The sequence below is a fragment of the Xiphophorus maculatus genome, chromosome 11, assembly GCF_002775205.1.
Source record: "Xiphophorus maculatus strain JP 163 A chromosome 11, X_maculatus-5.0-male, whole genome shotgun sequence".
Lineage (NCBI taxonomy): Eukaryota > Metazoa > Chordata > Actinopteri > Cyprinodontiformes > Poeciliidae > Xiphophorus > Xiphophorus maculatus.
The window spans coordinates 21,429,355-21,655,650 of NC_036453.1; the positions used below are offsets into that span (position 1 = coordinate 21,429,355).

The 226,296-nt window shown below is 39.0% G+C and overlaps 15 protein-coding genes across 30 annotated transcripts; 7 read left to right on the forward strand and 8 right to left on the reverse strand.

The window, feature by feature from the left end:
* The first annotated feature begins 1,987 nt into the window (after positions 1-1,987).
* Positions 1,988-9,122, forward strand: LOC102228305 (protein phosphatase 1B-like). Its single transcript, XM_005806642.3, has 6 exons — positions 1,988-2,783; positions 2,887-3,458; positions 5,441-5,558; positions 7,673-7,787; positions 7,902-7,965; positions 8,062-9,122. Exons 1-6 carry the CDS (start codon positions 2,378-2,380, stop codon positions 8,077-8,079), a joined length of 1,293 nt encoding a protein of 430 aa, XP_005806699.1. The 5' UTR covers positions 1,988-2,377; the 3' UTR covers positions 8,080-9,122.
* Positions 9,123-10,435: 1,313 nt separating this feature from the next.
* On the reverse strand, positions 10,436-12,568 carry LOC102233418 (potassium channel subfamily K member 13-like). The gene is made up of 2 exons (XM_023342834.1): positions 12,175-12,568; positions 10,436-11,633 (listed from the first exon to the last, which is right to left on the reverse strand). Exons 1-2 carry the CDS (start codon positions 12,566-12,568, stop codon positions 10,657-10,659), a joined length of 1,371 nt encoding a protein of 456 aa, XP_023198602.1. The 3' UTR covers positions 10,436-10,656.
* Positions 12,569-15,675: 3,107 nt separating this feature from the next.
* On the forward strand, positions 15,676-22,753 carry ccdc61 (coiled-coil domain containing 61). 4 transcript variants are annotated; one of them, XM_023341796.1, is made up of 13 exons: positions 15,676-15,888; positions 17,020-17,182; positions 17,276-17,358; positions 18,105-18,265; positions 18,356-18,508; positions 19,082-19,289; positions 19,368-19,468; positions 19,571-19,791; positions 20,462-20,540; positions 20,634-20,831; positions 20,905-20,938; positions 21,117-21,180; positions 21,656-22,753. In XM_023341796.1, the coding sequence occupies exons 2-13, from the start codon at positions 17,035-17,037 to the stop codon at positions 21,748-21,750; spliced, it is 1,545 nt and encodes a 514-aa protein (XP_023197564.1). In that variant the 5' UTR covers positions 15,676-15,888; positions 17,020-17,034; the 3' UTR covers positions 21,751-22,753. The 4 variants fall into 4 exon arrangements, with proteins under 4 accessions (XP_023197564.1, XP_023197565.1, XP_005806700.1 ...); XM_023341797.1 differs by having other exon boundaries at positions 19,574-19,791; XM_005806643.2 differs by having other exon boundaries at positions 19,368-19,450.
* Positions 22,754-22,843: 90 nt separating this feature from the next.
* Positions 22,844-45,610, reverse strand: LOC102233674 (transcriptional regulator ATRX-like). The gene is made up of 35 exons (XM_014471616.2): positions 45,399-45,610; positions 43,538-43,647; positions 43,411-43,466; positions 42,773-42,801; positions 42,434-42,555; positions 42,246-42,362; positions 41,823-41,932; positions 40,573-40,640; positions 38,718-40,477; positions 36,465-36,525; positions 31,218-31,375; positions 30,907-31,083; positions 30,723-30,819; positions 30,101-30,188; positions 29,791-29,976; positions 29,497-29,641; positions 28,475-28,584; positions 28,169-28,312; positions 27,927-28,104; positions 27,705-27,842; positions 27,409-27,584; positions 27,204-27,321; positions 26,897-27,030; positions 26,762-26,823; positions 26,554-26,645; positions 26,311-26,467; positions 25,778-25,872; positions 25,593-25,698; positions 25,329-25,506; positions 25,043-25,234; positions 24,830-24,973; positions 24,661-24,732; positions 24,480-24,575; positions 23,312-23,440; positions 22,844-23,225 (listed from the first exon to the last, which is right to left on the reverse strand). Exons 1-35 carry the CDS (start codon positions 45,410-45,412, stop codon positions 23,139-23,141), a joined length of 5,706 nt encoding a protein of 1,901 aa, XP_014327102.1. The 5' UTR covers positions 45,413-45,610; the 3' UTR covers positions 22,844-23,138.
* Positions 45,611-47,096: 1,486 nt separating this feature from the next.
* LOC102228834 (plastin-3-like) lies at positions 47,097-66,372 on the forward strand. The gene is made up of 16 exons (XM_005806644.2): positions 47,097-47,186; positions 53,836-53,940; positions 54,442-54,593; positions 57,739-57,868; positions 58,706-58,838; positions 59,398-59,479; positions 59,557-59,722; positions 59,829-59,971; positions 60,689-60,784; positions 60,884-61,079; positions 62,371-62,449; positions 62,542-62,659; positions 62,740-62,870; positions 64,082-64,205; positions 64,299-64,423; positions 65,189-66,372. The coding sequence occupies exons 2-16, from the start codon at positions 53,880-53,882 to the stop codon at positions 65,319-65,321; spliced, it is 1,869 nt and encodes a 622-aa protein (XP_005806701.1). The 5' UTR covers positions 47,097-47,186; positions 53,836-53,879; the 3' UTR covers positions 65,322-66,372.
* Positions 66,373-69,048: 2,676 nt separating this feature from the next.
* Positions 69,049-75,235, forward strand: cnga2 (cyclic nucleotide gated channel alpha 2). 2 transcript variants are annotated; one of them, XM_023341887.1, is made up of 8 exons: positions 69,049-69,195; positions 69,641-69,747; positions 70,705-70,814; positions 70,902-71,012; positions 71,343-71,519; positions 71,741-71,848; positions 71,970-72,076; positions 72,193-75,235. In XM_023341887.1, the coding sequence occupies exons 3-8, from the start codon at positions 70,714-70,716 to the stop codon at positions 73,683-73,685; spliced, it is 2,097 nt and encodes a 698-aa protein (XP_023197655.1). In that variant the 5' UTR covers positions 69,049-69,195; positions 69,641-69,747; positions 70,705-70,713; the 3' UTR covers positions 73,686-75,235. The 2 variants fall into 2 exon arrangements, with proteins under 2 accessions (XP_023197655.1, XP_005806719.1); XM_005806662.2 differs by lacking the exon at positions 69,641-69,747.
* Positions 75,236-77,602: 2,367 nt separating this feature from the next.
* Positions 77,603-81,347, reverse strand: LOC102229095 (ras-related GTP-binding protein A). Its single transcript, XM_005806645.2, has 10 exons — positions 81,207-81,347; positions 80,827-80,933; positions 80,651-80,750; positions 80,474-80,540; positions 80,160-80,382; positions 79,233-79,328; positions 79,028-79,150; positions 78,440-78,531; positions 78,247-78,362; positions 77,603-78,123 (listed from the first exon to the last, which is right to left on the reverse strand). The coding sequence occupies exons 2-10, from the start codon at positions 80,851-80,853 to the stop codon at positions 78,020-78,022; spliced, it is 948 nt and encodes a 315-aa protein (XP_005806702.1). The 5' UTR covers positions 80,854-80,933; positions 81,207-81,347; the 3' UTR covers positions 77,603-78,019.
* A 2,331-nt stretch (positions 81,348-83,678) lies between these two features.
* chmp1b (charged multivesicular body protein 1B) lies at positions 83,679-87,977 on the reverse strand. The gene is made up of 8 exons (XM_005806646.3): positions 87,818-87,977; positions 85,858-85,955; positions 85,633-85,779; positions 85,480-85,548; positions 85,288-85,395; positions 85,164-85,207; positions 84,511-84,583; positions 83,679-84,359 (listed from the first exon to the last, which is right to left on the reverse strand). The coding sequence occupies exons 1-8, from the start codon at positions 87,831-87,833 to the stop codon at positions 84,315-84,317; spliced, it is 600 nt and encodes a 199-aa protein (XP_005806703.1). The 5' UTR covers positions 87,834-87,977; the 3' UTR covers positions 83,679-84,314.
* A 69-nt stretch (positions 87,978-88,046) lies between these two features.
* LOC102234199 (putative nucleotidyltransferase FAM46D) lies at positions 88,047-95,401 on the forward strand. Its single transcript, XM_014471608.2, has 2 exons — positions 88,047-88,702; positions 90,576-95,401. Exon 2 carries the CDS (start codon positions 90,585-90,587, stop codon positions 92,844-92,846), a length of 2,262 nt encoding a protein of 753 aa, XP_014327094.1. The 5' UTR covers positions 88,047-88,702; positions 90,576-90,584; the 3' UTR covers positions 92,847-95,401.
* Positions 95,402-96,229: 828 nt separating this feature from the next.
* On the reverse strand, positions 96,230-117,478 carry brwd3 (bromodomain and WD repeat domain containing 3). 2 transcript variants are annotated; one of them, XM_023342091.1, is made up of 40 exons: positions 117,289-117,478; positions 117,076-117,134; positions 116,954-116,983; positions 116,726-116,785; positions 114,731-114,881; positions 114,495-114,590; positions 113,316-113,476; positions 113,009-113,230; positions 112,806-112,906; positions 112,055-112,125; positions 111,004-111,104; positions 110,864-110,904; positions 110,685-110,789; positions 110,450-110,600; positions 110,214-110,348; positions 110,002-110,130; positions 108,955-109,180; positions 108,703-108,843; positions 108,420-108,597; positions 107,336-107,429; positions 107,068-107,235; positions 106,893-106,966; positions 106,624-106,816; positions 106,411-106,521; positions 106,212-106,319; positions 105,827-105,951; positions 105,280-105,362; positions 105,064-105,175; positions 104,888-104,949; positions 103,930-104,085; positions 103,725-103,845; positions 103,508-103,633; positions 102,392-102,467; positions 102,260-102,310; positions 102,032-102,175; positions 101,774-101,926; positions 101,498-101,667; positions 101,164-101,252; positions 99,370-99,504; positions 96,230-99,266 (listed from the first exon to the last, which is right to left on the reverse strand). In XM_023342091.1, exons 1-40 carry the CDS (start codon positions 117,320-117,322, stop codon positions 98,482-98,484), a joined length of 5,328 nt encoding a protein of 1,775 aa, XP_023197859.1. In that variant the 5' UTR covers positions 117,323-117,478; the 3' UTR covers positions 96,230-98,481. The 2 variants fall into 2 exon arrangements, with proteins under 2 accessions (XP_023197859.1, XP_023197858.1); XM_023342090.1 differs by having other exon boundaries at positions 108,420-108,600.
* A 6,505-nt stretch (positions 117,479-123,983) lies between these two features.
* Positions 123,984-171,467, forward strand: LOC102229614 (neuronal PAS domain-containing protein 2-like). 6 transcript variants are annotated; one of them, XM_023342055.1, is made up of 22 exons: positions 123,984-124,140; positions 150,990-151,178; positions 153,216-153,272; positions 154,230-154,384; positions 154,475-154,566; positions 154,752-154,841; positions 155,642-155,762; positions 156,899-157,012; positions 157,102-157,220; positions 158,772-158,854; positions 158,947-159,053; positions 159,210-159,357; positions 159,469-159,553; positions 161,504-161,630; positions 163,156-163,253; positions 163,375-163,461; positions 164,342-164,527; positions 165,001-165,219; positions 166,149-166,333; positions 166,423-166,515; positions 166,600-166,804; positions 167,633-171,467. In XM_023342055.1, exons 2-22 carry the CDS (start codon positions 151,123-151,125, stop codon positions 167,846-167,848), a joined length of 2,643 nt encoding a protein of 880 aa, XP_023197823.1. In that variant the 5' UTR covers positions 123,984-124,140; positions 150,990-151,122; the 3' UTR covers positions 167,849-171,467. The 6 variants fall into 6 exon arrangements, with proteins under 6 accessions (XP_023197823.1, XP_023197824.1, XP_023197825.1 ...); XM_023342056.1 differs by having other exon boundaries at positions 163,159-163,253; XM_023342057.1 differs by lacking the exon at positions 123,984-124,140 and adding an exon at positions 142,014-142,157.
* A 566-nt stretch (positions 171,468-172,033) lies between these two features.
* On the reverse strand, positions 172,034-179,872 carry c11hxorf57 (chromosome 11 CXorf57 homolog). 3 transcript variants are annotated; one of them, XM_023342060.1, is made up of 15 exons: positions 178,544-179,872; positions 177,414-177,556; positions 177,117-177,309; positions 176,834-176,942; positions 176,611-176,711; positions 176,399-176,518; positions 175,378-175,473; positions 175,132-175,299; positions 174,919-175,046; positions 174,706-174,824; positions 174,575-174,622; positions 174,400-174,497; positions 174,093-174,329; positions 173,138-173,320; positions 172,034-173,038 (listed from the first exon to the last, which is right to left on the reverse strand). In XM_023342060.1, exons 1-15 carry the CDS (start codon positions 179,130-179,132, stop codon positions 172,902-172,904), a joined length of 2,469 nt encoding a protein of 822 aa, XP_023197828.1. In that variant the 5' UTR covers positions 179,133-179,872; the 3' UTR covers positions 172,034-172,901. The 3 variants fall into 3 exon arrangements, with proteins under 3 accessions (XP_023197828.1, XP_023197827.1, XP_023197829.1); XM_023342059.1 differs by having other exon boundaries at positions 174,400-174,500; XM_023342061.1 differs by lacking the exon at positions 174,575-174,622 and having other exon boundaries at positions 174,400-174,515.
* A 1,598-nt stretch (positions 179,873-181,470) lies between these two features.
* Positions 181,471-204,442, forward strand: tbc1d8b (TBC1 domain family member 8B). 3 transcript variants are annotated; one of them, XM_023342114.1, is made up of 21 exons: positions 181,471-181,716; positions 187,087-187,197; positions 187,432-187,550; positions 188,136-188,361; positions 189,154-189,394; positions 189,514-189,721; positions 189,808-189,975; positions 190,074-190,235; positions 190,757-190,907; positions 191,029-191,243; positions 194,857-194,974; positions 195,066-195,351; positions 195,434-195,563; positions 195,651-195,749; positions 196,172-196,240; positions 196,329-196,569; positions 196,654-196,719; positions 199,054-199,146; positions 199,267-199,314; positions 200,475-200,572; positions 200,656-204,442. In XM_023342114.1, the coding sequence occupies exons 1-21, from the start codon at positions 181,590-181,592 to the stop codon at positions 201,085-201,087; spliced, it is 3,408 nt and encodes a 1,135-aa protein (XP_023197882.1). In that variant the 5' UTR covers positions 181,471-181,589; the 3' UTR covers positions 201,088-204,442. The 3 variants fall into 3 exon arrangements, with proteins under 3 accessions (XP_023197882.1, XP_023197883.1, XP_023197884.1); XM_023342115.1 differs by lacking the exon at positions 199,054-199,146; XM_023342116.1 differs by lacking the exons at positions 196,654-196,719; positions 199,054-199,146; positions 199,267-199,314; positions 200,475-200,572; positions 200,656-204,442 and having other exon boundaries at positions 196,312-196,457.
* A 4,581-nt stretch (positions 204,443-209,023) lies between these two features.
* Positions 209,024-211,707, reverse strand: LOC102219179 (gap junction alpha-3 protein-like). The gene is made up of 2 exons (XM_005814831.2): positions 211,652-211,707; positions 209,024-209,866 (listed from the first exon to the last, which is right to left on the reverse strand). The coding sequence occupies exon 2, from the start codon at positions 209,823-209,825 to the stop codon at positions 209,094-209,096; it is 732 nt and encodes a 243-aa protein (XP_005814888.1). The 5' UTR covers positions 209,826-209,866; positions 211,652-211,707; the 3' UTR covers positions 209,024-209,093.
* A 4,497-nt stretch (positions 211,708-216,204) lies between these two features.
* On the reverse strand, positions 216,205-220,571 carry LOC102219945 (gap junction alpha-3 protein-like). Of its 2 annotated transcripts, none has more exons than XM_023342883.1 (2): positions 220,506-220,571; positions 216,205-217,291 (listed from the first exon to the last, which is right to left on the reverse strand). In XM_023342883.1, exon 2 carries the CDS (start codon positions 217,248-217,250, stop codon positions 216,552-216,554), a length of 699 nt encoding a protein of 232 aa, XP_023198651.1. In that variant the 5' UTR covers positions 217,251-217,291; positions 220,506-220,571; the 3' UTR covers positions 216,205-216,551. The 2 variants fall into 2 exon arrangements, with proteins under 2 accessions (XP_023198651.1, XP_005814890.1); XM_005814833.2 differs by lacking the exon at positions 220,506-220,571 and adding an exon at positions 219,363-219,409.
* Between the last annotated feature and the right edge of the window lie 5,725 nt (positions 220,572-226,296).

The following is a 226,296-nucleotide window of genomic DNA, read 5'->3' on the forward strand; positions in this document are numbered from 1 at the left end:
AACTCAGGTAATAAGTTATTTTTTTTGCTCTTTTGCGACCAGCAGTGTGTTGTAAATTACACATCCATCGTTGTCAAAGCACATCAAGCTACATGATTAATTACAGAGGGAGGCGTTGTCATTCTGGCTGACCCCACAGGTTTGAGCTGTTGTCTGAGAAACGCTACCAAGGAAAGCAGCTGTCAGTTGCATAATGATGGGAAAACAAAATCTGTTCATTTAGATTAGAATAAACACAGAGTGTATTTTAGTCCTCAAGCTACAACAGCTTAATCCATTACAGTTTTCAGTTCTTATATATTTTTCCCATTTTTTTTATCAATGGAAAACTGATTTTCTGTGTAGTAAGAACCACGTGATACCAACAAATGTATAATTTAATTTAAATTTCCAATCCACGACCTTTGTAGCGTTCCAGCACCTCACAAGAGGATCCATCCCCTGAACCTGTGCACATTTTACAACATTGCATCAAATGTTAATATATTTTATCAGGGTTTTAAGTAGGAAATGTGATGCACAATTGTATTGTGGGAAGAAACTTCTGGCACAAATTGGCATTCATCCTCTTTACTCTGACAAATATAAATAAAATCCAGTTCAGAGAACTGCCTTGAGAAGTCACCTAACCAACAGAGTCCATAAGTGTGTAATAAAATTTTGGTATAAATTAACGCAGGATAATGTCACAAAATCCAGTAATTGAAACAATAATATGGCTGTTAATACCCTATATGGAAATGTGGGCTATTATTAAAACTCTCTTCTCTTTGGTTACAATTTCTCAACCCCTTTCTATGAGTGACTGGAATCTATATCAAGTCTGTGCATCAGGTTCGTTCAAAAGGCACTTTGTTGTGACATTATTGTGTAAAACAGCTAATGTGTAAAAAATTCAAGCACCTGGTCAGAAAGAACCAATCAAAACCAAGGAGGAGGGTCTTAGCGTTGCCAATCACTCATCATGTATGCGCTGCTTACAACCTCCCCCTTGCTCTCTGCTAGGTTACAGCTGGTTCACCACAACGGAGCACGTCGAGAATGCTCTCGTCTGATGATGGTGGATAAATGGTTTTCCTGGAACGTTAAGTTGTTTCTTCACCATTAGCACATTTAGCAGCACGAACACAAGGGTGACTGACAGCACTAAAACGTTTGACCTGACTGGTTGGTTTGAATGGTATCACTGGGCAGAGGCAAAGGAGCTCAATTTTTTTCACAGATTATGTCTGGAGCTAAACTGTCACAATTTAGTGACAGTTCTAGCAAATATATACAAAAAAAGAGATTTTTTAAAATAAAGGTTACAAACTGTAGCTTTAATTTGGAGCAGTGGATCAAAGTCGACTGAAAACAGAAGGTATTAATTACAGAAAATTACAGTGGGATGAAAGTTCACCTTCCCACAAGACAAAAGTCTTTTCATATTTTTATGTGAAAACATAAAAGCCATGCATTATTCAGTTATGTGCTACCTTGTGTACATACTTTGTGGTTCTAAAGTGATGAAAAATGTAACGGTTCAAAGGTTTCATGTTTGTGAAAAGGCATACAGAAGAAGAAGAAGAAGCTCAGACAGAGGCACAAAAAGCTGTTATGCAAAAAAAACGTTAAACACCCACGAAGTAATAATGATTAAATTCTAGTTACAGAGTTGAGCTCTTCCTTACACATAATTAGACAATGGCTGCAGCTTCAATTACAGGCTTTATTTTAGGGGGCACATGCGTCACCATGGCAAATGTTTAAAAGAAGGAAACGAAATAAAGTGGGATATCACTTTAAATAGATCCTCCACACCAGAGTCTCACCATCGAATCACATGCTCCCTAAACGGCCGACAGCCCTTTAATCCACAAGCCTATAATCCCAGCCGATCAAAGGTTGAGATTACCATCAGCATGGGAGGGCCAGAGCTGCAGATAGGAGGACAGTGACAGAGGGAGAGCAACAGAGGAAGAGATTGGTGCACACAAATAGCCAGCCAATCACAGCAGAGGCAGGGAAAATAACAAGGCCAGGGGGGGAGAGCTGGAGAAAGAGTGTAGAGCTATGAAAAAGCGAGGGAGAAGGTGAAATCACAGTCACACAGAGAAGACACCAAAAAACAAAGAGGAGAGAGGAAGGATGAGGGGAGGAGAGCGCGCTGATCAGTGAGGTCTCCAGAGGGGAAGACGAAAAGAGATGAGCAGCGAGAGGGAGGGGAGCAGAGCATCCATCAGCTGAGGCAGCCATGCTCTGAGCCCTGGAGCAGCAGGGCTACGCAGACACTGCACAGGCCCAGAGTCAGGCCAGAAGCCCAGCCCTGCATCCCATCCACAAGCACCAGAGCCGGGACAAGCGAAGATTACACCCTCATCAGCTGCTCATAGGAGCCATGAGGACGGCCAGGAAGGGCAACGTGGAGATACCTGCATTCGTGCGACAGCTGGTCAAAGAAACAGAGAAGAGGGTCAGCTCTTTCTTCAAAGGGGGACGCGGGGGGGCGTCGGACGGGGAGCAGACGGGCGAGGGGGAGAAGGAGGAGGTGATCCCCAGCCCGTACCTGGACCGGCCGGTGCTGGAGAAGCTGACCGAGGAGGGCTGCGCTCGTTGGGGCCTCACCTACGCCCTGGGGAGCATGCAGGGCTGGAGGGCCAACATGGAGGACTTCCACAACTGCGTGCCGCAGCTGGGAGGAGAGCTCTCCGAGTGGAGCTTCTTCGCTGTGTTCGACGGCCACGCCGGCAACACGGTGGCCCAATACTGCTCCCAGCACCTTCTGGGGCACATCCTGACCACAGGTAAAAAATTTCACACTGAACATGTGATGAAGACATGCACTGTTGCTTTGGGGGGGGCTTGAGGGAGTGTTCAGTCTCAGTTTACACCCAATTGTGCACACAGGTGGGGTCGGACCTGAGGAAAACCCCGAAAAGGTGAAGGGGGCCATCGTAGAGGGCTTCATGCAGACAGACAAACACCTGCACTCTGTGGCCCGGCGAGAAGGCTGGGAGAGAGGCGGCACCACCGTGGTGTCCACCCTCATCTCCCCATACTACATCTACTTCGGCAACTGTGGTGACTCCAGGGCCGTGCTGTGCCGGTCGGGGCAGGTGTGTTTCTCCACTGAGGACCACAAACCGTACAGTCCTCTGGAGAAGGAGCGCATCGAAAGCGCCGGCGGGTCGGTGTCCCTTCAGAGGATCAACGGTTCCCTGGCTGTGTCCCGAGCTTTGGGGGACTTCAGCTACAAAGGGGTGGAAAACCGGACCCCCAGCCAGCAGATGGTCTCGCCGGAGCCGGAGGTGTGTGTGGTGGAGCGCTCGCCCATGGACGAGTTCCTGGTGCTGGCCTGCGACGGCGTGTGGGACACCATCAGCAACGAGGAGCTCTGCGCTTTCGTCCACAACCGGCTGCAAGTCTGCACTGACCTGAGGGATGTCTGCACTCAAGTCATCGACCTCTGTCTGTACAAGGTCAGAGTGACGTCTGTGCATGTTGCTTCAAGTCTTGTGGGTCACAGCATGGTCCTATGAGAGCAACAAAGACTTTTAGTTACAGCACAAACTAAAACAAGAGGTTCAAGCAGTTACATAATTCTGTAGATTTTATCCCTGATCTACAGGCTCTAAGTTCAGCTTAGAGTAACATTGTCAGTCAATCTTCAGACAGTGTCATGTTTAAAAGGATCAATAATTGTTTAACAAGTTAACTGATTTTAATTTGACAGGCTAGTTGGCTCAGCAAGAACTTTAACATCTTGGATTTGATTTTTCCTGAAATAAAATCAAATGTCACTGTGCAATGGTTATTAAAATTGTGTTTTTAAGAAATGTAATGCAATTTGAATAACACAGGTAAAATAATAATAATAATAATAATAATAATAATAATAATAATAATCAAAAATACATGAATATTTAGAAATAGTTTTGGAGATTCATTAAAAGCTTAGGTTTAAAAATCAACCTTTTTAAGTTTAATATCATGTTATAATGTCATTCCTTCATTCTTCCATGCATGTTGAGAAATCCTTGAATCTCTCATGGCAACCATTCTCACAAGTGCCTCCTCCACTCAACTCCTTCAGACTAGCAGCAGCAATTAGCAAACACCTAGTGGAACTGCACATCTGCTGCGCTCATTATACACCACCTACTTCTCAGTGAAATGTTCTTAAGAACAATGTTAAATGTCTATAGAGGAATGTCGCTACGACGACGTGCTGAAAGTGGAGTGTCGGAGAGAGTAGGAGTTTCTTTAAGAGACAGAGGCCCAATTTCAAGGCATTAAATTGCAATGTCAAATTTCTTTTAAGTCATGTTTGATATATACAGCATTTTATAACAACTGTAGATAGAATAATTACTTGATTGTGCTTTAAAATGGCGCTATATGCCTGGAAAATAGATAATATTGTTAAGACAAGAGGGCTGCTTATAAAGACACATGATGCGATTATCAGAATTTTGTGTTTTGGGCCAGTTCCAATTTTCTCATTAAGTCCTACAATATCCGATGATGAAGCAATGACATTCAATTATATTTTCTGGCCATGATTTTATTGGTTAATTATTAGCATTAAGAGTAGAGGCGACTTCACACTGTGTGTCCTCTGCTCAACCTTCCTGCCTTAAATCTTGCTCTCTCCCTCACTCTCTTGTGTCTTAATTAAATCGCAGGCATGCCAATAGTTTCTAATGTCTCTGTACTTCCTCTGATTTAATTTAAACACTCCAGTGACTCTGACAACAGCTGTCTTACAGAGTTTTCTTCACTGAGCAACCACATCCGCACTGCAGAGTGTTGCTGTGTGAGCAACCTGATTGGTTTTATTTGTACATTACAAGTTAATAGAAATATACCTACTTGTGTTGTTGCATTTTTGTGAACACTACTGAGAGTCCCTGGTTCTGAAAGCCATGATACTGACTGAAAATCCAGCGCTGACCTCTGCTAAAGCTTCCTGTTCATTTACGCTGTGGCTGCCCTTCATGGTATAATAGTCCACTCAGCGCTTCTAAATAGACTGCAGGAGTGTCAGAAGATGTTACATTGATTTCTCCTGGATCCCCAGTCAAATGGACCCATTTCAGAAACTATCACTGATTTCATCCCAAAAATCTTTAGGTATACAAGACTTGATCCTTTGTAGAAAGATATTCTCACAAATAAACACACATTCTTACTCCCATGCTCCATCCTTTCCGGACATCATGTCTCAGTTATGTAACAGAGCTTCGGTTTGGATGTGCAGCACAACCTCAAAATGTTATGCTCGGTTTACATTTTTCTGCTTCCCTCCATCCGTGTGACAGAGGTGTGCAAACCCTGAGATGAAACTGACCCATCTCTAAAGCGATTCACGCAGGACGAGAGCGCGTCCTGCGTGCTGACATTTGTGAGGTCAGCCATCATTGCTCAGCCCGTGCTGACGCTGCTTTGCTCTGCTTCACAGGGCAGCTTGGACAACATCAGCATCATCTTGCTCTGCTTCCCGGGCGCCCCCCAGCTGTCAGCGGAAGCATTACACCAGGAGGCCGAGCTGGAGGATCTGCTGGAATCCAAAGTGGCAGGTGTGTTGGGGGAGTAAACTTTATAATGCAAGAGTGGCTTTGTTATATACTCTGTTTTTCAACTTTAATTAATGTGCTTGTTCAAATTTAAAGCCATGTTTTTTTCAAACCTTCCTACTGGGGGGGTGCGCGTCGTAAGTATCGAGTCCGGGGGGGGCTAACCCCCTCGTTTTTCGCGGCGGTTAAGTTCCAAAAAGAACCCGCGATGGGCGAAATCAGTGAAGTAGGAACCTTTATTTTTTTACATTTATTATACAATGAAATATTCCATAATACATTGAAACCAAAGAACAAAACCTTTTTACAGGCCCAAACATTTGTTTAACAAATAAAAGGTACTGTATAAACAATTTTAAAATTTTTTTTACAAATAACTACTGTACTGTAAAATAATCATTTTAATATGAACTGAAAGCGGATTCCCGTGCCCGAATTGCGGAGATCAGCGCCGCCCCACCGCGACCTGAGTTATTGGATTAGAAAGGGAGAAAATAAAAAATTATTATGAAAAAACAAAAAAAAAAAACAAAGTACAGTAGCACAAATAGTGACTCACGTGTATTTCACTGCTCTTCTGACTGAGCCGCTGCATCCTCACTCCGCTCTGTAGCGGTTTTTTTCTTCTAAAGCCCGCGGTGCAGGTGTGTTTTTTCGAGAGAAGAACATAGTTATCGGTAGCTGTTGTCGCTCTTTTTTCTTCTGGGCAAATAGATTCTTATAAACCGACATGCCACCAACATCGATTATGTTAAATATGGCAAGCTGTTTTACGTACGTGTACATATTAAACCGTTGTTGACACACAGGTAAAGAAGAAGCGGAGAGACTGTTTAGCCAATCAGAATGCAGAACACAATGCACGATGCAAATCCGCGAAGCAGCGAGACCGTGACAGGTGAACCGCGATATAGCGAGGGTTCGCTGTACTCCGATGTTGTTTTGCTACTCATTCTGCTGCAAGTTGGCTCAATTTTGACGCGCAAGACGTAACCGGTAAAATCCGGTTTAGGATTTTCATAATAAAAGATCCGGAAGTAGTTCATTATTTCTTGCGCGGCCCAGTACCAATTGGTCCCGGTCCGCGGCCCGGTGGTTGGGGACCACTGCCCTAGAGGGCTCCGTAATGTCGCACAATTTGTGAAGATCTTGTCAAAAAATGTTGTAATACATATGCCACGCCAGCAAGTGATGCTAAAGACCACTGTAATGGCATTAAACTTCTAATGAAGAAAAGACAGACTTTTTGCTAATGCTGGGCCAAATTTGAGGTTTTGGGGGGAGAAGTAAACTTTTTGTGTTTCTTTAGCACAAAAAATGATCATAGGCATTCATAAGGTGCACCTCTACATTGTTGCTTTTGATTATCTTTAGATAATCCACACAATGTTTAAAAATATCTATCCATTTAAAAGTTTAACTGTATATATGCATGTATAGCCACTGCTATGGAATCAACATATGTGCTATTCGTGTGTTGCAGGGATGATCTAATAACTTTATTTAATGTAATGCTACACAATGCAAACAGCACTGATAAAAATTATTCACCTCCTGGAAGTTTTTCCACCTGTTGACAGCTCCACCTACTATTTTTTCCAATAGAAATAACATTAAAAAAAAAAGAAGTAGTATAATAAAATGAAAAAGCAGATACAAACTAACAGTAATGTTGAATTACAATTCATTAAAATGCTGTCCAATACAAAAGGTGATTTGCAACAAGCAAACTAAAGGAGCATAAATGCAATTTTAAGAAAATGCCACACTAAAAGAGGAGGGCAGGGCTATAGGCATTCAGCAATGTCCTGAAAGGCCTATTAGGAAAAAAAGCTAACCATCATACTCTCCAACAAACGTACAACATTAATTATTTTTTGTAGAGTTCAGCAGAGTACTTCAAATAAAAAGCGCTAATAAGAATAGTAAACAGATGCAGAGAGTGATAAGATAACCAAACACAAGAAATTAAAGAGATGTGGTGTGATTTGAACAGACAAGGTTACCAACAGAACTGCAGAACAAAGCAGTTTACTTCAAAAGTGAAAGTGCACAAAGTATGGAGGTGTTTGCTAAAAGTGCTCATGCGAGTGTTTCTTTGTCCTGATGTCTGACAGAAATCTATGACGAGCTGTCTGCCTCCGGGGAGGAACCTGACCTGCTGTCTGTCCTCACAGTCCTGGCGTCCACCGTCATTCCTGGATTACCTCCAGGTGGAGGCATACAGAGCAAGTAAGACAGTGAAAATGTCACCTAATGTGTCTACATGTAAAATCAGAGCTACACCTATACACTGGTTACAAAAAAAACAAAACAACAACACCATGTCACTTTTGTGTGCTACAGGAGAAACTGTATTATCTCTGCTTACTATCATCAAAGAGAGACACACAAGCCTGCAGTACCAAATGTGAGTCCACACTAAATAGTTTTCTCATTGAAATCCATTTATTTTATTTTAATATACAAAATATGCCTTTGTTTTCAACATTACTTGTCTTAACAGGCTCTGGGAAGTTCATGAGGCCCTGAAGTGGAGACTCTCTGACTCAGAGGGACTGTAATAAATGTGAATATTGAACTGTTTCCTCAGTTCATGTGTGCAATCTGACCATAAGGGGGAATCACATGACCTGGCAAAGGCGTTTGTTTACATCATGCTCGCAGACAGCATCTTGTTAAAACAAATGCATTGCACAAAGAGATCTAATAAAGCCTAAAACTTTATATTTGTACCAGACGGATATTTTGTAAAACGTACTCAGACACAGAGCAAGGAATGAACCTCTGCCTCTAATTCAGTGAACACACAGCACAGCTAATCAGTTCAAAGGACAGATCAGTACAACTGGATTAAAACCAAAAGTGACACTGTACATTTTCACTGGATAAAAAAATCAGGACTATTTGATACATATGAACTGGTATTTTAAAGAAAGATTTAAAGTAAAAATGTTTAGAATTAAACAGTTAATTGTCAACGCTAGACATAAGTGAGCATACAAATGGCCATTTGTTCCTACAAGAAATAGCAACAATGAAAGTGAGTCAGGGAACTCATCTATGTTTCTTATTGCTGGTGATAAGTAAATAATTACAAATATTTTATTGTACGTACATAAAGGAAAAAATACATTTCACAAACCAGAAGAAAATATCCTTTCTTTTCTAAAGTGGTTAATAATGTCTGTATTTTTGTTGTAACTGCAGAAAAAAACATCTGCTTATCAGGAAGTTTGACCAGAACATATCCAGACAATGGCCTAAATCTGAATTTAATGACAAATCAAATTTCTACATGGCCATGTTCATGCATTTACCAACTTTCTAAGGATTTTGAAATTGTCTGTGAAATGTATTTTTTCAGTGAATTGATCGTGTCCTGTGCTGCCTTATTCTTCATTTATATGGTAGATAAAACATCAGCAACAAACAATAGAACGGGTCAGTTTCCGTACTGCTTCTTTTATTTACATCATTCTGCATCATCCTGTTACGTTTGTGTATCATTTTCTGTGATTAAACATTACATGATGAAATTAAAGATTTTAATCTGAATAAAGAACATATGACTGACTTTTTGTTTTTCTGTTGATTTTGTAAAAAAAATAATAATAATAATAATTTACCTATGGGAAATAAACAATCTTCATTTTTAAGGTTGTTTCATTTTTGTGAGACAGAATGACAGACAAAAATAATAGTTAAGAAAAAACAAATTGCAAAAATGTTAAAACGTATTTGTATTAAAATAAATACGTATTTGATGCTGGAATTCTGTCTTCCACATTTTGAACATATCATAAAACATATCTACAAGGACACAAAAATGGCTGAAGAAACACAGCAAGGTCATGTATTGCCACTGTAAGTGTTTGGACCAGAGTCCAACAGAAAATGTGTGCAGGGAACTGAAGCTTTAAGTCACCAAGCAGCGGCAAAGAGAAATAAAAGATTTAAAGCTAATTTAATGAGGAGTGAGCTAAATCCCCTCCTGAGATGTGTGCAAACTCAACAGAAAAAGTCTTCCTGCAACACTTGTCAAAAAAACAACAATCCAACAGGTATAAAAATCTGTTTTCCTGGAGATTTGACACTTCTTTGATTAACAAATGGTAGATTTTTAACATTTATTTACAATTAATTCCGGATTCTATCTCGCTTCTGTCTCAAAAGGTTTGGCAGTTTTAATAAAATCAAACTGCCAAACTTACTAAATTACCGGTAGTTGACAACTTTTGCCAAAATGTTTTCTTTATTGAAGCAAAAAAGAGGAAAAAGACTTTGAACTGTTAAAATAAAATGTCTGTTAAAAACACGCCACATCAATGCTACACGCCATAGATGTATACTTCTATCCTTGCATAGTAAAGGATCTCTTAAGAGTTCGCTGTGGATCGCTTAAGCTTTTCTCTCTGTGTTTATATGATGGCGTGACTACTTATGTGGCTCTTATTGACACAGGAGTGTCCTTTACAAGCCACATTTGATTAGATGTTCTCTGCTGAAAGCCCTGGATCTTCTTCAAGATGACTATGAATTTAAATTACTTCTAAGATGGGTGCTTTGTGAGCAATCGACAAATTAAAATGTCTCCTTTTTGCTGTTTGCTAGCCTTTCTATAGTTCTGCAGGAGCTATTTTTAAAACAGGTCACATTTGAATTATTTTACGTTTGAAATGGATCGCTGAGAAGCGATGGTAGATATTGCGTTTGCACATTATTAACTACTATGATCTGATACAATCCTCTCTGTTCTGTGAGGTCCAGCAACATGTGCAGCATTCTTCAAATCAGCAGCCTCCTTTAAGTGGTCCTTCACTGCTTCTTTCGTCTGATTGCTTTGGTATGAGTCAGTCACTTGATGACTTTGGCCCCCTCTTCACAAGTCTTTTTTAAGCTAAAAATTTCAGGTTTTTTTCTCGCCTCGCCAAATAAAATGATCACTTACTTGCTTTGCAGAGTTCACTACGAAAGTCCGCTGTTCTCTCAACTAAACTAATCTACTGCACTTGGGGAAAAAACAGTCCGAATTCACATGATTTGGTTTTCAAATGCAGATAGGACAAAGCTAATGATTTTCTAAAGAGCCCAAATGAAGCTATCTATCCACACTGGTTTCCTGCAGGCGATTGTTCATAATTCCCAAGGCCCCCACCCCTCCAGAAAACCCGTTCTGGTGCCCGTAGCTCTGCCGTGGCCCTTGGTGAGCAGTTTCACTCAGCTGCTTTTGCAGCAACGCCAGAGACACCTTATTGGACACCATGAACTCATTGACAGAGATCATCTCTCCAGACAGACGACGGCCCAGATGCACTTCAGCCCCTGGACCAGCGTCTGTCTCGCTGTCACACACACTTTCCACAGAGCCGTCCGTGTAGCGCTGCCTTCCCATGGGGCACTGGGCGGAGACAGGCTGCACAGCGTTGCGTTTCACTCGCTTGAGTGTGAGGCGTGCCGCCGGACCCCTCTTGCTTTGCTTTTTACCACGAAGGCAGGGGCAGGAGCAGAGCTTGCGTTGCCCAGAGCAGGCCAGCTTCCCCAGGATCCAGTTGAGAGTTTGCTTGATAATGATAGAAATGACATTGAAGAGAGAGTAGATACAGCACACTCCCATTAGGATGAAAAGGCAGTTTCCGAGCCGGTAGGCCCCTTGGGATTCATAGCGCTCCCTCTGACTGCTCACCAGGTCCCCAAAGCCGATGGTGCTGAATGCCACGAAGCAGAAATAGAGGGAGTCGACGTAGCTCCAGTTCTCCATGGTGCTGTACAGGGTGGAGGCGCTGCAAGCAATCACAACAGACGCCAGTCCCAGAATCAGCATCACGTAATAGACTGACGGTTTCCAGCCTTCAAGGCTGTCCTCTTCACCGGATGATTCCTCTCTGCTCGACACCACACCCGCTCCTCCGCACCTCAACCGCCGCTCATGACACCAGCGCATGATGTATGCCAACATGGTAATGATCCTTTCGAGGAAGAGGTTGAAGAAGAGGATGGTGGCTGCACAACCAATGAGGCCATAGAAGATGAGGAATATCTTTCCGGCGATGGTTGCCGGTGTGGTCATGCCAAAACCTGGAAAGGTTAGAAAAACTGAGTGAAGTTTTTTAATCAAACAAAATTGTTGTGAAGAATTTGTGCAGCAAAAAGTTCTGCGTGTGCCATGATAATTTCATGAAAATGTTTCCAGAGGTCATCAAAGGTCAACCAGCATCCTCCACCACATTTACAAAATCAAACAAAATATGGTGTCAGTCAACTGTGCTACAAAAATTAAAATTGCACAAAGCAGCACAAACATAGCACAAGAAATCTATATCAATTTTGTTATAGACAGTTTTTATTATTCTAATCTTTTTACTGCACAAACCAGCACAAATGTAGCACAGTAGACTGATATCAGACCCTTTTTGATGGCCTCATTAAAAGTCACTTTTATTTACTAAATTTTTTGCTACACAAAAGTTTGACACCAATTTGGTTAGATTTGAAGAAAACCCCAGCACCCTCTTCAAACATTACTCAGTTAAAGTCAGCGGTGACAGTATCTTTACAATTATTGCCTCAATTACTGACAATTTAAGAGAATTTAAAGTGCATAAAAGTGAGTCATTACCAATAGTAGAGACCACAGTGCCCACAAAGTAAAAAGCTCCAGAAAAGTCCCAGCGTGGCCTCAACTCGTCCACTCTGATCCCTGCTCCGTTCGCCTGCTCGTACTGCCGCAGCAGGGTGTGCAGGGCGCCCAGGTTGACCCTGTACCGCCTCGTGAAGTTCTCCAGCTGCTGCTTCCAGAGAAGCTGGGCACGGATCTCAAATGGGTGCTCCAAAGCCGAGAAGATAGCCGCTCCGCACAGCAAGTAGAGGAGGATGAGGCCGGCCAGCAAGCAGAAACGAGCGTTGTCTTCGTTCAGGGGAGCCCGGGAGCAGCAGCAGCAGCAGCAGCCGCCTGCAGCCCTCCTCCGAGCCATGAGCGCAGCTGATGCACAGAGACGCCACTGCAGAAGCATGCACCTCCACCCCTCCGCCAGGGCCCCCCCAGTCAAACACGGTTTACTTGCAAGGAAAGCCAAATGAAAAGGATAAATGCGCTGAGGGCTCCTTTGATTATTTCATTGTGGATAATCTGGAACAACGCACAAAAAGATGCAGATCAATCAGTAGCTGTTGCAAATGTAAACCTTTTAGATGATTTAGATGAATCTTTGCCATGTCTTAACAAATCAAAGTGAAAACATGACTAACTTTGACTGAATTAGAACCTCGTAAGGATTATAAGAGTGGAAAATTAACACTTGAAGAAAAATAACCTTTACAAAATCATAACATTTTACATGCAAGCCAAAGGTCATTAAACAAATAAAGTATAAAACTTGTTTTTATTCTACCTGCATGTTGAGAGTCCGCTCCCCAGAGCGCAGCTGGTTAGTGTACGCTTCTTCCATGTGTGTGCTGAACAATGACAAGAAGCCTCTTGAGTTTTGTGTGTGTTTGTCTGCGTGCGTGTGTGTGTCTGTCTGATGTTTCATCTGTCACACAGTGACATCATCATCTCCTATAAAAACCATCTTCTTTTGACACCGCCCTGAGTGATATAGTTCTCTCTTCATTGTTAAAGAGCTTCTCTTGATTTTACACATTTACCACATCCCAGACTGGCCAAACTGGACTAAAAAAACTTCACTCATATAACTATTGATTAAGACACTCGATTGTGTCCAGACGCAAATGGCTTTCTTCTAATTAAACAGGAATAATTAAAACTATTAAAACCGAAACCATTGTGTGAACACAAGTTTGGCAGATAATTTTAATAATTTTAGAGGGTTGGAAACATTTTTTCCGCCTCTGGTTTTAGGATCAGAATGCAGCTTGCAGACCCACTAAGTGGCTTTTTGTTGTTCTGCAGACTGTGTGGGAGGATGTACTGAGCATGAGCATTAGGTTTTCTGTCTGTTCATCCCTTTAATCTTGTCTGGTGCTGCAGGTAAGGGCATGGGTTCCCCTCCCCACCAGCCCACTGATGACAGCATTGGGCAGGTGTGGAATACACACTGCCCATCTGCCTTAATATGAAGAAAGCCATTGGTCTTTTGCTAGTGCTATTTTTCAAAAAGTTACACAGCAAAAGAAAAGAATACAATTATTCTTTCCTTTGTGGGAATCTTTAACTGAGCAAACCAGCAAGGCAACATGCAGGTGTTTGCACCCATTCTTGCAAGTTTTGAAAATTTATCATATTTTGTTTTAATAGTATGCATGCAGATTTTGACAGAACCTCCAACTGCAATGTAGTTTGTTACCATTTTAAATGAAGGATAAATACTTCCTGGTGTCTCTGAGATCCATAAGACATTAGGGACAAACAGCATCATGACGACTAACGAACACAGCAGATAAGTCAGAGAGAAATATGGAGAAGATTAAAACAGACACCAAACAATCTCCCATTTCACAAAGCTATGTTCTTTCAAAAATTTGCATGGCAAAACTGCAACCCTACCATGACATGGCCAATGGAGAGCATTAACCAGACATGCAGCCAAGAATCGGATGTTAGCTCTGAAGGAGCTGCAGAGAGCAAAAGCTCAGGTGGCAAATCAAATTGATACTTTTAGTTGCACCTCGCAAATCTGGCCCTGTTTGAAATTTCTAAGAAGGAACCCATTGCTAAAAATTAAAGCAAAACCAAAAAATTCCATAAGAAGTCCTGTTTGCAGTATTCCACAAGCCACTAAGAGGACACAGCAAACATGGTAGAAGATACTCAAGTTGGATTAAAGTTGACCATTGTGACCTACGAAAAAAAAAGGTTTGTGTTGCTGGACACTGAAAATACTGATGCCTTCCAATGTTTAGTATGCCATATGTTATTGTGGTGATTCAACTTATTCCTCAAGTATTTCTATCAATAAATGTTTGTGTCGGTAAAACAACTCTCCACTCAGAGAAGTTCTATTTGTAGGTTATTATTGGGGAAGTCTGTGTTTCCTGAAATAGCCTACAGGTCAAAGGAAGACAGTGGGAGGTGTGTGGAGAGGTCAGACATCTGCTGCAGAGGCTGCAGACTGTGTTTGGTTCTGTTTCAGTGGTAGTTTGAGTAGGTGTGATTATCCCAAACACTCGATTAGGTGAAACATCAAAGATCATTTCAACATTTTTGCAGGTGTCGTTCAATAAAACAATCCCTACAAAAATATTTTTCTGCTGCAGAAATACAGGATATCACCAATGCTTGCCATCATTTCTACAGAATTTGGTGGAACTGTTAAAGCAGACTGTTTTTACTTTAAATGCCATTACATTCAAATGAGGACTGTATTTTTCACAAAGTCGAGTCCAGAAACATGAAACGTCTTGTTTTAAATGTTATGCTTGTATCTCAAGTTTTTGTTTCTGTGCTCAAATTTAATGCCATAATGCACACATATTCTAACCCCTCTGCTTGAATCCTTCTCTCTGCACTCTTACAATAAAAATGTGTTTTGTTAGGCTCTGAATATATTATTCATTTTTATATTTGGGAAGCTCCTTTCTGGAGAAAAAGGAAGTAAATCAATTATTTTCAATATAAAACTTGCAAAACTAAAACTTACAGTAAGTAATGTACATATATTTTAGGACAAAGTTAAAGGGATGCCATTGACAATCTATACAATTTACTGTATAATTATGATGACCTCCTAATGGCACAACAGGCTCGGCAGAGAATAACATAAAAACAACAAAGCTTGTGTACAAACAAGACATCTCATTTAAACAAACTATATGTTTTCTTCTGGTGAATTTGTAATTAAAATAAGCTTGTTCTTTATTAGTTTAAATTAATCACAGTGGATATTGTGTCCAGAAATTGAGTGGAGATACTTCTACTTCTTCCTAATATTACCTAAGTGTAAGTACAAAGTATAGTTTATATATTTTTTAATTTCAATAGTTGCTCAAGTAAATGTAATTGAGTAAAATACAACTAGTACTCACTCTGTGCTCCCGTTTCTGACTCATGCGCGTCTCCTTCCCAAGTGGTCTTGTTTTGGCAATGTCTCTCCGGTGCCTCTAGGTGTCAGTATTGCGCTTGGTGAGCAACAAGTCTCGGGAACGTGTGGTAGATCAACACTGACGAAGAAGAATTTAACGGTTCCCGGTTGTTGAACCGCTCTGGTGTCCGCTGTGGTTCGCCGATGCATTACAACTTGTTCGGGACCTGAGAGCAATCCCAACTTACTGCCTTCAGGTTTCATCGAGCTCTGTAAGCGAGCTCCTCCCGGCGGTTTCCCAACAGCTATGCTTTGACAGGTTGACACGGTCAGGATTATCACTGCAACTCGAGGTACTGTTAACCTACAATTGTTTGTTTGCTGCGTTTTCAATCTGAACACGGCTACGCGACCCATATGCGTCCCCTTTTCAAGCTAAATGTATTGCAAATGTAAATAATTAGCCCTAACTATTTAGTGATGTCTGTGCTAGCTACACCTAGCTAACGTTGGTCAGTTAATTTGACTGCAGCGGACGCGGCAACAGTCACTAGCTGACCGCTGGTCAGAAGATGAAAACCTTTGCATCTCAGCAGCTTATTATCAGCTTTCCAAAGCCTGTGTTAAAACAAAGTAATTGTCTTTATCAGGCTTTATATGTTTCAAGTTCACTTAGTTTAATACTGCGATTAAAAACATGTTTACAGACCAGACCAGAGAAAGTGAAGTGAAGCGCAATAATCCTAAAAAGACTATACGCCAGATTGATGATGTAGTTAATAACTTACTCCCTAAAATCATCATTTCCGATGTTGAATGAGTACCTTACGTCTTATACATATTTTTTATTTTTACAGGATCAATGAAAATGTCAAGTCTTAAACATCGATTCTTCTCACTGCTGCCCCGTGTGGTGGTTTTGAATAGAACAGAATAGAAAACTGGGAAATTTTGTAGATGGATAAATAAAGGAAATTATTGCCTAGTAATATTAGCTTAATAGATATACACACTACAAAAACCCCTTATATATCAAATGTTGGGTTTTTTTACAGTGAAATACAAATCAGAATTTTACCATATGGAAAAACTTGGCTGTGATTGCTACCTATGACAGAGCGTGTCTGATAAGATGTACACAATTTGTTCAATTTGCCAACTTTTAGCAAGTATAATTAACATTTACCTAAGATTTAAAGTACAGCACCAGCTGGGGGAAAAACATAATTTCCCTTTACTTAACAGGTTGTGCCTGTTGTATATACATTTTACAGAGTTTTTTGGGAGGGGGGGTTAAAGTAAAGTACATATTTTAATTGTAATCAGGCTCATTGTTATGCTTTAAATACTCTTTGAAGCTCCTTTTGTGTAAACTGTAACGCAGCTGGCAGATAAAGTAACCAATTCCTGTTCTATTTTATCAATCACTATTAATTTGTTGGGTTTTTTTTTGATTAAAGACAATTTTGCATTATTCTCTCCAGTGCAGGTCCAGAGAGATGGAAGACGGCTCTGAGTTGATGGAGGACATCGTGTTTCGAGGAGTGGAGTTTTCTGTGAAGATCGAACTGGATAAGAATTTGCTGATTGTGGAAATCTCCGACTCTGTGACAGCAGATCAGTGGCGGGGGGAGTTTGATCCTGCGTGTCAGTGGTTTATTTAAATAACACATGTCATGTATGACACAGATTGTGCTTGTGTTTATATTTATTTCGTTCTTTTCTTATTCTTTTCGTTAGACATTGAAGATCTCACTCGCAAAACTGGCAACTTCAAACAGTTTCCTATTTTCTGCAGCATGTTGGAATCTGCTGTGAGGAAGGTGCAGTGCTGTATTTTTTTATGTATCCTAACTGTTTAGAGTTTGAGTAGTAATAGTAGTAATAGAAACAGACAGGTTTGCTTGGGGCGACGCTGGCCGAGGAGGAGGGTCGTTCACTGGAGTTTAGTGTTTCCAGTTGAGTGAGAATGTTCTGCCCTTTCGAGCTGAACGTTTCTCACAGACAGAAATGCTACACGTCCGAATTTTCAAACGTTATTTGTTAGCTGCTTCAATAAAAAAATTTAAAAAATTAACACACTGACAATAGTAGAAGAAAAGCACTCGAATCCCACCAGATGAACAAATCCAGTTCAACTTACTCAACATATAAAAAGATTTTTACAAAATGAACAACAGCGTCCATAGACACATGTCTGCTACTTGTCTACATTGTTGCCTGATGTCGCAAAGTCACATCAAACAACCACTCAGACTAATGCTGTTCAACACACACAGAGGGACATATTGGAAGCACTTTATTACCTTCTTACATGTTAAGTTATGCTTATTTTAGCTACTAAGTACTTACGTTTAATCTTATTGAGTTTGACATTTAAATTAGTATTTGAGACTTCATTTGGAATTTTTTGAAAATCAAAATAAGATCAAATTAATTATTTCAGACTACATGGAGTTAAACATGTGTTCATGCTTGTAACAGGAAATGATCTAGCAGTGTTTGAGATGTGTGTTTATCAGATGATGAAACGAAACGGGCTCCATCTAACTACAGTTTCTCTTTCCAGACAAGTGATTCTGTCACCCTTGACCTCCTGACCTATGCTGACCTGGAGCTGCTGCGTAACAGAAAAGCCGGAGTGGTCAGTCGTCCTCGTGGCCACCAGCAGCAGTCAGCTCTCACCGCCAAGCGATACCTCATCCTCATTTACACAGTGGAGTTTGACAGGTTTGGATCTCCGTATGGAACGTTGTTCTGTCCTCTCTTGGACCTAGATTTCATTTTGAATTGTTGCATTTAATTCTGTTGTATTTGTAGGATACACTACCCTTTGCCGTTGCCGTATGTGGGAAAGCCTGACCCAGCTAGCCTGCAGAAGGAGATCCGAGCCCTCAGGGCTGAGATCAGCGCGCTCACCTCCCATGGAGGCGGCAAATCTGCAGATCTGGAAATGCACCGGCTTCGACAAGAGTAGGTCGCTTTAATCTCTCTGTTGCATTCAGGAGTCTAAAGATGTGTTGAGCTATTTAGGTTTTTCATCTTGTAATTTTCTCCTTCTTCTCTACTCTGCAATACTTATTTTTGTCACATTAACCCCCCACCCCCAAAAAATACATTAGATTTTTGGTTTTGGTGACAAGTTAAAGTGAATATTTATTCAACACACTTTATGATGTGAGGATTTTAATATTTGGTAGTACAACAAGAGCATTCTGTTCCATCCTGATGGAAAACAACATCAGCTGATACTGACTGTTGCTGGTTATCAGCCAGAATTGTTGTAATTATACATCAGGTTTAATGCTGTAATTGAAAATAACACAATTTTTAAGAAGGAGAATGTTTATGTAAAAGTATAGCAAGTAAATGGGTTTCTGTGAGTACTTAGGATTTTGAACCGCTAACGTGACTAGGTAGCTTAATGAACTAAAACCAGAGATAATTGTTGTCTTTTGGAGTTCTAATCAGTCAGAACAAATTAGAAAGATCCCCCCCTACAATAACAGTAGTGTTATTTTTTTGACGCTACTGTTTTCCCTGAAGGCTCGCTGCAGTGAAAGGAGAAAAGGAAGCCATGGCCAAGGCTCTGGAGAGGCTGCAAATGAGTGGGAGTGGCTCTGAACTGGGCAGAGGAGACTGGAGGGTCAAAGAGGTGGTACGGACGCTGGAGGAGCAGCTCATCAAGGAGAGGGCCAAAGGTCAACGCTCCACTAGCAAAAGGTGCCAAGAACAGCGACTCCTAATGGAGCAGGTGAAAGTTCACTGGGTAACATCGCTGATGTTTACTTTGTTTCTCTGCTGGTTTTAACCTTCCTCCTTCATTTTCTAGTTGGAGGAGTTGAGAGCTTCAGAGTGTGCGCTCCGCATTCGGGTCAAGAGTCTCACCAATGAGCTGGCGTTCCTTCGGCGAGGGTTAGACAATCTAAGCGTGTACTATATCTTTACTTTCCTTCTCTTTCATTCATTCATTTGCTTTCGTTGTGGACGGAGCATTCAGCACGTGAGGACTCACTGAGTGTTCGCCTTCTGCAGCAGAGTGACGCCTGTTTCGGGTCGCATCAGCTCTCGAGTTGACGGGGAAGTCTATCGGTCGCTGTCGCGTGAGAGGAGTTCTGGGTACGGAGGGGTCAGGGCTCGCTCCGGGTCCAGAGAGCGGCTGGAGGACAGAAGGCTGAGGTCAGGGGAGAGGGAAAGGAGGTCGGATTCGTCGGGATCACGTCCTCACATGCTGAGGCCGTCGCCTTCACCCACCAGTACGTACTGCTAATTACTTATGGTGATGGAAAATATTGTTGTAAGTTAATGCTGCGTTCAAGTAACCTGGGAAGTGGGAACTCAGAGCTGGGTTTGACGTCAGACCTGAAGAAACAGTGTTTTAGTTAAGAAGTAGGAATTTAAAATGGCGACGCCTATAAAAAATAGATTCCAATAGCTCTTATAAACATAATTTCTAGTTTTACTTTCCAAAAGCAAACACCACTTTTATTTTTTATCAGTTTAGGGCTGCAGCCATTACACGTATCATTGATTTTTAAACGGACGTTTGCTGATGCAAAGTCCGCCTTACAAGCCGTAACTTGGGGTAGTTGGAGTTGCTGCCAGTCTCCTGGGATGGAGGACGTTCCAGTTGATTTTTCTGACTGGAAATCTGAATTTCCCAGTTTCAAGTACAACTGGAACACAGCATTAATGCAACAAGATCATTGACACACTGGTGCCAGTTATTCATAGTTAAATCAGCAAACTGACCAAGGATTACGTAGCCTGAGACAAAACAACACTCAACTATTAAACTGAATTTAGAAGAACTACTCCATTTTTTTGTTTTCACACAAGCAAATATGTAATGTGAATGTCTTTCTAAATTATTTGTCAGTCATTAATGATCCCCAATCTCTTGTACTGTCACCGTGTGTCTCGCAGGGTCTCGGGTTCCTCGCTTTGACCCGACTGCCTACATCCAGGACAGGCAGCGCAGGCAGAGAGAGTCAGAACTCAAAAAGTTGGTTCCTGTACATTTTCCCTTTTATTGACTCTGTATTCGTTGCAGCCGGTGAATTTATTAACACCTTTTAATTAACTTTTTTATTGCCAGACAGCGGAAGGTGCGACGGGAAATCCTAAATTCCCCGGTGCTCCCTGAGCGGGGCCGCTCCCGGTCCAGGGAGGCTTATCCTCAGGCGGTCCGGGCCGGAAGCAGAGGCAGGAGCCTGTCGCTGGAGCGTAGAGGCAGCAGGAACTCCTCTGACAGCTCATTAGCAGACATGGATGAAATGGGCAAAACACTTTTCAGGTACTGGGACTGCACTGGAAATGAGTCTTCAGAAAAGTGTCTGAGCTATTTTAATCCTTAAGTCTTTTTACAGGGGAAGAAAACAGACATACAATGGACCTAATATGGTGAGCAATTAACTCGATAGTGAGTGGGTAAATGTAGACTATATTTGATTTAAAAAAAAAAACTGAATTAAATGAGGTTACAAAATCATCAGAGCTAAAAACAGTATTAATCTATTTGTGCCTTTTTTCCCTTCTGCATTTAAAATGAATGGTTTCTTTTTTCTATTTTCTGTTTCAGTCTCGAGGCCTTTTAACCAGAAAGCCATTAAGTAGCACCCCAACACACAGAACAAAAGACAAAGGTAACTTCATTAATTCTTTTTTTTTCTTTTTAAAGGGACAGTATCATGTAAAATGTTCTTCTTTTTTCTTTTTTTTTGCTTTATGTCATGTTATAATGTTATTCCCTCTTGGAAAACACACCTGGAGCTGCTTTGATTCTTTCATGCATGTTTGAGAAATAATTTAATCTCCCATGGCACGTGCAAAACACTCTGCTCCTTCAGCATCAATTAGCAAAATCCTGGTGGAATTGCTCATCATTTGAGTTCATAACAGCTACTTCTCAGTGAAACACTGGTAAAAACAATACTAAAGGATTAGCCAGAGTTTTTTAAAGAGACAGCGGCCCAATTTCAAGGTGTTAAAATAGGAAGCAAAATTTCTTTTCAGTCTTATATTTGATATATAAAGTTTAGCACAATGTGGCTGAAAAACACTTAATAAAGTCTTAGTTGATGCTATTTGTGTAGTAATCATTCGATGTCCAAACCACAGAGAGCTCCATAGACACTGGGGCTGAGCTGTCAGAGATTGATGCGAGGCTTCAGGCACTTCAGGAATACATGCGGGACCTGGACACAGGACACTAGACGGCTGGGTGAGCCGCGTGTGAGCCAGGCAGTCTGAGGAACACATCCTGGATCAAACAGGAGTAGTTGGTTGTGTGCTAGCGAGAGACTGTAGCTCCCTCTGGAGGCTGATCACCATTACTGCAGGTATCCACAACCATCACTGTGAAGGTCACTGGACCGTTTTTATGTCCTAAATTCTTAATTTAAATATGACTGATTCTATGTGGAAAGTGTAGGTCGTTTTAAAGTCGGCCAAAACTTGTGCATGTTTGCAGGAGTTTTGGTTGATGTTCATTTTATTTGGAGTTTTTTTTTTAACTATTATGATATTAAAATTGCAACGTTAGGTGTCCTTTTGTGTTTACAATTCTTCATCCGTCCTCAGTACAGAATAGAGAAGATAAATGGGTCATATGTCTCTCATCACAGTGTGCCATCATAATATATACATTTCTACAAATTATCTCTGGAGATGAACCTGACTAAATCTGTTCTATTGTTTTTATTGTCATGTTGAACATGGTCTTTTCTTTCTCTCCAATGCATGCTGGGATAGATTCCAGGGGCAATGTCAAAGCAGATTTGCATGCTGCCAAAAGCATACCTGTTAAAATGTGATTCCTGCCAAAACTACGTTTTTTACAAGTTTTTTTTTTTTTTTTTTGTTCTGTTTGAATTTGAAGGTTCCCAGTGTATTTTACCATTATAACTTATCCACATGTGCATTAATATTGATATATTGAAGTTTTACTTGTTTTGATCCCATTTCGATAAACCCAAACCTTATGTGGGAAAGTAACCTGAGCTGACTTAAGGCTGTTTACAAACTGTAAAATGGCCAATTTCTTTTTACCAAATTGTGTGCAAACTGACTGTTACTTTTATTTTTTTTTTCTATTTGCCTTTTGTACCTCCTAAAGATTATAAAAAATACAACTTTTGAGAAAAAAATGTTTCTATTTTATATCGGTGGTTTTTATTTCTGTCAGGAATAAATGAACACAGTGAAAGACTGTGTTAGTGGGATTTTTGGCATCTTGGGGTTTCAATTAAAAAGCAGAGCAGCACACTGAAAATAATTCACTTTAAATACAGATACTGCAATCAGAGGTATCATTGCAAAAGTTTATTTTATAAGAAAAGCTTTTTTTAACAAATAAGGAGCTACCCTAAACTAAACATTTGTGAACAATCTTAATTTAAAATGCACAGCATGTCCAAGTCAAACTGCCACATTGGCTAACATGGTGATGCAGCATAAAGACAGTGTTAAGGATTCCCCTAATTTCTACAGGGTGCAGTTATACATTCACTTATTTAGTAAAGAAGAAATGAAGCCAAGTGACTACCGTAGCAAAGAACAAAACATTCGTGTTTGTATTAAGGCTTGGATCCCTCACTCACGTCTAGCCAGGCTGGGTTGAAGTGTTCAGAGTAATGGGATTCACAAGAGTTCGTCGACTGTTGAGTAAGGCCTGAATCTGGAACGTGAGCTAAGAAAAGGGGATTGAAATGTAAGCATGGTCATTTGTACAAAGTTGTACTGACAAGGAACATTCGCTAATATACAGCGACTTACAGACTGATGCTGCGCCAGAGAGTCTTGATAAAAGGACTGTGTGATGTCCCGTCTGTTCACGTCAGATTGTCTCCAAAGCTCAGCTTTGATCTGCAGCTCCACCTCAGGTAGGAAGGGGTACTGCTGCCGCTGTAGGAAAACAATGCAGTCAATGAATATTCAAAATACGTCTCCTTCTATTGTACCTACCGTACTTTATTCAGTTCAGAGTCTTGTGATAGAGTGGATAAGAGGTGAAATATAAATTCGTTCTTGAAGGCCAGTTCTCTAATAAACAACATTACCATCGAATAATGTGATTTACTACTTTAAAATGGACAATAACCTGCCTACAACCAACTCAAAGCAAAGAAAACCTTTCCTGCCGACCTACATATGTTCATGTATGTATGTCCTATCGTGAGTCGTTCAGATTTTGTCTTGATTTTAATGCTTCAGATTTCAGCAGATATATATTGTAGTTCCCCTCCCAGCCTGAAAACAAGCTAATACTACTTTATCTCCACTATGATATTAATACTAGAACATCTGGTTAGTTATCAGTCTATTTCTTGCTGTTACATCTCCAGTATTTTACCCACATAAGGAGCAGCTCCTAAAGCTTACAAGCACCTCAAGCAGGAAAATACAGGGTTTCTATGCTGTCTGAAAAAGTAGGAAATTTAAGTATTTTTCACATGTGAATAAATATAAATAAGAACATACTATATTATTTCTTGTTATTTCTTTCCTACTTTTCTGTTGTATCCATCTTTTATGTTACCCCCATACATTAATTTGTTTGACAAATTTGGAGGTAAAATAAATGGACTCTTAAAATGTGAAGGTGAGTGTTTGTGGAACCAAGAGAGGAATAATAATATTTTACCAGACAAACCTTCACCTGTAGCACTCTTGTAATTTAACAAACTCTTATGATGAGCCATATGGTGATTGCCCAGGGTGGTATTAGAAAGGGCGACACACAACTACCATATCAAAAACACAAATCATTCATCAGTCAGTTGTCCCCTGAATACATCTGGGTATTTTTTTTCTTGCTTTCATGCATGTGCAGATGCTGGGAAGGTGGCGCCCACTGCTGGCCATCCAACTGAGATCGTGCTGAGAACCAAAAGAAAGTCAAAAAGAAAACAACAAAAAAACCGTCCTATTTGAGTTTACTCACCAGTCGCACCTTGTAGTCCTCTATAGAGGGAATCCTCATATTCTGCAGGGTCAGGAAAGCGAGCGATACATTTGCTCTGCTTCTGTTGAGTATTTCCTGCAAAGACGCATGAAAGTTTTTTTTGATTCCAAATATAAGTCGTATCAATTCTAAGATAACTTTTACATTTCCTTTTTCACACCAGTAGCTGCTCATTGGTCTTCTTCTGCAATCTGTCCTGGCTTGAGCTGGCTGGGAGTTTCACTGTGTTTGACTGGTGAAAAACAAAATAAACATTTAAATGCACAAAATATAAACAGTATGATGTAAACTATGTCTTTATCAATCATCTTTTAGGATAGTAGCATTACCTCAGCTTCGTACTCGGCCCACGCAGCTTTGCGCTCGGCTTCGCTGAGCTCCTCCTCATGCTTGTGGTCCAGCAGGGATTCATGCTCATGGTAAGACACTATCCGGTCTTTACAGATTTTTAACAGCTCTGCTAAGATGCTGTCCTGAGAAACAAACGCGTATGGTTAAAAAATGTTGGCCTTTCTGTGATCATTTGAAGATGGTGAAGTCACCTTCGGGAGAATCGGTGTCGGTCTCTTGCTTTTCTTAGAGTTTGGATCATCGAGCAGGTCTGGCTCAAATGTGTAGAGTTCAGTCAGCTCATGAAAAGTGAAGTGCCTTTCAACCTGCTGATGATCTACGACTCGATAGGACAGAGACTGCTTGGTCACCTGACGATCGTAGATCTTCTCCTCCATGGTTCCCTGGTGACAGCCAGACCATTTTTTTTTAAATTATTTGACAAATAACTTGCTAAAGCATTTATTCAGATATATTTTATTCAGGTCCAATCTTTACCTGAGCCAACAAGCGGTACACAAACACTTGTTTCAGCTGACCGAAGCGATACACCCTGTATATGCTCTGTATGTCGTATGAAGGGTTCCACGAAGCGTCAAAGATGACGACCCTGTTAGCAGCCACAAGGTTGATCCCAAGTGATCCGGCTCTCGTTGAAATCAGAAACAGTCTGCCACTGAAATCATTAAACAAAACAATTAAATTACAGTAGGGAACACGTTTTTTTGTTTTTAAGCATAATCAACAAGGGACAAAGAGTACCGGTAGTTGTCAGCATTATTAAACTCATCCGCCCATTTCTTCCTCGATGTGGCACTGACAGAGCCATCAAGTCGATAGTAATCCACGTTTTTAATCCAGCTGCCCTCTGATTAGTTAAGAAAGCACAAAAATCAACAACAAATGAGGAAAACATCCAGCTAAAACTGGATGTTTTTCTTTCTTACCTTTGATGGATAATAATGGGTCTCTAGCATTGTGAGAAGCTGCGAGGAAATCCTCAATCAGGTTCAGTGAGATCAAGGACTGACTAAACACCAGCCTAAGAATGTAAAAACAGGTTTGGATGTGAGGAACCATCAGAACAGCAGCAAAGCTGATCAAATATACTGCTTATATATTCTCTTTCAGAACCTTTTGAAAGTTTTTACACACCTTGAGGCAAACAAACAGAAAGTGGCACATATGTGAGAAGGGAAAGGATGTCTAGTTTGAAATGAAAATCTGCAGAGTGATAATTGTGTTTAACCCCCTTTACTAAGACAACCTTAAATAAAATCCAATGTCACCGCTGGTCTTCTAAAGTCATCTGATTTTAATTTGTACAATAAATTCTGTAAACAACGCATCATCTTCGATATAATTACAGTTTTTTTTAATCAGATCTATAAAATCTCACGTTGAAGTTTTAGTCTGGTACATGAAGAAATATGTAAAAGTTCAAGTTTTAAAACGGTATGGTGTGACAAAAGAATCGTACACTTTGTCATCCAGGTTTTCGGCCATTCGGAGGATTTCAAACAAGAGCACCATTTTCCCAGAATGCTCCATGATTCTGGCGTCACTTTCAGACAGCCGATGCCTGTACCAGGCTTCAACGGGACTCTGACACCTCGAGCTGCTGGATGATTTCTCACCTACAAAGAACAGAAAAGAGAAGAAACTCTGGTTGAAACTTTTCTAAGTTTTAGGATCAAGGTACAGCGACACGCTGCTGTAATACCTTCCACCACTCGGACAGTTTGGGGTCTGTCAGTAGACATGGTACTCTGTCCATTGACATTTTGTTCATTTCCTTCGTTCTGTTTCAATCCACTGTTTCAGCAAGAAAAAAAAAAGATGCAGATAAAAACACATTACAGGATGAAGAAAAGCTTTCTGATCATCATCCGTGAAGAAAAACTGTGAAAGCATTCAAAAAACGAATTTACCTCTCCGCCACAATCGTCTCTACATTGATCATCTGAAGCTGATTCCTCTTATAAAAAGTCTTCTGTAGTCAAATGGAGAACATGAGTTAAACAAGGTCAAACGAGTGAGGTGTTGATTCAGTGTGGTTACTCTACCCTCCTGCTTTCTTTGCCGAGATCGCTGAGGTGAAGACACCATGGATGAGTCCAGATTCGGCTAAGGACCTGAAAATCCTTGAACAGGTTGGCGCCAGTTTTCAGGGGTTTTTGCCCAGTTGCTGAGCCCTCACCTGGAAATAAAAACATTTTCTATTAATGTGATTCTGGATAAAACGCCTACATCTGGAAATAATTTACAGCGTTGTGTGTTTACAATATGTTTAAAAAACATAAATTACAAAAGTGCATTTTTCAGGTAGGGTTTGATTCATTGGTGTTTATGCAGCGTTAAACATGTCCTTACTTGCAACGTGGTCGAGGTAGTAGCGATACAGCTTATACTGAAGTGGAGAGATCCTCACCAGCAGCACATACTCAAGTTTTGGAGGCAGAAACTGAGTTAGCTCTGAGTAATCTCTTCTCTAGAAAGCAGAAAATTGACTCAACTTTCAGAAAGCAAAAACGTAGCATACAACAACCACCCAGCATGTTGCTGTTGTTCTCCGTACCTGCACGCATCCAGCCAAAACCGCATGGAGAACATGAGCGCGCTTCTTCATGATCCGCACGTCTCTTGGGGTGGAGTCGGCACACTGGCCGTTCTGGATGGGGTTGATGAAGCGGTTTCTGAACTCACTCAGGGAGCCCAGGAGGTTCTTCTTGATGAAATTTACCATGCAGTGGTCTGCAAAGGCACAACAGGTCAGAAGAGTGTCAATTAAAGCTTCTAAAAAGTAACTTAACAATAAAACCTCATAAGCAGCGCGTTTTAGCCGGGCTAGCATTATTTTATTTGAGGACCTACACTCAACAAGGTTGTTTTGAAGCGGTGTACCCGTCAGCACCAATCTCCTCTGGGTCTTGATGCCGTTCATGGCTTTAGAGATGCGTGACGATTCATTACGAAGAATGTGACCCTCGTCACAAATCACGAAATCCGGACCTGAAAAGAAAACGACAATTAATGAGGAAATGACTGAGAAATAAAGCCAGAGAGCACTACATAATGGCCATTCCTCTAGAGTACCTGGATCTACTAATGCGCTCTTCAGCTCCTTGTTGCACTCCTCGTTGGTGGCGTTAGAGTTCTGGGACAGGTTGCGGTACATCTCATACCCTATAATCATGACCCCTCCGTCTCTCTGCCACGTCTGCACAGCTCTAAGACGTTCCGGAAGATGCTTCACATTAGCCATGTCTGAAACCTGGAACAAAAAGTTTGTTTGTATCATCCCAACATATGGACCGCCGGTCATTTATCTGTCATACCTTAACTCTATCTTCTCCAAGGCTGTGCTGCCATCTCTTGAACTCGCTGACCCAGTTGAGGATGGTATTAAGTGGACAAACCACCAAGGCTGTTCTGAACTTCAGGTTTGATGACAGCAGCACTGTGTGAAGGAAGGCCACCACCTGGAAGAAAGATTGAAGATGACAGTGAATGTAGCTCAGGAAGAGTGCTGGAGTCTTTTTTAGCAAACGGCAACATTACGAGTTTAATATGTTTGGTTCCCTTCAACAATGAAAGGTCTAAAAATGTAATTCCTGAGTCCTGAAGGCATATATGTTCCTCACCTGCAGAGTCTTTCCCAAACCCATGCAGTGCGCCAGGATACAGCCTGATCCGGGGGAAGAGTTGGCCTTCTTCACAGACTCACAGCAACTGTCCCAAATAAACTGGACACCTAGAAGAGCATAACACCGATGTTGTAGGAAACATTTCACTCGTGTTTTGTGACGTTCCTACAAAATATAGAGGCGCGACCGCAATCGATTAGAACATGAGTGTGAAATTCCTCATGTTCCTCTAGGGCCAGAGTCCTGCAAGTTTTAGATGTGTTTTAAATAAATCAATGGCTGCAACTGACAATTACTTCAGTAATCGATTAATCTAGCCATTGTTCTGACAATTGATTAATCAAATTTTAAAAAATTACTCTTTCTACTGTTTTTTTTTAGACTTTTTTATACAATATTAGAAATACACTAAAAGGTTTTAAAAAATCAATTCCCTTTTTAAAAAAGAAAATAAACATTTTATTGCCTACAATGCAATAATATATTCATTCAGTAAAACTGAACTGAGTGAAGCTAAAACTGTGTCACAGTTTTAGCTTCACTCAGTTCAGGCCAAGACATATTTACAGACAAAGGTGTCTTTATCTTGATTTGTTTTTTGTACAGCTACACATGGCCTTTTGAGTCTATACACTCCAGTTTACGATTAACTATTAAAACTGGTTGATGATTGTTTCAATAATTGATTACTCTGATTAATCCAATTAATCCAATGAGTAATTTCAGCTCTAAAAGCTGCAGGACACCAGCCCTTTGCAGTTTGGGAACCATGAATAACAATGTCACCAAAATGTTTATTTCAGTAATTCAATTAAAATAGTAAACTCAGATCTATAGACTCTAGAAGAACCGACTCTTGAAGAACCGACTGACCGGTAATCATTTGAATTAGGAGAGCAGAAAGCTAATATACTTATCTTTTTCAAGTGAAAAACTGAAATAAAATTATAATTCATTAACTCAGGTGCACTTGCAGCTAAAATCAGTCAAATAGAGTGTGAATATGAGCACAAGCTAACCGTCCACTTGGTGAGGCTTCAGGTTCGTAACCAGGTTCCTGTGCACCTGAACAAGCGGCATCTTGGTCTCTTCATCCTGGTCCAGGACCAGCTTGGTTGTGACGGGACATTCCACTTGAGACAACTCATCTGGGATTACAGTTATCTGGTAAGAAATGACAAACAATCAGCAGATTTCTTAAGAATAAGAAAAAACACAGCCAAATCTACGTGAAGCCTGCATTTGTCAACAGTCAAAGATGTAACTAGCAAGTTTAACTTTCAAATTAAAGTTTATAGGAATAATGGTTGTACCTCTCTCCAGTCCTCCATCTGTTGCGATCTATCCGCCAAACGCCGACGTCTCTCCTCTTCCTCTCTGAGGGCCTCTTGAGTCTCAGCACGGAGATTCTCGTCGTCGATAATTTTGCGGATCTTTTTGCGTCCTTTTGGGGTGCCTTTACTTTCGCTGTTCTCCTCATTTACATCCTCCTCGTCACTCTGCTCAAATTTCCCCAAAACCCCCACAAAGTAAAATAAAAGACCTCATTTCCCTCAACCCAAAGATAAAATCTGGAGATAAAGGCGTCAGATATGTGAAGTAAAAAAGAAGTGATGCTGCTACCTTCTCAATACTGGAGTCGGACAATAAAATGCAGGGCACTTGCTTGTTCAGTTCAATACAAGTTGCTTCCTTTTCTCGTTTGCTTGATCTGGTGCAAGAAGAGAAAATAATTTGAGATTTCTCTATGTATACCAATTTATCTACAATTAGAAGTAATAAAAATACTACTACTAATGTCTTTTTTTACTCTTTGATGTGCAATTTTATTTTTATAAATTTTTTAGCTGCACTGATTTAAATGCGGCAGGACAATGATCCCAAACAGTTTAGAGCTACAAAGTGTGAGTATGTAAACATTTGAACCTGTTTGAGAAATTCAAAATAAAATTAAAATGTATATTTTAATTTCTAATATTTTATTTTATTTAAAATATAAACATTTTATTTTTAATATAAAATTAAAATTTACCGTATATTGAATTAAAAGTTTATGAAAAATACTGTGCGATCCCTCCAACCTGAAAAGTAACAGTTCAAATGTGTCTTTAACATGATTTCCATCGTGTGTTTACATGAACTTATTTCCGGCAACACAGGAGCAACAATGTTGAAACCGTTTGGTTTTTTCCCCTTCATTTGTGAGGATTTTACTACCAAAAACAACGGTTAAAATGAAATCTACCTCTCGATCTCATCTTCAGCAGCCTCATCCTCGGACTCACTCAGCTCCTCGCTCATCTCCGTCTCTTCACTACCTTCACTACAAGTCTCACTACCAGCTTGACAAGACATAAAAACTAAACATTAGAGCAGCGTTTTTACATTCCTCCTCCACCTATATTGGTGTAATTTGTGCGCTTGCTTACAAAACAGACGTTTCCTCCTGGTTCTCCTTTTGCTCTTCTGCATCCCTACTTCACCCTCAGGTTCTGTCTTGTCACTGGAAGCTCCCTCATCTAATGTGAGTTTGTGGCGAAGAAGATGGTGCCTGGACTTTGGCTCATCAAGCATGCTGTCTGATGTCTCTGAAACCAGGTCTTCTCCTGCACAGAAATATATTCTACCATCATATCTACCTGACAAACAGGTAGGGGTCCAGGTGGATACTTTACGCTTAGTGCTGAATCAGCACTAAAACCTGGATTTGCTTCTTCTTACTAAAAGCCAAAAGACTTACTGCGAGTATTTGCTGCATTATCATCCTCATTGCCTTGACTAGGTTCCCCGTCGCCATCTGATTCAGACTGATCCTCCTGAGTTTCCCCTTCGGAAGAAATGTCCCCATCCGAAGAGAGGTTGGCTTTAATTTGGGCCAATAGCAATTGCTTAGCGATTCTTTTAAAAGTAGAACACAAGGAAAAAGGCACCTGTAGTTTACTTTACAATTACTTAAATAATTTTAACAGATTTAATATATAATCAGAGATAAATTGCAACAACAAAGGAGGGAAATGTGGATGAAATCTCTATAAAAATGTCTGCTACTTTGCTGATGGCTGTCCCTGCACTGCTTTAACGTAAAAAGTAAAAACGATGTGAACAAACTAACTGAAGTCATTATTTTTATAGAAATTTCAGCAGATGTTCCAACTTAAACTTTTACAAAGTTAGAAACATAAGAAATAGAAAGAGGCAGAGGCATTTTTAAAGTAAATATTTATTACAGCAATTAATGTTCACAGACAAAATAAAAACGAAAAAGAAAATCTTTGCATTTTTTTTGTTTTAAGCAAAACAGGGATCACAAGTCTTTTTTTCATGCTTGCAACAGTTTTTTTTTCCCCAAGTGAAAAGTCACAATGATTTCAAACGTAGCCCAATTTACTCTCAACCTTTTCAAAAATACTGATCAGCAATGTTCAGCTCTGAACAAAGGGGTCGAAAACTTCAATTCATAAAGAAAACAGTGTTCCATAATTTTTTTTTTTTTTTTTTTAAAGGCACAAAACTGCATAACTGAGAAGTCTCTTTAAAAAAAATTTACGTAGAATAAAAAGTTACCTCGCTGGCTTTTTCAATCGCTGATGGAAAGTAAAAACAAAACAAAAAGAGGAAATAATCCCAAAAAGTAATAAAAAATAAATAAGGCCGGTTTACAAATGTAAAAAGCGTTTGGTTTCAATACTACATGGTGTTAGGAAGGATCAAAAGTATGTACAGCTACAAGAAATATATACATGAGCTCCTGTAACGACTAGTAGCAGTAAATACCAGAAGTCCGTACTTCATGAGATGGACTTTGAGTTTATCGTGCCAAAGTTCTCAGATAGGTCAGACCCAGATCTGAAGATGGGGTTTAAATGCTGGCCACACCCAGTTTTTTTCACAAGTGTCATAAGATGATTAGATCTGAATATGTTAACATAAAAAAAAAATAATACAGTACAGTAGTTACAGCAGAGGTAAAAGACGAGCACCTTCAGTCTTGATTTAACTTAGAAAAAAAGACAATCTAAATAGCAAACACTTGTGAGGATCACTAACACTCATGGGTTGCCCGCAACAACCGCATTCGTTTCTACAATATCCTTTTTTAAGTTTAAGCAAAAAACCACAAACAATATGAAGTTTACATTTCTGCTGACCATTTTCATCTACATGTACTAGCACTACCACTACAGCTAAAACAGAGGGATGACAGACAGATAGATAGATAGAGGCCTAAAATCCCAGATTAAGCGACAGTTTCCTAACAGCATTGTTTTCACTGCTGTGCTGTCAGAAAATCCAACCTGGAAAAACACGAGAAACAAACATGGATGTCGTTAAAGGGATTGTGGAAGTTTAGGTTGCTTTACATTATAAAAGTCGTGTTTCACAGCCCACTCTCAATTCCCAGTATATACAAAGTTGCCAGTAATTTCTGAAAGGACTGACCTGGAAGAAAAAGTCTTCACCTGCGTAACTGCAGTTAAAACGATTGGTTTTCCAGTTAAGCAGAATTTGGATTGGGATTGTTTTTTAATGGTCAGCAGAAATGTATACTCTGTGTATAGAAAGTGGTTGCAAAACATGAAAAATACCAGTTCAGGAAAGAGTCAGGAAATCCTGCTTTGGACAAGAGTCGACCAAATATTTAAATATGAATGAAATATGAATAAATTATGTATATAAATAAAAGATGGATTGTGCCATCTAGATTCCATCTCTCTATGTAAAGAACTCCATAAAGACGCTTTTTGTTTTACTTTGGTAAGAAATTGTATATCATAAATAACTAATTAATTGTAACAAAAAGTTATGCATAACCCTTATTAGAAAAACTTTGCAGAGTAACAACATGAGCTTGTATTTAATGCAATTGTGTGGGTGCTATTGTTAACCAATAATCATAGTTTATAAAATGTTTTCAGTCTTGTTGCTTCATTGATATGACTTTATATTGCATAGACACTTCATTTAAAGTTCATATATTCATTTAGAGTAAGTTTCTTCATAACAGTATTATAAACTATTTCACAGGTTCTCAATTAAATTAATATTGAGAAAAGAAGAAGGGTGAAGTGTATAAATGTATGGGAAGAAGGATTTTGCCACACAGACTAAACTACTTATTGCCAACATTCCTACTGCAACACAATCCTCAGAACGATTTATCTAGTCCTGACAGGTCAAAGTTTTCTTAGAGAAGAGACTAAAGGCAAACAAGAGATGTGAAGCAGTATATGTATGAACTTGTAATAAAAAATTTAACTTTTGATTTTGTATTTTCTTCGTTTTGCATGTAACAGTTAATCACTAGGTAAAAGAAAACCGTGTGTGTCTGGAAGGTATCAACAAAGTGTGGTAACATGGAGCTTTACTCCAAGCGTTGGTATGTGAAGGTCATGTTGGAGAGTGGGAGTGGGATGTGTGGGTTAAAAAAACAAAGTAGAAATTTTGTGTCCGCCTGCAAGCAGCCACAGCTCTGAGGAACATTGCTTACGATATCGTTCTCTTTGTTGTAACATGATGTAATAAAACTCTCGAGACAAAAAATTCAGTTCTGATCGTCTTATTTAACAGAAAACTGCATAAGAAACTGCTGAACCTGCTTCATATGCAACACTGTGAAAAGAAAGACAAAACTTTCTTGCAGTGCGGCATCTTTGTAAGGCGAACAGCATCTTCAACATTCTCAAATGTTTGCTATTTTCAAGCTTATATTTAGAAATGGAAAAAGCAGACACAAAGTTGGAGGTTCCAACCGAAAACTTTGGGTTGAAGGGACCAAAGATTTTCTATCTAATGTCGTTGTGTTAATAGAACGTAGTGAAAGTTTCTGGTATTCCCTATTAGCATTTCTGCTTCTGAGCAAGGACTCTATTTAAGTGTGCTTAAATGCGTAAAATGGAAAAGTAATACACCGTCATGGGTTTGTGCTACCAAGAGTAGTTTGCATTGAAATAAACAGCAAATCTCACTGTGCTGCAACTTGCAGCTCGAACGTGTCATTCACACTCCTACTAGAGAAGCTGAGAATGTGGAAAATAGTGAATTATCATGAGAAAACAAATAGTTGTTAGTTCCTAGAACATATTTTTCTTGTAGGAAGGAAATATAAGCTCTGATAATGATAATCCTTGAGATTCTTACTTTGAAGAGACAAAGAAAGTAGTTCTCAAGTTGTCCTTTTGTGCTCACAGAGCTAATAAAGCTAGCATGTCAGACTAGCTAAAAAGAAAGCACAGAAAAAGCTCCCACTTTTTAAAATTGTTTATCAGGCGGCATTTTGGATTGACAGTCGATAAAGACATAGCGACAGAGTGACTGAGAAGAATAGAATGATTTGCTAACACTGAGAAAAAGGTGACTGGCTTTAGGTCACCTACTAAACTGATGTTGGCATCTGCTAAAGGGTTGTTTCACAGTTTTAAATGAGTCATGACTGCCTTTGATCACCTCTGCTTAAAAATACTAAAGCTGAGACACTAAACTGCAATTGTTTTTGCTGTATGAACACACTGCTAATTGTATGCATGTAAATTTTGTTGTGCTCTCCCCTTTTAAGTGTTTTAGCACTTTCAAACTAATATCATAAAAAAGAAATTGTGGTTGATGTTTTGCCTGATGAAATAAAGGTTTAACTAACATGAACCCAAATGTGTATTACCTCGCCTTCAGAGCTGATGTATCATTACGCCTATTATGTTGTATTGTGACCAACAGCACACACGCTGCATAAACACACTGAGTGTCAGTATTATCAAGTCACATTGAAATTATTATTCACGGTGGTCAAGAAAAAATACGCCGTTGGGTTAAATGATGAAAGCATTTCACAGTTAAATCAGGACTATTACTCAGGAAGTAAAACCAACAACGGTTGTATGATTTGTTCCTTACAATGCTTATAAAACTCAAAACCAGTAATCATCAGTTGTTGGTGCATGTTTGGTAAGAGTCAGGCTAATTCTTTAGCAAACTTGTCCAAGATTGTTGTATGAAAAAGGTCCTTTTTAGCAAATTACAAACAATTACTGTTAACATGGGGATTAATGCATCAGTGTCAATTTCAACTATGTTGGCCTATTGTAACATAATGATTATGAGGTGAGAAAGTAAAAGATGTATATATGGTGAAAACAATCAAACTTTAGAAAACAACATGTATCAAAAATTGAATGAAATCAGTCAAATTAATTTTGAAATGGATATTGTATGAGCTTCTCAAAACTTAATTCACATCAGAATCATGACACAATTAAGGCCCAGGTGAAGTATAAAGTTTTCAACAAACCTGCAACTACACCTGACTTTCTCCAATTCCCCAAAATAAAACTTAATCTACATTTTTAAGTATTTTCTAAGTATATTAAAATTAAATTTGCATTCTGTTGTAATAAAAGATATATCACATTTTTGCATGCAGGTTTTAAACTTTATACTTAATCTGTAAATAAAATTCAATTTGCTTTAGGTACTGTCACTGGTGGATAAAACATATGCACATTGTGAACAGATTCAATGATATTTTACTTAAATCAAATCACAACGAATGAAAACAAATCTGTGCTTCATAAACAGACTAGTTGGCAAAGGTAAAAAAAAAAAAACTTCACTTGTTTGAATTTATGCTCCTGCAAGTTAAGGTCCACTACTGGACTTATCCAAGCATACAGCGAAGAGAAATAAATAGTATATTGTAAATAATGTATTTAACTTTTGTAATTAGATTATTTATTATAAAGGCAATTTAAGACAGAGACAATCTACATAAAAAGTCACAAAGTTGATGTATCTGTAGAAGTTCTTCTGCTAAAATGTGTATTTGACTGTAGGAGCCCTGCAGCTACGTTTTGGCCGTGTCTGAAAAGACCGTAACTCAGTTCTAATGACTTTGATGTTTCCAGATTTGGCGCGGAAACCAGGATTTGGAGTTGCATCCTTTCTTTTACAGTTATACTCTCTTACAAACTCAACTTCCGGGCTTTTAGAACCGTACCTATTTTCAGGATCTTCATCATCTTCTGCTGCCCATGAGGGCCCAGACTGCTCTTCATCTCCTTGGGGGAAAAGAAGAAAATATAATTTTGCAGATTAAGTCTGTTATTACCCAGAACAAGGGTAATAACTGACACAGGACACAAGGTTATGTTCATAGTGAAATACAGAAACTCCTTTATTTACAAACCACTAAGTCAATAGTTTGTCTTTCAAAGCAATTGCAACAAACTTGCTGTAAGTTTTATGGAATATGTTCTACAAGCTTTAGACATATAAAGAATGAAAGTTGTTTATCTTTCTTTGTAAAACATCTCGAGGCGAGTCAGATTTATTCACGGAGACCCTCTACACATCAATTATCAAGTCTTTCCACAAAACCCCAATTAGATTTATGTTTGGATTTTGACAATTCCCTTCTAACACATGAATATGCTTAGAAGTAAACACCAGTCTGTTGTAGCCTTGACTGTGTGCTTTAAATAGTTTTCTTGTACTGCCACCACAAATGTTGTTCAAGGCAAGACGCAGTGTTGGGATGCAGCCAAACAATGTTTTGTTTGTAGGTCAGAAATGTATTTTTCAGTCTCATCTGACCAAAGTACCTTCATATTCCACATGTGCCCCTTACTTTCTCTTATATGGCTAACGTAAATGGCTTGTGGCATTTAAGTTTCTTATGCCATTCTTTTGACTCCGGCTTTTGTTCTTACCACATTTGCAGAGTCCACAACTAATATTTGTCTTTCTATTCAATCTCGCCCAATGTGCTAAAGATCTCTGCAGCTCATCCAGAGTTATCACATGCCTCTTTATTGCCTCTTTGTCAAGTTTATCTTTATGGTGTAATTTTATACCGTTTTATAAATGTTATGTACATCTCTTTTCTTTTAGATTACACAAATAGTCTTGTAATAAGATTGGTCAACAGGCCTCACACAGACAAACCCTTCAGTGTCATAAAACAGCAGGGGGTCAATCCTTAATGCGATGAGATGCCAGAGGTGACTAACCATTGTGTTACTTTCCCGTATCCAGAGCTTATCAGGATCAAAGGTCTACTCTTACCATCAAACACACAAACAAATTTTCTTAAGAAAAGACAAATGGCAAGACCATCTGTGTTGTGCTCCACAAAATTTTTGGTGCATAACAAACCTAACCTTCACATTTATACTTGAATAAATTTGTTACTTCTTCTCATCTAGATACTTGTAAAAGTAACTTTTAATATAACAATAGCACATTTTAGCAACAAGGCAGTTCAAACGAGCTTCCCATGGAGAAAAAAAAACTACATAACCAAAAACATTACAGTGGCGTAAGAAGAAGGATTAATGAAACATTGTAATAGGTTTTAGCTATAAACCATTAAAGGCAATTCTAGGGGGGGGGGCACCTTGCGCCTTCGCCCACATCAGAAACCGCCAGTGCATGAACGAGTTTCTGAAGATTTTATCTCAAATTTCTTTTTTTCATTTCTGTCCTAAGTTTGGTAAATCCAACTTGCAACTTACCTTTCACGATTAATATTCCTCTACAGCAGGGGTGTCCAAAGTCGGTCCTCGAGGGCCGGCATCCTGCATGTTTTAGTTCTCTGCCTGGTTTAACGCACCAGGATCAAATGATGGCTCGTTAGAAGGCCTAAGAACACTGACATGCTGAAAATGTTGTTGGTACCACCAACAGGGAGAGAACTAAAACATGCAGGATGCTGGCCCTCCAGGACCGACTTTAGGCACCCCTGCTCTACAGTAATATTTAAATTAGAAATGAGTTTACTATTCATAATTAGGCCTGTCACGATAACAAATTTTGCTGAACGATTAATTGTCTCAAAAATTATTGCAATAAATGATAATATTGTTGAAGACCATTTTAAACTGATATAATGGTAATAACATAATAAAGCAAGAGATATTCTGCCAAAAATAAATACACTTTACTTTCAAAAGAACACTTAACACTGGCACTGGTAAACAAAATAAACAAAACAATCAAAAACTAAAATAAAATGGACTCTCAGTCTCCATTAACAAAAAAATGCATTTGAATAAAAACTAAACACAACATATGACGCGTTTTTCGTCCAGAGTCATCAATAGAAAGAGAAAAAGCCGATAAATTAAAATGAGGTCGATAACTTTCATTTATCATGCAATTAATTGACTTATCGTTTATCGCGACGGGCCTATTCATAATAAAGAATATAAGTTCAGTAAGAAAAGGTAATAGACAGGTTAGAAAAACTCACCTGAGGATTGTTGGAAAGCTGCTACTCCGAGTGATGTAACATTTTCTGTGATCGGTTTCATCTTCTGATCACTTACATCGCTGCCAGAGTCATCTTCTTGTTCATCATCGCTCAACGAGGATGACGAATCAGTCACATCCTGATGGCGTTTCCCTTTAGACTCGCTAGCTTGCATTCTCTTCTGCTTTCTCACCACACCTTCCTCTTCTCTTCTCATGAGATGAGGCTTCCCAATCGACCTCACCGTATTTAAGTGTTGTATTTCCTTCTGAGAGTCTTGATCATCACTTGAGAAATCTGTCCCACTTTCCTGTCGAGCTTTAACTACTCTGCTGCCCGATTCCGATTCAGATGAGCGGTCCAGCATCTTGCGTTTTCGCCGCAGCTTTTCCGGCGACATCGGACTGTTCTTGGTGAGCCAAAACAGGCATTTCTTGGCTACCTTGTCCGGAGGTGCTTGGTTTCTATCTTCGTCACTCTGAGGTTCGTCTGAGCTGTGCGTCATCGCTGCCCGCTCAAGAAGGGCGGCAGGTACTTCATCTGAATCTGAATCATCTCTTGACCGGCTCAAATTTTGCTCATCATTGCCCGTGGCAGGCACTGTGTCAGGGGTCTCCTCAGGTTCAGAGTCACTTTCGCTGTCTACACCTGAAAGGGATGGTTTGATCGTGATGTCACTTTGTCTCCGCAACGGAGTCGTCTTCAAACGAGGGGATCGTCTGTTGCCTTGTTTCTCCTTCAGCAAGATAGGTGTGCTAGCCGTGTCAATGCTCATCTGTCTCTCATCTTTAGGACTTCCAACAACCTGTTCTTCCGATGCATCCTTTTCCTTAGATTTATTTTCCTCCTCAGGGAAGTTTTCGTCCAACTTTGGGACATCGGCTGATTCTTTCTGCTCCATAGGTACAGGTGTAAGTTGTACAATTAGCTTTTTAGACATGTCAACCTCACTTGAAGATGAGGTCAGGCCGATGTTTTCAGAATTTGAATCTAGTTCCTTCTCAGAACAGTCATTTGTGAGGTCAATGTATCCTTTGGAGTCAGCGTCATTGTCTTCAAAGTGCTCAGATGCCAGTTTCTGCAAGTTACTTAAGCATCTTTTATCAGACATGTCCAGCTCAATGTCTGAATTTCTCATAAGACGTTTGCAGTCACTTCTGAGCATATTTTCCCAATTGCTCCCGACATCCAGGTCCCTAAATTCCTCCTTAAGGCTGTCTTCCAGTGCGGTGAGAGACTTTCGCAGGCCTTTCACTACAGCTAAAAAGGAGTTCAAGTACACAGCACGAACACTGGGCGTAGGCTTGTTTGTTGTTACCGTCTCAATGAAACTGATGAATGTTTGGTTTAAGGCGTTTGTTGAGTCTACCAGATGTTTTGCCTTTTTAGTAACATCCTTAGAAACTTGCAGATTGTTGTAGTTAAAGATCACATTTCCGTCCATGCCACTGTGGTCCCATTTATCCAAAGGAATGTTTTGAGCCGAGCGTTGTGACAGTATGCGGTACAGTTCAGACTTCTCCGGCTCCGCTCGGTTCCTCCTCCGTTGATGAGGCCACAGGGGCTCCACATTTTCCAGGACGGTGTCGCAGGCCATCACCAGGTCAAAAAGCGGCTCTGGGCTGCACACGTAGCAATACCATTTGCTCTCCAAGATGCTGGAGAGCTCCTTCCTGCCCAAATTTCTAAGAATGCATTTCTTGCAGAAAGCATTACTACAGTAGTCACAGCAGATCAAGTTGCCTCCTTCAGCACACCACCTACATGGAAAACATAGCGAACGAGGTAAACAGCTTATTGTGTTATATCCTGGATATTTCTATTGAAATAGTGTACTACATACAAGAAATCTCACCTGCACTGCTCATCCATGCCATCTCTATCCTTACTTATATCGTCACTTGAGTAATAATTGTAGCATGACTAATGAAACAAAACAAATTGTTAGTATGAGCATGTCATCTAAATCTACCAATTGTTTGGAAACTTAGACATTTATGACTTCCATATTTAAATCTTCAAAGGGTTACATATTTTATATAGGTCAAAGTTTCTCAGTACTGTACCACAAGAAAAAAAACTCTGTGGTCTTCCATTGTTGTTTATACAGCCAAACTTTACCAACATAAAATAGCGTACAGACACCTCCATCTCTTAATCTACAGCTACATAAATATACTTTCTGCCCAACCGCAATATACCAAAGCATAAGTACTGACTATGAGACTGATGACGTTCCAAGTTAAAGAACGTAAGAAGTCTTCGCTTCATGAGGGTAGAACAAAAGCTCAAATCACTGGTAGATTTAAGGGAAGTTTGTTTGTTAAGCACAGTTTATTTGCAAGGTAATGCAAAATATATAATCCAGAGTGCTATACAGAAAAATAAAGCCTAAATAGTTTCTTCTCGATGTAACTGTGGCAAAGTTTTGCTCAATTTGAAGATTTATATGTAGGTTTAAGTTTGCAATGGTACACAGGTAAAGACCAGAAGGTTCTGTTGAACTGTGTAGGACATCAATGGAGAATTTCTGAGACAAACTCAACAACTCCATTACAATACAATCAAAAAGCTCTTTAACTACAGTGATTTTGTTCAGACACACTAGGCACAAAACTAGTTTCTCAGAAAATGTATATATTTTTTATGCAGTATGGATTTTTTAATAAATTGTTATATTCTAAGATAGACTGAAAGACTCTAAGACGTATATTTTATTATTTCATATTTTACTATGAAAGCAGGTTAATTACGGTTTGTCTGTCAACACTATAAATCAAATTAACCTGAGTAAAATTCAGTGAATGCAAGTAATTCAGAGTCAGTCTGAAGATTTTATCCAAAATTTGTTCCAGAGCTTGTTATAAAGAAAGAAACAGAAAAGGAGCAAAGTGGGAATGTTTTATATTAACAATAATAACCTTACTCCAGTAAATCAAAATATTCTGATAATCACTCCATCATCATCATAAAATAAAAAACACAACATGCTATTAAGCATGTTTACCAATGATGCTAACCAGCTGACTATAATGATTCAATTATTCATAATCTTTTTTTGCTTTGATTATTTTCTTGTTCTTAGGTGCCAGGACTCAGACTTACCTTGCAAATAAGCACTTTCAGAACCGGATGTTGATAAAGGAAATCTCTCCGGAAGTGGTTAACTTGTCGACCACACGCAGTACAACACACAATTCCCACATGTTGCCCTCCTGGGAAACGACAACTCTATCATTAGCGACAACGCTATTATATAAATCAATTGTTGGATCATTAATCTACTTGAAAACACGACTGAATAGCAACGTAAGAGTGAGATCTTTTAAAACAAACTGACAAAAAATTGTTTTTATACATAAAGTGAAATGAAAAATCCACTTTCCAACAACAAAATGAATTCTTGTATAAGACCACAAAACGTTGCTCTTTTAATTTAATCAAATCTAAGGTCACGAATGGGTTGTTAATAACATTACCTCTATTGCTCATAAAAATAAGAAGAATTTAATTTCTGTAGAGGCTAACCTGCACGTTTCCTTGAAAACTCTTTCCGAAGTACCCCTGGCTTGCGACTACGAAATTCTGGACCTCTGAATTCATCTCTTCCGTTGTCCACTGGCTCAGGTCTCACCAGAACTGTACCTGTCAAAGCAAGAGGTTAAATCCAACAACAAAGCAGAAGAGGGTTGGAAGGAAAAAACTGCAACACCTACCTTTAGGCAATCTAGTGACGTCAAGGTGACCATTTGAGCTGACGGGCATCTGAAAGTCTTCACTTGCATTTGATTCGCCAGATTCATCCAGTCCGGAGTGCTTTACAACTACTGAAGGTTTTCTAAAATATCATTAGAAGTAAAAAATACTAATTACAAAACTTTCCAACAATTATAACACATCAGAAATCCAACAAATTGTAATAGAAAAAAGGAAAAACAACAATTACCATGGTCAAAATTTAAATATTTTCCCTTACTAGCAGAATTTTTCCATTTGAGTGGTAAATATAAACTTTTTACATTAACTTTTCTGGTAGAAATGAACATTGAACTCACCTTTTCGAATATCTAGTGTCCAAACCAGCCTGCAAAATAAGTGATTGTAGGTTTAGTCTCAGGGAATTTCTATTTTTTAAGCCATAAACAAGTTGCATGTTTAAGTTTACAAAAATGCAGCAGAATTAAAAAACTAAATGCAATAGTTGAAATATGTAAAAAAAAAATGTTTTATTAGCTATTCCAAGATTAGACAACATGTAGATTGTAGATACATATGCTGGTCTTTAAATTATTTTGCTGTAGGTATAGGTGAGGTAGAAAATTAAGCTACTTAAGCTTCAGATATTTGTGACAATAATTTTTATTTTTACAAATTTCAAAATATTTCCCAAATTAGAAAAACTTACCTTATGTTACATTATACTAATTTGATTTTAAAAAATGAAGTAGTGAAGCAGTGCTGTTTAACAGTCATTTAATAATATGAGTTCAAGGAACAATATGTGAAAACATTAAAAAAATAGACACTGCAAAGCTAAAAATCCTAATTTCACTGAACTGTTTTTGGAATTTGCAAATGTCACCAATTGAAGTTTATAGTTTTCAATCACATGACCAGTCAAGAATAATGATTTTGTTAGGATTATTGGTTTTTCCACAGTGTTCAACACATTAACTATCCGAAGCATATTTACCTCTGTAACATTATCCACTCTTGAGTTCTCCACAGAAAACTGTTTGTTTATCTGACCTGTAAACAGAAAATTAATAATGTTTTTAAAAATATTATTACAAAGTTTCCAGTGCTTTTGATTGATGTACCATGATAATCCTCTGATGTTGGAATGCCATATCTGTCCTCAATGCTGGAATGAGCCAAATATTCATGAAGCTTGTCGACCAATAAATTCAGCTTGTTGCTAGAGGTTCCTCTGAAAAGTGGAAAATAGCACATTTAACGTAAAATCTGGTTAAGGTTAACATTTTTTCTGTTTTAAATGCCAGGTATTGCAAGAGATTTACTATCTACAGCACTATGAATTGTAACTCAATTGATACTGATATATTTTAGATTTTTTTTGTCCCTTTAGAATATTGAGAGTCAATGTTTTAAAATCTTTCATCATCAGAGAGCAAATAATGAATGAAACCTAACAGCCTTACTCCACTTTAAAGGATGCTTCAGAGAGAATTGAGGGACAACATTTTTTCCTCTTGCAGCAAACTATGCATGGCTTATAACTGCATATTTAGACAAAAGGAATGCAAACAGACTTCAATCTAATGTTTTTGAGTGGTGGCCAACCACGCACCAGTAAAGAAGGGATCAGTAGGCAACAAAGACTGCAGCTGAGCATCAACAAAGCACTTTTTCTCATAACTCACAGCTACATATATTTATGCATTCAAACTTTGCTTTAACATAGTATTTACAACAATGGTTCAATCAATCTTTGGCCTTTTCTAGCCAATATTGTTCTTTTCTTTGTGGTCTGACCTGCTGATTCAGATTTTTGAAAAACTGCATTCCCCCCCCAGCAAATCATGATATAATAAAGAGAAAAAATACATATTTTTTGATACTGTAGCAGTTTTTAATCCAAAAGAAAGGGAAGTTTCAAATCAGATGTGAGCATCTACACAACAAGAATCCATACATGCGGTTTCATACATTGTTAGCATGCAAAGTGTAATTTCCTGACACACTGCAATGTAATAATTACAAAATTACAAAACAATTGGTCAGACAAAACTGACACTACTGAGGTGAGGCATCAAAAGGGACACAAGGTGTTATGGAAGCAGGAGTCAGAAATTGACTTATTAAAAGTCATGTGAAATGTTGAGTCTGACACCATGTAGGCTTGTTATTCCTCTCAAAGTGTCATCTCTTTAAGAGTGCTTGAGGCCTAGACATGCACAATGTACAGAATATATACTCATGAAGGCATACCAGTTCTAAATATTTCATTCAGCACAGTTCTTTGTGACCTCAATAATGAAATAACAATATATTTGCTACATATTGTGCACCCGTGTGGAAAACTAATCACAGTTTTCCAAATAGGGGTACCATTCCGAGCTGAATGGTACATCTCTAGTAAAATAAACTATATTCACTCGAAGCAACCATGATGACACTCTACACTAACTACAACAGATCAGCAGGTCCAACCTATACTGGAAAAAAAAGTCAGCAACTCGTAAAGAAATGCTCTGAAAAGCGCAGAGAAGTCTAAATTTCCAGAATAATTTAGATAATAGGACATCTAAGTGAACACAAGCTATTTAGGACTTATTCATAACCATGGTCCATTGACCATGGCTGTTTTTATAAACTACCCTACAGTATGTTATTCAGGAGTTGTAATCACTGAACACCCATAAAACCAAGGCATCTCATAATCAAAATATCGAACAACACAGAGCTTAGCTCAGTCAAAGGAAAAATGAGATTATATAGAAGTGATTGTCGCCGAAACATACCGACATATATCTGTGACTAAATTTCTTCTCTATTAAAGGGAAGCTACAAACTGAGCTTAAATTATTTATTTTTGATTAATTTATGCTCCTCGTTAGCTTAGCTGTTAGCTAATTCCGCTAGCAGTGAGCTAAGCTACTTTACCGTTACACTTGCTAGCACCAAGTGACGCGCCCCATTTCAAACCTCAGTAATTACCTTAAAGCGGACATGTCGGAAAGCAGCAGAACAACAGAAGTCGCTCAAAAATTTCACATTGCTTTAGGGTTTATTTCACTAAATTTCCAAAGAAAAACTGTGGCGCTAATTAGCCCCCAGTGAGGAAGCAAAGGGGAAAAAACATGTCTTGTTCTAGCACTTTTTATAAGATTGAAATATCGCCGCCTTCCGTCGGGAGTAAGAATAACCTGATGCCTTCTCCATCTTCTTCTTCTTCTTCTTCTTCTACTGCTGCTGCTTCTTCTTCTTCTTCTTCTTCGTCTTGAATTTTATTAGCGGTTGGCAACAAACGATACGTTTTCATTACTGCCACCTACTGATATGGAGTATGGCTCAAAATGTCATTATTTATAGTACAAGCTTTATTATATTCTGCTAATTAAGATGTGAATACTTTTACTATATGAATTGTCCTGTAAAATATTTATTAAATTAAGTGTGTCTTCAAATTCCTCCTACATTAATCTCATTTATATCTCATATATTCTACAAACTAAAATAATATGCTCTGTTGTCTCATTTTCTCCACTATATTGACATTTTCCTGTTTTATGTTGCTGTATTCTGAGTAATAAGCTGTTAAATGCAGTATATGCAAATCTTAATCTTTCTAATAGTATTTTCTCTCTTCTGTTTCTCCTCTCTGCTCTCATTTCTTTTTCTCTTTTGAATCTGATGACACCACCTTCCTTTGTCATTTTTATTCCATTCTTTCTGTCACTTAGCCCTCATTTTTTGTTTAATTATACTTTTTGATTCTGATTTTGATGCATAACGTGAAGAACATTACAAAAATTTTCTGACAGCTTCAGTTTTGATATTGTGTCTTCCATATATGTCTAGATATAATATGATTAAAAAAAAGATTGTATTATGATTTGTTTTTTAAAAAAATATTTAAGAAAAACATAAAGATTAGCTTTGTCATTTGAGATATAGTTATTTCTAATATGAACTGTGAATGAGAAATACAAAAAAATTAGCTTTTTAAATAGTTTTTTAACTAGGAGTTTTAGACAAATATGGTGCATAACCCTACAAATTAAACTAATATTTTTAGTAATTCATAGTGTTTTATTTTTGATTTTGTGTGACAAATAATTATGAAATAGAAGAAAAAGAATTTTAAAATTGTAAGTATTTTTGGTATTCAGCACTGCACCCAAAAATCCTGTACCTTCAGAAGTCATCTAATTGGCAAATGGAGTTTTGTGTGTGTTTTTAAATCTTGGTGTATATCCTAATAAAGCATAATACAATTGAAAAGTAAAGTTAATTTAAAATGTGAAACTTATATAGAAAGTCCAGTTAAAAAGAGCAAACAAGCAACAGGTAGTAACAAATCCAAAAATTAAAAATTTATAAAATATGACCAGACTCCATGCTTCAAATAATTTTTACACCACCCCTCCACAACAAATGTAATTTGAAGGCACTTTACGTGGGAAAAAAAAACCCCAGGTGAAATTATTGTCAATAATACAGAGATACACACTAATCCAATTAATATTAATATAAATTGTCCAGAATTAATAATACACAGTTCAGCGTGAGACTGACTGCAATGTAAAACAGTCATATTCAGTTGTTTCACAAGATACAATTAGGTGTTAACATTTTTCGGCTTCATTGGCCTTCCATAGAGCCTGTGAGGTGAGGTCATCATCAGGGCGGGGACAAAATTCCTGCTCTCTACTTTTGTCTCTACGTGGAGGAGGCAGGGCTGCAAAGCTGGACGCTGTCTGGGATTTCTGGAGCACCGACATCGTGAGTACCAATTTTATGGGAAATAGTTTTTGACCAGTAACGTCTCACTGCTTTTATTTTGTCTTTTGGGGGGTTATTTTTTTTTTAATTTTATGTCATGGTCTTACTGTAGACAGCCGCCATCCTCCGTATCACAGGGATGGATTCCCAGGAATAAATGGGGATAGTTTCCTGCCTGTAAAACTTGCATGTCCGTCGCTAGCTGACTAGCTTTAGCGCCGCTGCTTGTTCATCATTGCCACCCTCATCCTTTGCCCACATTTAGCACTAAAATCGTTAAGGAGTGTAAACACCCCTTTACTTTATTTCCTAGCGGTAACTTTTCAGAGGATGTAACTTGCGCACACATCAAAATGAACCCACGGAGATTGAACATGGGAGGAGTTTTGGTTGTGCAAGTTGGCGTTTTAACATTTGTACAAAAGAATATTCTCGGTAGCGTTTGAAATATGCTCGTATGGCAGTAAAAATGTCAGCTGGGGAGAAAAAGAGGCGGCTCAGCCACAGGCTGACTGGAGGAAGCTGTAAAGGTGCAGCCTACACCATTCAGCCTCTGTCGTGTTTTTCTGTACGCTTCCCACCATTCAGGTTTATATGTCATGTTATAGACTATTTTTTTCTTCGTGTAAAGTTTGTGCTCTGTCTTCTCGCGATAACAAAGCCATGTCCTTCTTTTTAATTGGTTGAGTCCACTCCCTGCTGAGTGGTGCCCTAATAGGCCAGGTAAGGCCCAATAGTTGGAATTTAAAAAGACATTTAGTGTTAGATTGACCATTTGAACAGCGTGGGAACGTGTTCTTTTTTTTTTTATTTCATTTTTTTGAACTGAGAACATGTCTGTGTAAACTTGTTTGCTGCTCTGAGTGATTCACCAGATTTTTCCTGAAGTCATTTTGGGGCTTGCAGCTCACTGTTACATCTGGGATCCCACTTGTGGATGAGTGGCTGGAACAAGGTTGAACAACAAGTCTCCTCCACAAAACCCACATAAGGCATCACTGGAGAAATATTATGACTTTTACAAGGTGTGTGTTGTGAAAGCAATTCCCCAGCAGTGCACTCGGTAGACTCCTAAGTAGCTGTTTGCTCTTGATGGCGTCAGCAGTGCAGACAATACATTTATTTATTTTTTTATTTTTCTTATTTTTTAAAATAAAAACTGGAAGTCGTTTTAGCTGTATTTGTCTCCAACCTTCCCAGGCTGAAATGTGATGTAAGTTTCCTTGTTCGCACAGTGTCTGTGATTTTAAAGCCAGACATTATGAGTGCGATGTTATCGAGTCGAGGACAAACCAGACTGTCAGGACGGGGTGGCCAGGTTTAATGAAAAGGTGTAATTTTTTTTTTTTTTTTTTTTCCCCCAGCGGCATTGCTCGCGCCCGTGTGTGTGTGTGTGTGTGTCTGCTTGAACAGGTTGCTCTGCTTTCTGCACCGTCAGGTGTTCTCACCTTGTTGTTCAACACAAGAGCAGCGATCAGCTTGCATGTTGTTTTATAATAACATGCTGCTTTTTAGAGTGAAAACATTTTAAATGATTCTGAAATTATGCATTGCTATAAATAAACAAGCCGGAGAGGTGAAATGGCAACAAAATTAGATATTAAAACAAAATTAGCAAAATGAATTTGCTTTTATTTAAACATAACTGCTTTTCCAGCTGCTAAAATAATGCAGCATTAAAGTTGTATAATTAATTTTCTTACCAGCTATTTTTAAGCAAACTAACTTTAAAACAAAATGTGTTTTGATTAGCATGTAGCTTGACAACTGTGATTTTAAAACACTACTACCTTAATTAAAAAATAAAGGGTGTGGCTCTTCTTTAGCTTTTACATAATGACTTTCTGTGTCTCTTGTAAGCAAAGGAAATGTTTTGTATCTTTTGTTTTTTAGCCAACTGGCTGGTCGTGTCCATAAACAGGTGTGGGAGGGGCAGCTCTGCTTCATACAGGCAGTGGAAACTCTCGTCACTTTATTCAGGCAAAGGTTTCTATTTGCCGATAGCCTCCGTTTAGGCCAGTAACACCTAAAGACGACATTTTGACTCCTGACCAAACCAACAATGCATTTGTGTAATCTCCTAGTTGTTAATGTTCATGGTAGAGCCATGGGCGGTTCTAAATGGGGGGCCAGCAGGGGACAGTGCCCCAGTAGAATTAGTTCCTGTAATAAAGAGATCATAATAAATCAATTTCTTACGGTGATGTGTGCTGGCACAGAAAGTATAATGAATTGGTTCTTTGGACTAATTTCGTTTTTTGCCTTCAGTTTTACTTTACCTGAGAATTTTTTTAAAAAGTGTTGCACTAACCCCCACCACCCAGTAAAGGTGGTGTAGAACTGCCACTGGGTAGAATATTAGCAGATCAGAGAAAAGTACTTTTAAATTGTTAAAGCGATGACAAATTTTCTCCCAAACGGACACATGATCTGTGCAAAACACCGTATTCTAAACAACTTTTAATGTTTAGACACCAGCAACTAAAACTGCTGGTGGGAAAGCAGCCACATCAATACAGCAGTAACACATTAAGGCATATGTACATATTGTATGTTTGGTTTTTTGTGTGAAACTTTTATCTCTACTTGCTCAAAGACTCTTTCAGAAACTGCTTGCATGGCTTCACAGAAACCTGCACTGTCTGGCTGGGCTGTATTTAAAGGATCATATTTTTCAATGCTTTTGTTGAGTAATGGCAAACATGTGTAGGTGTGGCTGCTTACCTGCGGCCAACCCGACCGATTCAGCGACACCTATAGTAACCTGCTTAATGACATTCTCGGGTTTCTGTTTTTGTTTGTTTGGATTCTCATTTTGGCACCGTGGACAGAACATGGTTTTTGACATGTTTCATTATTTAATTAGCATTCGTCTAGTGGCTTGTCTGGGTTGAAGAGAGCAGGCTGTGGGTACAGTTGTAGAGGGAGAGCTTTATTTGAATATTTCCATGATGCGTTATCATTTATCTTTGCTTTATGGTATTAGCCTTAAACCCTTACTGGTGTTATTCCTGCAGCTGTGCATGGTATCGGAGTTCTGTAAACTCCCCCATGCAGGGCGTGTTGTCATCCTCACCACCTCACCTGTCGCACCGCGGGTCTGTGCTTCACTTGTCCTCGGCTCACAGCCTTGAAAAGGAAATAAGAGTCTGGTGTGGCAGAGCGTTTGGTGACTCAGTTTGCCTCGCATCTGCAGCCGATTGCGACTCGGTTTAAAAAAAAAAAAAAAAAAAGGCGTCCATGTCCTTACAGGCTGCTCTGTAGGGTGTGTGCATATGAACGTAACCACACTTGGGAAGGGTGCCCACTCTATTTGTGTGCCTCACATTTCCCACGTAAATGCGAATGAGGCGCGGGGCGGGGCGGGGTGTGTCGGCCCTTCCCATTGAACTCCGCCATCTGCGTTCAGCCCTTCGCTTTTTAATTGGCTCCAGCGATTGAATTAAAAGCGACTGTAAAGCACACCAGTGTGCTTCTTTTTTTCTTTTTTTTTTGTCTCGACAATTAAATGCTGCTGTTTGGAGTGAAACATGGCAGTATAACAGTTCAGGGTAAACTGAACTGAAGAGGAAAGCTGTCCAAGAGGAAAGCTGCTTTAAAACACGTGAGCCGAGACATTGAAAACAATTGGATTTAAGTTTTCAATTTTATGTTTTTGTATCTCTATTCATACTTTTTGTTCAGATTCTGTCTTGTGCTTTAGTGAGGGTTTTGTGTTTACTCTGAAAAAAGTAACAGCAGGATCATTCCCAACTACCTAATTCAACTTTTGCAGCCACATAAAGGCTTGTTTTTTTTTTTTTAGTTATGATTTTAAGTTGACCAAAACAATTATTGCCAGTATTTGCTGAGCAGACGGATAAAATGAAAGTGTTGCCCAGTTCATATGCGTTATATTACAGAGACTCAGACCAGTGAGTGTTTTATTAAGGAGATCCAATGATGAAAACGTTTGCACTTGAAGTACAAGTCAGAGAAGTCACAATATCCACCTCTTCCAGATTTTGATCAAATTTCCCTCATATTTTTCTACTTCAGCTCACCTGAATTGATTTGATAGCTGATTACCAGGCTTTTGCTGAAATACAGTCATTTAAATCAGGTGTTAGAAGCAGGAAAACATCTTAACTATGCAGGGCAGTAATGCTTGAGTATTAGAAACCGTATTAGAAAATATGACTGAATAGTTTTAGTATGGAGTCTGTTGGTGTAATGGTACAACATGATGTAATTTGTGTACTGAAGGATCCTGTCTGAGGTAAAGTCTTCATGTTTTTTTCTCAGAGTAGCTTGTTGTGTTTTTGGGATGCTCTGACTGTATGCAAAGATGTGCTCCCAAAATAATTTTATTTTTCAAGAATCTATTAGAATAAATACCAATGGTTTCTACAAATTCAGTAAAAGTACAGAGTTTTAGTTTTATGAGATTTTGTTTATATGCTGACCTTATTTTTGGCTAACTGGATGGAAACTCTAGTTTTAATCTGACACAATCAGTTTGGTTTCTGAGTTACAATCATAAGAGAACACTTTAAATCCAGTTTTCTTGAACTGGATTCAATATATCTACCTTAAATGCATCGTTACATCTATCCCCCGTCTGTACCAGCTTCTGGGGGCATAGAAGGTATTTCTGGTTGCAGACTGTGATTTTCCTGTCTGTATTCTCCTAGAGACTTTAACTGATTCTTGTTTGTCCTGATGGAAATGGCCCTTTACGCTGCAGAGTCTGAGGCCAGTTTCAGCATTGTTTTATTTGTGGGTGGGTGAAACGCTACAAAGTGACGTCATAAAAAGTCTTAAAAGAAAACTGTCTAATTTGGAGTTCAGCCGTTATCAGCCCTGAAAGCCAACTATTGGCATCCTGTCAGGCCTCTCCATTCAGGCTGCCGATGAAGCATTTAGTTGGTGAGGAGTTTTCACCGTCCAGCTGTCAGAAAGGGACCAACTGTCTTTCGGAGCCTGACACTCGGGACTCCTTTCCTAGCGTGGCACAAGATTTATTACCGCGGTTTGTCCCCGGCGGTTACAGACCCCCTATTCTTCTGCGCGGTCGGCGATCCGGCTCACATTTGTCCGCCGCCATCTGTGCCCTGGCTTCATGTACTTAACCCCTGTCCTGTTTCCACCCTCATCTCTGCTGAGGGCAGCAGCAGGACGAGGGACGGCGAGTGAGGTAATGTTTTGTCAGCCTCCGCTTGTAGCCGGGTTTGTCCTCGGCAGACACTTTTTTTTCTTCTTTTTTTTTCACATCCTTTAGGGAAAAAACGGTTAAATATAGAAACGCTGGCATCGCCATTTTTCCTAATAGTTTGAGGAGTTTGACTTGCCCTGATTTAGAGTTGCTTTGCAGAAAAAGCAGAGAAACCAACATCGTTAGTATTTTGGCTAATTAAAGCTGCTAATCTGGTGTTTTGAATCAGTCTGCACTTTGGGCTTAATCCATCCTTTTGTTTTGTCTGTAGGAAAAGCTTTATAGGAACTGAGTCACTTCTCACAGGCCACATGGTTGTTGAATCATCTTTTTTTTTTAACCACTATTATTAGTTTCATTCAGGGGAGGATGCAGGGCTTTGTTCATTGTCAATTTGCTCCTGATTTGCCAAAACAATGTGCTTCGTTCTTTAAAAAATAAAAAGACCTCCAAATCTGATTGGTCAGGATTAACTTGCAGAATTTCCTAATAAGGTTTTAAAAATGTTGTGCTCCAGGCACAACTATGTGACAGATTGCTTGCTAATTTGCTGTGATATATTCAGTTTGATTATCGTGGAGCAGTTTTATTCTTAAAAATAAAAATCCTGTTGAGCTGGAAAATAAACTTGGTCTTGTTCATACCAACACTTGTTTTTTAGGAGGAATGCCGCCATTCCGGTTTGGCCGCAGAGATGCAGTCATACTCCCTCACACTCACACCTCTCAGTGAAGTGAAGCCCGATCTGCCCTGGCCTCGAGCATTCCTGCGCCGGGAAAAAAGGCCTGAACCAAAAAAAAAATCCCCCTTTTTTTCTCTCTCTCTGGGATTTTTAGACTGTTACTTTGCCTCAGAGGAGGTTGGGAACACAGAGGTTTTTGTTCTGCTAAGTAACCAGTTTTTGGGGCCTGCGTCCTCGCGTGTCAAAGCATTTTAACTTTTCTGTATTAGAAGGATTTTAGGTTTCTTTTTATTTCCTGTTGTGACAAAAACCCAAAACGCCTCTGATGGCTTTTAATTACAGCTGCTGGGTACACATGCTGACTTTTTTTTATTGTAAGAGGAAAAAAAAAAATTTGAAGTTTGTTTTTAAGCTTACTCATAGGGGGGAGAAACTGATTTATCAGAAAAATATCTGAATGCTTGGCTCTGCTGGTCGTTATCAGTGCTAGCTTGTGCTGCACAATAGAGCAAACAGGAAGTCACTTTGATTGGTTTCAACAAACATGCTTGGGAAAAGGCGAAGAGCTGAAAGGAGTAGCTGATGTAATTAACAGAGCTGGAGGAGGCGGGGGCATTGAGCTGGAGATGTGGGGAGTAACTCTTAGGTTTTGCTTGAGAGGAAGGCGGAATAATGACTCTTCTAGGTGAACACGCTAAAGGCTTTGCAAAGCATATCTAACTTCCTGTTAATTTTTTAAGACCCTGGTGATGATGACTCTGTTCTCTCCGCAGTCGCATCTTCCTCCGACTGACCACGTCTGGTCACTCACAGAAAAATGTCCATAAAAATAACGCAAGATGAGGCAGAGGAGATGAGGGCGATGTTCGACAGTATTGGTAAGTCATTCAGTGTGGCTACAGCTTCAACATATTGATGAATGTAGTTGTGTTTATTTTTTCAGCCCCTTTCATTTAAAAAAAAAAAAAAGAGAAAGGTTGAGAATCTAGTTTGAAGGTGGCGCTCCTTTAGTTTGTTTGCCAGGACTGTCTGTTTTTTCTTAAGAAAGCTGCATTAGCTGTTTTTGTAAGCAGGGGGAAAATTTGGTAGCATTCCTTCAGTCAGCTGACCAGCAGTGCACAGCAACATTTATTGGAGGTGGAGCGGTTTCTCCATACCTCAAATAGCTGGAGAAAACCCCCAGTCAGTCCTGAGCTTTTTCTGTCATTTTACAATCCTGTAATGGATAATGCTTTGACTGAAGATTTGAGCAATTTTGACACCAAAGCTGTTAGGAGTTTCAGGAAATGTCGTCATTGGTTATCATCCCAGGTCTGGCATTTTGAAATGTGCTCCAGCAGTAGAATCATCTGGATCCTCTGCCTCTGTTTTTCCCCCAGATCTGGACAAAAATGGATTTATTTCTGATAATGAGCTCGGCGAGCTTCTTACACAGAGCGGCCACCCCCAACCAGGATACATGATCCGGGAAATCCTGCAGAAACTCGACCGCGACAAGGACAACAAAATCAGCTTTGAAGAGTTTTTGTCGGTAAGCTAAGTAAAGCTTGTTGTGAATATTTTATTGCTAATTATTTTAGGTTCTGAACTGTAAATCAGTCGTCATCTCCTCTGCCTTAAAGCTGCAGTATGCAGCTTCTCTAAAACTATTTTTTTTTTATACGTTTGTTGAAACTGCCACTATGTTGTGACAGTATATGAGATGGATAATACGTTGAAAAAATGACACAATCTCCAGATAAGGTGGCCTAATTAAAGTTCTTGTGCCGCTAATCAGTGGTGCTGTGCCCACATACAAACCCCCGCCAGATATTGTCTTGTTACAAACACAACTTGGATCAATAAAGTAGTTTATACCGTAACTTAGAAGTAGAAGGGAAAATTGTACAGTTTTCCTGGTTCAGGTTGTTTTGTTTAACAAATTATCAAAAAGTGTTGAGTGCATCTGTGTCCAAATCCAGTAGAGGCAGCATCATGCAGTGTTTTCTTTCATTTGAGTTTGGAAGATGGGAGAGTAAATGTTAAAAAAAAAAAAAAAACTATAGAGGTGGGAGTCCAGACTTAAATCTATTTAAGAATTAATGGAAAAACCTTTTGTCCAATTTGAACTGGAGATTTTCCTTTTTAAAGAATAGGCAGATATTTTAGTCTCCACATGTGTAAACTCATTAGACATACCCTTTGAGCCTTTTTGCATTTTCTCTCATTTGAATTTCAAACAGTATAAATACTTTCCAAGGAACTTTATGGGATTCCTGTGAAAGGGAAGTGAATCATAAGACTTTGACAAAACACTACTTAAAATGTTTTTACCCGTAGCAGTGCAAGCTAAATACACGTAAAGAATGAAAACATGCACATTTTGCAGGTATTAGTGGCGCTTTATCATCATTTGGTCAACGTTGTCTTGTTGCGGTGACCATTATCACTTGGAGTCCATGAGTAACTTAAGTTGGTGTCCTGCACCACTGTGTGTGTTTGTGGTAAAGCCTGCTGTGGCTTTTAAACATTTTGAGTAATGCCAAGCTGAATAGCTCATTGTGGTCACACCAACGCCTGTGGGGCTGAGCTCACTGATTCCGCACTGATAGCCTCAGCAGCAGGAAGTTTCAAACATTTTACTCGTTGAGACTTCCTATGAAAACCCCACACATCCATTACAACCTCAGATGTTTTAATAGTTTCCTTATTAAGATCAATTGTCTAAGTCACCACATATTTGCATCAGTTAGTGAAACTGTAATGCTAAGCTGTGCAAAATATTGATGGCTTCAATCATATTTTGAAATATGATTATCTTTATTAGCACAGGATGTTTCATTATTACCACAGTGAATTAATTTTCCTGGTATATTATAATCAATATATTGGCTGTTACTTCTGTGACCAAAATATCCAGTGCTTCTCATGCATTATATTTTTTACTCTTAATAGCGTAGATCTGCTGACATCAACTCATTCAATTTAAAAGTTGAAGCTTTATAACAAAATATTCAATAAGTTATACCATTAAGAAAGCTTATCTTATGTGTTGCTTTACTTTTACTTTTTCTTTTTTTTTTTTTTTTAACCCCTCCAGGGGGTCTTTTTGTGGGCTCTAGAGTCCCTTTTCATGAAGTAGGCTGACAGGAAAGGGGGAAGGAAAGGGGGGAAGACATGCGGTAAACGTCACCGGGTCCAGGAGTCGAACCCGCGACAGCCGCGTCGAGGACTTGAGGCCTCCAAATGTGGGTCGCGCTAACCGCTACGCCACCACGGCACGCCCTGTTGCTTTACTTTTTGCTGTCATCTCTGAAAGCAGTGACATCCTACTGTTTTTTAGTTGTTGTTGTTGACATTTTGCAATGTCAATGAAGTTTTAGTAATTGGACTGGTGTGATACAATAAAACAACTTCTTGGTGGAGCTTTCTTTTTAAAAATCATTCGGCTCTTTGCTAAATCAACCCGTTTGGCCCAAAGCAGTGGCTAAAATAAAGCAAGCCTACTACTGTTTGTTTGAGTTACTGCGTTCAGAAATGATGTAGAGGAACCTGAGGCTATTTTCCACATTCAACACACACCTGAACTGACGTGTGCAAAATGCATCACTTCAGGCTTTAAATAACTGCTGGATTATTACACTAAGACTGTATTGTATGTCAGTCATACTGCTGTAATGATTTACAAGCGAGAGGCTGATAAGAGTCAAAATGGAGGATGCAAAAACCCTGATGAGGGTCCAGATCAACTAGTGTGTGTGTTTATTTTATGCACCCCAATTTGTTGTTCTTGCAAGACGGCAGGGCCTATTTTAAAAGTGGATAAGAACTGTTTTTATAGAGGTGGCCATACTTGCTAATGAATTTATCAAGATAATCATTTAATTTTGATTTATCTCTTAAGTCCACTGAATGCAGCAAAAGTCGATTTTTGTCTTTTATGTACAGCTTTGACATTTTTGTTACATTTTTATTGAATGAATAGTGACATTGAAATCTGTCTTTTATTTGGAGATTAGATTTACAACTTACATTTTTACAACTTCATAAAGCAACATATTTTCAATGTGGCCTGATGTGAAAAAACAAACAAGGTTTGTGTTTTTAGCATCATCTCTTGTGTCAGGTAGTGAAAGCATTTATTGCACAAATTAAAAGCTTGGAACACACTTCTGTGCAAATGCTGAACAAGCAGATGTGTAGAGACTCAGTTGGTATGTTCAGCTCTGCAACAAACTATCTATGAACATAACAGTGATTCTGTGAACAGAGCAAAGTACAAAATAGATTTATTTCTCTTGGTATTTATATAAAGCGATACTGTGTAAACCTAATTTGCTGTGAACATTTGTGCAGTGAATGTGGTCAGTGTGTGATTGACGGCAACCTTTTATCATACTGTGAATAAAACAAGTTAATCATGTTTTGAGTATTTTGCCACTTCTGAGGTAAAATCTCTCATAAGATTGGTCCGTTTGCAGCCAATATGATTAGAAGGAAAGGTTAGGTTTTATAGTTTTGTATATCAGGCTTACTTTGCTTGGACTACCAGTTTAATATGCATTAGTCTGTTTTTGTTCAAGTTGTCTAATCTTTGTTTGTTAAGCAGATAATTAGTCCTCTTCCAGTGCAGATTTACATTGAATGGACTCGCTTATCTTTTCTGTCTTTCTGATTATTCTTTCTTATTGTGTCAGATTGTCAAGGAGCTGAAGGGCAGTCAAGTTGCAAAAACTTTCCTCAAGGCCATCAACAAAAAGGAGGGCATCCTGGCGATTGGCGGGACATCGGAGCTGTCGAGCGAAGGCACACAACACTCGTACTCTGGTATGTGACTCTAATGTTTGTTGTGAGCTGTTGACTTTGAACCCTGTGTGTTTCAGTTCCAGAGAAAGAAACCCAAGGCCAAAGTGAACCTCTGCAATGGACATTGTTGATGATAAAGTGCAATGGAATGTACTGTAGTTCTTTAGTTGTTTTCTGTACGTGTGCAGAGCTAATGTTGTACCATAGCACTTTATAAGACACTTCCAAAAGATTAGTTCATAAATTAATATTAAAAGTCACACATTCCTGTTTAATTGATCAATGCAATACCAACTTCAGTTAATTAATGGCAATTGATAAAAAATATGTAAGAAAGTTCAGCTGATTGTAAGCAATTGTTGACTTTTTGTATCAACCATTCATTCATTCAGAGCAAACATGTAGCAACAGTGGAAAGATATTTTAATAATTTGTTTATACGGGATGTCATTCCTGACAGTGTGTATCTCATTGCATCAGTGGCACGCATGGTGTGGTCAAACATTTATTTGTGATTATATTATTTTTGTCGTGGAATGCAGAAGGTGGAAAGAAATGTCTTCTTGCACAGCAGGGGGGACTTGGCACTCAAACATTTAAAGCAGAGAGAGAACATGTTGGTGTTACTAATAGTTTACTAATAGTTTTAATCAGTGGAACTTTCCAGCTCGGAGTCACAGGTGAACACAAAGGAACTGAGCTGGGAGTACTTTCCATGGGAAAATAATGGATTAGAATTGGTCACACCTTTCATGGAAATAGAAAAATGGAACAAATACTGATTTAATGGAAACAAATAATCTACAAATCAAGGTGGTTTTTAATTTTAACACATCTGGTGCCCACATTCACTTGCAGAGGAGGAACGATACGCTTTTGTGAACTGGATCAACACAGCTCTGGAAAAGGATCCCGACTGTCAACATGTCCTGCCCATGGATCCCAACACAGACGCTCTCTTCAAGACTGTGGGAGACGGCATTGTGCTCTGGTGAGTCCCCCGTCTCACAGCAACATAAGGTCACCTGCACTCCTCTGCAACCTCTGGTTGTATTCTGGGTAGATAATTATGTATGAGAAGATCATGTAACTATAGTAATGCTGAAGGATTTATATATTTTTTTGTCTTTAAAGAAATTCAGTTAAATTGTTAAAAAGGGATAAATATCTATGCTTGTTTTTGCAACATTAGAATGGCTTAAACACACAAATATTTAAACCAAATTGAAAACGGGGATATAAATGTGTTTTGATAATTGGGCTGCAATGTACAGAACTCCAAAAATGTCCAAATTATAAACTTCTCACCTGCAGTGGTAGTGTGATAAACTTGAATCTTAGTCAGTCTGAATATGCTCCAAGCAGAAACGATAACATATGATCATTATGATTATATGTTATCTCCTATTTTCATGAAACTATTAGATAAGAAACGATTTGTTGAGCCCTAAAAATCTTCTCTTTTTCTTTAGTTTTTTTTTTTTTTTTTTTAATTCAAATGGATATTCCAGCAAACTTATCAGGTTTTTTTCTTTTTTCTTTTCAAACAGCAAAATGATCAACCTGTCAGTTCCAGACACCATTGACGAGAGAACAATCAATAAGAAGAAGCTGACCCCATTTACAACACAGGTAAGTTTGACTGGTTGTCGGAGGCATTCTGCTAAAGTTTCCTGCAGGCGCTAAAACGTCTGACTCGTGCTCTCCAGGAAAACCTGAACCTGGCTCTGAACTCGGCGTCTGCCATCGGCTGCCATGTGGTGAACATCGGCGCTTTGGACCTGAAAGAAGGGAAGCCCCATCTGGTGCTGGGCCTCCTGTGGCAGATCATCAAGATTGGCCTCTTTGCCGACATCGAGCTCAGCAGAAATGAAGGTATCGGGGACAGGTTACAATTACATAACACATGCTTAAGCCCCCTCACCAGGGCCCAGTGGTGTGTTGTCGAGTAGATTAACGGATGATTATCGCCCTTCCCCAGCCCTTGCGGCCTTGCTGAGAGACGGAGAAACCCTGGAGGACCTGATGAAGCTGTCGCCGGAGGAGCTGCTGTTGCGTTGGGCCAACTTTCACCTGGAGAACGCTGGCTATCCAAAGATCAACAACTTCAGTTCAGACATCAAGGTAAGAATGGTCTAGTTTCATATTTAAATGTCAAATTAAAAGAATGTCAAATTCTCCGAATTTAAAGGAGAGGATGTGGGATTTTTAAACCCATCATCAAACTCCACCTGGCCAGTAACTAAGTCCACCAACACAGCAGACGCCAGCAAAGGTAGCTCATATTTATGTTTACCAACCTCACCCACATACCCACCTCAGCTGCTCCTTTAATAGGAATGAAGGCGTAATTTGATGTGGTGATACAAAGTTCAGTGTAGTCATTAAATGTAAAATATCAGTTTCTTTGCCAACGTGTTTTAAGTAACAAATAATTATTGGCCTTAAAATGGCTGTTTTTAACAATTATATGCTTTGATCTGGCTGCATGTGTAGGGTCGTTGTCCCCAGCCTCGAGAATGCACTTGCCTAAGCTGGAACTTATTTATGGGCTTCAGAATAAAGGGTGCTAAATACAAATGTTTTACACACTTTTCAGAATTTTATTTGTAAAAGATTTTAAAAGCTGTGGATGTCTTTCCTTGATCACATAAAATCCCACCGAAACTTGTGGTTGTATTGTAACAAAATGTTCAAAGGGTATGAATGCTTTTGGAAAGTGATTTTTTTTTTTTTTGTCGTGGAGTTCCATTAATTTTACTTTACAATTGCTTTATTATTAATTTTTTTTCTGTATAAAGACCCAAATAACTTATTTATTAATTATATTTTTGTTCCTAGGACTCAAAGGCCTATTTCCACCTCCTGAATCAAATCTCCCCTAAAGGCACAGAGGAGAATCGGCCACGCATCGACATCAACATGGCAGGCTTCAGCGTAAGCACATTGACCTCCCACAGCTGAATTTCTCCACGCGTTGCCAACTGTGCTGTAGTTCTCACCCGAACATGTGTGTGGCATCTGTGTGTCTTTCAGGAGAAAGATGACTTGAAGAGGGCAGAAGCCATGCTGCAGCAGGCCGACCGGCTCGGCTGTCGACAGTTTGTCACCCCGACTGACGTCGTCAGCGGGAACCCCAAACTCAACCTTGCCTTTGTGGCCAATCTGTTCAACAAATACCCAGCGCTCACCAAACCGGAGAACGAGGACATCGACTGGGACCTTCTGGGGGGTGGGTATGAAAATAAATCCTCAGAATTAAACTACAATAACAAAAGTCTGTGTATAATGCAGAGACTCTCTGGCGGTCATCGCTTTTGTTCTATTTCATTCCTACTTGCTGCCAGAAGCGTTGCTGACAGAAGCCACCGGGCTTTAATGATGAAAGGTCTGAAGCACTGAATCACTAATGCAAATGTCTGTAGTTGTGCTACTAATCTCCTGACGGTATGCAGAGAGGGCGAACATGAGATGTGCCAAAGTGGCCAGCACACCCACTGGTGTTGCAAGCTTTACAGAGGAAGTCACCTGCATGATGTCCTGCATAGAGCTGTCACCAAACCCACTAGCTGCACTCTGAGACGAAGGGAGAGAGCCAGTCTCACTCTGAGGGTAGACTGCACCTCCTCCTCCACTTCTAAAGTGACAGGCAGCCAAAGACAACACATCCTCCTCTGCAGCCAACTCAGGCTTGGGTGGAGAAGAGAACCCAGTCACTGCCATCGACGTGTCCAACTGGCGTACCAGGGGAAAAAAAGATTTAATTTCCAGCAGTTCTGTAGAAAACTACTCAACTCTTGTGGGAAAGACCCTGATCAGAAGACGCTTGGCTCTTCTTAGAAGAAGCCACAGTGACCATGTTCTCCACCAGGTGATCAAGCCCAAGGCAGGCAAGTCTCAAAGTTGGGAGCACAAAAAAACACTGCTATCACATTCAGCAAAACGACAAACGTGGAGAGGTTAACACCATTGGCTAAGCTCCGATAGTAACCAGTATGTATATCGCAACACAGTAGTCAGAAGCTGAGAGGTGGCGGAAACACTGTTATCACCAACAAGCATCAGAATTGGCGTAAATGAAGATCAACCCATCGTAGCCCCTATGAAGGCGATGCACCGCTACTCAAATCAACAGGCGACTGGGCGTCCACTGAAATGATCCCAAAGGCTGATGAATGCAAAGCGAACTGCATGCAAGAAGGAAAAGAGGAACCGAGCGTTGTATGATATCAGACCATCTAGCCTCTGATCAGTTGATGTGTCACAAGATATGACTCTGTTGGTATTACTACTCAAACGGAAGCATTCAGTCCTTTCAGCACCGCTCTCTCAGTCAGTAGAGATGAAATGGAACTGTTTTTAGGTTTCTGCCACAGAAGAGTCAAATACCACATTTTGGAATAAAAATTAACGTCTATTCTCTGGCTTTGTTAGCTATACGCTACATACAATGAGAACTATTACAAAACATGATCAGCAGTCACCATTAAGTCCGCTAAATCCCACAATCCTTTCTGGACTAGGCGAGACGAGAGAAGAGAGAACATTCAGAAACTGGATGAACTCCCTCGGCGTAAGCCCCACTGTGAACCATCTGTATGTGTAAGTATTGCCTACAGAAACGAACCACAAACCCTCTTTGACGACTCCGACATGGACGGGTTTGATGTTGACTGATCTACTGGATGTTGCAGAGATTTGCAGGATGCCATGGTCATCCTTCAGCTCTACGAGAGAATCAAAGTGGAGGTCGATTGGAACAACAAGGTCAACAAGCCGCCTTATCCCAAACTGGGAACAAATATGAAAAAGGTAGTTTGTCAGAGTCCTTTCCGTTTTGTTTCCAGGTTTTTGCTGTCTTGTGTTGACGCTTGTATTGTCCCCCTCCTCAGTTGGAGAATTGCAACTATGCAGTGGAGCTGGGCAAAACAACCAAGTTTTCTCTTGTTGGCATCGGCGGGCAGGACTTGAACGATGGCAATCCTACCCTGACTCTGGCACTGGTGTGGCAGCTGATGAGGAGGTACTCCATTACAATGTCACATTTTAGACCTAAATGAAGCTTAAGCACACACTTTTTTCTTTTTTTTTGTACTTGGAACTTAATCACCTGTGAAGAAATTCAACGTTTGACAAATTTTCTGTAGCATCAGTCGTTTCTGTATTCAAAATAATCAGGTTGTTTATGTAGCCTAATGAAGGAAATGGTCAGCTTGTTAGGAAATGATCACATCATGAGAGCATAACTGTACACCAGTGTTTTTTTTATTAAATGCCACAACAGTTTCCTTCAAATGTATTAACACCCCCAGAACATTTTCAGTATCTCTGGTCTCTGAGATATCTACCTCATCACTCTTCAAATAACTCTACACATTTTAAATGCATGGATGGATAAAACAAACAATAGTGCTGCTTTAAATTATGTAGTAAGATTAGTGGTCCCAATTTATAGTTTCCAACAGTAAACTGATATTCCAACAATATCAGATCCTCTGATATTGATCAGAGGATCAATATCAATAGATAATGTCTGATAGAATATTCACTGAAATCTGATTCAAAACAGCAAAGAATTCTGGGAAATGTAGGCGGAGGAAAGGCTTTTGCCGCTCAACCTCTGGCGTATAGCTAAGCAAGGTTGGTGGCCTCAACTAGCTCACTCACTCTTTGGTTTCCTAGCAACAACTAGCTCACCCACTCTTTCGTCACCTAGCAACAACTAGCTCACCCACTCTTTGGTCACCTAGCAACAACTAGCTCACCCACTCTTTGGTTTCCTAGCAACAACTAGCTCACCCACTCTTTGGTTAACTAGCAACAACTTGTTGAGTAACTAGCAGCAGTTTAAAGTAAAAAAAATACTTTAAACTGCTGCTGAAAATAAAAAAAACAGCATAGAGTGAAAACAGTTTGGCACTTTTCAGATATTTAAAACAAAAACTAGTCAATAATTATTGATATTACAAAATTTCACTATTGTCTATATGAAACACTTGTATTGTGATAGGTTTTTCAGCCATATTGCCCATCCCTAACTTTCACTGTTTTTCAGTGGACATGAGCTTGTAGAAAGAGGCTGCTCAAATTGACTGTCAAAATCAAAATGGCGTCCACATTATGTTGGATCATTTTTATTAATTAAAGCAGACCCTGTCCTCGTTTGTCTGATATTTCATTCTTTGCACTTTCATTTTCTGGTCATTGTCATAACAAATATGCTGCTTCTTTTAGATACACATTGAATGTACTGGAGGAACTGGGTGACGGAGAGAAAGTAAATGATGACATCATCGTAAAATGGGTGAACAAAACATTGGCAGAGGCTGGAAAATCTACCAAGATCTCAAGTTTTAAGGTAGATCCTCCTGGTTGTATTGTGGAAATGATTGTGGTCCTTTTTTGTTGTGGGTTTTGGTTGATTTGTTGCGATCGTTGTGTTTACGTTCAGGACAAGGAGATAAGCAGCAGTCTGGCAGTTCTGGAGCTGATTGATGCCATTCAACCTGGGAGCATCAACTTCGACCTGGTTAAAACCGGCAGACTCTCTGAAGACGAGAAACTGGACAACGCCAAGTAAGAATTCAGTGAAAAGTGTGAAATTGAGTTAAGATACGGGTTCATTAACCGACCCCGGATTTACAAAAGTTTTTGATTTAAGGCGTTTACATTTTCTGTCCTCCTATTATGATGGCTTCATTTCTTGTAATGAAATGTCAGAAGGTTTGGGTTTTCTTCAGCTGTATGGAGCTTTCAGTAAAGTTACATCAGCCCCTCCCCAACTTGTTGCTGTTGTCGATCAATGAAGATTTTTCTCTATAAAGAACACATCTACAAAAAGGGTTTTTACTTGAAAATTAAAACTATATTGAGCAAGTACTGTATATTTTTGCTAAACAAATTGTTATACAGAAAATATTATTTAACTATTTATTATTATTTCACTAATTCTGCAAAACGGAGTAGGTGTTTTTTTTCTGTAAAAAAATAATCTCATGAAAACTATACTCTGTGCTTCCTCTGGTCATCTTGATCTGATTTCAAAGTGTGCTACATGATCTGAAACATCAATGCTGACAAAAATTAATAAATGTTTGAGCGACTAAACTTTTTGACAGCCTGAATTTAATCATGATTCCTTAAAAAGTCTTCAATTTAACTGGGTCGTGTTATATATTTTGTGGTAATACCATCAATTATTACTTTTTTTTTGTTGTTGTAAAACCGTGAAACTGGTATTTTGGTTTTCCTCAAGGTCATCGTACCATGAAAGTTTACCAGACCAGTTATGTTGCTAACATGTGAACAGCTTACGTCAGTAAACACCCATTTCCTCCCCAGATATGCCATTTCTATGGCGAGGAAGATTGGCGCTCGTGTCTACGCCCTGCCAGAGGACCTGGTGGAGGTCAAGCCAAAAATGGTGATGACGGTCTTTGCCTGCTTGATGGGACGAGGGATGAAGCGCGCCTAAGCGAGCTGCTTGGATCACAGGGACACTTAACACTTCCCCCCCCCCAAAAAAAAAAACAATTAGCATTTTGAAAGAGCTTCCTCAACCGAAGAAATGAAGATTTGTTTTGGTTTTGTTTGTTTGTTTTTTTTTCTTAAAATGAATCAGAATCATACACTTGCATGCACCCTCTACCTCTTCTCATACACAGAGGTATTTTCTGAAGGATCCTTTTTATTGAAGGTGAAGCTTCAGGATGGAAAATCTCCAGAGGCGACACTTATCAACCTGCTACTCTCATTTATAAGAATGCTGTTTTTTTGTCGCCCCCCCCCCCCAACCCCCCCCAACCCCCAATACAAATATGCATATAATACCAGCTGCAAGGTTGTTTACATGTTTCTGCTCTGGCTGATAATTCAGTTATCTCCTCGACCAAGCAACAGACATTCCTGAGTGCTTTACCTTTGAATATATGCATCAGAAGGCCAAAAGTAAGTCAGAGAGGTTTAAAGTTTGGGTGGAGGACACTTTTAAAGAAGAAAAAAGATGCTCAAACATGTTTTCTTACTCAATGACGTTGGAGCGTTTCAGCAGGGACTCCACGGACGTCTACATATCAGAAAACAGAAGCCATGAGGTCAGTTTGTGGTGATGACTTGTGGGAGGAAATGCTGTTTGTATTCCCTTGTGATCTCTTTTTCTTTTTCTTGGGATTATCATGCAACATGCTGTAAATGCTGTCTTTAAGGATGTCTGATTTGTGTTGCATTGGGAAATTTTTTTTTTTTTTTTTTGTATTGCTGTGTGTCCGTTCGATGGTGAGCAGGCTGACTTGACTCTCCTGACTTCATACTGTGCCTTCAACTATCAAAGATGATTTGTATTTGTGCTCTGTGGATTTCTCTTTGTTTTCTGCTCATGTTAAAAATTACCAAATACAGTTACTTCATTCCAAGTAGCTTGATGATGTGCTATGACGATGGCCAAATTGAATTTGGCCTTTTGTTCATGTCTATTCTCCCAACTAAGTGCTTTACATGTAACAATAAACATGACTTTGAAAACAGCTGATCTGTGTGGTGGTTGCTGTTTGTTTTTAAAGAAATTTTGTATAAGGTTGTGGTAGAACTTTAAAGTAAAACTTTGTATCATACTCGGATTCTCTGCTGAACAAATGTATATAATTTTGCTTTTCTGAACTGGTAACATTTGCAAAGCTCAGATATGTCAGAAAAGCAATACAAATAAATAGTCAGGGACTTTTCTTATTTATTTTATTTAGGCATTTTCAATGCATTTCGCAGAGGAAATCCTTTTGAAATCTTTTAGCCTCCAATTATTTCTACCCCAGTGGATTTAAATGTATTTTCTTACAAAGACTTTTATTTCCAACTTACCTCTACTTAAATGTGACACGTCTTGTGCTGAGCCGAAAAACAAATCTGTTGGGAAAAATATGAAATTGTGTAAATGTGGACACAGTCGAGTAATATACATTTTTTCCACCACATTTCCTTTTATTCATTTCGGAGCTCTCGGCATTACTTATCCAAATCCATCAGATTATGAGAACATCTCTTGTCCAAAACACTCCATGCATGACCGAACCGATTTAATTTCAGATTTACTTCATAAAGTGTGTATTTCTGTTCATGAAGTCATTCTTTTGTTAATTTTGCTTGTACTCAGTGATCCTGGCCATTAAAATCCATCCTCATCTGGAGCTTTCTGAAAGGACACCTGAGTGTTTTGGATCTTATTTGATTCTTAGAACTGTTCATGCTTATCTGCAGGGCATGATGCTGCCACTGCCATGCTTCACTGCAGGTAAGGCGTTATTTTTGGTGATGTGTGGTGTTTTCTCTGTGCTGGACTTGTCTTTTGGAAAACTGAATTATCATCGTCAGTAATGATGGACTGACACGAAAAACTTCGGTGGCTCTTCAGACGTTCTGCTGTCATGGAATGAACAGAGACGTTTCAGCGCAACCTTTATGATTCAACGGTTTACCTCATTTTCCTTTTACTACTTCTCCTTCCTCTTATCTCAGTTTCTGTTGCTGTCCTTCCCTATTTTTCCTCGTAAAACCTGTCATCTGTCTGACAAAGCAAGAGTAATTGTGTGTTTGATCTGTTGTCTTTTCCCAGTGCAGCGGGGAGTAGACGAGGCAGGTCGCTGTTCACTGACTCGGATCTCGGATGAATTCCTCTGGGATTCGCTCCTTGCGAAGTCTTTTTGACTACGGCTCCAGCATGAGCCTCTGTGCTGCTTGATGAGGAGGCTGTCTCATGTGGCCTTCATCGTCCGTGCTTTATCGTCTCAGTTCTTTTCAGATGACAACATTTGGACCTAAAGTTTCAATTTGTCTGCTGAGGAAGAACTTTGTACATTGTTGCTTAGGAAAAGTTTTCAGTAAATGTTTCCCACGGAGGCGATATTCAGGTGCAACAGCACCGTCAGATATGTGGGTTCATGCAAAGTTTTTTAAGTATATAAAAAATAAGACTAATAGTAATAATATATTGTACATGATTATAGCATAAAGATAGAACTATCATGTATTTTATCAAATGTTCATAATAGTATGTGTAGTAAATGTTTATTTTTTAAACATAATTTACAGTACAGTAAATACAGTACAGTTTCTGCTCTTTCCCATAAGAGCAGAAATGTTTTTTTTTAATTTATATAAAAAAAAAACACTAACAGCTAGATGATTGGTTCAGAACTACTTTATTTTAATTAATTGAAGATTTACCAAAACAAGCTTTTTTCTGGATTGACTTCAGAATCATGCTTAACACAAAAAATCTCTTTTGGTTTTATTTCCCTTTGTCTTATGGGACCGGTGTGTATAAAATCAGTCATAAATCTATACCACTCTATTATTCATGATCCTGTTCATAAATTTGTATTCATAGTTTATAAAAAAAAATCCCTGATGTAATTCAGAATTCCCACTTTAAATCAATAAACCTGCCTCAAAGTTGGCCTTACATGCAGGACTCAGAGAAATACTACAGTACTCTGTAAAAACTTAGTATGTTTAATTTTTTATTAGGATTTATTAGATATTTAATTAGCTTTTCACATCCAGGCACTTTTCCCATTGTTCTTGGTAAAATAGATCCAGTAAAGGCAGAACGCATAGAGAATGTTAATGGATAATATTTTTCAAGTCTTTCTATGGATTCTTAGCTTCATTTAACTCTGAACTTGAACTAGGCCATTTCAACTCATCACTTTACTCTGATCTGAACCATTCCATTGTAGGGCCAGTCAGCTCCATCCATCCTACTTTATCTACTCTGACCAGGTTCTCTGCTGCTGCTGAAGAAAAGCATCCCTACAGCATGACGCTGCCACCACCATGTTTTACAATTCAGGTGGTTTGTTCCGTTAGAGAATTGTGGTTTTAGTCTAGCCATGCACTTAAACACCTTGAGCAAACAATTCTATAAGGAAAAAAGTAAAAAGGAATAGGTATTTTTGCAAAAAAATAAATAAAAAATACATTTGCATTACTTGGATTTTTGTGTGTGTATTTGTTTTTCTACTAACATGACAAGAACAGATCCAGATTTATTGAAAATGTATATTTCCCCAAAGATTTCTCGCATCCAGAGCTGACGTGTGGGCTCTGGAAGCCCCACCCCGCCTTTACCCCCTAACCTACCTGTGTGCTCTCATTGGAGGACGAGTGCAGCCACGTGCTCACACCTCTGACTGGTACACCTTTCAAAGCCTCACAGAGAACTACTGTATTTCAAAAATAACACTTCCGGCTGTGTTTTAGAAGTGTTTTCATTCGCTCGCAGCTTTGAGGATGTATCTGTCGGAGGCGCTTTGCTCTGGGTGACGGGGTCTTCAGGTAACTAAAGGAAACCTAAGGTAAGGTAGGAGGGTGTGTGTGTGTGTGTGTGTGTAACTGCTTTGCAGTGTATGAAGATGGTGAAGTTCTACCGAAGACAAAATGTCTAAATTAATCCGGATTTATCTCCAGCTTCACGAAAAGGAAATATTCGAGCCACTTCAAGAAGTTTCTATTCACGAGCAGCAATTAGTTATTTTAAAAGCTGAGCTTGGTTGAGTGGTAACTTCCGGCGGTTCGACCCGGCTGCCCCTGTGATGTAATGATACAAATGAGCCGGAGTTTGCGCGCGCACTCAGCATGCTGGTTTCCTGAGTGATGAGGGTCCGGAGGGAGAGCTGCTGATTGGCTCGCTCAGCTGGAGCGGTTCAGTCTGACCGAAGCCGTGTTTTCGTTAATGATCTACCAATTAGTCACACAGCGGTAACAGTTGTCTAAACAGATCCCCGTCTGTCTGTGCCGCAGGGTGGAGATGCGTTACGGGCCACACATGTAACTGGTACGGGGAATAAAGTGCTTCCGCAGGGGCTGGTGGAGAGGCTTGGGGAAATTTCACCTAAACTCTCCGAAAGGTTCGGTTCACGACTTTTATTCTTTTTTCCTCATAGATCAAACTTGTCAGTTCATTGAACCCAGCAGACGGACTGCTGGTGCAACACGTTTGTTTTCTGAGACAAATGTTGTTGGCAACAAGTTGCAACAGTGAAAATGCCCAAGTCAAAAGAAGAATCTGCTTTAAGTAACATTTAAATATGATTCATGAGATAAATATCAGAAGTCCACGAGATATATTCTATTAAAAGTTGTTTGAAATTGAATAAATTGTAATAGCATAATACATTTAAATACTAAATAAACAAAACAATTATGAATCTAATAGAATAGATCATTAAAATTGACATCTTCAGAGAAAATATGAAATAGTTAAATATATATTTAAAATGGATTTTTTTATTAATATCAAGTAAAAGAGGTAATAATTACATAAGTAAATATTTGTACTATCTGTAGTTTTTGTTGTATTAATAAAAAAAATCTATTAAAATATAGCACAATGAAGGTCTTCTGCTTTTTTCATGCAGTTCTACCGAAGGTAATAAAATGTTCTACAGAAAAAACCAGAAAGCTCTTCTGTCCTGATTAAAGGAGCTAATGGTTTTTCCACAAGTCTTTTGTTCCAGGAAGCGTAAAATAAGAATAGAATGCAAAACAGCAATAAAAAAAAAAATCTTAGGCAGCACATTTTTCCCATCAGACCAACACAGAGTCGAGTTGTAAATTGCTCAGTTCCTGTTTTGTATATGCTTCCCTCACCACGGCAACCGAGCCATCACCTGACGGATGCTGGTTGGGGACTGCAGACGGTCTCAGTTGGCCAACATCCCCTGACTATAAACTGACATTCTGCACCATAAACACTTTCCTCTGCCGCAACAGCTCTGCAGAGAAACAGGGAACACTCCTAATGACAGCATGGGCTGAATGGCAACAAGTGAGACTTCAACACTGCTGTTTGTCCTCCATGACAGAACCTGAGGATGACGGGCCAGGTGCCAGAGAGAGACCGGTCGCCCCACAACCTGTCAGTGAAGACAACTTTGGAGGAAGAGCTCGAGAGGGCTGAAAGTAAACTCAGCAGGTAAGAAAAAGTCAGTTTTATAAAAGCAGTGCATGAAACGAATAATAACGAGAGTTTTTCTTTTCTATTTTGTTGTTTTTGTCCCAGGGTGCCATCGGTCTGCGATGACACGTCATCAGAGCTACAACGAGTCGCCGCTCTTGACCCTGACGGACGCAGTTCGGCGAATTCCTTTCAGAGGAATGGGGCCATTTCAAGGTGAAACTGTAGCGTCGCAGCAATTACATTTTAGCATTTTTACCAGAGTTTCTGAATTGTTAGATATGAACATCAGCAGCATTGTTTGGCACCTACATCAACATGCCTGACAGATGAGTCAAATTGTTGTAATACTGCCACAATTTATCAAACGTTTCTCTAGCAGAGATTATTTGTTGCTTCACTCTGCAAATCCATTTAGTTTCTAGCGTGATCTAGTGTGGTTCTCTGGGATAAGGTTTCACACGAATGACGATTTCTGTGTTATTTACATTTGATATAAGCAAATGTGAAGCTTAACGGGGATTTTATGCTTTGCACATGTCTTAGACTGGTGAAACTGGTGGTGAGGCTGAGGGAATGGGCACACAGGAGCCTGGTGGAGGAGGAGGAGCGGCCAGACTCCTTCCTGGAACGCTTTCGCGGCCCTGAGCTGAGAATAGCCCCCAGTCGCAACAGCATCACCCAACCAGATGCCAATGGAAACAATGCCAAAGGGATCTTAAGGTATTCCTGACTGTGTTAGGGTTGAAATTTCTAATTAGGTCAGAAGACACTCTATTCTATCTATTGTGTTGTTTTAAGATTTTAACTCAATTTTACTGCTTCGTAAAACGGTGTTCTGTTAGTCAACGCTACATTATAAAACAAAATAACTTTACTGAGAGAAATTTCCATGGGGATTTATAGTAACTAATGTATCATTTGTCTGCTCCTCATACTTCCAGGAAGAGGTGGGAATTGTTCGTTGTCTCACCATCTGATGACGCCTACTACCGTTGGCTGTTTGTCATTGCTATTGCTGTCCTCTACAATTGGTTCCTTGTGATTGCAAGGTATTATAATTCCCACAGTCGGTCACCTCCAGCTCTGCAGATGGATAATAAATGCAGTGATCTGTACAAGCCACCCCTTTGATTAGAGAACTAAATCATTTGAACCTTTTTATGTTCCCAGGGCATGCTTTGACAAACTGCAGGTGAGCATTTACATCTGCTGGCTGGTGCTGGATTACATCTCCGATGCTGTGTACATACTGGACAGTTTTGTGCGTCTACGGACAGGTAATCCATTAAAAAACACACCTTCTTACAGCCTAAAGCTTTGGTAGGTATCTTTTTTTTTTACATATTTGTTAAAGCTGTCTAACTAAATTTCCTCTCTGTCTATGGTGTTTAAGGTTTTCTGGAACAAGGCCTCCTGGTGAAGGACCACGCCAAGCTAAGAGACAGCTACATCCGAACGTTACAGTTCAAGCTGGACGTGGTGTCCATCCTGCCCACTGATCTAGTGTACATTTACACTGGCATCCACACTCCTCAGCTCCGATTCAATCGCCTGCTGCGCTTCTCTCGCATGTTTGAATTCTTTGACCGGACAGAAACACGCACCAACTACCCCAACATCTTCCGGATCTGCAACTTGGTGCTCTACATCCTGGTCATCATTCACTGGAATGCCTGCATCTACTACGCTATATCCAAGTCTTTGGGGTTTGGTTCAGACACATGGGTCTTTCCAAACATCTCTCAACCGGAGTACTCGTCCTTAACAAGAAGCTATGTCTACTGTTTGTACTGGTCGACCCTCACTCTTACCACCATTGGAGAAATGCCTCCACCAGTGCAAGATGAGGAGTACTTGTTTGTGGTCTTCGACTTCCTTGTTGGAGTGCTGATCTTTGCAACAATTGTGGGAAATGTAGGCTCCATGATAGCTAACATGAACGCCACCCGGGCCGAGTTTCAGGCTCGAATCGACGCCATCAAACACTACATGCACTTCCGCAAGGTCAGCAGAGAACTGGAGACGCGTGTCATCAAGTGGTTCGACTACCTGTGGACCAACCAAAAAGCCGTAGACGAGCAGGAGGTGCTGAAGAACCTACCCAACAAACTGCGCGCTGAGATTGCCATCAACGTACACCTTGAGACGCTAAAGAAAGTACGCATTTTTCAAGACTGTGAGGCCGGACTGCTCGTGGAGCTTGTGCTCAAACTACGTCCGCAGGTTTTTAGTCCAGGAGACTACATCTGCAGGAAAGGAGACATTGGTAAGGAGATGTATATCATTAAAGAGGGGAAGCTGGCAGTAGTAGCTGACGATGGGGTCACGCAGTATGCTCTCCTCACTGCTGGAAGCTGCTTTGGGGAGATCAGCATTTTGAACATAAGGGGTAGTAAAATGGGGAATCGCCGCACAGCCAACATCCGAAGCTTGGGATACTCTGACCTCTTCTGCCTCTCCAAGGACGACCTAATGGAGGCAGTGACCGAGTATCCAGACGCTAAAACGGTGCTAGAGGACAGGGGTAGGGAGATTCTTAAGAAGGAAGGGCTTCTTGACGAGAATGCGGAGAAGGGTGGGCTACAGAAGGAGGACACAGAGGAGAAGGTGGAGAGACTGGAGTCCTCTCTGGACACCCTACAGACTCGTTTTGCCCGTCTGCTGACTGAGTACACAGACACTCAGCAGCGGCTAAAGCAGCGAATCACTCTGCTGGAGCGGCACCTGAACCAAACTGACTGCGGCGCAGAGGCAAACAATGACATGGATGCCAGCACACAAATGGCAAGTGGAAGTGACCCCGGTGGTTTTGGCAGTACAAATGGGTCACCACATAAAAACGATGTTCAGAGTCAGGACAGAAACAGCCAAACAGTACAACACTGACACTTTCAACATCAGACTTCAGCCATTCATTCATCCACTCACTGGAGGAATCATGGAGGATGGAGCCTGTCTCCAGGGGTCAATGGCTTGAAGGCGGAGTACGTCCTGGATAGGTCACCAGTCCATCACAGGGCAGCATAGAGACACATCGGGGAAATAGCCATGCATGTACACCCAGCAGGGTAATCGAAAGTGGCCAATTAAGCTAAAATGCATGTTTCTGCTCTGCTGGAGGCAGCCGGAACATCTTCATACACCATTGCCCTTTTTCTGTTTTCTTGCAGTTTATAAGTTAAAGAAATATCTGCATTTCAATCAACATGAAAACAAAATAAACAACACCAGAACCCAGCTAACTTTGAGTTATTGTATAAATGAACGGCCAAGAGCTGAATTCAAAGGTTGACTTCAAGTTTCTAACCTGTTCAAGCTAAATAAATGTTTCAGAGTATATAAACAAGTACAAGATACTCTGGGATTTCTTTATATCTTCCTTTGGATCACCTATGAATATCATGTTTGTTTGCATCAACAGAGACATTCAGTTCCCTCTACATGTCATCTATTATGCTTTGGTACTCTTCAAATGAGCTCCTGCTGCTTCTCCAGGGAACCAAAGGTCTAAGGAGATCGTGCATGGTGATTAGTTGTCACACACAAACAATTTGTTTCCAGTGCCCCCCTTTCTAAGGTGCTATATAGCATTCAGCTTTTTCACATTTACAATTACAATCACAAAATGCCCTTTTAAAGGAAATTTATGCCACAGACCAACACAAAGGGAGGGATGATTGTGGAGCAGAAGGAAATTCTTTACAATGAAGAGCTGAAAAGTGTACTTTTATAAATTTCTTTTTAAATACATTGACGTTTGGGACTGTAACATATAAAAAAGGTTTATTAATACCTTTGTGATGTTTTGTAAATCTGTATCCATGTTTTTGACTGTTCCCTAAATGTTACATTTACAAAGTTTGTGCCATGAAAACTTTTTGCTGAAAAAAAACAGACTTCCTTTAAAAAAAAGAAAAGAAATTAATCTTCAGACAGACAGAAATAGATTCATCTTCAGACACTCAATATTGATTATTTGCAAAAGCTTTGTGTTCTACCTTCTAGCCCAACAAAAATTAGCGAGGTCCTGTACTGACGTCCACCCATTTATTTGAGGAAAGTTACACTTTGAAGTAAAAGGCCGGGGATTTTCCAGTTTTTCAGCCTTTGCATTCCTGGACACACATGAACAGTGTTGATAAGAGGAGCTGGAACAATGCCTCACAGCAGCAGAGCTGAAGAGAGCTGGTAACAATAAAGAGGCAGGAGCTGTCGAATTCATATCCTGCCAGAAAGGCACTGATTATATCAAGCATCTTGAACCAATCTTCACTCAGCTACAGAATGGTAAAAAAAAAAAGGTTTCTAAATTCTTAAATATTTGCATCATGGGCAACCAATCAATAGACATTTAAGATGAAGAACTATGATGATGATAACAATGTAGAGCAATGTGCAAAGGATTTTTTTGTTCATGATTTGCTTTCCTTGTGTGTATCTCCACCACTGTTCAACATTTGTTGTTTTTATGAATAAACTTTAAAAGGTTCTCTTTTTTTTTTTTGCATTAAGGTTGTCAAGATGCTGCACTTCTTTGAAGGGTCCGACGTGACGTTTCAGAGGGAAGTAAATAATGTTTTTATTCAGCTCCACAGCAACCTAGGAGGGGTCAGGATAAAATTAAAAATAAACAATCCGTTCTTTCTGTTTAGTAAAGCTGTTAACGTCATTCCAACAGCCTGTAGCCTGCATGTTCTTGTGAATTACCAGATTTGTTCTGGATTTTTCTGGCTTGTTTTAATTACATTTATTTTGTAAGGCTGTGTTTTTGGTTTTATAGCACAGACTGTCTTTCGCGCATATTTTAATAAACAATTGGTCCCAATTTACTACCATTTCATATAATCTATTTCTACATTAAAATACTCAAATTTCTCTTTAATTGAGGTGGTTTGCCCAGGGCGCCCAACAGGCGAGGACCGTAACTGGTGAGGAGAACTGCAAGTGTCCTTTCATCAATTTGTGTTAAGGTTGCTGCAGCAACAACTGCAGTAATTCTAAAATTACACAATAAAATTTTTAATCAGTATCTTTCTTTTTAAAAAAATGCGACATTTAATATCGTTAGGACCAAACTCCGGCAGATTAAATGTTAAAATTATTTTTGACTCAACCAAGAGGTGTTTAAGTGCAAAACTTTAATATTACTTTCAGTCAGAAGAAAAATGTTAGAGAAAAAAATTTTACTTTAAATTTTCATCTGGCAGGAGAATGAATGATTTCGAACTGTAAAACTATGAAAGTGTAAAATGGCAAACCTGAGTCAAACTTACCAGTCGCACTGAACCAAAAATAATAATTAAAAACGGATTATGTTTGGGAAGGTCTTTTTTTCTTTTCTTTATAAGGTAAAGAGAAAATGTTTTACCTAGCATGACAGGTTTAACGATGGGATTTAATTATGTGTTGAGTTTTTAGAAGTTAATATTTTCAAATCACATTTGGAATAAAATATATATATATATATATATATATATATATATATATATATATATATATATATATCTGTCCCCAGGAGGTCAGTCTGGTGGCTTTCCAATAGAGAAAAAAAGGGGAAAGTTTGTACTTCTAATGCTTTGTAGCTAATCAAACCATCTCACACACATTTTGTGATTGTGTTCCTGGTGTGAAATTAGCTTATAGTGCTACTGAAAAGTACCATTAAGGGATTTCATACCGCTGATCATTTTATTCCCATTCAAGATCTAAATCCTGTTTTCCTGGTTCACTGCCACCCTTGTGTTTTCCTCACCCCAAACGTAAAACTGAATGGGCTGAATTCATCTTTAGTTTCTGAATTAAAGATGAATGTGGCCGAACGACCCAACTTTTTGGCTGTGGGAGCACATCATGTCGTGCTCATCTTTAAAACGGGACGCTTCAAAGCGTTTGGTGTGAATGCTGCAATACTTCCAGAAACCACTAGGTGGCGATTGAGTTTAACATGCTTTGACACTTTGGTGCAATCCACAGAAAAAAAGCTATTAAAGTCTTGTAAAGCTTCATCTGCACACCATTATTTTACCATTAAAAGGAAGTAAAGTACCAGCAGCGGTACCAGTACCAGTTTAAGAACAGTGGGTTCAGCGTATCCATGCACACACAGACCAAACTGATGTACCATAAGTAAAAGGGAAGAAGCAAACAACTATATTCCTTTCAGAGTCATTTAAGCCTCCAGGAAGATCTTTTTTTTAAATAAACATAGATCTTCTGATTAGATTGCAGCAACTCTTACTAAGTTTATCATGAAAGCCTCATTGATCATCCAGACTGTTCTAGTTAACTGTGATTTCTTCATTATTTAATGCACACACACAAAACGGTGTCCTGAAAATACTTAGCTATCCCCTTACAGTCCTCTCCAGCATGGGTATCAGTTTCCTTTTGAGAGGAGAACAGCTGCTCAGCTAAATCTATATCATCAAGCAATGTCTAACCACGGGCTAATTAAAACATACATATAAGGCAGTGTGGAATAATGTTTGGCCAAATTTTACCTTTATAATTTTTTTTAATGCAACCAAGAAATACTTTCAAAACAAAGAAACAGCTTATCTAGCGTTTTCCAGGAAATCCACAGCAAAGCTTTTGAGTAAATGTACGTTATTAGTGTTCTGTGCCTTTAAATGGCTGCTCCATCTGCCCCAACACTTCTGTCGACCCACTTGGCAGGTGCAGCGTATCACATGTACCAGACAACTGGTCCAGGGTGCTTAGTGGACTCTGAATGGATACCGTTTGTTTTGTTTTTTTTAAATCTGAATAAATACAAAAAAAAAAAAAAACACACACACACAAAATTAGGTTTCTAAATATAACTATATTTTTTGTGACCATTTAAAAATCGCAGTTGGAAAATCAAAGTGTCACTGGGACACACTGCACTGACTATATAAATCCAATTCATACAACAAAGTGAGAAAAGAAAGGCCTTCATGGTAAACACACGTTTTTAACTGCTTCATGTGTCAACTAAGCATAAATATTTAATCAGAGCGTCACCACTGTTCAAGATACTTCTGATCCCTCTAGAAATTAGACAAAAAAAAAACCCAAAAAAACTACGATTCTCCCAGAATGACTGCTGATTGAATGTAAAGATAGAGCAGAAATGATGTCGGGCTGTTTATATCTATAAGAGCTTTCGAGGCTGCAACATGCTATCTGCGCTCTCTGCATTGATTGGTTGAAAGTATCCGCTGGGAATCAAGTGTGGGCTAACGCATCCGCATGTGCAGGCTGTGCTTGGGTCCGTCCACACGCTCCAACTTCTCAAAGTGTTTCCTCGCGTTTCGGATGTTGATGAGCGTCGCTGCAGACGCTGAAAAACAAGCAGGGAAAAAAAAAAAAGATAATACTATATTTTAAAGAGACTTTGGGTGGTATGAATATTGCAAAACGTTTTCACATCTTATACCGTAACCACCAACATTGATGTACTTACGAATAGAGGGGTCTGACATGATCACCATGACGTAAGTGTTGGAGGTGAAGACGTCGATAAAGGCCGCAAAGTTGGAGTTTCTAACTTCCATGCTTTGGAAAGAAGCTGCGAGTTTACTGAAACAAGATGGACGAAACGATTAAATATGAGAAAAATCGACAGATGACGTTCAGCACGCGCGACGTGAACTTACCTACAGCTGAGCTTGAACTGTTTGATGATGTTACTGATCTTCTCAAACCTGTGAGCGTCACGCTGCTCTTTGCACTGATAGTGGGAGATTACCTACATGGGCAAACCGCACGCGTACATTGACATGCTTTAAATTCCCTGATCCAAATCTAGGCTACTGAAAAAAAACACACAATCTTACCAAGGATTTTTAGTCTCATTTCCAGTGCAAATATCTCAGTAAACTTGAATTAAGACTAAACTAATTTAAAAGTAACTTATTGGCAAGATCCAGGAGCTTGTTTCAAGTAAATAACTCCTTAATACTGGTGAAAAAGTACTTGTTCCATAGTCAGATTATTTCACTTATAATATGGGAAGATTGTCTTGTTATAAGTAAATTTATCTGCCAATGGAACAGCTGCTTTTTAACCAACATTAAGTAATTATTTACTTAATACAAGCTCCTGTATCTTGGTGAAAAGATACTTGTAAGTTTGTCTTCACTTATTTCAAGTGTAATAAGATATTTGCACAGCAAACAAGGCTAAAAATGCTTGGTAAGATTTTGTGTTTTTGCAGTGAGACAGAAGTCAAAGGTCGCTCTCACCAGGAAAGTGGCTCTCTCAAACAGAAGGACTTCATCTGCTTCTATGATCTGTGCAAAATTTCTCAGGTTCGTCTCTAGCTGCTGGACGTTTGGGATGAGTTGATAAACTATGCTGGACCAGGCCTGCAGAGACATTTTAACGAGGGACTTTATCAGTGAATATAATGGGAGGGGGGGGGAGAAGCATTCAATCAAGTTAACTCACCTTGTACAATGTTTCATCCCAGATTGATGTCCTGAAGCACGTGCAAGCCAAAGGTCTAGACAGCCGCTTCAGGTCTTCTTCACGCTCCTTAAAGATCTGTAAAAGCAAAAAGGAAGTTGCATCACAAAAACCAAGGAACAGAGCAGAAACATAAAAGACTGCAAATGACAACACGCCATCCCAGTGGTGACATATGGGAGTGGTGCGGGAATACTTCTCTTTAACACTTCAAAGTCATATTTGATTCAATCTTTAGTTTCACAAACCACATTAATAATTAAAATAATAATAATTTTGCCAGAGTGCTGTTCATCCGTTTCGTTTTGTGTGTCTGCTCTGTCTTCTCAAACCCTCAGATGGCTGCTTGTACTGAGAACGGTTCTAGAGGTTGCTTCCTGGTAAAGGGGAGTTTATATCTTTACTGGGACAGAAACTTTTAACAATTTAGAATAATTAACTGAGCTTAATGAGCTGTTTGATAACGAGGCTCAATGGCAACATGTTACTGAATTGGAATTATTTTTTGTAACGTGCCTCGAGAAGACATTTATTGCGAATTGGCGTTCTACAAATAAACTGAACTGAATTGGTTTTAAGGTCATCTCAATATACATAATATTTATCAGTTTTCACGAAGACTGATAAATAAAACGTAAAATATTGTCACATCTATTCAGCCTGGTTTGGAGTGGCAGCTTACAGTTATTGTCGCTTATAGATTATGATGATATTTCAATTGTAGCACCTCGTGTTTTATTTAATTTGTCATTCTTTATTACCACAAACCACCTGTTCTATTAGTCTGTTTAGGTCACTTCAATGTTTCTGCTCTTCCAAGTAAATGGTTGTTTTTAACCTTGTTACACTTGACTGACAGAAAGTACTGTTGACGCAGCAAACGCCTGTAAGGCAGCGGTTCATGCTCACCAAATCTCTCTGGTCTTCCTGGACCAGGTCCATTTTGTGCACCAGACAGAACACTTTGGCATCAGGCGAGTTCTGCAAAATGGCCTCCAGACACGACTGGTAGTAGTGCATGTCCTTCTCCAGCTCACGGCTCTCGACGTCAAACACATAAATGAGAACCTCGACATTTCTGAAAATGTTGTCCCTCTGACTCGTGAAATAGTTCTCCATAAATGTGTCTTGTCTGGTGAATAAAAAGATTTTTTAAAAAATCATTGTGGAAATTGTGGAAAAATGAAGTCTAATGTTGCACAGAATAATGACGCAGGGCTTACCCTCCGCAGTCCCACAAGTTCAGAACCAGATTGCCCAGAAACCGAACATGGGAGTGCTCCACATCAACTAGAGTTAACAAAAAAAAAAAAAAAGAAAATGCAGGTTGTTTTTTTAATTAAAAACGATCAAAACACCAAACAGGCATGATTCATCTTTAAATAAGTTCAGTTTAGTACTTGTAGCTCCGAGGCGACGTGTGTCCCGAGCTATGTAGTTGGCAAAGATGATTGACCTCATGCTGGTCTTTCCAGACCCACTCTTCCCCATCAGTAACACCTGACAACAAGAGGTAAACCACAATATTTCAGCAGACGGAGTCTAAAACTATGTAGAACTACACGGCCAGCTTCACCTTTTTCTTCATCGCTGAGCTTGACATCCCCCTGATGAGATTCGGTCGGGAAGATTTTTCCTGAGCTCCACTTCAGATGACTTCGGTCCGTTTCTGCAGCACTTCTCCTGCGGAGCAGTTTCACCCAGCTGTTACTACAGCCCCCCATCAAAAGCCACATCGTTAAACCCACTAATTATCCTAAACACGCGTGTACATGTACAGTTCAAATCCTATCCGAAACAGAAATTAGTACAATTCGCCTAATACGTTAAATGAACCGATTTGTCCTGCTACGAAGAATCACTTTAGCTAATGCTAACTACGCTAACAACGTTAGCCTACCAAACTGAGCAGCGAAGCTGTCCTAGTTAAAGTTTTGTGTCGTATTTTATACTTACTCCTAAATGACTTAGCAGCTACTGGTGTCCAGGTAAACTCAGAGAGCGGTTTATATTTGTTTTAGAGGACACAGAGCTACTCATTACTAAGTGAGAGAAAGGTGAAGTAAAAAAAAAAAAATCAGCTGCTTCCTGTTTACGCAAAAGTCACATGATGATCGATTTGCTAAATGCCCCGAGTTTTGTCTTCCAGGCAGTTTTTTATTTATTTTACCAAGTGATGGGATTGATTTTATCGATACGTTTTAGGTAAATCATGCTCACACAGAGCGTCAGAGCGGTTAAAGGTAAATATAACTGAAATGCTGGAGAATTAATTTTGATTAACAGTTTACGATTAGCACGGCGAAAGAAAAGGGGAAATACGCAAACGATGCTGGTTTCTACAAATGTCACACATTTGAAACGAATGTTCTTCGTTAAAATATTCTAAAAAATATTAAGACAAAAAGAAAAAACAAAACAAAAGTTCCGCGCAGGAGCCACTAGAGGGAAGTGAACAGCTTAAAATAGTCAAACCTTTGGGGACTGGTGAGGCCTTCAATTTGACACTGAGGAGCCACATTTGGCTCTTAATAAGCTACTAAATAATAAACTGATAAATGCTTTTAAACATACCGTACATCTAACCGAAATTACTTGTTTTGTCAGTTTTTCAGTGTTTTATGAAATTATTGCATAGTATTTCCACTACAAAACTACAAATGTGGTGCAATTAACTTTAATCTCTGATCACAAAATGTGCTTTTTTAATATCAAGAAAATTAATTTATTGCCCTTTGTTAAGGTTTGAATTTAACCCTTTACTCTAATGTCTACTGTCTTATTATTATTATTATTATTATTATTATTATTATTACTTAAGAACAATATTGACAAATTGATATATTGCGCTTTTTCAAATGGTTTGTAGCTGGGGATAAGATTGATTTTGTAGGACACAATGGATGTTAGAGGTAGACCTTTGGGGATGAATCTCCATAATAGGGTTTTTTGAGCGCGATTCTTCAATGGCTTCAACATCCACATTTCTTTTTTTTTACACTGAATTTGATAAGTTACTAAACATCTGGCACAATGTGTGAATAAAACTTCAGTACAACACACAGAGACAAGCAGAATCCAGATAAATAAAGTAGCAAAGCTCAAGCCTTTGGACTTTACACTGAGTGTAAAAACTCTCTGTATGATAATGAGAAATGGGACATGGCCTCATCTACATCTACAGTACGCTGTTTGACCGTTCAGGAGAAAAAGACCACAGCAATGACTATCTCATAAACTGAATTAGTACTATATAATCTTTAAAGTTTGTTTGTCTTGTGATAAAACTGAGTTTAGTTGAGTCGGAATATGCTAAAGAAGTGGTTTATAACTGGCAATAACAGTGGGCGTGTCGGATCTTAAAAAATAATATCTAGAGCTGTTTCTTTTTGTTTCATAAACAGACATAGACTATTAAAACACAGCTGGACAATGTAGTATGGATTTCAAAAGCAGGATTTTGCCAAACACAAGGTTTTTAAATTTAAAAAAATACTTTATTGATCCCAAAGGGAAATTAAATGTTGTTGTAACTCATATTAATTCAAATTCTTCTCTTTATTGTAGATGGAGGCGACAGTTGACTAAAGACACACTGTTTTTGTAAGACTCATGAGGAAGATGGTCAGGGTTGTCTATAACTTTATTGATTTTACATAAAATGCCTTTTTGCATCATCATCTTCAGAGGTCTAGATAAATAAATAGCAGTCTAAAGAAAAAAAGAAGAGCTGTTCTGTTAGTGCGCATTTGGGTCTGGACATCACAAGAGGTGCCAGAATGGAGTTAATCAGTCGCCATCAGTGAATATAACAAAAGAAGAACTCTGAAGTATTTGAGAGACAAAAAGGTTCAGTCTTACATACTTGTGCCAGAGATTGACTCTGAAAAGAACAGTGACAGTGATTGTCTTCAGAGCTTATAGTACAAATATGCTTATATTGTGTGACTGTTTTTGACTGGTTTCTGTGCACATTTACAAATAATTTACAGCTCAAACGTTTGACTGCAGCCAAACAGGACACAACTAAATGCTGATTTTGATTAGAAACTTGTGAATAAGAAGAGAAAAACACATGCAAAACACAAATTAATGTATTACAACAAACTCTGATCAATCCCCTTATGTGATGTCACCAGGAACATGTACCTATAAAACTTTCTTTACAGAGTTCATTGGATTTTGGCTAAATAACTATTTGCAATGAATGAATTAAATATTTTTCCATATGGTGTCAAACTACATCTAAAGTGAGTTTGATTTATTTTTTTTTAAAGTATGCCAAAAACATTGTGGTCTTTCACAATGCATATAAAAGATAAAAATTATTTTCTCACATGAATTGTTATGGAAAATGGATTTTATGCAGGTAATTTTCAAACTGGGCATTATCAACAAAAACTGCATTTAAAAAGAAAATGCAGACAATTTGTATGGGTATTATAAAACTTTATTGTTCATTCTCTTATTTTTAACCCTTCCCAAACAATGAGAGTAAATGACGAAGGTGAAAAGGGACACAGACAACATAACCTTCGGGAAATATTGATCATAAAGAAAATAGAATAAATCAACACAAAAAGTCAGTTCACCAATAAGAAGAAAGCTTTCAATGGTTCTTGAAATGTAATATGCATCTATTCTGCCCCAAGTATGCACACCTGAATGAAAACAAAAGTACTATTATACAAAACCTTGAGAGCTTATCTGAAAATGAATGATAAATAAAAAGGTAATAATTTCTTTTGATTTTATTACTGTCAATATTGTAAGTGTGAATAAATATCTTTTTTTTTACCACAAAGATCAAATCTTTCATTTCATAAAAAAATTTCCAATTACAATTTTTAATCTCGTTTTTATTAGTATGAACCTGGAAATCAAAAAAATCAACAAGCGCCGTAAGTTTAAGGGAACAATTACTCTTTACAGTTGCTTCTCGCCAGACAGAATATGCAAAGAGGAGGGAAAAGCAGACATAATGTCTAGAAGAGGGCGTTATAGTCAGGTAGTGTCTATCAGGTGTGCAGAACTGTTCTGGTGCTGCTCCACTGCTTCTGCTCTTTACATCTGATCTCTGAGCTTGGCGAGCCTTTGAGACAGTTCGTCCTGCGAGCAAGAAACAGTTTAAGGAAGTAAAGATGAGAGCATATTTTACTTTTAGCTTAACATTTATAAGTGACAATCATATTATAATTTAGTTTTCTTATAAAACAAACACTTAATTGTTTAGATTTAACAAGCAAACATGACAGAATACCTGCTCTGCAGAGGCTACGCTGGTACCCACAGATCCTGTCTGTCCTTGAGGGAGTTCCATGTTCAGGTCCAACCTGAACAGAAAGCAAAAGCTTAACCATCATATATAGGCCTGTCATAATAATCAATAAATTAATTAATCTCATGATAAATTAAAACAAACTCAATTATTTCCATTGGCATTTCTCTTTTTTTCTCTCTTTCTACCAAAACACAGATGATAAAAGTCTTCAGTTTGGTGCTTTGGTCTCAACTAGCCCTTTTTTTGTTTACAAAAACTTAAAAGTCTATTTTAGTTGTTGTTTTGTTTATTTATTTTGGATATTTAAAATGTCGTCCAGTTCCAGTGTAAGTTAGAATTTAAAGTTTATCGATCTTTTAGAATGTGCTCTTGCATTATTATTATTATTATTATGTCATTACCATTATAGTACTTAAAAATAGTTTCAAAACAACAATGTTATCGTTTATCGCAATAGCTTCTGGAACAATTTATAGCCCAGCAGAATTTGTTATTGCGACAGGCTTAATTATACTCATAAGACTCACCTAAACATCCACAAATAACATCAAAACACAATATATCACTGAAAAAATGAATGAACACAATGCGATTTCATTTATCCGACAAATAATATTAGAATGAGTGGTTACCCTGCTTCATCTGCCATTTCATGCAGCAACGACTCCACTTGATTCTGTAACACACATTACATATTACATTCCTGCAAGCAGTTCTTAAACGGACCGCGAGAAAAAGCCGAGCAGAGAAAGTCACCTGTGGTGTTGTGAGAGTCGTCGTGCTGCTCATGGTGTCTTCCATCTGAGCAGTCTGGACGTCCAGAGTTTCAAACTGATGTTCAAATTTGTCCATGAGAGCTGAAATCTACAACAAAAAAAGCACCGCCAAAGTTTAAAATATGTTACTTTCATTAAAATGCATGACTATATACCATTTAGTTGGCGATACCTTTTCGAGATTCATACTCTTCAGAGTGGCATCCATGCCTTTCACCACTCCGGCCATAGATTTTGTGACCTGTGAGATAAAACCAAAGAAAAAGCTGCCATTATTTTTGCCACATGGATGTGGAGACGTTAACTGAAGCAGCGTGCGGCGCACCTGGTTCATTGTAACCGCCGTCTGGACTCTCGCTGCCACGGCGTCGACTCGGGCACTCATCCTCAGGAAGTTCACAGACTGATTCTTCTGTCTGATGGCGTTCTCTGCGTGGATCCTCGCCACTTCCATGTTCCCCTTCTGGATGGCCTGAAGACAACAAAAACTTTGATGAAGCTCTCAATAGCCGACGTTGACAGCTGGCCTGATGAGTGAAACACAGCTTACCTTCTTGACTTTTGCCTTCTCTAATTTTTCCTCTTTGTCACATTTCTTTGAATTTCTTTGTAGCTCTTTGGCAGCAAACTTTAGATTGAAGAGATTTTCTGAGAAACAAAGTTAAAGAACAACAACACAAAGCAGGAGGACGAGCAGAAAAAAAATCTATTTTATTGATTGCCCTGACCACTGATTGGGCCACTGGAATCTAAAATCTCTAATTTTGTCCCATCACTGAAAGGACCAAAATAGGCTAAAACAGGTTGGACTGAGAACATAACTCAGAGAGGAAGTTAACAAAGAAGAAAGAAACCTCAAAGTTGGATATTTTCGATATCAGTGAGGTGTTTGAAAATCAATTCACATAAAGAATAAAAGTTATAAGAAGCTTCTTAAGAGAAAACTGTATTTTCGTTCAGTCATTTCATTTGTTTAAGCTGCCACAACAGGGAGGAAGTCTTCAGATAAGATTCTTAAAGATAAGATTCTTAAATGTCAATCTGACAACTATTTTGTTTTGAAATAATGTTGAAATCCTGTTTAAGTTGCAAGGCTATGCAACAGACTTGTTTGACAGAGGATATTGCTGAATTTGTAGATTGCAGATTGAAACTAGCTTTGTCACGCTAGCTTTTCGACATAATATAAATAATCAACCACAACAAAAGGGTTTCTTCAGGTTCAAATGTTGCTAAAATAAATTAATAAATGCTGAAACAATCAGATCAGCAAACAAGAGCTTTTTCCTCTTACTTATTCAGATGAACAATTATTTGCTTCCAATGGTAAAGCAAGGGGAGAAAACAGCGCAATTATTATTATCACGTATTGGATGTTTAAATTATACTGTGAAGCCATAATTTCTTGTGATCTGAAAAAATTATAAGTTTGAGATGTAAAGCAAAGTTTTGAGGTCTGTTAAAGAACAGATTAACTTGTATGAATTTTCTGTCCCATAAAGTGACTTTTCTAATTGTATTTGTAGATTTTTTAGTGATGTAACTTTGGACAGTTTTTTAAAAATAAGTGTTTTCTGTCTTAATTTTAAGTCTAATGTATCTATTTTATTCCTAGGGCAGGACAAGTTTCAATTTATCAAGAAAGTCAAGTTAAACATCTCTGATCAGTGCATCTTTACATTGTTTTGCAGCATCCACTATGACATCATCCAGCTCTGCATACTGTACAGCATTACGTAATCTGTCCACAAGAGAGCACAATTAGGTGATTTCCCAACTGAAAAACTGCTTTATCGTCTTTTTTTTTTAAATAAAATGAATGAGAACAAAGATTATGTTTGAATTTAGTGAGAACAAACCAACAAATCCCGACTTTCCCCATTACATTCTTATCTGCCAGTTTAGGAAGAATCTCTGAGTAACTGATTAGTAACTGGGTAATCACTAAGTCGTTTATATCCAAACGATAAGCCAAGTTATTATTTTGACCTAAATTTCACACATTTTCGATGACTACAGAATTGGCTTATAGCTTCGTTTTGATAAACACAAACAAAGTTTGTGTTTACCAAACTATACAACTAGTTTACTATCTATTTACAGGCTTTTGTGTGGTTCTCAAAAATATAGAGGTTACCACATAAAACAAATATAAGGATACTACAGGTATCAACTTAAACTGTTGTAGGGAAAACTATAGAAACCACATGATTCAGCTGTGGTGTACGGTATCAAGTTTTATGTTTTCCGATGTTAGCACAGAGGCCTTAAACGCAGCTCTGCCAAAGATTACAGACGCCTGAAGAAATTCAGTAATGTTCAACTTATTAAATAGGCTACTTTATTAAGCTTTCAGTAATGACTGATACACACTGTAACGTCTCAAATGTCAGTGATAAATAAATCTCATATTTTAAAGAAGCTACCGTGTTGCGTTGAAGGCTTTAGCCACTGCCTTCTCTGTCGTTACGCCGCACTTCTCTTCCACTTTCACCGCTTTTAAAGGATACTTTCCATACTCGGCATCTTTAATGGCTTCTTCGGAGACCCAACAATAAAATTCTCGAGAAAAATCCACAGATAAACTGGTCAAAAAAAATAAAAAAAGTTGTTGAACGTTGGCACTCCTCTGTTTCGGTAGAGTTAGCCCTCTTCCGCACTTCCTGGTGTCTCACCAAAATATCAACTACGTCACTGTCACGTGGTGTAGGTATTCCATTCAAACGTCACGAGCGAGATGGCTCCGCCTCTTTCGCCCAAATATGAATGAAAATATACATTTTAAATCAATAAAACAGAGACAAACGCGTTAGAGGAACACGTTAACAGTAAAACTGCGGAAACGCTGACTGAAAACATGAAGGGAATGCGGGCAGCGGGGTGAAAGTGGACGTGCCGCTGCGGTGGGCGGCGAAAGCGCCTGTCTGATGATTAGATTTACTGTGTGGATCGCCGTGGAGAGGGAGGATGACTCACTCCGTCTGATGCGAGGTTCACCCCGCAACAGCTCGGCAGTGCGGTGGCACGCCGGCGGTTCAGGCTGACATGTCCGCTGTACTCCAGCAATACAAGGAAAACTTTATCAAAGTATTAAGCTGCCCCCTTTTCCGAGGTCAGACGGGGTACGGGCTTTGTTTGAAACTTGAGTGTTTCGTCACTTGGTAGTTAGAGTGACCCGTGGAGTCGTGATTCACCGTGAATTTCGTGACGGCTAATTGCCATGGAAACAGTGCTGCTGCGCTGAGAGGAAATTGTCCGTATTAACTTCAGCTTCAACCTTTCCAACAGGGTCGGATAAACCTGTTGGATACCTTAATATATATTTTTTTCCCTATATATTCTTTTGTCTTGGCTTTACTTTTTTTTTTTTGTACTGTAATTTGACAACCAATCAGGTGAGTTCTTATATGTGTTACTGTCTTAGTGCAAACGCAGTTAACATGTTTTTCTTTTGAGTATCTTATCTAGTTTGAGTAAAAATAATCGCTTGGTAATTTGCTAGATGTTGCATATATATCTGTATTAGGCTACATAGATTTTGTTGACATGTTTGTTGACATTCGATAATTTCATTTAGAGAATAAAAACTGCAAGATTGAGAAAAAAAACTAAAACAAAAGTGGGGTCTGCAAAATTCTCAAACCAGAACCTATCAGTACATTATTGTGCTAAATTATATCAAATGCAACAATCTATATGTCAAGTTCACTGGCAGAGGATTTTATGGCCCTGATGCCACGTCAAGTGGTGCTTTTCGGGTTGTTTTTGCGCACATGGAAAGAATCCATGAGAGCCAATGAGTGATGCTTTGTTCAGTGGCTGTATGAGTCATATAGTCTTATCTATAAAGAAGCCAAGTGGCAGAGGAGCAGTCCTGCTGCAGGACCGAGCTGATGTAACCCCTGAGATTCACTAGAGGCTGCTATGGGCCACGAGTCCCGGTGCCCCGGGTGGCTACCTCCCTCCCACTGACTGTATTTGCACGGGTGGAAAACCAAATACTGACACTGACCTCACACAGACTCTCTGTGCAGAAAGAGCTGCTCGTGTGTTAGATTCTCAAACCATACATAGGTGAAAGAATTAGACAGAATTAGCAATGGTGTAGTCTAACAATTTCTTGCAAATAGATGTAATTGAAGGAATTAAAAGAAAAAGAACCTATTAATAGTAACCAATGACTTTCTGTTGCCCCATATAAATATGGGATGACACAGTTGGCTGGATGAGGACTCATGTTTTCCTTGCCAGCATGCACACTCAGCAGGACAATGAGGGAGGCTAAAACAATACGTTAAATATCTCCAAAGCTCACTGCTAGAGAATTACAGCTCTGAGTGGCATTTTGGTTTCACCAAGTCTCCATAAAAATCATCAGACACCATCTACATGCCAAGTAGTTGCATGTAGAAAATAGTATTTTCTGGCATCACTAAGTGTAGGCTGTGAAGTTGCCTATCACAGTTATCACAAACCATTTCTGTAATAAATTGAATCATTATTTGAAAAATTGATTCTGTATTTTCTCAGGTTATCTCAGTTTGATATTAAAATTTGTGATTAGTGTTTTCCGTGACAAAATAAGCAACACCTAAGGAAATATTTGAGGGGAAAGTACTCCCTCCCCACACTCTAAATGTATATATAAATGTATATATACATTCCCATGCTCAAAAAAATAAAGGGAACACTCAAATAACACATCCTAGATCTGAATGAAAGGAATATTCTCATTGAATACTTTGTTCTGTACAAAGTTCCATTTGCACAACAGCAGGTGACATTGATTGTCAATCAGTGTTGCTTCCTAAGTGGACAGTTTGATTTCACAGAAGTTTGATTTACTTGGAGTTATATTGTGTTGTTTAAGTGTTCCCTTTATTTTTTTGAGCAGTATACTTCCATATATTTGAAAATTATGTTTTTCCACGTTTTTCAGTGTGAGATCATTCTACTGTAATAAAACATGGACTATTTTAAGGTAATGACTAATCTTTGCCAGAGGTGCTAATTGTTGAGACTGCAGTGTATATTTAAAATGCTAGAAAGTATAACAAAATAGAAATTAGATAAGGATGCGTACAGGGAATTGCATCCTAATGATACAGACATGGAGCAAAAATTAAAATCTCGCTGTATAAACTGAAAACGACTTCACAAAATGCAAAGACAGTGGTTTTCTAATCCAATTTTGTTTTATAAAAATATCAAACCACTTTTATCAAATGGTCAATGTGTGATACAAATGACAGGCTTCTCTTTTCACAGGTAAGGACAATGGAGCATAAAACTGAAAAGAGGTTCCACAACCTGACCCATGAGCAAGTCGGAGCTCTCGACAAAGTGCTGACTGAGGTGATCCCAATCCACGGGCGAGGAAATTTCCCCACACTGCAGGTGAGAGCCAAAGACATCATCCGTGTGGTGAAAGATCGACTGGTGGAGAGGGACATCCAGGTTAAAGACATACGCCTCAACGGAGCCACCGCCAGCCACGTCCTGGTGAGAGATAACGGCCTGGGCTACAGAGACTTGGACATCATATTCGGAGTAGAGCTGCCCAGGCAGGAGGACTTCCAGGTGATTAAGGAGGTGGTGCTGGGCAGCCTGCGGGACCTCCTCCCATGTGGGGTTAACAGACGGAAGATCACCTGCCTCACTATGAAGGAAGCATATGTGCAAAAGATGGTGAAAGTATTCAATGAGCACGACAGATGGAGCCTGATCTTGCTCTCCAACAACAGATCCAAGACGGTGGGGCTCAGATTCGTTAGCTCCCTCCGGAGGCAGTTTGAATTCAGCGTGGACTCCTTTCAAATAATACTAGATCGCATGCTGGAGTCTTACTGGGAGACTGACAGGAGAGAAGAAGGAAAACTGCCCCTGAATGCCAGGAATTCATCAAAGAGGCACAGCAGCAAAGACAAAAACAAGATACAAGAACAATCGAGCAGTCGTCAAGATGTCAAAGAGGATGCTGAAAAAGATGGAGAGATGGCAGCTAATTCAGGCCCTTCAAGCTCAGATGAAGCCGTTTCTCCATTTGAGTGTAAAGATGAAGATACGGATCATGCAGATGGAAAGTATGAGGCAAAAGGACCTGAGGGAAACAGCCTACAGCAGGTGGAGGATGATGTGGGTGGCTGTGAGGGTGTCCATTCAGAGGTAGACATGTCAGGGGTGTTTGAGCTTTGTGAAGAAAGCACAGAACAAAAAGAACTGTTCGATGGGGATTATCCCTTGGAAGCATCGTCAAAAGCTTTTTTCCCCGATGCAAGAGATCCATTAATGACACGTCCATGTTTAAAACTGCAGACGACTGAAGAAGTGTCAATAATAAACACTGAACCATCAACGTCCGAAGAAATAGCTCATTTTGAAACAAGTACAAAGTTAGAGGTAAACATCATGAACTGCAAGATGGAAAACACCCCAACGCTACAAGATTCCCTCTGTGAATGCTCCTTTCCTCCCCCGGCTAAAAAAACTTGCAGCACATCACAGGACATTGTGCCAGACTACTGCCCTTCTCCGAAACTGCAAAGGAAAATGTCACGGAAGCTGATCAGCCAGCCTGAAAAGTGGTCCTTACTCACGGATGTGTCAGACCTTACAACTCAGCTCTTTTCTCCAATAGAGGTAGTGAAACCTCTTCAGCCAAAACCCCCTGTACCTGATAGCGTAGGCGTTCGTGGCTCAAACGTTTTATGTCCTGAATCAGAACATTTTGAGGGTAAGGACACTCTTACTGTTCCTTCGTACAGTCCAGAACTTACACCTCAGGAAGGTGCAGGCTCGTCTGATTCCCCAGAACAAACCGTGAAGCCAAAACACCTCAAGAAGCCTCCTGATTTAAAGACTCAGAGAACCACGGTTTTAACGCCTCAAGTTGATGATCAAGGTCCTGAACGTCTTGACACTGTTCCAGATATTGTCCCATGTGTCAGTGTAGAAAGTGAGCCTGTTATCACTGTTGAGGCAGAGTGCATGTACGGAGACTTTGAGCAAGCGATGGACCACCTTCGCCAACGCCTCATTGCCACCCACAACCCAGAGGAGATCCGTGGAGGGGGCCTGCTGAAGTACAGCGATCTGCTGGTGAGGAACTTCCAGCCAGCCAGCGAGACTGAAATCAAGTCCTTGGAGCGTTACATGTGCTCCCGCTTCTTTATCGACTTCCCTGACGTAAGCGAGCAGCAGCGTAAGATCGAGGCCTACTTGCAGTGCCACTTCATTGGCAGCGAGGAAGCGAGCAAGTACGACTACCTGATGACCCTGCGGCGCGTGATAGACGAAAGCACGGTGTGTTTGATGGGACATGAGAGGAGACAGACCCTCAATATGATCACTGTCCTTGCTTTGAAGGTTCTGGGGGAGCAGAACGCCATCCCCAACACGGCAAACGTTACTTGCTTTTATCAGCCAGCGCCATACGTGTCAGAGCCAATTTACAACAGCTACTACATCCCTCAGGCCCAACCGCCACTTGTCTACCACCCGTACCCTCTGCATGTTCACATGCAGTCTGGCCTTGTTTAGCCAAAATGGCACGCTGGCATGAAGGCATGCACTTAGCATGGCGCTCTGCAATCAGATGCATACGTGGAAGTTTTAGCAACAACAGGTAACAAAAGTTGCAGTGTTGTTTAAAGTTTTAAAATCCCTCCTGCTTACAACAGATATTGGGTGGTCAGGACTGAGGCGGACTCAGAGGTAAATGTGCATTCTTTTTAAGAAGAGCCCAAGAAAAGAAACACGAGAGCTTGTTGAGAGGATTTCATGAAATCCGAGGGGACCTGCTGTACGGCCGGTCCAGCTCAGTTTTGGAGTACTGGAGTACCCTCCTGCATTGAAGGCATCGTAATATGTCTACATGATAAACACCTTTAACTTATTAAGTGTAATCGTTTGCTTGTTGGCTACAAGGATCTTGAAACCTTGGTCTGGGGAAAAGTTCGAGTCAATTAGTTAATCCTGTGGGGTACAAACACTATAACTGTTTTGTGAATCGTTCGTCTGAACCACATTCAGCGATCCCATGCCTGTGTGCACATTGTTTAGAGATAAGGTGCCGTTTACTGTGGGGTTAGATTAGACCGTGGTGCTTCCATAATGTGGTAAATTATGTATTAGTGGATGTGAATTGTGAACACATCATGTAATAAGGATATAGTAGCTGAAGGCAGTTAGAGAATAAATAAACCAGATTTAACTGAATAAATGTCTTGTACTCTCGCTACAGTTTCTGCAGAAAGGAAAAAAAAACTGAAGTTATAAGCTAATAATTATCTAATCAGAGCGTGTATATAGCAGATTTGATACAATGACTTCTTCCGTGTGTCTCCGATTATGATTGAAAAGACTCTTTCCACTTTTATTGGGACCCTTGGTTAAAGATGCATCAAAAGCTTTAAAATAATTATTCATTAGAAAAATAAAACACATTGAAAGGTTTATTTATTAAGTGTAAGACAACAACAAAAAAAGTGTTGACAAGGAATAATTCCTTGCCCAAACTCACCATTCGGCTGCGCTACTAACAATCCCAAAATATGAATGTCTCTGAAGCATTTTTATCATTTATTCTCTACTTTTAATGAATAAGCCATGACATGTTGTTTAGATGGGCTACGAATAAAGTGTGACAGAGTCCCGATTTTATAAGCCTCTCTTCAAAATGGGGAAAAACAGGAGAAAATGCTATTCAACTTAAAGACAAATGCTTATCTTCAAAAATGCAGAAATTATATGGCTCGATGCTCATTTCAAATCAATCAATGTAACCAGTGCTACTGCAATAAAAAATATATATATATATTTTAAGGCTTTTTATTTATCTTTACAAATGTAAAAATAGCTAATGTGAAATATGTGGGTTAGGTAGAAAACTCCTGCTAATTCATCCTGTTTCAGAAATATCACCTGTGATTTTCTTTAAAAAATGTAAATCAGTTTCTTCTAAAATATTTCACACAATTTATGAGATGAAACTATATTCAAAAATGTGTGTTGTCTGAACTTGTCAGCTGATCTCTGTCTTAGCTGGGTTTGACATGATTTGATTGTGGTTGACAAAAATATATTAAACTTAATCAGAATTAGATAATTACATCTTATTCAAGATGAGCAGGAGTGACTGCAAAGTGATGGATAAAACGGAAATGCTTTTATCTTTTATGAGATTTAACCACGAAGATTCAAACTTTGACAGAGAAAACACATGTCCATAGCTCCAACATCTAAAAAAAATGATATATTCCACTCAAAAGTATCAGATGCAGTGTGGTAAAATGTAGATAAAACATATTTTTAATGCCTTACTTTTTTTTTTTCATATGAAACAAGTTGACAATGTCCAATTCAGCAATTGTTCCTCTCGTCCTTTCTAACCAGTGAGACATTGTGATGTTTTATTGGTCGTTTTTTGTCAGATTTTCTTTGAGCTTCTGCTACGTCTCATTCCTCTTGAGGGAAGAGTCACAGAGATTTGCTGCGATATGAAAGCCTGAATGCATGTTTTTATTCTAACATTTGGAAGGAAATATGCCAATTCTCTGGTGAAGTCAAATCCTTTTCTTCGTCGTCCCCAGACGTATTTTTGCTGGGTGTGAGACATTGCTGCAGTCATGAACGTACGCTGTTTGGGGTTTCTCTGCCTGCTGTCCTGTGCAAGAAAAGAAAAAAAAAAAAAAATTAAAGTGCAGCCGTCGGTTCCTGCACTGTGTCTCATTGTGTGTGTGCAAAGCACTCGTGTTTAGTGTTTGTGATTAACAACAACAAAAAAAGACAAAGTGAAGCACAGGTTAGAGCAGGTAGGTACCCACACTGACACTGAAGCACAACGTAAATGCACTTAGGTATTGTTGAGTATTGACAGTTTTTGACATGCTTGTGATCCTCCAGCTCACTATTGATAATCATAACAATGTGTGTAAGTTGTCCCCCTTGTAGCTTCGATATGGCCGTATTTATCTTTGGGGTTTGTTATGTGTCGTTGGAAAAACTGTTCTTGCAGTAAAGACACTCCGATATTCCTGTTATGAAATCTAGACGCTCAAATTGTTGTCATTGTGTGAATAAATGTAACACAACGGCTCCGTGTCTGGCGTCTTCTCTCAGTGGAACGTGTCTGGCCAACTGTTTTATTTCCTCAAGCTCGGAGGTTTGTTGTTTGGGTAATCGTCTTAATTTTTGCAACAGCCCTGCTTTGGGGAAGCTCAGGTACTTTGCAGCATGTTCAGATGAAATGCACGAAATGTTGCAGACAGATAAACTGGGGCGCTCCAAGAGAAGGCAAAGAGAAATAAATAATTAATACAAAAAAATATTTATTCATTGGGTTTTTATTGTAGAAGGTGACACTGTATGCATTTGTATTTATTCCACTGCACGTTATATCCAGCCCATACAGTTCCAATCACTAGTTAATTTGTGATTGGATGTTACTTTAATGTTACTTACTTGCAAGTAACATTAAAAACTCCTCTTTTTGAAATTAAAGGTCAGCCTTTCTATTGACTGTTCCTCCAGACGGATTTTCACTCTGACCTTTCTTTATGTATGAATCCATGCCAATTCCAAATCATCTCCCAGCTCTGCTGCTGGTAGATGTGATGGCTCAAAGTGCGTCACAGCGTAATTTTGTTTATTCCTTGGCTGACTCACCCTCTGCTTTCAGAGCATTAACGCTGCTACAAAGAGTACATTCGAGTTTATCCGTTCTCGTCATAGTAAAACTGACAAACCCAGTGGTTTTTGTCACTTTTCTTCCAGCACTCCAGTGGATTTTCAATTGTAGAAGCAACAGATGAGTCAACCTTAGCGGTGCTGAACATCTCCTTCGAGATTCTGCTGGGTTTACACACACATTTCGGCTCGATACCATAAAAATCCTGGAATGTCAAGCAATGATCGAGATCTTCTTTAGGAAATTCAACAGTTTTATTAAAAAAAAACAACAAAAAACAACAAAAAACCCCACATACAATCAAAACATTCATATAAAACATTGTCATGTAAGCCTTTTTGTTTCCACCTACAGCAGAACGTTGTATTCGTCGTCATCTAATCCGATGCTTGGAGGCAACGCTAAGCTCCATCCAAAAAGCGACTCAAAAATCAGAATCGTCTCGCAGTCCACCAAAATAATCTCAAAAACACGAGTTAATGCTGCTGTTGGAGACGCCCGACGTGTCGATGTGAATTTGTGTTTGATTTCGAAGAACAAAGCGCCCCGCTCTCACTCACAACCACACGTCGAGGGCCGAGGAAGTGTGTTTGGATTTATGCACCAGGTGCTGAAAAGAGAGCCTGAGTCATCGTTTCCAGATCTCTCCTGACTGGACTCTGCTTTAAAGGCTGCTAGCATGACAGCGCACAATTTCATGTAAACATTGAAGCAAAAAGAAACAAACAAAAATAGAAACAAAGAGGAATAATCGAGGTGATTTCAGATCATAAACAAAATCTAAGCCACACCGATTGGAATTCTGAAAAAAGAAAAAATAATAATAATAAAAAAAAAATCCAAATTAGATCAGAAAAAAAAAAAATTCAATCACCCTCAGGTTGCAAAACAATTATAGTAAAGTCTTATTAAATTGTTCACTTCAATCAAAAATAAAAAATTTGCTGGCACAGTTTAAAGTTTAACACAAATATGAGGTTTTATGTCGAATTTCTCTCTTTATTACTCAGCTGCCACGAGGAGTAGGTAAATGTGCAAATATCTGTTCCTTATCACTAGTAACATAGCAAACAAAATTAAACAAGAGTAATAAAATAGCAAAAAAATAAAATAAAATAAAATAAATATTTACTTGGAAGAGTTGTGAAGGACCCATCTGCTTTGGCAGAAGGAGCAACGACTAGATGCAGCTCACACCAACAAAGGATGGAGTGGTTTTTTCACACAAATCAGGAAATAATAGTAATAAAAATAAAAGGTATGTTCTTAAAAGAAAAACTTTACATATTTCACACAACAGAACATAAAAATGTGGTGCTCAAAAAAAAAGAAAAAAAAAAGGGAAGCAGGGGAAAATACAAACATTCAACATTCACAGATCATGGATGCAAAGGTGCAAAGGTGAAATTTCCTGCTGGTTATTTCCCAGGTATTGCTTGACTGAAAGCTGCAAACCACGTACAAAAAAAAAAAAAAAAAAAAAAAGAGATCAGGCAACGAGACACATTATAAGGGTTCCTACACATTTCCCATCTAAAAATTCCACATTTTCCAATTTCAGATGTCAATTCCTGTTTTAAAAGATGAAAAGAAATAACTTGAATTTATGGTATTGACCTTTTCACATAGGGTAGGATTTAAAAAAAAAAAAAAAAACTTTCAAAATCATTGTCTCGATGGAAAGAAGGAAGGACAGGAAAAAGAGGGATAGGAGAAATAAGAAGAGGAAAGACATAAGGGAGGAAGGACGCAAAGAAGAAACATGGAAGGATACAAGGAAGAAAAGAAGTAAGGATACAAACAAGGAAAGAAGGGCACAAGGTAGAAAGGTAGGAAAATTAAGGAAGGACAGACAAGAAATGAAGTCGAGAAGTAAACAATGAAAAGGGAAACAACTTTATAGCAATTTTTAATAAAGATTTCTTCCTTCCGTTTCTGCTTTTCATCCTATTCCAATACCTGGAGAATACTTCAAAGAGATTCCAGACTTTTCCAGACTGTGTAGGAACCCTGGACCATGTTGGCGCCTCGTGTCGTTGGCGCGTGAACGAGTGACTGCTGCTGGATCGCTCTCCGTCAAACACGACAAGTCAAACAATACGAGCACCGTGTATTTGGCATCTTCACATCGTTCTTTGGTGAACAGTAGGTGAAGAGGTGTGAGGGGCGACGAAGAGATCGCCTAGTGTTTTAGCTCCGGACGTGACGAAGAGGAGGAGGAGGAGCAGGAGAGCAGTAAGGCTGAAGGTGAGTTAGTCCAGCTGTGGGAGGGTCTGTGTTGAACACTAGCTCTGTTATCCAGGGAGCAAAAATCCGTGGCAACAGTAAATGAGCACCAGCGAGTCCAGATAAACAGAACCATAGATATTTATATATTATATACACACACACCTGTACAAAAAAAGAAAACGAAAAAGAAAAAATCCCTGATGTTTTCCTGGCGTTGAAGAGTTTGTGTTGACTGAGGTCTGAGGGGGTGCGAGGCGGTCAGTGACCCCAGCCCATGAGGTGGCTGACCCGGGCCTTCTCGGTCATGCGCCGCACCCGTCCTGAGCGGGACATGCCCAGGTTGAGCGGGTCGTCCTTTGACCCCTGGCCGTCGTCGTCCGACTCGTCCCTGTAGACGACCGTCCTGCGGCCCTGGTTCCGTGTGCTGACACGCCCGGGTTTACCCAGGCCGCCTCTAGAACCCCTAGCTGCTGCTGATGATGATGCTACTCTCTGTACCTCAGAGACTTCACCTTCCTCTTCTTCCTCTTCCTCCTCAGATTCTTCCTCTTCAGGCTCCTCTTCATCTTCTTCCTCAACATGTCTTACATTCTCCTGTTGGTGTGGCTGGTTCTCTTCCTCCTCCTCATCCTCTTCTTCTTTTTCTTCCTCCTCCTCCTCCTCTTCCTCCTCCTTCACAGGAAGCTGCACCCGTGCTCGTTTAGTCCTCTGGGCCACGTCCTGCCCTCCCATCAGTTTCCGTTTCCCTGAGGCCGCCAGATTTCCCTTCGCCAAGAGGCGCACCGACAGACACGGGGCTTTGCTGTAGTCGTGATCGCCCCCACCCTCCGCGTACTTCTCCACCTCGGAGTCTGAGCTGCTCTCGCTGTCGGACGAAGAGGAGGATGAGGAGGACGAGGAAGTGGAGGAGGACTCTGAGGAGGAGCTGTTGGAGCCAGAGCCCTGCTCCTCGTCATCGTCTTCGCCGTCAGACTCCAGCGGTTCCTGGCCGCGCTGCAGCTGCTGTCTGGAGCCGTTACTCAGATGCAGCTTGCGGCGGTACCCTAAAGCAGCAGCCAGGAGGCGACAGGTCAATCCCGCACCGCAACGTTTATTTGACATGAAGCTGAAAAGAATGACAGCTCTCAAACCAAATGCTCATCATACCTGATTTCTTCGCAGGAGTTGCTTGGCTGCGGGTCAGTCGTTGAGGCCCCTGATTTATTCTCTCCGGGCTTTCTTCTGAACTCGGAGAAGAAGGCGAGGACTCCTCTTCCTCTGCTACACTGCTGCTGTGCTGAACTGAACAATAACAATTACCAATTAGTAATTATTAGTAAATGCACACGGAAGCACTTGACTGAAGAATAAAATGTCTTACAATAGTATTCTCACATTACAATCAGAAACTAATGTATTCTGAGGTTTAAAGTGACAGACAAGATTAATTAACAGATTAATGAATGAGTTAATCTGAAGTTGATTGACCTCACTAAATTAATTGATAAGCATTCATTTTCTTAAAAACTTGAGTTTTCTCTTGTATCAAGAGGGTCTTTCTATTAAATAAAGTGCTACATTTTTTCATAATATGCTGAATTAAAAAAAACAAAAACAATTTAAACTTTAAAGTAATTTTATGTCCACTGTATTACATTACTGACTAATTAAACAGAAAATTGTGGTTGTTTTCTCACATTATTAAACTTGGATGTAAAATATAGCAAAAGAAGAACCTCTTAGGTTGCTGAATAGAAAATTAAAAGATGAAACACTTAATTCCCCATGTACAGACAGATGTTCATACAGAAGTACGGTCTGTGGTCAACCGTGCTTTATGTCGTCATGTCTTTTTATATAATGTTACAATTTTTCTGCGTTCTACTCAGGCCTGGGTTGCCGGCATTGGCGGGCACAGAGTCAGCCATGCACATGTGACCAAACCAGCTGAGGAGATGAAAAGTTAAAACTTGAGTTAAAATGTTGTTTTAACTTGAGTTGAGTTAAACTTCAAGGTAGAACGTTAAGTTTTAACATTTTAACTCAACAACCTCTACTTAACTAGAGGTTGTACACAACCTTAAGTTGGGTAACCCCAAGATCACTAGGTCTTCTTAAAAGATAGAGTCTCTGAGAACATTTCCTAAAGATATAGTCAGTGTTTTCAGGAAAGTTGAGCTGACTGTCCAGGAATGACACAAGGAATTTAAAATTAGCCACAGTTTCAACAGATTGGCCATCAAGTGAAACTGGAATCACTTTCAGGTCTTGTTTATTTCATTTAATTAGCTCTATATCCTTAAGGAAATGAAAAAATATGGTGTTTTATAAGATAATTTATTTTTTACGGTGCCAGAAATGCCAAAATTAATAGTAAATAATAAAGACTTTGCGGTATTCTGATTTATTAATGTAATTATATTAGTTGTATTACCACCCGCACACCACTAGAGGCAGTAGCAGGCCCGAAAAGATGCGACTAAGGAGCAGATTTAGAAGTACACCGAATGCTACACAATTTGTTAAGAACTGTGAGCTGCGCTGAAGTAAATAAAAGAGAGAAGTTCAAGTACATGCTGAGAGTGAAAATCCTCCCTAAAGGTGAAAATATATCACAGATTTCAAAAGAAAATAAAAACGGGAGACCGCGGATAATATAGGAAATAGCGCCCCCTTCACTTCCGGAGTGCAATGGTCCCATTTCCAAATAAGGTATGAGACTGACAGTGGTCTGTCCCCGCCCCATTCTGTTTGCTGCAGCGAGGTCCTTCTCAGGACACCTGCTGCTGCTGCTGCTGCGCAGAGCTGCTCAAGTTTGTGTTAGAATCTTGGCAGCAAACCGACAAACCGCAAAGAACGTTTCACAGTTTATTCATTATTTTACTAAATATAAGCTGCAAATATAAACACAGGATAAAGGAGGAAGAAAACCCAGCAAAGAACAGAGCAGCACCATCATACCTTGGTATGTTTTCTGAGAACTCCTCTTCGTAGAGGCCGAGGATCTTTTGAGCTTTGACACTTTCCCTGATTTGTGCTTCCCTTTAGGGCTAAAAGTAAAAAAAAACAAACAAAAAAAAAACAGCATTTAGAAATCATTAATAGTCACATAAAAGACAAGGTTGCCTGAGGGTTTGAGAAACCTAAATTCCTTTTTTGGGGGGGGGGGGGGGGGTTAGCTGGGATCTCCTTTGCTTATAGAGTACAAATATTCCAGTTTGTTCCAATCAACAAAACAAAATTAAAAAAGACAATTTGTTTGGACTGTAGTTTTATGATAAAGGTCGCTCTGTACCTCGGGGATGGACTGTTTCGTGGGGAGTTTCCTCCATTGTGCAACCTGTTTCTATAGCTGAGTCTCTGACGAGTGCGGCGTTCGTTCTGAATGGCAGACTTGTGGTCAGAGATGATGGAGATGATGTGTTTTTCAAAAAAGGCAGACAAGTTGAGAGTCATCGCGTAGATCTAGGCAGAAAAGATCACCATACGTAGTCAGTCCTATGTTAGACTTCAGATACTTCAGTGTTTATTTTACTAGGTTCCAATTTCCCCTACGTTTGGCCTGCTTTACCTGTGATTTCTTGTTAGGTGTGTAAGCTTTAGAGTTGCTGAAAATGAGGCGCACATCTTTGGCAAACTCCATGGGATTTTCGTAGTTTCCAGCCACCAGAGTCTCCGACACCGTGCCCAGATCCATGGGCGTGTCAATGATGTCTCGGTAGTCCTGAGTAGATGTAATTTTGCAGTTACGACGTGCTTTAAGTTGTATTCTCATAAAAAAAAAAAAAATTCCAGCTTAATTTCAAATGTTGATCGTTGGGAGTTTTACCGGATATTCAAAGAGGTCAACAGGCCGCCTGAACGGCCCAGAGTCGGGGGAGGCCAACATCCGGCGCAGCAGCTCTCGGCAATGACCTCGCCAGGCTTTTACGTCAAAATCCACGCCCCGTGTCTTAGAGTTTGGCTGATTCCCCTAGTAGAAACCAAATTAACTTCACTGAAACGCTTAACATCAAAAAGTCCAACATCTTATTAGGAGAACCATTCTAGTTTTTACCCGGTGTCCTGCCGATGTCCCTGGAGTGTCAGAGTCCACATCGATGTCGATCTGTGAAAGAAGAACAAAGTCAGCGTGAAAAGACAAACCCAAGAGAAAAATAGCACTTGTTTCATGAAGGAGACATGTTACCTCAGCTTCTCCACCACTGCTGACCTCGGACCTCATCTTGTGATACAGATCCAAGATGTCAGCGCAGCTCTGGTCTCTGATGGGAAAAGCAGGTGAAAAAATCAGAGAGGCGTTATACAGCATTCATGCTCTTTCATCTTTTTACGCATTTTGTCACATTAAAACCATAAACTTCACTGCATTTTATAGCAATTTTGTGTAAAAAGACCAACACGATGTAGTGCACATGTTGAATTTGTTTCCAAATATAAACACATTTGTATTTAACCAACTTTAGTCACTCAACACCAGTTTTTAATGCCTCACTACAGATCAAGTGAATTTACTACTCACAAAAAAATAACTTCAACCAGCATTTTTGCCATATTTTGCTTATTTCATTTTAAGCAATAGGTTGGAGATCTGTGTTTTCATGGCAAACCTCAATAAATATAAACTTTCCCACAATGAAAGTACTGGGAGAGGTTATATTAACAAGGAGAGTAGTATAGCAACGTTTCTATAGATACAATAATCAGAACTAAGAACACATAGACAAAATAGACCGATGTCCACAGCTTAGCATCTTTTATGCAGCAAGTGATGAAACAAATCATGCAGCAAGTTCTCTCAATGTTTAGGAGTTCAATGAACTCAATCCAGCTCAGCATCAACCGGATTACTTAAAATAAAAATAAAACTTTAATTTTTGTTCTCAGCACTTTGGAAACTCAGCAATAAGTAACTCCGATGTTAAATATGAACAGAATATTTTAAGTAAAACCTCAGACCTGTTTTCAGACTTCATCTTTACTTTGGTTCTGTTGTGCGCATCATTAACAATCAACAAACAACATTTTTCATTGGCACTTTCTGCTGTCCTGCATTATGGGCCTTATAGTTTGATCCCAGTGTAAAATAACCGTAACTGCGGAACAACCAAAGGCAGCATTAAAAAAAAAAAGGCAACGGAAAAACTAAAAACCAAAGCAAGACCAAATGATGTGTTGTTTAAGACCTAGTATGAAAATTTTAGACGTTTTTATTATTTTGCAGGCTTAAAACTGAAAACTTTTTAAGAAGCTATAACAACATAAAATGTGCATAAGGCGATTTTTTTTTTTAATGTCATCTTACCCAATGTAGTGGAGAAGAACATCAGTAACCACCTTGGCAGCTGCTACAATCGGGCTTTGGGGTTCATTAAAAGTGCGAGCGTTGTGCTCAATATATCGCACTTCCCACATCAACGCAGAGATCCGTCTGTGGCAGAAAATTACGTCAGTCGAGAACTCAGAGGGACTTTGTGTTCACAGTAAAACCTGAACTTCTCGGGGTTTTTTTTTTCCTTCACCTGTAGAAGCGATTCTCCAGCCGTCTGCGGATGGTGCTGAGGTCAGTGGGGTAAGCCACGGCGGTGCAGTAAAGGGGGTACTCCTGGAGGTTCACAGGCGAGGCAAAAGCCTTTGCTACATCTGCGAGTAAACCAGTGTAAGATCAGATAAAGCTATGGAAGCAGAGGCCATTTTCTGTAATGTCAGAACTGGTCGAAGGCTCACCAAGCCTAAGAAGCTGATCGATGCCGTCGATGACCCGCTCACAGTCTTCGTCTCGAGTGTGAGCCCCCCATTCTCCTTCCTGGGGTCGGTAGAGTAGAGCTTGGAGCTCCTCTTCCAAAACCTCTACGCCGTCCCCCACTTCTTCTGGCAAAGCAGCTGTTGGAAATCACACACAGAAAAAAACCATTTAAAAAGCCAAAACTAAATATTAGACTTATAAACACTCATTCCACTAATTATGATCCTGAATGAGGTCTGGTGATGTTGTTTCAATATTTCCACATGACATTCTTCCCTATAAGATACCATCTGTAGACACAAAACTGGGTAAGTCAGGCATTCATCGTTTTGTAGGTTACTTTTGAAATCAGTGGGTGATTCCTGTGGTTTGTTGGCAAATGTTTGAGTGTGCCGTGGCCTGATACACTGTACTTGGTGCTAACGTGGCTAACACGAGTAACAATTTAGTCCAAAGCCTTTTCTGCTAAAATAAAATCTTTAGTGTGGGTCAGATACAGTACATATTGCATATTGATCTGTTTAGCTAACGTAAGACTGTGAAGCAGACAGGCTTCAAGGTGTAGAAGTTGTATCAGTTCTGCCATTATGCTGTTCTTAGCTAACGGGAAACGTGTGTTTGTGAGGCGGCCACGCACATTGTAGCCGCGCTAAAAATAGAATGGGCATCAGCCAATGAAATGCGGCCCCTCTGGTAAGGTCCATACATGCATAATAATATTAATCTTTGTGTATGTAAATTTCTGTGGTTAGAGAAAGTTACAAAAATATGTATATATTTTTCACTTATTTTGGCATTTAGCAAACGTCCTACCTGACCTAAAATGAAAGAAGTCTATTCCGATTCAGTCAGAAAGTGAGAAAATAAATGTTATAAGTGTTTTTAAAATGTCTATAAAAACATCTGGTTTACACAGTAAACAGATGAATAATCACCAACCTTCTTCTGGAATAGGCTCCATGTCCCAGGGACTCATTTTTTCCCGCTCGCCATTATCCCACCTGAGTCAGTGCGATAAAACACAGCTCTGTGTTAACGTTTGAAATTATCCAAGCAAAGGCAAACATGGCTTTGGAGCGGAGCGCTCTTCCAGCAGCTGTGCACATTAGACCTACTTCACTGCATAGCACTGAAACAGGCTGTCAGGATACTCCAGCTGCAGCGGCTCCTGGTCCTCCACAGATCCGAACCACCAGGCGTCGTCAATAATGCTGCGAAACCTCATCCCTGCAGAGGGGATCGAGTGTTTGTTAAATACTGGGAACCACACAAATTAATTGTAAACCTATTTGAAGAAAAATAAATAAAAAATCAGATGGGGACAAACAAACCTGGCTGCCAGTTGCGCTCTTTAGCTTCGTTGTAGAACTGCTGCAGCACCAGAAAATCGATGACGTCTGGCATATCATGATACCTTGGAAACATGGAGGGGGAAGGTGGCGAAATACAGATCCTGACATTTATTGTGGCTTTTAATCAGCTGTTGATGCTACACAGTGTTAAGTGTTTATACCGGTTGGACTTTTTCAGACTTGATGTCATGTTGAAAACAGAAACCTTTGTGTGTTTTAATGAGATTGTAAGTGACGGAAAATGTTAAATGATTTCAAAATATTTGCAAATGATTATCTGATAAGTGTGGCTTGCTTTTTCTTTTAATCCTTCATTAATGTATCAAATGCTTGCTGTGTCTCCTAAAGCAGACAACGTATGGCTTTCTCTTAGTCATCATTCCAAGAGGCCCAACGTCCCGTCAAGAAAACTAGTTGCACTGTATTTGTCCGGTTTTTTTTATCCATATAATATTGAGGTAAATAAAATTTGAGGTGTGTGAATATTTTTTGAGAGGAGCTGCCTGTGGCGCCTTTCATTGCTCACTTTAAGGAGAACGACTCGTTGGTCATCTTCCCTGAGACTGGGTCCAAAAATGCCAGCTTTAGGCAGCAGAGAGTGGGCGGTCCGACTTCGTACTTGATTCCAACCACTTTCACAGATTCCTGGTCCTGAGGAAGTAAAAGAATAAAAAATATGCAATACATCTTAATGGCTCGCTTGAAGTTAAGTTCAATTATCGGGAGTAAACAGAGTCGCATATGTTCTGCATGGTGAACTTTTATTAAAAATTTCAAACATGAACATGTTTTGTGAGGTAAAACAGAGAAAACAATATATATTTTTTTAAATCAACAAAAGCTCAAAGGTGGCTGAAGTATCAGGCTCAAAAATTCAATAAAAAATATCTGCTGTCTCCAAGAATCCTCACCCTGAGGTTTAGCCGGTTCCACGGCTGCTTCTGGATGTTGACGCTGTAGGCCTTGGCTCTGCGGACGGCCCGCACGTACGCCTGATGGCCCTGCTTGAAGTAGATGAGCTGGACAGAGGGAAAAAAAGGAGAGCCTTTATTGAATCGTGTGAGCAGTGCAATGCGCGGTTTTGTTCAACATCAGGGAAAAGGATCTCACTTCATCTCCCATTTGTGGGACAAAAGGAGAGCGGCGAGGGATGGTGTCCATTATCCATGACGGCGGCAGCCACTCCTCCGCGTTAAGCCCGGCCAGAGAAGAAGTGGGTTTCTGAGTAAACCACAGAAACACGTTTTTTATTTATTTACTTATTTTTCAAAAAAAGAGAATTTTACAGTAAATGCCACAGCAGCACGTCTTGTCAGCGCTCACCTGTTTAGTTTCTTTGGGTTTTTTCTTCTTCTCATTCTCTCTCTTCTTCGCCTCCTTGGTCTCATCGCCGCCCTCTTCCTCCTCTGAGCTGCTGTAACCCGCCTGCCGGACGGGCCTCCTGGTCGGCCTCTTTGGCGGCTGGAGGTTGATCCCGGCGTCAGCCGTCCAGTCAGAATATTCACTGGAAGAGTCGCTGTAAACCCCAGATGGGAGATGTTAGTTGAATGACGGGAAAGCTGGGAAAACGCTGCTCGGTCAAGCATGTTTACCTGGAGCTGCTTTCGCTCTGCCATCGGGCTTCATCCTCAGAGGAGCCGTCGGAATGCTCTGCCTGCTCTGCTTCCTGAAACCGCGGAATATATTATGCTTTAATTTTCAACGTTGCTGCGAACACAAATTCTTTATGTCCGGTTCAGACGTGTTGAACAGAAAGGCGGCGCGTACGTCTCCACTGTCCGAGTCCATCTGGCTTTCCGAGTTCCGCCTGTTGCTGGGATTTCGACTTCTGGTTCCAGGCCGGCGAACCTGAGCGGACCGGGTTTGATAGGAGTGGCGCTGCTGCTTTTTCTTGGCCGGGCGCAGGGAACGCAGACGGGAACTGAGAGTATCGCTCTAGTGAATTTAAAATATGAATAACATTTTTTTTAATGAAAAGATTTGAATAGATGTCTGTTCCGAGTCGGGAACAAAGTGGACTGGTGGTACAGCGTACCTTGAGGATGCAAGTTACTGGTTTCTTTCTCCTCTCTGCATTGTACAGAGAACACTCCATGTCACTTTTGGCTTGTCTGCATTCCTCCAGGACTCTAAGAAAAAAAAAACAAAAAAAAAACAACATTGTCCGCAGAATTAAAACATTTATTTATAACACAGTACCCTGCAAAAATATTCATAACCCTTGAACGTCTGCCAAATTACAACTACAACTTCAATTTGGGTTTTAAATGATACCGCAACATAGAATAATGCAGGACTATAACGTAGAAGTTAAAGCATCCATGGTGTCCAAAGTGCTGCCTGGGGGCCATTTGAGGACGCAGAGGTCCTCAAATGGCCCCCAAATGGCTCGGGAGACTTTGAGTGGCCCCCCGAGCTCAATCCTAAAGTGGAGCACATCTGGCCTGCAAGTGATTGATGTAAATGGACACTTTCCCATTTTTTGGGACAACAGTCTTTTACAGATAAATAACTTCTTAAAAATATAGTATATCCAAAAAAGACAAAAAATAGATTCCCATTTTATCAACCATTCTTCTTTGCAATTATCTTAATTTTGGAGTAACTAGAATCACAAACATTGACCTACGTATTTTCAAAAGCAAATCTTACGTCTCAACTAAGAAAAACAACCCAAAAATCTTTAAAACTGTGGGCCTGTCTAAGAAATGCAGTTGTGCTAATGTTTTTTTAAAATGTTTTGTATATATAATGATTTACAAATTCATTTTCAACAAAAATCTGACTATCATCCTAGGTTGCATATTCAGTACTATTTTAGTGCTGGAAGACGTCTCAAGTAAGCCAGTGTAGTTAGCTTCATCATAAGGAGAACCATTCCCACAGCATGATGCTGCCACCTCCATGTTTTGATTCACACATTACATATTGCCAGAAAAATGACTTCATTTAACAGCAACTTCTTTCTTGCCATTATTTTTAAAGGTTATATTTGTGGAATAGATAAAATTTTCTTGTAATCTTTTGAATTAGATGAATATTTTTCTTCAGTTTCACAATTATATGCTACCTAGTGACCGTCCGTCACATGTAATTCCCCTGAAATACACCCGACTCACCTGAATGTCCCATGAGGCACCTCGTTGACCACCACTCTGCGGCTCCACGCCAGCAGGTCCCTCTCCGTGGCAACCTGACTGCGGAGGGAGTTGTGCTGCATCTGCCACACTCCGTCCACCTGGCCGCTTCGGCGAGGTTCCGCCCCGGGAGAAGAGGCCACCACCTCCGCCTCGACGGCTGCTAAAGCATTCATTCATTTAGAGTTCGAGTCACTTTTTTACAAGTTAAAGAGCGAAAGTATCCGACAAACTGCTTGCGAGTGTGTAAAGAGGAAGAACTGACCCATTTCTTCGTCGGCCTGTTGTTCTGCGTTCTGCCGTTCATCCTGCTCGTCCTGCAGCTGTCTGATGAGATTGTCCAAAAGGCTTTCGCCGTTTTCTGCCGTCTGCTGTCCGAGCACCTGCTCGACCAACTCTCCGTCACCTAACGGAGCAGAACGCTGGTTAAACTCTGGCAGTCAGAACTCCTACATTAACCCGCTGTTAATGCAGGAAAGTTTTCGGTGATTAGTGATTTTTATATATTTTTTTCCACCGTTAGCCATGTATCCGAGCTGAGGTATCAGCTGTTCCTCCTTGCAGTTTTCCCTTCCTGGGACGAGCCGCTGGTATTTAGGAGGATGAGGATTTCCGTCGATGTCTACGAGGAAGGGGGGCGGCATGAGATGGGGGGCCTGCTGTGTCTGCTCGTCCAGGACGTAGTTATTGGAATCCCGAATGAGAGGCCGGTAGTCCGTGTGGAAGAACATCTGGTCTGGAATCTTCAAGGAATCAAGAGAAAACACGAGATCGGGAAAACTTGCCATAATTATGATGAATGTCCTGACAATGATATGACTTCTGGTAAAAAATAAATAAAATAAAATACAAAAAATTTTAAAAACAGTAAAAAACATTTTCCACTTTGGATTTATATTAAGCGTTGACTTCAAATAAAAATACCAAATCCTTTATTTACATAAAAATAACATTTCCTTAAAAGGCTGCTGCTGTTTGAGATCTACTGTTCATGTTGTTTTGTGACTATTTTCAAGTAATGCATTAGTAGTAGTATAATTACATAAGTCCACCCTATCAAAGACTAATATACTCTAATTTTGTACAGCACACTGAAACTGGACAACATTTTAAATATCCAACATAAAACACAACAACCAAAAATATATAAAGTGGAAATAAAAAGCACACACAACCAAAATCATATATAAAATAGATTATCATGTCTCTATTAACAAACTTAACTTTCAAAAAATATTAGTCATAAGAATGAAAATTATTGAGCTCAGATTAATTTACCCGTTGTACTTACTTTACCCCGCCATCTACCTTTTGCAACTTTTGGATTTGTTCGGCTATGTCCCTCTCAGTTTTTTTTTATTTATTTTTTATTAAAAAGTACACTAATAGTTCAACACTCGTCAGAATAATATTCTGTGTACGAACGTATGGCACGTGTGCATATTGCGAGATCTACATTTTCATTCAAATGAGCATCAGCAGAAAATCCGCCGCCCAAACTTTTCCGTTTTCCTGTGTTTCCATGAAAGAGGAAGTCACAGATCACGAGTCGACAGGCTGATACCTTTTCGTATGGTCTGCTGCAGCCGAAGCCAAAAATGAGTAAATGCCCATGTGAGTCTGTGCAGGAAAAATGTTGTCCGTCGGCTGAGAACTTGCAGTCAAAAATGGCTCCGTGGCCCTGGCCCTCAATCTGGGAAGAAGACACCAACATCAACCAAATGCTAATGAACACATGATTAGTAGGGGTAGCAACTCTCTAAGTTGGTCAGTTACCATGTTGAAGAAATTTCTTATCTTGACTCCTTTGCTCAGGTCCCAGATGTAAATGTTGCCATCATGGCCTGCAGACAGCATAATGCGGGGGTCGAAGGGGTGGGCTTCCAGTACGTATACTTCATCATCATGTCCCTAAAGAAGGCAGTAGACACACGTAATGAAAACTGCCGGCAGCGAGACGTTTTCCCAACATCCAAAAGGATCTGCAGGATTAAAATATTTTGGCTACTTACAGACAAAACATGCAGAAGCTGGCCAGAGGTGGCGCTCCACACTTTGAGCATATAGTTGGAAACTGCTGTGATGACGGTGCTGTCAATGCGATCCCAGGCAACCATGGTCACCACCAGTTTGGTTTTATCGTCCCCATTAGCAGCAGAAGTCCTAACGGAAAGACATGAAACATTAAAATAACAAAAATGTTGCTCAGAGCTTCTGTCATATTTAATATACTTCAGACTCTCTTACCCAGGAAGCCTTGCAGTCATGTCTAAAGTAATGCTTTTCCACTCTTGTTGCTGAAAATGCCAGATCTTCGCTGTGCCGTCACGACTGCCACTCACAAACCTGAGGCTGGAAGCACAATAAACCGTCAGATAAACCACAGAAATACAATGAAAAGTTGTCTCTGAAACTTAACTTCTTACCTGTCACCGTTATTGCTGAACTGGACAACAACAACTTTATCCTAGAAACGCAAGCAGTGGGCAAGAATTAAAATTAGTCACATTGGACTGATGAGACAAAACAACCAAAAAAGGATGAGAAAACTACGGTTGTTTCTTACGGTGTGAGCATCCAGCTCAGACGCCTTCATCGGAGTTTCTGCACCGAGGTAGTAGACCCTGATCATGTGATCTGTGCCGCCAGTAGCCATAAACATGCCGCCTAATAACAGAAAACACAACAAAGTTAGAGACAAAAAACACACACACATCAGGCGTTTAAATAAAAGACGTGTACATTAATTTAAAAACATGCCTCGTCTTTTTTTAAAGCTTAATTTCCTTAAATCAAATTATACATTATAAATTATAAAGAGTGGACGAATTGCAGAATGTAAAATTATCCAGTCTCTAATTACATGAGGCTGGTAGTTTACACGCATTGTTGTGAAATAATGTGACGTTAAACAATTTTGTAACAAGTTTGATAAAAGAAAAAAATTTGTAATCACAAATCAGCCGTTTGTTTCAGCTGTGATTTTTATAAAAGTACTTTACAGACTCCATACGCTGGGCTTTTTCATCCACCTGTCTCTGTATTGCTAAATATGATGCCATGGCCCCTTGAAAGTGTGAACATTTTATTTATGTTTAAATTTCTGCCTAAAAAAAAAAAAACTTGAAACTTTAATTATTCTCACAGAGCCCAATCTTTATGTCCAATTTGAAGCTGTGTGCTCCTCCCCAGCTAATGTACCAATCTATGTAAAACAGCTGAACATGGCACATTTTTTATTGTTGCTTGTTTGAGAACAGAGATGGTTTATTGCAGCACTTAGTAGCCATAGGACCAACACTGATACAGTAAATAAGGCTAATTGGTCTACAGTTTGCCATAAGGTCATCTTCTCTGCTTTCACATTATCTATGTGAACCAAACATTGCAGGTCCATGCAGGCCACATGTCATAGATAAGCAGCCACTCCAATCATGCTCCCCTCATGCAGCACCCTGGACCCAAAAGTAGTGGAGTCTCAGGGGGCTGAAAAAGACATTTTTAGGCATCTGCCGTTCTTCACACCAACTGGTCTGGATTCAATCGGCTTTTTTTTAAACAATTAGACAAAGCCCAGATCAACAATGAAACGCAAAGAAACATTTAGATAAACTCACCGCTACTGAAAGAGGAAGTGGAGACCTGGACTCCTGGTCGTGACCGCTCAACAAACTTAACTGGCTGATCACTGAGGAAAAACGACAAATACATTGTTGATCATTTAGCTTAAATAAATAAAGCTTCGGAGTTTAACATGTTGGAATAGATCAGGGGTCTGCAACCTGCCGCAAGTGGCTTTTTGAAATTTCCTTGAGCCATTATTTCATTTTATCATTTATTTTTTAGTTGTTTTTTTTTTAAGTTATATAATTTTTATTATTATTCATTTTATTTATTGAGCCATTAATTATCTGAGCCATTGATGGCTCAGATAATATTTTTATATTCAGCTGTACTAACAACAAATGTAAGAGTTAACTGTTTTTCATAAATTAATTGGATTTACTTTCTACAACATTGAAAGTACCAGTAACATGTATTTCAGCCATTTATTTGTCAGTTTGAAAATTAGATTTTTCTTCTCTCCACATAATGTCAACACCCTACAGAAGAAAATGTACCTATTGCCATTATGAGAAAATGTTAAAGTTTTTTTTATTTTAAAAAAAGAGAAATAAAAATGTTGGTTCTTTAAAAATAGGAGTTTTATTTTTAATAGACGTTTCATTCAAAATTAAAAGCTCTTTGTCAAAAGGTCATGTCACATTTGTGACACATAAGTGAGCCTTATTTAGCTGGACTGAATTCAAAAACGGCTCTTTGGAACCTAAAGGTGCAGGCCACTGGAACAGATCCACAAATACTTACTCAAACTTCATACTGTGAGAGTGCCACTTCCAGAAACACACCATACCATCTGCACCTGTTGATGCAAGGTATCGCTTTGTCCCTTTGGCAGCAGGACAAAACTAAAAGCATAGAAGATGGTTTTAGACTCAAAAAGTGTGTACGTCTTACAACTTATTCTGAATCCGTTCCCCCTAAAAAGATTAATGCAACAGTGGCATCACCTGTATGGATGTGATGGAAGCAGCATGAGCCTGAAGAATGGCAACGGGTGCGCAGGTACGCAGGCACCACACTCTGATGACTTTGTCACAGCTTGCAGATGCAATGAGACTATTTTCATAGTTCACAGCCATGTCACAGATCTCCGCCGAGTGGCCGCGGAGCGTGGAAAGGAGCCGACCATCGTCTGTGGCCCAGATTTTAACCAGGCAGTCATCCGAACCCTAAACCAAGACGAAAAACACCGTTTCCAACTTGATGTAGGTGGAACACGGCGTAAATATCGGCGCGGGTGGAATAAGTGCTCACCGTAAAAATCCGCCGACCGGTGCGGTCAAAGGCCACGCAGTAAACTGAAGAAAGGTGGCCGAGGATCCGTTTGTGGATCTTCATGTGTTGGTAGGAGGAAGACGGCAGGACTTGCCCGAAACGAGCCGTACCCGTGGCCTGGCGAGCACCCATGATGGGCACTTCGTGAAAACACAGTAACTTCATTATGAGAAGGCACCAGAAACATAAAAACACAGGTATTTTCAACTCCAACAATTCACATATCAGAACCAAAACAAAGGCAATAACAAGCAACGTATTACAACAATTAAAAATAAAATGGAGATTTGGATTTTACAGCCACTGGGTCTGTTATGCTACTATAACAACACAAAGTGATTTTTGTGTTGCGTGACCCAATTCAGATGGTGTCAGACGGATGACCTCATATCTGACTTAGGAATGCTTTGGTATACAGGTGTGTTCATCCCTCCATGACTCAATATCTGGTTTCAACTGCTGTGTTGTTTTGTGTGTTTGTTCTGCAGACTGTAATTTGTCTTTGAATTTGTTCAACAAAGGGCAGTCGTCAAACGGCAAGGGCAAGTATTAATTTTAATACTTGCTGCATTAAAACAGCAAGTATCAACAGACAGAAGGTATGTGGCTACAAATTTCTTTATTTAACATAAAGCAGAGATTCTTTGAAGTATCTCTGCTCAGAATTTTAGAAGTTATGTTTGCAAATCTAGAAGTTTATCAAATGTTTTCATTATAGCGATAGTCTCACAGTGATACAGGCTCTCAGTTTCGAAATTAAGCTAAACAGTTAGAAGCAAATATAAGTAATAAATTATTATATCAATGATTTTGATAAATTATATAATACAGAAAAACTGCTTATTGCTTCCGCTCACTCTCCACCCTTTTATTTCAATAATCTCAGCATGTGATCTTAGGAAAATTGTAATAATGTTGATAACCATATACATTCCTGTGTGAGCAGCAGAGGTGAAATTAGTTTTTCCCATTCCGCTTCTAACCGTGACATAAAATAATATTGTACATATCATGTGATGTTTGCCTGACGTTTGAGACGTGAGGAGGACAAAACAACTTTTTCTAAAACATGAAACAGCAAAAGAAGTTCATGCACACTGTCTTTTTTTTCCTAACTCTTAACTGCGCAGGTACACACTAACTAAACAGTTTACATACCAACATTAGGAACATTCCAAATAACTGGCGGTTCAGGTGGGCGTCCTCTGTGCAGCGCAGCCACAGCTGAGCCGCAGCACACTTTGTGGGTACAACCTAAATGTAACCAACAATTATTACAAACATATAGAAATGAAGTCTCTTCATCATACACACATGATAGAAACTTTCAATAATAACAGCAGAGGCAAAGCACAAAAAACACAGACGATAGAAGAATAATAACACAGGCTTACTTTTGGTGGTGCGAAGCAACGACTGCTTTCCCAGCCCCAGGAGTGTTTGGACTCCAGGAACACTAGGTGGGATCTCCTTCTCTATCAGAGGACCTATCCGCCGACACACCTGGAGGAGATAGTCTGCAGGAATGTGCTGGTTCAAAGCCACCTGGATGAGAGACACGGCAACACCTGTCTCAGCTGCACTCCATGACAAGTCAACAAATGCATCAACTTTGTGAATGACTTGAGTAAGTATGCTCTTGCTTCTCTAATTTTCTGAATTTTACACCTACTAGTGCTTATTTTTATTTCCTTTCTTCTTATTAACCATTTGTAAACATGAGCAGAAAACAAAAGTTTTACTTGTTGACAGGTAAAACTAGAGGTGACTGGAATTGGCCAGTTTTATGGTTGACTGACCCTGGTCGGCTGGTTGAAAACTAAGACCCTGTTTACATGACAATGATCCAACAAAAATTGAATTTTGGTTTCGTTTCCGTTAACACATTTACATGAAGAGATTCTAAATAGTCTTTGTGTACACAGTAAAGGTACACATCGAAAACGTGTAATGCTCTTGCCACTCCACTAGGTAGGTTCTTTGAAACTAAGGTTCTTTGAAACTAAGTGCGCATGTGTTTAAAAAAAAAGTTCTACTGGACAGCACGTCGATTCGCGTTTCTCCATCAGGTACCGTTCCCCCAGATACTGGGGGAAAACACGCATGTGCGTCTGATTAGGGCACAGTTGGAAAAAAAAAGTGGGATAACTTTGCTGTAACACGTTGTTTGAGCTTTCACGGTGTCCGTAGTTCTGTAGATAAGAGCGCTTAACGAGAGAGTGCTTGTTATGAGCGCTGAACAAGCACACGTGTATTTTGTCACCTGGGGTGTGAAGAGACGCTGAGGGAACCGTACCTGATGGGGAAACACGAATTGTAGTAACACCAGCATTGTCAGTAGTTTCTTCTTCTGTGGATTGTAGGAAGCAGCTATGTTTTGCGTCATACTATGCATGAGCTAGGGATTTCCTGACAGAAAAGATCCATTTATGGATTTATGGAAATGCTATGTTTTGATTGTTGATTCTATGTTGCACTGTGTTTCTGAGTTTGTAATGATGTAAAGCACTTTGAAATGCCTTGCTGCTGAAATGTGCTATACAAATAAAATTTGACTGATTGATTGATTTACTCTGTTTACAAGACAAGGGACACCAATACGTTTCAGAAACATTGCACTCTGGAACCCGTTTTCAATCTGTGCCGTTGTCAGAGAAAACATTCGGTGGTTTCATGTAAATGTGCACTACAAACACAATAAAACTCTTCCATTTTCACCAGAAATTGTTGTCGTGTAAACAGGGCCGAAGAAGCCCATCTTTTTTCTGATCAGTGAATGCACCATGTCTAAGCGCTTACGCACGTGTGAAAATTGTTATTGTGGGAAAAGACGCTGCAATTGCAGTGTCAGCGATGTGTTAAAAATGGAGAGTACAAAAAGTGAAAGAAGCTTTTAGAAAGGAAATTACTTTTCAACGCAACGGAAATCTAAAAGAACGCACATAAAAACGATTCAAAATAAAAGTAAAAATCCACCGAAAAGGCAGAGGGTGGAAATACAGTAGGCGGGCCTTGGGAGCTCACAGCAAATCAAACGACTCTTCCGGATAGGGCGCAGACGCAACAGCGATTTGATTGGCTTCTAAAGATGATCGACAAGTCTCTGTATCGAATTAAGCCAATCACAATCTACTGCTTCGACACTGCCAGCCCACAAGCCCACACAATAGCGAAACCAGCATTTAGTTATTTATCAACAGGCCTATATTAAAATAAATCTTTAATATATTCTCCTTATTATAAACGAATCCCCTTTTCGCATATGCCGAGTTGCGAATTTAATTTAAAGAACTGATACAAGCTAAATAGAAAACAAGCAATTAAAAAAAAACAAAAAAAAAAAACAATACACTTTTAATTAAAAAAATATCTACAAAATTGCAACTCACCCAGTCTTGGAAGCTCCGTTTGAATATCTTCCCGTCCCAACTCCATCGTTGTGGAACCAACTAAAGTTAAAAACAACCCGTTAGGGATATCTCGGAGCTAACAGTTTCTACAGGGCAAAAGGACGCGCTCATTTTTTAAACAGCGATCCAAAAATACACGGACTTTCTCACAGACAGGTTTAGATGGGCAACATTAGGGAGAGAACAGAAAGGTCCAGCTGGACTTACCTCATACTCCTCCAGCTCCTCGATCAGAATCTAACAACAGACACACACGGTTAGCCGGACAGGCTAGCGCTGCGTTTAAACCAATAATACCACTTTAAATTAAAACTGATATAACAATTTACCTGTGCTGCCTTTTTACAAGGCCCAGACTGTAGAAATCTGGCAATGAGGTAATACAGTTCTGGAAAAAAGTAAAAATTATTTGCTGTTAGCCTCTTGCTAGCGTGCTAACGCTACCTAGCGTCTGGCTTCGCTTGGTTGCCAAGCTCACCAGCTGATGTGCACCATTCCAAACTCTGGAAATTCAAAACAATTGGTGGCGAATCAACACTCACCTGCTTCGATTGGTGAACACTTTTCTTTTGCCATCGCTATCCAGGACAGGCGTCATTAAGCCACAATTGATAGTTTAGCTTGCTCGTTAGCCGCCGGGCTAGCTAATAGTGGCTAAAGCAGGCTATTGAATGGCCTCCTCCTTTCCCAAGTTGTTGCCTGTTACCTGCAGCTTTGTGTTAGCGCCCTCCAGTGAGCCAGTTTAACACTGGACGCTTCCTTCGAGGTCTGAGGTGAATGAATATTGGACATAGATTGCAAAACACAGACTCACATACGGGAAGTTTCGGCATTTAAACGAACCTATTTAGATGCGAATTTTACGCAAACATACTGATTTGAAATGAATGTATTTGGATTTGAATCCGAGTTCGACTGTATCGAAGTGAATTATAGTTTGACATTGCAAAGAATGATCGATTCCATTTATACCTGCCCTGTTTCCTAAAATAGCAGTTGCGGTGAATTGACATCATATAGATAAATGAATTCAAGCTGAACATTTGAGTGAGTACAAATATATTTAATTTATAGATACGGGTTATATAGCTAGCTCTGTGAAAATAACGTTCAAGTTTTGTCACAGATTCTAAATTGGATCTTGAACTGGACCGGATTATTCTAATGTGTAAAAATACTTGGATGTAATTCATTTTATTTTGGCTCTGGTTGTATATTTACAGCCTTTCATTCATTTATTTTTTTTTTACCATACAGATTGTTTCCAAAATGTCATACAGTACAATTAAAGGCAACTGAAGTATGAGGATAGTGTTACTTTTACTTGAGATTTCTGATCTTAAGAAAATCTCAAGCCAAAATGATTAAAAAAATTAATTTATTGAGTTAAATAGAATAATTGTGGAAATGTTTTAGAATATTTGCATCCCAGCTAACAAACCAGCAACATCACAGTATAAGAGAAAGTACAACTATCTTTTTTTTAAAGCATTTTTCACATTTAACCATAAAGAAATTGAATAACCATGAGTCATAGCAACCACAAAGCAGACTGATTGTGACAGGTTCTATGAGATACGCATTCACTCATCCTCTTCAATGGACATAAAAAGGAAATTCTCTTGAATGGGCTGTGGTCTGTTCATGGATTTTATCCCAAAGAAAAGGTTGCACATGAACACCCTGACATAAAGTAAAAGAGCTTTATGTGTGTGTGTGTGTGTGTGTCCTTGTACTCCACAATAAAGCCTGAAATTTCTCTAAGAGACTGTAATAAATATCTATAAGACATTGATAGGTAAGTCAGATGCAACAATTACTAATGAGTAATGAATTGCAAAATGAAAGTACTGTTTTTTATGTTTTGCCCCTTTTGTCTGTCATTATTCACATACTGCAAGACCTTCTGGTCTGACTCAGTTAAATTTCTTTATTATGTTGTGAAAAGCCTCATGTTTTCATCTTTATTGTACTTTGAGCATTGATGTGCCCATATGCCTGTTTTCTAAGGAACATAACATCCCCGCAGTTCCCAGAAGAGTAATCATTTCTGTACAAACCAACTGCCTTATATTTTTGCACCAAGATGAGTCTTTGTTCATTCTTACTATCCATATTATTTCTCAGATTTATTGATCAATTGGGAGGAGGAAAAACAATGTCCATCCACAACCTTCCAGAGGCTGAGATGACAGTGAAATTGTGCCTCTTCTTCTTAGTAAAATAGCTAAAGCTCAGTCAGGTTGGATAATATCCTGGAACACCCATTTTCAAGCCTTGTCACAGATTCCCTCTTGGATTTAGGTGTTTGACTAGGCCATTCTAAAAGATAGTTATGCTTGATCCAACCCATCCTATTGTAGCTCTGGCTGTACGTTTAGGATTGTTTCCCTGTCGGAAGGAAAGTGTCCATTCTAGTCTGAGGTCTTTTGCAGGCTTTACGAGGTTATTGTTCCACAATTTCCCTGCATTTATCTCCACTCATCTTCTCTCCAACTGTGAATAGATTTTTTTTTATCTCTGCTTGAAGAAAAGTATCTCCGCAGCATGAAGATCACCTGGAGCTTCATGATGCTGTTTGCTTGCTAACGTTTTCTAACAACCTTTCTTTACTCTACCACTTTCTTCTTCTACTATTCAGTTTGCATCATCTACTGTTAATGGAACTCATAACTTTATGTTTTCAGTTCATGCATTTCTTTTCTTTCCATAGAAGCTACACCTGGTCTGGTGTTCTGTTTGGCTGTGAAACCTTGAGATATTGAGATATAATTTTTTTTAACCTTTTTATTAACATAGAACATACTCCTAAATCAGTTTTTCTATCTCTTTTCAGTGTATCTTTTCTGTCATGTTGGTCATGGCAGATAGCCGCTTGTACTGAGCCAGGTTCTGTTAGAAGTTTGTTCCTGTTAACAGGGAGTTTTTCCTCTTTGCTGTCATTCCATGCATGCTTGGTATGAGGGATTGCTGTAAAGACAATGACACAACACAAGCAATTCTCCACTGTTGCTACATCTTCATCCAGGGGGAGTAAATGGGTGCAAGTCAGTAACTTGATGCAATCTGCAATATTTCCTTGGATGGTCAACTTTTTAAACTAATGTGAGCTTATTTTCACACTTCAATAGCTGAGATTATTAGGAATGTATGTGACTGAATTGAAATTACTTGTTTGTAAAGTGCCTTGAGACAACCATTTTGTTGTTAATTGGCCTTATATAAATCAACTAAATTGAATTGATTAAACCTTAGAGGCTTTAATTTTTCTAAATTATACTGACTAGGTGGGTTATTTTCAGTAATTGGGTAAATTCTGAAAGAAATTGGTAGAACTGACGTATATTTAGCACCATCATTGTGAAGAGGCTTGAATACAAATGCATGCCACCCTTTTTAAATTTATATTTACAAAGGATTTTGTAAACTGAGTTTAATTTTCATCCCATGTGACGATCATGTACAACTTTTGTTGGTTTGTTGCATGAAATATCCCTGGGGTTTGAGATCTAAAGTGACTAAATGTACAAAAAGTTCAAGTGGTATGAATTGTTTTGCCCGGCACTGTAAGACCTTTGCATTGTAAAAAATATTGCAGAAAGGCTAATTTAACTTTCTGAGGAAAATGTAAATGGTTTATAGATACTGGAAAAGAAAATGGCAGTAAAGCACAGTTGGCTCTGTGTTGCATTTGAAACATGAAATTAATGCACTGTTCTTTTGAGTTCTCTGATGATACACATTATTATTAGATTTTGTGTGCCGTCAATAAAAAACATCTTTCAGGCTGTTATAAATAAATCATAATGTGTGAGTGTAAAGTGCAAAATAGATGTCTGAGGGGCACAAGATGCTGTCATGGCGACTCCTTTTCTCAAACGTTTATGTGTTCACTCAAAAATAGTTCATTGTTCTCAACCTCCTTTTATGAAGGTGACAATTTTCCTGTAATGTGGTTTAGAGCTTATTCTGTTTATTTAAAAAAAAATTTGTGTCACACAAATCCTGCTTTTTGCACTATTATGGAGGATTCCTAAAAAAAAAAAAAAAAAAAAAAGCAGAAATCAACAGATTTGGTTGACAATTTCCCAGAAATTGTGCATCAGGTTAGGGTTTTTATATGTCCAGGGAAATTTAAACAGTATTGGCAGTGGTATGCAGTCAGTCTCTTTTTCTTCCATTGCAGACTGAAGTTTTATTAGAACTGCAGGGTTTTTAAAGATCCAGCTCTGTGCTGGTATCTCGCTGGTTACGAGGCCTTGTTCAACATCAAACCCAGATGCTATCGTGGTGATCATAGCAGAATACTATCTTTATGTGAGACAGGATGGAATTTGTAATATACATTTAATTATTTCTGATGCATGCTGATGATTTTCTTGGGAGGATATTTAAAAATGCAGAGTTATGATAAACTGTTGAGGGTTGGATACACAAATCAAGGTTTGCTGGCACACAGAGGTGAGCAGCTGAGCTGAGCACAACATCAGAAAATATTATGTACAGTTTACATGATGCACATCAGCCAACAAGAGACGGATGTGTTTTTGTTTCGGCCATCTCAATAACATCATAACAACAACATAGTAACATTTGTTCTGTCCAGGCAACAAAGCACACAACCTCACTTCCTTCTCCCTCAACAAGACATGCCCCCTTCTGGGGGAAAGTAGGCCCTGTCAGTTGAATGAGAGTCAGTAAGTGTTACACATTATATTTCAAATTCATTGTTATCACAATATTGCAGTTCTCCAATTTTGTCCCTACTGTCCTTAGACAGCTCTTTGGTTTTGCCCATGGTGGAAAGGCTGGAGTCTGATTAACTGAGAGTGTGGCAGGGATTCAGTTCAAGCAGGTGCATTTAATAAAGCTAATTAGTGGAGATCTGTGAGGGACACAGAATTCTTGCTGGTGAGTAGGTCGTCTAACACTTATTTAATGAAATGTAATGCAAATTATTTAAGAAATTAGATTTTTTTTTTTTAGATTGTCTCACTGAAGTCTAACCACAAAAGAAATTGACCTCTCCATTCTTTGTAAGCGGGAAAACTTGAAAAGTAGACGGTGCGTCACGTGTTTTCCCAATTGTACTAACAAAGCTTTGCTTCATCTATTAATCAGTGCAACAGCACAAACTTGTTACCAAAATATTGTTCAAAACATGCTGATGTCTTATTTTAGCTTGATTGTAGCACCACTTTTTTTTTTTTTTTTTGCTCCTCCACTGCAGCACACATATTATCACAAAATATATTAATGTGACACGCTGTACTCACCCTGAACCAAATGAGGAAACGAAAAATGGTTACTTTCTTATTTGGAAAGGCAAAATATCTGCCCCATATGGGTCTCCTCACACACAATAGGGGAAAAGTGGTGCTGGACAGTTTAAATTTATGGCTAAGATGAAAGGCTTTTCTCTCAAGAGAAAGGATATTTAGATCCATGCTGGGCCTGAACACCACTGGTTTGAGATTTATGATTTGGTAGAAGAATTTTGACCTATTGCATACACATTTTTAGTATGTGCTGTCATAAATTATGTCATTGGTTATATTCCCATTTGTTCTCTCAGAAATTTAACAGCCGATTGTCTTTTCCAAAAAAAAAAAAAGGGATTTTGTTGTTTTTATTGTTGTAATAGCCACAACAACTCAGGATAAACATCCGCTTCAAAAGGTATAAACTCCCCCGAGGTTCATCTAAATCTGAAAGCTGTAAAATTGACTGTTTCAAGATTTAAATGAAAAATATGTTAAACTTTATATTTGCTCAGAGACTTTTGAACCTTTTTGTCTTTGCAGTATAAATGTTTTTTTAAAAACGCTCGTTATAGAAGAACAGCCAGATGTCCAGCGGCTTATTGGCTGCCTTAACCCACATCAAAACCTTTCAGAACACATGTGGTTCGCCACTAAAATCTCTGTTTGCTAAATTATAGTACATAGCAAGTGCTATTTAGTCACTATATTTAACCTTACACGAGTTAGTGTGGCATATCAACAATCAGAGCCATACCATGTTCACCTCCGTGCTGTTTTCCGAAAAGGGACTAGAGAAATACCTATCAAAATAAAATGAGAGACGCTTCACTTTCTTACAGTCTAAGTTGTTAAAGTTTAGCTTTGTTCTAATCCTTCAGTAAAAAAAATGCTGTAAGAATATAATCTCACCCTAACACAACAGAATGCATGAAATTATGGTCAGTCTGACAATTTCTGAAGTGCCGTATTTAACTATTTTTGGAACTATATACGAAATAAATAAATTACTTGTAATACAAACCTTTACTTTAACTTGTTTACATGTTGCAATGGGCTGTTTACCATTTGTATAAATGTCAACTTCAGGCATAAAGTGACCAATGAACATGTACCTTAATTTCCAAGGTTGGCTTAATTGTGAAAACAGAAAATTGTCAGCAAAACAGAAAAAGAAAACAACTTAACCCCCCCCCCCTAATTTAACCTATTTCTTTTAATGCAAAGGGTTTTGAAATGCCATCATATACAGTACAGACCAAAAGTTTGGACACACAGTTGTGTCCAAACTTTTGGTCTGTACTGTACGTTTAATTCACTAAATATAAAACAATCTTAAAAAGCAGCGGACAAGAACATTATTTCTAAAATCACTAGGTTTTACATAAAACATGGTGATGACTACATAGTTTTTTATATATTAATACTATGTCTTTTCTCCCGTATGTTTTTGCAGGATAATTTCAGTATTGACCTGAGGGTGGCGCTGCAGCGTCTGATGTTGCGTCAAACTATGTAATCACAAAATCTGACCTGCTCAAGTTCAGGACAGCAATGCAACTGACACATATGGGGGAAAAAATGATAATAATAATAATAATAATAGTTAGTAAATGGTTGATTTGCAGTATTGAGAAAGCGACAGTCTTGTTTTTTTGTTTGTTTGTTTTTGCTATGACTTGTTGAATTTCGTCCCATCAGCCATAATTTATTGTTTATTTTCTGCTCACCTAAAGGTGCGGTTATCTGTGGTAAATGTTATCCTCATGTACACTCCCCTCATTCACTGACTCAGTAACTTTATTTAGTATGTAGACCAGTGGGCGGGACTCTGAGTGTGGACGCACACTGGCAGCTGCTCATTCAGCCTCTCTGTGTGCCTCTCTGTCAGGCTGGCTGCGGACTGGACCCCGGCGCTGGTCAGCCTCACCAAAGCTGTAACATGTCAGGTGTGCGGACTGGACCTCAGATTTAAGAGGAATATCGCACGTCAAGCCCGGCGGGCGCTGCAGTTTCATCTCTTCGGCAGGGCATTTGGATTGTAAGGAAGTCGGTTTCTTGTTTTTCGTCCGTAGAGGCACACTTTTCCCGCTGTCTCCTGGATTCAGCGTTTTGTCGGGCAGAAGGAGGCAGGTAGGTGTCTCCCATCTTCATAATGCCACTTTGACCAGTACCTGTTGTTGGCTGGAGTTTAGCTGACGGCTCGAAAAGTACAAGCTCATTGAAGGAATCTGGAATATTCTTTTCTTGGTGGTGGAAAATGACTCTGGCGTTGTGGATAAATAAATGTCAAACATTTATTGAACTGAGCGTATATACGCTGCCCGCCGTCGTAGACGAGGTGATTAAATCACAGTTAAGGTTGCTGGCTACGTAACAGTTTGGTTATTGCTATTTCCTCCCCCCTCCCTTCCCCCTTGTATTTATAAAATACAAACGCAGTTATTGGTTAAGTCTGACTTATTCCGTTGGTGGTGTTAATTTAATATAGAAAACTGAGTGGGTTTTTTTTTTTCACTTATTAGCAGTGATTGAGGCTGATTTGATTTAAAGGCTGACCCCGTTACAGAAGTGTTGTGGCTGCTGTATAATGAAGCTTAGTGGGCTGTTGGTTGTCACAGCCACCTGGAAACCTGCTGTTGCTCTTGGCCACACTTAGGCTTATTACTGCCTCCAGTACCTAAATCTAAAAGAATAAATGACTAAACAAATAAATAAATAACATTTAAGTTTTGCCGTATGCAAAGTGCGTCTGATGTGCTAATAGTAATTATGAAACAAATAACAGTAACAAATATAATTAATAAATTAGTGGTATTATTTATGATAATTTTGTGCTGCATACTTATTTCGACAATGATGAAGGTTAATTTTGATTAAAGTCTCTTTTTACTCAGTCCCAAAAAATGGAGAACATGCAGCAAGTAACATAAAGTAATACCTAAGTAAAATCGAAATAAGTGCTGTATATTCAGGATATGATTGTGAACAGCAGTATTCAAACCAGAAACAATTAAATTGACTGTATCATCTCTCCTCTTGTTTAGTTAAAATATGATGAAATTTTCCCTTTTGTACGGTGCATTAATTCAGGAAATAAATCAGTTCTTTTTTCATAACCTTTTTGCCTTTTGATTGCAGTGCGAATTTCTTCTGTTGTACATTTTGAGTTTGCATTTAATTTTTATTGATGATTGCTTTTTGCCTTTTGCGTAAATACTTATTTGCTTATTTATTCCTGTTGACCAACCTTCATTTGGTTAATTACTACTTCATTTTTAGCTACACTTGCATGTGAAAATGTATGCAGTTTTATTTTTATTGTTGTATTTTGGTTGTAAAGCAACTTCAACTGCATGCCTGTTAGAGTGGAGCAAAACAAAAAAAAAATTAATTAACTGGTTGATTAATTAACTGGTAAGAGGTAGAACTGCACCAGTCCAGATTTGTTTTCAATTTCTTTGAAGTCTGATATGTCATTTCTGATTTTAACCATTCAGATTTATTTTTTTCTGAAGGACTGAATCAGATAAAGGAGAAACATATTTGCAGCAGGTTGTTTCATAGATACACTAACTTTGAAAATATAGGAATTACCAGATTATCAGCTTTGAAGGATATATCCAAAACCTTTGTTTGATTTATTTTAAATAGAAAATAAAAGCATGCCAGAATACATGCTGCTGCTTGATCTGTCTACTGACAGAAAATGCTGGACGTTCGTACTTGTGATGCACTTGATGTATTAAAACAAAAATTACAAAAACATAATTTCACTCTTCGACTTACTGATCATTAAAAAGAAATGTTTTTCAGCTTCTGAGCTCCCTATGACTGACTGATACATATTTTGTAACAGGTCATTTAGTTGACCTGAGGAAATGAAAAGCTGCTCCAGTGAATCGGTTTTCAGAAACTGCTGTTAAATTCAGTTCAGTTTGAATGTTATGATGGGTCTCCATGTTGAAGCCATCTTCTTTTACTGGTTTTCTACCTTAATATACCCAGATTGCCTCAGCAGACATGAATAGTGATGAGGATGTATGCTGACAGCTGAGTAGGGCAGGACGAGCTGCTCCATGACTGACTGAACTGGGGTGTTCATGGCACCATATGCTCCGGTTTACATCATGCTGCTTAACATTTGGGCCAGCCTCATGACTCATACTATCTCTCTCGCTTCTCACCGATTTAACATTTTTTTTTTTTTTAGTCTTGTTACTAAATAGGTCGATCTGAATTTACATAGATTAGGTGAAATCGTACTTGGGTGCGTAGAGTTGTTTATAAGGAGACAGATGCAGTGCTGCCTGCATATCAACTGTGCTCCTTACCTTAGAAAGTACCTGGTATAAAAAAACAGTTTCACAATATTTTACACATAAATATCAACTAATTGCTTTCATTTATCTAAGAAAAGCAAGAAAATAGTTTAATATATAAATTAGAAAAAAAACATACTTATGTTATCTATAGGATTTATGTGTTGTTATTTCGGTTGGGGTTGCAAGACTTTAAGAAAACATGCTATTGTGATGCTACTATTGAGCAGGGTTTCCCTCAGAAAACTTGCTAAGCTCGGTGGCTGGGCGCTAGGGCAGTCATTCATCCAGCGGCCCGTCGTGTTTTTGAGTTAAAAAATGTTTGAAGTTGACAGTAAATTTTAAAATATCACTTGATAATTATGTGATATTATTTGAGAGATTGGAAGATTGATACCTGATCATAAACTATAAAGCCTTAAAAAATGCTAACATTTTAAAAAGACTTAAAAAAATTAACAATGCTTAGCCTGGTGGGGGCACAAGTAAAGCCTGGTGGTCTGCCAGGCTTAAAATACACTGGGGGAAACCCTGGTTGGGTGTTGTGATAATAACATTGGTTGGGGTCAAACCACAATTAATTTTTTTCCCCCTTTTCCATCTTTATGATGTTTCTGCCCGCTATATGTTTTAATATTTTATTCAGAAACATTGTAGGTGTGTACATCAAGTGCAGTGAAAGTCTATCTGAGTTTGACATGAAAGGTGAGAATGAATAGGATTTAAAGAAAATACCACACTAAAAATGACATTTAAGTATTTTTTTCCCTATAGCTGTATTGCATACACTGATATTCTACTGATGATTATGATTCAGTGCATCATGGAGCTCTACACTACAGCAAGAATATCGAATAAAGATAAAAACTACTGACTTTAGAAGCAGCTTTTACACCAACTTCCTTATTGGCCAGAATAATAAATCTAACATTTGAATTAGCGTAAGAAAAATGAGCCATGGTTTGCTTTAGTTTTTACACCATGACTGTTAGTACTTTTAAAAAAAATGTTTTATTTACTTTGTTTACAAAGATCTATCTAAACAGTTTGGGAAAAATTCTTCTTTCAGCCAGTTGACTTGCAGTGTGCAGCAGCAGGTATGGGAAGGGCAGCACTCCTCTACTCTTTGTAAGCAAAGCACACCTGAAACCCAGTTTAAAGCTGTATGCTTTTAAAACCTTTGGATGCGTTAATACTGGTAACCAGCCCAAGTGCAGACGTGTGTTAGCTGCAAACATTCAGCATGTTAGCCTCTGTATTTCTTGTGAGGATTGGACTATAAACCCACAAACACAAGGGTCCCTGTGGGGTATATCACCTGATGTACTCAGTGAGACAGGATCATACGGATATGCTCTGTTCTGGTTGTACTAAGAAATTGTTCACATCAAGACAGCCTGTCCATTTTGTCCTTATTTTTTGACTACATCAGCTATTTGGTCACACATTTTGCTTTGATAAAGTGTAACTCTTTAAACTCCCCTCTTTCCTGATGTTCAACGTTACAGTGTGGTTGTCTCCGCCGCTAGACTAAACAGTGAAAGAGGTTTATGGAAAATGTCTTTTTCAGATTCATTGAGCTGACAAACGATGTCTTATTTTTGCTTCTGCAGTGCTGACTCTAGATTTTTGCTCATTCTCCCCTAAAACTCGGCAGTGGTGAAGGTTAGTTAACTGATGACACACGGCTTCGTCTCTGATGTTACTGAGCATGTTGTGAGGAAAGTAGGTTACTGGGCCATGTCCTGCAAGCTTAAACTGAATGCTAGTCTGAATATTGCTAGAGCTGCTTAGTGTGACCAGGCATGCACAAATGGTGCAGTCCTACGCAGCAGCAAACGGGATCCACTCCCCGCGCTGTCTCTTTAAGAAAACAGAGCCCCGCTCCACAGAGAATGAATGTTGAATGTTCAGCCTTCGCTGATTGATCTCAAAGCCGCACAAAACCGAGTGAAATCTGACAACAGGTTGACAAACGGCACAGGTTGCGAATTATGCAAAACTGCTTTAACGTCAGCGCTCTCACGTGAACAATATTGTGGACTTCTTTAAACGTTTAGCTCTGCAAATCTGAGCAGAAAGATGTAAAAAAAATATATTCACATTGAATACAATTTGTTTTAGTAAAGGAAGCTTTACTGTAAATCCTGCACTTTGGATTTTTTTCTGTATTTTGAAGCTGTCTTCAAACCACATTTTATGGTTTTATTAAGATCAGGGTTTCCCCAGAAAACTTGCTAAGCCTGGTGGTTGGGTGCTAGGGCTGTCATTCATTCAGCAGCCTGCCGTGTTTTTGAGTTTAAAAATGTTTAAAGTTAACAGGAAATTTGAAAATATCACTTGATAATTATGTGTTTTTGGAAGATTAATGCTTGAATACTGACTATAAAGTCTTAAAAAATACAAACTTTAAAAAAAAACTAAAATAAATAAGCAATTCTTAGCATGGTGGGGGCCCAAGTAAAGTCTGGTGGCCCTTCAGGCTTATAATACACAGGAAACCCTGAAGATTCACAGATTTCTCCTTGAAATGGACTTTTCTCTTTATCTGCCTTACTGTGAACAGTCATATTTTCTAACTTATTGCTTGGTTTCAAACACTTTTTGCCTGGTTGATGAAGATGAGGCTTTTTTTTCTTTAGAACAAACCTTTCTCCAAACAAACAGGCAGGACACAACTAAAATAAAGTCTTTATTTTAACTTTGAGAAGAGTTGTATTTAAATTTTAAAAGCTTGATCCAATGACCCCAAAATGTCTTTATTTCAGGGCAAAGATGAATCCCAAAGTAAAGCCTACTTGTTTAACTTTGTAGAGCATTGAATACATTCAGCTACAAAAATACAGTTTTCATTGTGTTTGTGGATAATAACTTATCGAGTTTGCTCAGTTATATTGAAATAAGCCATTTTTATTCTCAATCCAAATATTTAAAATGTCTGTAGACAAATTTGTCTTTCCTGATCTGTATTTACTAGTCCTGAATTGGCTGGTTGAATGATTTCCTCTGAAGCTTAATTTTATTGAAGTCAGTCACTGGCTGAATTCTTTCTGCTTTCTTCCTAATCATATCAGTCTTTTCTTTGGCCTTTGTGTTTTCGTTTCTCAGAGTAAGGGAGCGCAACTGTTGCTTTGGTGCAGACGGACATTAAAAACAGATTTTTCTGCAGCTTGGAAATAACAGTCATATAAGCTGTGCTAAAAAATACGCACAAATGTAGGGATAATCACCAATAAAAGTTTTTTTTTACATACTCAAAAACCACACTAATGTCGTCTTTGAAGTGTTGTGATGTGCTTTGTTTGGCATCAGTCAACAGATACAGGTCCAATTCTACTTGACATGTTATTGGCTGGCATTTACAAAGCACTCAATCCAGGAGCACCATTCATTTTTTATGGTGCTCATTGGCTGTACCCCAATGAGCAGACCTAAGAAAGATTGTAGGTGTTAACCTCTGTTGTTGTGCTAAGTTTGTTCACATTGTGGGTATTAATTCATATTGTGGCATATTTGGTATCAAAACTATTAGGCTGTTGTAGGCATTCTTGAAGGGGGTCTAACATGACCCCTGACCCTCATGAATACCAGCGGTTCACAGTGTTTTGTGATCAAAATTTAAAAAAACAAACATTTTAATGTCTATTCTGATGTCCACAAATGTATTTCTCGTGGTATTTTAATAGCTATTCATTAGCAATAACAACACAGCTTTGTGGATTTCACCTCCTGGATTTTACATTCTTGCTTAAATGTTTACATTTAGTTACGTAGTTATGTAATTTGGTAGTAATGTGACTCTACCTGCCGTCTGAACTCATAGCTACCTTAGCTGACCTGAAAAAACGTCGCCTTCTGCCTTGCGTGACGACACCAGAGTCATGTGTGCGGAAGTCTGTTTTTGGTAGATATGATCAGAAATCAAGAACCATTTACAACAGAACAGCAAAACAAATCAAAAACTATTCATAAAATATGTGATAAATCATGTCAAGTGAATACGACTTATTTCGCTGAAAAGTGTTGCTAGAAGCTTTAACCATGTTCGCTGCTCTGACTGTGAGAGCTAGGTTCTCCAACGCAGCGCTACATGTCTTTGCTTCTTGATGAAAAGGCCCTTAGGAAGGTTTTGTGTCACCGACATGCTGAAAAACAGAAGATGCTACCATAAACCAGATGGCATAGCATGTTGCCGCTGAGTGCCGTGGCAACCTTGTTCAAGTGTTGCCTCAAATTCTGACATAACGGCTCCTCTTCGGTTGCTTCACAGTCGGAACCACACATACTGAGACCATCTGTTCGCCCCTTTTTTTTTCTTTTCATTTTACATAAACACTCAGACTAGAAGCAGAAAACAGGAGATTTGGACCTGTTGACAGGAGTTCCATGAGTTTTTCATTATGCTTCCAGATGATACTGGCCTAAAGTTGTAATGGTTTCCTTGAGTAATATACCTCTTCCCAGTCTCTCTTACTTGGGAATCATTTGATGCTCCATTTGATCAGAACTTGTAGAAACTTGCACTTTATGCTGACTCTCACACTCTTTATTAGATGTCATCACTTCCTGCCTAATTAGGATGACAAGAAATACAGAAGTGTGCATAAGTTATTTGTTTTGTTTAATCTGTATCAACTTTTAAAAAAAAAAGAAAATCCTGTGACTTAGTGAGGTTCAAACTTATTGCTGGTGCTACAGTAATGCTCATAATAAATCAATGGAGAATTTGATTTAAAAGATTTTATTATTTTAATGGATAAAATGCTGCTGGTCTCTTTTGATATTTTAATACTTTTATTGTTAGAATGTATAGGCTTATTTCTCCCCACACACTCCCATTTCTCTATGTGGAAGAGAACTAAAAACAAATCTGGATTTACGTGCTCCAAAACACACGTTCTGTTTGTTTTGCAGCCTGAATCATTTTGATTCTTATACAGCAATGTTCAAGAGAACAATCTCCCTTTTCTTCTTGTGCTGCATTTAGACTAATGCTAAAAGCCTGTGAGCGTTTGTTGCTGGAAGGTTTATTTTTTCTCTGTAGACTTTGCTTGGTTTGGCAAGATCCTTAAAGATAAAGCTCTGGTAATCATTTTAAAATGGAAAAAGGACAAAGAAATCTAGTTATAAACATTAAAAAGCTTATTGAAATTACTTGTGTAGTAATAACCCAGGTTTGAGGGGTTTTTTTGTAGATACTTTTGCAAAAACAGACAAATACTTTTAATTTCTAAGACTATTTTCTCTAGTAGAACGCAATGAAAGCACCATTGTTTACAACTACTAATGTTTTTTATGTACTGGTGAGCTTTTTATTCCATTTTTTTTTTATTTTGCATGTCTGCTTTAGTGTTTCAATCAAAGCCAGCTGTTTAATCTCACTTTATCTCCATAAAAATTCAGGATTTTTTTCAGTTTTTGTACCATCCAGGTGTGGCCTTTCTTTTTCAAAAACTTAGCTTTAAACCGATTCTTTTGTGACCAGCACCGTTTTCTGTGTGTGGATTATGGTCACACTGTGAAGTCCTAAAGCCTTAGAAATGGTCATTTTCTTTTTGTCTGTGGATTTTTGTTTTTAAATTGGTGCAGGACAGTTTGAAGCCCCCACTTCCCCTCAATAACTGAAATCATTATTAAACCCAGGAATCTGTATTTACTTAGATCAAAATTGTCTGACTTCCATAAATATCTTGACTGAAATTATGAATTCTGCTGAGAAACAATGTGATTTATTTATTTTTTTGCATCAAATTAAATTCCAAAGAGAAGGAGACAGAGATGGTAATTGTTAGCTTCAAATAAGGACATTTCCTCTCGCTCCGCGCTGCTCCTCCTTTGTGGAACGCTCTGTTTCCTTTGGCCACTGGAACCATGTTGCACATGACTCCTGAGACTATGGCAGGCATTCATATCACTCTCTTTAACCTTGCAGTCATGACAGACAAAATGTTTAGCCCAGGTTATATAACTGCCTCTGCAGACGTCATCATCCTCTGCTGCTGCTGCTGCTGCTGATCTCTTGCGCCAGAACACACAGTAATTGTCGTCAGCAGCTCCTTGCTCAGACACACTGCAGGGTGATTCAGATAATTATCTTTCTAAATGTAATTGTTTAAAATTCCTGGGGCTTAGAGCAGTCACGTTATATCGGTTTCTTTCTTCTTTTCTTTTTTTTCCCCAAATTTGAAGCTTGGCATCAAATGGCATTGAGGTAATAGCCAGCAACCGCTGTTAAACAGTTAAGATAATTAGAAGATTACAAAAGAGAATGCTTTTAATTGCAGGCAGAATTATCGTAACCACCCCTATTTGAATGTTTCCTTTGCTCTGATTTGTATTTTTCTTATTGACCGTAAGCTGCTACGACAGGAAGTTACTCATTTGAATTGGGAGTGGCTTCAGTATGCGTTAAAATACCTCAACAATATATGTGGGCCTGGCCCCGTGTGTGTGCGTGTGTGTGTGACCTAGATTTGAATCAGATCTTCGGTACAGGGTGTTGTCTGTGTGTGTGCATTACAATGCTGTTTGTTTTTGAGGAGTCAAATAGACAAAATGACCATGTCAGACCATATGAAAGGATCACTCCCACACAGTTAAGTCATCTGCAATCTGTCATGTCAACAGACAAAAGCTCAGTGATGGGTAGTAATCCTTTCCATGACTGTGATTCTTTTTACGCTCATTAAACGTCAGAGAGAGTTGTATTACAATTTGCTGTTATACTTAACCTTAGAGACTCAGGTTTCACTTCTGAAGACTGATTTGAGATTCATATATTTCAGTATCGAATACCAGGACATGGTATATATAGATACTAATTCACATTTAAAGTGGTGTACAAGTTCATAGTACTGTAAAAAAATAGAATAGCAGCTGCAGTTTTTCAACACCTTTCTTTTTGTCACCAATCAAATATGCACATATATTGTTTTTTTAGAAGCTGCACAATTGCAGTTTTCACAGTTGTGTGACAGCTACAGCACTCTCTATAGCTACTTGTTATTATTATACCTCATAAACATGTGTACAAAACTCTTAAATATATTGTTGTTTTGGAAACATGGGTCCTCGTCGGCTCCTCTGGTGCTGTGGTTTTCAGCCACGAAAAGATGGAGCGATTATGTCTCCTGGCTGGAATCCTGAGTGATTCCAGGATCGAACGGGATTGTGGGCTTCGGGGCCTTGGGGCCTTGGAACTGATCCAATCTTATGTGTTGAGGTAAATCAAAAAGATAAGCTTTCTATTTACCGGCCCATCAATGTCTTACCTTTGATTATGGTCATGAGTTGTGACCAAAAAAGTGTTTGGCTGATGTGTTTATAGTCCAAAAAGTGGCAGGAGCTCCTAGTTTTGATGCATTTATGAATAAGGAGAGAAGATTTTTCAGCGTTTTGCAATGTCAATGCTTTTGAACGATTGAAAATTGGTTGATTCTTATCTCTGAGTGATTGATTGGTGCATCTGTAGGGATTATTTCTGCAAAATATAGAAAATACATTGTGTAGCTGTGAACTTTGTCAGCAAATCCTGAAATTAAATTCTCATTTAATCTTGGATCTAAAAAAATCGTTATTTGTAGATAACCGAATAATAAAAAGAATAGCCATATGGCAAAAACAAAATCTCAAAGCTTCTGATTTTTTTCACTTCTCTAAGTTAGAATAATTTGTTTTGTTTTTTTTAAATGCTGCTTCTCGTTCTGTTCGGAGAAACCTGAATCGTAATGGGAGAGAGAGTTTGTGTGTTTGGTTGGAAAAGCTTTGGAAAAGTGGACGGCTGTGTTTCATAACAAGGAAAATTAAACAGCAATAGATAGGAATGGAGACATAAGGTAATTTTTTCCATCGTCTCCTTGCTAGAGGGCTGTTGGGAGTTCACCGGAGAATCTGAGAATAACTGAGTGACTTGCTATGGTTTCACAAACACTCACAGATGATTCCACAACTTTGACGTTATTCTGCCTGTTAGCTCACACTGTTTCCTTTTATTGGAAATGATACGTGGTACTCTTTCACTGGCAGGAATTTAATCAAAGATATAATCTGTGATGTTTTTCTAAAGGCTGCAGTGAGTAGAGAAAACGCTGCATTGCCCTTTCCACTCATGTCCTAGAATCGTGACCTACATATCTGCTCAAACAGTGCCTTTATTTAACAGGGAAAATGAAAACTCCTATGATTTGAAGTGTTTTTTTTATGAAGGCGTCCTGGTGAGTAAAGACACAAACCCATTGTACACATGTTCAAAGCGACACTAAACAATAAAATCCTCAAAAACCAAACGCTTAAATGATCCGTAACAACATTTACTGGAATGGTCAATCATAACATTAACAACCAGCGATATCTTGCCTGCAATATAGTCATAAAATTTGCTTTAATTTTGTTAGTGAGTGTGGCCCTTTAAGAATCAGGAGCTAGGTAATTACTTTTTTCCTCCCCACCAAGCAGTAGCAGCAGACAAAAACAGGCTGGAATAATTTTGGTAATTCATCTAGAATTGTCGAAAGAATATAATTTTGAGGAAATTTAAGAGTGCCCTCCACCTGGTGAAAGGATGTTTGTTTTATGGGTCTACTTGAAAGGATGTGGCCACCCACAGTGGCTCTGTGTGCCATGCGGTAAATGTGTAATTAAACAGCTTTTTTGGGGGGGTAGAGCATCACCGGAGAGTAAACATGGGATCTGCCAAAGAAATCTGCACAACCAAAGAGAACAGAATTATTGGCACAGCTGGTATATAGCGATATAAAAGAAAACTTAAAGTTAAGCCTTCTCTTATTGCAGTGGCTGGATCAAACACCAAACAGTCTAGAAGAGTCCAACCTTTAATTTGAGTACTTAAAGATGATTGGGTGTCTGGTGATGAACCATTGTTTAATGCTTTGGATAAATGTCCTGTAGAGACATTAAAGAAATAATCTTGTAAGCCACATCCATTTGAATTGTAAGAGCAAGTTTTCTTACTCGTAGTCTCGCATGTTTTTTTGTCATCAGAGCTTTTTGAGTTAGCATTACATTTTTATCACTTAACAGTGGATATTAATGCTTACATGTTCTTTTATTCCACCTGGAGTGTTTTTTTTTTGTCTTTTTACTAAAATGCTCACTTTTAAACCGCTTTCACAAAACTCATCAAGAGTTTTTCCTATAAAAGTCCCACTGAGAAAGAATAAATCACTGGACTTTAGGCGAGTATAATTTTTTAAGATAGAAGTTAAAAATTGAAGAAAACTGAAAAGATATCACACAACGTTAATATATTTAACATTTCAGGAGTTTTTCATATGTTGTTTTTCACCCTGTTTATTTCTGTTGCAACTTCTAACATTATTTTTAAAAGCTCGTGTGGTAAATCACTCATTTTTGTGAATAATGATGTTACACTCTCAGACTTGCTGGTCTCTATTAATGAACATCCTTGAAGCGCTTCTGTGCCAAAAGTTATTTTGATAAACAAGTTATTTTCCATAAACTGAATGAATGTGCTCAAATTAAAAGTTAGATTTCAACATTTTCAGTGTCTAATTTTGCTTCAGCAGTAGAAGGTCAATTTAATTTAAGGCCTTTACATCATTTCCAAGGCTGCTAACAAATATTTTCACATTTAAGAGCTTGCAGTTTGTTGGAGGTGTTTTTACTTGACAGATGCCTCTAATAAGAAATTGTTTATTCACAAAACGTGCATAATGGAAATCTGTTTTGTTCTTTCGTTATTAACAGCAGATTTGTGTTTTGAATGGAGCACAGACGGTGTGATAGTTGAGCTGTTATCAGTGGAAGATTACCCTGAAGCTGCTTCTTAGTTAAGACTGACAATACTTGAGGGATTGCGCTGCTGCGGCGATGCAATAATAATTAGTCGTGTTACTGATCAGTGCTTCTTGTGTTGGAAAATATAGCATACAAAGTCTCGGCTTTTATTTATCGGTGCTCCATTTATGAGACAGAGCAGACTGTAGTTCAGTATCGGCTAGCTTGAACTGGACTAAAGAATGGTTACATAAAGGCAAAGGTTCCCTTTTTCTGTTTTTAAGTGGATTTCTTATTGGTCAATGCAGGGAGAGTATTGGCTTCTGATGTAATGTTCTTGTCCTTGTGGGAGAAGATATAGCTCAGTGGTTTGAAGCATGAAGTGTTCCCAGTTTTTCCACAGTGACGAAAGTAAAACATCAACATTGAACTTTACAGACTGTAAAAGAGAGAACATGAAACGCTAAGCCTGTTTATAACCGCGTCGGTTTCAGCACAGCGCGCTCCGTTGTTTGTTTGTTCTTAATATTATTTTGGGGAAAACCTTATAAGAGCTCGGAGTTAACTCGGTGAGTTAAAAGTGTCAGATCACAGAGGCGGAAAGCTTTTTTTTCTCCTGCCACCTCATTAACACTCAACAGCGAGGTAAATGAGTTTCTGAGCTATGGATGAAAAATCTCCTCGACCTGAAGAAAATGGAAACCAGCAGCTTGATGGACATGGCTGCATTGGTTAGGAGAAAGTAGACACAGTGCATTGTTACCATGGGAACACAGAGTGAACAGCCGTGCCAGTCTAATTAATGACAGTCAGCGGTTCAGCTCAGGGGCCGCCGTGACATCATCAATACCAGCGCCGCAGATGTCGCTGGAGGCAATATGGCTTAATATCCCAGTAATTAAACAAATAATCCCCCCTTTTCACTGCTGTAACTGCAAACAGTCTGGACGAAGGATTGTAAAAGACGCACGCACGAGGCAACAATGAGCATTTACTATCCGGCGATGCCTTCTTATGAGCAGAAAATGTCATCTCATTATCCAATAGCATGACCTACATAAAAGAGCAGAACTAATCTCTATGTAGGCGGACGGTGAATAATGCAGTGAAATGTGGGAGATCTTTATGAATCTTAGATGTCTCACACTTGTTGGTTGCTGGCACAGCAGCCAACCTTAATTAGGAATAAATCTATATCAACGCCCTGGCGCTGTTTACATCCATAATGTCGTTGGGTAATGTTTCGCCGCCTGCAGAAAGTTGTTGCAAAGTGTAAAAGGATTAAGGGATTTTTTTTTAAAAACCAGTAACTTTGTCTTTCAGATGGTGACCGCCACTATAGTTTGTCATATTAGGAAGTAGCTGATCATTAGGATTGGACACAGATGGTAAAGTTATTCTGATGCACAACTCTTTATAAAATCTTTTTTTTTTTTGGTTTGGAAAAGATCAGAGTTGTGAAACACATTGTGAAATACTGTGAAGTGAGATTCTCTTCCACTTTTGTCTGATTATTTAATATTAATTTCTGCCTTTACTGAATTCAACATACTGATACTGATAACCAAGTAATCAACAAAGTATTCGTTGATACCAATCTGATACTATGTCAAATATTTCTTTACAATGAAGTGAATTAAACCAGTACGGATGATGTTTGTTAAGTATATTTTAAATATCAATTGGCCTGCTTGGATGACGTATTCTGTTCAGTCAAAATTTTTGAATTTTAAACAACTAACTTTAGTTTACAAAGGGTATGTTGGGTTTAATGGTGTGTTCCCTTTGTGGCCAGAAAACAGATTTTCAAAGCTCTCAATTGCAAAATAAGCACAAAAACACTGTTTTCTAACTTGGAAATAGCGTGCTCTCAACTTCTAAGACAAAGCAATTTCTGTAAACAAAGTTCCAGCATGAAAACATCCAAAAAGATAGAATAATTGAACATCAGATTTCAAAAATACTAGATATACGGAAAGTATGCTGTACAAATGTCAAAGCAGTGACCCAATCATTATTCGTGATGCAACATGGCGTCAATATGCACAATGTATCCAGCTCTTTCCTCTGGGTAAATATTTTTGCTACTTTTGGGCATCAAATGCTACGTACAGAGCACCAAACGTTCAGCCCAACAAGGTCAGACAATTATATAAAGATGAAATCAGAAGTGATACACATACTTCATTGATGTGACAGTAGACTACGTTTCACAGAAAATGTTACTGTTTATCTTATTTAAGTAAATTCTATTTTGAGATATTCCAAAATATGTGTTAAATTACACTATTAAGAGTGTCTTAAAAGTAAATTAACATTTCGGATTAGTTTTTTTTTTAAGCAATTGGAAATAATAAACATTTTTAGAAGTTGTACATGATCTCTTAGAGATTTTCTACAAGAGATGTTCTTACACAGAGTGGGTGTAGGGACAAGGCTTGTTTCAGTATGAAAAATAAATAAATCCAGAGTAGTAATCACTTCAGGACCTTTTTTTAGAAGGCTGATAGTGGTGGATAAGGCTCCTTTATGACTGGCTTTGTGCTGATATGAAAACCATCTCGATTTAAATGTATGTAAACACGTTGCTCAGTAGCTCTAAAGCTACTCCGGCCACTCCTTTCTTTTCAGTAAATACGCGAAAAGACCTATCCACACTTTAAACTAAAAGGTTTGGTGGCAAAGTCTGGAATATTTCTGCGCTCACTTGGTCTTCTTCTTTGGAACAGAACATCTGAGGACTGTGGTGCATTTATAAAACCATTTAAATTTATCTTTTACTCTGGTAGAAATAGATTTTTTTTTTATGTCTAAGCTGAGTCATCACAGTCTTTCAACAGATGCTTTTTGATTCCCTTTTTTTTCTTTGTGCCACAAACACTGGCTTCTTTTGGGAGGGTACAAAGTAGAATTAGATATCTTACAATTATGTTTTATGTTGAAACCTGCTGTTTACCTACAAACAAAATATACGAGTCCGATTTGGCGTCTCCCATGGCTTTTGTGTCCTCATTGTTTATCGTGCCAGATTTTCAGGTCTGTAAGATATGTGAGAAACTAGAACAACTGGTTTCATTATACCTCTGTTTACATTTTATTGAGACTGATGGTCTTACCATGTGAATCTTTTCTTTATGTGTTTATCATTTAGCAAGAATAAATTTTGGCCCAGAACAATGCAGCAATAAATACATTTGAGAAAATTCGACAGAAAATTTTTTTTTAAATAACATCAGGAATGATGTACTCACAGTGAATTATTTTAAACACAATCAGCACTATCAATAATTCAAGAGGCAATAGACCACAAATATAGAATCATTCGTCAGATGGAGGTGGAACAATTGGAGAAAAAAGCAACATACTTTCACCGCAGCGCGGTTCCAACCCGACATCAGACTAATAAGACATCTGCAGTCTGAATCAGCTGAAGGGAAAATGTGAGTTCTTATATTACGACGGCTATTGACAGTAAAGGCATGCATATTTAGCGAAGCCTCAGCTGTGCGTGATGAAATCCTTCAACATCTGGAGAGAGACTTTAATCATCAAACATTAAATAATGAGGCCTGGCAGAGCCCGAAGCAGACACTAAATTTGCATGGCTGCTATTGTCCATTTCTATGAAGAAAAAAAAAAACACATTTTCTGTGTAGGTAAGCAATAGTTGTAGTAAAGCCAGACTATTCCCTACAGCAATGCTGGGAGCAGCTTTTAAACCAAACCAAGAGCTGCTGGGCTTTATGTGCTGTTCTTCTTATTGATTGTAATGGGATACATTTCTTACTTAGTTGTATTTTACCAAGATGTTCCACTTTACTGAACAATTTAATGGTCAAACTAATATAAATAATTTGACCTACGGCATCAAATTATACTATTCTACAGCTTAAATAGTCCATGTATGTTTCTATGCTTTAATCTTTGCACTAAAGCAAGTTGCTATAAAATGTTGCTATTTTCTTCATTGCAAAACAATATTTTGAGTAGGATCAAATATTGTTTGATGGTATTCTGATGCAGTACAAATGTTATAGCCACAAACATCAATGAGATTTATTAGGATTTTTAGTAAATGCCCGACACAAACCTGTGTGTATCTGTGGATTGGGAGTCGTTTAAACATTTTTACCAACAAAAATCTACCAACAAAAGTCGTGTTGCATTTTTGTGAGTATATGTTTAATTTCCCTTTGGGATCAATAAAGTATTTTTGAATTGAATTGAATAATTTCATCTGTTCAGTGAGTGCACATGTCTAATGACGTAGGAACTGTGTAAAACACGAGCAGAGATCTGTTTTGGAGTGAAAGGTTAATTTGCAATAAAATAGTTAGCATTATTGCACTGCCAATAGCATACATATCAGCAGTTCTCCACTGATTACATGAAGAAAATTGATTATTAGAAGTTATTTATTTATATCATGCAAATTATGCAGATAGGGAATATTAAGAACATCTGAAGCATTATAAACTACAACTCTCGGGCTGGTTAATACAGTTATTATTATTCCTGTGCAGACAGTTTGAGGTAAGCCCCAATTACGCTGCAGCATTAGAGGTCCCCGCAAATAGCATGACATGGATACTTTTAGCTCTGCTTCTTCACTAAACTCTCATAAGGCCTGGACAGTCAACCTGAAAATGTTTTAGAAGTTGAAATCTAAAAATTGGAATAAAATTATATTTCTACACTGTTCCTTGATAAGAGTATCGATAACCCTGTGAACGTTTGTTATTGTACAACCGCAAACTGCACTTCAGCTTATCTGGAGTTTAGAGAGAAGTAACAAAAATAAAACTCTAGTGCAAACAACATCCATCAAAATTAATTTTACTGGTAAATACAGTTTATGTGAGATTTCATTTCTAATTAAATGTAGATGCTTTATTAGATTATTAATGAACAAGCTTAACTAACTAATAGTTTTAAGACAATATCCAAAAAGTCAGAAGATAAATACAAGCCACACTTTTCAGATTTTGATATTAAGGGGTTTGGATACTTTTGCAAGGAGGCATGAAAATGCAATTCTACAGAAGATGTTTTCTCTTAAATACAATTTTCAGCAATACTTTAGCCAAAAAGACTAATTTAGTGTATATTAACGAAAATATTCTTCCACTGTTGGAACTATTGTAACAATCACAGACATGAGAGTCTACATAAGTTTTTATCTCCTTCTCAAAGTAAACAGATTATCTGTAAGGTGAGCCTTTTGGTCTTTCTGAAAGGCCCTGGACCTTTGACTGCTCACTTGTGTAATCATTTCACAGAGGCAAAATATTTAAATCCAATAAGTCATGCAGCCTGCTGACCCACATTTGGGACTTCGTCAGAGGGAAAAGCAACCAGGAAGTTGTTAAAGCAGACACACACACAGACACACACACACAGGAAGTGCACATGGGAAACAAAAGTTTTTAGCATATTGTTTTACTTTCTTTTTCAGGTTTTGATTTAGTCTGCCCTCACCCAAAACACACACACACACATATGCACACCATGATTGCCTCATAAAAAAAAAATCAGGTAATAATGTCTTGCAAGAGGGAGGCAACATTTAGCCTCTAGATTGTTTTCCTACCTCAAAAGTCTATTTAAGGAGTCGCTTTGGCTACTTTATTTTTTTTAAACACATAAAGTAAAATTTGAATTGATGCAGATTTTTCCCTCTAAATGAAACATACTCTTATACACCCATGGCTCCCCTTAAGACTGTACCATTCAGGTTCCAAGTGCATCCGCACAGTCGCTGTAATGACATTAAGGTTGGTGTTATTTATGCATTAAGCACGCGTTGAAGATTGCAATCTGCCCTGCTGATGCCTGTCAGCGGAGGTTTCTTCCCTTCTTTCCTCCTTTCAGTCGCGCTGCACAACCTCTGCTTATGTACCGCTGTCGTCGTTAGCCGAGTATTGAGCTACCAGCTGACCTACTTTCTGCGCTCTCTCCCAGCCGCCCGGTCCTGTTTACAAGCCACAGCCAAGCCGAGGATGAGGAGTACTGTACCTGGGAAAACCGACGGATAAATCCAGCTGCTAGCTCGGAAAACACTAAAAAAGAGGGGTAAAGTTAAAATAAGCCGAGAGTTTGTTTTTTTTTTCTTTCTTTTTTTTTTGGATAAGTGTGACAACAACGCAGGAAGGGACGCCGGTGCTTAATAACAACGCGTTAATAACTTGTTATGCAATTGAAGGCTTTCGGTGAATGAGCCGCTGCTAGTTGAGCTCGGCTGCTATGTTGTAGTTTAAAGAACAAAAATGACGAAGAGAAGCTCTTTATTTCTACCGGACACTCTTTCTTCAGGTATGTAAGCTTTAAGCCTTCAGTTTCACCCACCTCTGTCATACTTGCGCCTCTCCTTTACACTGTTTACATTATCACGAGTGGCCTCTTCCCAGATTAGAGGTGGGCGACCGCATGATTAGTCCTTGTTAATCATTTCCCGGGAAGCTAAACTGCACTCGTTCAGGGTTTTTAAAGTGTGTTAAGGAGGTTCGTTTTTTCCCGACATTTTCAGGGCGCTCCTGAACGCTCCGTACGTGTTGTGAGCTCTCCAAGTGCCCTGGTTTCAAGGTTGATATAACCATTTTTTTCCACGTTGTAACCCGCTTGACATCCATAGACAGACACAAATGGAGCTCAAGAAATTGCGAGAATACTAATGCGTTTTTAATAATTTCTCAAGGGCCTTTGGTGCGATGGATTTGCAGGATTTCACAGTTTATTTATGTATTAGTTCACTGTGAGATATTTTTCCACTGTTTGATGAATCAGTAAGAGATTTTCAAAGCTTTGCAATGTTTTTTTAAAAAACATTTATTGTTTTTTTTATCTCCTTTTTTAGTGTTGATCAGCTCAAACCGATTTCAGTCGCCAGTTACACTCCTCCACTATTTAATCGTGGGACTTTTACACATTTTGTCTCGTTACAAACACAAAGTAGCACAGAGTTGTGGGATGAAAGAAAAGGAATACATCATTTTCAAAATTAGAAACTGAAATTTCATACCCATTCATCAAAAAAAAAAAAAAAAAAATTTGGATTTGTTGAAAACAATCTGTGAACAGCAGTTTAAAAGTCTTGTCGTAGATTATCGTCTGGATTTAGAGCTGGACTTTGACTGGGTCGTTCTAACATATGAATACACTTTGATCTAAACCAATCCATTGTAGCTCTGACTGTATTTTTAGGGTCATTATCCTGCTTGAAGGCGAACCTCTGACCTACTTTTATGTCTTTCGCAATGTCTAACAGGTTTTCTTTTGGGATTGCCCAGCATTTAGCTTAATCCATCTCCTCATCAACTCTGACCAGCTTCTCCTTTTGGTTGAAAGCGTCCCCACCGTATGATGCTGTCACCACCATGTTGTGAATGATTCACTGTGTTACTGTTCCACAAAATGTTCTGTCCCATGGAACATTTTTTCCTTGTGTCTCGGGATTTGATTTGCATAGTAAGATGGCAAAATATACATAAAAAAACATGAAGAGATTTTATAACAATTTCTACTTATCAAATATGTTTTACACAGCCTGCCCTGGCCTAGTTAGTGTTTATTAAGACACTTGATATTTCATTTTCATATGGTTTATTTTTATCATCTGGACTAGTTTTTATTTTTTCCTTTTCTTTAACTACTAAACGACTTGGATGGCGAATCTGCATGCTGTTGGCATCAAGATATTTGTTGAGTTTTCGTACTGTAAAACTTTCTTGGAATATGCTTTAAATTATGTGACACCAGTGCCTTACATTTCTTCGTTAGTGATTAACTTATTAGCAGTTGATTGGGCCACCATTTACAACCTGCCACACTGCTGCTGGATTATTTTAAGGGAAGTATGTATCATTTATTGCCATTCTAGCTAGGTCATCTAGGTCTAGCAACCTAAAAACACTGCAAAAACATTAACAACAAATGTACTCATTCTCATTACCATGCATGCTAACTTGCCATAGATTCTGCTATTTTGTAATGATGAATAGGAATCAGTGACTTGACAGTGATAAATTTGTTGCCACTAAATTAAATGCACTCTGTAAGTTGTGCTCTGCCAATAAATATTGAATATACTCTGATCTATTAACCCAGGAATATAACAGCATACATTTTGTAATACTAATAAAACACAAACAAATCGCTTTCTTCGTAGGCAAAGCTTCAGCACTAAAATTCTTTCTCTAATATCTTTAAATGGGCATTATTGAGAGATGTAGCAAAGTCTTTATTTTAATTTGTTAATTGGTGGATAAATTATAAGAATAAAAGCCTTCCTTGTTCTCATCTAATCTGATACAAATTAACAAAGTAGTTTTTTCCCCCTGTCTTTACAGACTAAAGATAAACTGCACAGAGCTGAATTACAGTGTAAACACCATCTGCGCTGAAGCTTTTCCAGCCACTGTGAGGTTAAAAAACTTGACATTTTTCCCCCCACACTGTCATATATTCAAACCTTGTTACTTGTGACATCGAGCTTAGTGTGAAGTTGTTGTGGAACAGCTGAAATGTATTGGTTTTCAGTATGCAAATGTAAGACAAGTGTTGATCAAATCTGTACTTAATTACATGGGGCAGAAAATCCTTGAAGCTGCGATCCTGATTGGCTGGCAAAGACTTGACTTGCTGGATTCAGCCCAAACATTGATGTTAGACAGTTGTTTTGACTTTGGCAGCTACAGGAAATATCTTCTCCCAGCATCTCTCATCTGTGGCTTAATTATGCCAACTGCAGAGTATTGTTAGGTTTACAAATGGTTTCCATTACTGCCTGTTAGTATTACAGCTATGATCTATAATGTTATAATGTGAAACACTGCAGTGGTTCAGCATCTTGCTTTTAAAAGATGTCAGATGACAAACTGATGCCATTTTGCTTATTTACTCCTCTATTTTATTACCATACATCCCTTCCTACTTCTGTTTTATTCTCATACACTATTACATATCAGTTTATTTCTTTCAGTACTTAAGTGTCTCTCTGCTTTAATGTGCTAAAACCACTTAAATCGGGTATAATTTAATTGTATAATAGTTATCAAAAACTTTTTTCAGTTCTGATTCCAGGACATACAGTTCCTCTGATCAAACTAAAAGATTTTTTGGAGTCACATAGCCACATTTCTTTTTACATAAAACTATTATATTATCAAACATTATTGAAAATTACTTTAGATCAAGTTGACAGTGCTGGTAAAAAATTACTTCTTGGGATTTATGGATTGTCTCTTGGATGGTACAAAATGTCCTAAGTGACATACAGTATGACTTTATTTATTTGGTGACAAAGAAGAAATGAGCAAGAAATGACTAAATGACCAGCACATGTAGGAACACGCTTTAAAAACACTATTGGAAATACTCTTATATCTGTTTACGATATTTTATACAGAGCTGCACATTTGACTTTTTAGGAAATTAAATGACACCTTTTAATTTTGGAGGGGAAAATCAAAACTCAAACAATGTATTATAGAACCTGTAATCACTAACAATATTAAATCACCATTTTTTTGTGTGTTTTCAAAAGTATATATCATAGACTTGAGACAGAGTTTTAATACATCTCTTTTTTAAAAACTTTTTTATTTACATTATTTATATTACTGGAAAACATTGTGCCTAAACACAACTTCAAAACAACAAACCAGAAAAATACTATTAAAATAAATATCCTTATTTATCCTTACCTAAATAAACATTATTTAGGTGTTTGTAATGGAGTTTTGTTGGTCAATGGTTCGACTGTGTTGATACAACAGGGTACCTCAAGTATTACTTCCTTTTCTACTTCAAAATAAGAGTTTCAAACATTTAAACTGGGTGTGAAGCAAACAGCTTAAAATCTGGAACCCTAAGAAGTAGCCTTGCCAGGAAAAGTCGCACCGTATTGGCTTCTGTTATCTTGAGACGAGGACGAATGACCTAAAAACAGGACAGCACAAGACGGTAAAAGCCAAACAATCAGGTTTATTTGGAGAGCAGGGGGTCAAAATCAGACAGAGTTTGGTAACAAATCAAGGGTCAAATATTTACGAGCAGTCTCCAGTTTTCTGGACAGCGGACGATGGAAACAAACAAAGGCAAGCTGAGTTAAACCTCTCCACGGTTTCTCAAGTCAAGCTGGAACGACTCGCAGTAAACACAGAGGAAGCAGAGGAATAATGACTGACAGCAAGCAGGTGTAGAACAGAGCAGTGAAGCAAATGTTAGAACAAAGCAGGTTTTAAGAGAAGACAAAACGTAACCCAACAATGCTAGAGTGAAATGTTACATTTCTTCAAAATGTAGTTCAATCTCAAGAACACAAGAAAACCTATCGCACCACAATTCCATATAGTTTGAATTTGGATTGTGACAATTTATGCCATTTACAGTTTTCTGCCTATATTGTTGCAGCAATAAAGTTGAGATTTTTTGTGTGTTTGGAAATACAGTGTTTGACTACAAACACAAAAATCCGATCTCATGGTTTCAGATCTGCGTTGAAGTGTAACGGAGGCCGTGGACGGTTGCGTATTACATTCCATATTTATCTTTAGGGAGAACTGCTGTGCTCTGTCATGACAACTTGGACTTTTTTTCCTAGAATGAGTTCTTGTTTTTCTGAGAAACCAGCATTTATTGCTCCGAGTTGAATTTCGGGAGTCCCATGTGTAAACTATAAGTAGTTCCTCCATTCCTATTTTCTTGTAGTGTGTTAACATTCATCCTTGATCATGAACTTGAACTTTAGCAGCTGGTGTTGTGAGTTCAAGTTCGTAGTTAAAGGCTGTAAAAACCCAAAGGAATGCATTTATGGAGACTGTAATAGTTTTTTGCTATTTAACTTGTAAGTTGGAGTTCAAGCCTTACACAGTAAAATAATGTGGTTTCACTTTATACACAGCTTTACAGAGTAAAGTCACATCAATTCATGCTGCCAACATAAAACAATACATTCACAAACTAGGTCAAGTTGTTTCTATTAACAGATTTACACTGTATATAGAAAACGAGACATTCTCTATTTAAAAAGTAAATTTCTAAAGCAAAGAAATTCAGTTTTTTCTGTTTTATACTATAAAATGGTTGAAGAAAAGCTCTGCATTAACTTTCTGACAAATCTATAGTGTACAATGTATACATAAATCTGGCAAATTGACAATAATACAAATGTATTAACACACAAATCAAATTTAAAACTCAAGGGTATAATGTACCCATTTTTTTCAGAACAGAACAGGAAATAAAAATAAAAATGCTCCAGTATAAAATGGATTGTTACATTGTTTATACCTTTACATTACATGTATTTTGAAAAATTCAATACCGAGTTCTATTTCAGTCAAAAATAATGAGAATAATTTTAAATCAGTGTTGGCTACAACAGAAGATCTGTACCTTTTCTTTTTTCAGTCATTAAAGAATAATGAACTTAGTAATTGTGTTCAGAGTCTCATCCATTTCTGTAATTCTGTTGTTTATACATTAGCAGCTGGTTAGCACACATACATTTGTTGGGTAATTTGTTGCGCTATCTGCTCAGGTAGCAAGCCTGAAGTCTGCTGGGGAAGTACAGTTTTAATTTTAAAGTTTAGATACTCAAACAACTAAAGTAGATTCTCATGTCCAAAATGTCTGACATTTTTGTTCAGGAATTAGTAACTGCTGATGGTAAATGACTTTGCAATACAGTTTAAGCATTTCACCTGCGACCTTCACACTATTTGTATTAGCTGTCTAACATTATGCCCTTCAAATTCAAAATAAATGGCTCATCTAATGTTTACATTTTATTTGGATGGATTTTTTTTTTCTCCATTGCAGTTTGAATTGACAAGACAGTGCAATAAAGCACCAGCTCAAAACGGATAAAAGTAAAACTAAGAGCTTTGGTGCATCAGTTTTAAGCTACTTACTTTAATGTAAAGCATTACTACATCTTCAGTTTTCTCAGATATAACAAAAAATTACTCCTCAAGAATGTTAATAAAGTGTGAATGCAAATATGCCTTTATGTTTTAATTAAGGATCAATCATTTCAAGAAAATTTCCATTTGCTTCTTCCATCATAACATTTTTCTTTCTCTCTCTGGGCTTCAGTCTCTCAATTCTGCTTCACTTTATATCTAATTATCCATCCAACAGAGCAGATACATTACTGCCATGCAGAGGAGGAATGCATAGTGCCTGAAATGTAATGGCTTTCTTTGTGATTTTGCATACATGGCAATATATTGAAATGATGATTTAATGTATTCTACTGCTGTTTTTTTTATTTTCAGTTTTAAAATAGTTTAAAACTCATTCTGAATGAGGCGGATCCATATAAAATAGACTATTGGGGTTATAGTCGATTGACTCTTTGACTTTTGCTGTACAAATAAATCGCTATGGCTCTGCATTTTTCATCTCAAGTTGTCTTCCAAGACCGGTGACATATAATCTTATCTCCATGTTTGCTGTGGGAGTGTTGAAAAGGTCTAAGATAACACAGAAAGTGCTTAAGTTTGAAAAAATCACTCCTGTTTTTAGATAAACGTTTTATCTCCACGTCAGAATTTATTGGGTTTTTATTGGGGAAAAGAAGTAAAACTTAATCAGCCATTGCTAATTGGAACACAGTCTTTTAGTTAATTTTTTTTCTTCTATTTCTGATAAGCTGTTTTGTGATAGTGGGCCTTCATGTATTGTAATGATTGAGCTAACATATTATGCTACAGTCTGACCCGAGGCAACTCCTTGTCTACATAGAATAAAGCAAACGCTGATGACTGCCTGCATTAAAATGACTCACCACATATATTCATGACCCAAAAGTAATCACTACACGGTTCACTTTATTTCTGAACCTCCCTTTGTTTGACTTTGTTAGTCAAATTAAAGTATGTTGAAGTTGGTAGCTCAGTGTTGTCTGTGAACCAGTAAGAGGAACAAAATGTTGAAAGATTTTTGCTGGTTGTTTTACCCAGGGCCACAATCACTAAGTCGGTTCTTATGTTTATATTAGAGGTGTATCCTGCTTTTTGTTCAAGCCTGCCATAAACAAAATGTGTGCAGAAGGTTGGTGCACTCTGATTTCTGCTGAGTTATTAAAAGATGTGCCTGCCTCTGGCAGATTTCTAGGTCAGGAGAGCTCCTCCTGTTCAAAAATCCTCATTTAGTTCAAAGGTACATTTCCCCAGGTGGTTATGCTTCATTTACTTGACATTGCATTTTTAATGATTCCACAGGAAGGCATTAAATTGAACTTGCAATAATAGACAAATCTTATATAAAACCGCAGTCTAGTGTTTTATAAGAATAGTTTTAATAGTTAATTTAAACACCACTGCCATAAATTTTTTAAGTAGACTTTTGGGTGCAGATAAGTGGATTTTTGATGTACTTTAATTTGCAAAGGTTTAAAAGTAATATAAAAGTTCATATATGGCCAGTTTCCTGGCTAGGCGTGTCATATTTACTCACACTTTCATGAAAATATGAAGTATAAAGAGAGTTTTCTTTTCCCATGACGCTCCATGCATTCTCAGAATGGGGCATTGCTGCAAATTTAACAATGTGAAGCAGTCTGCCAGGTTTCTTTACACTGAACATTTTTTAAAATTATGAACTGATTTTGACAGGTTGATCACTAAAGTCAAATTGAAATGTATGTAATTGGCTTTGAATTGAAATTGTGTTTACTTTTATGAACTGGAGTTTTTCTGGAAGGAGCCTTGAAACCTTTGTTGCAAACTGGCACCGTATAAATAAACTGAATTGAATGAAACTACTGATTCCAAGTGTGAAATTTGCATTTGCAGGCAGGATGTGGAAACTCTCACTACTTTACACTTTCTAGTTTTGGTTCTTCATTTAAAAATATTGATGCTTTTTATCCTTATGGCAAGATGTTTTGAGCTGCTAGCTTACTTCCTGTTTTTGGTTTGAATAAGAATAAATAAGACAGATAGCTAGAAAACTGTCCATGTGAATGTTACTCATTCTGCCTGGTTTTAGGTGATAGTACGGTTCAATTACAGGCAGGAGGCAGACTTCCTAATCAAAACTGGAGTCTGGGGAGTGGAGAGACAATTTTGGGAATAAATGGCTTCTACGTCATCTGTTTATCAGGTTGAAGGCAGAGTTACGGCAAAGACCCGTTCAGATGCCACTGGAACTGGGTCAGTGTCAGAGTAAAGAATCTTTGTTCTTTGATCTTCACAAAAAAATAATAAAAAAGCAGACAAAACTATAAATGGACAATGTTTTGACATGGTGTCATGGTGTTTCTGAGGAATAGAAATGATACAAGTTCCCTGATCTTTGGATGTTCTACAATGGCGATTAATAACTTTGACAGAAAATTATGGAGAACCAACTATTATTTTTAAATATTGATATAATAAATGCATTGTCTTAGCCGTGTTTTCCTGCAATATTTGTATTTATTTTCACAAAAACTGGCACTAAAAGTAACACTAACATATTTTTAATTGTGTTTTTCTCGACATGCTTTTTAAAGTTGTTTTTTGTCCCATAAAAAGAGCCATCCTTTCCTTGGAAAATTATATTTTTATCTTTACTTTGAATCCTGAAAATAGAAATAAAATGGGGGTTATTTAAAAATGACTCCAAATTTCCTAGAGTGTCTATGTATCTAAAATTATAAGTCATCTTGTAATGTCATGTGACACTTGCGGCTCTAAAAAGCCAAAATAGCTCTTTAGGTTGTAAAGGGTGCAGACACTCAGCTTAGCTGGTCAGATCTTCTTATTTAAGGCAGAGAGACCTACAAATAATCTGAAATTGTAAGTGACCACAATAAAAATCAGGTTCTTATTGTATGTTTTCTTTATGTATAACTATGCTAATCAGTCTACAACATGCTAATACTTACAATTGTATTATTTTTCCGTCATTTTACAGGATTCTGTATTCCTTCAGGGGAATCAAGAAGGTTTTGGGCAAGTGGTTTTTTCCAATAGAGCGTTCCAACAAGGTCAGGACAAATGGGACTTCCAAGACTTCAGAAAGGGCCTGGTTGGCAGAGGGAGTGAGTATGGACAACCTTTCAGACTTCGGCGGCCCGTGTCCGTCCACGCTTAGGGAATGGGAGTGAGTATTAAATACACTAACATTGGTCTGTTGTCAGATTTATGCTCCACTTGTACAACTGCATGCCAACTCACTGTAGTGTATTGTTGAAATAATTTAGCCACCTTAAAAGGAGTCAAAATCCAGCTGTATATATCTCCCCAATGAGTTTTATCTGTATAAGACGTTTTTAAGACATAAAAAGAAGCAAGTGTTACCGTTTTGAAACTGGTGGGAAATTAATTTCCATATGATTTTGGTGATATGTATGATCACTATCACATTTTCAGTTTTCAGGCAGAGGCCAACAGTTTGCGATTTAATAATCTCCTGGTATCCACTTGTAGACTTAGACTTAGACTGACTTTCTTGTCATTTTGCATGCACAGGGTGTATACAGAACGAAATTTCGTTGCATACGGCTCAGGACAATGTTTGGAGCTTTCAATTGTGAGGTTACTCCAGAATAAAATAAAATACAGTATAAAATATGAATATAAATATAGAATATAAAATGCAGGAATGACAGTAAAATATAAGTTATTTAGCTCTGTACATGTGCAAGGTATAAAGTGGAGACCAGATTTTAAGTGCCGTCCAGAAAAATAGGCCCACAGCATCACTGATTCTCCATCGTATTTAACATCGGACTGTTTGTAGCTAAAAAGTCTATCTTAACCACTTTCAGATGAGACAAGTCCACCAGCTTGTGCTCTTTCTGGTCTCATGCATTGTGGGGTCGTATGCATTCATCTGTGTAGGACATGCAGGATTTTTCCCTGAGAAAACCCGACACTCTCTCTAATCTGTGCACAAGCCTGCTGCCCAAGTACATTTGATTCTTTAAATATAAGAAAAGCTATTATTCATCGTCCTCATGCTATTACAGTGCATTTGGATGGTATTCACAGCACTTCATGTGTTACAAATGTTTTTGTGCAACACGTGTTTGCTCAAAATTCAAATCACAAATACCCAGTTATGAGAATGTGCTTATTTTTTAAGAATGTTTTGCTAATTTTTTTTTTTTTTTAAGTATTCACAGCTTTTGGTCAAGCTCAACATTGAGTTTTTATAAATTTGCAACAAAAAAACAAAGTCCACATAGTCAATATGGGGTATTTGTAGAAAAGATTGATTGGATACAATTTGCAATAAGGCTGTAGTGTAGAAAAAGCCAAGCATTGTAAATACTTTCTGGATTAAATGTAAACAACATGCATCAGATATGGCCTATCCGCGTGTTTCTCATGTCACACCATGACTGGAGGACGAGGTAATGTCTCAGTTTTGCGTCCACCAGCCTTTGCTTTGTATTACATTACACTTAGTCCACAATCCAGTATTACCCTTTACAGTGTATATTGCTTATGGCTTTTTAACTACTTCCTGATGTGACTTTCTACTGGTGGGTCAACTGCAACCCACATTTTGTGCTGCAATTAAACATAATGGGTAATGACCTTGTGTAAATTATGGATTTTACATTTTGTGCCCATATTTGTTCCTCTTGGAAAGAAAAAGACATGGATGCTTCCGTTTGTTTTGTAGAAACTGTAACAGGAAACATGCAGAGGTTTGCTGCATGTCTCCTTAAACACCGAGCAGTTTTTTTGTAATCTACTACAGTGACCTGATTAAAGGTGAAGATTCCCAGGAGCTTGAACTGGGTTACCAGGTTATGCTAACAGAGTTGTGGCAGACACTTTGGACATTTCACCATTTTTGTCTGACGCTGGTTTGACTTTGTCTGAAAGAGCTTTTTCTTAAGACAGAAATGAATTATCATGATAGTCATTGACACATAGAAAATGACATATGCATATTTACACACGTCACTTTATAAGACTGTAAATAATGTCTAGGTAAATGTTATGCTTCTGCTTCACGGCCAGCTGGCACTCTGTCACACATTTCCTGGAAAGTCAAAAGAGCTGAGTCACTGTTGGGTTTTGGCAATTACTTTATTTCTTGTTGCAGCATGTTAAAAAGTCAAATGATAAATTATTTTTTTATTCTCAAACAATATATTTTATTGACCCATCCTTGTGCTTTCAGTACCAACAGCTGTGTGGAGGACTTAATGGATGAAGATGAGAAGGACAGGGCAAAAAGGTACTTTATACTGTCTTAATGTTTTATCTGTTAGTTTGCGTATATGAATGTGTCATGTCGGCCATTTTTATAGGCAGGTACAACCTACATTGTCTTTGATTTAATGGCTCACGTGCGACATTAATTTTTGTTTGCAGTTACTACGTGTTCGGAGTTGGTAAACAAGTTGTATTAGGGGCTATTGTACCGTTCAGTTGCTGAAGGAAGGACTTTTCTGATAACAAAAAGTTAAACATTCTTTCAGACACCTGAAAAAGCCAAATGGCGTGCCGACCGGGATAATCAAAACCCTTTGAAGCAAATTATCAACACAGCTGTACAAGCACATAGGGAAGAGAAGTTAAACATTACCTACAAAAGAAAACAACAAAGCTGAAGTTGTTAAAATTAACTCACAAAACTAACTGATTGTTTGATTTGTAATGCAAGATAAACATGCACACTTATTTAGACAGAATGGTGAATTTTAGGTTTATTCTGTTTAAGTAAATGTATTTACTGTATATTATATTCTTTTAACAACTTAATTTTTTCTTTTAAATACAAAAGCATCAGAGACCTGAGAAATGATCCCATGTTCTACATGTTGCATTGTATTTTAATCAATTGACATCACTAACAAAAATACTGAGAACTCATTAACCCTGTTAATTTTTTTAAACAATTAATTAAACATGATTAATTCCCAGGAACCCTGTCATTAATCAGATCAAGAAATTAATTGCTTGTCACCCCTAATTACATATCGTATTATATTAAATTATAAATAAAACTTGAATAAACTCAAATTAAATGTCACATCATAAGTTCTGTGAAATATTTGTTCTATTTACATAAAAGTAATGAACTAGAATATCAGCAACCTGTTTCAACTAAATAGAAATTTGGTGGTTTTCCACTTTTACTACGTTGCACTTGTGCTGCCATTTAAAAAAAAATGTGTGCTTTGCTCTGCAGAGCATCTCGCAACAAATCTGAAAAGAAAAGAAGAGACCAGTTCAATGTGCTCATCAAGGAGCTGTGCACCATGCTCCAAGGTCAAGGCCATCCGCGCAAGATGGACAAATCCACCATATTGCAGAGGACGATTGACTTTTTACAGAAACAGAAAGGTCTCCGCACATCTCGTGTTGCTCATTTGAACGTCTGTAGATCATTTCAGCCACTTAATCTCGATCACTGACCTTGAGTCGTCCTTTCAGACATCACTGCGCAGAATGAGATTTGTGACGTGAAGCAGGACTGGAAGCCCTCATTCCTCAGCAATGAAGAGTTCACTCAGCTCATGTTGGAGGTAAAGCAGAGCAGGATGTGTCCTTGAAGCAGATGATTTAGTCTGAATTCTGACTAATGTAAAATATTACTCTTGCAAATTATCTTTATAATGACAAATGAATGTCACGATTGGCAAAATGTTGTTGGAATCTGAGACTTTCATTGGTGACCATCTGATAAACATAACACATTCACCTCTTTCAGGCCCTGGATGGCTTCCTTGTTGCATTAACGACAGATGGCAACATCATATACGTGTCTGACAGTGTGTCGTCACTTATTGGCCATTTACCGGTAAGTTGGAGCAGTCGGTAAATTAACCATTAATCATCTTTTCACCTAATTTTACCACACTATCAATGGCTGCTTAATTGGAAAAAGAAAATCGGTTAATCACCAGTAACTGTTATTCATATTTGTTCTTGTTTTGAATTAATATTTTTTGAATAAAAGTAAAAGTTTTAAGATTTTTTATATACATTTTTGTTCTTACTAATAGGATATAATTAAGCAAATACAGGTTTTGTCTGTTTTTCTTTGTTGAATGAAGATTAGCATTATGCTAATCACATTTCCTCAACAGATTTATGTAGAACGTTTAACATACAAATAGGCCTGTCACAATAATCAATAAATCAATGAATCTCATGACAATAATAAAAAAAAGCTCAATAATTTGCATTAGCATGATTTGTTGTTTTTCTCTCTTTCTACCAAAAACTGGATAATAAAGTCTTCTGTCTGGTGTTTTGGTTTCAACTGCCCCTGTTTTTGAAGGACATTTTTGTTGTTTTGTTTAATTATCTTGGATATTTAAAATGCCTTCCAGTTCCAGTGTTAAATGTTCACTACAATTTAAAGTTTATTGATTTTTGAGAATGTGTTCTTGCATTCTTTTGCCATCACCATGACATTAGTCGAAAACGGTCTCAAAACAACATTATCGTTTTTCGCAATAACTGCTGGGACAATTTATAGTCTAAATCGATTTGTTATTGTGACAGGCCCTCATACGGAGGAACAGGTCAACACACATGAGAGAAGGTCTTGCCAGCATGTAATGACTGACAAACGTCTGTCTCTTTTTCCACCAGTCAGATGTGGTGGACCAAAATATCTTGAATTTCCTCCCGGAGCGCGAACATGGCGAGGTGTACAAGCTGCTATCATCCCACATGCTGATGACTGACCCCGTTGCTGCTGATTTCCTTGACGGTGAGTATCCTGCTGAGAGGCCTCGCTGCACGATCCGTGTCTGGGTCATCATGCTGGAGCATGGCGGAAGTACAAAGGTTAAACCCGTAGATGGTCTTTTATTTACAGGAAGCAAAAAATGTAACACGAGAAAGAAGCACGCTGATCCTGTTGCTCTTTATTTTATTCTCACCTATTTGGGACATAGTTTAAACCATAAACTTAACACCTGGTTGTTGATATCCAAAAGGTTTTCTCACATCAGCAGCAATTTTTATTCAGCTCTTTATACATCGAAGAAATGACGGCTTTGGAGTCTGTGTTTTATTGGAATTCTAATTAGCGTGCGTCTATGATTAGACTTTTAGCTAATAATAGGAGCCAGCTTAGTATCATAGTTAAGACTTTAAATCACTGTTATGTTAACACAGTAATCCAAAGCGGTGTGGCATGGGAGGCCAAAGACGCTGACCTTAATCCCGTGTTTCTGATGGGCTTTTTCTGACGAAGAGAGAGGGGGAATCGTCAGTGTCTCTGGCTGACATAAGAGGCCTTAATGGCCGCCTCAAAGCCTTGTCTGGAGCAATCGCCAACTCTGCTGAAGAGCCATCTGTATAAACAAGAGTCTGGCTTTGTAACAGCAGGAAAGCCAGATTTTTATCCACTTATTGTTGAGTTGGATCAGTGCAGCTGCAGAATTGTCACAGAACCCTAAACTGGTAGTGTTGGAAATCACCTACACATTAAAGTGAGCTTTCTCTGCTTTAAACCATGTACCTCTCTTTATAGGCTATTAAATATTAACAAAGCATTTGAACAATATAATACACAATAACAAAACTTATGAGTGTAAACTTTAAAAAAAAAAGTTATTTATCAATATTAGAGCACAAGAGTAAAAAAAGCATAACAAATTCTTAAAAAAGTACTCGCACTTATAGAGCTTTGTCCCATTTTGAGATGCTAAAAGGACAAACTTTTAATGTGTGTATTAATAGGATGTTACATGGATGCCCATCACAAAGTAGAGGAAAATTATGAAGTGAAAGGTTTTATTTTAATAAATAAAAATTTAAAAATATGGTCTACAGAGTTTAAAAAGAGTAAGGGACGATTTTATGTAAATTCTAATGTGGAAAATGTCTCAACCTTTGCAGGTGAAACACATATTGAATTTTGCTGTCATCTAGCCAGGGGTAACATGGACCCCAAGGAGCCTCCTGTGTATGAATATGTCAAGTTTGTTGGAGATTTTAAGTTTCATAACCATGGTAAGAAAATTTCATTTAAAAAATATACAAATAATCCATCGTATTTTAACTCGTTTTGAAAATAAAATGACATACTCCTTGCCACACAGTGCCTACATCTTCTTGTAACGGGCATGAACTGACGTTACCGAGGAGTCTGCAGTCGTCACTGGAGGAGCAGGTCTGCCTCATAGCAACTGTACGATTAGTCACTCCACAGTTTCTGAAGGTAAGAGCAGTTTGAAGCCTAAAATACTGATTGTGTTTCGTCTATCTGTAGTTAAAACTCCCAGAGAAATAACAAGCAGCATGAGTGTTAATAATGAGGCAGGGCCAAGGACATGGCACCTTCTGGTCCTTAGTGACGCTATTATGTCTGCACATTTGTTGTTCTGTTAGGGCTGAATATGACACATTGGGCTCATCAAATAACATCATCCAAGGATGCTTCAGCAGTTAAACCCTGGCGTAGTAAGCCAAAGCTAAACGCAAAATCAGACGTTTTCCAAAGCATGACTTTATAGCCTTAAAATTCACCCATCATTTTTGTTTCAACTGACGGCCCTACACAAGTTGAGTCTCCATTAAGAAGCATGCATATGATTCATTATTCATTCAAGCCTCCTTATTTCAATATATTCATGTTTAAAACAGTTAGATCTATTAAAATGTATTGGATTGTGTTAAATGACATTAAATTGTGAAGAATTAGAACATGCAAATGCTAATGTTATTTCCTTGTTGCAGAAAATACTCATAGAATCACAGAATTCAACAAATCAATATATGTATATATTATATCGATTTGTTTGTGGATGAATAAAAATCAAATGTTTAAATTAATTTAGCCTTTGCACTGTTAGTGGTAGTGGAAAAAAAGATTGTTGCTGCTTCTTATACGATAGCTCCGTAGCTCTCCCTCAGGTAAGCACATCATTAAATCACAGGATATTTCAACATTTAAAGCTCAGTACTTAGCAGGAGAATAAGTTGGGTTCATTCACGATGAACTGGACCCACAACAAACATGGTGCTAGGCACTAATGATCAACAAGTTATATGAAAACAGAGAGAAATCATGCTGAAGCTCATTTAGCGATTCCGCTGCAATAAACCACAGTAGAAGTAAATCTTATTTATATTACAAATAATACAGAATTTTAACTCAATATGTGTCACGTTTATACGTTACAAAAATGTATACAACAATGTTGTTAATTGACATTTTTCAGAGAATATTTACTTTGTGAAACAAGAAATTCAGAAAAGTTTAAATGGAAACCGGATCTTTTTTTATTTATTTCCTTTCCCTTCAGATCAATGACGCTTTCCACTGACCTGAAGCGTTATTGTCTTTTTAAAAAAAATTTGAATACAGTGGGTCACTACTTAACCATGCGGCTTCATGCTTTCACCTTCAAATGTTTTTGACTTGTGTCGAGCCTTTTGCCAGTCCTTCCTTTAAATTTCCTATTTTAAAACTCGACTAATTTCTTTGTGCAGAATAAAAATCGAAGTTCAAGGCCACATCTGTTTGGGATTAGTCAGAACATTCAATGTGTTTGATAGTGACGCACAGATATGGTCATGCAGGGATTTAGTGAGAACAAAACTGTGAGGCAGAGCTGCCAAATGCGTGATGCTAGAGTAGCTCACTCTGTCCTTTTTGGTGATAACCTTCATTCAGTATCTGGCAACCTCTGGACAGAAGGAGCCAAAAACAAACAAAAAAAATACTTTAAGGAAAAATGTCTGACTCTGCTACTGTACTCTTGTTCAGGATTTGTGTAACGTGGACGATCCTTGTGATGAATTCACGTCCAGGCACAGCCTTGAATGGAAGTTCCTGTTTTTAGATCACAGGTGAGAAACTGAAATCGTCATATTTATTCAAGATTATTTTACCCCCAGATTAAGGTAATCTCACATGTTTATCATCACCTTTTATGTTTCAGAGCATCACCAATCATAGGCTACTTACCATTTGAGGTTCTTGGGACTTCGGGGTATGATTACTACCATGTGGATGACTTGGAGCTCATAGCCCAGTGTCACAAGCAATGTAAGAAACCTAGCGTTGCCTCTTTATTACAAATCTTCATCACTTCAGCATCCAGTGATGAAATGTGCATCTCTTAGAGGTTGACTAATAAAATAAAACCAGGAACTTGTGAGCGCAGCATTGACAGCAGCTTTTATTTTCCCTTTATCTTCTCAGTAATGCAGTTTGGAAAGGGTAAATCCTGCTATTACCGCTTCCTGACCAAGGGACAGCAGTGGATTTGGCTGCAGACTCATTACTACATTACTTACCACCAGTGGAACTCCAAACCCGAGTTCATTGTCTGCACTCACACTGTTGTCAGGTAATCCTGAGGGTTTTCTTCTGTCTAGCATCACGTGTGATTTATCTATTGGTAGAGAATCCATAGATAGGAGTGGGAATGACACTTGTCACACGAATGTGTCTCGTTTAGTTACTCGGAAGTGCGAGCTGAACGGAGGAGAGCTTTTGGTCTGGAGGAGCTTTCACCACCTGAGATAGCGCCATCCTCTGTGAAGGTAAGAGTACTGCATAAGCAGTACCTTGTAAATGTCTCTAGGTTTGGAACGATTAATTGGATTAATCATGATTAATCAATTATTGAAATAATCATCATCTAAGTTAGTAATCGCTTGATTGTTAACTTTAGTATTCAGACTCACAAAAGGCCATTTACTGAAAAAAACAACATCTTGAGAGTAGTAATATGTACAAAAATGGATGAACTTTACAAAACATTATGCATGTAAGATAAAAACACCTTTGTTTCTGAATAAGTTTTAGCACAAATTCCTCAGGTTGCTTACTTTTGGATTCACCCAGCTCACATTTACCAATGGAATATTATGTTATTGCATTTTAGGCAATATAATGTTCATTCTCTTAATTAAAAAGGGAGTTGAATTATTTATTTATATGCATCTTTTAATGAAAAATCTGTAGTCTGTGCAATTTTGTTCATCCAGTTCCTCTATTAATTATCAGAATAATCCACAGATTAATTGATTACAAGAATAATTCTTAAGAAGCCCTAAAATTTACTCATAACTATCAAAATTTCTCACATTTTGACATGTTGTAGTGTCTAATTTCAGTATATTTTATTGTAATTGTAAACTGGACGGTGAAAGTTGTGTTCAAATGTGACTAAGAATTAAAGCAGATTTCACTCCATCATGTCAAAACGGCACAACTGCAAACCTCCATAGCTGTCCACCAAGCAGCCAGCAGTCAATACAAGGAGAGCGTTAATCAGAGAAGTAGCGGAGAAATCTGTGGTAGTCGTGGAGGAGCTACCGATGCCGTCTGCTCAGGTGGGAGAATGCGTTGATAGGTCAACTGTTGGGCCTGATTTATGGCTGCCGTGTCAGTCTACACAAAAGGCGTCTCACCACAGGCTGGCACACTCCCTGTCGAGGATGGGCATTTCCTGTCATTTGCCCAGTCGTGCGCGTCCTCGTTTTGGCTCGCCAAACAGGAAGAGCAGCCTGGTAGAATCTGAAACCACATTACGTTTTACCTAAACAAACCTAAAGGTTTGTCGCAAAATATTATATACATTTCAAAAAAGGTTCTAAAAGTAACATTTAAACTATGCAGAGAGTGGTGTGTGTTGTTGAAAATACTAATTTTGTTTGCCAGCACCTTGGAGCAGCTTCTTTCCATCTCCCAGTGGCCACTTTGCATGGCTTTGTTTCACACGAATGTCGTGTTAACTTTGCTTTTGCCTGCGTCTCTGCTAAGAGGGAGTGGTGTCATCCTCGTTTGAATTCAACACAAATCCCCACTGTGAAACATGATGGAGGCAGCATCATGCTGTTGGGATTTTTTTTTTCTTTCTCGTCAGCAAAGACAGGGGATTAGGTCAGATTTCATGGGAAAATGAATGAAACTGGTGCAGAGGTTTACGTCCCTGAAGCATTGAGCCCAGAATAGGGTAAAATATACTTTATTGATCCCTGAGAGGAAATTGCTTCTTTGTTGACAAGCTACTCCATCCAAGGTTTTAAATATTAGCAAATACAAATCTAACCAGAAGTGATATAAAATGTATAAAAATACATACACTCATATTTAGATCACGTTGGGTTAGGGTAATGGTATATGAGACAAAATGTAGCTCTGACTCAAACAGTGGATCTTGGAAGGCGCTGTTCACTAACTATTTAGCAAAGGTGAAAGGTCAAACCATTCAGTCTCTAGAGGTCTAAAGCTAGTAGATAAAACTCAAAAGACTTGCAGCTCTATTTGTAGCTAAAGGTGGTCATATTAAGTGTTATATTGACTCAGGAAAGCTGAATGCAAATGCACAATACACCACACAAAGTCATGATTGTATGTCGCTTTAAAATTATGCTGTGCTAAATTTTATAACGTAAAATCCAATAAAGTTTGTACATATACCATGACATGATGTCTAAAAGGTTCAAGAGACATGAATACTGTTTTTTTTTTTTTTTATCCCCCAGGCTCAGGAGTTGTACTTGGACATCTGCTCCACCCTGGACGCGACGAGGGACAGAAACAGCGGCGCACGTTCAGTGTCCTCCCACAGCTCTCGGAAATCCTCCCACACCGCCCTGTCGGACTCTTTGTGTGAGTCATCCTCTTCTCTCTAAACTGCCAAGTCACTTTGAGGCAGGTTTCCATGTAAAAAAAAACACAACCCACTATTCTTGTGTTTGTGCTGCTCAAACTTAGCCTAAAAATGGCTGCTTGTCACTTTGAGCAAAGCTTTATAGAAGTTGTCTTTATTTTCTCATCGTAGAAATCACAAGTCGTTTCTTTTTTTTTTTTTCAGTTTTTGTGAAATCCCCCCCGGTGGATGTTTTGTTATGGAATCTTAGGAGACTTTGTAATCAGCGGTAAAACTCGAAGCAGACATGGCGTCATTACAGCACCTCCTTGTATGCGTGGGTGATGATGCATCTCTGATGAAATGTTTCCAAACCCCATGGTTTCTGTCTGCCAGGGAGCTATCCCAGCTATATAACACACTAAATACTTCCACCTGCATATTCATGAAGACAGTGAAGCAGCTGGGGATTTTTCATAATGGTATCTGTTTATAAAAAGTAAACCAGGCTTGAATCTTCCCTGGAAAACACAGTGGTGGACTTATTTAGAAAACAGCCTCTGTCAGAATTATGAGTTGCAGATATTTTACTTGCTCAGCCTCAGTTTGTGTGGGCTATAATAAAAAACAGTGTGTGGATTTATGTCAGAATGAAAAGGCCTCTGAATCAGAAGCTATTATATAACCACAGATGAACTGTGTCCTTTCTTTTAGCTTAACTTCAAGAAAACAATGTTCGCCCCTTAAGAGGAGGGAATATTTTGTTTGACTTTGGTTTGCTTTTTTTTAAACAATGCGTTCAGATAACCAAATCTAGATAATAAAGTGTTGCCATCACATTGTATATGTTTTAAACCCCTCCTAAAGGTAATAATGACCAGAATAATTTGATTACAGTTTGGAACTCCAGTGTTCGTGTTGAAGAAATATTTCAATACATACCAAATGTTTTTTGTTGCCATCTATAAAGTTGTCAGGATATATCGGCAAAACCCACATACTCAAATCCACAATTTTATTTGTGGATTTAAGGGTATTCCCCACTTAAAGGGAAATACACAATCTTTTCATCAGTGTAAGATTTGCCAAGAATCTTTCTTATAGCAAATAAATAATCAAACACAAATTTCTTTAAACTTTTATTCTTACTTTGTGTAATTTTGATCAAATTTTGATTAGTCATGGTGGGTGAATGAACTTCTGAACTGAACAGTACATTTGGTCAAAATATCAAAACAATGCAAGAAAGTAAACTGTCATTAAATTAAGCAAACAAAACATTTTATAAATGTGCTGGAAAGATATTTATAACAATTATCGAATTATCAATCATTGATTCCTTTCTCGTATTACTAGGACTTCTCTCTCTTCACTGTTGGGCAACATATAATTTACGCAGTAAATCATATATTGTCTTAAACCTATACTGTGTTTACGTCTTTACTGTATTCACCTTAGTGTTACTTATCGGTTGCCAGGGAAACACTATTCTAGCAGAGTAAATGCTCAGTCTGCGTGTCTAAAAGTGAGTCGTCTCCTTTGCAGCAGCAAACTCCTACACAGAGGCCTGCACACCATCATGGCCGTCAGCCTCCGTTGGACCAGAGAAGACACCTGCCAGACTCCAGCCCAGTGGGTCAAAGGTCAGCTTATTCCAAACATATTCCAACATACAGAAAATAAATAGGTATTCGCGTAAAAAAAATTCTCTCTGCATGAAGAGATAGAATCAGTCGTGTCTATTTTTGTTTTTCCCCAATGTAGAATTTGGCTCAAAGACAAAATTCCTTTGACCTTGTTCCCCAAATGAGCCTCTCCCTTTCTCCAACCTGCAGCAAGCACTCCACCATGGTCAGTGTTTAGACTTCCTCTCCTGCCTGTTGCTCTCCTTCTGTTCTGCTTGTGTACGGTATCTTGCTGTTATGACTGCCGCTGCCATTTGGGTCCATTTCATCCGCTGCTCATGTACACTGACTCTTGGCCTGGTTATAAGACTGTGATTAGAAAAAGGAAATCAGGAGAAGATTAAGAAGAATGAAGAGCACTACATCTTCGTTTTGTAGTTGGACTACAGGCTGGTTGCAAGGTTCCCCCCAGAAAACCTGCTAAGCCTGGTGGTTGGGTGCTAGGGCAGTCGACCTCCGTCGTGGTTTTGAGTTAAGAAATGATTCAAGTTTACAGGAAATCTGAAAATATCACTTGATAGTTATGTGTTATTGAAAGACTGGAAGATTAATACCTGAACACCAACTATAAAATCTTAAAAAATGCAAACACTTTTAATAAGACTTAAATAAGAAAGCAATTCTTAGCCTGGTGGGGACACAAGTGAAGCCTGGTAGACCGCCAGGCTTATAATACACTGGAGGAAACCCTGGGCTGTGTGTTTCTAGAAGAGCCGTACAATTCCTGGATTGCTTTTCCTCGTGATAATTAACTACAGCGACAGTTAGGGAATTTTTTTTTTTCAAATAAATGAACTGAAGCTGAAGCAGGAAGGCCTTTCTGTGCTCAGCTTGCATGTTTTCCCTGGTCTGTGTTGTCTTCATCTGCTGATTTCTGAGGGTGCTTTAGCTGAATATGCGTCTCAAGTTAATCAGCGATTTCAAGTGAAGTGTGTGTGTGTGTGTGTTCAATATAAACAGTATAAAGATGTTACAGAAAATAAATAGGTATAAATCAAGTGTAACACTAATTTTCTCCCATCTGTTCCCATGTTTCTTCTCTACAGCAGCAGCAATCGCAGCAGCAGCAGCAGCAGTCCTCTGTTTATCAGCTGCAGCAGCCTCAGCTCGGCGTAATGAACCAGCTGAAGGAACAACTGGAGGAGAGGACGCGCATTTTGCAGGCCGACATCAAGACGCAGCAGCAGGAGCTGCACGACATTAAGGAGAAGCTCCATCTTGCTAATCTACAGGTAGCAGCCACTCGAAAGACGCCAAGTAATGACATAGGCTTTTCCGGAAAAACATATTATCTACAATACAAAAAGCACAGAGTTTAAGGAAAGGAATGATGGACATTTGTCTGCGTAGAGCCTTGAATCAAGAAAAACATTTGTAGCTTCATATGAGAAAGAAAATCAGCTTCTGACCAAATCTTCAGAAGTAAAGGTAGCTTGTCTCCCTCTAGAGGCAAATGCTAGCTATAGCATAATCCAGATTGACTTTTTTTGTTGTATCAAAAGCCAGAAGTGCAATACATAATTGTTAAATATTTATATATTTAATGACTTAGACCCCTATAATTCTGCATATGCAACTTTATGACCCTATTATAATTGTTTTTAGAGATATACATTTTTTTTCTACAATAAATTGCAGCATATAAACCAACTCTTTTCAGTAAGTAAAGGTTTTAATAGATTCCTATTTGTTTTGTGTGTGTTAGATGTTGTTACAGCAGCCTATCCACAATGACTTCAATCAGGCCCAACAGCAGCAGCAGCAGCAACAGCAGCAGCAGCAGGGCCCAGGAAGGCCATCACAACAGAACCAGAACCACTCCAGTGTCATCAGGCAACTTTCCGGCCAACCGAAACCAGCAGCCTGTGGGGCTCACAGTTCATCTCCACTCTCTTTGAGAGACAACACTTCACCGTCTGCACAGGTTGAATACAGATTGCAGATTTGAAATAAGATCATTTTCAATGCTAAAGTCTAGTATGTGGAAGCTAAGGATGTCAGCTTGACTTCATTTATAAAACATTCATATAAAGAGAGAGAGGCAGTGCTAAACAGAAATATATTAATATCTTTAGAGAAGTGACATTTTTAAAATATCTGTTTCATGTTACATTAGCGTTTAGCATTATTAGCTTTGCTAGCAACTTATGTTAATGGCTCTAATTAACCTGCTCATGTTAGCTGTAGCTTCATAATAATGCCAACATGAACGCCGTACAAAAGGATTTTTTAATGATTTCAGAACAAAGTAAACACAACTTACCTCTGACATTCACTCACCGCTAAGCTAGCTGCGACATTGCAAGCTTTTGGCTGAAAATATTATGCACTAGATAATAGCATTTAGCTCAACATATAATGAAGGAGTGGAGAATATGAAGAGAGGGATAAACAGATGTTAATTTAATCATAGACACAGAAAAGCATTGTGCTTGATTCATTCAGAAAATGAACATCAACAGGTTTTTGTTGCGTTTTTCATTTTTATTAAGACATTTTTATTTAGATAATTTTTCATAAATTTATAAAGCAGTGCTTTTAGAGTTTTTTTTGCAAGGTAAATTAAGTGTTAAACGATTACTTTTTATGAATATTGTTTTGCCATTAGTGGCCGTTATTGAACAGTGATTTGACAGGAAATGGAGAGGAGAGAGAAGAAGACATGCTGCAAGTTTTGTCTGCAATCTGGGAACCTGAATTTTCAAAATGATTGATGTTGATTATGTTGTTCCAGACAATTCATTTGGGTGGTAATGATAAACAAATCAAACCTATTTTTATTCGTTCAGAAGTTGTTATGAAATGTCCGCGTCTCTCTGGAGCTTATCATGCGTCTCCCTCTCTGCGTCGCAGGTTCAGCAGCGGGCTCCTCGGAGCAGACAGAGCCAGTCGGTGAGCTTGCCGATGCAGACAAACACGAGCCTGACGACGCCCTTCTACAGTAACCCCATGATGTTCTCCCAGACCAACACGAGGCCTCAGCAGGACACAAACCAAAGACAGACGGACAACCAGTTCAGCCACGATGGACAATTACGGTGAGAAGCCTGAAAAAAATAAATAAAAATTTGTCTGCTGTTTTATGCAGCAGACATGGTTTTTACATCACAAACCGTCTCTTCTGCAGAATGCTTCTCAACCAGCCGATGCAGACCACGGTTCCGACTAGCAGCGTCACTTCCCAGCCCTCTCAGTGCAACATGGGCATCTCCCAAACTCTGTAAGCAGCCGTGCTGCAACACTCGGTTCATTTATTGGGCTTATCGTGTTATTCTGTCTGAGCTCCTCACTGGTCTCCTTACAGATACAGCTTGGAGCAGCCGATCACCTCTTTCACCATGCAACAGGTCAACTGCAACGCCGTGCTCGTGCCCTCCCCCGTTTTCACCTCCCCCATAATGATCCCACATAACACCTTCATCACGCATCAGGCCCAGTCAGCCTACCACAGCCAGCCTCAGGCCTCGCACCACTCTGTGCAGCTCCAGCAGCCCCAGCAGTTCTTTCAGGTACACAACAGCTGCAAGTCACAACCAAGTGATCAAAGCCTTCTTCACTGAAATTGAAGACATCTGACATTTTATAGGTCATGTTTGAATATGCAGATATTGTGTATTGCTCATTTTATTAAAGCAATAGTCGGTTTGTTTTTCGATCCATTTTTTAAAAATCCTTTTTCGTCGGTTCATCCCAGTGGTCCTGAAGGCCACACTAACCTCTCAGCTGCCCAGCATCCTCTCGCGTTTTCTCAAAGATTATATAGATATAAGCTGATCAAATGGCGGCACACAACTCCAAGAATTTTGACTGCTGAATCACAACATGGCGCCAAATATTCACAACAAATGTTGTCTCAAGACACTTCATAAAAAAATTAATAAAAAAAAAACCTCTCGCTAAGACATTTCAGACAGCCAATCACAGTGGTGATATTGTTCCATTGTCTCCCTGGCAACAGAGCAGAATAAATTCTGATTGGCTGTTTTTAAATGACACTTGAAGTTGGAGAAGTGGATTTATTTGATTTACACACAAAAAAATAAGGCATAAAAGTAATACAGATATAAATGCATGATTTTATCAGAATAAATTATTTTTAGATGTAAATACCTTGAAATCAATGTTTCATTTTCCTTTGCACTACTTCTAAAACAACAAAATCCCAATTGATAGCTCGCTCAGGTTTGTGGTTGTAATTTTACAAAATGTGAGAAAGTTGACCTTTGGTAATACTTCTGCAAGATTCTGTGTCTAGTTAGCGCTACATTTCCATAAAAGGTTCAATTTCACTAACCAAACTGAACAGAGACATTTTTCAAACCGTTTTGTTTCCACAGATGACCCAAGGACTTGTACATGGTGGATCTGCTCCTGCTTTTCTACACACCACTAACGTCCCACAGCAAAGCACCATGGGATACATTCAGCAGCAGCAGCAGCCACAAACGCAGCAACTGCCACTTGCACAGCAGCAGCAGCAGCAAAGGCAGTACCAACATTCCCAAAACCAGCAAGGCAGTGTTTCAGACTTCAGGAACATGCTAACGCGGTAGCACCGAGGACTTCATCTGAATGCTGAGGATCTGCCTCTCTGACGCCGCCCTGCAGGTGGCAGCACGCCGTCGATCCTCCTAATTCACGGGGGGTGGGGAGGGATCCGGCCTGCACGTCGTCATAGTGACACCACAAGTAGAGGCTGCGCTGACCCGACGGCGCCCGCCGGATCCGAGGACAATCTTGAGGCCTGGCGACGGCTGGAACGAGTGGATCATCAAAGATGTTTGAAGAGAAACAAACAAACAAACAAAAAAAACTATTTTAGACCGACAAGTGGAGGTTTTCTTCTAGCAAAGTTCTCATATAAGTGTTTGCACTTTGGTACCCCTATCTCCCCGGAAGTAGAATATTTATTTATTTTTTACCTAAGATCAAACTTTCTGCTCTGTTCCTGATCTCCGGCTCAGCTCCCCTCCTGTGGTATGACGCCAATCTACTTGTGACACTTTATTTCCAGTGAAAATGGAGAGTCTGAGGCGAGTCCTGTTGTCCCCTCCGACCCTTTGAACCACGATTTAGGCATGTCGAGTCACTACAGCAGAACTTTACACGACAAAACAACAAGTGCAACGACCACTTTATCAAAAGGCAGGTGCGACGTAACACGCACTACAGCTGGAAGCTGGAGGTCTATCTAGATTTTTAAAGCCTCAATCCGGGACTGAAGGAGCGAGGGGTGCCGCAGCCGTCCCACCGCAGATCTCTGCAAACTGAAGCGGTCGCCGCGCAGCACCGCTGGGAGGCGGGGAGGACGAATTGTGCCTTCAAACGTGATAACGTTCATGTTGTGGTTCGATTGGTTGTGTCTGATTATGGCTTTAAAAATCCAGCTCAGGTCCATTTGGAATATAAAAGGTATATTTTCGTAAGAGCATAATTTGTTATTAAAACATAAGACATCCAGATTTTCTAATTAATAGATTACCTATATATATATATATATATATATATATACGTAGTAATTTTTGTGACCTCTATGTTTCAGTAAGTCCTTACTTTCTGAGCAGTGTCCGTTTCAAAAAGAGTCCTTTTTGAAATCATTACACAACACAAACTACCCATTGGAAATACAAGCTGGTCTTATTCACAGATGTTCTGACAGAAATCGCTCCGATATGCTCAGAGGTACATGCCAGGTCTTGTGCTCGCCCCATTTCAGAAAAGCCTCATGCACACAAGAAAAGCGTAAATTCATGTTCCCAGCAGTCCAGTCAGCTGCTTTACGAATGGAACCTTGCACACCGCCCCGGTAAAGATGCGTAAAAAGCCTTCAAATAACTAACACAGTAACTTCACATAGTAACACAGCATTAAGAAAACCCCGCCTGTAATTTGATTCATGTTGGAAAAGAAAGGTAAAAAAATATAAGCTCTGCAACAAACAGTGGCATCTTGAGATCACCAAGTCTCCATGGCAACCTTTAGATGCCATGTAAAAGTTGCCACACAAACCCCTACACGTGTGGAGTTTGCAAAAAGCTGCTGGGACTTAAACTGAAGCAGATGTCGTTTGGGTCAGATCCGACTACTCTTTAAACTTTGGTCATCCATGGACAACTTCTCATTTCAGCTGGTCTTGGTTAGCCACTTTAACTTCAACTACCTTTCAACCACATCTAGACATCTGAAGAGTATTTATACAGACAGTTTTTATTTAACTTTTCCCCTTTTCATCCACCATAACCACTTGGGTTAGGCATAAAACAAGAGACATAGATTGGAGAAAGAGTTTTGCCCACTGTTTAGTATATAGGAGGATCAGTGATGCTGTGGGCCCGTCCTTGTTGGGAATCTGGGTAGCCTAGCCTGCATGGCATTTTGAATCCTTTGCAATATCAGGACATGTGATGTAAAAATAAAAGCGTGTTGATTTAGCAAACTGAACAAATGTTTTTTCTAAGTGTTTAGTGCGAGGTGATGCTTCTGCGGCATAAGATGAATTTATTTGGGGGCTTTTTACACATCTTACAACAGGGGTGCGAGTCCAACCGTCAACCTGTTCTGCGACGGCTTGTTTGACTATTTCAGAAGGCTACAAATTTCCAACCAGGTGAACGGAGTTTCAGATTGTTGCCTGCGACGGCTTCATTCACACTAAAAAAAACACAGACGCCTCTGTTTATTTTACCATTCTACATTGAGAACTTATAGAGCTACTTCCATCTGAAAGACACTACTTTACGTTAGCGTGGTGAAAGAACACGTTTCGGATTCTGTGGAGCTACTTATCGGCTGTTGCAGCTGCTCCCCTTTGTCTCAATCAGCTTGGAACAGACGAGCGTGTGCAGGAGCCATTGTTTTGATTGTCTCTGTTTTGTGGATAATACAGAGACGACGGTTAACAGAAAGAGGATTGGAGTGTGTTGCTGCAGTCTGTCCAGGAAGGGGAAAAAAAGAAAACCCATTAAAACATCACAATTACATCACCGTACAAAGACAATCAGCAGAATATACTGTATTTAAACTGCCTGTACCACAGTGTGACTTCACAATTTAGAAAAAGATTTAAATCCTATAACGTACTCCCCTCGCCCCCCCACCTCTCTTCTGGATTTTAATTGCACATGTTGTTTCTACACTTTATAGAAAGCAGCACAGGGGGAGCGCAGAGAGAGAAGGAGGGGAGGTGTTTGGTGATGAATATGAAAGCGGCTCCGTCCAGCGCCGGAGCCGCCCACGTTGCACGACAAAACGTAGCGAACTCAGCATGTACGTTCAGTGCCGTTTTTACACTTTTTTACGTGCAATGTCGATTTAAAAAAAAAAACAAAAGAGAGAAAAAGAATGTTAATTTATACTGTTGGAAATGTTTCCAAACAGATGTACATAGAGGTGTATAATAAGCAGTTGTTGCCATGTAATTTATATGGAAGTATTTTTTTAAACGGAAATGTCCTAACATTCCTTTAGCAGTATTTTTTGTTTTTTAAAAGTTTGAAGCGCGTCCTCTGAAGAGTAGGATTACACAGGACTTTTATCTGCATGGGGATGCGGTGCTCTGGGCCGGAGGCTCCCAAAGAGACTGAACTGAAGGGTCTGATAGTCACCTTGAGGAAGAGATTAAACAAAAAGAAAATAAATCTGAATTTTTATTATTGCAGCTAATTCACCTAACAAAGGTACGAAAGAAAAAAAAAGTGCAATTGTGTAAACATCATGAAGTTCGGTTGTTGTTTTTGTGGCAGAAGCCGTTTCGTTCAGCTCCGATCCGACGTGTGTCTGCTCATAAAGGTCCAGTTTTACGGGTGCCATAGATGTCTGTGTTTCTGTTTTCGTGAAAATGTCACGTCATACAGGTGCGTGACACTGATATTATAAAAAATGTTTTTATCCATTTCAGTGACCTAATTCAAAAAGCTGCATAGTCATTGCTCAAATAACACATTTCAGGCACTTATTTCTGGTAACTGTAAAGATTTGGGGTTAAAGTTAATTGAAAACCAAAAATTGATTTATCAGAAAAATAGATTTTCTTGCACAGAAATGCTCTGCTGATTTGCCAGATGTCCAGCAGCTTGTCCCTGACATGTGAGCCACTAAGTCATCGTTGAAGAGGGAAATATAGAGATATTAAGAAAAAGTTCAGTGGAAGGAAAAAAAAAACGTTATTATTGGTCCTATGTAATATTGCAAATGTCTCAGAACGCGAATTTTGTGTTTATTAGCTAACAAGCCAAAATAACAAAAATTGCAGAAATTATTCTTGAGTTTAACTTTCTAAATTTAATAACGGAATAAATACCTTTTTTTTTTTCAAAGTAACTAATAATTTTATCATGCACCTGTAAATCTGTGACAAAGTAAAAGGACGATCTTGCAGAATATCAGCCTTTCTGGCAGGAAACCTGGTTGTTTTTCATTCAAACACATCATTCAGAGAGTAGACAAAGCACCCCTTATCATTTTGTTTGCCTTGCTGTGTTGGATCAAAAGCAAGTCTGTTCGTCATCCAGAGCCAGAATCACTCGGGTTTGGATGCGAGTTAATCTGTTGAGCTTGATGAAGGGTGTAAATAATCTGGTCGGACCGTTTTCGTAGTTAAGTCGCTCTCCGTGACGACGATTGCCGCACCTCTTCTTTTTTTTTTCCCCTTTGGCTTCTCTTCATTACGTTTTGACTGGTGTTCATCACAGGGATTTCTTTTTTAAATGTACGTCAGTTTGATCACATTTAACTTGTACTTTTTTTTTTTTTTCCTGATTTGTATCATATTGACTGTCGCCTCAGATGTGAGCGTGGGCAGTCGGATCCGATTCTCTGTGTAAGAGTTGCCAGGACATGAACAAAAAACCCTGGCGTCTAGTCAATGCTGCAGTTTCAGTGCAGAAACAAATATATTATATATATTGTATTATAAAATGTGGAAAAAAAAACTTTAGGCTACATAGTTGTTTATTTTATAGATTACATATATGTATGTTATGATTTTAAAATTAAAGTAATTTTATAACAGATTATGAGATGTCTGTTTTTTGTCGTTTTCTCTAAATATTTACCATAAAAATAAGAATTAAAATGTACTTTACACTGCATATATTTTTAGAATGCGTATTCAGTAATATACATCAGCCCTGAAATTGTAAAAGATATAAAACAAATCTTAAAGAGAGCGAAAAACAAGACTGTTGTGTTTTGGTTTGGCCTGTCTCTATGGTAACGTCTCTGAATCAAAGGCATGCCAGGAAGGGTGCCTCCATAGCGTTTTGCAAGCAGTGTTTTCTAAAACTAGAAGGCCTTACAAAATGTCAACAATCTTATTTAGGTGTATTTCTACAAACCTTGCTGAAAACTCCTTAAATCCTTTAAACAGAACCTTTCTGACAACAGGAAGTAGGCTCAAAGATCCCAAAAGCAACACATCCTGTGCTACTAAAGAAATTACGAAAGCAAGTCATTAAAATCTACTAATACTTGAATAAAAGTCAACATTTTCTATGCATGCCAGTATTTTAATCGTAAAAAATACAATTTACATTAAGGTCTTTTTTTCTGTCAAAAATAAATGTACATGATTTAGGATGATTAGAAGAAGTTGTCCTTTTTTTTTTTCTAGTCGAGTGTGACATCCATCACTTTGTACACCTTGTCGATGAGGATTTCCACTTTATCTCCTCCCAGCTGACACAACTCCAAAACACACACCACGTGTGTGTTCTCCAGCCCCCGGGCGGTTGCCAAGATCTCCTCTGCAAGAAGGCAACCAAACGTTGAAGAAATCAAAGCTAAACGTTCGACTGGCGATGCTGGAGAAGATGAGAGGAGGGATTTATTTCTCCTGTCGCTACCTGACTCCTGGGGAGTTAATTCTCCGTCTCTGGCTGTGCTGTCGAGGGGGCAGAGGAAGCCTGATGAGAGGCAGGACAGCATCGAGTTGTCGTGGGGGTCCCGAGAGAGACCAACGGCGCGGGGGTCGTCGGAGCGCACGACGGGGAGAAACGCAGCGTCGACTGCGATCTGCTTGTTAATACCTGACAGAAAAACGTAAAAAGAATTCTAACCAGGATTAGTGGGCCATGTTGAGAACGCACACACTGAAAAGAAAAAGATCTACCTTAACAATAGTTACATTAATTCTATGACTAATCATGATTAATTGGTTATTCAAATAATTGTCAACTAATTTAGTAACTGATTAATCGTTAACTGGAGTATACAGACTCAAAAAGGGCCATTTGCTGCAAAAGCAAAACATACTCAGAGCAGTAATCAACCCAGAACTGCAAGAGAAATATACACCTTTTGCATTTAAAATTAAAAATATTTGTATATATGTTTTATTGCATTTTACACAATAAAGATTTTCATTTTCTTAAAGAAATTGATTTTTTTGTTTATTTGAATCTTTTAATGTATTTCTAACACTGTATAAAAAAGGTGGTTAAATAACAAATCTGCAGCTTGTGCCATTTTTTTTATATATATGATTAATCGTCAGAATAATCAATAGAAGAACTAAAATAATTGGTAGTTGCAGCCCTAATGTTTTCTGTCATTTTCTTAAGGTCACACAGACCTCTGACTGCATACAATGTTTTTTCCTGACAGTAGCTTCCCTCCCTCAGTGTGACTCACTGATGACGTGACGCATCACAATAAAAACGTAAAGGTCAGTCAGTTAGTTGTTACGGTTATAAAAACTGAAAACATTTTTGTCTACAAAAGAAAAACAGAAACATTTTCAGAGTCATTCATAGCAGGTGAAATGACAGGGGAAACAGGACTGAGCGACTTTGCTCTTACCCAGTATGGTCAGCTGGTAATGACCCGGGCAGGGAGTGTGTGGCGGCGCGTCGGCAGCCGCCTGCGGCGTCCAGCGCGTCGGCTGAAGGTTGCTCCACTGCAGCAGGGCGCTCTTCTCGTCGAAGGTGAACCTGCGAGAGATGCTGTCCTGATGCAGGCCGCCGTGACGCAAATGCTCGGAGATTTCTTCTCGCTGCTTTGACCAGCTGCTGCTCTCCCAGGACGGAGCAGCGGAGTCTAGTGGGACACACACATTACAGAGAGGCACACACACACAGCAGCGAAACTGAAGCAGCGAGTCACTCACCTTGACATTCCTGCTGCTCATGCTGAACCTCCTCATATGCCGAGGCCGACTCCTCTTCTTCCTGCTCTTCTCCTTCTTTCGTGTTTTTGTATTTCAGCCTTCTGGGAGCAAAGAAGCTAAGATTGGTTGTAACTTTTAACTAACAGATAAATGCTCATGGTTGTAGCTTAATTACCTTTTAGTGGGGGTGCTGGCACAATTTAAGGAAGAAGGTACGGCTTTACTATAAAACACGACGTCAAATTTACAATTACCGATTAATTATTCAGCTTACAAGCATAAAAAAAAATAGGAATCAAATCCAACCTGAATTGATTTCTCCTTTTCCTTGTGTTAGCTTTGCTCCTGTCAGAAGAGGGAGACATCAGACAGTCTGCGGGATCTTTATGTGTGTCTGATGAATAATTCTTGGGCTCATTTGAAACCTGAAAAAAAAAAAAAAAAAACAGCAGCAAACGTCTTTAACTATTTCTTTTGTTACCATTACTGAAAATACACTGTAAATTATAAATCTCTTACCTTCTTTGGGTAATTTGTGTAGCGGATTGCCGTGATCTCTCCCTGAATTGCCAATTTTTTATGCTCCCTATATTGAAGGCTCTCTAGCTCCCTCTTCAGGTCAGACACAGCAACCAAAGGAACTTGGCCTTAAATAAAAGAACGGCATAAAGCACAAATCTGCACCATAACTGCTAAAGCCTTTAAAATCAATAAATAAATCACTCAAATCACCTGCTGTATACGTCGCTGACTGTGAAAATCTCCGTGGGGGAGGAGGGTAACAATAATGGCCGCCAACGGCAGTTTTTTGGAGGACAACGTTGTCCTTCAGAGTCTTGGTCCACTGGATGAAGCTCTTCACTCTGGGGTCACTCACATATGGCTGGCCCTTGTGGTAACCTGTTGAAGGCCCACACCGCCCCAAAGCTTTAATCCTGTCATCCTTCTCCGGTCACACTGTCACGTGATTATACCAACCTGTGATGAAGATCTCGGTTTCACAGCTGCTTGTGAGGTAGGGCAAAGACCCTTCCGCCTGACACACCCTCATCTGAGTGCAAACAAGGTAGGTCACTGTGGAAGACGGAGCAGAGATGAGACAGCAGCCAAATACAATGCCTTGTTTAGTGTATTGGTTTATAATTATTGGGAAGACAAATACATTTCCACATTTATACCTAAAACTACTTTGTAACGCCAGTCCCTACATGAACTTTCAAGCTCTTGTCCCATTAAAGGCTGTTTGTCTAGGACAAGTTCAAACAAAGCTGCAATATGTAACTAAGTAAATATATATATATATATTCTTTACATATTTGTTAAAACTGTGTTGTTATGACTCCTCTGCCTTCTTCCTGTGGTCCTACTGCTACCTGCAGAAATACACTGCTCAGTCAGAAACAACCAATCAGGGTCAGGGGGAGGGTCTTAGCGGTGTCACTCACCCTCATGTACACTGCTCACAGCCCCTCTGTTAGGCTAGTTCTCCACAACAGAGCCTGATGTGAATGCCAGGCTAGTTAGCATGGCCACTGATGTGGGCAAATAAACAGTTTTCCTGGAGAGGTAACTTGTTTCTCCGCTATTAGCACATTGAGCAGCGTGAACATGAGGGTGATTGACAGCACCAAGATGGCTCTGATTGGTTGTTTCTGACGGGGCGTAGTGAATTTCTGCAGATGGCAGCAGAACCACAGGGAGTAGGTTTGGTATCTTGATTTTTTTTTTTTTTTAGATTATTTGTCTCAGTGTCACAACATGGTGGCAGTTTTACTGAATATGAAAATAAACATATTTTATTTGATAAAAGTTACCTACTGCAGCTTTAAGCTGTCTTACAATTTCCACTGCATGGTCACAGGTTCACATTTATCTGCTACTTCGTTTTGCTCCATCACTTGAAATTCCACTGCCAAAAACTGACTTTTGGGGTGTAATATGACACAACGTGTCACATCTATAATACTTATAAAAGGCAAAGTATGAGGTTATGATTTACTTGGACAGATTTGACTGAAGATTTCAGGTTGCGACGAGGAAAAAAGTTCCAGAATAAAAGGCCGGTCAGATGTTCCATCCACCGAATGAACCCAGCGATACGTCCAGTATTTTTCTGGAGCTAAAAGTTAAAGCACAGCAATCACTACATGACCAGTCAAAGTGAAATTACAGAGGCTTTCACAATGTGAGTAAATCAAAAAAAACTTTTACCTTTACTCCCTTTACTCCTGACTCTTTCAACACGGCCAACAAATGTCACCAAACCGATGACGTCACAAGCGGAACCGTTCGAAATCTTCTCCAGCTCTGACCTGGAGCAATCGAGAAACCAAAGAGCAGCTTTTGAGCCAAAAACTGTTGGATTATGGCATGAAAACATACACACGTGACGCGTAAATACATTTTTATTAAAGCAGCGGCTAGCGTTGATCACCTGGTGGTGAACTGGTAGGACACCTCTGGCAGGCCCCACTGTGGGAGGACGCTCTTGGGTGAGACCACAGTGATGTCTGCAGCTGGGTTACGGGGGTTCAGGCAGATTTCTACAAGGAAAAACGTTTACAGAAAAGAAATAAAGTGCAATCAATAAAAAAAAAATCCCCATGGCAAGTATGAATTATTATAATTCCTATAGCTCAGCTTTTGCAATTAAATTATGTTCCTCAACTCAACATCTCAGTAGTATTTAGCTAAATGTAACACTCCTAAGTTCATACCTATAGAGGTGAAGTTTTTCATTCGATGGTGGTCCATTTGTGGGCGGGATCTGTTTGAGTAGCTCTGCTTCAAGGTGTAGTTTTGCAGGTACAACACAGTGCCGACGTTCATCCTGAGGTAGTACTCAGGACAGAGCTCGTTCCAAAGCACGAGCGACATCGTGCCGCTCTGGTCGGCGACTTCGAAGTAAGTCTGAAATATCACAAAGTGCATATTTTACCCGGTATCGCAGTAAAATATCAGGCAAATACAGACTAGAAAAACAGATTACGGGTAAACCTGTAAGTGAAGCTCACCTGGTAGGGGTAATCAATCTTCAGCCCAAATTTCCCATAATACCTTAACCTGGATTTGTGGATAATCTTCACCAGGAGAGGGAGAGGTTTCCATGAGACCCTGAAGGATGACTCCAGAGAACTGAGGAGGGTGACCTTAGACACTGAAATAAATATATTACATATTATCAGGATTTCACTCCTTCTCCTTTTCTCATGTACATTTTGCATTATTGACCTTATTTCTTGTTTTATTTTAACCTTCTATGTAATGTTTCACTCTAATCTGCCGAAGAGCCCTTAAGACACTCCAATTCTCCTGGTGCACCATGAAAATAACAATACATCAATGAAATATGATTTGAAAAAGAAGAATCATTACATTTTATTATAAGTAATGCTACACTTAAGGAAAATTAGGAAAACGCAAAGTTTACATTTCTTTAGAACTCAAGCCTCTTTTTTAAATGACATATATACAGTATGTACCTATATAATTAGCTCTTTGTAATTTACCTGAATTTTTAAGAGCTATTGCAATTTGAGCAGAGGTGGACAGAGTACTCAAAAATTGTACATATTTTTAGTCAAGTAAAAGTAAAAAGTAGCCATCCAAAAAATTACTCAGACATTTTTGATAAAAAAAAAAAAAAAGTCTACTCAAGTACTGAGTAAGTGATCAAATTATCAATCATTGAGTGATTGATAATATTCAAAAACGTTACTCAAGTAGACAAGGTTTCCCCCAGAAAACTTGCTAAGCCCGGTGGTTGGGTGCTAGAGCAGTCATTCGTCCAGCGGCCCGTCGTGTTTTTGAGTTAAAAAATGTTTAAAGTTGACAGGAAATGTGAAAATATCATTTGACAATTATGTGTTATTGAAAGACTGGAAGATTAACACCTGAACGCCAACTATAAAATCTTTAAAAAATGCAAACATTTTTTTTAAAAGACTTAAATAAATAAGCAGTGCTTAGCCTGGTGGGGGCACAAGTAAAGCCTGGTGGCCCACCAGGCTTATAATGTACTGGGGGAAAACCCTGAGTAATTGTAATTGAGCAAATGTAACTAATTACTGCCCAACACTGAATTTAAGTGACAGAAAAAGTGCAAAAACAACACAGCAAGAAGCAGAGGACAGCAGGATCTCACCGTCCAGGACTGGGTCCGGTGAAGCAGACCCGGAGATCCACATGTCTCCCTCCGGGTCGTCGTTGTTCCACAGAGACAGGTAGTGTTTGCGGCTCACCTGCAGCGGAACGTCACTCTGCAGCACCACGCTCCTCTCCATGCCGTGTTTTACCAGCATGGGCAGTGAGCTGGGGTTGTTAATGCGGGGCAGGAGAGAGGACGTCTCTGCGCTGCCCTCGACCTTCTCGACGCAGATATAACCGTGCCCCAGTCTCCTCTCGTTGTAAACAAAGGAGCACTGCCTGACGCTGACGTCCGTCCCGGTCCTCAGGGTGTTTCTGTGCACCAGGTGGTTCAGGCTGGGGTGAAGGAAGCATTTGGCTCGCCAGACTCCGTCTGTGATCGTCACGTCGTAGCTGTAGCTGTCAAGCTGCTGACCCTCGGTCGGCTCGGACAGGTACCTCTGAACGGCAACAACGGCGACAGGAGCCGCCTCCTCGGCCGTGAGTTTCAGGCTTTGAGTGGAGGGTAATCGCTCCAGCGTCCGCTGGAGGAAAGATTCCTGAGGAAGACCGGCTGCCATCGAAGAACAACGCGAACTACTCTCCATCACTGAACAGTTAGCTCAGCAGGCGTTAGCTCATGTTAGCCTGTTTACCTCGATGTGTTACACACCGCTAAAATGATTCCCATCAGCCAATGGAGTACCGTAAAATACTTAACACCTTTCAGATGACGGCGGTAGGGACGCTTTAGTTACTCTGGTAACCGCTGGCTAACGGTTACAAACTGTTTTGGTGCTCTTTGATGACGTCATCGTGTGCCGAAGCGAAGTACGGATGAAAAAATAATAATAATAACTTGCTTGAATACATTGGCATTAAAATACTTTACAATAAGTTGGACAGTGTAAACAAGAGATTGCTATTTTTGAAAAATCCGCGCTAAACTGCGCAAGAACTGGCGTCACTTCAAGAGAAGTGACGCCATCTTTGCGACTGTTCGCCTGTTATGGCAGTTAGTTGTAACATATAATCGGACATCACTGCGCTGATTATGAAATACAAATTTCCCCCCCTAAAATGATAGTTACTTGCTCGAATAAAAATGAAGTGGTAGAGGTAGTACTCATTGTGGAAAGGATAGTTAGACAACAGTTTACGTTAGTTTTCAAAATGAAATGACTGAATCACTTAAATGATCAAAATATTAAACATGGACTATGGTGGACCAAAAACGCTGCAATGACAATGAGAAATATGATTCTGAACCAACAGAGCAAATGTATTACTAGTATTATCGGTAGTAATACGTTTAATAATAGAAATAATAATATTTATTTATCGCAAAAGTTCAATTTAAATACTTCTACAAAATTATGTATATACATATATATATGATTTTAAATATTTCTGAAATGGGAGTTTTTGTAGTAGAGAATTTGTTATCAGAAAGCTGTTTTTCCGTGAGTTGAAATATGTTTTCTGAGCAGAAAGATCAATGCATATGAATGTGAAAAGTTTTTTTTGTCAACAAAAACAGATACTCTGGGTAATTTAACATTGTGAATATGGGAGATGTTATTTTGGATTGTTTAATTATTAGAAGAACTTACTCGTGGATGTGTGTGAGCTGCATTGTCTGCTTATTATATGCACAATTAGTTTACCATACATCATACCTAACATATTTTGATTTAAAAAATTATTTAAATGCTGTGTGCTTGACTAATTACTATTTTTGAACAACCCTGTTATTATCAATGTTCTGATGTAAAGGTGAGATTTTCGAAACATTTAAAATTCACCTTGAAAAATATGTCAAAGCTGCAGCTGAAAAAAAAACACTTTTACTGATGTGCTCCATAAGAATATGTCTTAGACACAGTTTTTTTCCCCCTTTAAACACTAAGTTTTAACTTATGCCTTAAGGCACATTTTGATTGCCTGATTAAAAATTGTTACCTTGCTAAAGCAATTTGTGGAGCCAGCAGGGGGTCACTGTTTGACTCCAAAATCAGAAATGAGTTTTTACAAACAAATCCATTGGAATTGAATGTATACTGTATATGGATAGTGATGATAGTGTTTCAAGATATTAATTTTTCTGCTGTAATGCAATCAGGAAATCATAACTCGAAACATAGATTGAATTTTGCATTGTATTTTCTTGTTGCAGACAGCAGTAAAGACAGAGGCCCTCAGTGTTTCAGAATTTGTCCTGCTGTTTGCCTTGACCTCAGTCTTGCTTAGCATAATTGAAACTGACAGAGTGTAACTAAGGTTAAGTGGTGTATTGCATTCATTTAAATGTTTTATTCGCATGCAGGGTAAGAGGTAACAGTATTGTTTTGTACATCTATTTAGTGAATGTTAGCAACATTTAATTCAGTTTTGTTTTTTTTAATTATTATTGTTATTTTGGAAATGTTTATCCTTTTCCAATTGAAAGGGAGATGCAAACCTCTCTGCATGCCAAAATATAGCAGGAAGCAGATGCTTGTGGCTCTAAAACAAACGGGGGCCCCAAGAGCAATATCACACGACGAGTCAGGTTTGCAAATTATTTCAATACTTGATACCTGTAATATTTTTGTTTTTGAAACTTTTTAAAGCTGATGTGGAATATTATTCTCCCTCTTTTTTTTTTTTACCATCTTCTATAATTATGATTATGTGCATAACAAGTAAACTTTCAAACATTAAATATATAAAGAAGGAGATATTTGTTGAGCTGTGTTAATATGGTGACAGCTGTAAGGGCCAAGAAACAAATGTAGGTTTAGGACCCCTTGCTCAGGATGTGTATCCAGCATAGACATAATAAAAACTTTATTATGTCTATGCTGGATACACACACCGTACCTGGTTCCCATTTTCAAAGGTTATATTCTCTCCAAAAACTACAATCCCACGATGCCTTGCGCGCTTGGCTGTATTTCTTGTCGACGTGGGAAGGGAGGGATCCTGACACAAACAAATGTCTCTGGTTCCTCTGTTTGGGGCTTCTCACGGGAGACCGTGACATGTCAGGTGGATTTGCGTGAGAACTCCGTCACGTTGGAAACATGTGGCTCAAACCTGAAGAAATTCTGCTGAAGAACGCCTTCAAACTGTGGGTCACCGAGAAGGATAACGAGTATTTCGTACTGCAAAGGCGACGGGGGTACGGAGACGGAGGCGGCGGGCTGACAGGTAACGTTAGCGGCTTGAGGCTTCATCTTCTCCTATGGTTAAGGGCAGCTGCTTTTACCGCACAGCTAATCACATGTCAACACTAGCTAGTTACGGTTTAACTAACCAGTGTTGCTGCTTAGCTAACGTGCGGTGCGCAGTTTGTAGGGCGGGGAGCTAGTACCTCCCAGGAAAACAGCGTCTTTGCAACAGGTAGGAGTCAAGTGTCCATGATGTGAGGCACCGAACAGCTGGGATTCACAGCTGGAGTTCATCTCTTCCTAGTCTGTTTAGTGTTTGTCACTCAGTTTAATCCACAAGAACGGCCAATGTGATCATTTCCTCACTTTTAGTTGTAGATTTGTTTCTACTTAAAAGTGAGTCAGTAGAAACAAATCTGTCTTGTCATTGAAGACACCGTCCACGTGTTGTTGTTTCCCCCCCCCCCCCTCCACGAACAAATGTACAATGACGATTAAAAGTCAGCAGGGTATTGAAGATGGGTTTTTTTCTTATTGCTGGAGTTAACAAAATACAACGTTGTTTCAAAAAAAAAAAAAAAAAAGAAAGAAAGAAAAGTGCTGCTCAGAAAAATATTGCATTTGGCTTGATGACGTCACAAGAGGCACAAGGATCGAGTTGATAAATAAGCTGGCATGGGCAAAAATGTTTGTGAGTGAGTAACATTTGGAAGATTCTCACAGATTCAGAAGCATTTGTGCTGAATGAAGAAATGCAAAAATATGCAATTCTGATTTCTGCTTTGCGCTCCAATAATAGATTTGTACTGTTGAATGAGTCTCACTGTTTTTATATTTAATAAATGGATGTTATTATTGAACTCCGTACATTTGCACTTGTATAAATATACTGAACTTTACGGCTGCTATGTCATCCATCCATTCGTTCGTCATCTGTACTCACTTATCATTTCACTGAATGAGAGTCAGTTTGCACCCTGGACAGGTTATGAGTCCATCGTAGGGAAAGACAGAGATGCACAGGACAAACAATCTTGCACGCACTCATAAATGAGGACAATTTAGAGAGATCACTTAGCCAATCAGCTGTGTTTCTGGACTGTGGAAGGAAGCCAGAGGACCAACGCATGCACTAGCCTAGGGAACATGCAAACTTCCCCAGGCTTTGATACAAACCCAGTACCTTTTAGCTACAGGTGACAGCGCTACCGACTAGGCCACTGTGCACCCATGTGTTATTTCATGTGTTTTGTAATGATTTCTTTATCTTTTAAGTTGTGTTATTTTCCTCTAAATGCTCCACACACCGACCCCTCAGACTCCAAATGGAAAAAATATTGGAAAAAATGACAATCTGTTGTAGTAAATCTTCACTCTGAAGAGACAAAATAACCAACAAAATGCTAACAATCAAAAATAGGATAGCATTGGACGTTTAACAGAAGAATTTTTCTTTAATAATTTTTTTTTTTTTATAAAATCAGTTTATTATAAAATCACCCTAGTTGGATATGATGAATTATATGTTCCTTTTCCAGTTGCTGAAAAGATAATTCATTATCTCAGATCAAGATTTGCTTTAAGCTCAAAGCAAAAAGACAAATTTTTTTTAGTAGTTTGTGCACCACATCATTATCACATTTACTAAAATGATCTCTGTCTACATGTTTCACTAACATTGTGCAGCCTTTATAAATACTGTCAAAGCTGAAGCAAACGGTGACAAGAAGTGTCTTTTAGATATGGTTATTCCAGCTTAACACTATAACTGAAGACCTTTAATAATAAAATCTGGCCATTTCAGTCTACCTTGGTTCTTCAATGTGTTTCATTAGGCCAAATTTTCCTGATAAACAGTGTACTCATAATAATAATAACAACCTTATGTCAAAAATAGAAATGCATTTGTAGGATTGATTTCATTATAAACATGCCAAATTCAACGTAGTCACAAGAACTCTTAATATTCTGCCTCATCTGACGTCACCAGAGGCATGTGGATGTGGAAATTTGTTCTTCACAGCTTAAATTTCATCTTGACAAACTGTTGATGTAGAACAAAATAGCAAAACAAACTATTGACGGAATGTTCTGTAGGTGATAAAGTTTAACAGATTTTGCACAAACGTCTTATGAGAATTGGCCACAGACTAGCAATTTGAAATAATAATTAGAAAAATGAATGCATCACACTGAAGAGTTTGAATATTTGGATCACTTTCTCTAACCAACTAAAATAATAATGATTAAAAAACAACTGAATTTGTTACTTCTCAGCAATGTCAACCCTGGACAGTAAATGCATCGGCAACTTTTTGATGCTCACTTGAGTTGCCACTCTCTAGATTTGGTCTCATCATTGCTTTTCTAAAAATATGTAGCAGGGAAAAGGAACCAACATTTTCTCAGGTTGGACCTGCAGCAACTTTGTTGTTTTAGTATAAATCGGCCATATTTAAGAAGTCGCCTCATAAACCTCAACAAAAATTATTGTTGTATTAACTTTATAAACAACTTTTGGAGTTTCCGCATGCTAAATCTTTTCTATTTTTTATAGTAACAAAATATATTAAACAGCAGGCATGTTTATTTGCACAGCTTTTGAATGCTTTACAGTAAAAAAGAAATGCAGTTGAAAAATACAATAAAAGGAAAATATTTAATCGAATCATAAAAACAAACAACAACATATCAATTTAAAACACAAATCTCTGAAGCATAGTAAAAATGAAACGATTGAAATAAACATAGACTTGTATGTGAAATCGTCATAACAATAATGTTTTCAGTTCTGGTTTAAAGGAGCCAACGGTTTCTGCACGTCTCGGCCTTTTAGGAAGTCTGGTCGAGAACTGAGGCTCATAGAAACTAAAGCTTGTTTGGTTCTGCTCCTGAAAACACAGAGTGAACAGATCTCCCGTGACCTGAGGGATCAAGACGGTTCAGAGCTGACATGCAGCTCTGGGACGCGTTTAGGCCTGAGACCGTTCAGTCTGCCAGATTAATACCCATCCTTTCACAAACATTGAGCCAGAGCTGTGTTTTAAGGGCTTGTGTGATATTCCTTGGTGTTGGCCAAGCCTAAGACTAACAGCTGCATGCTGGATGTTGTATTTTTTTAATTGACAATAGTGAACACATGATTATTATAATCAAGCCGGCAGAACAGAATAGCATCCATTTTGTTCTGTTTCTACAGGTTTCCCTTTATGTGGGGAAGTAACACAGTATGTAATTGTTAACATTTACTGCCAAGTCCATAGGTTTCCAGCATTTTTAAATGATTTTTTAGACATTTTTTTTCTCTTTCTAATTTCTGCATAAAACTTGAGGGTTATTTTGGTCCAAATCCTGTTGTAGTTTTATGGAAACACAGAATCAGTGGCTTTAAGGGTCTGTGGTCCTGTGCTGATGGTGAATATAAAGTTGTGTTTTACCACCATAGATGTTAACATACAGTTGTTTTCAAAAACTTGCACCCCTGTTAAAATAGCACTTAATCGTAAAAAAAAAAAAAAATTGTTCTACAAGTAAAGGGACAATTACCAAGTAAAATTGATAAGTAGAGAAGTAGCAAGTTATTTTCTACTAAAGGAAAAATGTAGGCCCAGAACTTTGTTGAACATGTCATTGTCTGAACTGCACACCATGTTTTGTGATGCAATTCCAGCAGGTATGTTTGACACAAAAGAACACTGTGATCACAGTTAAACATGGTGGTGGCAGCATCATGATCTGGGGTTCAGATGATCTGGATTAGATTTTTTTTTGTTTATTTGTTTTTCAAAGGTGGATGAAATGATAATTATTTCCAAGTTCTTTTGAGTTCAGATCCAAAAATGTTGGGTGTCTGCTTCAAGCTGAAAATAAAGAGAGATTTAGTTTTTTAGGATGAAAGTGAGCCCAAGCATGCATCCCGATGCACATAAAAAGACTTCACAGGTGGACAAAAAGGTTTTAAAATGGCCTAATAAAAAGTTGAGCCTGAATCTGAGAGCTCTCCTGAACAGGGGTTTGGCAAACTGATGGGTTTGAAGAATTTTAGTTAGTTCACTTAAATATAAAGTGAAGCTGCGGGATCCTCTTAGAGTCCTACTAAAGAGTTTTCTAGTTTTTTGTTTGCAGATATTTGTGTTTCAGTTGAATTTCACAGGATAGATCTTACATTATTTGTGGAAAAAGCTGTGAACTTATGCATCGTGGTGGAATGTTTTACATTTGAACAGCAGTGCAGACGCTGAGTAGAGCCACTGTAGATGTAAACATACTGTGAGTGATCAAGAAAAGTGTTGTACCACAACAGAAGTCAAAAGCTGTTGCTTGTTTTTATGTTTTGTAAATAAATAATAATAAATAGCTTGGCTTATCTAGATATTGAGGTTTTTAGACAAAGTTGTGCATTTTCATGTGTATATTATGGATCAAAACCCCCACAGGCAATCATGATTGGAGATTGCCACGTGCTTAAATACATACATATTTAATCCATATTTTTTAAGTTTAGATATATGTAGATAAACTATAAAACATAGGTTTTGGAGGATTATGACTATAAACATCCAAATTCTTTTATATTTTTGTTTTTTGAAGTAATAAATATGGATTGCTTTCAGTGTATATTTATTTAATGCCTGCGTTTGAAGCCCGTTGTCACAATAATCCCGCCTGCAAGGCCGACACATGCATTGTTAGATTCACGTTCTAAACACTTACCAGAGCATGAAGGTAAGTGGTAGATAATTACTAACATAAGTGTTTTCCAGGATTGGATCTAAAAATACCATACGTGGTTTAAATGAAGACAGCAGATGTGATACACTTAACAAAATGAGTCCTTTTTGCTTTGATTTTATTTAATTTTTTTTAAAACCAGAAACATATTTTTCAGTCTCGAGATAAGTACACGAATGGTGTCACTTGATTTGGAGGTGCCAAGTGCTTTACGACTTGGCAGCTCATTTTGAGCCCATATGGGGAGTCGACAGCAGGGAGGCCGGTCCAATACTGATGCAGCCCATTAGAAAACGGTTTCAGCGCAACACTGTTAATAATTCATGGAGGGCTCGACAGAGAGCGAGTGTAAAGGTAACAGATTTGACTAAATATAGAGCTGGGGGCATTATTAATATCCGCTGCCAGGCCATGTTTTTAAAGCTGTACTGGGATCCAAGTATTAAAAAAAACATCATAACGGACCTACTAACGTTGATGGGTGCTGCACTGTTTAAATTATTCATCATCAATCATCTTGTGCAATTGCACAAGTTGACACAGTTTTAGGTGGTCATACAGTTGAGACTTTTTATTAAATTCTTGTCATAGTTGTCGTAGATTATTCTGATAATTTTCTGCTTTTTTTGGCAGCAGATTGAGAGTGGCACACTGGTTTTGTGTCTGCCGTGTCTTACAGGCCTGCTTGTGGGAACTCTGGACACTGTGTTGGACTCGACATCCAAAGTTGCTCCTTACCGCATATTGCACCACACACCAGACTCACAGGTCTACTGGTCCATAGCATGTGGTATGTTGCTGGCTTTTTAACCTGAATCAAGCATTTTGAGGATCTTGTCCACAGATTATTATACAAAAGACTGTGACGTTGTGGTGCTATTCAGCAAATTTCACAAAATATTATTAAATTTGAAAAAAATACTGTTAATTTATCAGCTAAGTTCATACAGATTTAAAAAGGTGATCAGTTGGAGTGGGCAATGTTTTGTTTTTATTTGCTTTCTTTCACTGTTCTTGGGGTCAGGGGTCACCAAAGAAGAAATCGATCAGCACTGGGATTGGCTGCAGCAGAACATCATGAGGACACTCTCTGTGTTTGACTCCACCGAAGACATCACCAGCTTCGTACAGGGGAAGATTAGAGTAAGAGGCTGTTAAAAACCAGAGAATTACATGTTTTCACAAGCATTTACTACACTTGGTAAGAGGGGTAATCCTAAAAGTTCAGCCAAATAAAGGCTATTGTCAAGTATTTAAATGAAATATTCATCTTAATTTATTTTATTTTTTTTAAATTTTGCTTTTCAGTCACAGTTTGTCATGTCTTTTGTGGGATTGTATGTGATAAACACACTCACTATGGTGTATAACTGAGAAATAGAAGGGAAGTGATACATGGCTACAAAAATTTTAGATATATATGGTATTTATGGGAATAAGAATCTGAAAAGTGTGGTGTGCAGAGGAATACTTAGAGCCATATTTCACTTCAGTTACAACTACCAGTTTGGATTTTTTCCCAGTAAGTCGTAAATGTAGACCAGCTTTGCACATCTAGAAACAAAACATTTTGTCCGTTTTTCTTTTATTTAATTATGTGCTGGGTTTTGGACTTTCACATTCAATCCCAATAGGATGCATAGATTTTTATGGATGTAACGTGACAACATCTAAAGGTTCCATTGGTATTAATACTTCTGTAAGGCATCAATATTGTTTTTTTTCCAGGGCCTTATTGCTGAAGAAGGGAAGACCTCTCTGGTGCTGGAGGACGATCCAGAGAAATTCAGAGAAGCCCTTTTGAGGTTTGAGAAGTGGTTCGAGCTGCCGTCCCAGGAAAAGCTGGTCACATATTACTCATGCAGCTACTGGAAAGGCAAAGTCCCCTGCCAGGGCTGGCTCTACCTCAGCACAAACTTTCTGTGCTTTTACTCATACCTTCTGGGAGCCGAGGGTAAGCGATGCCTGCGCTGTTACGTGTGCTTCATTTTGTCGAGAAAATTTTGTTTTAATGTCACTAAAAGTAGCTGCTATCAGCTACCACCTGGGGCTTTTATGGCTTTAAGGGAAAATAGTTGTTGGCTGTTTGCAAAATTGTGAATGGACTATTACAGCTGACTCACAGTGTAGAATTGAAAAGGGTAATGAGTAATGCTGAATTGTGGTTCACAGAGAAAAGTTTTAAAACATTTTTGTTATTTTTAAAAAAAAAAGAAAAAAAAGCTATAAGTAGTTGTTTTGGGGAAACGTGAAACAAATAATAAAATTTTAAGTTGCTTTTTAAGCATAGAAATTTGAAGACATTTCTGAAGTTGGGAAAAAAAGCATTTTCTGTCACTTAGTAAAACAGACCTAACAAATGACTGATGATGTGTTGTATTACACTAGATTTAAATCTCTCTCAGTAACTATCGCACTGATTGCTTTTTTAAATTAAAGACTATAAATAATTCCCAACAAACTGGGGTTTTTTATTTCTTAGTTTTGATGACATCCTGCTTGCAGCTTATTAAAAACACCATATTTAACATTAGAATATGGTATCAGACGAATAAAAACATTTTAATACAGAAATGTGGGCTTAATGAAAATGAAAAGATTACTTTACATGTAAATCTTCCAGTTGTGTGAATAATGGCTTGCATCACAAGCCTGAACACAGTTGAAAAAGTAAAGTCGTAAAAATGTTGACGCATTGCCTCCAAGATAATTGCTTTTAAATGGGTTTGTTGTGCTGACTCTGCAGTGAAACTGATCATCTCCTGGGACGAGATCTGGAGGCTGGAGAAAACATCGAATGTTATCCTGACTGAGAGCATCCATGTTTTGGCTCATGGGGAGGATCATTATTTCTCCATGCTGCTGCATCTAAATGAGACGTTTGTCATCATGGAACAGCTCGCCAACTACTCCATCAAGCGTCTGTTTGATAAAGAGGCTTTCCAGGGAGAGCCAGCTCTCTCCGACCCACTTCAGATTACCAAGAGGTACTGGTCTGTTTACAGCTACTCTGGAAAATGAAACCTGGGGAAAGAATAGGCTCATTTTTTTTTTTATTGTGATGTTTTTCTTATGGTGTGGTTTCTGTTACTCGTTTTCCCCACAGAGGCCTTGAAGCTCATGCAAAAAGTGAGCAATTCCGGGCCTTTTTCAGGCTTCCCAAAGAGGAAAACTTATTAGAAGTGCACGAGAGCTTCCTGTGGGTGCCATTCAGTCATTTTAATACGCTTGGCAAAATCTGCCTGTCCGAGAACTACCTTTGTTTTGCCAGTCAGGACGGAAGCCAATGTCACATCATCATTCCAATGCGAGAGGTAAAGCGGTATTGCTAAATCAGTAATGACCCAGCACTAAATCCCGTACCCTGGCTGACCGGTCGGCCCATATTGCCGTCTTGCAGGTCATTAATGTCGAGAAGCCCGATTCCGGCAGCCGGGCTTTGACGGTATGCGTGCGCGGCAAGAGAGCGTTGCGTTTCTCCGAGGTGCGGGACTACCAGCGACTTGCCAACACGATCCGCAGCAGATGTGGGATCAGTGCCAGCCCGCAGCACTCGGCTTCATCAGAGGTAAAAAGATTGCATGTTTTACTTGGGCTATTTTCATCTTGAAGTTTGTATCGCATTTTGACAGCAGACTGATTGTACGGCGTGTCTTTACCGCTAAGGCCATACGAGGCGAGTGCCAGTCCCTCATAAATCACTTTGAGGACAATCCGGAGGATGTGACTCTCATGGTGGGACAGAAAGACACCAGCAAGGCTGTGAACACCGAGGCCCTCATGACTGTTTTCCATCCTCAAGACGTTGAAAACCTCGATCCCAAAATGGTAAGCAGAAAAAAATAGAAGTATAGCATTAACGGAATATTTTCTGTATTTAACCGGGTTTTTTGAGTGTTTTTTTAAACAATGGAGAGTTTGAAGCCCGTCTGTCATTTTGACAGAAGTTGACATTTTTTTACATTTTCTGACCAATGTTTTTGGATGTCTCAGTTTGGCTCGGATGAGAAAATCTTTGACATTAATTACACAGTCTGTAAACGGAAATAAGCCCAAAAGCAAAACCCTGCTATGGAACATTTAGATAAATATTAGTGGGTGTATCTGTTTAAATTTGAACTTGTATATCTAATTTTCACTCACTTTGACAAAATCACAGTAAATTCAAAGTTGTGAATTCAGCTTTTAGGTCTAAAATTAATCAAAGTTGTATGTTGCATAATAGAAAGAAAGAACACGTCAAATTCTTCACAGTCATCCATTCTCATAATGAGTGTTTTTGAGACTGGAGGTTTGAAAAATGAAAACTGATAAATTACGTGAATGAGAAGATTTACTGTGTTTTTCAGCTGAAAGAGAAGATGAAGGAGCAGTCTTGGAACATCCATTTCTCTGAATACGGACGTGGGACCAGTATGTTTTTCACCAAGAAGACACGAGACTTGATTGTCCGAGGCGTTCCCGAGTCTCTGAGGGGAGAGCTGTGGATGCTGTTTTCAGGTTTATATCTGTACATCCAATGTCACTCCTGCATCCTGCAGGCAAACACTTTGAGTAGATTACATCTAAACTGTGTGAAAACACAGCCATGTTTGTGTTTGGGCTCACTGTGGGTTTGCAGGAGCTGTAAACGACATGGCCACTCACCCCGGCTACTACACTGAGCTGGTGGAGCAGTCTCTGGGCACCAGCACTTTGGCCACAGACGAGATCGAAAGAGACCTGCACCGCTCTCTCCCAGAACACCCGGCGTTTCAGAGCGACACGGGAATCTCAGCTCTGCGCAGAGTCCTCACTGCATACGCCTACAGAAACCCAAAAATCGGATACTGCCAGGTACTCGGGTTGCCTCCAACGATGCATTTTAATGTCTGAGGCGTGTTGTTGCGCAACACCCCCCCCCTCCTTTCTGTCTCTACTCTCTCACTCTCTGCTTCCTCTTCTGAGAGGGGAGATGTGCTACCAGCTCTCCATCTAACGGGTTAATTGAGTTTCCTAAATCTGCCGGGATTTACCCTGTCCAGAACTGAAGTAAACTCTGTTTAAGCTGGTTTCGAGAAACGATTCGCCTGGTTTCTGACGGCCAACATCCAGGTGTCCCACCCTTCTTCCCCCTGTGAATTAGCCAGACTGAGCAGCCTACAGCCAACTAGTTTCACAGAGCACACCTGTTAACGGTCGCTCGTTCTCTATTTTACAACTTGCATTTGTTATTGAACCAGGTAGGTTTTAGTGACTCGGGCGAGTCCCAAGGATGACGTTTTAAATTTGGGCTACCAGCAACCTAAAAACATTTTAAACTTTTTCCTCTCCAGAATCAAACATCACAGCTATTTTACAACCATCAAAGAACTTTAAGGTGACTCATTAACTGAATGTCCACAACATCTTTTAGATTTTCTTTATGCTAAATATTTTATTAGTAAGGCAGTTTTGCAAGGGTCAGTACAGCTTAATTCAGTAGCAGAAATAATCAAATAAGTAAAATCAATCATCTAGTCTATCTTTCCCTACTGCTGACACTGAGAACTAAAAAAGGAACCTTTGAGAGAGACGGACGGAGCCTGGCGCCTCGAACCCCAGACCTGGCACGACGACGAAGAAGGTGCTGCAGCAGGAGGAAGACGCCGATCGATGAAGGCCAGGATCTCCGCAGGTCTGATGATGAAGAAGGTGTTGCAGCAGGAGGAAGACGCCGATCGATGAAGGCCAGGATCTCCGCAGGTCTGATGATGAAGAAGGTGTTGCAGCAGGAGGAAGATGTTGATCGATGAAGGCCAGGATCTCCGCAGGTCTGATGATGAAGAAGGTGTTGCAGCAGGAGGAAGATGTTGATCGGCGAAGGCAGGAATCTCTGTAGGTCTGATGAGCTTCTTCTCCGCATGGATGGTGAGGTCACACAGGACTTGGTGCTGGCAGGAAGGAAGGCACCAGTTCTTCTTCTTTGTCTTTGCCTTTGTCTTCATCTTTGTCTTTGGGGTCTGAACCCAGCCGATGAGAGAAGTGCGATTTGAAGCCACAGGTTGTAGGGCTGACGGGTTGGTCCCCATGGCCGGACAGTCTTCGGCTCCGTGGCCCCGGCTCTTCTTCAGCTGCAGAGTTCTTTGTCCATCTCGATCTTGGCTCGAAGCTGCCCGGAGGATCCAACGAACGGTTCCTCTTTTGCACCCACCTTATATAGGGTTTATCCACCCTTTCGGTGCGTTTTCATTGGCTGTCTGCTTAGACAGATGATCTCATATCCATCACTGTCTTACAGACATTATGTCCTGATGTCTGTGCTAATGTCTCAGGGTTGCTCAACCTCCTATGTCCATTGCCTGCACAACCTTTCACCTACTCTCTAAATAAGGCGTTGATCATCTCTGCTCTCCTGTTAGTTCCTTGCCTTTCACCTTTCACCTACTCTCTACCTCCAACATATCAGTGATGTTTAATTGCAGTTACACCTTTTACACCATTTCAAGTTCAATGTCAAAATCCCATTTATATCACATTTATTTTCTTTAGCTTCTCTGATCTAGCATTCATTTATAATTTTATAACCATAACTTATATCACATTTATTTTCTTCAGCTTCTCTGATTTATCATTCATTTATGATTTTATAACCATAACTTATTAATTATACTTATTATAATCTTAATGTGAGTTATTACAGATGTTTTTCTGAAAAGAAACCAAGAATAATACATGATTCTAATTATTTGATGCCAAAGTTACAGTTACTTGTTTTTCTTGTAACTGTTCCCACAAATGTTCGTGTAAATATTATTACAAGTAAACCAATATTAATATAAGTATTTTACTTTGAATCTTATCAAATTACTCAAAATGTTTTAGATTTCATTCTTTAAAACTTTCATGATTTAAAATAAGAAATAGTCTCAGCTATTTTTTATAAATCTGCAGGCTGGAACTTACTTCCTCTTTTTCCAGGAAACCTGCTTTTCCTGTTTAATGACTCTCTCTGACTGACTATGATTTCTTATGATTAGATAGAAAAAAGTAAAATTAAAGCAAAGTTTGCATGAGACAAAAACAACACACACAACCAGATTTATTTTATTGACACTTAAGTCTACTGTTGGGCCTAGATATCACTTGAGTGATTCATTTTAAAGATAACTTTATTTATTATTACTGTTAAACTAACTTTATTGACACTTAAGTCTACTGTTGGGCCTTGATGTCACTTGAGTGATTCATTTTAAAGATAACTTTATTTATTATTACTGTTAAACTAAAATCTCCAGCATGGGGAAGTGGGATGAGCTCGGATTTTCTTGACAGGCGGATAAGTTGATCTTTTAATTTGTGGTAGGAATGAAGTTGATGAGACGGAAACATGCATGCGGTACCAGGAGGGCAAACTTCAGTCTCCAGTTTGTAGAGACCAAGCAGTGGCGTATATCTTTTCATTAAAAATGATGGTAAACCCACAGCTAGTTTATGAAGTTTTACAAAAACTTCATGCTTCAGTTTTAGACAAACATCTTAAGTTTTTATAAAATAATGGCTGGGGAGAAAAAGGATTTCTATTGCTTTTTGATCAGAATTGATCAATACATCCAATACGTTGATCAGAATTCAGTTTCAAATCTGTTTATTTATTCTTTAAGTTACAGATTTTAGTTGATTCTGTTTTCTCTCAGAGAACTATGAGATAAAAAGATGTAATATTTAAAACATCATGTGGAAGTTTTCTTTTGACTACATACCAAATTAAAGCAAAATTAACCAAACAAACAGAAAAGCTGAATGTTCATAAATAACTATGCATATCTGAAGCGCTTTTAACTGATTGATAACAAAATGTCTGGATATCTCTGTGAAATAAACCTTTGTTTTTGTCTCCTTTTAATATAAAATTGAGTGTTGAAAGGGACAGCATTTTGTATTTTCCAGACACATAGTCCTGTTTTATAGTACACTCAAGTAAATATGTTGCATTCAGTTGTTATAAAAATGCAGTATATTTCAAACATGACTTTAAAGAAATTTGACTTTGCACCTTAATGCCTTGAAATTGGGCATCTGTCTCTTTAAGAACCTTCTGCTCTTTCTGCCTTGAGCACGTCACCACAACGTTTTTCCATTAGGTTTTTTTGGTAGCGTTTGATACTTTGTATGATATTTTGACTCCAGGTTTGATTTTGAGGGAACAACATTGTAACATGATATAGTTGACTTTTGCATAATACTACCCTCTTTTAAGTTGTAGAAATTTAACAAACCTGTTGTCCCTGGTCTCTATTCCACCTATGTTGCACAATCATAGTGCTACAAACATCTTGTTGTCATGGAAACATTGCATACATGTGGCTGGTTCTGTGGAAAATGGAGATCAGATTCCTGAGTTGCTGCCAAGTCTTATTCTGCTGGTGCTGCAGGTCAAAGGTCGTTTTCTCTGACAGCGCTGAATCAGTGTGTTCCTCGCCCCGTGTAGGCCATGAACATTCTCACCTCCGTCCTGCTGCTGTACGCCAAGGAAGAGGAGGCGTTCTGGCTGCTGGTGGCTGTCTGTGAGAGGATGCTGCCGGACTATTTCAACCGACGAATTATTGGTGAAACTGCCAGCAGTGGATTTTGAAACTTTAATTTGCAGACTCTTATTGGTTCGCAGTCAAGACGTGCGACCATTTTTTCCCATTTCAGGCGCTCTGGTGGACCAGGCTGTGTTCGAGGACCTGATCAGAGAAAGCCTCCCGCAGCTGGTGGAGCACATGACGGATCTGAGTTTCTTCTCGTCCGTGTCCCTGTCGTGGTTCCTCACGCTCTTCATCAGCGTCCTGCCCATCGAGAGCGCCGTCAACGTGGTCGACTGTTTCTTCTACGACGGCATAAAAGCCATTCTGCAGCTCGGCCTCGCCGTGCTGGATTACAACATGGAGGCCCTCATCGCCTGCAACGACGACGCAGAAGCGGTCACCATCCTCAACAGGTCCGAATGCATCCAAAAGCAAGGAAGATGACCGCATTTCAAGTGTAAATGCTCTAAACTATTTGTGATGGTTCTCCTTCAGGTTCTTCGATAGCGTGACTAACAAAGACAGTCCGTTGCCCCCAACGGTGCAGCAGGCTTCAGTGGGCAACAACGACAAAGCATCTCACGTCAGTGTGGATATCAGTGAGCTGATCCGAGAAGCCTATGAGGTATTTTATTTTAAAAAATGTCCCCGTTTCACTTTTAATCGGCAATGTTTGGTTTTTGCTTGATAAGTCCGACTTCTCCTTTGACAGAAATACGGACATTTGCGATCAGAGGAAGTTGAGAGTTCACGGAAGAGAAACAAGCTGTATGTGATCCAGACGCTGGAGGACACAACCAAGCAAAACGTGGTGAGTGAGCTCACAGTGGTGAATGTAATTAGATTTTTATTATTAAGCCTGACGCAAAAAGCAATTAATCGCATCATAAATTGAAACGAGCTCAATTTCCATTCTGATAATTGATATTTTTTACAGAGATATCATAATCCATTTTAGTTATGGTTTTGGTTGTAAGTGTGTTGTTTTTCAGTTTTATTTATTGTTTTTGGTGTTTTATTTTGGATATTTAAAGATCTTCCAGTGTTTTTGTTTTTTTTTACAAATTAAAGTTTATTGGTCTCTCAAAGGGTAAATTTTCATTACTATGACATTATCAATATATTACTTGGAAACGGTATCAAAATATTACTAGGATAATTTATTGTCCTGTAAAATGTATCATGACAGGTCTATTTACCATGGCATTAATGATTAATTAATATTCGTTTCAGATCCGGGTTGTGTCCCAAGATGTCCGATTTACAACCTCGCAGCTTGACGAGCTTTACAACTTGTTCAAAGTGAGTCCATAACGTTCCGCAGCACACTCTTTCCTTTTAAAAAAAACAACAACACATAAAATAGTGATCAGATCGCGCTTCTTTTCAGAGGCAGCATTTCCTCAGCTGCTACTGGACGATGAAGAGTCCAGCTCTGCTCCACCATGACCCCAGCCTGGCGTATCTGGAGCAATACCAGCTGGGATTCCAGCAGTTCAGCGAGCTCTTCTCCCTGCTGGAGCCCTGGGCCTTCTGCGCCTCCAAGAGCACGCTCTCCCTCTGGATCTTCCGCCTCATCGACGAGAACCAGGACGGCCTCATCAACTTTAAGGAGTTCTGCTACGCTCTCGGTACGTTTGCTGGGTTTCTCCGGTCATCCAGCGCGTCGTTTCTCCTCGCTACTGCTTGTACTATAAAGGATTTTATTTCCACAGATACCTTATACGGAGTATCTTTCACAAATAAGCTGAAGTTTCTCTTCAAGCTCCACCTGCCGCCAGGTTAGTGATGAACGACTTGACAGAAGTGGCCAATATTACAATTTGTCATATTTTGAACCTTTGAAGCAAACAACGCAAACACCCCACAAACCTTTACACATTTTATGTTTCAATCAATTAATCTATTTATTATTCTGATGATTAATTGCATTTTTTTAAAAATGGCACAGATGTTTAATTTTTACCACTTTTTTTTATACAGTATTGGAAATACATTAAAATATACAAATAATTAAATTTATTTTTTAAATAAGAAAATAACACAAAATAATGCACATTTACTTTTTGTTGGAATATCACATAAAAGTTCAATAAAATCCGTTGAAGATTCAAGCAGCATGAATTTTTTCATAGCTGTATTTCTTTATTTACTGTGGTAACTGTTTCTTTAGCAGTTGAGACATTTTAATCTCAAGTCTGTAACGTTATATCCCTGCAGTTTACAGACTGTTTAGTTTTGTGTTGTTTATTTTTGGTTTCCTATATTGCCACAGATAATTTTCCAACACGTTCATGTTACACCAGTCTTGAAGAACAAGTAAAAGCCGAAGTCAGACAGTTCTAATCCAGCTGTGGGTTTTCTACACGGCTGTAAAACACACGGCTTGTCATTTCAAAAGTCAGGATCTTTAGAGCGAGTGGTGCTCAGCCTCGGGCGAGACGCTGTCCTTGAATGTGTGGCTCTTATCTCCGTGATGTGTCACCGCCTTCTCGGAGGCTGGGGGTAAGAATAGCCCATGCTGAATGAAGGAACTTGCCATGGCAACGATGGGTGTAAGGAGCCGCAAGGGCTTTTCTGCCGTGGGATGGTTCCTCTAAAAACAGGAGCGGCGCAGCGAAAGAGCTGCTCGGATCGCAACTGACAGCTTAGCAGCAGATGAGCCCTGAGTCACCATTGGTGCTCTGCCAGGCCAATAAACATCAAGCTGCACAGCGTGTGTCTCATGGAGAGGGCCGAGCGTTGCAGCACCAAGGACAGGTCACACCAGGGTGCTGCCAGTTACCTTATTTTGTTGGGATTCAGCCTAAATCAGCCACTGGAAGCTCTCTTTGTCATCCGCTTCCTCTTCCCAAGCAAAAGGTGCTGCTCCAGACACTTAATTGATCCAGGAAATTGAATCATGTGCTCTTTGAGCGGAGAATCTTTCAGCCCTAATAAAAGGTGCAGCAGCTGGGTCCACTTATCAGTCACAAAGGGCAGCGAACGCTTACATCATCTTTGTTTTTTTGTTTGCAGCAGGGGGAATTTAATTTTTCATTCCTTTAAACGTCGAAGCGCAGCAGGAGTTATCAGTTTCCCTGCATTCCCATCCACAAAGTGTCAGATAGAAAAAGAAAAAAGAGTGGAGCATATTGGATTACACGGACAAAATTATGTAAATTGAATTGAGATTGACACAGGAGAAGGTCTCTGTGTCAGATTAAAGTGCGGACCTCAGGCGGTCCTGCTAATGCTGCACCAAGCCGTCAGGCAGATGAAATGATATTTGCTTGACTTGTCGGGATAATTGTTTAATCAATGCATGAAAGCAACACGCATGCTTTCACCCACATGTGGTCATGAGTGGGACTTTTAGTTCAGAGGTATTGAGATACAGATTCTTTCAAAAAATATTAAATCTTTTTTTGACCCCAATGTCAGTTTTTTTTTTGTAGACATAATGATGTGAAGAAGTTTTTTCCCACCGTTTGTAAATTTTTTTGTTGTTGTATGTTTGGCTCACCCGCAAATTTTCAGAGAAAAAAATCCAAACTTACAAATAAGTTGGTATGCCACACTTTTCAGTTTTTTACCCCCTACCTGGTGTCCTTAACAAACCCTGCTAACATTTCTGAAGTACAGTAAACACAACTTTATATTTTTTGTGCCTTTCAAGATGAAATTCACAAAGTGCTTCCAGAAGCGGAATAAAACATGCACAAAAGCAGACTGGACGTTTTACAAACTTTTACATTTTTAAAAAAATAATTTCATGCAATGAAAAAAAAAAAAAAGAAAACTCAGCCCTTTCGTCAAATATAAGTTGATTTAAAATGCAGTATTTTTTTTTGTGCTATAGTAGATTTTTTTTCTAACATCTTTCTGCAACACATCAAATATGGTGAAATTTGCTAATAAATTTAAAACATTTTTTAATAAATACAAAATAATTCAATCATAGACTGTTTACCTATTTTCTAAGGGTCAGCATGTTTTAAACTTTTCTTATATTTTTACAAAACTAAATTGGATTCTGTCTTGATTTCTTTTTTCTGCCGTCTTCTGCCTGTGTGGATTCTCTGCCGCCTCTCTGTCCTTTCTGCTTTCAGTGCTTTCACAGACTCTCTCTTTAGCTTTCACAGGTAGTCCTTTGCACATAAAGGAACAAAGAGTCCAGCAATTTCTTCCAACAATTGAAGACTCCTCTCACTTGACCAGACTCGCTGGTTAGCCTCTACTCTTTTTCTTCTCCCTGAAAACTAAAATTTCTCCCCTTTTTTCTAACTCTTATACTTCAGTCTTGTCTGAAGGTTTTCCTCTTAACATGTCACCCATTTCTTTTTCAGCCTTTGATCTTCCCGAAGACGGTGTCATAAGAAAAAGTCCTGAAAGAGGTAGGGTTAGTTCTATATTTGCAGCTCTATTCTCAGGTTTCTTATGCAGACTGGAAAAGTCTGGGTTTTTATTTTCAAACAGTTGATGGAGAAAGAATGCTTCCTAACTCTGTTCCCTATTTCATAGTCTGAAAGTTGTGCTTCCATCCTTCCTTTTCTGTGTCCTTCCTTTATTTTCTTTCCTTTCTCCTTTTTATGTCTGAAGTAAAGTCTTTCTTTGATACATGTATCATTCTTCATGTCTTCCTTCCTACCGCTCATCTCTATGTACTTCCTTTTTTTTTTCTTGTGTCCTTTCCTCCTTCTTTCCTCTATCCTTCCTTGCTTTCTCTTTCTGACTTCCTTCTTTCATTGTCATTATCTTTTCCTTATTTTATTCCTCTTTTTCTTTCTTCCACACTTGTGTATTTTTTTCTGCCTTGCGTCTCTTATTGTTTTTCCTCATGATTCCTTTTTCTCTTTTCTTCTGCATGTCTTTTTACATCCTTTATTCTTTCTTTCATCCATTGTCTTCTTTCCTGCCTTCATTCCTTGTCTCCTCTGTCCCTTCCTTCTGTCGTTTACTTATAACTTTTCTTCTTTCCTTCTTGTCTCCTCCTTCCTGGTATCTTTCCTTTAATCTGCTTTCTTCCTTGTGCCTAATTTTCCTTGTTTCTTTTCTCCTTGGTGCTCTTTCCTTTCTTTAATTTCTTCCATATTCCCTTTCTTTGTTCCCTCCCTCCCTCCCTTTCTTCCTTCTGTCATTTTTTTCCATATGTGTGACACAAGTGATGCGTCTTCTTTACCTTACTGGTGTCCTTCCTTACTCCTTTGTTGCCATTTCTTTATTTCCTTCCTTCTTTCCACATATCCTAATTTTCTTCCATGTGTTCTTCCTTCCTTGCTTTCTTTACCTTATTATTTTTCCTTCCTTTTTACCCTAGTGTAGCTTTTTTCCTTAGAGTTTCTGGTTTTGCAGGTACCACACTGAAAACCTCAACAAGGTAGAAATACCTGCCATAAGTTTCTAGTGATCTGTTGCCTTTTATAACGACTCTGTAGGGCTGATCGCTCTTTATAAGTCTGGAAAAACAGGATATCTTTGACATTTTTCATGTCAAAGATATCCTGAAGACCGTTTGTGTTTTCATCTGATCCTCTTCTGCCTGTCAAACCAACAGGCAGGGGAAAGGTTGACCTTCAGGCCTACCTGAAACAATGGCAAAATGAAATACTTAAAAAGGAGGAAACAATCAAGGATCTACCAAGAATTAATCAGGTAATTCATCTAATCGTCTCTTTATTTACTTTAAGGAATTAGTCACCCCTATAGAATGATATCATCTTCATTTCCCACTTCAGGCTCAGTTCATCCAGTTCTCCAAAACCCTCTATAACATCTTCCACGGCCACCCGGAGGAGGAGTCCTTGTACCGGGCCGTAGCCCACGTGACCAGCCTCCTCCTGAGGATGGAGGAGGTTGGCCGGAGGCTGCAGGAGCCAAGCAGCCCGCCCGCCGAGGCCGCGCAGCCTGCCAGCACCGCCGCTTCTGTGGAGGCGTCTTCGACCCAAGAGGCTTCCTTGAAGGAGACCTCGGACGCCTCCAGCTCTCACAGCAGCCAGGAGGGGGCGGCGGAGCAGCCGGATCCAGATTGGTCGTTTTCCTTTGAGCAGGTGCTGGCCTCGCTGCTCAACGAGCCGGTCATCGTCGGCTTCTTTGAGCGGCACGTTCACATTCAGACGAAACTGGGACAAGCCAGGGTTGCGCAGCTCAAACTGAAGGCCAATAAGTAAAAAAAAAAAAAAAGAAAAAAAAAAGGGCGCATAAGGGAATCATTACTGTGTTTCTGACTCACGCTACAGGTTTCATTTCCTTTCTCCGGCCAGATTGGAATGTGGATTTTGACGCTAATGTGGGTTTAAAATTCTGCGTACGTTTCGCTGATTATCCAGAACAACGGGATCCGAAAGACACTACAAGAGCTTCACTGACCAACTCACCCGGTGTGTTTTTAATTTGAACCTAATCTCCTTATGCATTTCACCCCTATTCTCTCATGTAGCTGCACTTTCACAAGTCAGATTTGAGAAACTGAGTCAAACGTGATAAATACCTGACAAGTCTATAAAATCAATAGACTAGGAATCTGTTTCTGAATGTTTAAATGTATATCAGATTAGTATGCACTACTTAGAATGAAACAACAGTGTCTGATAGTTTGTCCTTTGACTTGTTAGATTTGCTCAGAACTTCAGCTTAATGTAAGAAACACCAGCTTAGTTAATAGAGGAGTAGAGCAGTAGTGGGTAGAGGACACATTGTGCTGCTGTTCCTGGAAGCCATAAACTGATCAGAGTTTATCTGACTGGAAATGACACATTTTGAGAGCAAAAAAAAAAAAACTTGAGTGAAAAACATTTGCAATAACCAAGGCTGGATTTAGGATTATGGGGCAAGATTTTCTTTCCACATGCACGTTACAATAAATGGCTAGATATACATCAACTCCAGCTTTTATTTTATTTATTTTTTTAATCTTTGTAACTATCTTCTATAAAAAGTTCCTCATAAGTATATTAAAAAATGTCTTTATCCACACAAAAATGTGCTGAAATGTTAAGATGCCTGTATGTGGAGATTGAACTACACCAAAAAACCCCCCCAAAAAACAAGAACATATTTGTTTTAGACACATTTGGAGGTTTATAACAATAAATTTGAATATTACTTTATCTGTAAGTTCAAAAACTAAAAGCTCCCACGTAGATTCATTAAACATGAAACGATCAAGCAATATTTCTGTTCATGTAGATGCGTATTGTACACGGCTAATAAAAACCCCAAACTTTGCTTCGCCTTAAGGAAAAATGTAGTGAAAGAAATTTTGGTACAGAGGTTTATTGCCGTGGTCATGTTGTGATATATAGAGCCAACCAAAGAAGCTGCCTGTTCAGAGTACTACTTCTACACATAATGGTGGAAAGTTGAGTGGAAAGAAAAAATATTGTGGAAGAAGATGCAAAGATTGTAGAGCCAAGTCCATTAGACAGTTTGGGGGAAATTTAAAAGCTGTGTGCTAGGAGATTAAAAAGCCAACACAAACAGACGGATTAAAATGAGTTGGATTATTTAATCCACTCTTCCACCAGAAACATCAGAATGGTATATCAATTCTGTAATTCATGCAAAAGGAGCTCCAGTATGTAAACCAAAGTATTGTGTAAACCTGATTTTCTTTTATTTTCTTTTTCTTTTTTTCTGAGAAACAGGATTTGGGATTTTGTATTAGCTGTGAGCCATAATTCACAATAGAGGAGATTTAAAATCATTTGGATAATCTTTACAGAACCCCCCCCCAACATTTTAGTGATATTGAAAAATTTCCATTTATTATATGCAAAATATCAAATCAAATTTAGACAGCAAAGCCGTGGGGCCCCCAGACTACTGCCCTGGTAAAGCCCTCGCTAAAGACTGGCCCTGGCAATAACATGCTGCAGAGGGCGCTGTTGTGCCACACAACCCAGTCAGCTGTTTTGCTTCTTCAGCAGCAATCATGGTGAACATATCCTACACTGAACGACGTAACTCAGGCTCGTGTTCGACAGGCTTCACTAGATCAACACATTTTTCATTAGTAGGTCAAATATTTGCCTGAAAACCAGGCGATGTCCAGATTAACCTGCTGTGCGCTGTCTGCGGACCTCATTGCAGGGGTGTCAAACTCCGGTCCTCAAGGGCCGGTGTCCCGCAACTTGTTTGAGGACTGGAGTTTGACACCTGTGACTCAATGTAACTTTCTCTCCGTCCGTCTTGGTTTCCTGTAACCGTCGACCCAATGAGCTCCAGGACTGTTGAACCTTTTGAAAGATATTTTTGCTTCATCGAATCTCAGGGTGACATTTGCGTAGACACATAAAGGGTTAAAAAGGTGATATTTTTCAACCTGAGACATAAAACAGTATATCTACAGAATTATATATTAACGTGTCGTCTGCAGCATTTACATATACAGCATGTTGTAGCATAGTTACAGGATTTGCAAGGCCTCTGCTTTCGCTGCTTGCTACAGGAAGCCAGATTTTTCAGTGTTTCTGCCTGTTTGTTTTTTGTGTGTGTGTGTCTCTCCTGTTTTTCGTCTTCATATTGCTTCTGTCTCAGTGGACATTTTGCACAGTTGTTAAAGATTTACAAGCTGTAGATGTGTTTGTATCTCGGTGGCATGGGTCAGTGCAGCTTCAGCTGCAGCTTGTCGTCTCTTGGGGCCAAATCAACAGAATTATATGACGCTTTAGAGTCTCAGCTTTTCTCCGGAGTAAATAGTTTTTTGTCTGTTTTTATGTGCCTCTTAAATGAAGCTGAAATGTTGTGCTGGCTGTTTTTAATAATTATTTTGTCGTTGTTGACTGACCAGGACTGAAGGACCAACCCTTTTTGCGTTGTTGTATTAATTTTACTTTTACTGTTGAAGTTTACAAACTCATCTTAAATTCGCCATTACTCTTTGGAGTAAAAAAAGTAATAAATATGCCACTGTTTAGATGTGAAATGTGTAAGGAAATAGCAAAATACATTATTGATGTTAGATATGTTATCCCTTCCTAATTTAAAATCTAATAATAAATTATGGACCTCTCAAAAAGTCCTGAGTATCAGCAGAAGAGTTTAGTATCTGTTTATTATGACTGATGGGGAGGAAAAGGAAAAGCTACATTTGAGCATGATTTTACTTTTATTTACCGTTTGCCTGCAGTCATGTTTTGCTTTTGACATCTTTGAATGCCACAATTATTATGAAATGCAAACAGCAACTAATTCTGGAGCAGGATGTGCATGAATTGAGTTTGAGCATGCGTTGGTCCGTTGCTTTCTCTTTATTCTTAAAGCACAAGTACTTTGATTTCAAGAATCTATTTATTTGTCTTTGCAAATCTAAAGTATTCACATTAAGCATTCCTTTATGCAAAATATTTTTCAAACACCCATAAAAGTGTCTATCCTCTTTGCAGAGGGGAAAGCCGATGCACGGCTCTGAAAACCTCTCGAGTGCTTATTTTGCGATACATGTGATGCTTGGATGTTTGTTTGATTTATATGGATTAGTTTGATTGGTGCCTAAATGTATGAGAATAAAGAGCAGTGATTTAATGAGTTGTCCTTTGTCTTAATAAATAAGAGCTCTGTTGAAGAACATATAGACTCACTGAGAGTAGATCTTAAGTTTTCACACACATTTGTCCAGAATCAAGTTTTCAGGATTCTCGGCCCATTAGGGCCATTTTAAACCAAAATATTTGTTGCTGTTGTTTTGTTTAAAGAAATGTATGGCAGGTATTTCTATAATGGGAAGATTTAAATGTGGAACCTCCAAAAACCTCTAACTGCAAGGAAGAAAAAAAGCTTTGTTTTGAGATTTGGCTGAATTTCATGCTTCTTATTGATCTTAACTTATGCACAGTTAAAAGGTAGAAAAATCAACTCTATAATGAAAGTGTCACAACTTCACTGTATAAAACAATTAAACGACAGGATTCATTCCAACATTTTTACTTCATGTTCTTCACAGCAGCATCAATGACACTTTCGAGTCACATGACTTGGACTCGAGTCATTAAAATCAAGACTTGAGACTTGACTTGGAAAAAATGCTCTAAGACTCGGACTTGACTTTGACTTTTCACACCATTGACTTGGGACTTGACTTGAAGCTCTTTACTTGAAAAGACTTGATATTTTACGCAAGTCAAAAGTTTAAAACGCATATTATTTAAAGTTTAAAACATATTTTTTTATAAAGTGGCCCCATTAATTCATTTCACTCACTCCGCATTAACAGGCTCTCTGTTTTTTTCACACTCCGTATGTATGTGTGCGTAAGCTGCAGCACAACCAATCAAATTAACAGGATTTAAAAGTAACGGGGAAAGCGGATATGCTCCTGTGAGTAATTTCTTTTCTGTACATCAATCATGAAATATCCAACTAAAAACAGAGTGAAACCTGCAAAGACCAGGATCTCAGATGGAGAGACAAGAACTTCCAACTGTTCGGCATTTGAAGTTGCACAAAGAGGTAAGCGGTACTTTTCTTTTACTATGAGACAACTGACTAGCTAACGTGCTAACTAGTGTTAGCAACTCTGGGTTGCGTTGGTGAAACCGCTTATCTTTCACTTGTGTGCCATGTTTAGTCATAGCATACTGTATAAATCCGGTGATTCAAACGTATCCACATTATTTATGTGTGGTAACCTGCTTTCTGATCCGGACCAGAACTCAGGGAAGAGAGTTTCTCTCGGGAGCGCGCATTGCAAATGGCGGACCTGACCATTTTCACGGCCCTTCTGATCGATTTCTCGGTAAAAAACAACTCAGTTAATCATGTCAAGCGTGTAACATTTAGTTTAATCGGCAGCTGTTGTTTACAAAATTGTAAAAATAATTAAATAAACGAGGTCTTTTTACGCTGTTTTGTGTTGTTTTAAACGCCAAGAGAATCGGTCTTTTTCCAACTTTTGTCACTTCCGCCTGACAGAAATAAAAGTCAGTCACCAGACAGTTTTCCAACATGTAGTGTGTATTTATAATTTTTCATTGCTGATATTAGAGGATGTTTGCTGGCTGATGGCAGAGCACAAAAATTAAGACTTCCTGAAAAGATGAGAGTGTAGACTTTCTGGTAAATCCTGTTCTAATGTAAAGTATGACAGATTACTGGATTAAGGAAATTTCTAGTATACTACATGCTATCACACATAACAATTTTTGAGAATTTGGAAACAGTTGCTCTTTATTTCCCAAAGTTATGCGTGGAGGAGAGGAGAGAATGGATATTTTAGCTGCCTGAAATAATCTGTTCCCCATCCATAACATGGGAAAAAATTAATTTACCAACAAGTCTTTAATTCTGTTTATTCCTCTCATCAACAACAACAAATCCTGTGGATTTAATGATATCTTTAATCTTAATTTAATGTTAGATCTAAAATCGGGCATATTCAACGTTGTCTTGGCCGGATTATCACAGCCTGTGGGGTTTTCCCTGACTGGGAATGAGAACGCAGCCTGTTGAATGTGACAGATAGCCAATCAGAAAGCGCGGTGACGTAAGAACGGAGGGGAATCCCAAACAACTGACATCGCGCAGTAAATGTTTATTACTAAAGGTCATTAATATATATGTTTATTATACGTGGTTATTTATGTTTATTCAGTTAAAAATGTTAACTACGAAAAAACATAACTCGCCTCCAAATCATAGTGCAGCAAACAGAGCGGCTGCTCCCTCCGTCTTTTATCAAACGCCTTTTCTTTTTGTTTCGTCTTTTATCGCTTAAAATGAGACCACAGACTATCACTGCTGCTTCTACATCGTCATCCGTGTTTGGTTATTCTAAATTCATGTATGGTATGTTGGGGGTTTTACTGGATTTTCTTCTGGAATCGGGATGTTCGTGAGTGGAATCGGTTCGGGTGTGGTGTGTTGCTCCTGCCGTGTGAACCCATCGAACCTGTTGTACTTTTATCGGCTCCTTGGTCACAGAGGTTTGGAAAATCGGCCGACAATCCTTAAATCGTGCTGTGTGAACCAAATTTAAGACTCACATTATCTACTCCTCTCATCTGGTCTCCGCCACTGCTCTAACGCTCTGTGACTCTGGTCGCTATGGTAACGTTTACATATCCCTTCAAAATAAAATACAGAGGCAACAAAGCTTGAGCTTGTTTTTCTGCAACGAGACGGTCCCTATTGGGAATAATGGGAGACAATGACACCCGAAGTGTTGCTTACTAGCTGGTCACCATATCTTGCATAGCGGGCTTGGAATGTGGGAATCACCTACCGGGATAAATCCATTCTAGTGTCTCTTCTCTGGGCCTTTTCCCATTCGCAAAGAAACTTTCCAACGACACTTGATTTGTTTATTACTAATTTAGTTGCTTGTGGGCTCAAAGTTGTTGCGTAGGACGTAACCGAGAGAATCCGGTTAAAGGATTCTCAAAATAAAAGATCCTCCAGACTCAAATAATACATGAAATGGAAATATTTAATTATTTCTTGCGCGGCCGGTACCAATTGGTCCACAGACCGGTACCGATCCGCTGCGGGGATTTGGGGACTGCTGCTGTAAATAACAATGTTTTGGGACAGTCTCACTTAATTCACATCCATGACAGAATTCGAAGTAGAAAATCTCTGCTGACCAAAAATTACAAAGATATGTTTCACATTTAAAAGACAAAACAACTTGATGATTCCCAAAACATCTGGGTAAAAGTATTTAGTAAATGGATTAAGCACAATTGAAATCTTCTGAATAGTTGTACACCATTATATTTAACATATGTATAGAACATCAGAAGAAAATATATGCATGTTATTGGTAGCAAACCTTTTGTTGAGCTGGCACCCAGTGGTTGAGATGTGGTGTACACAGATGACCTCAACATGTCAGAATCTCTGAATGGCTTAAAAAGTAATTAGGGTGATTATTTGCAGAAAAAAAATTGTGAAAAGAGTCGCATTTTGCACATCTTACCTCTTGCACTTTTGTTAATTTTAACCTTTAAAGCGGCATACAGTGTGATGCAAAAATATTGTTTCAGTTCACGGATCAATTTCATTCTGTCATTTCCTTCTTGTGTTTTCCCCTTTAGCCTTCTTAACTTTTGTTTCCTGATCACATTCTTCCCTCTACTCTTACAGTAGAGTGGAAAATCACACGCTACAATGATGTAATGAAACAAGAATAGAAAGAATAGTATGAAAACCATGAGGAAGATGGAGAAAAATATAAGGTATCAGTCAGAAGAAAACACAACAAATAAACAAAACAAGTGTCATAAAGAAAACTAAAAATATTTCCTCCATTAATGCTCCATGAAATAATAAACATCTCAAGCTATGTTTGAAATATAGCGATAGCTTGAATTTGTTACTGTTCTAATTACAGTTTATCTCAACTGTTTTGGTGAATTTCTTGAATCATTTTCAACAATTACAAAGCAGAACATTTCCCAACAATTCATACCAACAATAAAAACAGTTTATGATTTTACTGTAACTTGTGATTCATAAAACAGAGCACAAAGGAAAAAAAAACTAAAGTATCAATAGGAACACAAGACAATCTCCTTAAGGAAACATGAAGGGATTACGGTGCAGTCTTTCTTTACTTTCCACCTCCTTCAGGATCTGTTTGTGGGTCGCAGACCATTCTCTGATGATGCTGGACTGATGGAAACAGGCTGATGTCCTCATCTTCTTCTGCCTCTTCCTCTGTTTTCCCTCCTAACTCCTCTGTCACAGCCTCACTCCTCTTCTCTCTGGCTGTTGACTCCGTCCAAATCCTTGTTCTTCCATTGTCATAAATGTACCATGGTGTTATTTGGCTGTTGATTGTTCATGAGATGTACAATCAATCTATTTCAGAAAACTGGTTGATCTAATGCTCCACACATTTACCTACATTGGAGAAACTTAGGACTCACCTCCTGTAATGTAACATTTTAGGGCAGATTTATAAAAAAAAAAGTGTAATGGAAATTAATTAAAAATATGAATGACATTATGACAACTTGTTCAGGCATTTTGCATGTTAAGACTTGTCTGATGAACAGATGCTTAAATGTTGTGGAGGTCAAGACAATTCAACAAAGACCCGTAATACATTTTAATTAATACATTTTTATGTGCAGAGGGGACACAATGATTTGAAGATCAATCACACAGTTTTGAGAATTTTTATTAAGAGAATGAGAAAAACGACGTTTTTCTATTTGACAGTGAGTCTTTAAACCTAGACGTAGCTCTGCTTGCTCAAATTTTTTTGGAGCAAATGTTCCCTTTTTTTCTTCCAAAATAGGTAGGGTAACTCTATCACATTCAGAAGCAGAGATATTAAAGCTATTAGAAGCATGAAAATGATGAAGATTGTTTTCTCTGTGGGTCGGGACACATAGCAGAAGACTTTGGTAAGGCAGGGCCATTGTTCACAGGTGTACATCGACTGAAGGCCAAGTCCGTACAGGTAGTACTGACCTACAAAGAAGGCTATTTCCAACAGAATCTTAGAAACTACATTGGCGACGTACATTTTCAGGACTGCACCTTTCAACTGCACTTTAGGGTTACTCTTCGAGTCATTAGGTTTACTTTTCGAGTCATTATTATAAGATTGGTTGTCTTGATCTTTGTTGGCATTGATTGATTTCTTGTCAGTGCGGTTTTTTTGAAGTACAAACCCCAGATAAACGAGTGTTGGTGTGGAGACAAAGATGATTTGCATAATCCAGAAGCGAACATGAGAAACTGGGAAGGTCTTGTCGTAGCAAGCAAGTTGACAACCAGGTTGATTAGTGTCACATAAGAAATTGGACTGCTCATCATTCCACACTTCTTTAGTGGCTGTCATGAGGACGAAGATTCGGAAGACAAACAGCACCGAAATCCAGACTTTACCAACGCTGGTCGAATATTCCTGGGCACCCTCCAATAGCTGAGAGACCACACCAAAATCTCCTGATCCCATTGGAAATGTAGCTTTGTCTTAATCAGATCCACCACAGGAACCTATAATGAAAGAGGAAAATGCCTTTTAAATTTGGTGAACTGAGACTGCTTCCTCCAGGTTGGGTGTCAATGACCACCTTAAGTCATGATGGTGGACAGGAATGGGAGATGGGTAGGCATGTTGCAACCGAGCCAAATGGCACAGGTCCCATTGTACTTGATTTACATGGTTCACGAATTTGATCAGACACCTCTTTTTAAATGCATGTCCGACTGTATCGCTTTCTGGTGGAGCGATACAATCCCCTATGGCGTGGAGAGATGGGATTGTAGAGAAGTTAAAAGCGGGTTTCATTACAAAAAACAATATTAGGCCGTGAACATTTTCTTAACCTGTGCCTTTAAAACAGGTTAAAGGCAGCAAGTTATACAGCAAGTTTATAACTCAGCTGTATAAAAACCAATATACAGCCATGTACCTAAACTAACAGACAAAAAGAGCATTAATGACAGAGGCTTATGGTAACTTTGCTGCTGCTACGGAGAATTACAGTCCAGGTAGGAGAATATGTCGTCAGGACAGCTATTAGCAGGAGTGGAAATTAGCACCCGCCACTGGCCAAATGCGGGTAAAAGTATGAAGTGGCGTGTAAATTGGAGCAACGCACCCACCACTGTGGCGGGTTGACAATTTGAACAGAAAAAAAAAACTACGTTCAGTTTGAACTCCTGTCCATGGGAGGACTGACCGTCTGGAGTCCAGACAGGTGCATTTACTGTCCATATCTGGCAGCCCTACACTGTCATAATTTAACAAAAAAATTGTATAAAACCTCATTTTTATCAACCGCGAAGCCCATTGGTAGATTTTATTGATGGACATTGGGCTTATCCAATGAAATCCCTCAATCCTCCTTGGCCCGCCCCCCACTCTAAGTTTATAAATAGCGCCATTTCAGCTAACTGGAGTCTGAGAAAATGAACGGATACGAGATGGGAGGGGTCAGAAAAACTACGACAACAGCTAAAAAGCGCATAAGACATTTAGAAAAATGTGTCAAACTAACCGATATGTTAATTACCACACTAACTTTGACCGTTGGAAGAGATTCAGTAGTGGACAAGGAGAGGAAATTAGCGATTCAGGGGCTTTATTATCGTCAGAGGAGGATGATGAGAGAGATGTGAGCAACGACAGATTGAGGAAGAGTTCAGATTAGTTGCTGCTGCCCGGTAAGAAGGAGTGAAAATGTTCATAAAGAAAAAAATTCATGCATACAGGAAGGCAGGTGTGTGTGAGGGACAATTTTCAATACCAGCCACAGTGGCTGGTAGAGAACATTTTAAATTTCCACCCCTGGCTATTAGTCATAAACTCCACAAATCTGGACTTTATGGAAGAGTGGGAAGAAAAAAGGTCAAATTTTCACGCTTTGGAGATGCTTTTTTTCAACACCGACACACGAACAGTTCAGAGTTGATGGAATAATAGATGGAGCTTAACACAGCGTGTCTTTAAAAAAGAGCTAAAAGGTCTAAGAGACTAAAACTGGAAAGGGGGTTCAGCTCCTAACAGGAGAACAATTTCAGACAAGCATGAGGCAAGAGAAATGAGTCTTTAACTGGATGTCCCACATTCAGAAGCTGCTGGTCATCAAAAGCATTCATGCAAGTTTCAACTCCTGATCTCACATCTCTGCTCTATGTCCTTCCCTTTCTATTCACTGCAAATAAAGCCACCAATGTCACAACATCTTAGAAAAAGAGTTCTCAAAAAGTCACAGTGGTCATGTATGAGTGAGTACTGATCGCATTGTTTCTAATTAACTATGGAGAAAACCCTACCTTTTTTGTCCTAAAGTGGCTGAGCCTCCTCGTGTCTTCACTTTCTTGACTTAGCAACACAAAATCCAGTAAAGAACCTGTTTATTAACCTTCTGCTACAGAGGGAGGTTACTTTGTCATCTGTGACACTTCCTCCTTAATCCGTCCTCTAGTTCTTAAGAATTATTACCTTCACTATGAAAGCAACCTGACAACTTAAATATTAGGTGGTTTGTCTTTGCTGTTCTAACACATTAAATGGACAATACAATGTCTTGTAAATCATCATGAACTTTTTCATTTTTGTCCTATTACGGCTACAAATGCCAAAAGTTATTACATAGTAGTGTTGTAGTACTCGAGACCGGCCTTGGTCTCGAGACCATTTTTTGATGGTCTCAGTCTCGTTTCGGACTCGATCGCATTTGGTCTCGTTCTTGTCTCGGTCTCGGGTGTTGAGGACTCGGGATTTTATTTCAAGACTGGTCAAAAATGCAGCTGTATGAATATCCCTGCTCTAAGTTGCTTTTTATATTGACAGCATGTTATATTTTATTTTTATTTTGTCTACAATTGCTACTCAGTGGTTGTGAGGGACCAGACTCAAACGAGGACAAAAAAACTTTCAAAGTAGCAAAAATTCAATTTAATTATTCCAAAATAGCAAACAAAACATAAAGATTTAATGCAAAAATAAGTCAAAGAATAAATAACAAATTTGGGCCCAATTTAACTGAGGTCAACTGAATTCTAACTGAACACAAACAAAACTGACCTGCCAACAAAGAACAAAAGGCTGCTTAAATAGGGGTGGAGTAACCTAAATCTACCACATGAGGAAGGCACGACATAACAAAAGAACAAATAAATACAAAATTAACTAAAGCATTCTATGAAATAAATAAAGCAAAACTTAGCAGACAAACCATAAGTGAATATTTAAGTGACAAAATTAACTAATTAAAAACAACTTGAAACAAGTCTTCCCCCTTCAGTCTTTCAAAAACAAATGGTATGCTCCAGGTTTCCTCCTCCAGCTGGTTTGTCTCAGCAGCACATCAAACAAAGAACAAGTGTAAATAAACCATTCAGACAGACATTAAATCAGTGTGAACCCATTAGAAAATATATGTCTAAATGAAATAACCAACTTAAACGTATAAACTGTACTGTAATATAAAGAAAAAATACTAACACGATGTGGTGGTGGGAGGAGCATCCACCACAGTGGTGTTGTGTGTCTTGTCTCTATGCTGTAACTGCGAAATAATTTCCCTGCTGGGATGAATAAAGTAATTCTATTCTATTCTATCTATTCTATCACTAAACTTACAGCATACTGTCCAGTTTGTTTTTTAACATGTTTGTTTTCACTGGATGCAAAACGCACCGATTAAAATCCGAGCAATAATGTGACTTACTAATTATGTGTTTCTGTTACTCCCCCCTACCACAGTGCTGTGCAATGTGCAGTGCAAAAGCTCCGGTCAGAAGATATGTAAGCAAAACAATGTCTTATCCTTCAGGGAGGAAGACAAAAGGAAGAATAGAAAAAAGCCAAGATAAAGTTTGTTTTAATGTTTCTTGGTAATGTAAAAGATTTGTAAAGCTGCTAAATAGAAAATTAGCTTGAACGGTCCAGTTCAACAGCCCAACATTTATGCTAGGGTCTTTGTGTTTGTGTGAAACTGAGTTTAAACTTTAAATGAGTTGATTCTCATTTTTGGCTCTGTATATTTTGGAGGTATTTGGCTTCAAAACGCCGTGTTTGATAACGTTTGATAACAATAATTAAAATTTCTCAATGTTTGACATTGTCTAGCAAAATGTTTTTACGTCAGGCTACATGGCTGCTACGTCGATGAGCTGCTCTATGCTGTAGTTGGAGATTTGTTGTTTGCTGCTGAGCAAAATCATTTTGTGGCTAAAATAAACATTATTTTTACATCAACTTCTAAGTTATGTGAAACTTCTGTTAAAATCATTTAAGTACCAATCAGTCCAGTACCAATCCACATCATCAGGGTAGAAAGACTCACCTGGTATAAATTAAAGTTTTAGCTATTAGAGTAACGCTTAAGAGAAATTTATTTAATCAAAAAATTTCATGAATGTGTGTAGGGCTGCACCGATTGCAGTTTTCTGGCCGATCCCTGGTTACCGATCTTTAAAAAGCCTGACCTGCCCATTTTGATTATGGTTGATATGAATTTATTTTGTCTAAAATGTTGCTAAATGTAGCAAGAAAGTCACTAAGTTGGTAACAGTGATATTGTTTACTGTAAACATTCAGACATGACCTGGTGGGTTGATCTGCCAGTCAAACCTTTCACTGCAGAGCAGAAGGGGACAGAAACTGATTTTTAAACCTTTGCTGACAAAGATAAGATTAGGGGACAAGATGGGCTTCACATGTAAGTATCAGCCAATCACAATCCCCCAAAATTAAGGAAATTGGTGCCCAGAAATCAACTGGTCGATAAATCAGTTGACCAATAAATGTAAGAGTAATGTTTACATTACTCGGGCAGTAATGTAAACAGCACTACCAGAGATGCAATAATTTTATGGCTATTGTGTGAATGATCTAATGATCGGACTGCTGATTGCAGCCAGTTCACAATGTTGGCAGATCTAGAGGGCCCCAAAACCACATTACGGTTAGGGTCCCATGGAGGCTTGGGCCGGCCCTGGACTGGAGCCTCACTGACAGTGCTGATTTCTGACATGAATTATATGGGCAAATGCCCAGGGCACTATCTTTTTAGATAAGCAGAACAAAGAGTTTGTTCTGATTTTAATATTGGTTAAATTTATTTCAGCTCAGGCATGCTGTGGTGGCGTATGGGATAGCGCGACCCACATTTGGAGGCCTTGAGTCCTTGTCGCAGATTCGATTCCCGGACCCAGCAACATTTGCCGCACGTCTTCCTCCCTCTCTTTCCCCTTTTCCTGTCAGCCTACTTTCATATAAGGGACACTAGAGCCCAAAAGACCCCCTGGAGGGGAGAAAAAAAAATTATTTCAGCTCTAAGTATTTAATATCTAGGTGTTTTTATGGGAATGTTAATCTTTCAGATCAATTTGATAAGCAATTTTGATCATGTTTCACATTTTATTGTGTCATGTAGCGCGGGACGCTGGTCTTGGTCTTGACTCGGTCTCGGACCCTAAAGGTCTTGGTCTTGTCACTGTCTCGATACACTCTGGTCTTGGTCTTGTGTTGGTCTCGTTTTGGTCAGTGTGGTCTTCACTGTTAGATAGTTTTCAACATTTTAATACATAAGTGTTTAAGCACATTTATATTGAGGCACCTTTTATTGTGATACCCCTAAATAAATCTAAGTGACACCAACTCCCTTCAGAAGTTACCAAATATTTGTTAGAGATAGATCAGGCGAATAATACCGAATAGAATCTATGTAATGTATTTTAATATGTATTAAGTGACTGATCTTTGACTTCATTAAGTGTGCTCTACAGATCTAGTTAGAAATATTTTGGCTCAGCCGGAGATCTCATTAGTAAGAAATGCAGTACGGTAGGTAAAAGTTGACCTACGGGTTTCTAATGAAGATGGAATTTGTTTTCCTTTTCAAATAATAGATGAGATGTCGGCTAATGAAAGACTAGAAATAAAGTACCGGATAAACCTGCAGATCACACAAGTTACTGTCCAAACCCCAAAATGTCACCAGTAAAAGTTACTGTCAGCTGCCATTTTAAGCAGATACACAAACATGTGCAGACAAACCTGTGTCTGTGTCTGCAAACCTGTGTCCCGATATCGGGACACAGGTGTGTTTGTGTGTGTCTGCACACATGTCTGCACACATGTTTGTGTGCAGACACACACACATAAACATTTGTGTTTGTGAGCTTGTTTCTCTGCAGCTTGTTTCTCTGCAACGAGACGGTCCCAACTGGGAATGATGAGAAACAATGACACCCAAATGTTGCTTACTAGCTGGTCACCATATCTTGCATAGCGGGCTTGGAATGTGGGAATCACCCATCGGGATAAATCCATTCTAGTGTCTCTTCTCTGGGCCTTTTCCCCTTCGCAAAAAAACTTTCCAACGACATTTGATTTGTTTATTACTAATTTTGTTGCTTGTGGGCTCAAAGTTGGCGCGTAAGACGTGACCGAGAGAATCTGTTTAAAGGATTCTCAAAATAAAAGATCCTCCAGACTCAAATAATACATGAAACGGAAATACTTAATTATTTCTTGCGCGGCCGGTACCAATTGGTCCACGGACCGGTACCGATGCGCTGCCGGGGTTTGAGGACTACTGCTGTAAATAACAATGTTTTGGGACAGTCTCACTTAATTCACATACATGACAGAATTCGAAGTAAAAAATCTCTGCTGACCAAAAATAACAAAGATATGTTTCACATTTAAAAGACAAAACAAAACAACTTGATGATTCCCAAAACATCTGGGTAAAAGTATTTAGTAAACGGATTAGCAAACCATTTTACATAACCACTTGCAACTTGTTCAAAAAAATTTGAATTTATTTTTATGTGCATATGGGACACAATGATTTAAAGATCAATCATACAGTTTTGAGAATTTTTATTAAGAAACTGAGAAAAACTAAGCATAGGAAAACATTACCAGCTTAATCACTGAATGACTTAACACCAAAACACAATAAAGACCTGTTGTGGAGATCAAGACAATTCAACAAAGACCCACATATCACGTTTTGATCAACATGGCAAAAGCAATTTAAAATGTAGAAAAAAGCAAAGCATTTCACATAACCACTTGCAACTTGCTCAAAGAAATTAGAATTATTTTGTGTGCATAGGGGACCCAATGATTTGAAGATCAATCACACAGTTTTGAGAATTTTAATTAAGAGACTGAGAAAACTAAGTTTTTCTATTTGACAGTGAGTCTTTAAACCTAGACATAGCACTTCTTGTTCAAATGTTTCCTTTTTTCCTTCCAAAATAGGTAGACCAACTCTATCACATTGAGAAGCAGAGATATTAAAGCTATTAGAAGCATGAAAATGATGAAGATTGTTTTCTCTGTGGGTCGGGACACATAGCAGAAGACTTTGGTAAGGCAGGCAAATTGTTCACAGGTGTACATCAACTTAATGCCAAGTCCGTACAGGTAGTACTGAGCTACAAAGAAGGCCATTTCCAACAGAATCTTTGAAACTACATTGGCGACGTACAGGTTCGGGACTGCACCTTCCAACTGCACTTTAGGCTTACTCTTCGAGTCATTATTTAAAGATTGGTTGTTTTGATCTTTGTTGGCGTTGCTTGATTTCTTGTCACTGCAGATTTTTTGAAGTACAAACCCCAAATAAACGAGCGTTGGTGTGGAGACAAAGATGATTTGCATAATCCAGAAGCGAACATGAGAAACTGGGAAGGACTTGTTGTAGCAAGCAAATTGACAACCAGGTTGTTTAGTGTCACATAAGAAATTGGACTGCTCATCTTGCCACACTTCTTTAGCGGCTGTTATGAGGACGAAGATTCGGAAGACAAACAGCACCGAAATCAAGACTTTACCACCGCTGGTCGAATGTTCTTGGGCAGCCTCCAATAGCTGAGAGACCACACCAAAATCTTCTGATCCCGGCATTGGAAATGTAGCTTTGTCTTAATCAGATCCACCACAGAAACCTATAATGAAAGAGGAAAATGCCTTTTAAATTTGGTGAACTGAGACTGCTTCCTCCAGGTTGGGTGTCAATGACCGCCTTAAGTCATGATGGTGGACAGGAACGGGAGATGGGTAGACAGGTTGTGACCGAGCCAAACGGCACAGGTCCCATTGTACTTGATTTACATGGTTCACGCATTTGATCGGACACCTCGTTTTAAATGCATGTCCGACTGTATCGCTTTCTGGTGGAGCGATACAGTCCCCTATGGCGTGGAGAGATGGGATTGTAGAGAAGTTAAAAGCGGGTTTCATTACAAAAAAACTATTAAGCTGTGAACATTTTCTTAATCTGTGCCTTAAAAATGGAAATTTGACTCTGCTGCATAAAAACCAATATACAGCCATGTACCTAAACTAACAGACAAAAAGAGCATTAATGACAGAGGCTTATGGTAACTTTGCTGCTGCTACGGAGAATTACAGTCCAGGTAGGAGAATATGTCGTCAGGACAGCTATTAGCAGGAGTGGAAATTAGCACCCGCCACTGGCCAAATGCGGGTAAAAGTATGAAGTGGCGTGTAAATTGGAGCAACGCACCCACCACTGTGGCGGGTTGACAATTTGAACAGAAAAAAAAAACTACGTTCAGTTTGAACTCCTGTCCATGGGAGGACTGACCGTCTGGAGTCCAGACAGGTGCATTTACTGTCCATATCTGGCAGCCCTACACTGTCATAATTTAACAAAAAAATTATATTAAATCTAATTTTTATCAACCGCAAAAGCCCATTGGTTGATTTTATTGACGGACATTGGGCTTATCCAATGCAATTCCTCAGTCCTCCTTGGCCCGCCCCTCCACTTTAAGTTTATAAATGGCGCCATTTCATCTAACTGGAGTCCGAGAAAATGAGCGGATACGAGATGGGAGGGGTCAGAAAAACTACGACAAAAGCTAAAAAGCGCATAAGACATTTAGAAAAATGTGTCAAACTAACCGATATGTTAATTACCACATTAACTTTGACCGTTGGAGGAGATTCAGTAGTGGACAAGGAGAGCAAATTAGCGATTCAGGGGCTTTATTATCGTCAGAGGAGGATGATGAGAGAGATGTGAGCAACGACAGATTGAGGAAGAGTTCAGATTAGTTGCTGCTGCCCGGTAAGAAGGAGTGAAAATGTTCATAAAGAAAGAATTTCATGCATGCAGGAAGGCAGGTGTGTGACGGGGAAGCTAACACTAAGCTCCAGGTAGTCAGAAAAACTCTGTAGTAACACAAGAATGATGATGATTATGATGATGATGATGATGATGGCGGCCCGTGGAATTAATAATGAACACTTCTGAGATATTTTAGTAATAATTGTTAATTTCAATAGAAAACGCAATAAGTACGGGAAAACAAATGAAACAGTTAGAAAACAGCTATTGATACAATTCAAAAAAAATTTTTTTAAATGACTAGACACATGTTTAACAAATATTATCAGGGAGAGTTGTTGCCAAAATTTGGAAATGTTCAACATATGATTGCAAGAATGTTAGGGTTGTGTAGTTAAAGTTAGTAATTACTTCAACTTAACTTGTTGCCCTACAACCATGTGAAGGTGTCCATGCTTTATGTTGAATTATTCTGTATATGTACATGTATACAGTAATTTTATTGTCAGTAAATTGGTTTTCATAGAGGTAAGAATAAATCATACATTTTCTATAATTTGCTTGCAGTTGGAGCTTAACACAGGGCACTCCTTTAAACAACAGCTAAAAGGTCTAAGAGACTATAGACTGGAAAGGGGGTTCAACTCCTAACAGGAGAACAATTTCAGACAAGCATGAGGCAAGAGAAATGGGTCTTTAACTGGATGTCCCACATTCAGAAACTGCTGGTCATCAAAAGCATTCATGCGGGTTTCGACTCCTGATCTCACGTCTCTGCTCTATGTCCTTCCCTTTCTATTCACTTCAAATAAAACCACCAATGTCTCATCAGCTTAGAAAAAGAGTTCTCAAAAAGTCACAGTGGTCATGTATGAGTGAGTACTTGTCGCATTGTTTCTAATTAACTATGGAGAAAACCCTACCTTTTTTGTCCTAAAGTGGCCGAGGCTCCTCGTCTCTTCACTTTCTGGAATTAGCAATACCAAATCCAGTAAAGAAACTGTTTATTAACCTTCTGCTACAGAGGGAGGTTACTTTGTCATCTGTGACACTCCCTCCTTAATCCGTCCTCTAGTTCTTAAGAATTATTACTTTCATTATGAAAGCAACCTGATAACTTAAATATTTGGTGGCTTGTCTCTGCTGTTCTAACACATTAAATGGACAATATGGTGTCTTGCAAATCATGAACTTTTTCATTTTTGTCATATTACGGCTACAAATGCCAAAAGTTATTACATAGCAGTGTTGTAGTACTCGAGACCGGTCTTGGTCTCAAGACCATTTTTTGATGGTCTCGTTCTTGTTTCGGTCTCGGGCGTCGAGGACTCGGGATTTTATTTCAAGACCGCAACTGTGGAAATATCACCAAACTTACAGCATACTGTCCAGTTTATTTAACATGTTTGTTTTCACTGGATGCAAAACGCACCAATTAAAATCCAAGCAATAACATGACTTAGCAGTTACATGTTTCTGTTACTTCCCCCAACTCCTCCCCAACTTTCACTCAGGTGAGTCACTTCATATTAGCACTCCACACTTAACAGATTATGCACAAACATTTGCTCAGTTTTACCCACCAGTAGCTCATTGCTCTGAGTAACAATTATCCTCCCTTCACAGGTAACCACCTCACTTCTCAATGAGGAGCAGCTGTGCAGAGCACAGAACAATAGGCTACATGCGAATCACTAAAAATACTCAACAAATACAATTAAAACTTCTTGTGTGCATATCATTGTTTATGTGCAAATCGATGCTTAAAGTGCAGTGCTAAATAAAGTGCTTTTAAAGTGCTATACAGTGACTTAAGTAAAAATGGTGATCTCTTCATTACATTTCCTCCCTCCTCTTAAGAGAACAGTACCTCAGTCCTCTGACACTCTGGATAAACAGTCAGCAACCACATTAGACTTCCCTGGCTTGTACTGGACCGTGAAGTCAAATGGCTGCAGCGACAAGTACCATCCAGCAATGCGGGTCTTGACATCCCTCATTTGTCTTAACCACTGAGGGCACGATGGTCAGTCTCTAGAATAAAGTGTTGTCCCAAAAGATAATACCTGAGGGTATAGCCCACTTTATGGCCAAGCACTCCTTTTCCACTGTTGAATATCTTGTCTCCCTGTCAAGCAGCTTCCGACTCAGAAACACCACGGATCTTCTTTCACCGTCCACCTCTTGTTGAAGAACGACTCCAAGTCCCACTCGTGAAGCGTCTGTTTGTAAGATGAATGGCTTAGTGAAGTCTGGTGTGTGTAAAACTGGATGAGTACATGCTGCTTGCTTGAGATCTTTGAATGTTTGATCACAGTCTTCTGTCCAGCACACTTTGTTGGGGGCTGCACCCTTTGTTAGATGTTCAGTACAGCTGATCGTTCTGCAAAAGAAGGTATGAATTTCCAGTACCAGCCCACTAAACCAAGAAATCCTCTCACCTTCTTTTTTGTAGTTGGACTGGAAAGGAATGGATTGCGTCCATCTTCCCCACTTGAGGCTTCATTTTCCCAAACCCAGTGACAAAACCCAAGTATTCCACTTCTCTCTGGGCTACATTACACTTCTTTGGGTTAACCGTCAGTCCAGCCAGCCTGATGCGGTTTAGCACCTCCTGCAGGTGAATCAGATGCTCTTTCCAGGACTGGCTATACACCACAACATCGTCTAAATATACTGCAGAAAATGCTGAAACATCTCTTAGTACATGATCCATTAAACGTTGGAATGTTGCTGGCACACCCTGGAGCCCAAATGCCATGACTCTAAACTGGTACATACCAAAAGGAGTTTAGAAGGCGGTGAGCTCTCTTGCTTCTGGTGCCAAAGCCACTTGCCAGTATCCTTTGCACAGATCCAGCGTTGTGATGTAGTTTGCTGAACCGATTCTCTCCAGTAGGTCGTCCACCCTGGGCATCGGGTACGGATCAAAGTTGGACACAGCATTTAAATATCTAAAATCTATGCAAAATCTCAGGGAGCCATCTTTCTTTGGTACCAGTACAATCGGGCTGCACCACTCACTACTAGACTCTTCAATTATACCCAAATCCAGCATCAGCTTTATTTCTTTTTCCAGTACTGGAACCAACTGCTCTGGGATGCGATAGCTATTTTGACGACTCGGTGCATCTTCTTTCACCCGAATCTTGTGTTGAACCAATGATGTAAATCCTGGAACTTCTTGAAAGAGCTGAGGATCCAAGAGAGGTTTGAATTTTTCCTGCTTAGTAGGGGACAGATGAGAAATATCAACCAAAGCACAGTCTGACATGCTAGATGGAAAGAATTTTTCTGTCACCTCCTCATCCTTAACCACTCTCACAAATAACTCCTGGTCCACAGGCTCTTGTTGACTGTGGAACTCTTTCAACTAGTTGACATGAAAGGTCTGATGCTTCTTAGCCCTTTCCGGCATGTACAGCATGTACAGAACTGCAGGAGGCAGTTCATAAACCACTTTACTCACTCATTTGGTGATCTCATACCAATGGCATGCCATTTTGTCAGCAGCTTGTTGTTACTGGTAGGAAGCAGTAACAGAACTTTCTGTCATGGCAGGAAAACTCTGTCTCTGGCCTTCTGACTGTACCATGTCTTTTGATGTTGTTGAGCTGCTTTCATGTTGTCCTGTGCAAAAGATGCCATTTGGTGCAACCGCTTTCTCATGTTGATGACATATGCTGCAATGTTTTCACCCTCTGGCTTAGCGTCTTCCCAACAGTCCTTCAGTAGATCCAGCGGACCTCTCATTTTACCCCCATACAATAGTTCGAAGGGTGAGAAACCTGTGGACACTTGTGGAACCTCCAGGTAAGCAAATAACCGGTAAGGCAGCCATTGGTCCCAGTCGGCACCTGTGTCAGAGACAAACTTGCGCAGCATATTTTTGAGAGTTTGATTATATCTTTCAACTAGCCCGTCCGTTTGGGGGCTGTAAGGGGTGGTCTCAAGTCCCTTAATCCCTAATAATTTATAAACCTGCTGCAATAGTTTGGACAAAAGGTTTGTCCCACAATCTGTGAGAATTTCTCTTAGTATTCCTACTCTAGAGAAAAACTGCAGGAGACAGTTAGCAACATGTCGAGCTTTAATGGATTTGAGAGGAAAAGCCTCAAGGTACCGTGTAGCATAGTCACATATCACCAATATGTAACGGTGACCTGTAGAGCTCCTTTCTAATGGGCCCACGATATCCATGCCGAGCTTTTCAAACGGCGTCTCAATAATTGGCAGTGGTTGTAGCCAGGCTTGTGCTACTCCTTTGCCTAAAGTCAACTGACATTTTTCACAGGAGCTACAAAATTTAGAAATCTGGGTATACATTCCTGGCCAAACAAAACGGCTACTGATTCTACTTAGTGTCTTGTGAAAAGCCATATGACCTGCCCACGAAATTGAGTGGCCCAGCTCCATAACTTTGTGCCTGAACTGTTGTGGAAGGGCTAATGCTTCACACTCTCCCTTCTTCTGATACAAAATACCTCCTTTAATAATGTAAATAGCATCTTCCAGGAAGTCTAACTGGCGCTGATGAGTTCCCCCCACCCCAGTTACTTTTTCAAACCAAGGTTTTAGAGTAAGATCATCTCTCTGGAGTGCACCTAAATCTGAGGGAATGTCAAACTCAAATAAGTTATTTGGCTTAGACAACTGTTCTATCCCTTCATCACCTGAGCCTTTGAATTTCTCCCTTCTTTTCTGAGCTTTTGACTTTTTAGTTTTTCCCATCTCTGTTTCCAGAGACTCCCCCAAAAAAGGGCAGCTCTTCCAACACAGTCTTTGAACTTTGAGCTCTTGTGACTACATTACAAGGTTTCAATGGTTCTACTAGTATATCAGATTTAGGACATGAATCCTGGGCATCTCTGTTGGTAAGAACTCGGGGTTCATAGTCTGACTGGTGAATAAGATCAAAGAGAGTGGTGATATCATTACCAAGTATAACTGAGTATGGCAAAGAGGGAACTACAGCTACCTGTACTAGGTATGTTTGACCTCCCACTGTCAAATGCACCTCAGCACTAGATTAGACATGTTCATCTCCATAGACACAACTTATTTTAACCCTCACCCACTTAGCTTTTAAGTGGGGTTAAAACAGGGGTGGGCACTCCTGGTCCTCGAGGGCCGGTGTCCTGCAACTCTTAGATGTCTCCCTGGTCCAACACACCTGAATCCAACAGCTGAATCTCCTTCTAAGTGCAGTCAAGTTCTCCAGAGTCCTGTTAACGACCTCATTATTTGACTCAGGTGTGTTGAAGTAGAGATGCATCTAAAAGTTGCAGGACACCGGCCCTCGAGGACCAGGAGTGCCCACCCCTGGGTTAAAAGATTAAGCTAGCATGCACTAGAGACTGGGAGCACCCAGAGTCAAGCAAAGGTTCTTCTTTTTGCCCATTAACTAGAACAGAAACAGTGCAAACTTTCTTTTCTACAGCATCAGTAGCTGGTCTTGGAAATGAAAACAAAAGTGATGGCTTTGATTTACGGGCAGGACAGAAGTGTTGTGTATGGCCAAGCCATTACAGTTGTAACATCTAATATCTTGGACTGAAGACTTGAGAAATGACTTTTTAACATTTGGAGGTCTTTGGGAAGGGAACTGCCTTGAACTAGAAACATTTCTAGCCTGACTTTGACCAGAGCCCTGTTGACCCCCAGTGGACTTACCTGATAGGGCACAGTGAGTCTCTCGGCCAAAATAGGTGCTCTTGCTCCCCCTTCCTGGCTGATGTGAAGACCTCTGCAAGAGTAACTGCTTCTTTTTCCGTCTTCGGATCACGCTCACGTATCCAGATCGCCAACTCTGGATTAACCATTCTTAAAAACTGCTCCAGAGGTGTCTGCTCAGATATTTCTTGCACAGTAGATTTATCAGGTTTAATCCAACTTGAAAACAAGTCTTTCAATTGCACATAAAGTTCACGTGGCGTCTCACCTGGTTCAATCTTAAGGCATCTGAAGCGGCGTCGATAAGTGTCATCAGTGATTTCATATTTTGCCAGAATTGCCTCTTTCACTTTATCATAGTCCTCAGAGTCAGCCATATCCATTAGAACATAGGCTGTGCAGGCCTTGCCTGTCAGCAGAGGGACAAGACGAATCGCCCACTCATCTCTAGGCCAATGACACACTTGGGCCATCCTCTCGAACGTCGTCAGAAAATGCTCAGTGTCGTCATCCATGGATAAGGGAAGAAATCTTGGTTCAATTATGGACCTGGAACCATGAGCCACCTGGACATCACCACCATTTGATTCTTCTGCATGTGGTTCAGATGTCGTGGATTGAACATGTGCTTCTGATACATCAGGTTTTTCAAGTACAGCATGCATTTGAAGATGCCTTTGTTGAAGTTGATGCTGTATGCTTTTTAACTTTGCTCCTGGTGGAAAAAATCTTTATCAATCTTCAGGTCTCTAGTCACTTGAGACCGCATAATAGATTTCACTTGAAATCACTTGAAGGCTCAGAATCAGTCCAGTACCAATCCACATTCTCAGGGGAGAAAGACTCACCTGGTATAAATTAAAGTTTTAGCTATTGGATTAACGCTTAAGAGAAATTTCTTTAATCAAAGAATGTCATGAATATGTGTGTATGCATTCCATCTTAAGTTTAGCTGCACCGATTGCAGTTTTCTGGCCGATCCCTGGTTACCGATCTTTAAAAAGCCTGACCTACCGATTTTGATTTTGGCTGATATGAATTTATTTTGGCTGAAATGTCGCTAAATGTAGCAAGAAAGTCACTGAGTTGGTAACAGTGGGGTGAATATTGTTAACTGTAAATGTTCAGACATGACCTGGTGGGCCGGTCTGTCAGTCAAACCTTTCACTGCAGAGCACAAGAGGACAGAGACTGATTTTTAAACCTTTGCTGACAAAGATAAGATTAGGGGATAAGATGGGCTTCACGTGTAAGTATTGGCCAATCACGATCCCCCAAAATTGAAGAAATCGGTGCCCAGAAATCAACTGGTCGATAAATCAGTTGGCCAATAAATGTATCCAATATTATACATGTATATAATGTAAACAGCACTGCCAGAGATGCAATACGTTTATGGCTATTGTGTGAATGATCATTATCTTTTTAGATAAGCAGAACAAAGAGTTTGTTCTGCTTTTAATATTGGTTACATTTATTTCAGCTCTAAGTATTTAATATCTAGGTGTTGCTATGTGGAGTTTGTTTGGCATATGTTTAGCCGCTCATCCTCTGTCAGCGTTGTTTTTGCCTCCATTTACCATATATTTTTAATATATAATGTAGATGGTTTTTTTTTTATTATTTTCTAAGCACATATATAGTCTGGACAGCCTCTTCTTATAAGATTTACCTTTATAAGCAACAATAAAGATATTAATGAGGTCCTGATCATTTTTTTTCCAATATTTTGTTTTTATTATGTGGTATAATGTTCTCATTAAAGTGGTGCCTGAGCTGCAAGTATCTTGTAAAAATCTTGTTTGTCAAGGTCAAATTTTTCATGCAGTTGTTTCAAACTTTCCAGATCAGTTCCAGAAGAAATCACACAGTATGATGTCATGCCTTTTCTGGTTAGTTGATTGAATTTTGAGTCAAGTTGTGCTGGTACAAAATCCCTATCGTGCTCAATCCATCTTAATAACCTAGTTTTCCTCTCTAAAAATGGGTTTCGGAACTCTCTAAACCAGATGCTTAGAGGGACTTTTGTGGAAACGCACAACTCATCTGCATATATAGTCTAGAGGTGTTTATCCCCCAGCAGAGCTTGCAGGGGGACGTCAATTTGACTTAATTCTAATTCTTTCCATTTTGCTTCATACCCCTCTTCACACCAGTAAACCGCAAATTGCAGTTGTGCTGCTC

Excerpts from the sequence above, each read along its gene's own strand:
- LOC102228305 (XM_005806642.3), top strand. The coding sequence starts at position 2,378 with ATGAGGACGGCCAGGAAGGGCAACGTGGAGATACCTGCATTCGTGCGA. Across the intron at positions 5,559-7,672 it reads GCTGGAATCCAAAGTGGCAG|AAATCTATGACGAGCTGTCT; the intron begins GTGTGTTGGGGG and ends GATGTCTGACAG. Across the intron at positions 7,788-7,901 it reads GGTGGAGGCATACAGAGCAA|GAGAAACTGTATTATCTCTG; the intron begins GTAAGACAGTGA and ends TGTGTGCTACAG.
- LOC102233418 (XM_023342834.1), bottom strand. The coding sequence starts at position 12,568 with ATGCTTCTGCAGTGGCGTCTCTGTGCATCAGCTGCGCTCATGGCTCGG. Across the intron at positions 11,634-12,174 it reads CACTGTGGTCTCTACTATTG|GTTTTGGCATGACCACACCG; the intron begins GTAATGACTCAC and ends TAACCTTTCCAG.
- ccdc61 (XM_023341796.1), top strand. The coding sequence starts at position 17,035 with ATGGAAGACGGCTCTGAGTTGATGGAGGACATCGTGTTTCGAGGAGTG. Across the intron at positions 18,266-18,355 it reads TACACAGTGGAGTTTGACAG|GATACACTACCCTTTGCCGT; the intron begins GTTTGGATCTCC and ends TTGTATTTGTAG. Across the intron at positions 20,939-21,116 it reads CATACAATGGACCTAATATG|TCTCGAGGCCTTTTAACCAG; the intron begins GTGAGCAATTAA and ends TTTCTGTTTCAG.
- LOC102233674 (XM_014471616.2), bottom strand. Across the intron at positions 36,526-38,717 it reads AGCTTTCCAACAATCCTCAG|GAGATGAAGAGCAGTCTGGG; the intron begins GTGAGTTTTTCT and ends TTTTCCCCCAAG. Across the intron at positions 23,226-23,311 it reads CTCTGGCGCAGCATCAGTCT|CTCACGTTCCAGATTCAGGC; the intron begins GTAAGTCGCTGT and ends CCCTTTTCTTAG.
- LOC102228834 (XM_005806644.2), top strand. The coding sequence starts at position 53,880 with ATGTCCATAAAAATAACGCAAGATGAGGCAGAGGAGATGAGGGCGATG. Across the intron at positions 57,869-58,705 it reads CACACAACACTCGTACTCTG|AGGAGGAACGATACGCTTTT; the intron begins GTATGTGACTCT and ends ATTCACTTGCAG. Across the intron at positions 61,080-62,370 it reads CGACTGGGACCTTCTGGGGG|GCGAGACGAGAGAAGAGAGA; the intron begins GTGGGTATGAAA and ends TTTCTGGACTAG.
- cnga2 (XM_023341887.1), top strand. The coding sequence starts at position 70,714 with ATGACGGGCCAGGTGCCAGAGAGAGACCGGTCGCCCCACAACCTGTCA. Across the intron at positions 70,815-70,901 it reads GCTGAAAGTAAACTCAGCAG|GGTGCCATCGGTCTGCGATG; the intron begins GTAAGAAAAAGT and ends TTTTTGTCCCAG. Across the intron at positions 71,849-71,969 it reads TGGTTCCTTGTGATTGCAAG|GGCATGCTTTGACAAACTGC; the intron begins GTATTATAATTC and ends TTATGTTCCCAG.
- LOC102229095 (XM_005806645.2), bottom strand. The coding sequence starts at position 80,853 with ATGTCAAGCTCAGCGATGAAGAAAAAG. Across the intron at positions 80,751-80,826 it reads GCTCAGCGATGAAGAAAAAG|GTGTTACTGATGGGGAAGAG; the intron begins GTGAAGCTGGCC and ends TCTTGTTGTCAG. Across the intron at positions 80,383-80,473 it reads AACTTGTGGGACTGCGGAGG|ACAAGACACATTTATGGAGA; the intron begins GTAAGCCCTGCG and ends TTTATTCACCAG.
- chmp1b (XM_005806646.3), bottom strand. Across the intron at positions 84,584-85,163 it reads GAAATGGCAGATGAAGCAGG|GTTGGACCTGAACATGGAAC; the intron begins GTAACCACTCAT and ends CTTTCTGTTCAG. Across the intron at positions 84,360-84,510 it reads GCGTAGCCTCTGCAGAGCAG|GACGAACTGTCTCAAAGGCT; the intron begins GTATTCTGTCAT and ends TCTTGCTCGCAG.
- LOC102234199 (XM_014471608.2), top strand. The coding sequence starts at position 90,585 with ATGGAGCATAAAACTGAAAAGAGGTTCCACAACCTGACCCATGAGCAA.
- brwd3 (XM_023342090.1), bottom strand. The coding sequence starts at position 117,322 with ATGGCAAAAGAAAAGTGTTCACCAATCGAAGCAG. Across the intron at positions 108,844-108,954 it reads GCTCGGATACATGGCTAACG|GTGACGGAGAGTTGGTCGAG; the intron begins GTGGAAAAAAAT and ends CTGCTCCGTTAG. Across the intron at positions 102,311-102,391 it reads GCAGTGGTGGAGAAGCTGAG|ATCGACATCGATGTGGACTC; the intron begins GTAACATGTCTC and ends CTTCTTTCACAG.
- LOC102229614 (XM_023342055.1), top strand. The coding sequence starts at position 151,123 with ATGGACAACCTTTCAGACTTCGGCGGCCCGTGTCCGTCCACGCTTAGG. Across the intron at positions 159,054-159,209 it reads AGCCCAGTGTCACAAGCAAT|TAATGCAGTTTGGAAAGGGT; the intron begins GTAAGAAACCTA and ends TTATCTTCTCAG. Across the intron at positions 166,805-167,632 it reads AGCCCCAGCAGTTCTTTCAG|ATGACCCAAGGACTTGTACA; the intron begins GTACACAACAGC and ends TTGTTTCCACAG.
- c11hxorf57 (XM_023342059.1), bottom strand. The coding sequence starts at position 179,132 with ATGGAGAGTAGTTCGCGTTGTTCTTCGATGGCAGCCGGTCTTCCTCAG. Across the intron at positions 176,712-176,833 it reads TCCTACCAGTTCACCACCAG|GTCAGAGCTGGAGAAGATTT; the intron begins GTGATCAACGCT and ends CGATTGCTCCAG. Across the intron at positions 174,501-174,574 it reads GCCAGCACCCCCACTAAAAG|AAGGCTGAAATACAAAAACA; the intron begins GTAATTAAGCTA and ends CTTTGCTCCCAG.
- tbc1d8b (XM_023342114.1), top strand. The coding sequence starts at position 181,590 with ATGTGGCTCAAACCTGAAGAAATTCTGCTGAAGAACGCCTTCAAACTG. Across the intron at positions 187,551-188,135 it reads TCGTACAGGGGAAGATTAGA|GGCCTTATTGCTGAAGAAGG; the intron begins GTAAGAGGCTGT and ends TTTTTTTTCCAG. Across the intron at positions 189,722-189,807 it reads TCATCATTCCAATGCGAGAG|GTCATTAATGTCGAGAAGCC; the intron begins GTAAAGCGGTAT and ends GCCGTCTTGCAG.
- LOC102219179 (XM_005814831.2), bottom strand. The coding sequence starts at position 209,825 with ATGGGATCAGGAGATTTTGGTGTGGTCTCTCAGCTATTGGAGGGTGCC.
- LOC102219945 (XM_023342883.1), bottom strand. The coding sequence starts at position 217,250 with ATGCCGGGATCAGAAGATTTTGGTGTGGTCTCTCAGCTATTGGAGGCT.